General features: G+C 49.3%; 2 long non-coding RNA genes across 3 annotated transcripts; both read right to left on the bottom strand.

Annotated features, from left to right (window-relative positions):
• Window positions 1-77,404: 77,404 nt before the first annotated feature.
• Window positions 77,405-89,269, bottom strand: LOC122208322. Its single transcript, XR_006197200.1, has 3 exons — window positions 89,046-89,269; window positions 88,470-88,602; window positions 77,405-77,644 (listed from the first exon to the last, which is right to left on the bottom strand). It is a non-coding gene; the product is annotated as an uncharacterized LOC122208322 (long non-coding RNA).
• A 43,683-nt stretch (window positions 89,270-132,952) lies between these two features.
• On the bottom strand, window positions 132,953-268,150 carry LOC122208400. Of its 2 annotated transcripts, none has more exons than XR_006197219.1 (3): window positions 267,977-268,150; window positions 265,472-265,590; window positions 132,953-133,161 (listed from the first exon to the last, which is right to left on the bottom strand). It is a non-coding gene; the product is annotated as an uncharacterized LOC122208400 (long non-coding RNA). The 2 variants fall into 2 exon arrangements; XR_006197220.1 differs by lacking the exon at window positions 132,953-133,161 and adding an exon at window positions 248,119-248,202.
• Between the last annotated feature and the right edge of the window lie 20,208 nt (window positions 268,151-288,358).

The raw sequence follows: 288,358 nt of genomic DNA, 5'->3' as shown, positions 1-288,358 counted from the left end.
TTATCACAGCGGTCCCCTGCTGACAGCCTGAACAATTACCTCCTTTTTTTTCTTTCTTGATCTTTAAATGTTTTCTGTTTCACTCAAGCCTCAGTAAATAGTTGACTTCTCGTGGGCTTCGTTTATTGACACAGAGAGGCTTGATTTATTTAATTTTGTTTCTCTGCTGCCTTCCCAGAAAGCAGGGGTAATGTTTTGTTGAAATCTCACCCCCCTCCCCGCTCCCCCCACCGCCCCCCCCCCCCCCGGCCTCCACCCCGAATGATAAGTTTATCGCGGTGGCTAAGGAAGCGGTTTAATGATGTGACTATAAATTATCTGGCTTTTTAATGAGAAGGGTAGGAGCCCGAATTCGAAAGCCGAGTTTTCAAAGCCTTAAACCAGAAGCCGGCAGGTTGGAACGCAACGGTCAGAACCCGGTATAAGGGGAGCCGGCCGAGGCTCTGGGATCGGAATCCGTAATTGGATTATTCGAAACCCAGGAATCTGATTACTCTTTGAAAGAAAACGGAGGACATTGTGTCCGTTGTGTTGGTCTCCTCTCTCAGCGCACATTCATTGATGTTCTGCGCGAGCCCCCCGGAATTAGTTCCAACATTTGTTTTCACTCTTCCCCCCTTCCCCCCGTTTCAACCCTTGACTTTCGCTCTCCCATAGTTACATTTGTCTGCTTCTTACAGTCCTACTGGGACGGATTTATCATCATTTGCTAACATATCTGTCTCAAAATCTCAGCTTTGATCAGCTTGTATTTTATAACTTACATCTGTTCTACATTTAACCTTTTGTAATGCTGTTTTTCAAAAATATTACCTGATCTAACAAAAGAATTGTACCAGAGCAGGAGCTGCAGAGTGTCGATTTTAAACACACACACGCCGAACATACCTGCCTACAAGACCATACTTTTATTATTCTTCTGCAGTTTCCTTCCCATTAAATATAGAAGTCCATCATTTCCCTTCGACTCACGAGGGGACCTCTGTGGATCCAGGGGCTTCCTGCTTCCCATCTTGACCCTGCCTGTGCCTGGAATTCGTGCCAGGGCACGTGGCCACGGGCAGCGTGCTTTTGTACCTCGAGGTGAGCCGGCCCTCCTGCCCCATTGGCGTCCCAGGGGTCCCACGGGTCCCAGGTGACCACTGCAGCTCCAGAAGGTTCTGCCTTCCAAGAGGCTTTCATTTCATTTGCTGGTTTCATTTCAATACGTTTATTTTTACCAATGAATTATGAAATATTTAAGACTGCCCCCAAAATATTTTTAAAAGTCACATGACAGACGCTCATGTACCCACCACCCAGCTTAAGAAATGGATTATTACAATACAGCAGGGGGACCTTCTCCGTGTCTCTCTCTTGCATTATATCCATCCATCCCTTCCTCGGAGAGAAGGCCTGCTCTGAGTGGAGGTTACTTGTTTCCAAGTTGAGGTTACTGATGGGAACGTAAAGGCAACACACGACACTTTTAAGTTGCAGCGGCGTGCTAACTAACGAAGCTGGGATGAAATCGTACAGCTTCCTTTGGAAGAGTGTGCAACTCTTGATCCGGGTCGCGAGTTCGAGCGCCGCGTCGGGTGTAGAGACTGTAAATAAATAAACTTTAAAAAAAGCAATATTGCGGGGCGCCTGGGTGGCGCAGTCGGTTAAGCGTCCGACTTCAGCCAGGTCACGATCTCGCGGTCCGTGAGTTCGAGCCCCGCGTCAGGCTCTGGGCTGATGGCTCGGAGCCTGGAGCCTGTTTCCAATTCTGTGTCTCCCTCTCTCTCTGCCCCTCCCCCATTCATGCTCTGTCTCTCTCTGTCCCAAAATAAATAAAAAACGTTGAAAAAAAAAAAAAAAGCAATATTGCTTATCACCGTGCATAGCACCTATTAACTCTTCTGTCAAGGGTTAGGGATTAGTATGATGATTAATCTTGTGATGATCCCCATTTTATAGATGAGGGATCAGGATCCGGAAACATACTAGCTCTAACAAGATAGGTCCAGAGAAACGTAAGCAGTGGAGGTGACCGTCGTGGGCAATAGCCTGTGACCCGTAGCTGACTTGTTGGAATCACCACCACCTGGAAAGACTATGGCAGCTAGGCTGGGGCTCCCATCTAGAACAACGCTTGCCATTGTCCTCATTGCTTTTGCACCTGCTCTGGGTCTAGACTCCACACAGGAATGTGAAGGTCATCGACTGGGCTCTCTTTTGCGGTTCATGGATTGGGGAGAGGACAGCTGGCCATCGGTTCATCCCTGTGACGGAGGAAGTCCCACCCAGGCGGCAGGGGTCTCCACTGAACCAACGAGGGGCAGACCTTACAAAGCACCCCCTCCCACCATCAAGCTAGAAGAAGGTACATTTTGGTAGACCCATATGAGTCATCCTGATGATTGACGATGAAGAGGAGGAAGAGGAGGAGGAGGAGGAGGAGGAGGAGGAGGGGGAGGAGAAAGGCAAAAGAAGCCACATTTTCTGTTTGTTTTTGCTACCCGCGTTTTACACCTACATGCTAAGCACCATGGGGACATCTTACATAGACTCTGCCTCTTTAGAGCTCATCTAACAGTATGATCTCCATTATATAGTCCCAGTAAGACTCAGGGACAGCCTGGTCTAGAGGCAAGAGAGTCAAGATAATCCGTTTTTACCTAAACCCTCTGCTTTTTTTCCAACCGCTAGATGAGTTTTCTTCTAAAGAGTTAGCCCTGCACTCTGTAAACTAATCCCGTTTGGTTTCAAAGCCCCCAGGGTCCCCAGGACAAAAACAAGTTCACCATAAACTTGAAGCTTCATTTCTGGGTCCCCTGTCTTCTTTAAAGGCCTGTCTCCGGGGGTGGAGGGAGTCAGGTGCAGGCCTCAGCTCCCTATCTTAGCGCTTTGGGTTGAAGAAAGGAAACCGCGACCACTCTGAGGCTGAGATAGGACCATCCGTCTTTTTCCCTTTTGATTTCCAGAAGGCATGGGAATGGCGAAGGTCACCAAACATACCTCTCTTGACGGGGAAGAAATATCTTTTTTTCTCGGTGGGGTTGGAGGCGGGGGGGCGGGGAGGCTGGGTTTGTTGTGCCAAATTCTACCCTTTGAAAAACGCAGAAGCCCATTAAAGATTAAGACTACAAACAAGCTTGAAACCCAGTTTAACAGCATTCAGAAAGGTCCCAGGTGTAGGCGGGTCAACGTGATATCTTGTTCTCCTAAATATTTCAACAGATAGGCCAACTTTTGATTGCGCTATCCGTTCAAAAATGACTTTGAACTTTCCGCCAGCGCCACCCACTTGGGCTTTCTCGAACCCACAGAGGGCCAGCCAGCGGCAGATAAGGGGCCTGAGTGGTCCTGGACGGCCGGGGCCTTTCATCTCGCCCGGGCTGTGTACACGAGCCGTTTGCTTAGCTTGGCTCTGCTATCCTGAGGACCTTTTCAAAATCCTCCCATTTATTAGGCTCTAACACCCAGTCTGTAAACAAGCCAGGAGCAAATGGAGATTTCGACGGCAGTGGGAGTGCGGGTTACTCTCAGGCAGGCTGGTCTCTCCCTCAAAACCCAAAGAGATGGGCCGTATTTTTGATGGACGCTTCTTAAGTTCGGGCAGCAAGACATGGTAAAGCGTGGTGAGAACCTGGGCTCAAAACCAAACCGCCTGGGCTTGTCCTCTGGTTGGGGGGGAGGGGGGGTCCCAGCTGTGTGACCTCAGGCCGTTCACATAACCTCTCTGTGCCTCAGTTTGCTCGTCAGTAACGTGGGGGCCGTAATGGCACCACCCCGTGGAGCTGACGTGGCGATTAAATGAGTTTGAATGGCACATGGCCTGTGGCACACATAAAGCCTTGGCCGGGACTATTATTATTATTATCGTTATCATTATTATTGACGTGCAGGGAGTTTTGAGGTTGTTTTCAGAGAGCTAGCAGTGCCTCTGAAAGTGGTTCTCCACCCTGTGGTCTGGGACAAATACCCCGGTGACAGGTACGCGGGTCCCTTCACGGACGGGATTTCCCACAGGTCGTGCCCGCGCCCTCGTCCCCTCAAGGATGGATGGAGGGAAAATTCAGTGCGTGCTATTGCTCTGCACTCCCAAAGGCCGGCTGTGCTGCCTCACCAAGCGTCTTCCGTGCCCCCAGCATCCGGAGGATGGCAGGGCCCTGGGATGGCGATATTGCAAATGCGGGGGAACACTGTGTTTAGGCTCGTCAAAGCAGGCCCTGTCGGCAGGGTAGCAGATCAGGGGCTCGCATCACTGGCCAAGCCCCGTGCTCAGGAGAAGAGTCTTGAATACAGCCAGCTCCCCTGGACCAGAGGGGCAGGGCCGGCGGGGAAACAGAGCTTGGAGGTCCTCCTCCCTCTTTTCTGTACACCCTGGGCCTCCAGATTCTCCACCAGCCCCAGGGCAGTTTGGATGGAGGCTGAGGGACTCTGCCTCCCATATCTCATCTATGGTGCTATTAGAGGAAAGTTCTGTGCGTACTTCTCAGACATCCGGTGCCCGGAGGGGTAGCTGGCCCCAAATGCCCGGGCACCCAATGGAGAGCGTCTTCTCAGGACTCTTTGGAGCTCGTTCTGCTAGGGCAGGAGCAGCCCTGGAGAACAGACTGAGTCTGAAAAAAAGCAGCGCGCATCCATCACTCCTCCCCTACAAGCAGAAACTGTGAATATCGTTTTTTTCCCCCTACATGCTCAAGCCTAGCTGGCTTTTTGAAAGGACCTATAGTGAAATGAGACTCGTTTGGAATGTAATTCACAGCTCAGGTGATCAGAATCATAAGGATCTCTTTCTTTTTTTCTTTTTCTTTTTTTAGCGTTTATTTTTGAAAGAGAGAGACAGACAGAGTGTGAGCAGGGAGGGGCAGAGCGAGGGGGAGACCCAGAATCCCAAGCAGGCACCAGGCTCCGAGCTGTCAGCGCAGAGCCTGACGCGGGGCCCGAACCCACGAACCCTGAGACCATGACCTGAGCTGAAGTTGCACGCTCATCCGACTGAGCCGCTCAGGCGTCCCAGCATCATAAGGATGTCGTAAATGAGAGCTGCACGCTGCACGACACTCACCTGCAGTCTCCAAATGGGCTTCATGAGCCCCAGGCGAACGTGGGGCCAGAAGGGTGGCGGAGGGCATCTGTCACTGAGGAAAGAGCATCGTTGTCCCTGCAGACTCCCTGGCTCTGGTTAAGGTTTGCGGCGAGATCTGCACCCTGTCCACACGAAGTCCATGCTCTCCCTTGATCCCTCGGCCCAACTAGACTATATTACCCAGACTCCCTTGCAGCGGACTGTTGGCTACCCGCTTCCTTTTTGCCAGTCAAACATCAGCCAAGCGATGTGTGCCACTTTCGAGTTCCGGGCTTTAACACATCAGGCGTGCCACTTTGGGCTGGCTGGAACCTGGTCTAGGTGGAGACTCAGCAGGCAAAGGCAATGCCCTGGGGCTGGGTCGGCAAACTCCACCCCAAATCCAGCCCCCGGAGGACCTGGCCACGCCCACCATTTGATTACTGCTCTTGCTTGGGAGTTGCGGAGTTGTAACAGAGCCCAGGTAAGTGGCAGAACCAAAGACACTTACGGTCTGCCCTTTACAAAATAAGTTTGCTGACCCCTTCCCTAGGGGTTGACAAGGCAACTGGAGAGGCAGCCGAGCTCCGATCCAGGCCACTCCTCAGGACTCTTGTCAGATGTTTGTATCTGTATGTGCTCTGTGCGCTGGGCCTCTGCATTGGCGAGTCTCCGTGACAGCAGCGGAGCCCCAGTGCCAGCTGCCATGAATTGCCTCGGAGGGGACCCTAAGGCCTGGCTCCCGTCCGCTCTTCCCCAAGGCCCCACAGGCCATTGGTCACTATGGCTGGAAACCATACTGGGACTTCGTAAGGAGAAGCCTGGCACAGAGCAGGCACTCTGTAAATATTGGGTGAGTGAGTGAGTGAGTGAGTGAATGAGCAGGACCGTAAAAGAAAGAAGTCGAGAGGGAGGAGAAAGACAACCCACCAGGGTGTTCTCCCCAAAGTAAAATGGCGGAGGTAGCATGAGTTGTGAATGCGGCCGAACCTAGTTCTGGCGCACGCTAGCCGTGTGGCCTTGGGCGAATTACTTCACCTCTCTGAACTTCAGTTTCTTCATCGGTAAGAAGGGGATGGAAACATTTAACCATGCGGTGTTGCTATCATGATGTGAAAGACATGGCCGTGATTGTCGGCCATGGTGGTTGTCACCAATGTGGTGTTTTTTCCGCCATCAGTCATGAAGGAAGCCAAAGAAGCGGGTATCGTTGAGACCTTTGGCACCCAAGGCTCACTAGGTAAATACCACATATAGGAAATTATCTTCCTCTAGGTCACCATACTTCCCTCCAAGTTAACCTGCGCCCCCAGGCCTCAGATGGTAAGCAAGACAACGCAACCGAGAGCGCGGCCATGTTGACTTGGGGAGGGGAGGGGGGGTGGTGACCCTTATGGTTCCTACATAAGAATAGGCTTGCTCTGGGCAACTGCTGAATCTGAAATCCCGTGATTCTGACAACTTGGTGGGTTCCTGCTTTGCCTCTCAAATGGAAGGAAATCGCTAGTATCGGGATAGCAAGTTCCAAGTGAGGAGGTAACAAAAAGTCCGTGTGAGTGCTAAGGGGACGGGGTATCTGGAGACGGTGTTGAAATGGAGGCAGGGTGAGTGGTTGGCTCAGGGTGATGAGCCAATGAACGGCTGCCCTGAGTTGGACGCTGACGTGTGCCAGCACTGGGCTGGGCACTGCGTTTTTCACCAGCTTATAAGGTAGGTACTGATTGTGGCCCGCTTTTGACCGATGAGGAAATTGAGGTGGTAACAGCGAAGCTGTTCGATTTGCAGCTCACCGCTGCTGAGGGTGGGGCCAGGATTCAAACCCCGGCTTCGCAGGACCCAAAGCCTCGTCTGAAACACGGTGTCTGCTGAGGCCGTCACTTTACTATAGACCAAAGCCACAAATGGTAGGCAATGGTGGATGCCCTCACGTATTTTTTCTTTTCTTCATTTCATGAGTTGCCTATATTCAAAAACTAGAAGACGTTATGTTAAATTCTAGACTTGAAGCTTATCGTGGCCAATCAGAGGACCCGTCAATGTAGTGTATGAACGGTCCCTCGACGATGATTCCTTAGAGCCAAGTAAAGGTTATTTGCTTCGGGAAAGACAGACCAGCTCCAACTGGCCACAGTCCCCACCATTCCCTACTGGTCAGCCTCTGCCAGCTTCGCCTACGTCCTTTCCATCCCAGGGTCCGCAGACGTTTGAATTCAAGATCCCTGCCCTGGCCTCTTAGAGACCCTCACCTTCAGGAGTACCTGGAAGAGGCAGTAAAAATACGACCTGGCCCTTTGGATCATGGTGAGACCAGGATTCGTGCCGGTGGTAAGTGGGGGAAGCAGCGGACTGTGACGTAAACTGCTTACGTTGTTCCAAGAGGCAGATGTCTTCCTTCGAGCGAGTGTCATCTTCCCCATCCCCCCAGAGCTCAAGAACCTCTGAAAGCAGGTTGCTATCCTCTTTGCTCTGCCTGGAGCCCTCAGCGCTTTCTACTGGACCCATTTTATTTGTTCTCCTCGATCTCCAAAGAGTCTGGCCTCATTATAGACGGGGGTAAAGGCTTCCCTCCCCACAGCTCTATGGGGAGGGAGATCAGCTGACTTGATCAATAGACCCAAACTTTAATTTTTCTTACCTAGCCGGGGCTAGACGGCGGCGAGGGCGGAGGGGAAAAAGAAGGCGGCGGTGGGCGGGGTGGGGGGGTTGCGTCTTAAAACAGTATAGTTTTGATTTCCCTTTGCCTTGAGGAGTAAACGACGTTGCTTCAATTTTGGCTTGAGTTAAACTTGATGCAGACATCGCTGGAAATGGGTCAGGCAGTCAAGAAAGCCAACAGCTGGCCACGTTTGTGCTAACTCCACAGTCTTTTTGTTTTTGCCAGAGGAGAAAAAAAATTCTAATTTCTATCAGTCTAAATTGAGTTGGGGAGCATTATCAGCTGGAAGGACCCTTCTGATTTGACAGGCCCCACTGTATGATGATTAATTACTTCTCAGCTTCATTGGACTTTTCTAATTTCCTTTTGCCACTGGCTGGAGGCACCGCGCGATAAGTACTGCTTTTATTATTTTGTGCAAAGGAAAATGTCTATTACGCTCTGTCGTACAAGCGAGCAGAATAAAAAGACAGCTGATCAGGAAACTTGCAAGTGCCTCTATCTTTATTTGGTCTCCCCTGGCCTCCCTTCCTCGCTTGTTCTAAGACAGAGGTGGCCACACGCGGTTTCCTGTCAAAATACGAAGATAAAATCATAATCTCCATCAGAGCACTTGACATTTTGAAATTTGTATAATGATTTCATGGGATTTAATCCTTCAGCTCGCCACAAATCCTCCTCCAAATGCAAATACAACTAAAATATTATACCGAACAAGGCAAGGCTGTTCTCCTTTGTCGGCTGATTTATTTGGTCATAAATTCAACCTGGGGGATTGCCTTATGATATATAATACCGAAATGAGAACAATAAAAATAATTATCGTTATAATAATGATCATTATCAAAGAGCCATAATTGAATGCGGAAAGGGGACATTTTGTCGAAGCGGACCCCACACCTAACTTACCACGTATGGGGAGGTTTCCAGGAGCATCTTGCATTATTAGCAAACGACAGCCTCCGTGGCTGATGGGCTGGCTGCCTTCTTAGGATGATCACAGACCCGGCCGGAGAGGACAATTGAGACTCAGCAGAGGCTGTTTGTTTTCCTGGAGAGGAGAGATATGGAAACGTATAAAGGATCCCACTTCTGCGGCCCCTTCTGCCTGCTAATCCCCAGGCCCGGGCTGATATTGAGTTCAGGTGCTCTCGGGGACGTGTTTACCGAGGCTTACGTGGGAAAGGCCCCGATGAGCAAAGTCACGGCTGTGTGGGTGCCTCGGGCTGCTGAAGAGGCTGCTGATTTTGCAAGGAGTCTTACTTCAAAGCAGGGGCGGAGGAGGAGGGCTGTGCCGGAGGCCCGAAGCCGTGGGTTCCTGTCCCAGCACCGCGCTGGCTTCGGAGTTTGGTGCATCTGGGGTTGCTGCCTGGGTTGTCCTTGGGGAGTTGAGCAAGGCTTGGGATTGCTGAAGGGGGAATAACATTTAGCTTCTCTTTTTAATGGTGAGGTCGGTTTGAGGGATACTTGCATAACTGAGAAAGACAGAACTTCCGGAAACTAAGGCTGGGAAAGTATCTAAGGCCAGGCCATGAGACAATCTAAGGAGTTTGATGCTAGTTAAATCTCTGACGGGGCCCCTGGGTGGCTCAGTCGGTGAAGTGTCCGACTTCCGCTCAGGTCATGATCTCATGGTTCGTGAGTTCGAGCCCCGCGTCGGGCTCTGTGCTGACAGCTCAGAGCCTGGAGCCTGCTTTGGATTTTGTGTCTCCCTCTCTCTCTGCCCCTCCCCAGCTCTCTCTCTCTCTCTCTCAAAAATAAATAAACATTTAAACATTTTTTGAAGTAAATAAATCTCTGAAATGGACTATTTGTGACCTCAGGCAAGGCCTTTCCCATCTCTGAACCTCAGTTTCCCTATCAGTGCAATGGAGTCCTTCAGACCAGAGACTGAAAACCAGTGCCCCATGGGCTAGATCTGGCCACAAATGCATTTCCTTTGGTCTACATGTTCCTTTCATTAACTGAGGGCCACCCTCCAAGAGTTCGTATCAAAATCCAGACTTGTAGCTTCTTTTGAAAATGAAGCCACGAGAGATGCCCCCCCCCGGTCCCCCCCAGCCCCCAGCCAGAGGTGGCTCCCACGAAGCAGATGAATCGTCCAGACGAACCGAGTGCTTGTCCACGTGTCACAGTCTCCGCCACCCTCTATCGGTGCCCAACACCAACACCGACTAATAACAGCCATTTGTCCTCGTGTCTGTATTACTTCTTTCCCAGGGTGGAGGAAATACACCACGAGAACCACGATACTAACGAAAGTGGAAGGCAACGTTCAGACCCCAGAGGGACCACGTTTTAGGGAAAATAGTAGAGGGCGTATTTCCACGTTGACTTAAAAGACTATTTCTCTGTATTTTACGTATGAACAAAAGTGTGCCTGCGCTCGGGGAATTCGGTTTCATTTATTCAGTGTTTCTGCTGCCATCTGAGTTTGTCCCCCAGGCTTCGTATGTCTGTAGAGCTTCACTCAGGCTCCTGAGTGGGCCTGTTGAAGGCCAGCCTCCAGGCATTGGCGGATCTTTCTGGAAGGGGAAGTGCATCATTCAGTGGTATGAGGCAACCCGCCCCACGGCAGCCCAGGGAGGAAGACGGGGCTCGGGCCTCGGTGTGGCACAGATGAGACATCCCGTGTAGCCGACGGTCGGATGAAATGAGTTCTGGTCAATTGGCAGCCTTGGTTTGGCAATCAGGCCACTCCTCCTCCGCGAGCCTTCGGCCTCCCTGGATCTATGCCCTTCGTTCCGTTATTTCCGTGGGAGCCCCTTGACCCTGAGCTTGGTTGCGTGGCTTGCTTTGGTCGAGAAGGTGTCCGCAAACACAAAGCGAGCAGAGGCGTGAAACGTGCTTGTGCGTTTCCTCATCTTCTGCCTTCTCCACGCCAACCCCCCCAGGCCCGCGTGTTGGAAGCTATGGCTCGCCGAGTGGAGCCACATTGCCCGGTTGTGCAAACCAAGGCCATCCTGGAGCTATGGCAGCCAGCGAGCCCTGAAATGAGGGAGAGAGCCGGCCAACGTTGGCAGGGTCCCCTACCCAGCCCACGGCTGCCCGCATCCTTGTGAGTTAGTCCAGGGGAGACCAGAAGAGTCCCGCAGTCAACCTGCAGACTCGAGAGCCGATTGCTTAGGCCACGCCGAGTTTGGGAGTGGTTTGTGACACGGGTGAACTGTGATTCCCCAGCCTCGCAATGATGTCTCTTCTGCCGCGGCAACAATCCCCTGGCCTGCGGCCCCGTCTCCTGTCCCCAGGCTTCCTCCTAGGAGATGAAGTTCAGAGCCCCAAGTGTTGCGTGGCCTTCAGACATGGGTCTGGGACTCCACTCTGCCAATTCCCAGCTCCCTCGCCTTTCAAGAGCACTTCATTTTGGGAACCCTCAGTTCCCTCGTCTGTTATTAGGGGGAGAATAATAACCCAAGTGGTGCCCACTTCACAGGGCTCCTGTAGTGGCTAAATGCGAAGTCACTTGATGGCAGAATCTGTAACCCAGCGCCTGCCACGCGGGAAGTGTGCAATAAACAACTAGTCTCACTCGCGCCCCTTCCCTTTCTCTCTCCCGATTACTTTCTCGAACTCTTGGTGGAGCTTCCCCACAGAAGCGGGCACCCGGACGACCCTTGCCACCTGCATGAGGCTTGATGATGCGGAAGCACACTCTTGGCAGAACTTCCCCTCTGGCCAGAACCGGCTGCATGAACAAAGCTCAGGGTCGCCCGCTGCCTGCCTCGTTTTCGGTAGGTCCCTGGAAATGGCCGTGAGCAAACTCAGACATCACTTTGCACTCAGGAAACATAATCAGTGAGGCATCCAGAAGACAAGTTTCGTCCCCCAGAGAGGCAGGTGGTGCCGGAAAGGAGATTTTGTGCACGTGCTGTGCAAAAACCAGCGTTTCCCAAAGTGTGTACTGAAAGACTGTTTCTACGTGGTACCCCTAAATAAATAAATAATTGATTGATTGATTGATTGATGATAGATAAACAGATAGATAGATAGATAAATGGAACGGACAATCGAAGGAGAAATAAATTTGATAAATTCGGAGCCAAACAGGCTTCTTTGTTTGCAGGACTTCTCAGAGACTTTCTAGGATTGCAACGTATCTTTTTCTCTCTAGCTAGGAGGTAGAGAATGGTGTGGTTTTTTTTTTTTTGAAACTGACTTGACCACAGAGCCCTCATTTTCGGAGCGACGCTTTTTGGGACTGATAGGCCCAGGAGTACCCTTTCCGGAAATGTTGGTCGGGATGCTAAGTTGGGACTATGGCAGACATTACAGATGACATATTCACACAGGCGGGAACGTCTCTCCCTGGCAGAGGGAGGCCTGGAGTGACATCACTGTTGTCTTTCTCATAGTTCTTGGTTCTTTTGTTTGGGTCTGTCCTTACTCCCCTGTTTGTCTTGCCACCAACGAGAGCCAAAAGTTTGACTTGCCTTAGTTATGGCTTTTTTTTTTTTCTATTCTATTTTCTATGGCTTTTTTTTTTTTTTTTTTTTTTTTTGAATTGTGCAATCAGATGCGGGCATTTCGCTATTCCTGCCTTATAGTGTGAACGCACAAGGAGACAGAAATACCTTCTTTGTGCCGGAATAAAGCAAGGATGCTAGAAGGATTATTACTTCTTCATCATCTCCCCAATCAGCTGAGGTTTAAATGGAATTCTGTCGGGGTCACCGACATGATTTTTTTTTTTTTAAACAGGCACACAAGATACCATTACATTTCATCTCGGGACGATTGTTCTCTGAGCAAAGTGTGTTATTTTCCTGGAGGTAATCCCTTACCAGATTGTGGATTCTCCATGTTCAACATCAGCCACTACAACCAAAAAGCAACGAACTGTGTTATTGACAATGTTTTAATTACAAGACGTAAAAGATACAAGACAGCAAAAACAAGAAAATTATCTGCCTAGGAGTGGCATTGGTGTATTTAAGAAAACTCACAGGGGCGGCGGCTCCAGTAGGAAACATACCACATTTTTTTTTCCCCCTTAATGCTAAAAATTCGAATAGCAAATGTGAGATTGCTTTGCAAGAAATAAGAGCATTAACAGAAACGATTGTCCCCGGCAGCGCAATAAATGAAATTAGAAGCTCTTAACACTCTGCACTTGCAACAATGTTAGTGTGAAATATAATCATTGAATTGCTTTGTTCCTTTTTCCAATAAAAGGTGGAAACCATTGAGTGTTGTTATTAGGCCAGCTAAGCTGGGCTTCTGTACAGCATAGTTCTGTGTGTCTGAACCAGAAGCTTTTGAAGTCCCACGATTCCTTCTGCTTGCTAATTCTTCCATTTGTTTGATTTTTGGTACAAAGAAAATGAAAGAATATGATGAGATTATGGCATTTTAAGTCAATATTTATTAAAAAATCAATCTAGATGAAAATCTGCCCATCCCTCTAATTAGATGAGGCAACTTGAGGTTGATTTTTAATTGCAAAAGTAATTACACGGAGCAGATAGCCAGTGACATTTGATTATCTAGGTGATTGATTAAAAAGCCGGGCTCACCGAGCAGATTGCCAGCCAGGGAATCCAGACAAAAGAGCAAATTAAAAAAGTTGTCCTGTTAGTAATCACAAAATTCAAGGATGAAATTACAGAGCCAAACACCTCCACTGGCCCTTATCTTCATGACTCAGTCTACTGCATCCACACCACCGTCTGATAAAGAAATGGATTAGTGTGAAATTAATTGAAGAGGAGGAAAAAAAAAAAAGTGGGAACCGAATTCGTGGCTGAGAATAGGGCTTTTAACCAAGTTGAAACAAATTTCTTTAGGTTTCTAATAAACTTTTTTTTTTTTTTTGGCAAGAGACTTGTTTTCATAAAGGATCTTTTCAGCATGTTTGATGATATTAATTTATCTATTAAGAGAGAAGGAGGGGTGGGGCGGGGGGGGGTTGGGAATCTCACTTTCTCACTGAATAGGATATTAAGATGTCTTGCTTCTTCTTCATTTCATTATAACATGAAAGCCTGGGGAGCAGGCTGTACATTTGGCAAGAGAATCCTTGGATCTGTAAACAGCCCTGGCTGACATATTGAGCGGAATAATGAAGGGGCTTCTCGGTCATTCAGGGGGACCCCGATGGGGTCCACTTGATATTGTGGATGAAGGTGGAATGGGTGTGTACCAGAGCAGTCCCCAAGAGGACATTGGGGTCTGGCTCACGACCATCATTCTAGGTCCTCGGGAGTCCCGGCAAAGCAAAAGGGAAACCGAGGCAGGGCCACCCAGTGCAGAGGAGATAAACCCACGTCACTGGGTTGGAAGAGTTGGAAGAGTGTGATGGGCGCCTTACAACCCTCCCGAGCAGCCGATTCCAACCATTTCCAGGGTCCTGAGCCCGCACGTGCCACAGGGAGACGCAGACTTCAGGAGACAGATGCTCGGATTCTAGTTAAGGCGATCCCTTCCTTGGATTCGTTATGTCGTTTGTGTGTTTTTTTTTTTTCCCAAAACCATCGATTCCTTCAACGCATGTGTTTGGTAAGGCAGCTTGGCACCATGGTTAGGAGTTCCAGCTCTTAGAAAACAATTTACTGTCGTGCAAGGCAACTAGAGTTACACCTGCCCTCTGACCTTGCAATTCTTCCACGAGGCGCGTGTCCTAGAAAAACGTGCCGTGTACCCGAGGAGACGCGAGCAAGAACGTCTGTAGCTCCGTGATGCTTACGGTGGCCTCGAACTGGGGACAGACCAAATTCCCATCACCTGAGAAACGGGGACAGAAATTAAGGTGTATCGTTCAACACCAGACGATGCAGGCAACAATGCTTTACCGTCACGGGTTAAGCCCAAGCAGCAAGACACAAGAGAATAGTTACTGAACAATGCCGTTTAGGCAAAGCTCAAAAAGCAGGAAAAACTAAATTATACTAAGAATCTACAGGTGGTACAAGGGAAGGGTTTCAATCAGGAAGGAAGTGCAGTGAGCCTCTGAGGCACTTGTGGTGCTGATTTTTGTCATTGGTGGTGGTTCTCCATTCCTGGTCCACCTGCACATCCCTGCTTTATGGGTTTTTTTCCGAATGTCAGTTATAGTTCACGCGCACGCGGGTTGGTAAATAGAGGTATATGGATTTAAAAACAATTTTTTTTAATGTTCAGTTATTTATTTTTTGGAGCGAGAGCGAGCTCGTGAGTGGGGGAGGGTCAGAGAGAGAGAGAGAGAGAGAGAGAGAGAGAAAATCCCAAGCAGGCTCCGTGCTGTCAGTGCAGAGCCCGATACGGGGCTCGAGCTCACAGACCGTGAGATCACGACCCGAGCCGACACCGAGAGTCAGGCACTTCACTGACTGAGCCATCCAGGCGGCCCGAGATGTATCTGAATTTAAAAAGAAATCCTTAAGACGCTCAACAGATTCACGCCAGTGGAGAAGGAAGGAACGTGGGAGGCAGGTGTGGTGGCTCAATGTCACCTGTAATATCCTCTCTCTTTAATAAAAGAAAAAAAAAATAATACCTCCATTTTATTTGCTTTGTTGGAGTTCTTTTATTTAAGAAGATATAGTGACTATGGCAGAATGTTAACAAACATAAATTCTAGTTCATGGGAACATGAATACTTCAAAACCTTTACTTATGTAATTTTGGGTTTTTTTTGATTCTGGAAAAGAAAGAAAGAAAGAAAGAAAGAAAGAAAGAAAGAAAGAGAAAGAAAGAGGAAGAAAGAAAGAAAGAAAGAAAGAAAAAGGAAGGAAGGAAGGAAGAAAGAAAGAAAGAAAGAAAGAAAGAAAGAAAGAAAGAAAGAGAAAGGAAGGAAGGAAGGAAGGAAGGAAGAAAGAAAGAAAGAAAGAAAGAAAGAAAGAAAGAAAATACTGCCTATGCAAAACACTCTAATGAGGACACATGCTATCCTGCCCGTGAGAGTCTGACCAGCCCGAGGTAAGCGTGGAAAGTTCCCAAAGGAGGCAGCATTCGAGAACCTTGGCAAGTAGGTAGGAGCTCGCCAGGTGGACAAAGAGGATGAGGCACGCAGGTGGAAAAGCACGTCGCGTTTCAAGCACACCGCAGACCCTTGGTGTCACTTGGGAGCCCTCTCGGGGGCTCAGTTTCCCCGTCTGTAAAATGAGCCATTTTTCCGTCTCTCACGTAGCGGCCTCCAGAAAATGGGGAGACTGTACAGCAAAAGCAGTTAAAACCTGGCCTTTGGACACAGCCTGCCCGAGTTCAAGGGCAGCTCTATCACTTATTAGCTGTGAGAGTTTGGGCGCGACAATCAATCTCCCCTGTACTCCCTCTTGCCTTGTCTGTAAGACGAGTGATAAAAGCATTTCAGTATTTACCTCCTAGGACTTCTGTGAGAGCGCGGTGAGTTCACACACTTTGAAAAACGTAGGTCGGTGCTTGGCAGACATCAAGAGCTCAGATTATTATTATCATGGAAGGATTGATTTCCATTTGTTGCTCTTTCAAAGGTTCTGGCTGGTTCGTCTCCTCCATCCACGATGTCACAGGATTAAGGATTCTGCCAGGTTTGCTGGGGGAACGCTCCCCGCCACCCCCCCCCCCCCAGGTTTCCTCCAGGTCACCTGATGGATGTGTTTCCAGATTTGCCAAGTACGCTCCCTCCGCAGGCACCCCTCCTTCTTTAATAGCTATTTTTTTTTTTTTTTTTGCTGGGATTTCATTAATTCTTGCTTGTCTGAGTTTCCCCTTCTTATCGTTCCTGTCAGCCAAATTCTCCAAAGGCCACAAACAAAGCTCCCCCAAATCCATACTCATTAAATTGCCCTCCCAAGGGGAAGGGGACTAGTCCGGGAGATAACAAGAAAGATACCATTGTTGCTTTTTCCTTTACGCGGGGCTTTTGAGCAGAGCTTCTCCCTGTTAGGCACTTGTAGGTAAACATTCCCTGGCAGGTGCGCTCTGTCTGTAAAGCAGGAGGCAGGTATTGACGGGGCTGAAGTCCCCCGAGAGGGGTGCCCCTGGGGCAGGTGAAGGAACATCTTCTCCTCACTCCCACTTTGGAGCTGGGCAGCAGAGAGGTGGGCAGGATCCCAGTTTGGGACTGGAGGCTCGGCTGTCAGACCTGGGTCGGCGGGCGGGGGGGAATCCTTGCAAGACCCGATCCACAGTTGAGGAAACTGAGGCCCAGAGAAGGCGGAGCTGGAAGGATAGTCAAGCCTCCTGATTTCCAACCCATCACTCTGCCACATTGATTATAGGCTCAGCTACCCACCGCCATCCCTAAGTGCAGGAAGGTGATGGCAAAAATACCCCCATTTTTCACACCTCCCCGGAAACACGTTGCTTGCAACGTTACCGTAGTTTCTCACCTCCAGAGGTAGAAGATTCTACCAGAATCTGTGCTGGTCTGTTCAGGCTGCCATAGCAGAGGACCACAGCCTGCGTGGCTTCAACCACAGAAATTTACGGTCTCACGGTTCTGGAGTTCCAGAAGTCCAAGATCAAGGTCTCAGCAGGGTGGGCTTCCTATGAAGCTTCTCTTGGCTCGCAGAAGGTTTTCTTTTCCCTGTGTTGGACATGTCCGTGTCCTAATCTCCTCTTCTTCTTCTTTTTTTGTTTGTTTGTTTGTTTTAAGTTTATTTATTTGAAGAGAGAGAGAGCAAGTGGGGTAGGGGCAGAGAGAGAGAGAGGGAGAGAGAGGATCCCAAGCAGGCTCCGAGCTGTTAGCACAGAGCCTGACGCGGGGCTTGATCCCACGCACCGTGAGATCATGACCTGAGCTGAACTCAAGGATCAGACGCTTAACCACATAAGCCACCCAGGTGCTCCCACTCCTGAATCTCCTCTTCTTATGAGGACATAAGCCACATGACCTCATGTTACCTAAATCACCTGCTTAATAAAGACACTTTCTCCAAATATGGTCCCATTCTGAGTACGAGGAGTTAGGATCTCAGTGTGTGGAATCTGGGCTCAAGCTGTGACACATTCTGGCCCACAGAACGTGGCCGAAGTGGCCAGCTCCAAGGCTAGGCCTCCCAAGACTGCTCCAGAACCCCGCCAGTGCCGTAGCGGCAGGAAACAAGCCTGGGCTAGCCTATTGGCTACATGGAGCGGAGGGGAAGCCATCCTAGATTGACCCAGAGCCCGCCAACTCCCAAAATGGGAGCCAAGAGCTGCAAAACCAGCCTGCAGGTGACTTGTCACCTGAGCAAGATGCCTGAGGGAGCCCAGCCCAGCGGAACCACCCGTCCGACCACCAGGTCCATGAGCGAACTAAAAGCTTTCCGGTTTTGAGTCACCGGGTTCTGTGTTTGTTACGTGGCATATTCGGGGCGGTAACTGATACACCCGCCCCCATCAACGCGCAGCTGCTCAGAGTCTCTTCCCCTTCCTACTATTAATGACCTCCTTCATTCATGGAGCCGTTTCTCCTGACCAGAGGCTATTCCAAGCACTTTGCACGCGTTAGCTCATTTAACTACTTTATTCCCATTTCTCAGATCTAGAACCAGAGGCCGAGAGAGTGGGACTTGCCCACGGTTGCAGCGCCTGGTTGCTACAGGAGTTAAGATCTGGACTCAGGCAGTCTGACTCTGGAGCCCGTGTCCTTTGATCGTCACCCTTTGGTGCTTATGGAGAATTTCACCTCCTCTACTCAAGCTAGATCTGGCAGGAGAACTATGCCCAGGAAGACATCCCAGATCCCAAAGTGACCTCTTCCTAGGGAAGCTTGGAAAGGGTTGGGCTGAAGGAGAGGCATCTTTCCAACTGCTCTTGGTGTGTGACGTGAGGTCACCAAATTAGACCCCCACCCCCCCCGCCCTGCCTCTAAAATAGCAGTGATGCTCAGAGGCATCACTGAGCCCCACTCAGTGACCCCCAGCAGTCATCTCCAGACCAGGCTGCTCTTGCCGTGAGACGTGTCCCCAGACCTGGCCGTCCCTCCTTCTCCCATCGATCTTGCAACCTCTGTCCCCTTCTGTTAAACCATCCGTGTTTCACTTTGTACTCTTCCAATTTTGTACTGTCTTCCATCATGTCTGGTTTCTCCTGGTATAAAGACATTCCTAGCTGTATGACAAATCGATCAGCTTCTGGAAGCCTCGCTTTGCCTCCCGTTTCGGTCGATGGGGAGTTATAATTCCTTCCTAGGAATAGCAGCTGTCCTTTATAAGTAAGTTCCAAGTGTTCTTCTGTTAACTCAGATAGCCCTTTACTGAGGGTTCCATGCGACAGATACTGTGACGACCCTCCAGCCTGGTCATTCGCTCTGCCTGCTTGGAAGATTCGGTCCCCCACCCCACCCTTCTCCCCCTGTTCTGTTGCGTCTCACAGGGCACCGACCTCTATAAACCGCTTCCCAGGCTTCCTTGCCTTGTCCAAGGTTGTGGCTTCTACACGACGGCCCTGAGCCCTGGACTCTGCAATGCCATCTACTCTCCTGTCCCTTAGTCCTGGAGGCAGCAACAAGCTCTTATTGCTGAGCTTTGTGTGTTCTCACCGACCCTGCCTGGGGTCTTAGCTCTTGCGTGGCTGGTTACATACATTAACTATATGTAAATAAATGGAGAGTGTGTGTCTTTTTCCTTCTTTCCTCCTTTCCTCCTTTCTTTCTTTCTTTCTTTCTTTCTTTCTTTCTTTCTTTCTTTCTTCATTACTTTTCTTCTTTCTTTCCTTCCTTTCTCTTTCTTTCTGTCTTTCTTTTTCTTTCTTCCTTTTTTTTCTTTCTTTCCTTTCTCTTTCTTTCATTACTTTTCTTTCTTTTTTCCCGTCTCTCTCTCTCTTTTTTCTTTTTCTCTCTTTCTTTCTTCCTCCCTCTCTCCTTGCCCCCGCCCTCCTTCTCTTTCTTTCTTTCTTTCTTTCTTTCTTTCTTTCTTTCTTTCTCTTTCTTTCAATAAGGATTTAACGTGCCCCTTAGTAAGGCCAGGAATTAGGAGGGGGAAGCTCCGTCCCTGGGTGCGGTAGCTTGGCATAGGACTATGGCTGGGACTAAGCATAGGTTCTAACGTCACCATCCACTCATGAGCCAGGTGAGGCTCGGCCTTTACAACATCATAGCTTATTATCTCAATCATTGTCTATTTCCTGTGTCACTTCACTGTTTCCACTCTACCTGGTACCTAAAAGGATTTGAGCTAGCTTAAAATGATTTGAAAAATAATGATTTTCCAGTTATCTGTGATGCGTGTAACACCTCCCCCCCACCCCACTTTAAAACACCAATGACCATTTCATTATCGCTTCCAAAGATTAATGGGACTCAGCCAAGTGGTCCCCACTCAGGCTCTTCGTACGGTTGCAGACGGACAGCTGAGACTGGAGTCATCTGAAGGCTAGCTCATTCCCATAGCGGGTGCCGAGCTAAAGAGACAGAACATGCGGGAACTATAACGGGTAGGACACCTCAAGCATCTCTCCCTATCCCCCGGGGTGGCTTCATGGGGGCTCATGACTTCAGAGATGGCCAGGCGGAAGCTGGCTTTTATTTCCCTTGCCTTCGGAGACACGTCAAGCATGAATCTGCTGCCGCTGAGGCCAAAGAGGTCGTTGCCTGTTTTCTCCTCTAGGGTTTAGAGGGCTTCCCGTCTTATCTTTAGGACATTCATCCATTGGGAGTTTCTCTTTGTGTCTGGGGTAAGAAAGTGGTCCAGGTTCATTCTTCTGCATGTCGCTGTCCAGTTTTCCCAGCACCATTTGCTAAAGAGACCGTCTTTTTTCCATTGGATGCTCTTTCCTGCCTTGTCAAAGATTAGTTGGCCATACACCTGTGGGTCCAGTTCTGGGTTCTGTCCAATTCTGGGTTCTCTATTCTATTCACCAGTCTGTTTTTGTGCCAGTACCATACTGCCATGATGATTACAGCTTTGCAGTAGAGGCGAAAGTCCGAGATCGTGATGCCTCCCACTTTGATTTTCTTTTTCAACGTCGCTTTGGCTATCTGGGCCAAACTGTCTTAATTATAGTAACTTTACAGCAAGATTTCAAATCAAATAATTCGATCCCTTAGACAGTATTCTTTTATTTCCACATTGTTTTAGCGATTCTAGCTCCTCGGCTTTGCATGCAAATTTTAAAATCAGCTTGTCTATATCAACAATGATGAAAATCCTGTCATGACTTCTAAAGAGCAATTTAGAGAAAATTGGCATCTTTACTCTGTTAAGTCTTCCAGTCCCTGACTATCACATGTCTATTTATTGAGGTCCTTTTACATTTCCTTCAGCAGCATTGTACTTTTTGGCGCATAGAACCTGTGTATGATGTGTTGGGTTGATACTTAGATACTTCATTTGGGGTGGAGGGAGGCACGTATTGTAAGTTTTTTTATTTCAGTTTCCAATTGTCCACTGCTAGTCTACCAGAATAGAATTGATTTTTGGGTTCAGCTGGTATCCTATGACTTTGCTAAGCAGACTTATTAGTTCTAGAAGATTTTGTAAGTTCCTTGGGGCTTCCTATATAGAAAATAATGTAGCCTGAGAACAGGGACAGTTTTGTTTTTTTCTTCCCAATACAGATGCCTTCTAGTTCTTTTTCCTCCTTTTTTTTGTATCAGCTAGGACTTCCAGTGTGATGTTGAATGGGAATGGTTAGATTGGGCATCCTACTTTGTTCCTAATGTTGGAGGGGAAAATATCAGCTCTTCACCATTAAATGTTATCTAAGATGCAGATTTTCTGTAGGTTCCTGTAGTTTCATTGAGAAAATGTCTATTTCTAGTTTGTTGCAAGTTTTTATCTTGAATGTACTCTGAATTTTGTCAACGTATTTGTCTGCATCAGTTTATATAAACATGTGATTTTTTTTCTGTAGACTCTATTTATGATGAAACCCATTGACTCATTTTTGAATATCAAATCAGCCTTGCATTCTCCAAATAAACCTCACGTGCTTATGACATACTGTTCTTTTAATCTATTCTTGGATTCAATTTGCTGCTATTTATTTGAGGACTTTTGTGTCTCATCATGAGGAATATTGGTCTGAATTTCTTTTCTTATAATCTTTGTTTAGTTTTAGAAACAAGGTAATGCTGGTCTCAGCATTAAGTTAGGAATTATTGTCTCCTCTATTATTTGGAACAGGTTGTAGATAATAGTGCTACATCGTCTTTAAGTGTTTCATAAAATTTGCCAGTGACACTCTATGGGACTGGGAATTTCTTCTCTGGTAGGTTTTAAACTATGAATTTAATTTATTTGCCAGTTTAAGACTGATTAAGTTATAGGACTATTGTGCGTGAGTTTTGGTAGTTTATGGTTTATGAGGAATTAGTCCATTTTTACTTAAGTAATTTCATTTAAGTGCTTAGATTTTTTTCACAGTATTCCCTTATTATCAATTTAATGTCTATGATTTTTCATCTCTAATATTTTTATTTTTGCCGACCTTGATATAGTTTTAACACTTTATCTTTTCAAAGAAACAGCTTCTGGTTTTATTGATTTTCTCTATCATTTTCTGTTTTCTATTTCACTGAGCGCTGCTTTTACCATTCTTATCTCCTTTTAATACTTGCTTTGGTGTTATTTTGCTCTTTTTCTAGTTTCTTAAGATCGAAGCATAGGCTTTGAGTTGAGACCTTTCTCCTTTTCTTAATGTAAACATTTTAATGCTATGAATTTTCCTCTAGGCACTGCTTTATCTGCACCCTACATATTTTGTTATACTGTGTTTTCTATTCAGTTCAACATATTTTCTAATTTCCTTTGACACTCCTTCTTTGAACTACGGATTATCGAGGACTGTGTTGTCTCATTTCCAAGGGTTTAGAGATTTTTCTGTTATATTTGCTATTCATTTTTTAGTTTAATCCGATTATGACCTGAAAACATATGTTGTATGATTTTAATTCTTTTATATTTGTTAAAATTTGCTTTATGACCCACTATATGGTTTATTCGGATGGATGTTCCATGTGCCCTTGAGAAGAACATACTATCGGTGAAAGAGTAACCTGTGTCATTTAGATCCAGTTGGTTGAATTTTTTTATGTGTTTATACCCTTGCAGGTTTTGTGTCTACTATGTATTAGTGAGGGAGGAGTGTTAAAGTTTCCAACTATAGTTGTGCATTTTTCTTTTTCTCCTTTCAGTGCTAAAACAGGCATTCCAGAGATATCATGATAAAGTAAATATTACAATAGAGCAAGCCAAATGAATTCTTTGTTTCCCCAGAGCTTATAAAAGTTATGTTTACACTGTACTGTAGTGTATTAAACATACAATAGCATTATGTCTAAAAAAAACAATGTTTGTACCTTTATTAAAAAATACCGTATTGTAGAGCACCTGGGGTGGCTCAGATGTTTAGGTGTTCGACTTTGGCTCAGGTCATGATCTTGTGGTTCATGAGTTCGAGCCCCACGTCGGGCTCTGTGCTGACAGCTCAGAGCCTGGAACCTGCTTTGGATTCTGTGTCTCCCTCTTTCTCTGCCCCTCCCCACTTGTGCTCTGTCTCTCTCTGTCTCTCAAGAATAAATAATTGTTAAAAATTTTTTAATAAAAAAAATACCGTATTGCTAAAAAACACTAACCATCATCTGAGCTATTGGCAAGTCGTGATCACAGATCACTATAACAGATATAAGAACAATGAGAAAGTTTGGAATATCCTGAGAATTACCAAAATCTGACACAGAGACACAAAGTGAGCAAACGCTGTTGGAAAAGTGGTGCCAACAAGCTTGTTTGATGCAAGGTTGCCACACACTTTCAATTTGTAAAAACCAAATGCATTTTCCAGATGCATTTTCCATCTGGAAAGTGCAATAAAGCAAAGCACAATAAAAGGAGATATGCCTGCAATTTATTCTTCCTGTCTTTTTGAAGCTGTGTTGTTTGGTGCAAACTCACTCAGGATCATCTCTACTTGGTGAATTGACCCTTCTACCATTAATTAACATCCATCTTTATCTCTAGTCAATTTTTTTTGTCTGAAATATCCTTTGCTGATATTAATATAGCTGTTTTTTTAATTTATGTTTACATGACATCCTCCCCTATCTTTATACTTTTAACCTTCCTGTTTGATTATCTTTGAATTTTTTTTAATGTTTTTTCATTTTTTGAGAGCGAGAGAGAGACAGAGCGCGAGATGGGGAGGGGCAGAGAGAGAGGGAGACAGAGAGTCTGAAGCAGGCTCCAGGCTCTGAGCTGTCAGCACAGAGCCCAATGCAGGGCTTGAACCCATGAACTGTGAGATCATGACCTGAGCCAAAGTAGGACGCTTAACTGAGCCACCCAGGTGTTCTTCCCTTTTTGTTAATTAAGACAAAATTTATAATTATCTTTGAAATAAATTTCTTGTAGACTGCATATAGGTAGGCCAAGTCTTTTTTATCTATTCTGACATCCTCTGTCGTTTAGTTGATGATGTTAGACCATTTGCATAATGTAATTATTGATGTTTGAATTTAAGTCTATCATTTATTCTTTGTTGTTAACTCTGTTTTTGTTCTTTTGTTTCCATTTTCTTGCCCTCTTTTGGGCTGTTTGGACGTTTTCAGTATTTGATGTTAATTTTTCTATTGCGTGTTTTTTTAACCATAGTTCTTTATGTTTTTATTTGTTGCTGTAGAGATTACAATATGCATACTTAACTTTTCTAGTCTACGTAGAATCAATAGCTCAGCACTTCAAGTGGAAAGTAGAAACCTTACCACCATATAAGTCCTTTTACTCACCTTCCTTTATGATATAATTGTTGTATATGTTATATCTATATGCATTAAAAACCCCATCGGACAATGTTATAATTTTTGCTCTGAAACATCAAACATATGTTAGGGAGTTTAAGAGGGGAAGAGTAGTATACATTCCTTCATGATTTCCTTCCTCTGAAAATATGTTTATGTAGCATTTCTGAGGGATATTTTTGCTGGTTATGGCATTCTGGGTTGGTATTTTTCCTTTAGCACTTTAAAAATGCCCATCCCACAGGCGCTTGGGTGACTGAGTCAGTTAAGCCTCCAACTCTTGATTTCAGCTCAGGTCATGATCTCAGGTCAGGTTCATGGGATCGAGCCCCATGTCTGGCCCTGCACTGATCAAGCTCAGAGCCTGCTTAGGATTTTCTCTCTCTCTCTCTCTCTTCTCTTTCTGCCTCTCCACATGTTGGATGGCTCTCTCTCTCTCTCTCTCTCAAAATAAGTAAATAAACATTTTTTAAAAATTAAAAAAATAAAAATGCTGTTCCATTTCTTTTTGACCTCCTTGGTTTCTGCTGGAAAATTCACAATTATTGTCATCGTTGTCCCCTGTAGGTGATATATCATCTGAATCTGGTTCATTTGAAGATTTTTTTTCTTCGATCTAGTGTTTCACCTTTCGCTTATGATTCCTTTAGGTTTACCTGTTTGAGGATCACTGAGCGTCTTGAATCTGTAGGTTTTTGTCTCATCCTTGCTTATTTCTCTGTCGTCTACCACCTCGCTCTGCTATGGAGCCCATCTGAGTGTCCACTAGTTACTATATTTTTCAATTCTAAAATCTTCATTTGACTCTGTATACCTTTTTGCGGGGTGGGACGGGGCTGAGCTTTTTATTATTTCATTTACCTCAAGCGTGTGTTCACGATGGCTTATTGGAGTTTTTGTACAATGGCTTCTCTGTCAGGTAATTCCAACAGCTTTGTTATCTCAGTGTTGGCGTCTGTTGATTGTCTTTTCCTCATAAAGGTTGAGACTTTTCTAGTTCTTAACTTCGCATGTGATTGTGGACGCTCTCATGGACATTTTGACTGTTCCATTATGAAACTCTAGGGTTTACATAAGCCCTGTGGAGAAGGCTGCCATTTTGTTTTAGCACACAACTGACGTGTCTAGTTAGGGCCGCAAGTGCCAACCTGTCTTCCGGGGGATAGGCTTTTAAAGTTCAGTTTTGAAAGTCTTCGTAGCACTCTTCGACTCTGGCTCTGTGTGCACACCACCCAGGGGCCAGTCTGGCACTTGGGCCACGGTCCATGTGTCATTTCAGTTTCAAAGTCTTTGATATGCTAATTGGGCTCAGCTCCACCTGTGCATAGCCCAGAAGGAAGCCCAGGAACTCATAAATCACTTTATGGAGTTGCTTTCCTAAACTCTACTCTCTTTCCTATCTCCTTGGTCCTTTTTTTTTTTTTAAATGTTTGTTTTTTTTTTAATGTTTATTTATTTTTGAGAGAGAGACAGAGGACAAGCAAAGAGGGAGACAGAGAATCCAAAGCAGACTCCAGGCTCTGAGCTGTCAGCACAGACCCCGATGCAGGGCTCTAATCCATGTACCTCGAGATCACGGCCTGAGCCAAAGTCGGACGCTTAACCGGCTGAGCCCCCAGGCGCCCCTCCCTGGTACTTTTTAATACACTGAGGAATCTCTTTTCCGTTCTCTATCCTAGAATCTGGGGTTTTCGTTATCCCAATCTGCTATATATTTCCATGACTGCACCTATATCCAGAGCCAGGTGGGAAAGAAAAATGATAACGCTCACTCCCAGTTCAGGGATACTTCAAATTCTGGTCTTCTTCATGAATTGCCTGCTAGTCTTAACCCTCTAGAGCCCTCACATATCTGCTCCAAGTGTGTCTGCATTTTGTGGTGGCATTCATTGACAGAGACAAGGGAAGGTGTGCTTACCCCATCTTGGCTAGAAACAGAACCAACCCATTTCATCTTGTATGATTTCGCCTTGCAAGTCATGTGACGTCGCTTCCGCCCCCCCACCCCCATCCCCCCCACCCCCCCACCTCCCCCCGTCAGTCCAGGCACCTACAAAAAGCCCATCCTGGTTCAAGGGGAGGGTGTGGCAAAGCTCTGAAGGCACATGCGAGACCAGAAATATGGCGGTCTTCAATCTGGGAAAATTCAATCGGCCACAAAAGGTAGTAACAAAGAAAGAAATTAGAATCTGTATCCTGGTGTGAGAGGTTGGTTTGCTAAGTTTCCCCGTGTCCATAAAGGAAAAGCAATCGAATCTCTCCAGAGATGATTGATTCGCTTTTCCCTGGTCTTGAAACCCAAGCAAAGCTTCTTCCACGGACCCTCTTAAAAGGCCACCGTGACCAGATAGATGGTCCATGATGTGAAAAGCAAAACAGAATCCCTGCAGGGCGGCTGCATGTCAGGGCCTCTCACGGAGCGGAGGGACAGCGCGGCCCAGAGAAGACAGGCTGAGTCTGAGTCCCAGCTCAGTGCACCCGGAGCTCTGTGACTTGAGCAGATTACTCAGTCTTCTCAACGTCGGTTTTCAGTCCTAGAGACAACGATAGTGTCTACCTCACACGGTCGCTCTGAGGCTTGAATAAGTGAGGACAAGCCTGGAAAACACAGTTTCTGGGACTCAACCCCCCCCCCCCCCACCACCGAGTGCCAGTTATTACTAACGTCACACAGGCCAGCCTGTGGCCAGAATGCAACCTGGGGCCAGCTTCTCCCTGAGAGGTTCCTTAACCTGTCCGTGCCTCAGTTTTCCCATCTATACAGCGGAAATCAAAAGGAGATCTATCGCTTAAGGTCACTTAAAGAATTCAGCGAGGTGAGGGGGAAACGGGGAGATGTGGGTCAAAGGATACAAACTTTGTTTATAAGACAAGTGAGTTCTGGGGATCTGATGCGCAGCATGTCGACTATAGCTGACGATACTATGTCGTGTTCTTGAAACTTGTTAATAGAGTAGATCTTAAGTGTTCTCACCGCACTCCCACACACAAATGTGAGCCATGTGAGGTGATGCATGTGTTCCTTAACTCGATTGCAAGGATCATTTCACAATATATACGTGCATTCAACCATCACGTCGTAAACCTTTGAAAACTTCCCAGCATATGGGGGCACTTGGGTGGCTCAGTCGGTTGAGCACCCCACTCTTGATTTTGGCTCAGGTCATGATCCCAGGGCGGTGGGATCGAGCCCTGCCTCAGGCTCCGCGAGGAGCACAGAGCCCGCTTGGGATTCTCTCTCCCTCTGCCCGCTCTCCCCCACTCATTCTCTCTCTCTCTCTCAAAAATGAAAAAAAAAAAAATCACACCATACGACCTAAATATATACAATTATTACCTATCCATCATAACTCATAAAGCTAGAAAAATATTTTTAAAAATTTAAAATAGCTTAGGAAAAGGATTAAATGGGCTGATCAGGTCAGGTGCTTAAAGCAGGACTTTGACCAAGTGAGTCTGCAGTGAGCCTGAGCAAATGTGGTTGCACACTGTGAACTCTGGGGCCGGGGTATGTGTATTTCAAGGTGTATTTCATCGTGCAAAAGGATACAAGAGGTCACAGGTTAAGCGTGGTTTATTTTCCTGGAGTGCCAGTTGGATGATTGAAGAAGAAAAACCTAATGAATACCAGAGGCCTGCACTATTTTCTTTTTAAGTTTATTTATTTATTTTGAGAGCGAGAGGGAAAGGGGGAGAGAGCGAGAAACCAAGAGGGGAAGGGGAAGAGAAAGAGGAAGAGAGAATCGCAAGCAGGCTCCAGTTGTCCCCAACTGTGAGGTCATGACCTGAGCAGAAATCAAGAGTCAGACGCTTAAGGGAATGAGCCCCCCGCCCCACCCCGCCCCGGGCCCTGCACTATTTTCTAATGGTCGGGGGTTGATACTTAAGGATCTCGGGGACTCCATCCCGTCTCCCAAAAGTGATGCCTGGATTCCTGGGAGGAAGCAGCGGGCGCGCCCGCCTGACACAGAGGCGCCTGGCCACCAAGAGAGTGTGCGGGCCCTGTTGTCACAGCCCTGCCTGGCATCTTCCTCCATCCCGGCTGCTGCAAGCACGGCCGTTTTCCACATTCCCCTTCATTAAACAAGAAACTCAGATGTTGGTAATTAGACTGCCGTCCCCAGCTGCCAAGTCACATTCGGTTCCAGAAAGCCCTGTATACTGCTACTTGTGTGTTTGTTAACAATGTCCCCACAACAGGTCTGCAATTAGAGCCCATCTGTTGGGTTTCTCAGAGAGCATTGCCAATCAGGCTGGTGAACTTGGAGTCCTCATTGTTGTGAATTCCTGACCGGAAACCTTGCGGCAGAAGGCCACGCGTCCCCGAGTGAGAGGGACTGGGGGGCCCCAGACACAAGTCATGACGGGAGCCTGTAATAGATGTGAACGAAGGGGTTGACAAGGGGTGTTTATATGTGCATCGTGGTGTTGGGGGGGGCCCGTCCTGGTCTCCTCAAAAGCAAACCACCTCCTTCCCCCAGCTGTCCCATCCACCAGTCTGGCCACACGTTTATGGGTCTATATATGCTACCACTGGTCCCCAGGGGTCATTTCTCTGCAGGGACTGTCTGGCTGAAATCAGGCATCATTGCTTTCCTTTGGGGGGGGGGTCCCCAGTTCCACCCCAGTAGGTGAGGCCCTGTAGCCAATATCAGCTCCCTCCCTCCACAAGCCCAGTCTTGCAGAGGGGTCAGTGATAAACAGTCCTTCCCTCTGGGAGCTGACTGACAGATATGGAAAAGGGGGGGGCATAAAGTACATTAAAATTAAAAACTGTATTTTCCAAGAAGGAAGCTGTGCATACATGCAGCCAAAAAGACGTACTAACCAGTGACTCAGTGTGAGGGTCCCTGCCAGGCGCTACGGGATCAGGGAAACAAGGCAGGCATGGCCTTCCATCCAGCTTCAGAAGCTTGGACCGAGACAGTAGTTTTCAACCCCAACGGCACATGAGCCTCTTTGGGGGAGCTTTTAAAAAATATTAATGAGGGGCGCCTGGGTGGCTCGGTCGGTTAAGCATCCGACTTCGGCTCAGGTCATGATCTCACGGTCCGTGAGTTCGAGCCCCACGTCGGGCTCTGTGCCGACAGCTCAGAGCCCGGAGCCTGTTTCAGATTCTGTGTCTCCCTCTCTCTCTGCCCCTCCCCTGTTCATGCTCTGTCTCTCTCTGTCTCAAAAATAAATAAACGTTGAAAAAAAAAATTTTTTTTTAAATACTAATGCAATTAGGAAAACAATTCCATTTACATTACTGCCTAAAAGAACCAAATACTTAGAAATAAATCTAACCATGGGGCACCCGGGTGGCTCAGTCGGTTAAGTGCCTGACTTCAGCTCAGGTCATGACCTCACCGTTCATGACTTCGAGCCCCGTGTCGGGCTCTGTGCCGAAGGCTCAGAGCCTGGAGCCTGCTTCAAATTCTGTGTCTCCCTCTCTCTCTGCCCCTCCCCTGCTCATGCTCTGTCTCTCTCTGTCTCTCAAAAATAAATAAGCATTGAAAAAAAAAATTAAAAAAAAAAAAAGGAAAGAAATCTAACCAAGCAGGTGGACAGACGACTTGTATGCTGAAAGCTACAAAAAAATTAAAATGTCAAAAGAATTTAATGACGATCTAAATAAATAGAAAGATATCCCTTGTCCATGGATAGGAAGATGTAACGTTTGTTACGGTATCAGTACTTCCCAGAATGATCTACAGATTCCAGAGTCCGATCAAAATTCCAACAGCCTTATTTTTTTTGTATAGATGGAAAAGCTCGTCTTCAAATACATACAGGATTGCAAGGGGCCCCGGATGGCCCAGACCATCTTGAAAAAGAGGAATAAAGTTGGAGGCCTCACACTGCCCGACTTTGAAACTTGCTACAAAGCTCTAATATCAGGACAGGCATACAGACCAATGGAATATAATAGAAATAAACACTCACGTTTATGGTGCTATGGACTGAAAGTCTGGTCAGTCCCCAGTGTGATGGTACCTGGAGGTAAGGCCTCTGGGTGGTGATCAGTTCATGAAGGTAGAGTCCACATGCTGTCATTAGTACTTTTATAAGAAGGGACATGAGAGAGACAATGTCTTTCTTTGCCATGTGAGGACACAGCAAGAAAGTATCCTTCTGCCCACCAGGGAGAGATCCCTCATCCAGAACTCAACCACCCTGGCACCTTGATCTTGGACTTCTAACCTCCTGAACTGTGAAAAATATTCGTTTGTGGTCAAGCCACCCAATCTATGGCATTTGGGTACAGCAACCCAAACGAAGACATATGGTCAGTTGATTTTTGACGAGGGGGCCAAGATTATTCAATGAGGAAAGGGCAGTCTTTCCAACAAACGGTGCTGGGAAAACTGGATGTTCACCTGCGAAACAATCAGGTTGGACCCTTCCCCTGAACCATATACAAAAATAAACTCAAAATAAAAGAAAGATTTAAGTTGGATTGCTGAAACTATGAAACTCGTAAAAGAGGAGAACATCGGGGAAAATCATCATGACATTGGATTTGGCAATGATTTCACGGATACCACACCAAAAGCACAAACCACAAAATAAAAAATAGGTAAGTTGGACCCAAATTAAGAACTTTTGTGCACCAAATGAGACTATCCAGAAAGGAAAAAAGATAACTGACTGCATGGGAAAATTGGTAAGTCATGTACCCAATAAGGGATGAATATCCAGAATATGTGAAGAACTCCTACAACTCAACAATAGCAAGATCATAAGCCACTCAGTCAAAAAACAGGCAAAGGACTTGAACAGACACTTCTCTGCAGAAGACACCATGATCTCACGGTTCGTGAGTTCAAGCCCCGCATCGGGCTCTGGGCTGATGGCTCATAGCCTGGACCCTGCTTCGCATTCTGTGTCTTCCTCTCTCTCTGCCCCTCCCCTGCTCATGCTCTGTGTCTCTCTGTCTCTCAAAAATAAATAGATGTTTTAAAAAAATTAAAAAAAAAAAAAAAAAGAACACCATCTCTCTTCCAGTGCCAAGTTAACCTATGCGGATTGTCTCCGTTTTTCTGCTCTTGAATTTCTTCAATGGCTTGACCAATGTCACAAAGCCAGAAGTGACAGGAGCCAGAATTTGCGCACAGGACTCTCTGACCCCAGAGCTGACCCCTCAATGACTGCACCATAGGGGAGGACACCAGCGTGTTGGAGGCTTGGATGGGGAGATCGGAAGATGTGGCCTTAAGGGGACAGCACTGGAGGATTGTAGGGGCAGTTCTGCAGGGAGTGAGAGGTAGGCAGGGCAAAACTTCCAGCCCAAAAGAAAGGCGTGGCCAAGACGGGGAAGGAGGAACCGTATGGACCCCCTTAAAGAAGTGGCCCCCGGGGGAAGCTGGATTTGAACGAGAGCAGAGTGAACACTGAGGTACCACAGGGACTCCAGGCGCGTGAAATGCCAGACAGAAGGGCACAGCTTTCACTAGTGGGTCATTGCAGAGCCACCAGAGGGGTCTGAGCAAAGGGGACACACACACAACTGTCTTGGGGAGAACAAATTAGGCAGAAACATGTAGAATGGAGGGGACGGCATGATGCATCTATTTGGGAGATATTCAGTGCACACCTGCTGTCCCAGGACCTGGGGATCAGACCCGAACCAGGCAGGCCACTGGTCAGCTGGTTGGGCAGCGTGGAAATGGGAATGGAGACCGGTAATCAAAGGAATGACCAGTAAAGGAAACCAGTGTTGTTGTTATTTTTAATGTTTATTTATTCATTCATTCATTTAGAGAGATCGAGGAGGAGGGGGCAGAGAGAGAGAGAGAGAGAAAATGAGAGAGAGGATCTCAAGCAAGCTCCGTCCTCTCAGTGCAGAGCCCGATGCGGGGCTCAAACTCACGAACCATGAGATCATGACCTGAGCTGAAATCAAGAGTCCAGTGCTTAACCGACCGAGCCACCCAGGCGCCCCAGACACCAGGGTTTTAGTGTGAGGTTGAGAGGAGCTGAGGGTGCCCCCCAAGGGGCTCTTTGACCCGGAAGAGCTGCTTTGGGGGCATGATCAGGGGCAGGTTTGGTCATGTTGCCCCTGAACTGCTAAATCCTCTCCGCTGTTGAGAAGTAACAGTTAACTCCTGTGATGCCACTTACCATCTATGGGCCTCGGCCGTGACCCTTAGCCTCCGTCACTGATCATCAGTTTCCTCCTCTGTGCATGGAGGGATAACGATCGAGCATTCCTCATAAGCTGGTTGAGAACCCTATGGCTCTGCACGTTTGGTGCCCCAGCACCGGGCCCGACCCCTGTCAGTCTTTAGCAGTGGGAAGGGCAGGAGCAGTGGGAACAGAGCCTTATTCCAAAGAAGCTGGCGAAGAGCAGGTAACTACAGCGTAGAAACTTAGAGAAGTCTCCAAATAGACTTCGTGTCGGCGAACATCACTGGTCATTCGGTAGAGTATCCTATGAAACGGCTGCTTTGTGTGTAGAGTCCAAGTTATATCCAAAAAAAAAAAAAAAAATGTTCCTGGGGCGCTTTGGGGTGGGGCTCAGTCAGTTAAGTGGCTGACTCCTGATTCTGGCTCAGGTCACGATCTCACGGTTCGGGGGTTCGAGCCCCACACCGGGCTCTGTGCTCACAGCACGGAGCCTGCTTGGGATTATCTCTCTCTCCTTCTCTCTCTGCCCCTCCCCCCCCCCCAAATAAATAAATAAACTAAAAAAAAAAATACACGTTCCTATTCTTGAAGACGCGGAAGAGAAAGATCTACAGTGTGAAAGGCAGATTCCTCCAACGTATCTCCTGCCTGCTCTTGGGCACCCGTTCTTTGGGAGCACAGAGTCTCGACTACCATCGAAGGGGTCGCCGCATCTCTCCGCGTGGAGACCACCAGGAGTGACTGCTACTTAGCCGTGGCCAACGGCAGAACCCAGAATGGACAGCTGCTGCTAAGGCTCGACCAGAGGCGTCCCCTGGATGCCCTTGACAACCCTCCCTCCCCGCTTCTGGGGTCCCTGGCTCCTGGGACTTAAATCAACATTGGCAAGAAGAGGAGGGAGGGGGGCGTGCCTGCATTTGCCGGGATGTATTTATCCCAAAGGGAGTAAGGGGGGGAATCTGGCCGGGCCTTACGCCTGTTTGCTAGATCAGGGTTTCTGCTCTTGGGTAGAGTCCAGGCTGGAGAGCAAAGTTCAGTGCCGTCAGCAGGGAATGAAGGTCTATTCTCATACACCTGCTTTTGAGGCTGTGGAGGATGTTCCTGTTACGGCGGGGGCTTGCTATGGAGAAGCCCCCAGCCACAGTCTGCTGTCTGTCCTGGTCCACGGACGTGTGCGAAACACTCCCCATGAACCCGGCACTCTAGCAACAAAAGACAGGGAGGTGCTGGTTTGAACCCGAACAGTCCCCACTGTCAGGTTGTGGGGAGTTTACCTTCCACCATCGGGTACGGCGGAAACACAGAGGAGTCCCTGAGAGACAAGCCTTGCCCTGGGGGAGCCCCAGACCATTCCCCGGAAGAAACACCCTCGGAGTTGGGATTTGAAAGAGAGGCTGCGGTGAAAACCTGAAGACACTGTTGGGTCTTAGCTTTCCCCTGAAACACGGATAACTCCATGGTTCAGGGTCTTCACGGTCAGAAGACAAGACTTAGCATTTCACGCCAAGCTCAGTTATGGGGGGGGGGGGGGCATTCAATCGGGACCACAGCCTACCCTGAATATCAGTGCAGAGTGGTGTTTGAGATCCCGGCCTCCACCATCAGAAAGACCTGGTCCAGGTTTCAGCTCTGCTGTGTGGCTTTGGGCAAGTCGCTTAGCCTCTCGGCGCCCTTTCAATTTATCTCTGAAAAGGACACAATAATAACTACCTTGTAAAACTCCCCTGAGGATGAACGGGAATCCTCTACAGAGAGAACACACAGAGCAATGTCTGGTAGGCACAGGGACATCCTGAGGGCTCAGAGATTAGTGCTCACGAGAGCCAAGGTACGCGCCCTGGGTTGGATTGCTTGTAAATGCTTTTGCTGCCTTTCATTATGTAGCCCTCCCCCCCCCCCCCCCCAAGAGCCCCGCTCCTCCGGAGATGATGAAATGTTACCACTTCCCAGGTTACTCTCTGGAGGCCCCCTGCTGTCAGCCTGCAATGATCTTCGGGCACAGATTTAGCCAAGTCCATTGAAGGTGGCTTCGGGGCTCTGGGAGGGGAGAGAGCTGCTTTTCCTCTGAGGGCAGGCAAGAATCTGTCCACATTTCAGCATTAATCACGGCTGATGATGGGGAAGCCAAGGGACCTTCCGGGTCTCTTCTCTAACTGGGGGAAGACCAAGGCGTGGGAGAGGGAACGGCATGTGCGAAGACTCTGAGGCGGGAAGAGCAGAAAGCAAGCCAGTGTGGCTGAAGAATAGAAAGCCAGCGAATGGGTGGTAGTTACAGTCGTGACAGCAGACGTGCCGCGAGCCAGCCTGTCTTCTAAGCCTGTATTGACGGGGGGGTTCACAACGAGTCCCCGTGGTCAGTGCTAGCATCTTCCTCCCGTTGTACAGATCTCGCCACAGGCTTCCGTGACCCGTCCAGCATCACACAGCCGATCAGTGGCAAAGCCGGGCTTTAAAGCCAGCCCACCTGGCACCCGGGTGGGGAGAAGCAGGCAGTTTTAGGGATGTTAGGTGTTCCCACCTTTGCACTTACCCCAATTTTATTTGTGGCATAAACGAATTAGCTCTTGACTGCCTCAGCACTTAGCGGGGAGGCGGGAGGTCTCGACTCACCAGAGAGCCCCTCCAGGGACCTTGCTGTCACTTTGCACTGGCTCTCCTGTCAGGGTGAGGGGCTCACCTCCTCACTCCGGCTGGGGGTTATAGGAGCAGGCAGATCCCAGGAGACCAGCACTCAGATGGCTTGCCCAAGAACTGTGCAAACAGGAAGACGGCCCTCCGGGGGTGGGGGGGGCGGCAGGATGCCCCCTCCAGACCCCAGAACCCTCATAAGCCATCCCTCCCCCCCCTCACCTCCGGGGCTGATGGCCAGGAGGGCTGGGAGCTGTGTTCAGATACAGTTGTTTCCACCCGAGGAGGCCTGCTGCGCCTTGGGAAAGGGAATCAAAGGCTGAAAGTATGTGTTCTTTCAGGTCAGGGGCAGCTCTGAACCCAATCCTCACCTCCACGTAGTGTAGGCCCGCGGCACACACACAGCCTGGGTTCTCTGCAGCTGGCCAAGGTCCAGCTCCCCAGGACAGCTGTCTCGCCCCTTCAGAAAAGCCCAGAAAGCATCCCACATGGGCCCCGGCCTCAAAGCTCCACGCCCGGGGACTGAACTCCCCCACCAGGCAAGCGGGCAGAAACCACACTGCCACCGCGTTCCCCAAATCTAGGAACAGGGTGACGCCAGCCCAGCACGGGGAGGAGGGAGGGGACATTCTGAACCGCCTCCAGCACCTTGAGATCTCTGCTTTTTGCATTCTGCCTCTCCTCGTTTCCTGCAGCCACTGAGAGTTAATCTCCACAGCCAAGATTAGTTTATTCGATTAACTCTGCTCCCTATAGACTATCCCGGGAGCTCTCTGCCCGCCTCCCGAACAAACCTTACCAACCTTTTACCAGCCAGAAGAAGATTCAATAGAATAATCTTTCTGTCTCTTCCTTTCATATGATTGGAAAATAAATTGAAAATGAATTTCAGTCGTTGCTTGTGTTTTAAATATGAGATAAAGGACGGCCCCTGCTCCAGCTCGTTCAATAGATGGCGGGCGGGAGGGAGGAGGGTTTCCATTAAGAGCAACACAAACATACCGTGTTGGGGAAAACAGGAGGCTCTCGAGCAGAGGCGTCGGGGTACCAACAATATTTGTGTAATTAGGCCATTGCGTGTCCATATCTGTAACCGATCGTTATTATTTTGTTTGTTTCTGGAGAACTACAAGGTCGCCATCAAAACCTGAGGTTCTGAAATAAGACGATTGCCCTCAGCACCCTGTTTCAAAATGTTTCTTAAACCACGTGCTCTCCAACGTGGCGACTGCGTGTGGGGCCGCTGGGAGAGACTGTCAAAACTCCGGTGCTTGGATCCTGCCTCCCGGAATTCTGACGTAATGGGTCAGGGGTGGCAGCTTGGCATGAAGGTACATTTCAAAGTTGAATTAGGATTATCTCAATTAAAAATTGTTTTAATTTATAAAGATTCTTTTCACTTTTTTAAATGGGTCATTTTTTTTTAAGTTCATTTATCTTGAGAGAGAGAGAGAGAGAGAGAGAGAGAGAGAATATGAGCGGAGGGGGGAAAGGCAGAGGAAGAAAGAGAGTATCCCAAGTCAGCACGGAGCCTGATGCGGGGCTCGAACCCACGAACCGGGCGTGAGATCGTGACCTGAGCCAAAATCAAGAGTCAGACGTTTAACAGACTAAGCCGCCCAGGCGCCCCAGTCTAATGATTCTTTTTAGGGATAATTCCAGGAGGTGGCCAAGTTTGAGAACTTCGGTCACCAGCTATTCTGGGCCAACAGCAGTATCGGGAAAATTCGAAGGTGTTACCACCTCATTAACTACCCCGTTAAGCAGGGCTCTCTCCCGCTCTTACACCAGACTGTTGGAAACTTAGAGTCAACATGCTGATCCCTCTTACCTTTTCTCTTCCAGTGGGGTAGGCTCCAGCCCGGCTGCAGGTGTCTTGGGGGGAGTGCCCTGGGCAGACAATGACCCTGAGGGTTTGTAATGCAACATTCATGGATGTACTTCCACAGGCCCCGTGTTCAGCGTTTGTCATCTCTGTCACCGAAAATGATTTCCTGGGTCATAAAAATGACTATAAAGCTTGACCCCGAAGATTCGACTGGCCTATTTGCTTATTCAGGTTCAAGATGTGATGTCAAGCACCGCTCTATGAGCGGTCGCTTTGCACATTGACTTTGCGCCGGTTGATAACAATGATGATGTGAGAAGCGGCCGCATCTTGATGTTGGCCCAGATGGAAGGGGTGGGAGATGCTGAGGGCCTGGTGTTGACAAGGGAGGCGAGGCGGGCAGAAGGGGCACCAATGTGGAGGTTACCTTTCGCGGCAGCGCCTTTCAGGAACTGGCAATTTACCGCTGAGATATAATAACAGCCGAATGCCCACCTATCTTCGGCCGCCCAAGTAAGAGATATCTGGTTGTCACACACAGCCCTCCACAAGTACATTTTCAAACGCACCGAGATCTAATTAAAGTGGGGGCGGGGGCGAAACGCGTCTCTTAATTATTCATGACACCTCCAGTTCGCAGGGACTTTTTCTAAAGTTATAATAACTGTCCAATAATGATGCCCCGCCCCCCTCCCACTTCCTCATAAAACCAGGCAGATGCTAGCTTACCTCCTAATGATATTAGCCCCACATTACCATAGGCTGCAGGAAGCGTGGGGGTCAAACTCAGATAGTCTCAAAGAAGGATCCTATTTTAAAATTAGATTATTAACACACTTGGACAAGAAGACACGCCTGGATAGACGTCAGATCAATAGCTGGGCACTGGTGCAGTTTTTGAAAGATGGCGTGCACTCGCTTTCATTAAATTCTATGACTGTGTACAAAAGGCTGTTGGTCAGCCATGAACCTTTAGCTAAGTTGCATCACAGCCAAAATTACCATGGTGGATTCCTTTTAAAAAAACAACAACCAACAGCAAGGGTACCTGGGGGGCTCAACCGGTTGAGCGTCCCACCTCGGCTCAGGTCAGCATCTTACGGTTCCTGAGTTCGAGCCCCGCGTTGGGCTCTGTGCTGACAGCTCAGAGCCCGGCGACTGCTTCGGATCCTGTGCCTCCCTCTCCCTCTCTGCCCTTCCCCGGGGCTTGCGCGCTGTCTCTCAAAAATAAAACAAAACATTAAAAAAAATAAATAAATGGAAAACAACAACAGAAATTTAAAGTAAAAGTAAAGTGATTACCGTCCCACCCAAAGACACAAAAATGATTCCTTAACAGGATGTTCTCATTTCATTTATTAACCAAAATCACGACGAATAGATTTCAAATTGAGGCTTTTCTTCTAGAGGTCCTTAGAGATACTTACCTCCAGGTGCTTTTTAAATATATGTATCTGCAGGTTTTGCCTGGTCGAGACCTAAGAAGGTGCTTTCTCTTTGACTTACACTTCGGCCCTTTGGAATTCTGAGCACTCCGGCCTTCTCCTTTGGAATAATTTTAGGGGAAGCCAAAAGTCCTTCACTGTGACTCTAGGAGAGCTGCCCTTTGGAATGTGGGATTCCTTTTGTTGGGATAGTTTTAAATAATCCTCTCTCTTTAACACATTTCTGCTATTTTAAGGAGGAACCCGCTCCAAAATCCATAACAATGCGAGACCAAGGACTGGCAAGAGTTTGAAAGCATCCCGGGCCTTTACCAGCGGAGTCCTCTGATTAAATCTTGAAATTAACATGAAACTGGATGATTTCAACGGAATTCTCGGGAACCAACTTTCCCAGCCGTTCTCACTCAGGGCAGGGCTTGATGCGGGGTCTTACACCTGGATGATCTGAATTTCGCATTTGGGATCTTTCCCAACGCGTGATGCTCCGTTTCGTAGATGAGCCTGCACGTAGTAGGCACTCAGTGATTGTTCCCGCGCTTTATAGTTTGGCCATTCGTTTGGGCCTTATGGGTGGGCTAACAGTCCTTCAGCAAAACAGCACGGGGTCCCCCAGATCCTGCCTTCAGCAGGGGCTCCCGGTAACCCCTCCTGTGAGTTTGGTGAGCCCCCAGCCCTGCAATTAGCTGCTGCCGCTGACTTCCACCCTCCCCCAGGGCATCGCTGCCGGCCCCGCCCCCACCTCCTTTCTTCTGACCAAGTACAGAATATCAATAGCATTTTAGGCTTAGAAAGTTCAGGGGTCAATCTTCAAGGTGCTTAAGGCAGGAGAAACTCCCCCAGAGACCTGCAGCCAAGCCCGGGCCTCAATAGCCGGGCTGGTGTCCCTGGGCTGCGTGACTGTGGCGGCATCCCCGAGTAAGTAAAGGCGTCCCTGTGTGAAAGCGCCAGTGTTCCTCATGCTAATTAAACAAACCAATTATGGTAATTAACTGGCACAAATGTTTAAATGGCTGTGAATCCGAGTGAAGGGGGTTGCCACTCAGCTTCTGTACAATTCTCCTGGTCAAAAGGGATTTCCAAACAAGACGACATCAACATTTTTTGATCACTTTGCAAAATGACAGTAACAATCTTGAAAGTTCTTAACAGCGGACCTGCCGTTCTGCTTCCTCCTTAGACTCTTGAAGGCAAGAAGTATTAGAGAGGCACAAAGAAACCAAGAGAGAAAAAGAAAACACAAGCCAAACGTTTAAAATCCCGCTGCACTGACAGGATGTTGTGGGATGCTGCCTTTCACATCACTTAGCCAGAGGAATTAGAGAAATGCGGTTTCAGTGAAGGTCACCTTGACTTTAGGAAGGAAACAAGGCCTGAATGATATGCTAATTAGGACACATCTCTTTGAAAACTGTCGAAATGGCGGAATGCGTATTTTTAAAGCAGGCCTGCGGTTAAAGTAGTTTACATCAAGTTCCCGATTTTTGTTTTCTTCCTAAAGACAGTTGGTGGGTCCAGTGGATCCCTTGTTGTTGAAATTCAATCCAAGGGCATTAAAGTGTAAACCAGTTGGAAAAACAAAGAGCTTTAGGGAAATTAGTTGCTTCAACAACAACAAACAAGCATTCGGTAATCTTCTTAGAGAAATTAATGAAGGAAAAACCCCCCTCAACTGGGGAGGAGAATGATCCGTGGCTCTCAACACTCCGGCCTGGGAGGTTTGGGGAGAAGGTGTAAATGAAGAAAGCGGGATTAAATCGGACTTCAATGAGAGCACAAAGAAATTTGGGGGATCTGAGAGCAAGGCGCACCCATTTCGAGGACCAATGGGTCCTAATCCTTTATGCAAATCTCCTTAGATTGAAGTTTGCTTAACTGTTTTATTTCTTTGCATACAATTAACATGCGAAGCTCTGAAATGCTAAACTACTTCAAAGAAGCTCCCTCCTCTAGAAGCTTCTAAATGCATGCTTCATTTAATAACCTTCCAAAGTTTTCTGATACTTTAAGATGAAATCTCATTTTTCAGAGTCTGAAGAGCCTTGCAAACACTCCTAAAAATCCCACAAAACCACAAAACCCGCCCCACCGCCAACCCAGCAACAAAAAGCACCCACCTTGCTCATTACAGGCTAGAATGTTACCTTCTTTTGTTGGTATAAGGTTGATAAGCGAATTTCCTGTCTCTTCGGCCAGTGTGGTCAGGGACCCTACACTCCTGTTTTTAAAAATTAACATGCAAGTCACAATCCTCAGCACCAAGTTTTGTGTTTCTTTTAGCTTTTTGTTTGGGAATAAGGTCACATTCACAGAAATTCTCCAGAACTAAAAACAGTATAAAGAACACTCTTTCCTTTTGCCTACGGCCACCCACTGTTAACGTTCAATCCCACTGCTTTATTGTTTGTGTACATCTCATGCACAGAAACACCCCCAAATTTGCTTCTTTCGGCCTCCGTAGCTCAAGTTACATGCCCACAGATACTTTGGTGGCGACTTCCTACCAGCAGGGATGCTCTGGTTACGTAGCCACAATATAGTTTTCAACATCAGTAAAGTGAACCTTGATATGGTAACTTTTATCTCGTTCGTCATCTCTGTTTCCATTTTGCCAGTGGATCCAGTAATGTTCTTTACAAGCAATTCCCCACCATCACCCCGCCCCCCCCGCCCCCAAAAGGCAAGACCCAGGATAGGATTGGGTATTGCACTGGGTTTTCTACCCTTGTCAGTTTGACCAATGCTTTTATTATTTTTTTTTAAGTTTATTTATTTATTTTGAGAGAGAGAGAGAGAGTGTGTGTGTGTCCCAGGCTTTGTACCGTCAGCGCAGAGCCCGATGTGGGACTTGAACTCACAAACTGTGAGCCAAAACCAAAAGTCAGATGCCTAAGGGACTGATCCATCCAGGCGCCCCTGAACAATGTTTTCAAAAATTTTTTAACGTTTATTTATTATTGACAGACAGAGCATGAGCAGGTAAGGGGCAGAGAGGGAGAGACACAGATTCTGAAGCAGGCTCCAGGCTCTGAGCTGTCAGCGCACAGCCCGACGCGGGGCTCAAACTCACGAACTGCAAGATCGTGACCTGAGTCGAGGTCGGATGCTCAAACGACTGAGCCACCCAGGTGCCCTTGAACAATGTTTTGAAAGTTATGTCCATTTTAAGCACTGTTGTTAGTAGCAAAAAAAAAAAAAAAAAGGTTATATTTAGTAAATGACTGTGTTGTTTAATTTAGATACCTAAAGTTTAAGTTTTTACCAAAGTTTGTAATTCATGTATGTGGGATCTAAGAATCAGGGAATGAAAATAACCGCAGTACTACAGTAAACCTTTATTGATCACTTACTAGGTGCCAGGCGCTCTGCGAGGTGATCTAACGGGGCTATTTTTGACCCTGCCTCTTCTCTCAGGGCCTCCTTTCCTCTCCCAGCACAGAATGAAGGGGCTTCTAGAAAGAAAGGCTCAGGAGCCCGTTTTCTCATTCTTTCCAAGAATCTCCAAGTTTGAACCCAGTCCCGTGATTCAGGCCTGGGGTTGTAAAAGGCACAAAGCATCTGGGCACCCCAGGTCTCCGTCTCCAGCTACCAGAAAAGAAACAGAGTCCAGGTGTGAAGTGTTAGGAAGAAAAACAAAGCAGGCTAAGGGGTGGGGACAGAAAGTGACATGGATGTGGGAGGGGCATGGCTATTGCTTTTAGGGAGGCCAGGGAAGTCCTCTCTGCTGAGATGGCATTGGACAAGAGCCCCGGAGGCAGGAAATGGTAGCCTGAAGCATGTAGATATCTGGGGGAAAAACAGCCTTTGCAGAGGGACCAGTAAGGGCGGTGTATGTGAGCCACTTAGAGGAGCCCACTGTGGCTGTGGCACAGTGATCTGGGAGGGCGGTGACGGGAGAGGAAAGAACAGCGGTGGCCAGGGGGGTCTTGTAAGTCCTGGTGAGGACTCTGGCATTTATTCTGAGTGACAAGAGAAGTCATGGCAGGGTTCCGAGCAGAGGGATCTCTTCCAGGGTCGTCATGTAGCAGCGGGTAGAAACCAGGAAGCCATTGGGAGGCTATTACAACAATCCAGACCACGAGGGGGGGTTGGACCGGTGGGGACGGCCAGCCGTGCTTTGAAGGCAGAACTGCCATGGTCACTGATGGAGGGGTCCAGGAAGTCAGCCCTGAGCCACCGGAAAGACAGGCTTGTCGCTTACAGAGATGAGAAAGGTGCCGGAGCAGGTTTCGGTGAGAGGTTGAGATCAGAGCGGACATCAGAAGTTCATCTGTGAGCACTCTGAGACCCTTATTAGACGTCCAAGTGGCGAAAAGAGGTGGCTCTTGTTCCCAGACTCTGACACTTGCAGATATTGACTTATTTATTTTTAACGTTTATTTATTTTGAGAGAGAGAGAGAGCGAGCGAGCGGGTTGGGGAGAGAGGGAGAGAATCCCAAGCAGGCTCCGTACTGTCAGCAGAGTTCGATCCCAGGAACCGAGCCAACAATACATAATTAGCGACTTCTCGGGGTCGAAGTTTACACGTGACGGGTAAGGAGAGATCTGGTCATATGGAATTTTCTCTACACGAGACGTTGATAGGCTCAGGTTTATTTCATGTACTAAGTTTGGCAGGAGCGGTGAAAGGGATAAGTCTGCCCTGAGATGATCCCTGTCATTGAAGATGTAAATGACAAGTCTTCCTGCCCAGGAGGGCAGGTGAGTGTGCGATCCACTGGTGCTGGTTTCAGAAGGGCTCTATTGGGGAGTGTGTGTGTGGGTGCACGCGTGTGTGCATGAACGCCCTGGGGCTCTGGTGTGGGCTGTGCAGAAATCAGACAGGGCTCTGCGGGATGTCACCCTCCACTCACTCACTGTCTCTGCAGGGGCTCACTTTGCTTCGCCCACTTGTGTCCCCAACCTCTCCTCCTCTCCCAGTTGTCCCAATTCCAGGAACCATCACCACAGCCTTTTGTGTTCCCAGGTCCCTGTGCTGACAGAGCTTCTGAACAGGGGCGGCTTCTCAGTTCTCACCTTGTCCTTCCTCCCCCTCAGTGGTGAAGAAGGACAAGCTCTGGACTCAGAAGGCACAGTTGGAGTCTTAGCTCTCTCTGCTCCTTAGCTATGTGCCTTAGGCAAATCGCTGAACTTCTCTGAGCCTCAGTTTCCTTCATCAGTAAAATGGGACTGATGATCAGACCTGTCCATACAGTCGTAGCCAAGTTGGGCAGTATATGGGGCCGCTGTCTGCCCATACGGTGCATTGGTGGAAAATGGGTAAGACGCCCCTTCCTCCTGGGGACGCTCCCCCGCAGGGGGGCAATGGCTTGGTGAAGAGAATGTGGAGATTTATTTCAGCCCTACTTGGTCCCTCCTGGGCAGCTTCGACAAGGTGCTGTCTGCCCAAGCTGTCACACAGGACCTGGAAATAAAGCTGCAACTTTTAGAACAGGGTACGTGTTTGGGCGCCTGGGAGGCTCAGTCGGTTGAGCGTCCGACTTCCGCTCCAGTCATGATCTTGCGGTCCGTGAGTTCGAGCCCCGCGTCGGGCTCTGTGCTGACAGCTCAGAGCCTGGAGCCTGCCTCGGATTCTGTGTCTCCCTCTCTCTCTGCCCCTCCCCTGCTTTCACTCTGTCTCTCTGTCTCAAAAATAAATAAACATTAAAAAAAAAAAAAAAAAAAGGACATGGTACATGTTTAGCAAGTATTTGCCAGTATCGCTAAGTGTTATTATCCAGGTCCTGGCTTCCGGCACCCGCGATCATGGCAACCACACTGGCAGGGGTTCCCACGGCCCGGAAAGTTTTTTTTTTTTCTGAATTCAAGCAAGGGAACCCAAAAGGCGTGGCCCTGCCCATCACAGAGCCCACCCACCCCGCCCACCTTCCACTGAGTACCAGGTACGGGTGGGGAGGACGGGTGTTGCCACATAAACTTCCAAGTACCTGCTGGCAGCTGCTGGCATTTCTGAACTCGCAAAGAAGGGAAACGAATTTCCCCAGTTCCAGAAAATGGCTTGAGGCCTCCTAAATGCCCCCTTCAGACGGGCAGCTGGAGCAGGCTGGGGAGCAAGCCGCGCTGCGTGGGTTTCCCGAGGACCATATGGGCAACACGGCTCGTTCTGTGGCTACACCCGCCCTGGTTGTCAGCCCCAATCATACTTGCTGTAATCCGTGTTTTAATTTACTCTGCTGGTGCAACACCCGCGCCTGCCAGGGCGGTCCTTGGGGCCCCCTCATTCCTGCTGCTGATGACAAGGCGTATGCAAAAGGCACAATTATTCACCCACCAAGGTGACAGGGAAGGCCTCTGCCTGGGAATAGGTTTCCGGCTTCCAGCATTTTCTTGTCACTCGCTGAAGCACTTTGCAGTTTGCAAACAATCCTATGGAGACTTTTTTTTTTTTTTCCTCCCTCAGAAAAGCATTTTGATCAGAGCAAGTGATGAGGCTCCACGGGCTGGCCGCTGGCTCGCCATTGATTCCGAAGGCCCATCTCAAGAAGGGGTGCCACGCGCTCACTCCTCCTATTCAGCTGGATTATTGGATTTTTTTTTTAATCAAATAAGATTCTCCTCTCCCTTCTCCTTCTCCTTCTCCTCCCACACCCCAACCCCCCGCCTGTTTGGCCTCAAACAAAGGGAAATATGTCAAGCCCGGCCTATTAATTCATACAGATTTGGCATTGTTTATGTTCTCATGTGGACCGCATTCCAAAGCACCAAAATAAAACAGCTCGAGTGTAGCTTTCTGCTCCCGAGCCCGTGATGTATTTCATTTGCTACGGTCCAAGCCATGGCAACAATGCCTTTCATTTTCTTATGGCCTAAAATGATTTTCTTTCTGTGAGGGCCATTTTGAGAAAGGAGGGAGACAGAGACAGAGAGAGAAAGAGAGGGAGGAAGGGAGGGAGGGAGAGAGAGAGAGAGAGAGAGAGAGGGAAAGAGAGAAGAAAAGAAAACCACATCTCTTTTCCTTTTCAGGGGATCATTTGCAAGTTAAAGCTAACCTGGGGAGCGCGGTAACAATGGCGGTGGCCATAAAATGGTCCCGGCCGGGGGGCCCCGCATGCGAATGAGGGTGATGTCGAGCTATTTACCTCTTTGTCCTTCCATAATATCTACTTAATGCAGTTCAATAGCAGCGGATTGTCAGCCGCATTAAGGATTCTAGTAAGTTCTTCCCAAAGCCCTGCTAGTCTCCTCCAGCTGTTGAGAGCCTGAAGCTTTCAGCTGAGCCTGGAGCAGAACCTTCCAGAAAGCACCTCTGGAAAATGGGTCTCCTCCAACCCAAGATTCAACCCACCTTGATTTCAGGCCTGTTGACCGTAGAGCCCAGCTCAGAAACATCGACCCGGCTGCCAGGCACAGCTGTTTCCAAATTTCAGCAGGCCCCAAAGCTTTGAATTTGGGAACCCTCCCCACCCACCCCTCCATTCTATCCAATATATAAGATGCACCACATCCATCTCACATTAGATGTAATCTTCCTCACTCCAAAAATCTTTTCTGAGAGCCTTTTTTAGAATATTGTCATCATTTCAGTATGCATGAGAAAATCATAAATAAAGCATAATAAAACTTCCAATTTAGTCTTCATTGGTTACTCCCATCAGACAAAGGTTAGACTTCAGAGGCATCGACACAATCCTCCCTCTTTAGATATTTCATTAAACCCTTGGTAAGTTCAGCCTTGAAATTTTTCTTCTGTATAACTTGAAGCCAGCGCTCTACGTTCGTCTTCCCCAGAGGAAACAAGTCTGTGGCTCTCAAGCCGCTGATTAAAGTGGCTTCTGGGCGCCTGGGTGGCTCAGTCGGTTGAGCATCCGACTTCCGCTCCAGTCATGATCTCGAGGTCCGTGAGTTCGAGCCCCGCGTCGGGCTCTGTGCTGACAGCTCAGAGCCTGGAGCCTGTTTCGGATTCTGTGTCTCCTTCTCCCTGACCCTCCCCCATTCATGCTCTGTCTCTCTCTGTCCCAAAAATAAATTTAAAAAAAAAACACTTAAAAAAATAAAAATAAAAAATAAAATGGCTTCTACTCGCACAAAAAGGTTGCCCGATACCGATTTGATGTGATGTTCAGGCCGAGTTGAGTCAGCTGGTAAACCCCAGAGGCAGCCTTTAAAACCTTTACTCGGCGCTCCGAGCTTCCCTCTCGGGATCTGGCTAGACCAAACAGAGTCAGGTGACTGGGTTCACCCCTTCAGGGCCAGGCACGGTACCAGGCACCAAGGGGGTGCCCCCATCCGTTTCCCACACAATGATTTTTACTTAGTAATGAGTTCCCGAGACAGCATCCAGAGGCCCAGGCCCGTACTGCTTCCTTGAAGGCTAACTCCTCCTTGGGGCCACCCTGCCCCAGCAGACACACCACAGGGGGATGTCCTTCGTGCCCTGTCGCGGCAGGAAACATCTCAGGCTGAGCAACTCTGGACTCGCCGTGGCATCCGGGAACTGGCTGCTCCTTCCAGAATGGCGGAGAAAGAAGGAGGTGGGGGGCGGGGGCTGCTGGAGGGCCAGCCGGGGGTGGGGGGTGGGGGGTGGGGGGAAGGGGCCACACCAGGATTTCACACAGTTGGCTTGAAGAGGCAAGCACTAAGCTGCCTTTTCAACCACGGTAAACCCCGTCCATCTGGCCACCCTAAAACGCTGTTAGCTTGTTCGCCTGGCCCAGGGCTGACTGGGCCTCCTGAAGCAGAAGTAACGACCTGAATGGTGTAAACCCCAGCCACTTGAGGGTATTACATTTCATTTCATGCTTGACTTAATCAAAACTGGGGAAATGAAATGTACACCTTTTTGATGTTCTTTTCCCTGCTGTTTAAAGAGAAGAATCTTAACCCATTTGATCTTCACATGCACCCAGTAAATGACCAAATATGCCAAGCTGTCAAAAGCAGAAGGCGGCCAGTTGCCAGGCGGTGTTGGGTCACCGGGAAAGCACTTAATGCAGGCGAACTTAAGTTTGGAGCCCAGGGACTTTGTTGCAAATGCAGCGTTTCCCTCTGGACTGGCCACCGCGTTAACCGACTTTTTAAAGGAAAAGGTGGACCGGGAAAACGACCCGGTCCCTGGATTCAGAGGGACGGAGTGTGGGTTGACACTCGCTCCTTCGAAATTTCTCTCAGGTATCACCTCCTCCTTGAAACTTGGCCCCCCGTCCCCCCCGCCCCCCAGAACTGGTGGAGGGGGTGCGCTCTGGGGTCGCTCTGTGAGGCCTGGATGCAAGTTACCTAACCTGTCGAGGGACCTCAGTGAACGCATCAGTGAAATGGGCACGGATTATAGTCCTGACACCCCTGGTTGTTGTACGGATTAAATGATAAAATGTCTATAAAGTATTTAGCACGGCGCGTGGTACATAAGAGGTTCTCAGTAAACGCGGGCTATTATTATTACCATATTTGTTACTGACGGCTATGAGCTCCACGGTGCCCTCCCCGAATTCTCATGTCGGAGCTCCACCCCCAATGTGATTGCATTTGGAGCTGAGGCTTTCAGGAGATAATGAAGGTTACAGGAGGTCATAAGGGTGAGACACAAATCCGGTAAAATTGGGGCCTTCGTGTGGACCACTCGCCCACATGGAGAAGAAGCCATGTGAGGACCCAGCATGATGGCGGCCATCTACAAACCCGGAAGAGGGTCTTCACCAGAAATTCGATTGGCTGGCGCCTTGATCTTGAACTTCTCAGCGTCCAGAAGTGCAAGAAAATACATCTGTGTTGTTTAAGCGCCCCGTCTATGGTGTTTTGTTATGGTAGCCCAAGCTGACTAATGCACCAACCGGTTAAAGTTCTCTATTCTTCTTGTTTATACGTCCATCTTCTCAATGAGGCTCTGAAGGTCTTTGGCGATAGATCCCGTGACTCATCTGGTTTGGTATACTGGGGGCTTCGCGCTTTGCCTGGAGTAACAGTGGATGGTCGTTAAATACCTGTTAAAGACGTGGCTTTGCGTGTCAAGAGAGCCCTGGGCCCTTCCTTGTCCTAGTTTGACCCCTTCTATGCTCTGTAACCTTGGACAAGTCACTTACTCCCTCTGGACCTTGGACAAGTCAGACTCCCCTTCTGCAGCACGTCGGGTTGGACTGGATGATTTCCAGGGAGACTGTGAGTTGGCCTTTAATCAAAGATTGAGGTGGAGAGAGCAAGACCAGGGGACGAGTAGCTACCAGGATGAGACGGCTGTCTTTCCCAACCCCGGGCAGCAGGAAAAGGTTCAGAATGCTGTTGAGCCATCAGAAAGCTGCCCAGATGGGCTCACCAGACAGCTTGAGTTGGGGGTTGGGGGAGTGCAGGACTCACGGGGGGGGCCACATGGGTGGTGTTGGAGCTCTGGTTCCTGTCTGCCCATCGGGGCTGGAGAAGGGCCGCGGGGCTGCCTTCCAGAGCTCAGGGAGGTGGGTAAGAAGGAGAACCTGATGGGTTTGGAATCCCAAGCCCAGAGTTGGCTGAAACAGATATGACTGTCCGTCGAGTTGGGTGATCGTGAACAGCCTTACCTATGGCACCACCAGGAGTGGGCGTTTGCTGCTCAAGTCCCAGCCCTAAGTTGGGCCTGCGTAGCCGGCTCAGTGAGGGGGGGCTCCAACGCCATTTCTGCCAGGCCTCCCTGGAGAGCCAGGAATGCCTCTTGGGTATTCTCCTACCCAGCCAGCCTCGCTAACTCCCTCGCGACCTTGAACCTGTCGCGCCAACTCTCAGCCTCAGTGTCCACCTCGGGAAGAAACATAATCAACACCTGCCTCTGCCAGCACAAGTGTTTGATTTGTTTGTGCGGGCCGCTTCTCCACAGGCGCTGAGCTGACAGGGTAACTAAACCCTCCCAGACGACAGGCAGCAAGTTCGCCCGATGGAACAGAACACCGGAGACAACCTAAGTACACTCCGGTACGTCCGTGCGACGGACCGTTTTGCCGTCATCAGATGCTCTTGTCTGTTTCCAGACGATATACAGAGGCTGACGGCGGTTTTGCAAGATGTGTGTGTGCGCGCGCACGCACAACAGAGCAAGGTCACGTCTTTAACGCATCTGTGAGATCATAGGCTTTAGGAAGTGCACGGAGCTCTTATCTGTACTCTCAGCAAGTCCAGGATGGGGCAAATTACCTAACCTCACTCTTGGCCTCAGTTTCCTTTTCTGTAAAATGGGGGTGATATGGACGCCTAGCAGCCTCATCTAGTTGCTATAAAAAACTAACTGAGTCGGGGCGCCTGGGTGGCTCAGTCGGTTAAGCATCCGACTTCAGCTCAGGTCATGCTCTCATGGTTTGTGGGTTCAAGCCCCGCGTCGGGCTCTGTGCTGACAGCTCAGAACCTGGAGCCTGCTTCGGATTCTGTGTCTCCCTCTCTCTCTGCCCCTCCCCTGCTCGTGCTCTGTCTCTCTCTGTCTCAAAAATAAATAAAACATTTAAAAAATTTAATAAAATAAAAATAAAAATAAAAACTAACTGAGTTCATACAGAATAAGGTTCTTACCACAGGCTCTTAAAAGACATCCAGTAAAATGTGAGCTGTCATGAGTTCCATAGAAGCTTAAAAAAAACGGGGGGGGGGGCAGGATTTGTCACAAAATGATAACCACGGTCACCAATGGTTTGTATTACATAAGTGCGAGCCAAACGAAAAAGGTGAGTTGTTTTTACGTCGTTTTGTTTTGTTTTGTTTTGTTTTGTTTTGTTTTGTTTTGTTTTAAGGAAGGAAAAGAGCACAAGGATGGGGCAGGGTTTATATATTTTCTGCCTGGAAAGATGTCCCAAATCTCTTGGGAAAGTGAAAAAGTGAGCTCACCAACAGTCCGCAGGGTGGGAGGTCAAGTTGCCAAATGAAACGCTGGTTTGCTCGCGAAATGAAAAATCTCCACCAAAGAATAGGTCCCACTTCTCACAGTGGGGATCTCAGGAGCAGGATGGGGACAGGACAGGGAGGCCGGTGACAGTGACGCTCCCAGAGCACAAAACCTGCACTTGCCCCACCCTAGCACGTCCTTCAACGTGTCCCCTGTCTGCCGCATTCCTCGCCCCCCCCCCCCCCCCCCCCCCCGCCATTCCCCTGCAGGCTCAGGGTCCCGCAGGACCTGCTGCAAACTTTCACTCACTATGCTCTACATTGTTTACTCTTCTTTTCTTTATTTCTGCATGGGGTTACTCTTCGTCATAATACTAAAGACCTGTCTATTGAAACAACAGAATTGTTCTGGCGATGATTTTTGCATTTCTGTTGTTTGGTTTTCTTTCACGTTTTCTCTCATGTTTATTTCATCCGTCGGGTACCAAGAAAGATGTACGACACTGAAAACGGACACAGTTACCCATCTGGATCCCCGGTGTGGAGTCGCCTGCCCCCCAACCTGCCTAGGCCCCGTGGTGCAGTATTTGCTCTGTGAAATAACCCAGCCCTTTTGAGCACTCCCTGTGTGCTGGGCCCTGTGCTGTCACAGCGATTAGCTCAGCTAACCTTTCTACAGCCGTTCCATCTAGGGTAGGTTAATATCCTCATTTTAAGATGGGCAACATGACGGGGCGCAGAGCCTGTTTTCCCTCTCTCTCTGCCCCTCCCCTGCTCACTCTCTCTCTCAAAATAAATAAATAAACATTAGGAGGGGCGCCTGGGTGGCTCAGTCGGTTGAGCGTCCGACTTCTGCTCAGGTCATGATCTCCCAGTCCGTGGGATCGAACCCCGCGTCGGGCTCTGTGCTGGCAGCTCAGAGCCTGGAGCCTGTTTCAGATTCTGTGTCTCCCTCTCTCTCTACCCCTCCTCTGCTGGCTCTCTGTCTCTTTCTCAAATAATAAACATTAAAAAAAAATTTAAAAAATATATGGGCAACATGAAGTTCTGAGTTCAGAGACCTCAAGAGGCTTGCTCAGGGATGCACAGCTATTAAGAAATAGAGGAGGGACTTGAGCCCTTGGAGTCAGGTCCCTGGAGCTTATACCTTCAAAAGATACCCCGCACGGCTCTGCTGAGCCTGCGTTTGCCCATATAACTGCATCTTCAGCCGTCCTACCCCGGGATGCCCCTGGCACCTTTTTTTCTTTTTTTTCTTTTTGGTGACTCCATATGCAACAGGTCTAATGCGAATGTGATGTGGCAAAGAACCCAAATATTCCACCAAGCAAATCCCACTCTCTGCCCCATCCCTGGGTCGCACCAAAGGTTTTTGTTTTTTGTTTTTTGGTTTTTTTTTTCTTTTCCTCTCTTTTGTTGCGAGGCCTCATTTCTGACTTGATGGAAACATTTGTAATAGATAATCAAATGCTGATACGTTGCAAGGGACAATGCCTTATTTGTTAAATATAAATGAACATGAACACGGGTCCTCTGTGCCAGGAAGGCAAAGGGTTCGGACGCCTTTTCAGAGGGACAGGCTGAGCCCCAGGAAAGAAAGCCGGGAGCCCCGAAAGGGTCTGGTCTAGGACGGTGATCGTCCGACAGCTCTTGTGTGACAAGATACATAGTTTCTTTTCAGCAACAGGCAGATTATTGGTTACTATAGTTTCCCTAATGCTCAAATACAGCTCAGGCCTAAGCTGAACAGAATAGGTTAAAAGGTGCCGAAGTTTGGCCCGGGAAGCCACATGTTGAGAATCAGACGCCAAACAAAGCAAAAAGCACATCTCCCTGGTCTTTGATGTCTTTTCTGAGGGATGTAGAGTAAGAAAAATACAACCGGTGCTCAGGCCAGGGGCTTGATGGGCCCCTGTGACAATGGCCGGCAGAGTGGGGGCTGAACACAATGCCGAGACAATGTCCCCAATCCCAGGCGTCCCTGGGCGCGCCATTCGCTCACAAACACTCCGCTGGAAAGAGCATTTTAGCCCCCGGTTTCTTAGAAAGTTCCTGCTGGCCTCCCCGGCCCAGCTGAACCGCCTGCCTTCCCGACCAGACCTTTTTACAAGGACCCTTCTGAGAGCTGCGACTTTCTCCCTAAAATGCCCCTGCCCCCCAGCCGCGTACACAAAGCCACACTTAGCACCATTTTCCCCCCACTTGTTTTAAATTCTCCTGGGTCTGCAAAAACCTCTTTTCTCAACTTCTGACAAAGAGAGAGGCATCCCCCCCCTCAAATAATTCCTCTTGGCTCTCACATATTGCCTCGCGCATCCCTCGGAGGCGACGGTGTGACGTTTTTCATAAACGGGATTAAATTAACCACTATTTATGCCGGCGATGTGGGTTTCTCCTCTTCTGCCGGGATCGGTTTATTTCATTTCTCTTTTTATTTAAATTTAGGGAGCGGATAAGTGTGCTTTCACATCGAGAGATCTCCATCCACCTCCAGCCTGCTGCATCTGGGAAAGTAAGTGTGTGGGAGATTATGAGAGAGAGAGAGAGAGAGAGAGAGAGAGAGAGAGAGAGAGAAAGACAAGCTTACCCATGGAGTTCTGAATGTTTTTTGGTGGTTGTTGCAGCATTGTGTTCTGAGTTGTCATTAGTTCTTTATGATGTTTCATGAAAAATATCTAATTGTAACAACTGTATTCCTCGAGCGAACATATTCCTTGATTTGAAGCACTCACAATGGCCATAGGATAACTGTCCTTGAATTTGAGCCCTTTGTGGGCCGTCAATAGGCTTACAATGTGCTGAATTAGCAGGCATATTAATGGGCCCATGCAATAGGAGCCCATTCTTCAGCCTCAAATCTTCTTATGCAAATACCCCATGAATTCAGTTCAAAGAGCTGCCTTCAAAATGAGCCGAGCACCCCCCTCAGGAGGGACCCCCGGGCGAAAGTGACATGAGAAAAGTTTGGACACTTGTTTTTATAACTGGACATGATCTTGTTATCATAATCTAATACTGGTCACTTGCATGGCCGGCTTGTAGGATTTTAAACCCTTAACAGAGAGAGATAATCTTGGCCTTTGTAGGAGTGTGGACAGAATCCCGGCGTGCGGGGAAAGCCGGCACTGAGATGCACAGTTCCCGCTTTCTCAAACAAAACTTTTCATGATAAAAGCTTTTATCCTGGGATAATCACCCGGCTGGATTGCGGTGGGGTTGGTCAGGTTGGCCGAAGGGCGGTAAAGGAACATTTTTAAAAAATGAAAATTACCGATTCTCGAGATGCCCCACAATCAGGAGGAATCAGCTGTCAGGGTCCCCACAATGGGAGCTGTGGAATTTTCAAAGATCCCAGAGAGAACGGATTTTGTTGTTGTTGTTGTTGGTTTTTTTTTGTTGTTGTTGTTGTTGTTGGTTTTTTTGTTTTTTTTTTGGTAACCTCTCCTTAGCCCCAAGCAAGATAACATAAGGCTTAGCTAGCATTTCTGGGGGAACCCGCATGCACCAGTCATTTTTATTCCGTTCTTAGCCCTTCGCATGTATCTTGTTGGATTTTTACAAGTACCCTATAAAGTAGCTACAATTCTGATCCCCATTTTACAGATGAGAAAAAATGAGGAAAGGAGGTAAGTAAGTGCTGTGGGCACATTAACTGGCTCCGGCGGGAAACTTTCTCCAGGACGACTTTTCTTGCCGGAAGAATGTGCTTCCTGTCCCCTGTCCCCCTGTGGGCTGGGTGGCCGAACCAGCAGTAGGCTTTTGGGCCACCGGGCCCCTAATAAACTGTTCTTTCCTCCTTGACACAGTTACATGATAAACTTGTATTTATACTAATATTTTAAAGAAGAATACAGATTTTAAAGTTTATTCATTTATTTTGAGAGAGAGAGAGAGAGAGAGAGAGAGAGAGAGGATCCCAAGCAGGCTCTGAGCTATCAGTGCAGGGCCCGATATAGGACTCGATCCCACAAATTGAGAGATCATGATCTGAGTCGAAACCAGGAGTCAGACGCTCAACCAACTGAGTCACGCAGGCGCCCCTAGAAGAATACGGATTTAATAGTAACGCTCCTTGGGGTGTCTGCGTGGCTCAGTCGGTTGAGCGTCTGACTTCAGCTCAGGTCATGATCTCGGGGATCGTGAGTTCGAGCCCCGCGTCGGGCCCTGTGCTGACAGCTCAGAGCCCGGAGCCTGCTTCAGATTCTGTGTCTCCCTCTCTCCCTGCCCCTCCCCTGCTCATGCTCTGTCTCTCTCACTCTCAAAAATGAATAAATGTTAAAAAAAATTTTTTAAAAATAATAGTGATGCTCCCTGATATTGTGACACTTTACTTGCATATAGAGCTGAATCCCATGGCCACCCGGAAGGTAAATACACTGAGAGGGTACCTTACGAGCTGAAAGTCAGCTATCGCTTAACAAGAAGTAACAGATCGCGTGGCTCCTCAACAGGAACAGCTGGTGTTTTTGGACTGTTTGCCCATTATTTACTCCGTATTTACTGAGCATCAATTCATGAGTACCTCATACACTGTAAGGAAAGTAGGCTCTAATTTTCACTTTACGGCTGAGGAAACTGAGGCCCGGATTGGTTCAGCAATCTCCCCAAGGTCAAGGAGTTGAGATTTGAACCCGAGGACTCTGGGTCACCCTGCCATCACTCTGCTATACGCCCGAATGTTCCAGCCCCCTTGGGGGGATCGTGGCTGCGCTTCGCCTTGATCTGCCCTGCCGGGCACTGCCACTCCCACCAGCTCATTCGCGTTCACCTTCTTTCCCCCAAAGTCACTTTGACCCCGATTTCTTTCCTTGCCCCTTCGCTCCCCACCTGTCTGTGGGAGTCTTCGGTTAGTTCCACGTTCTTCGGTTAGTTAAATCTCGCGTGTCCTCGCTGGGTGTGTGCTCAGGTGCACGTGCGTGTTTGTATTTGTGTATTTGGGTGCTGGGGGCCGTGTGCACACACGTACGGTGGGAAGGATAGTCGTGGGGGGAGGGGGAGGCAGAGAAGGAACGGGATGATTTATCGTTAGGGAGACGGAAGAACCCAGAGACCGAGAACTTGCCCAGGGTTCTGGATCGGGGTCAACCCCTCCAAGAGACTCTCAGGCAAGAGACATCTTCTCACACTATCGCACACCCCTCCCTGAGCTGGAAGGCTTCTGAGGTTTGTTACCGAAGGGATCAAATAACACAAGCGTGAGAGGTGTCTGTGCTCCCCAGAATAACGTAAAACAACAATACATGATAATAACAGTAATAGTAAACACTAATTGTAGATGCTTTATCATGCCCCAGGCACTGTGCTAAGGGTTTTACGTGTGTAATCCACTGGCAATAGATGGGACAACGCAAAAGAGAAAAAAATGTTGCAAATGTAGAATAAAACAAGCCATTGCTGGGAACATAGGACGGAGGTAGGAGAAGGTTAATGAGCAATGGTGTAGTGGTCAGCTTAGGCGCCATGACGAAATGCCACAGACTAGGTTGCTTGAACAATGGATTTATTTTCGCATAGTTCTGGGGGCTAGAAATCCAAGATCAAGGTGCCATCGAGTTGCTTGGTTTCTGGTGAAGCCTCTCTTCCTGGCTTGCAGACGGCCATCATCTCACCATGTCCCCCCCCCCCCCCCCCCCCCCCCCCCCCGCCGCCCGTGACCTTTTCTTTATGTGCAGGTGCACGTGAGCGGGAGCACAGAGAGAGAGGGGAGAGAGAGACAGACACACACACACACAGCGCTCTGATGGCTTGTCTTTTTTTTTGAGGATACCAGTCAGATGACAGCCCCACCCGTATGACCTCCCAAACGCCCGTATCTCCAAATACGGCCACACTGGGGCTTAGGGCTTCAATATATAATTCCGGAGGGGACACAAGTCAGCCCACAACAAATGGGGCCTCTGGGAACACCTGCTGGAGATAGGAGCATTGGAGGCTGAACGAATGATTTGAACGAGCAAGCTGCAAGTAGGCAGACTGCTTTTGTTTGGTCTGCAACCGTGCTTTTATTTTTATTTATTTATGAATGCTTTATTTATTTTATTTTATTTTATTTTATATTTTATTTTATTTTATTTTTTTAACGTTTATTTATTTTTGAGACAGAGAGAGACAGAGCATGAACGGGAGAGGGGCAGAGAGAGGGAGACACAGAATCTGAAACAGGCTCCAGGCTCTGAGCTGTCAGCCCAGAGCCCGACACGGGGCTTGAACTCACGGACCGTGAGATCATGACCTGAGCTGAAGTCGGCCGCTCAGCCTACTGAGCCACCCAGGCTCCCCAATGCTTTATTTATTTTTGAGGGAGAGCGCGCGCACAAGCAGGGGAGGTGCAGAGAGGGAGGGGACCGAAGATCCGAAGCGGGCTCTGTGCTGAGGGCGGCGAGCCCACCGCAGGGCTCGAACTCACGAACTGCGAGATCGTGCTCCACTGACGGGTCAGCCGGGCGCCCCTGCACAGTGTTTTTAAAATGGGGAGAGAAAGCACCTCAATATTCCGCTTATTTGAAAAATTGAAAGCTTTGGCGATACTGAGCTGGCCCTTCCCTAACCGTGGCAGCCGGCTGGTGGGTGCTTTGTCTAGAAGCCCCCAGCTTCACTTTTCCAGAGTCCTTACCGCGCGTCCTATGGGGCAGGCCCATGAGTCCGCGTCTAAAACTTTAGGAGGAAGATGCATATCCAAATTCACACCTTTCGAGATTTCGGAGAGACGATATGGTGTCTACCTTCTATGACCTTCCAACCCCAACGCCATCTGGGGCAGCACCCCCCCGTAATGAGTCAACTCTTACCTCTGGAGTAAAGCGTATGAACATTCACGCTAAGTGGGATAAATAAAGGCTTTAGGTGGCCTCTCATCTGGTCCGGTCAGAGTTTGCTGGCAAATAAGAGTTGGTCAGAACAGATTCTGCCACAGAGGATTTACGGTAAACGTGCCGTGTCCAAAGGCTTTCGAGTTTGGGAGTCTCAGGTAAGGAGTTGGGTCCCATCTTACACCCACCCAGCCTGCTTCACTCACGTGAGTCCTGGCCTCACCCCGACAGACGTCTCCTTTTTTAAATTCTTTTATTTTATTTTATTTTATTTTATTTTATTTTATTTTATTTTATTGCATTGTATTGTATTTATTTTGTTGTTTTATTTCTTACTTCTGCTTTAACAGATGAAGTATATGGGACAGCATGTGGGAGAAAGAAGGGTTTCTAGGCCCAAAGGCTTGGAGACAGCAAGGGAGATATTTGCCAGCAAATGTTTAATGTAACTTTTCTTTAAAATAATTTTGTGAGGGGCCCCTGGGTGGCTCAGTCGGTTGGGCGTCTGACTTCGGCTCAGGTCATGATCTCGCGGTCCGTGAGTTCGAGCCCCGCGACGGGCCCTGTGCGGACGGCTCAGAGCCCGCAGCCTGCTTCCGATTCTGGGTCTCCCTCTCTCTCTGCCTTTCCCCTGCTCATGCTCTGTCTCTCTCTGTCTCAAAAATAAGTAAAAACATTAACAAAATAAAATTAAAAAGTAATAACAATTTTGTGAAAGGGACACATGCTTCAGAAAATTCGTCAGAGTAAAAATTATAGCGTGTCCCTCCTACGGTCCTGCTTCCGTCCACCGAAGCTGGTTTCAGGCTGCGGGCTAGGAGGAGAGCGACTCTAGATGATTCTGTAGAAGACTGTACGTAACACTAGACCGTGCACCCAGCCTCAGCAAGGATACGGGCCACATTGTTGCTGATACCATCATCCAAATGCTGCAACCTAGGGCTCTGTTCGCGCTGCGTGTGAATTTGGACAGACACGAGTGCCGAAGGGTGCTCAGAAATTAGTGTGGCCACAGGAGTCACATAATGAAAACCTCTGTTTACCATTTCATCTAGGGCCACAATGAGAGAGGAAATACAATGGACCTGATTATACCTTTACTGCTTTTCTAGAAACCAAAAATCACATTTATTTACCATCCACACAGACCGTTTGAACGTTTAAGTCAGGTCCTGTCCCTCCCCTTACTTGACTTCTCAGCGATGAACGAATAAGACAAAGATGTCTGCCATCGGGGAACTTTAGATTTCCCTTGGGGAGGCTGGTCGCCTGACTCCTCCCACACTGCCTGTTACCAGTTCAGGGGAGAGACCCGGAAGGCAACAGGTTTACCCTTAAGTGCCATTGGAAGAGAGGAAACTGAGTCACGTCTGGTGGAAGGATTTACCCTGGTCGCATTCAATTACAATCACAAATCAAACGGTGCTAACTTACATCCTCAATTTGCATCATATTGGATCGGTTCCTTGAAGAAAGATAACTCATTTCATTTGTTTGGTTCAGTTAGGTCTTGTTCCCTTGACCGTCCACGTAGAAAGGATCTCAGGAGATGACTGTGGTTTAGATCACCGTCTCTCTTACGAGCACATTCTGTACTTCAGGGAGGTCTCGACTTTCCCCAGAGTTTTTCCTGGAGGGTAATTGGAAACTGTGCTTAACGTACCATGGCTTTTCAAATTGAGTTGAAAAGTTCATCAAAATGTCATTAATCTGCTTTACATAGCCTTTCTTGATTAAGTCAAACTTGTATCTGACCAATTATTTATGAAACGGCGCTCTTGATGGAGCGGTTTTGGCATCTGTGGCCCGACGTTAGGTTGGCGAAGGGAATGAGCACTTCACACCTGGGGGGCCCCGAGACCTACTCAAATGCCATCACGGCCGGTCCCTTGGCCCGAGGAGATGCTGCGGTCCCCCCTGGTAACTTGTAACTGATCACCACCGTCTCGTTGCTAAGTGCAGTTGCTACACGTGAATGGTGATGGCAGGGTGGGCACAAAAAAGCCATCCCCTCTCATCTTGGGGTGACTGTTGGGAAGAACCTCTTGCATATTTCAAGCCGCTGTAACCCACGTTTGATTTCGCTCAGGCTGCCCTCTGGAAGGGGCACCAAGGGAAGAGGCTGGGCCGGCCCTTCTGACCTCCGCCCTGCAGTGGGGTTGGCAAAGAAGTGAATCCAGAACTTGGGCTAGAACCTTAACAGTGGCAATAATCACCCTGGTGGCAGCGAGCGTGTGGTTCTATGCGCTGGACACAGGGTTCTTACAATATCTCAGTGAAAGGATTATTGGCCCCTTTTCTCTGATAAAGAGGCAGAGGCTCTAAGAGGTTAGTCTGTTTACGCAAGATCTCGGGATCGAGGCTGGAACCTGAGTCTTTTTTTTCTTTTCTTTTCTTTTCTTTTTTCTTTTTAAATTTTTTTAATGTTTATTTATTTTTGAGAGAGAGAGAAACAGTGTGAGTGGGGGAGGGGCAGAGAGCGAGGGAGACACAGAATCTGAAGCAGGCTCCAGGCTCCACGATTGTCAACACAGAGCCCGACGCGGGGCTCGAACCCGCGACCCGTGAGATCATGACCTGAGCGGAAGTCGGACACTCAACTGACTGAGACACCCGGGCGCCCCTCGTTTTTTTCTTCTTTTAAATGAGGAATTTTGATATTGGAAACATGTAAGTTTTTAAAGTTTTTATTTATTTATTTTGAGAGAGAGAGCACATGCAGGGTAGGGGTAGGGAGAGGGAGAGAATCCCAGGCAGGCTCTGTTCTGTCAGTGGAGAGCCTGACTCGGGGCTCGATCCCGTGAACCACGAGATCATGAGTTGAGCCGGAATCAAGAGTTGGACACTTAACTGACTGAGCCACCCAGGTGCCCCAGAGCCCAAGTCTTTCTGTGTGAAAGAAAGGTATTCTGGCACTTAGTTGCTATGACTGTTATTTTTATCGCCCCCAATCGGCTTCCTTGGGACAGAGGGGACATTTCTCAGCCTCATTGTCAGAAGGCCACAGACCCCTAGTGGGTGAAACCATGTTTAATGACTTAGGCAGGAATCACAAAACCGTGGCATCTTTTTTTTTTTTTTAATGTTTATTTTTTGAGAGAGAACGAGACAGAGTGCCAGTGGGGGAGGGGCAGAGAGAGAGGGAGACACAGAATCCGAAGCGGGCTCCGGGCTCGGAGCCGTCAGCACAGAGCCCGATGCGGGCCTCGAACCCATGAACCACGAGATCATGACCTGAGCCGAAATCGGATGCCTAACCGACTGAGCCTCCCAGGAGCGCCCACCCCACCCCCCGAACCCGTGGCATCTTAAAGAGGACACACTCTGCCAGGAGCCACAGGGCAGCGTAGAATCAGGGAATCAGTGAAGACCAGATGGAAAATTCCAGGAAACAGCCAGTGTGTGTCCGAGAACAGGCCGGAAGGGTGGTCTCCCAGGGGCCGCCCTGACCCAGGCGCGAAGCTGAGCCCGCACACACTCCTCCAGGGCTTCTGAGAAGGAGGAAGCTGCCTGCTCTGGCACGGTGGCCACACCAGGCCTGGACTTAAGTGACTGTGGCTTCCCTGTTTGTCACGGTGGCAGGTGCGGCGCCTGGAACTTCTGCCAGCAAGCTCAACGCATGCCATTAGACCGTGTTATGTGGGTCAAGGTTCCTCTGCGAGAGCGAGAGGGAATGAGACAGAACCGGTATTTCTGGAGTTTCAGAAGCTTCAGGGTTTCCTGACGGTGCTCTGGGCAAGCAGCCACCAACACCTCGAGACTCAGCCAGATCCTGTTTTATGAGTTTCTAGGTCCCCCAAAGACATCTTTATTAACGGCTGACTCCAGAGTGTGGCTTTTTAGGGTCAAGTCTCCCATATATTTCCTGTATCTTCTGCAGGGAAGGGAGGGGGACATGGGCACACGGACTGCTGGGTTTCTTTGCGTTTGTTTTTTACGCTTTGAACTTGCTCCTCTCTCCCTTTTTCCCTTCTCCTTCTTCTTCGAGGTTTTAAGTCTGTGGAGAGGTTTCACAGTAAGTTGAATGTGAAACACATCACCCCAGTGCATTAGCACCTCCCTCCCTGCCGGGCGGGGGGGGCGCGCTGTTCTGTAAGAAGGACCACCTTCCATGAAATCATTGTGGCTGCACTGGCTTTAGCTATGAAGGAGAAAAGCCCCCTCGGAACTACCTTAAGCAAAAATGGGAAATCTACTTAATTGCCTCGTGCAGCCAAGAAGTTCCCCGGGGGTGGGGTGGGGGTGGGGCCTAGATCCGGGCTGAACCTCTCATCAGATGATGTTAACAAGATCTGGTCTCTCTCCTCTTGTGTCTCTTTGTTGGCTCTCTCTTCAGGCCCGGTGACTCCTTAATTGGTGCAACGGGCTTCCGGCTCCCAACTGTTCTCCCAACGGTCGTGGAGTGTCTCTAATTGGTTCAGGATGGGTCATATGCCTATCTCTGAACCAAATGGTCAGAAGATGGGGTGTGCTGATTGGCTCGTACCTGGGTCTCATGGCACGCTGGCGCTTAGAACAGAAGGGCTCCTCCCAAACCACACGGAGTGAGAAATGGGGCCAGGTAGGGGCGGGGTGGGGGCAAAGGGTGGGGAAGACCCAGAAGACATACAGATTTTTGTTTTCTTTCTTTTTTTAATGTTTATTTTTTTGAGAGAGAGAGAGAGAGAAAGAAAGCAGAGGAGGGGCAGAGAGAGAGGGAGACACAGAATCCGAAGCAGGCTCCAGGCTCTGAGCCATCAGCACAGAGCCCAGTGCAGGGTTCGAACTTACGGACCCCGAGATCATGACCTGAGCTGAAATTGGACGCCACCCAGCTGCCCCCAGATTTTGGTTTTCAAAAGACAGAGAGCCGTTGCCCAAGGTTAGCGTGTTGCTACCAAAGATCCGATGTCTTGAGGCAACTCCTTGAATGAATAACTTGCAAACAGTGCGCCTGGTCTTAGTATCCTGGGTACTGGAGAAGTGGGACATTGCTGAAGGACATAGATTTGCCAGACTCTTATTGTGGAAGCTCAGGAGGAGGCAAGGATGACCTTGCTTTGATGTCATTTTTTAATCAATGTGCAACACGTCCTAGAACAGCCCTATTGGCCACCTTGGCCACTAACTCCTGTTCCTCTGCAAAGTGGATCCTGTTGGATGTATTGCTGGGTTTTTCTTCTGATCCCCGGGAACTTTGCTGTGTTTTCTCCACTTAGCAAGGAAATGCTACTCTGCGTGTAAAACGTATCTAAAAAAAGAAAAGAAACCTGGAGTCTTAACAACTGAGAAAAATCTAAAATGAAATCCCGTACGCCGACAATACTGTTTTCCACTCTCATGGAAATTTTAACCTTTCAAGTACAGTCACATCCATCATTACTTTTGATCAGTGAGGACTCCTGTTTTTGACCCTCACGATATCTCTGTGCGGAAAGTAGGGCTGGAGACATTTCTTCTGTGTGTCCTTATCGGACGTTGTTCAGAGACGTTGTATTAACTAGGAAGGTTTCTGGCTGCAGAAACAGAAATCCAAACGCCCGGGCTATGACTGAACCGACATTTCTTTTTCTCCAATAACCAGAAATCCAGAGGCTGGTGGTTGAGGCTGTTTATGTGCTCAGTGAAGTCACCCGAAACCTCGGCTCTATTTCTCTTTTCTGTGATCCCTCCTGGGCTGGCTTTTATCTTTCTGCTTGTCATCACGTAGCTGTGAGCAGGTTGCTGCAGGTGCCCAAATCGTGTCCAGAAAAAGCAGGAAGACCAAAAACCCCCCCTGTCCCCACCTCCCCTGGACCATCCAGTCCTCATTAGGCCTCTGCTTACCTTTTATTGGTCAGAGCCGTGTCACGTGGCTGCTCCCGGCTTGCAAAGGACACTGGGGAAGGAAGGAAGAATCAGATTTCCAGCTGCATCATGGGAGGTGGCAAAGGGAGGGAGGGAACCAGCACTGAATTAGGCAACCCGCCGTACCCGCCACAGCGGATGAGGCCTTGCTGAGGATCACGCGCTAGCCAGCCAGTCTAGGACCCAGGTGTCCTGACATGTAGCTCTGAGCTTACTTTACGAGGATGAGGCTACGTCGGTCTTTTTGTAATGACCCCGTTTCCAGAAAGACGGAGCTCCTTGACGAACCCAGAAAAAGAAGTTGCTCTTTAGAAATTCCACCCATTCCATTTAGTTGACTAGAAATTGTGTTTGTATCCCCACTGCCTTTTTTAACCAGACATCACGGGCCTATTTATAACTGCAATAATACTCAAAGTAATAATAACAATGAGTCAGTCCCAACAGTCCTGCAACACAGCTCTGTATCTTGGATCTCAGATATAAGAAGCTCAAAATAATCGGAGTGTAAAACCCCAAACACATTGCCTACCTAGAAACCCGCTGGGTAGAGGTGAAATAATCACGACAAACGGGTACACTTATAGATCAGTATTTTTCAGCTGCAGCCCCTTCGTGGGTGGCGAATTCAATTTCGTGGGCCCATGGCTGGCGTTAAAAAAAATATGGGATAGAATATTACAGAAAAGATAGTAGCAGAGCGCGTCGCGCATAGAAAGGGGAGTCTGACCGCGGAACTTTCCTTTCAGCGTCTGTGGGTATGTGCCCACGCACACGCACCCCGTGGGCCACAGTCCGCAAGTTTGAAAAACACTACATACTGTTAATGCAGGAGAAGCCAACGCTACGGGGACTCGGGCCACTAATGTATTGTCCTTCTGCTTCCTAATTATCTTGAAAGCCTGCTTGAAGGGGGCTTTGCACAAATTTCAATAACCCTACTGCCACTCTCTGTCTCTTTGGGCTGAGTGGCCCGTCATCCCTGGCACCTCGGCGAGCCAGCGCTGGCTAATTAGAGCTGCTGCTCTCGGAGACAGGCCTCGTTCGGTGTTACGATTCCCCGGAGTCTGTCTCCTGTGGCACCTCGGATTGGTGGCCTGGAGTACTTGGTTCCTTGCCTCCGAGTGGTGATGAGCTCCTTGCAGTGCGAAGGGGAAGCGACGACTGGGGGTCTTAACGCCTCCCCCCTTTAAAACCGGGGCTTCTGGGTTTGGGGTTCGGTATTTGGGCCTCTCTGCTTCGGATTCAGCTAGATTTCTGTTAAAAGCCAGCAAATTTAAAATAGCCTGTCTGCCAGCATCATCTTGCTTGCTTGTGAGAGATGACTCTTGTTCTCAACCCAGACGCTGTCTTTCTTTCTGTCAACATCCCTGATGCAGGACAGGGAGGGAAGAAAGAGAGCAAGCAGGGATGATGCTTTGGGGGAAAATCCCAGCCATTCTCCTCCCCCGTGGCCCTGGGTACCCCCATAACAGGACCCAAACCCTCCGGACTTTAACTCAGCGGTTTTAAGACCAGTGACGCCCATCTCTTATGGTTCTTGCACCCATAGAAACGTAGCAAGAGTAATCAACTTTGCCAGTTCTCTCCACCCAGGATACCGTAGATCTCTGTTAAATCACCATCGTTACTCCAGGTCAAGGGAAAACTAGAAAATATGCACCTTGAGCTTTGTTTAAGATCAGCAAACTGCAAAATCCTATGCTGTTCTGCGACCTTCAACAGCATAATTAAAGCCTACACGTTAAAACTCAGATACGGTAAGAAATGTCACTTTATATATTTTCCATAACTGACCTCTTCTCTGTCAAGGGTCCCTTTCTCATTGATTACAGTGTCCCCGGGTTTAAGATCATCTCTGCTGAGTAAATATGAAATGCATTCAAAGTTCCTGACAGAGCTGTTTCCTCACATTCCAACAATGTCTCCCTTGTCACTTCCAATATGGCGCCTGGTATGGAAGCTTACATGACTCCATGGCAGTGAAGAGAAGGGGGTAACAACCCTTAGGTTATTCTCTGAGGCCCCATTGAGGAGTCTGACGGCCCATTGCGTGGCAACCTAGCACCTTATATTGGCATCCGGAGGTGTGGACCCATTCCTTCTGGTCTTTGGAACGTCGGGGTTTGAACCCACCGCTGAGGGCTTGGCCTCTGCAGTGGCCTCAAATTATAAAGCATGCCCTCTGTGGCTGCCTCACTTTAACCCTCTCCTGGCTCACTCTTTCTCACGATTTCTCTCTCCCTTCACTATGTCATGTGGTAATTTTGGGGTACCCCACATGCTTTGGGCTGACTAAAGGCTAGCTTGTCTGCCTTGACAGTGTCCTTGGACCATGCTGTTCCAGGTTGGGCATGAAGTCACGCCGCGCTGTGTCAGTCCTAAGCAACTGAAAAGACATTCATGCTTCCTGTCGGATGGGAACCTCTTTGACATCATGGACCCCATTCTCTCTAGGCTGCGTGTACACAAAGTTTACGTTCACATCTCCGGGCCCGCTCTTGACATATAAACAGAAGTCCTGAATGTCTCCTTTTTCCCCAACAATGATCATTATTTCTAGACTCAACAGAGTCCACACTGAGGCACAATGTTGATCAGTGATCGCTATCTTTTTCTTCCCCCGAGACACTAAATGCAGAGATGGGGGGGACGCCACAGAAAAACTGGCAACTAGACATCATGCATGATCATGTACGGGTACATCAGCATCGCTGATCATCATGGCTGGGGCGCATTGACGTCATCCACTCTCAGGCATGGGCCACACCGGCATCGTCGATTATCAGGCATAGGACATGTGGGCTTAGCTCTAAACACATTTTTCATCTTGAAGCCGAATGACAGGGCGTGGGGATTCATCTTAAGATCCTCTCTACTTTTCCATAGTCAAGAGTTAAAAATCAGCCATGAAGAATACACATAGGGGCGCCTGGGTGGCTCAGTCGGTTAAGCGTCCGACTTCAGCTCAGGTCACGATCTCGCGGTCCGTGAGTTCGAGCCCCGCGTCGGGCTCTGGGCTGACGGCTCGGAGCCTGGAGCCTGCTTCCGATTCTGTGTCTCCCTCTCTCTCTGCCCCTCCCCCGTTCATGCTCTGTCTCTCTCTGTCTCAAAAATAAATAAACGTTAAAAAAAAAAAAATGAAAAAAGAATACACATGCCCATCGCACCGAGAGACGTAAGCTACGGTCATGGTCAGGTTGAAAGCTCCGAGCACCTTCTCCCACTCAGCGGCTGGCGGGAGTCTGCAGCTGAAGTTTGGGCTGGACGTCATCACAGCCCTGCTCTAGGCCACCGGAGGCTCCTGCTTCATTAAAGTGGCAGGGGAAGCCCCTAATTTAGCCAGATTTAATTTTCAACTTTTATAATTCATTTAAAATTTGATCAAGGAGTTAATTTATGACAAGGGCAAGAGGTGCCTTGCCAGCTCATCTGGTGGGCAAAGGCATTATAACTTAATTTATGGTTAAGGCAGCTTGCTATAATTGAGTGCAAAAAGGTGGTTTCTCGTCTGGAGTTTGGAGTCCCGTGGCGAGTGGAGACAGAGGTGGGCGTCCCGTGCTCTCCCTCGTGAGGTGGGCACGTGGGTGTCGGTGCGCACGGAGGTAGAACCTTGGAGGAGCAGACGTTTTGAGCAAAGGCCATTGATCAAAAGCTTGTCAAGGGGGTAGGGAAGCCCGTTCTGGCCGCTCCACACCCAGGACGTTCTGGACTTCTCCTATGGCCCTCGGGGGATGGGAACAGCTTCTGGAACGGGGCAGGAGGATGAGGCCAGTGGGTCTGCGACGCGACGGATGTGACCCAGAGCTGGAGGAAACTCTGAGGTGCTCCCCGCGAGGCCGGGAGGCGCCGAGGGCTTTGAATTCGTTCAGCAGCTCAGGCCATAGCGGGTGCGCGCGGGTGTGGGAGTGTGGGAACGTTCGCATGCCCGACTGTGAATGTGTGCGGTTGTTTGCGTGGGGGAGGATGTGAGTCTACCTGTGCGTGTGCACGGAAACGTATACACGGGTGTCGCATGAGCCCCGGGGGCTGCATAGGGTGACTGCGGTGTAAATCTGGTGTGCGGGATTTTTTTTAACGTTTTATTTTATTTTATTTTATTTTTTTTGGAGAAACAGAGTGTGAGCAAGGGAGGGGCAGAGAGAGAGGGAGACCCAGCAGCCACAGCAGGCTCCGGGCTCCGAGCTGTCGACACCGAGCCTCCTGCGGGGCTCGAACCCACGAACGGGAGATCGTGACCTGAGCCCAAGCCGGGACGCTCGACCGACGGAGCCACCCCGGCATCCCTGGTATTGGGGATTCTTATGCCCGGTTCATCTTCCTCACCTTTCCCTCATTCACAAAAATACGTGGAGCACCTTGTAAGTGCTGGACCCCAGGGGGGGCCCCGAGACCGCAGGGGAGAACGGTCCGCCATTGCCACACCTGCACTCAGACCAGGAGCAGACAGCCTGTTCCGAGGCCACCTAAGCCATGCATCCGCCTCCCAGGAGACCAAGGCGCTTGGCTGACGGGGGCAGAGTGGGCTTCCGCCACTCAGGAAGCCAGAGACCTCTGCCTCCTGGGCATTGCCGGCTTCCCCCCTGCGCCCCTCCGCAGGAGGCACCCGTACCTTCCTCGGCGCCTTTGGGCCACTTGGCCGGCGAACGCACGGAAAACGTAGCACACGTCGGATCGACCGACGGATGCCGGCTTTGTTCTATCTTCAAACGTAAGCGATAACTTCCGCGGAGTTTGAGCCTGTACCGTACCTAGAGCTCTGCAAATGTGATCTCATTTAGTCCCCAGGGGTCCCACGGGCCAGGAGCAATTATGCCCCATTGGGCGAGGAGGCAGTTGAAGCCCAGAGAGGTGCAATGAATTTCTCGAAGTCACGCAGCCAGCCAGTGGCCCTGCAGGGATTTGAACCCATGATTGTCAGACCCTGGGGCCCTGCCACTGTGATTTCATGCGAGTCTGTGGCTCCAGGCCCTCCCAAATCGACCCTCAGTTGACTATCCCGGGTCCAAGTTCCACCATCTGGAGTAGAAAGTGCCCCATTAGCTACAGGCCCCATGTGCCGTGTGTGGCTGGTTTCCAGCCCCGACTCACCCTCTGCAGGTGTCCTTGGGCGGTGACCTCCCCCTGCACCCCGAAAGTAGCAATTCTGGCCTCTGCCCACGCGGTGCCCAGTGCCCGGCAGACCTTGTACCCGGGTTCCTCCTCCACCCCACACACGGGTCCCCGAAGGCCCGGCTCGGAGGCCGTTTCCACCTCCCGTCGGCTTGGCATCACACCGTCCCTCCGAACCCATGGTCCCTCCCCGCTGTGTAGATGCCTCAGACCAGTGACAGCTTTCTACCTCGTGTAGGAGCCGTTGGCAAGCGAGAGTAGGTCCCACCGCCGTCCCCATTTTACAGATGAGAAAACCAAGGCACAGAGAGGTTCTGCCATGAATTCAAGATCACACGGCTCCTGGGGGACGTGTACCTCGGTGTTTTACCACTATTCACACACTCTCAGGAATGTGTTGAGTGACGGCTTTCTTGAGGATGCTTATACTCTCAAAGAGAACCAAGTAGAGAGAATAAGGCTTGACCGCCGAGGAGGAATCTAATGGGGGAATTGTAGGCACTGTGGCTCCGGCCAGGGGCAGAGATGCGGGCCAGAGAGGCTCGGTCAGGCCCTCCAAACACAGCTCACAGGAAGCTTCGGTGCGGCGGGCTGGCCAGGGTCACACTCTCCATTGCTGGAGGCCCCTTTTAAATCAGATGTTGTGACAGAAGTGTTATGACACGCTCCCTCTGATGTGGGCCGGAGACAGATTTTAGCCAATCAATTGCATCTAACGTCGCTGTGGTTTTTACAGCCTCATGCACTGTCCTAGGCGGCCCCTGGCCTCCGTCTCCCTGGGGGCCGCAGGGTAATGGGTATATTAAATAAATCTATTACGTGAATCAATGAGACATTCTAGGGAATCCTCGTTTCAGCGCTGCAGAGAGTGAAGAGGGACGGGGCTCTGAGCTTTGCATGGCCACTTGCCATGAACGTCTAAAGGGGCGTTGTGTTTTGAGGATGCAGGGGTGGGGAGGGAGGAGACTTGAGGGGGGAATACCCTCGTGGCAGCCCTCACCACGATCACAACCGCCACGGGGCAGGGGGGGGTCTGTGTGTCTCCCTTCCCAGGTGAGCTCAGGGTCTGCTGTGTCGAGCTGGGGAAATGACCGTCAGATGAGTCGTATTGACTCAGCTGCTCTGCCCTGTTTGCCTTCTCAGTGTACGTCGGGGTTTCCCAACCTTGGCACTATTGACGTTCGAGGCAGGACCCATCTTGTTGTTGTTGGGCTTGGGAGCAGTTCTGTGCCTTGTAGGATATGTAACAGGACCCTTGACCTCGAGCCACTCGTTGCCGGGAGCAAGCCAGCCCTCCTCAGTTATGACAACCACAAACGTCTTCTGACATTGCCAAGTGTCCCCAGGGTGGGGGAGAACCACTGGCCTCCTCGGAAATCTAAAGAACGGGGGGGTTAGCTTCTCCAGCGAGGAAGAAAACGAAAGAAGGTGTCTTGGGCATTCCTTGCCCTGAAAGATCCAGAGCCCTCGCACCTGGGAAATGCGTTCTCGAGAAGAGCCGGCTTTTGGTTGAGTTCCGCGAAGATGATCCTTCGAGTCCCCTCTCTGGCGGGTGGAGGGAGGTGTTCAGAGGTTGTTCGTCATGATGTCATGACGTTAGGACCAAGGCAGCCCCGTCAATTCTGGGCCTGCCCACACTCCCCGAGTTCCTCCTGCGTGCTCGGCATCATGCTAAGTGAACACAGGCTCTCTGTTCATCTTGTGGGTTCGGAACTTGAGAAGGACAGGGGCAGAGTTGTTCTTAAGTGATTCGTCCCCGGAAAATTCGACACAGGACAAACAAGGGAATAATGATTAAAATCACAGTAGCTCAGACGTCCTCGGCATTTATTAGGGATGAGGGATTTTGCAAGCTTCCTCCCCTTTAGCGCTCACCACCATGCCAGAAGGTTGGTAGAGTCGAGAAAACCCAGGACTCGACGAGGTGAGAAACTTGACCGAGGTCACGCGGCCTTGAATCCGGCAGGATTGGGCTCCACAACCTATGGAGATTTTTGCTTCCATACGCAGCACTAAAGGAATTACACGCAAACAGCCATATACCCACCACCCAGATGATGTAATTAGCGTTTCATTATACATGCTTTATTACATATCCATCTACTATCCACTCATCAGTTCACGTCATTTGTTTTTACGTGTGCGCATTTCAAAGTGAGTTGCAGCTATCGCTACGCTTTACCCCTGAACGCATCAGCCTGCGTAACTTTCACTAGGGTTTAATGTTTGCTTACGGCTTTTTCTAAGACAAAATTTTCATCCGTAAAACACACACTTTAAGCACGCCAACGCCTAAGTTTTATACGTATCAATAGTTTCTTCCCTTTACCTCAATTTGCTCCTCCCCATTCTCCTACTTCTGAACGCCCAGGCTATTTCCAGATTTTTTACTATTATGAATTAGGTGGCCGCCAACGCTCTTGCAGAAGACTTTTGATGGACACACGCTTGTATTTCTCTTGGGGAAATAAACACCTCGCGCTTGGAATGCTGGGTTATCAGGTTGCTGTACGTTCAGTTATATAACAAAAAACTGCCTCGCTTTCCCCAAAGTGTTAGTACCATTTTATACTCCCGTCAAAAATGTGAGAGTTCCAATGGCTTCACAACCTCACCAACATTTAATGTTGTCGATTTTTTGGTTTTCACCATTCTGGTGGGTGTAGAGTGTAGCTCTTCAAGTTCTGTTTTAATTTGCGTTTTCCTGATGACTAACGACGTTGGGCACGTCTTTGTGTGTTACTGGGCACTCATAAATTCCCACACACTTTATGAAACTGCTGTTCAAGTCTTCTGTCCTTCAAAAAAAATCACGCTGCAGGGCGCCCGGGTGGCTCAGTCGGTTAAGCGTCTGACTCTTCGATTTCAGCTCAGGTCACTATCTCATGGTTGGGAGATCAAGCCCCGCCCTGGGATCCACGTGGGTTGTGGAGCCTACTCGAGATTCTCTCCCCGCCTCTTCCCCACGTGGGCACGATAGACAGATACATATTTTGAAGTCTGGGGTTTTACCCTTCAAGAGGTCACAGGAGTGGGAGGGCCTTGGGGTGTTCACTCCGTTCGTTCAGAAGTAGGAGACGCTTCAGGCTGGCGTGAGACACATCCTCATCTCGCCTCTGCACCTCAACCCGTGGCTGGGTAGAGCCGAAAAGTGCTCTGCACCCCCAGGTATAGACGGAGTGAGGGAATACAGAGCCGGGAGGACAGGAAAGGGGAGGGAGGGGGGTTTGGCACAAGAAGGAAGTTGGGTGATGTCGAGCTAGGGAGGCCGTGTGAGAGCCTGTACTATTCTTGTTCTCTGTGTCCCCTTTCCACTACTGTGGTGATCATGGTAGATGGGTCTCCGAGTGATTAGAGCAGAACCCGTTGCTGACATGCCACTGATTTGCAGCATTGGCACGAAATCACCGTTTGCTGAGATCTTGTGGGTGGTTGTTTCCGCAGCCTGGCCTGCCCTCGCCTGACTGATAGAGGATTGCTTTCTCTTTCTATAGGCTGCCCAGGGAGTACAAGGGGATTTTTGCGATCCTGCTGTCTTCCTTTTTGCATCTTTAGGCATGTGCCTTCACTAGTCTGTGACATTGACAGCCTGATTATCTTATAGCAAATAAACAAATGTTAACGGGTGGAACTTGATCTTACCATGAAGTTTCCTCCCTCCTCTTGCCTGTTACAAGCAGCAGGAAAGTGGTTTTGATTTCTGATGTACGATAACCGGCGAAGTAAATGAGGGCAAATTTTAATTCAGGCCAATAACAAAAGGTAATTCTGTTTTGAAATAGGGATGGAAGAGTATAGGAATCGTGTGAACTTAGGGCTCCTCACGGGATCCTCAGGGTTCGCGATGGCAAGCGAAGCAGGGTCTCCCCTGAGAAAATAGGAGCCAGGAGAGGTCCGGTGTCCTGGGTGCTAGAAGATTCTTCTTCCCAAGAGATGTCAAAGATCCAGCGTCCAGATCGCCCACTGAAGAGGACGAGGAGGATCAATGAGCGGAACGCAGCTTCCCCCCGTCTTCAGTCAAGCCCCATAATCAGGGCTGATTGTCGGTCAACCAATTCTTGCCCATTAACGACGGGCAAGTCCACAACTTTCCAAGCTGGCGTTTCCAGTTTCAAACCCATGGTTCGTTAAATGTTCCAGACCCTCTAGCCTTATCAAAGGAGCGTTTACCAAGGGCCTAGCACTTCTGGTGGAAACCAAAGAGTAAATAAAAGTCCAATTTGTTCCCTACCATTCAACGAATATGTATTGGCCGAACAATCACCGTCCATATACGGAACTGCCCAAAACAAAGTGGGGGCCGGTTGAATCGCGGAGATGAGAAGAGTCAACAGAGGACCCACTGGCCGCTTTTTTTTTTTTTTTTTTTTTTTTCATCAGCGAATGCTCGCAGATCAGCTTTCTCCTTTGCTCCGGAACCACAATGGCAGCCCCACGTCGGAACTTGCAGGAGGCTCATGCAGGCGGTGATGTTTCCAATTGGGATCGCAATTCGCACTCTCCCCAGCCTGGCTCTTTCAGGAGCTTGGCCTCTGGACCTCGACTCATTTTTGTGGCTACATCAATATCCTTCGTGCCGGCCCAGCTTGGGTACAATGCATAATGATCTACTATTCATTCATTCATTTTGCAATTTTACTTCAATCAGAGGAGTTAGGCTTAAGGGTGTGGCCCTACCCAGCTCCCCAAGGCTGAGATCTTAATTCCCTGGGCTGGGAGCTCCTGAGGAACACACATGGAACTGATTTCGTGGCCAGACGGCCTAACTGCGGAGAGAATTACACTTGAAGAAATGGGCTTTTCTGCCGGCCGTGTTTCTAGACTGCGTATATGTGGCTAATAGCGTGAATGCCAAAGTGGGGCACTCTCATTTAATCCTCATCTCATCTAATCCTCACGGCAGCCTAGGAGGGAAGTGTCGTTTGTATTCCCATTTTACAAATGAGGAAACTGAGGCCCAGACTCAGGGCCCCCGAACTTGCAAATGGCAGCATCATGGTTTGCTCTCAATAGGTTTGACCCTACGATCCACATTAAATTTTAAGAAAATTGGACTGAAGTCGAGGAAGAGCGAGGCGCATAAAAGGGGGTTTCAGGCTTCCAGGTAACCTGCTGTAGTATCAGGTAAGCCAGGCAGTTACCCGGAACAAATCTAGGCTCTATGTTCGGAGAGAGAGGTAAAGGGACGTTTAAAACAAAAATAATGTAGGTGACTTAATACTTATATATTTAGTCATCTCCAAGACTCAGGATAAGAGAGAGAGGGGGAGAGAGAATCCCAGGCAGGCTCCGTGCTGTCCGTGTGGATGGAGCCCTATGCGGGACTTGAACTCACGAACTTTGGGATCATGACCTGAGCCAAAACCAAGAGTCGGACGCTTAACAGACTGAGCCACCCAGGTCCCCCGTTTATATAATTTTTAAAAACACATCGGTATTAGAAAGAGACCAACGTGGGGACAGCTGGGTGGCTCAGTCGGTTAACTGCCCAGCTCTTGATTTCGACTTAGGTCACGATCTCACGGTTTCGTGAGTTCGAGCCCTGCGTCGGGCTCTGTGCTGACAGGTCGGAGCCTGGAGCCTGGAGCCTTCTTCGGATTCTGTGTCTCCCTCCGTCTCTGCCCCACCCCTGCTCACACTCTGTCTCTTTCTCAAAAGTAAATAAAGCTAAATAAATAAATAAATAAATAAATAAATAAATACGATGTCCAGAACAGCGAAAAGTAATGGAGACAAGAAGTGAATGAGTGTTTGCTTGCGATTGGGGTCGGGGCGGGGGATACTGGGGTGGGGGCAGGGGATGTTCGGGAGTGTTTAATGATGAGCGTGAGGTTTCTTTTTGGGGTGATGAAAATGCTCTAAACTAGAGCTCCATGATAATTGCACAACTCTGAAAATGTTAAAGACCACCGAATTATACACTTTAAATGGGTGAATCTTATGATATGTGAAATGTATCTCAATAAAGCTGTTTTTTTAAAATTTTGTGCAGTGTGGGTCATTGATTGTTACAGACTATAGCATTATAAAGGAACATGCTTATTATAAAATATTTAGATAATCTAGAACAGCATACTTAAGAAGGTAAGAATCACCAGAGATTTAAAAACGTGTAATAAAACGACACCTGCTCACAGCAGAAATTTGGAAAATACAGAAGGATGCACAAGGACCATTCAGATATCTTTGCACCTGAAACTCAGTCCTCACCAGTGATAATAAGTTTCATCAGCTTCATATAGAGGCCTCTAAGACTTTTCAATGCACATACAAGAATGCCAAGCATATATATATACGTGCCAAGAATGCCAAGCATATATATATATATATATATATATATATATATACTTACATAGAATTGTGTGTGTGTCCTTTTAAAAATAATTTCAGGGGCATCTGGGTGGCTCAGTCGGTTAAGCATCTGATTTCAGCTCAGGTCGTGATCTCACGGTTCTTGAGTCTGAGCCCTGCATTAGGGTCCCTGCTGACAGTACGGAGCCTGCTTGGGATTCTGTCTCCCTCTCTCTCTCTCTCTCTGCCCCTCCCCAGCTAGCGCGCTCTCTCTCTCTCCAAATAAATAAATAAACATTAAAATAAATAAATCCAAAATATACACTGTTGTGACTCTTGACTTTTAAAAGAGAATTATTGATCGATCTTGTGGACTTCCCTACATCAACACCTGTACATCTAGTCTATCATTTTCATAGCTGCCTTATATTCCAGAATGTATTGGCTCTTTTTTTTTTTTTCTCCCGTTTCTCCTGTGTTTTTCCTTTGCCTGTTTTTCTGATGCCTCCAGCATTGAGTGTAGTCATGGGGTAACTTCTTCGGAGGGGGATCTCCAGGTCAGGTGTCAAGAAGGATGTGATGCCTGGTAATCCACCCCCTCCCCTAACTTTTGTCTTGTCTTGATTTAAATAGCTAAATCTTCCCCGTGCTACAGAACTCAAAAGCCCAACCAATGGAGCACAGCTCCTCTTCTGTGTTTTTTTTTTTTCTTATAAATATTTATATGTTTTTGAGAGAAAAACGTGTGAGCACGGGAAGGGGCAGAGAGAGAGTGGGATAGAGGATCTGAAGCTGGCTCTTTGCTGACAGCACAGAGCCCGATGCGGGGTTTGAACTCACGAACCGTGAGATCATGACCTGAGCTGAAGTGAGATGCTCAACTGACTGAGCCACCCAGGTGCTCCAACTCCAAAAGATGTCTGCACCCCCACGCTCACTGCTGCATTATTTACAAGAGCCAAGACATGGAAATAACCGAAGTGTGCACTGATGGAGAAATGAATAAAGACACGGGCTATATACACAGGGGAATATTACTCACCCATAAAAAGGAATGAACTCTTGCCATTTAGGACAGCATGGATGGGCCTTGAAGGCATTATCGTAGGTGAAAAAAGTCAGACAGATAAAGATAAATACCATATGATCTCACTTACCCACGGGCTCTGAGAACAAAACAAAACAAAAACAAAACCCAAGCTCAGATACATAAAACAGATTGGCGGTTGCCAGGGGCAGGGGGTGGGGGGCGGCAGGGTGGGCAAAATGGGTGAAGACGGTCAACAGGTACCAACATCCAGCTCTGATCTCACGGGGGTGTCACATACAGCACGGTGACTATAATTAATAACACTGTATTGCATATTTGAAAGTTGTCGAGAGAGCAGATCTTGGAAACTTTCATCACGCGAAGGTCGTCACAGTATATACAAATATCGAATCATTATGTTGTACACCCCAAATCATATAAGGTCGTATCTCGATTACAACAAAACCTTGGATTGCGAGTAACTTGCTCTTGAGTGTTTTGCAAGAAGAGCAAACATTTCTAATCAACTTTAACCTGGTAGATGAGCGATATCTGGCTGCACGAGTAGTACAAAACGCCGGACATTGGATGATCACAAGTGAGTCAATGGTTCTCGAAATTCGCTTTGATAGGCATGTGCTTTGGATTGCAAGCATGTTTCCTGGATGAATTATGCTTGCAACCCAAGGTTTTACTGCGTATTTCATTAAAAGGACATCTGCTCGTGTATGTGTGTACATATGTGTGTGTTGAGTTGTAAGTGATGGGGAGAAAACTTCTTAAATATACTCATGCTGAGTTCTGAATTTAAGAAGGAAAGGGCATTAAACTGATAAAAAGGGATGCTTCGTATAATACTGACTATTCTCAGTGGCATTTTCTCCAAAATTATCTAAAACTTATATTCTTGTTTAAAGCACAAGACTGGTTAAAAATTATAGGATGTTATAAGATGCCTTATCTGTCGCATGTGCTTTATTTACTTCTCTTAAAATAAATCATACAATGTTATTTAGACAAAAAAAGAGAACATTTCCACTTAGTAAATATCAAATAGCTTTTATTTTTATTTTTTATTTTTTTTAATTTATTTTTCATGTTTTATCTATTTTTGAGAGAGAGAGAGAGAGAGAGACTGCAAGCGGGGGAAGGGCGGGGGGGGGGGGGCAGGGGCGTGGACAGAGGACCCAAAGCAGGCCCTGTGCTGACTTCAGCAAGCCCGATGTGGGGCCCGAACCTGCAAATCGTGAGATCAACCTGAGCCGAAATCAGACGCTTAACTGAGCCACCGAGGCCCTTCCTTTTAACCGTGAGGTAGTAAAGTGGCTCCCTTGCCCCAGGACTCGGTAGTGAGGCAAACAGTACTTTGCAACTCGATGAAGAATTCTGTAATTGGGGTGGCAATACTGGGTAGGAAAGATTTAACTATACACGCACAGACACACGCACACCCTCACGCACGTGCACACACACACACACACACGTGCACATATGCAGACAGCATGGTTGCTCAGATTTTGAGTCCAACAGGTTGGATGTGACCCTAGACTCCACCATTTACAAACTGTGTGCCTGAGTTACAAAATCTCTCCGGACTCCAGCTTCCCAGACTGTAAGCTCAGGATCATATTGCCCACCTTACCGTTCCATGGGCAGCAAGGCCAAACTAGGGTGAGACCAGTGAGACGTTCATCTCGGGAGCAAAGTTTCAGGGGGCACCGAAACCCCCAGCAATCGAGATAAACAATATTTTAAGGCAGTATTTCAAAAATCGAAGTCACAAACTCTGGCGTGAGGGGCGGCCACCGGTTTTTGTAAATACGGTTTCATTGGAATGCGAGATGGCTTATGGAGAGCCTTGTGCCACGCTCAGAAATGGGTGTCTTTCGGGTGAATCCTGGAGCTTGGGTGTTTGGTGAATCCTCGGATCACAGAATACTTAATTTAGAACGTTCTCTGGTGTCTTTCATATTCATCCCCGCCCCTTTGCTCACAACAGAAACGGGGCTCCCTCCTCCAGCCATTTATCAGAGTGGCAGATTAAAATTATGTAACAGGAAGTTTTCTGTTCATATTGTAATATAACCGAATCACTAGGTCTCTATTGATAATTCATTACGTGTTGCCGCCGTCTTGCTGCAGCTCTGAAATGCTTTTTGCCCTAATGATTTTAAACCTACTTCTGTGATGGCTTCTCAATGGTGTCACTCCCCCCACCCCGTGTACAATAATATTATTCTGCAATCCGTCTTGGGAGAATGCTTAAAAGCTTTCTCTCATTTTCCCCATTTAACTCATGTATTATCTGAGTTTTTACATTAAATGGCCATTCTTAATATCCCATGACACGTCACCTCTCTTCTGGAGAGGACACTGACACAGTACTTACCCGATTCCAGAATCTATACTAATCAAATCACGCTTTCCCACTTCGGCCGAGAGCAGTTCGTTCGGAGCGCAGCAGCATTTAATCTGGAGAAGGAACTTATGAAAGAGAACAAAAACAATTTAAGCTGGAGTTGGTTAAATGGGACCGCCATTGATGCAATTTGTTTTATAAAAAGGAATTAGCAGATATTGAAGTCGGGTTGCGGGATGAAGGTCGAAAATGCCCCGCTTTTATTGTCCGAGGACAACCAACAACAATGCTTTCTTAAAAGCCTAATCGGGGCAAATTGTAGATAAACATTTGAGTTTCTCTGTTGAAAGGAGCAGGAAGGCTACGGCTAAGGCTTTAAATCTACACTATGATCTAGTAATTTAAAAACACTGAAATCCATCCTTGAAATCTTGACACTTCACACAGGACTTGCCCCGCTGTGCTTAATCTGTGCTTCCCAGCACCGCCCTGAGCAAGAAGCTAGAGAGCCTACTTTCAGCACCTATTTTAAGGAAGAAAATAGGCAGACGTGCGTCTGATCGTCTGCTCACCTTCCCTGTAGAATTCAAACACAAAACGGAAAAAGTTGCAGCCCAAATTCCTTTAAGGTATAAAGGGACAGAACTGACTGTTGCCTTGAGGCCCTCGGGCTGGGAATAGTTTGACTTTAAGAGTCAGAGACCTCCAAACCTGCAGGCCGATTTCTTTCTTGTGCATAAAGAAAGTTCCATCTCACTAATGGATTGGGGGCAGGACTTGGGATGTGTTTGGAGGCCAGTAATGGAGGAGATGTTCATTTCAGTCTGAGTGGCTGGGGGTTGACAGGAGGACAAGAGTGGGAGGGAGGACAATGAATCATGCATCCTTCTGATGTGGGCACCAACCCCGAGGGGAACGGATGAACTTGACCGACCCACCCGGAATCTGGGTGCTGGCCACCCAAAGAATAAGAAGTGGGGTTTCCCCAAGCGTTGCAGCCAGATTGATGGAGGTCTGAATTCTGCCTCGGCCACGTAATAGCTGTGTGACTTTGGGCAGGTCGCCTGACCTTCCTGAATGTCACTTCCCTTACCTGAGTAACGTGGATGTCAATATCTACCTTGTAGGGTTGCAGTGAAGTGAACACGTATAAGTAAAGAACCTTGCGCAGCGTCTTACACATAGTAGGTGCCCAACGAAGCGGTAGTTCCGTGCCGTTCTACGTGGCGAGTATAGTCTAGATGTCCTTGCGTGTCCGATGGTGACCCGATGAATTGCAATGGCTGAAATTTCAAACGGCTAATTGGATTGTAAATTGACTTGTTTATTCCACTTAGAAACAACAGACAAATACGTTGTGAAATTAAAATTATGGAAGGATTTCATATAATGGAATTTGTTTTGCACTTTAAAAATGAATCCTCAAAAACTCCGTTTTGCCATTTTCGGTTGCCAGGGTGTCATTGGCAAGGACCTCCATAGAGAGAGAGAGACGCCTGGCCATCTCCTGTATCCAAAGGTATTTATTTTATTTTATGCTTGCATTCTGGCTCACGGAACCTCCACGCTGGCATCGTGTTGGATGATAAATCCATTTGTTTGGACAACTTCAGGAGGGAAATTTGCCCAGAAAACTGGCTGGAGCTGGCTTTGGAAAAAGCCAAATTAGGTCTCCAGCAGACTGGGGTCCCTTCCAAATGAGTTCCCAGTGGGCAGGGGGTGTTCAGTTCTGTACAGTGTGCAGCCCACGCCGAGAGCCCCCAGACCGTGTTAAACAAAGAAGACCCAGCCATTGGCAGCTGCATGGATTGGCAGATATCAGATTGCGTTCCTTTGTCTGCCGCCCAGCTTATTTTCACACCCGGGTCCAACCTTTGTAGAGGAACAAGCTTAAATGCTGACAAATTTCCCCCTCCATAAGAAATCGCTCCCGCAATTTGTCTTTTTAGCCGAGCTTCTGTGGGCCTGTGTAGCATAAAAAAAAAAAAAAAATGTTGTCCTTGTCACCTGCCATTTTTCCAGCCAGCCTGACACCCCCAGGCTTCCCAACAGCTCCCTCCAGCAGGAGCTGCCTCCCAGCTCTTAGCACCACCAAATAATTGAGGTTGTCACATCTCTTGTTCATTGTTTTCTCCAGCCCTGGAAAAATGCAAATATTTCATTGTAGTCATTAATTTTCCCATCCTTTTCTTCAAGCGTCTCGTCCGTGTGATCTGATGAAAAGGGCTGAAGGCATGATTGCAAACGCAGTGGCTCCTGCCCAGGGTGGGGAGAATCTCATCAGATCAAGTCTCAGGGAGGTCATCAATCACGCCCGCTGACAACCATTTTGCCTTCGTTTGTTACAGATGTGAACATGCTTAATTATTTGTAGTGTAATTAGTTCATGAAATGTCAGGAAATGTCAAACTGTGTTCACAGCACAGATTTTTTTTTTTTTTTTTTTCCACCGCAAAGAGCGGCGAGAAGTGTCAGTAGGAAATGAGAACGGCTGATGAGAAGGGCCGTGTCTGCAGGCAAATGAGGGAACGGCTTGGGGGACAGAGGAGGGTCAAAAATATGAAGATTAGGCATTTTGGAGAAGTCGACTTAAAAAAAAAAATCCAGGTATTATGCATCAGACAAGTAGGGTATGACAAGGCAGACATCCTGCCAAGTTCCTATCAGGGGAGTTTGGGCTGGCGATTCCGTTCGCCTTGAGTTTAAAAGCAGTGGATTTTGATGTAAAAGGATGTCAAGTTAAAAAAAAAAAAAAAAAAAAAAATCCGCACCTGGGGAGGCAGGTTCTTACTTCTATTCCTCGTGCTAGAAATATTTTCTTTTTCAAACTCTTTATTTTTAGGTGGATGAAAGGTCAAGGGGTGAGGTCATCTTTGGATTAAGGACAAATTTTCTGCCACGGAGAAGGTAAATGCCCGTCTTCTGCAGCCTTAATGGAGGAAGGCCTCCACGAGCTTGGGTGTTTATTTTCTCCTCATCTGATGCTGGAGGCTGGTGAGTTTGTCCCATAGTAGCGGGGTGGAAAGAGAGAGATGCTCTCGAGAGATTGGTGTTTGAGTCTAATGAGGTTGGATTTCTTTGCAAAGGCTCCAAAGGAAAAGCAAGCAAGCCCAAGATGTATTTAAATGGGACTGCGGCTCTAAATTGAGAAGATCGACACGGTTTTTTGTTTTGTTTTGTTTTGTTTTCCTGGTGCCTGATTCTCTCGGGGGTTCTCTTGCAAAATCGGGGGCAGGGGGTGGTATGGATAGCTGGACAACGCTAAAGCCAGAGCTGGCGGGGCACAGAACATGGGTCTGTTATTTCCAGGACGGCGGCTGGAATCTAACCACAAGCTCGGGGTGCCGTGAACGTGTCCTTCGCAGAAGCAACGTTCAGCGGGCTTGGCGTGGTGAAGTAACCTGTTTGCTGCGGTCCGGCAGGCCTGTGCCACTCCGAAAAAAGTCCTTGCAAGCGGCCGAAGGACAGTGAGTCGAATGACTTCCTTCGAATGCCCTTTGATTGACAATCCGTCGTCCAGTTGGTGGATGGCCCTCTCTGGTCGGTGAGGCACAACAGCCCTGGGGTGGCAGAAGGGCTACGTTGGCGAGTGACGACAGATCCTTTGTCCTCTGCTGGTCCCTGGGCAGTTGTAATGCCCGCACCCGGGGGAGGGGGGGGGGCACTCGGTGAGTGTAAACTTTCACAAGAAACTGGCCTTCTTAAATCGATGAGCCGTGTCTTTGGTTTCTCTCTGGTTTATTTATCCTCCACGCGCGCCCCCAACTCTGTGACAGTTTCATCTGCTGGGAGAAAAGTTCCCAGCAGCTCGCATGCTTAACCTGAGCCGTGAACTTCGAGACTCTTGCTAACAGCGTGTGGATTGCTGCGTTCGACGTAGCTGCCTTTTTAGGTTCTCTCCCGCAACCCACCACGGGGCCTGGCCCCCGCTGTCCGCAGCCCCCTTTCTCTCTGCGTGTGAAATTTTCCTGGTACAGATTTTCTTAAAGCGAGTTTGGGGCGGGAGGCAGGCATTCTCCAGATGAGGTCAGGAGATCCCACCAAGAGATAGAAACTCTCAGCCAGGGGGTGGTGGTTTTTTTTTTTGTTTTTTGTTTTTTTTTTTGGAAGCGCCGTTTGAGGAATGCGCACATTCACCTGCCCCCACGCGCGCCCACACACGAAGGCAGATACACTCCGGGGATGGCACCCTGCCCGCTCTGCAAACTCGGAAGCAGGATTGCATTTGAAGCTGTCCATTCGGAAGCACTTGTTTTGTTCTTATTTTATTTTATTTTTTTAATATGAAATTTATCGTCACATGGGTTTCCATACAACACCCAGTGCTCATCTCAACAGGTGCCCCCCTCAAGGCCCATCACCCCTTTCCCCTTCCTCCCCCTCTCCCCCCCCATCAACCCTCAGTTTATTCTCAGTCTTTAAGAGTCTCTTATGGTTTGGCTCCCTTCCTCTCTCTTTTTTTTTCCTTCCCCTCCCCCTCAAGTTTCTCAGGATCCACATAAGAGTGAAAATATACTGTATCTGCCTTTCTCCGGGTGACTTACTTCACTTGAGGAGGGCGGTTAACACGTTTAGATCTCCGAGAGTCACCTACTAGCCGGCCAAAGACGGGGAGACCCGGCATCAGAAAGTTCCGGGTGACCTTCGCCGGAGCTGGCTCCCGATTTCCCACCGGCCGGTCCCCTCTTCAAGGTGAAAACGGTCCCTTGGTTTCTCTTAGGGACGACATCCTACGTTTGATTTTTCCGAAGCTGTTCGTTTTCAAATAGACAGAGGCGCCCGGTGCTGGGCTTTCTGCCCTAGCGCCCCGGGCTGGGGCCGGGTTACACTCAATAGGACGGGAAGGCCCGGCTGCACCCTCGCCCACCTTTTGTGTGTGATGTGGCAGCCGTGAATTTAATAGAGGGAGAATACTGTGATTACTTAATGGTTTCCCAGACAGCGATGGCCTGGAGAATTAAATTTCACATCTGCTTTCATGGCGTTAATCTCTCTTCTCACACCCCGCCTGTTATGATGTGCACACGAGAGATAATGTTTAAACGGACTAAAGCAAAGTAAACCAGACAAGTCTGTTATTGGCTTTATAATTACATAATTAACTTTTTGTCTCTAATCGTTATGGAGGTAATGGTGCTGTTAAAATGGGCTTCTCTTGAGCAGAAACTAAATCAAAAATCAATAATCCATAGAATGCCATTAAGGCCTGTAACAGCCCTTGTTGGATTCACTCAAATTTTTGTACTGCAAATGAATTTCATTAGGACGCAGAATGTTATCGCACAGGCTGACTTTCAGCAGAAGCAATCGCAATCAGCCACACGCAGGAAGACGGACAAACGTTGCCGTAAATTACGCCATGCTTCTAATGCAGTTACTGTATGGTGATTGACCTCCTTGGAATTAATTCTATTTTCCACGAACCCTCCTTTATTTCTAATTTACATTACGATCATACATGTCTGAAGAATGATATCATAAAAAAGATTAATGTACTAATTACTCGTCTCCTTATCTTTCTCCCTGATGCCTACACCTTTGGACTGACTCCACTCAGCATGTAAGTATGTGACTTATTTCACTGTGACAGGGGTAATGTATTTGTAAACTGTGCCATAAATATTGGAATCTCCTCTTCAGACACCGGCATATCTCATATTCAGACGCCGGCATTTCCGAGCCATGCTTTTTCAAATGAATTTGGAATTGACAAAAATTTTCAAAGCCAAATTACTAGTGTGTCACTGTGAAATTAGGTTCTTGACCCTGCTTCTGATGTATGCTTATTTTTCTGCACATTTTCTCCTTCAATTTTATGCATCACTATTCACTGCTGGAATTGGTGACACGGCTTTCCCAAAAGGGGCTAAGTTATACTTTAATACACCTATGAGATGAGGCTGCTCTTTTTTTATGAATATTCTGAAAGCTAGCTGTCACTGCAGTCAATCGATATTCTTACGCTCCATTGCAGAGGACAGTGAACTTGCTATGATGGGGCATACCTTCGTAAACTTTATTTCATCTCCCTGACGTCCCCAACTTTCATTAGGCCAACTTAACTGTGTTTTTCTATTATTTTAAGTGTGTTCCATTTGAGATGGAAGAGTCCTGTGGATAAATCAAAATGCCTTCGGGATCCTCTTAGCAAAGGCTCAAATCAAAACTTACCCTGGCCTTGACAGCTTCGGTAGACACAAGGCTGACTTCCTACGGATTCATTTCCCAGTAAGAGGATGCATATAAACAGATTGAAAGAAGGATGTAGGATAATTCAATCAGCCGGTGTGCTCTAGTTGCGAATTCCTGCTACACTCAGTCATCTGAATTCCACAGTTAATTGAGCCTCCCGTACGCGAGAATATTAACAGGCGGATAGGGGAACAGTTTTGTGCGTGCACGCACGCGCGTGTGTGCGTGTGGAAAGAGTAGAACAGCAAGACAGCATTCTCAGCTACAATATGTTTACGACTAAGCCTTGGAGAGGCCACACTCACCATCCCAGGGCTCTTAAGATAATCATTTAAGGATACTGAAAATGCCGCCCTCCCTATAGTTCTGTAATTAAGACAGAACGAAGTGTTGGAACCCCGCGTTCGACCATCATTCACCTTGATGACTCTTCATTTCACACGGAGAAAATACTCGTCTTCAACTTTGAGGTGACCGAAAAAATCATGCGGACGGGGTTGCGTTTCTCACCCTTTGGGGAGCTTTGGTTCCAGGAGGGGATCGCCAACCCTCAGAAATGACTCCTCAGGCATTGACACTCACTGATCCCGGGTGGAGAGCAAACGTGAATGCTCATGTTCACGCTCTTGCGAGCTGGAGGTGGTTGTCGGATGACAAACTGTATCACGGGCACGTCGGGAAAACTGATATTGATTCTTCACCCCGAATGTTGATGTGTGGATTTAGGGTAGGTTTGAATTTAGGATGGATTTGATTTGATTTCGCGTCCCCCTCCCGCCCCCGGCCGATAAATGTGTCGTCGTCACCGCCCTTAGTAAGGCCAGTACCAGAGTCACACATTTATATACAGTCCAATAAATCTGGGCTGCTGACCTCACGAGGCACAATTTATTATGCAGCTGTCACCGGGAGCCATCTGTACAGGTTCAGGACGACAAGGCAAGTTGTCGGACCTTTTCAACTATGAGTATCTGCCATATGAACTTTCTTCCCTCCTGGTTATTTTATCAGATCTCTTCCTCCCCACCCCCACCCCCCCCTTGGCTTCTTATGCCTCGGTTGCAACCATTTCCCAGCCTGCCCCACTGGCCGATTTAGAGGGTACCTGTTTATCCTGGGCTCCTGGGCACTGTTTGCTGTTTTGCGTACTAACCAGCCTGGAGGCTGGGTGTCTGTTGGCTCTGAGGCTGGACCGACGTGTTCCCCCCCGCCCCGCCCCCACCACCACCCCGGGGAACTCTGCATCAGAAGGACCAAGGTCAGATGCAGCCAAAGCTGCCTGCCCTCCCAGACCCCGCTGTGTGTGCAGGTCTGGCTTTTCTGAAGGACTTTGAGAAACAGACAAGATGATGGAGATTGAAGAGGCACCCAGGTCACTTCCCGGAGACTCGGTTTCCTTCTCTTCTGCATCAAGTGTGGCAAGAATGCATTTATTGGGCTCCGAGAGAGACAGAGAAAGAGAGAGAGAAGGGGAGGAGTAGAATTACAACGCAGACTTATGCAAGGCAAAGCCCCGAGACACTTAGGATAGCTTTATTTTATTCACAGACTCTATCTGAGGCTTCTCTTAATCAAACATGCCAACCTGTCTTTGGGGAGTGTTATTTTATAAAGTGTTTGTCTTAATTCTCATCCATTTGGATAGTTTCCGATAGAGAGGGAGAATGTTCTCAGCAAGGGGAACGGTGTCGGCAGTATTGTTCCTGAAAAGGAACTTAATAGCAACAGCTAAGCTCTCAATTAGAGCCAAGTTATGAGGATTTGCCGCTAATCTAAAACGGAGGCCAAGCTCGTTGGTAAAAACCCGCCTGGCATTTGTGGATCTTGCATTCTGTGTACTGCAAGAATGTGCTTCCTTCCCGGATTTAGATATTGGAAATGCCACGTGATTAGATTAAGACAATCATTTTTAGATCTATCTCCGTGATTGTTTTCTCTCTGCCAAATCCTCAGAAGCGCTGAACTCCACGCGGAGCTGGCAAATGGAGCTTCTGATTGATTGAAATGTACAGGACGTTGCCAGAGGGCCGCATAGTTAAAATAAAATATACATACGGGATACAAGAGACGGCTGCCATCAGCCACCGTTCAGCTAAGCAGGGCTTGTCATATGGAATTTCAAAATCAGAGCTTCATTGGATTATGTAATAATCTGCTGCTAAGTGTGTAGTTGGAGGGCTTCTTCCCAGCCCGTGCCTGACTTCTGCGAAGCCATCCTCAAGTTTCTAGAAGGAACAGAGCGCGATGCTGCGTGCACACCTGATTCTGCCCTTACCAGCATTCTCTTTTGTTGGAAGCCGGTGATTTAATTAGCACGGCTTTGAGTCAAGGTGTTCCTTCTTTACCTGAAACAGGGCCTTTACCTGCAACGACTATCACCTGATCTTTGCACGAAGCCAGAGGCGGCTCTGGGCTTCCCGGAACTTTGCAAACCTGTCAGGGGGGCTCCCGTACGACCTCGCGGTGCTCTTTATATGAAGTGATGAGACGTTATCAGATCCGAGCTGTTCTTTTGCAGCAGTGAGATAATTTCTGGAGGCGAGACACCTGGCTGGCCTCGAGCGGCGATTAATTTTATGTGTTTAGGGTGCAGTCATCACTCAGAAAGGAGGTGGAGGGTCGGGATGATAGATGACGGGCAAGGAAGGAGATGGCCCGTGGAACTGTTCTACATCGTCAGTTCCCTAGATCGCTGGCCGAAGTTCAGAGAGAACTTCCTTGCGTCTGCCCAGAATAGACAAAGCTACCGTCCACCTCGCAGGGTTCCATTCTGGAAGGAGTTTGAGGACCGCAACGTCTGAGCGTCTGCAGCGGAAAAGGTTTCCGTTGACTTTTCAGATGTGTCTTCAACAGGCACTTGCGTCCATCCGTCGTTCGCATCTGAAGGAGGTTTGGGGATATATGGGGAGCAGCGGATGCTGCGGGGTGCTACCTGGGCGCCCCTTCAGGCTGCAGGGGCTCGATCCCTGCCCCCGTCAGCCCCAGCCCACCCTGGAGTGAGGCTTGCTAACTGCTCACAACTGCTTCCCTCTCTGGGCATTTAGGAGAGCCACCTCACCCAAGGTTACACCCCCTCCTTGGCAACTCGTATCCAAAGACTGGTCAGCGCTGGGCCCCCAAAGCCCACCCAGCCTCTTGGTCTCAGTTTGGAACATCTCTGAGGGACCGTCCCAGATATTATGCTCCGCGCTGCATCGGGTGTGGTCTCTGCAATGCCCCCCTCCCCAAACCCCTCGCTTGCCTCACTCCCCGGCAGGTGGTGTTTCCGAGGACACGTCCTGCACGCAAGTCTCCGTCTCCGAGTCTATTTCCGGAAAACCTGACCTAAGAAAATACTCCGTGAGAAAGCCTACAGGACGGCGGTGGAGGGCTGGGTGGAGTTTTGGCCCCCAAACCGACACCCGTATTTTGAAACATCCAGCCAGTGCGACAGATAGGCAGTGGTGTCTAGGTAACGTGTATCCGTTTCCGCAACTTTGACGACAAACTGAGCTCAGGTTAAAGCTTGCCCCGTGAGCGAGGACATTACTGAACAGCTACTAATCAGGAAAAATGATGTATGGATTAAAGTAAACACTCCAAAAGCATTTTTGCTCAGTCAAAGAGATTTAAGGGAAGGGGGGCTTACACCAACCAAAAGAGAGAGAGAAAAAATATCCCTTTTGTACTTCAATTAGCAAACAATAATTTGGATAATTGAGAACAAATGTTTCTTCCTTTATCACATGAATTCCACAGTTCTTTACCCAATGCTGTCCCCTGCAGGGTAGAAGAAATCAAATCAGAAGACTCCGAACCATTCACAGGCCAAGAATCCCCGAGATTACAGCCGAGGAAGGGGAAGGTTGTGTCCCCTGAGGTCGGTCCTTCCTATCTAGAAGGGCTTCCTCCCAGGAAGATGCCACCATTTCCTGGACTAGCCTTTCTTAGCATACCCTCGGGAAATCATTTCTGAACACACACAGCCAGCTTCCCGGATGTCTTGGTTAAAAGTGGGAGTGTAGACCGTTTGCTTCTCGAGGGGCTGGCGGGGTTTTGAGAACTCAAGCTGGATGCCTGGACGCCAGATGCCCACTCTGCTGGGAAAGGGACCTGCCCTTTTGAAGACGTGGGCAGCAAAAGACCCGAGGAAACGCTCTCAGCTCAGGTAAGGACAGAACACCAGAAACCCTGTGCTATTGTTCCAGAAGGCAACCGCTTTCTGAAGGGACGGGCGGGGCCTTGGCTAGTAGAAGACCGGGAAAGACTGGGAAGTCTCACTCTGTGTTCCCCAAGGATCTAAACTACAGCCTGGGGCAATGCTGTCCCTCCCGAGGGGTCCTCCCCAACCCCCGGCCTCGCTTTGCCCCCAGTGACTTTCCAGGAGCCCAAGAGGCACCTCCTGGGAAGAAATGTGCCGTCTACGTGCCCAGGACAGAGAGATTGGCTTCACGAGTTTTCTGCGTCCCGGGTACAAAACCCAAACCCCATATCTGCCCACATCTTCGTGCTTCGGTTTCTCTCAGCATCCTGCCAGCTTTCAGCGGACTGTCGGCCCCGCCTCTCTAGCCTCAGATGAGAAAAAGGATGAGAATAGGAACGCCAATACTTTACCAAAAACGGGGCCTTAAGTCCGCGCGGCAAGCTCGCAAGGAATTATTATCATCCCATTGCACAGACGAGAACACTGAGACTCAGAGAAGCCACTCAACCGACGTCACGCCGGCCGTAAGGATGGAGCCAGGCAGAGAAATCCAGCTTCAATGACGCCTTCCTCACCCGCATAGCAGAGCGACGGACGCAGGAGAGATGTGGCTGGTGGCACTCCACTGTGAAGACCGTGAACCCCATTAGAAGCCAGGAAGCCGACCCTGGGGGGCCGTCGCTGCTATGAGCACTTCTTTCTCAGATCCTGGCAGAGAGGGGAGAACGCCGGTGAGATCCAGCCGTGCATTCGTTGGCTCGTTCATTCGACCCTTCCGTAGGACCTACTTTGTATCCGTCCCGGGCTGGGGACACAAAGTTACTTATGGCCCCCGCTTTAGAGGCACTCACGGTTGTGGCTAGGAGAGAGAGGCCTATCGTCTTGGGGTCCTGCCTCCCTCCACAGCCCCTGCCGCTCAGGACCCAGGAGCCGGTCGTCCTGTTTCCTAAAGGGAGATCGTTTCACCCCCTGCTCTCCAGAGGATTGGCAACTCTGGCCACCCAGTGCTGTCATTGGACCCCAGGGGGCTGGGGACACAGCAGTGGGGTGGGAGCTCCCATTTCCACTGGTCCCAGACTCTCTTGACTAGCATCCCCCCTGGGTCCCAACTCGGCGTAGAGGAAGTGTCAGAAAGCCCACAAGGAACTTACAGGTTAGTGGTCTGAAAGACACAAGGCGTGGAAACACGGGCCACGGGTGGAAGGTGGAGGGAGAGCGGGATGAAGGGCGATGTCCCGTCACGTGCCAGGCCATCAGGGGAATTGAATGTTCTCCCTTTGACAAAGGCTTGGGGGCCGAGAAGACGGAATCCTGGCTAACGTCGGAATCTTCATCCATTTATTGGATCGCACATTTATTCATTCTGGAACAATTCATCGAGCTCCTTCCACAATCTGGCCCTGTGTTAGACATGGGTCCCGCCCTCATGGAGCTTAGAGTCCAGTGGGGAAGACAGGCGTTAAGCAAATAGTAAGACAAATAAATGGCAGCCTCAAGGTTCTCACCCTCAGCCGAGCACCTGTGCCTTTCCTCCCTTGCCCAGAGAGGGCGGGTGGTCTCTGTGGGGGGCAGCAGCCTGGGGTGGGTTCTCCTGGCCTTACCGTCTACCACCTTAACTCCTCATCAAGCAGAATGCCTCAGTTCCTGTCAAGTTCACCACCCATGCCTCCCCAGCCCTGACTCCTGTAAGACTCCCGAGTCACTATTCACAAATTCGGTTGTCACGATTTGTCCAGTTTTGCCCTCAGCTAATACGCACGGGGGTAGTTACAACAAATAGCATTGTTCAACTGCTAACGAGGCGTGGGGACGTTTCACTTCCTAGTAAGAGCCGCCTGGACTTACAGACTTGATCCCATAGCATAGATGCCCACGGAGCTTGTAGCTTTCAGGAGGAAGGCTAGGGCCTCCTACCAAGCAGATATAACACCCTGCTTTACACACGTTTTATTTTTGCTACCGGGATAAGCTATCATTTCGATCGCATTGTCCCACGAACTGCATCCAAGATCGTTAAGAACTTTCTGGAGTTAGACTGATGTTGGCAACATTGATCTCCTTCACTGGAAGCTTTCCACATCCCAGCTGTTAGACGCTTTGACCTTTTCCTTAACACCATTAAAAGATAAAAAGTTAATCTCCTGAAAAAACGATGCACGGCCTTTCACAAGAGGAGGGGTGCGGCCTCCCACCACTGACGAAGTTTACATTCATGAGTCAGGCTGTGCGGGTGAACCCGAGCAGGATAATCATGGAGAATAATATCACGGCACCACCAGGAAGGTCTGTCCCGTCTAAAGTCTCCGAAATTTGGCAAAATGAACTTTGGGGAACAGGATGAGGTTACCCTGGCAGGCCACTGCTCACGTTCATGACCCATCGCCTTCATTCGTGAACATAGACGTTGGCCTGGAACATGGCGTTTGCTAACAAGAAACTGTTGACCATGGTAGTAGCCCTTAAGTAGGATCCAATAAACCAGACTCCACTCACTCGGTCACTAATTCGACAATTATTCGTTGAGCACCTGTTGTCTGCTAGACACTTACCTGGGCACTGGGGACACAGCAATGAAAAAAGTCAAAAGGTCCTGCCTTCTCGTGGAGAAGAGAGACAATCAATAAGACACAATGAAATATCGTCGGTATAGAAGATGAGTGGGAAGCTGAAATTTTAAACAGGAGACCGGAGAAGGAGTATTGGAATTTTTTTTTTTTAATTCTCTTTTCTGAGAAAGGCAGAAAAAAAGACAAACTCGTGGCCAGGTCAGCCCATGGCGATGCACGTCAGCCAGTCTCTGCTCTTTATAGCTAGAGGTCTTTACGATACAGATCCCGTTTGGGAGGAAGAACTTACTAAGTCCTCCGAGATCAAGGAAATAATCTTTCTTTAAAAACATTTTTTTCATGTTGTTATTTATTTTTGAGACAGAGAGAGACAGAGCATGAGCAGGGGAGGGGCAGAGAGGGAGACATAGAATCCGAAGCCGGCTCCAGGCCCTGAGCTGTCAGCACAGAGCCCGACGTGGGGCTCGAACTCATGGACCGTGAGATCATGATCGGAGCTGAAGTCGGATGCTCAACTGACTGAGCCACCCGGGCGTCCCTAATCTTTAGCAAGTGAAGAAAACAAATGGAGGTACAGGTTGTACAGGGATTTATATGGCAATAGTTGACCCAGGTGAGTCAGAAGTAGCCTGCAAACATGTATTTTTTAATGTTTATTTATTTATTTTTAGAGAGAGAGAGAGAGTATGCACAGGGCAGGGGCAGGGAGAGAGGGATACAGACAATCCCAAGCAGGCTCTGCACTGTCAGCACAGAGCCAGACGCGGGGCTCGATCTCACGAAACGTGAGATCATGACCTGAGCGGAGATCAAGAGTCAGAGGCTTAAATGACTGAGCTCCCCAGGTGCCCGAGCCTGAATACATTTAAAAACCAAATAGACTTTAAAAACCTAGCATATAGGATCTCAACATGCCATGCCTCGTGCCAAGGTAGAAAAGTTTTATCAAGTTAGCGAGGACCTGATGTGTGGGTCACCACACTTCAGCCTGTGAACTGCCACATCCATGGCAGGACAGCTGCCCTATGGGAGCTGAGTCAGGCTAAAGACGTAGCCACAGAGAGGCCACCTGAAGCAGGGAGCCAGGGAGAGAGACTGTGGCTTCTCTCTTCCTGCTGCTGTCCACCCCCAGTGGCTCCCACTGGCCAACGTTACTGGAAACTACCCAACAGCCTGGCACAAGTCGGCCTCTGCCATACAGCACAGAGCAGAGCGAGAATGCGGAATGGATGTGACAGTTCTTCCCCCCAAACAGGATCTGCGTTGTAAAGACCTCTGGCTATAAAGAGAAGAGACTGGCTGGCGTGCAAGAGAGTTAAAAAGAAAATCCCAGTACTCTTTCTCTGATCTCCCGTTTAAAATTTCAACTTCCCACCATTCAGAGCATGATGGAAAACAGCATGAGGTTTCCTCAAAAAAATTAAAAATGGAGCTACCGTACGATCCAGAAATTCTACTACTGGGAATATATCTGAAGGAACCAAACTCATAAATCTCAAAGAGATACTTGCACCTCCGTTTTCACTGAAGCATTATTTACAACAGCCAAGACAGGGAAACAAGCGAAGTCCATGAATGGGTGGACTGATCGTGAAAATGTGGTATGTATACACAGTGGAATATGGTTCAGCAATCAAAAGGAAATCCTGCCATCTGTAGCAACAAAGATAGATCCTGAGGGCATTATCCCAAGTGAAATAAGTCAGACAGAAAGACAAATACGGTATTATTTCACTTATATGTGGAAGAAAGAAAGAAAGAAAGAAAGAAGGGAGAAAGAAAGAAAAGGAAGGGAGAAAGAAAGAAAAAAAGAAAGCACGTGAGAAAGAAAAAGAGATAGAAAGAAAGAGAAGAAAGAAAGAAAGAAAGAAAGAAAGAAAGAAGAAAGAAAGAAAGAAAAAAGGGAGAAAGAAAGAAAAAAGAAAGAGTGAGAGAGAAAGAAAGAGAAAGACAGAGATGAAAGAAAGAAAGAAAGAAAGAAAGAAAGAAAGAAAGAAGAAAGAAAAGAGGGAGGGAGAAAAAGAAAGAAGAAAGAGAAAGAAAGAAAGAAAGAAAGAAAGAAAGAAAGAAAGAAAGGAGAAAGAAAGAAAAGGAAGGGAGAAAGAAAGAAAAAAAGAAAGCAAGTGAGAAAGAAAAAGAAAGAGATAGAAAGAAAGAGAAGAAAGAAAGAAAGAAAGAAGAAAGAAAGAAAGAAAAAAGGGAGAAAGAAAGAAAAAAGAAAGAGTGAGAGAGAAAGAGAAAGACAGAGATGAAAGAAAGAAAGAAAGAAAGAAAGAAAGAAAAAGAAAGAAAGAAGAAAGAAAAGAGGGAGGGAGAAAAAGAAAGAAAGAAAGAAAGAAAGAAAGAAAGAAAGAAAGAAAGAAAGGAGGAAGGAAGGAAGGAAGAAAAACGCATTCACAGATACAGAGAACAGATTGGTAGCTGCCACGGTGGGGCAGGGGTTGTGAGGGTGATGGGAAGCAAAATGAGTGAAGGTGGTCAAAAGGTACAAATATTCAGGTATAAGAGCCCAAGGCAGGGCTCCAACTCACAAACCGGAAGATGTTGACCTGAGCTGAGATCAAGAGTCGGACGCTTAACCGGCTGAGCCACCCAGGCACCCCACTAAGAATAGATCTTAGAAGTTCTCATCACAAGAAAAAATAATTTATAACTATGTGCGGTAAGGGATGTTAATTAACATATATAATGATATATATATGTATATATACATATATATTTTTTAATTGTTATGTTATAGAACTAGAATGAATGCAACATTTTATGTCATTATATCTAAATTAAAAAAAAAATTCCCTGACTGAACTTCCTGATATGAGTTCTATTTCTCTGATTAGACCCTCCTGTGAAGGCAGACTGGCTTCAATAGTACCAGTGCTGAACAATAAGAGATCTAAGCGTAAAATCTCTGAGCCTCCTCGTAAACCAGAAAAACCAAAACAAGAACAAAAAACCAAAAACACAAATCTACCACAGGGCATTCCTGTGAATTAATGTTCTCTTAGCCCGGTTTACCCGCCATCAACATTCTTCACTGAAGGGCTCATCTTTGCTTCCCGAGTACTGGACACGCATTAGGCTACTTATCTTCCCTTTCTAAAGACAGTCCACCCCTTGACTCCTCGGTCCCAAGCCCTTGGGCCAGTGCCCTTGGTTCATCCTTCAAGGTACTCCCTCTCAGATCCATACCTATAGAGGTCAAGGGCCCTGTTGTTTCCAAAACCTCTCCCATCCTCCTTTGGATGTCATCAACTTCTTTAGCAGCATCTCTTGGAGCTTCCAGAAATTTGTACCTGTCAAGGAGTCGGGCAGCAGTAATTTTTATGACTTGGGTGTTTGGTGATGCAAAAGATACCAGTGCCCAATCTGGCTCTCTGGACAGTGGCTCTAGCTGACGTCATTTCTGTTTTTGGAAGGGTAAGCATTAGCTGAAGTATACATGCCTTTTTTTCAGCACAAGAAAAGCTCCGAGTTTTCCACTGCCACCTTTCTCCAGCTATAGTCTGAGGATCAGCGAGATTGAATGCACTCAGCTTATTAAAAATGAAGATTCCTGGGCCCCACATCAGACCTATCAAAGCAAAACCCTCTAGGGTTGCGGCCTGAGGGCCCAGATCTTAACCCCTTCCCTGGGAATTGTTATGCCTCCTGAAAGTTGAGAGTTTGTGTGCCCCAAGGTTTCAAAACCCCGGACGAGGGCCATGGACACCTAATTGTTTTCTGGGCCCAATTATGCCTCCATTGCCTTTGGGAAATGGGCCCCTTACCACATGGAAAAACCATGACCTTGCCCCTCATAGTTGTTAGGTCCAGAAGTGGGCACTTGACTGAAACTAGGCCCACCCTCCTCGAGATTTTAAAGTTGAGAGCAGGAAAGATAGATTGTCCCCGAAGATGGCATAAGTGGATCTGTCAGTGGCCGTGTTTCACCGCATCTAGAAAAAGGCATATATATAGAGAGAGAAAGAATGGACACACCAATCAGAATTTAAGACGTGAGTAAGTCCTGGGGGCCAGATGTGTTTCTGCCCCTTGCTCAGTCTGCCTAGGCTTCACTGACTTCTTTGGATTCTGGGAACAAGTAAAATCCTCCTTCTCCCTAAGCCACTTTGAATGGAGTGGCGTTTTCAACAGATAGATTTCACGCCATTTTCCACGAGAACAAGCGAGTGGTCTCGAACCCTTCTTCTCTCCTTTACTTTGCACCTCTCCAAATCAGATCTGGAAGAAAGCTCCAAAATCATCTCTCCTGGGGGGATGCCACCTATGGCTGTTGAGTCCTAGACTTCTCTGGACATTCTGAGGAATGAGCAGGACGCCTAGTGTGGGGGTCTCAGCTCTACTCCCAGAGCTGCACCTTTTCATTTGTTTCGATATTGGGTTTCCGGATATCGAAACGAGAGCTCTGTTTCAAGGAAGACAAACAGATAAACAAACAAACACATCGACCTACCCGTTGTACATTTCGGGAAACTAGTGGGCGATCGCCTGTTCCAGGTCAAATAGCCATCCTTAGGCTAAAACCCTTGTGGAAACAAGCCATCTGATTAAAATACGGGCCCAAGATCTTAAAGGATACCTGAGCCAGGAAAATGTACGGACAGTAAATAAACATACGAAAAGATGCTCCACATCGTAGGTCATCAGGGAAACGTAAATGGACACAACAGTGAGGTACTACACCCGCGTTGATGAGAATGACCAAAGTCTGGAACACTGACAACTCCAAAGGCTGGTGCAGCAACGGGAACTCTCACTCACTGCTGGTGGGAATAAAGACGGGACAGCCACTTCGGAAGATAATTTGGCAGCCTCTTAAGCAAACGAAATATGCTCCTCCCGCGTGATCTAGCAACGGCACTTCTTGGTATTTACCCAAAGTACTTGAAAACTTATGTCCACGCAAAACCTGCAGACGGGTGGTTATACGTTTGTCCATAGTGAAACTATGTACCTTCCCCTCAATTTGACTGTGAACCAAAATGGGTCTAAAAAAGTAAAGTCTTGATTAGAAAAAAAAAAAAAATCAGAGGCGCTTGGGTGGTTCAGTAGGTTGAGCATCTGACTCTTGATTTCAGGTCGGGTCATGAGCCCTGGGTTGTGGGATGGAGCCCCCTGTCGGACTCTGCACTGAGCACGGAGCCTGCTTAAGATTCTCTCCCCCTCTCTGCCCCTCCTCCCCTCTTGTGCACTCTCTTTCTCTCTGTAAAATAAAATAAATAACTTCAAAGGAAATTAAAAAAAAATAAATTGACAAACAGACAAACCAAAAACCTTCTGGAAACCCACCGCATACCTTCTAGATTTGGTTATCTGAAAACTATTCCTTTCATATACCTTGAAAGGTATAAGTTGGTTTTTTTTTAAATGTTTATTTATTTATTTTTTAATTAAAAAAAATTTTTTTTAACGTTTATTTGTTATTGAGAGACAAAGGGGAACAGAGCACGATCAGGGGAGGGACAGAGCGAGAGGGAGACACAGAATCTGAAGGAGGCTCCAGGCTCCGAGCTGTCAGCACAGAGCCCGACGCGGGGCTCGAACCCACAGACCGCGAGATCGTGACCTGAGCCGAAGTCGGTCGCCTAACTGACTGAGCCACTCAGGCACCCCTAAATGTTTATTTATTTTTGAGAGTGGAGGGGGGCAGAGAGAGAGGGAGGCACAGACTCTGAAGCAGGCTCCAGGCCCTGAGCTGTCAGCACAGAGCCCGACGCGGGGCTTGAACCCACGGACCGTGAGATGGTGACCTGAGCCAAAGTTGGACGCTTAACCGCCCGAGCCACCCGGGCGCCCCACGAGAGGTACAAGTTTTCTAAAACAAATAAACGTCAGCATGAGTTTCACTTGGGAACCTGTCATCCGGAACAACGGCTCTTTTTAAGCAGGCTTGCGTCCTGTCCCAGCCACCCATCGTTCGGCGAGGCCACACACGCCCAAGCAGACTTCCCGCCCCACCAAACTGTGCCTTCATGTGACCCCAACGGGGAGTCTCTTGGCCCACGGTAGGCCCTCAATAAGCATTTGCTGAAGCGAGAGATAGAAATCTCCCTTTTGGCACAACACGTATCCCCTGAGTTAAAATGTGTTCCAACAGCCACGACGCAAAAATGCGGCCCCTTGGCTGGGGGGGGGGGGGGGGGGGTGGGAGGCGGGGAGCTGATTTCAGGTTTCAGCTGCCACTCGAAGGGCACAGTTGGCTGCCTTCAGTGCCAATCGCAAGAGTGAGAGCAGATGTGAAAATCAAACACAGGATTTCAGAACTATAAACTGTTTATCTGTGTGCTGAGGAAACCCATTCATCGCCCAAGCCGGCTACCCTTTCCAGAGTTCCTTCCTTCCTAAAGGGCGTCGGACCGTTATTTTTTCCTCGGTGGCAGTGTGAGTCCTCGCTGGGCGGGAGGGCGTTGACTGGGCTGTGTGGTGACTGCCCAGGAGACGAGGCCAGCCAGGGCGGTGTGACCGCCAGCCGCCGTTGAGAGCGGAGGGTTAGGGCTGCAGTCGGTGCCAGAGCAGGCCCAAAAGCGATGCCGAGCAAAATGCCGCCATTCCGGAATGGACCGCGTGCGTGTGCTGGGGAAGGGGGGCAGAGCAGGGACGGTAGGCATCCGGGGTGGCTGGGGCACCGCCGGGGCGATGACAGGGGGCGAATGTAAAGAAGGGCCGCGAGCGGCCCAGAGCTGGGCTGGCACCCTGGCCCCATGGCTCCCTTGCTGTGTGACTGGGGGCCACTCTGGCCTTCTGGATTCTCCTCTGTCAAATGGGACAGTGGGAGCACTGGCCTCCTAGCCTGCTTGTGAGGATTGGATGAGATCCCTCATGAAGGGCCCTTCACCTAGTGAGCGCCCAGTAAACTCCCTACGCTGGTCATTATGACGCGGGTCCAGGCTATGGAGCAGCCGCCTCTAAAACCGGCCCTGAGCAGGTGTCCCCAGCCCCCAACGCGCCCGCCCTTCTACTTGCTCATCCCGCCTCTCAAGGCGGCTCTGTTCTCTTGACGCTCTGACCACACCGAGCGGGATGCCACGCTGGAGGGTGGCGTGCCTGGTTTTCTCTACCACCTCCTGGCTTGGGCCGGCCTCTCCACCTTCTCTCCGCCATCATTTGGTCCCCATCAACAGGGACGAGGATCCCTACCTCTGCGGGCTGTCGTGAGCACTACTCAAGATGGAGAATATCGATGGCGACACGCCGTCCGACACGTTTTAAGCACCTGATAGGCAGCAACGATGACGACTATGATGGTCGATGTTATTATCGACCGCTAACAGCTGCCAGAGCCCCCGCATAATTTCCTTCGGAGGCAAAGGCCTTGGACGTGTAGCGGTGCCCGGGCCAGACCGTGAGCAGTAGGTCCCTAAATCCCACGAGGACAGGTTGCGCAGGCTCTTCCCGTTCAAAATCTCATTCTGTCCTCACAGGATCTTACTCGTCAAGGGAGATTATTAATGGCTGCCACGCCTCGACAGATGAGATCACTGACCCTCGCCGAGCATCTTGCGGGACTGCGGGTAATGTGGGGCAAGGTGAGGCTCCAGACGTGTTGCAAATCTTGAAGCCCAGTGGTCCCTAGGCCATCATGGTGGATCACAACCCGGGGACATCCGGCAACGTTGGGAGACATTTTGTTGTTGTTGTCACAACGGGGAGGGGAGGCACCACCAGCGTCTAGGGCGTGGGTGCCAGGGATGCGGCTAAACGTCTCAGGTGTGGGACCAGCCTCCACCACAAAGAATTACCCAGCTTTGGGGCGCCTGGGTGGCTCTGTCGGTTGAGCGTCCAACTTCGGCTCAGGTCATGATCTCGCGGTGCGTGAGTTCGAGCCCCGCGTCGGGCTCTGTGCTGACAGCTCGGAGCCTGGAGCCTGCTTTGGATTCAGTGTCTCCTTCTCTTTCTGTCCCTCCCCTGCTCTGGAGGAGGTTTATCTGCATCGAGACTTGATTCCGATGATCTGATTTTTGACGACTGACTATAACAATCCCTCTCCTCCTGAATGCCTTTTCGTAGTTTAAGTGAGCCACCTCTCCCATCAAGAGGTGGAGCCTGCTTTCCCCTCTTCTTGGATCTGGAATGGCCCTGAGGCTTTTTTTTTGATCTTTAGAATGCAGCAGGGGTGACTTTGTCCAACTTCCAAGGTTGGGCCTTCAGAGCCCTGGCAACTTCTGTGTCTCCTTCTGGAACATTCTTGCTCAGTCTAGATCATTTGAATGTCGGGAGACCCTATGGAGGGAGAAATCACATGGAGGAGAACCACGGTGCTCTAAGTGACAGCTGGCAGCAGGTTCCCATGAACGAGGCTGTCAGAGATCCTCTAGCCCCCCAGCCAGCCCCGCGAGAAGCAGACATGGGCCATCCCTGCTGCGTTGACACCTGCTCAAATTGCCAATCCATGGAACCGCGAGCAGCAGAAGGTTGTTTTAAAGCTCTAAGTTTTGGGGCGATTTGTTACACGGCGACAGATAACTGAAATAAGGCGTCTGCTCAGGTGCTTTCTTGGCTGAGGCTGGCGAAATTGCTTCCAGTTCATTCCAAATCAAAGCGGGGCTGTCAGAGATGACATCTCGGGAGCCCCACACCTCATCAGTAGCCTTACTTCCCGACAGGCCTTGAAACAGCTCCCAACATGGGGGGGGCGGGGAGCTCACCAGGGAGTCAGACGCGGCTACTGAAAGCCCACTCTTCGCCAAGTTGACATCTCACTTCTTTGCCTTCCAAGGAAAAATGAGGAGTGGAGGGTGGGAGAAGGAGAAACGATGTCGGTGCTCTCCCACTTCCAGATTCCAAGGGGAATTTTTTTCTCGTATCGATTTTTCCTTTCAGCCACCACCACCACGAACCTACTGTTGGGTACCAGGCACATGACGTGTGAGTATCTTTTGTGCAAGTTTCTCTTGAACCCCCCCACCCTTTTTCTTTTCAGATGCAAAAACTGAGACACCCAGAAATGATGTGACTCAGCTGAAGCCACTCAGTTAGGGGGGAGGGGAGGCTGGAACAAAAAATCCGGTGGCCGACCTCCCTGCCGCGTCCTGTCTCCTTTCGGGATGTGTATCCTCTGCTGGTCTCGACCACACGAAGGTCTGGAAACAGAAAAATGAGTTGCATGCGACGTACCTCAACTGTGGGAACCTGAATGAACAGCAAGCTGTGGTTTGGATGGTCCTGAACTTGGGCCGCAGAGAGCGAGGCGCGGTCTGGGCAGAATGACAACAGGGAGGGAGAGAAGCGTTTCTAAATAGAGAAGGAAGGGCAGGACTTATGAGGGAGTTCATTCTGTCGGCCCCTGGGCTAGGGAGTGGGTGCATTTGTCCTGTTTTACAGACGAGGAATTCGAAGCTCAACGAGGCTAAGCGCGTCACCCAAAGTTGCACAGCCAATAAATGGCAGAGAAGTTCAAAGCCAGGTGTTCGCAGGGCCGACGTGCATTCTGTTTCCACAGGGCTGGGTTGGCTCTGGGAGGAAGGGTGCTATGGAACACCATTTCCATGACCGGCTGGAGTTGGGTACCCACATTCATGGGCGAAGACAATTCCCCTTTGGCCCCATTCCTCTAAGGCTTTGCCCTCAATGTTCTAAGCAGCCGTTGTCAACCCCATCAGCACCTTGAATCAGTGGATGAAGTTGGTATTAGGCTAGCTCAAGGAATAAAAGCGTACAATCCGGTAGAATCCAAGATGTATAGGATCTTGGGTGTGTTAAGTAAGACACCCAATAATTTTTCCTGGTCTGTTTCTTTTGTTTCTTTTTTACTTTATTTGTTTTTGAGAGGGGGCGGGGAGGGAAAATCCCAAGCAGGCTCCGCGCCGTCAGCACAGAGCCTGACGCGGGGCTGGATCTCATAGACCGTGAGATCACGACCAGAGCCGAAATCAAGAGTCGGACACTTAACTGACTGAGCCACCCAGGCGCCCCTTTCCGGGTCTATTTCTATTTTCAATTTTTCCTGATAGGTCCTTCATGGATTCGTTCCTTTGACAGTATTTATTAAACACACACCCCATCGCAGTGCTACTCTGTTTATTCAAGAGGCTTTAAGGAATGATACAGAATCCTGGCCCTCACGAGATCTGCGTTCCAAGCAAATCTGCCAAGCAAATCTCCTTTTCCTCCAGTTAGAAACAAGCTCTGGATTGTCCGCAGAAGCGGGAAAATCGCAAACTCCCCATTCGCCTCCTTCCTCATTTATTAAAATCCAAACAAATGAAAGTGAGATGAAATCTCAGTGTCTGATGAGTTTTGCCCACTGCCCCTCTTTTTTAACATCATTTTTTTTTTAAACGTTTATCTATTATTCAGAGACAGAGAGAGACAGAGCATGAGCATGGGAGGGGCAGAGGGAGGAGGAGACACAGAATCCGAAGCAGGCTCTGGGCTCCGAGCTGTCAGCACAGAGCCCCACGCGGGGCTCGAACTCACGAACCGCCAGATCATGACCTGAGCCGAAGTCAGACGCTTAACCGACTGAGCCACCCAGGCGCCCCTTGTCCGCTGCCCCTCTATCAGGAGGCCAGGCTGTGGTCATGGACTGTTTGGGGCACCCTAAGAAGCTCTCTGCGCTCACCCCACACCCGGGCTGACCACAGGCATCCTCAGCCAAGGCCTCCCTCTACCGCCCAGCTCCAAAGTGCCTCTTTCAAACGAGCCAGGAAAAGTCTGAGACATACTTTTCCCCTTACTGATAGCAATTAATCTGCCACAAGTCATTGCTGAAATACGTGGCTTATTTTAAAGCAAACTCAAACGGGCTATTTCATTTTCTAGGCCCGTTCATTAAAATGCTGATTCACCCCTGTGCAGAAGCAATTGAAACCCTGTTTAGGAGAATGACCAGCGGTCCAACTTCGGGCTTAATTCCTGGGACGAATGCTTCGTCATTCGGGGAGCTCGAGAGAGAGAGAGAGAGAGAGAGAGCGCAGTTATTTTGATATTTAATTCCGAGGCCGAGGACTGAGGGAGGGTAATGAAATTACCAGTTAGAACTGGTATCGTTGGCGAGAGTTTTCAAGGTCACCGAAGAGTCATCAACCCTCACAGAGGACAATTCCCAAAAAAACCCCACATAGCAGTGCTGAAAGGGAAAATACCAATTGTTGTCTTGTCAAACAAAAAAAACTAAGCATTGTGTTTTCGCATGAACACCCCGCGGTTTCCACCAATTTTGCAAAAATCATGTTTCCCTTCGGGCGGGGATTCTCAAGCCTTCCTTTCTATTACATCCTTCCACTGACACACTGGAGGCCCCAGGGGAGGCCAAATCCACCCGGAGAGTTGTAACTCTAAAAGTTCATTTACGTCATTTGCGTCCGAGATGGGTCATTATTCTAGGCCCCAACCACATCCTGCAAAATGAAAACAACAAGGGGAACTTTGACCAAAAACCGGGGAGGGGTGTGAGGGAAGAAGCAAGGGGGCTGGGAAGCCGTGAAGGGGTTCAGAGACACGGCTGGTGTTTCGGGAGTGTTGAGGCACAAACTCCCGGCAGTGTAATGTTAATTACAACCTTTTCTTGGCTAAGTGTGGTACCCTGGAGATTACTATAAGTAACTTATAATAGAATTTTTATTAGCGGCAGTAATTTTTTATGATAATTAGAGTAATCTGCAGCCCATAAAATCCGAAGATATATAGTTATATCTTTTGTCCGGGAAAAGTGTTTCCTCCAACTATGGAAACGCTGTATGTGGCAAAGTACAGGTTTATGGCCACTGTCGGCTTTTATGCTGGGCTGTTTGGTGTCCCTTTCCTTATTAACACCCTTCATTACGCTGGCAGTAAACATTTGATGACAAACGAAAAACGGGCTAGACGGAATCGGAAGGCGGCAGCCGCCTCGGCTCTCTGAGTCTGCCCGGAGGAATATTGAGAGAGATTTGAATAAATGCTCGTGTTCACACGGACGGCGCGCACAGCTCTGCGAGCTGCTACAACGAATAACCCCCCACGTTTCCGTAGATGTTTCTCTCGGGCTTCCCTGTGTATCAAGTGCAGCTGAACTTGGCCTGGAGTATCCCCCCCCCCCCCCCCGCAAGTGGTGGCTTTTCCAGGCCCAGGCTCCGCCCATCTGATGACGTATGACTCCGCCCTGCCCTGGGGCCTCGCTGTAACCCGCAGGCATTTGGCAAGGGCGGGAGGAGGGCACCCATTTGTCTAAAGGTCCACCCCGGAAGGGACGCGCTTGAAGGGTGAGAAGTGGTCCCGTGACCACAACCAGGTGCAAGGGATCCCGGGAAGTTTCTCCCTGGGGGGTTGGCACCTGCCTCCGTTCAAGAGCGCTACACTATAGAAGAGGGAGGAAGAGTTTTGTTGGGTAGCTGGCCCGCCCCTCCCCCGCCGGACAAGACAGGGTCAGTGTTTATACAGACTGTATGAGGATGCCGAGCTGTTCACAGAAACAGAGGACAGTGAGTATAATATTTGGGAACAAAATTCTTTTTTTTTTTTTTTTAAAGACTTTTTATTTATTTATTTATTTATTTATTTATTTTAAGTGTTTATTTTTGAGACAGAGAGAGACAGAGCATGAATGGGGGAGGGTCAGAGAGAGAGGGAGACACAGAATCCGAAACAGGCTCCAGGCTCTGAGCTCCAGGCTCTGAGCGTCACCACAGGGCCCGACGCAGGGCTCGAACTCACGGACCGGGAGATCATGACCTGAGCCGAAGTCAGCCGCTTAACCGACTGAGCCACCCAGGCGCCCCTTAAAGACTTTTTAAACAGCATTTATTTATTTTTGAGAGAGAGAGAGAGAGGGAGGGTGCAAGGGAGCAGGGGAGGGGCAGAGCGAGAGGGAGTCGCAGAATCGGAAGCAGGCTCCAGGCTCCGAGCCATCGGCACAGAGCCCGCCGCGGGGCTCGAACTCACATGCCGTGAGATCATGACCTGGGCCGAAGTCGGACGCTTAACCGCCGGAGCCACCCAGGCGCCCCTCAAGAACAAAATTCTAAAGTCAAACCGTCTGTGTTCAAAGCCAACCTTTTCCTCTTATTGTCCTTACGATATCGTCCAGGATCTTTAACCTCTCTGAGCCTCAGCTTATGCAGCTGTAATATGGGAATAAAAATAGCTAAAATGAATGGAAAAAAAAAAACACATGGCTAGGTACTACTCTAAGTGCAGTATGCGTCCTATTTCTTTTCATATTCGCTACTACTCCATGCGGGAAGTGCTGTTGCTACTTGAGCTGAGGCACAGAGAGGTTAAGTAAGTCGCCTATGGTCACACGGGTTATGTGGAATCAGGATTCAAGCCCAGACCTCATAGGCACTAGCCATACGGCCTCATTCACGATTTAGTGCCTAGTTCATATAGTTGTTGTGAAAATTCTTCGAGATGATAAGCAGAAAAAGGTTTTGACAACTAGGGAGCTCTTAATTTATTTACCTGATTATTTATGTTACCTAACTCTTTCTTCCTTCTTCTTCTTACCTAATTATTTATGTATGCCCCCAAATACCCCCTCTGTCAGCTGGTCACAATGCCCCAGATGGACACAATTACAATCATTGTTTTGGGTTCGGGCAACATGTTTCAAAGACTGTTCTGTCTAAGTCTCTTCTCCAAGGTTATTTCTCAAATAGGAGGCTGTATGGTCAGATCAGTGTGGGAATGTGGAATATCCTGTCTTAGAGATTCGTGCGTATACGAATCTTGTCAAAGGACCTGATAAGTCCTGCAACAAAGAAAACTAACTTTGTTTCACCCTGCACTTCTCAAACTTATTTGCTTTGAGAGCCCCTCCTTAATGTAGCAGGTATTAACACTCCAAGGAGTTAGTATAAAGCTATTACACTAGCTTTATACACTTTATTACACAGTGGGTAATGTTATACTGTTGTGGACGTTCCAGTTGGTGTGTGAAAGCTTTGCCAGCAAAACCCATCTGAGGCTGGGCCTTAGGAATTCGGATCAGAGACTGATGCTTTGTAAATGTTCCCTTTTTTTTACTTCTCAAGGATTTGGGGAGTGGGAGAGGTAGGGGGCTATTTGAACTCTACTGGCTTTACCAGAAATTCGTGCTGATTTTTTTTTTTATTGACTTTAACACAAAGGGCTATTTATAGCTCCGTTGCAATCTCAGTGCTTTCTATTTACTTTATCTTCAGCCCCGAGAAACAACATTGCCCTCAAAATGGAGATTTTAATGGTTGTTGACCAGGAGAGGCGACAGGAAGCCAGTTCACATTCCTTTCTAACTTCATCTTTTATTTGAAAATGTAATATAACTTCGCAACATGGCCCCGAATAAATGACCCCCCCACCACAAAATCTTGATTGTTAAATCAACCAGGAGTCAGCTAATTAGAATTCTCGATTAACCAGAAACATGTTCCTTCGCTCTTCATTGGAGAGAAAAAAAAAAAAGATAAATGACAAGTTAATAAGCTGATAACAGTAACTTGAAGACAAACGGGAAATTTTTTTCCAGAAGAATGACGAAAATATTATTCTCAAAGAATAAAGAGATCGCAAAAATCAATTAAAAAATTTAAGAGTCAATGGAAAATATAGACAGAGGCTAGGGATAGATGGGGTATCGAGGATGCAAATATGGTTAAGAAGCATAAAAGGTAATTTTGATAGTCACAAAATGTAAACTAAAATTGATAAAATCCAATTTTTCACTTGGCAAATGACTAAAGATTAAAAGACCCTCCATGCTTGTTAACGTACCAAACATAAACATATGAGGGGCGCCTGGGTGGCTCAGTCGGTTGAGCGTCTGACTTCGGCTCAGGTCATGATCTCGTGGTTCGTGAGTTTGAGCCCCGCGTCGGGCTCTGTGCTGACGGCTCGGAGCCCAGAGCCTGCTTCGGATTCTGTGTCTCCCTCTCTCTGTGCCCCTCCTTGTTCGCTCATGCTCTGCCTCTCTCTGTCTCTCCAAAAATAAATAAATATTAAAAAATACATATTCATGTCCATTGGCCTGGTAATGCCACTTCTGAGAATTTTTCCTAAAAAAAAAAAAAAAAAAAAAAAGCATATATAGATTCATGTACAGAGATGTTCATTGCAATGCTATTTTGTAATACGGAATGAAGAAAAGGTTCACCTAATTGCAGAGAAAGATCTGGGAATATCATAGTTACTCATAGTGGAATATTATGATGGGTATAAATGGTATTTTCAAAGCGCTATTCATGACAAGGGAAAATCCTCGGGTAATTAATAAGAAGACCCATTACAAGATGTAAAACTGCCTTTATACTATGAACTCATATGAATATAAAAGCGGGACAGAGGCAGAAAGAAAGGGAGAAAGAAAAATGAAGCAAATGGAACCCAAAACGCTAACCGTGGCTGCTTCTAGATTGTAAAATTAGGAGGTATTTTGTTTTGCAGTTTTTACCTTTCGGCATTTTCCAGCCTTTCCACAATGACTGTGAGGGGTTTTGGAAATCAGAGAAACGCCATAAAAACAACAGACGTTAGAAGCAAAAAAAAAAAAAAAAAAAAAAAAAAAAAAAAATCAAAAAGACATTTTCTGATCACCGCGGATTCATATCAGCTCTCACACCCGAGCCTGTGCCGTGAAAACTGATGTTTATTCAGAATGGCAACCCAGAAGCCCTGTGAGATCCTCAGTCACTGAGAAAATATTCGCTGAATTTACCACATTGAACTTCCTGAGGCAGGAACGTGAAACACCACATCTTGGAAAGATTTTCAGCAATAAGATTTGAAACCCAAAGACTTCTCGTCTAGCCCTCCTTTAGTCAAAATATCGTGTTAACCGAAAATGACACATTGACAGAGAACTTCTGATCAGGTGATATTCTGCTGTATCCACGGTTGTTTAATTATCTGTTGCTCTGGCTGACTCATAATTCTGCCTTTTTTTTTTTTTTTTTCAGAACATAGACAACTAGAACCTGGCTATGTAACTCAGTTCTGGAATACTCCGCCCATTCTCTCCCATTACCGGGGTTACTTTGCGTTCACCAAATCCCAAATTTTGTGTCTCCTGGGCACACGGTTAGACTACATTTTCCGGTCTTCTTGGCAGTTGGGTGCAACTGTATGATGAGTGCTGGCCACAGAAAGGTGATCAGAGATAACACCACTTCCCCAGCCCCGGCTCGTACGTATCCCCTCCCGTGGGCTGTCGGCTCTGCTCGCTCTTGGCTCCCTGGATCTGCTGAAAATATGCAGAGAATCTAGAGGAGAACTATACTGCCCAAGGGATGGGCTCTAGAGTTCACTAGACGCAAGGAGCCTGAATCCCTGAATGACTGCATGGAGGAGAATGCATGCATACATGGGCATGTACATGCCAACTCGCACACACACACACACACACACACACACACACAGAGCAAGTCTGTGGGGGACCATGTCGTGAATAAGAAATAAACAACTACTGTACGACATTCCCGAGCTCTGGGGACTTGTTTGTTAACAGCAGCTCGCTTGTCCCCACAAATATATCACCTTACGACAAAGCCACTCAGCGCATTACTCCGGGCAGGAAGATGGCAGGGGGGCATCGGAGATGAAAAACGATTCAGCGACATTAAACTTGGGTTGAGATCTTCCCAGCTCTAGGGCATTAAGAAAGTTAATTCTATCTCCTGGAAGCGCAGTTACCTTTTCTGAAAACTGAGCATAAAAACAGTGCCCGGGGCGCCTGGGTAGCTCAGTCGGTTGAGCGTCCGACTTCGGCTCGGGTCACGATCTCACAATTCGTGGGTTCAGGCCCCGCGTCGGGCTCTGGGCTGATGGCTCGGAGCCTGGAGCCTGCTTCGGATTCCCTGTCTCCCTCTCTCTGCCCCTTGCCTGCTCGTGCTCTGTCTCTCTCTGTCTCTCAAAAATAAATAAATGTTGAAAAAAATTGATAAAAATACCAGTGCCCCTGAAGTTTAAATTAATGATTGTAATTAAGTGTCCAGTGCAGTTCCTGACAAAGGTGCACAATCAACAAATGAGGGCTTCTCTTTCTCACGTGGACAACATCCATCATAGCGACTGCTTTTCTCAAAGCAAGACCGAGTTTCGCAGTCCGGAAGCAAACAGCTGGGTCCCTGGGGTCAACGTTCTGGACACTATTCCTTTATGTTGGGCTGTCCACGGTTCCCCGGTTCTTAGAACAGTGCTCATCTTTCCATTCACACATCTTGGACCAAAAATGTGTCTGATAAACTAAAACTAAGAGAAGCAAATAGAAGTCTGCAAGGAACCCTAAATAACCTTTGCTGTGTTGGAGTGTGGCTGATGTCGGTTCTGTATCCTCAGAACAAAAGTCACCTGGGATTAAAAATGTGCGTGGAAGAGCCTTCACTGATGCACGCACACGCACACGCACACACACACACACACACACACACACACATCAAGCATCTCCAGGCACTGCTGCAATTATAACAGGGCAAAGAGCTCTTAGCCCGGTGGGTGAGATCTAGAAATAAGACAAAAAATAGTGAGATTAAGGGCTATATTCATTTATTTAGTCATTCAACGAATGCCGAGCATGGAAATGTGCCAGGCACTCTTCTAGGTGCCAAGTGAACAAAACGTGGTGGGGGGGGGGTGGGCAGAATACCTACCGTTGTGAGGTTCACGTTCCAGATAATGTACACACAATTTTTATCAAATAAAGAAGTGAAGCATATTTCATGTTAGATGGTGATCTGATCTATAGAGCTCTGCAGAGCTAGTGATGAAGTACAGAGTGCCAGCATGGCATTTTAGGGACGTCAGGGCAGCCCTCCTCACTGACCGGAAGACACTTCAGCAGAGGCCGGAAGTAGGGCGAGGAGGGCGCCATATTGTTCTCCAAGGCGAGAGTGTTCCAAGGCAAACGCGCCACAGCGGAAGCGTGCTCGGGGGCGGGGGGGCTTGAAGGCCAGCGAGGAGGCGGCGTGGACTGGCGCAGAGCAGGCGCTCCAGTCTCGGTTATTCAGTCTTGCCTATCATGCTGCGCTTGGTGTTGGCCCTAGGGCTCGGGCTCCCGTTCTCCAGCAACAGTGTGAGCGCTTCCGGCAAGGGGACAGGGGTGTGGAAAGGCAGGAGATGGAAAAGTGTGATAACAGTGGGTATAAAATAGGCAAAAGACACGCATTCTCATGTTTGCTCCCAAGATGACATGTGCTATCACTCCTTCCTTATCCAGAGATAAGGAGATTGCAGCCCCGGAGGTCAGCGGCGGGGAGAGATCGAAACTCCTGCGATATAAACAGTGGCTCCTGGGACGTGGCGGAATAAAACAGGAGCGAGGCCGAGGCAGATGAACAAGGAGGAGATACAGGGCAGGGGCCAGGTCCCAACAGCAGCCCCCAGAGGGCATTCCCGCCTTGGCCACCACCCCTTAACCAGTGACACGCGTCCTTGCCAGAGCCAGCCTTGGCCCTTAGCTTCTCGTGTATTCGTGGTCCTAAGGAGACCATGCCACTCTACCTGCCTCTCTGCCCCTTCTTAAGCACGAATGATAACACCTTGCTTTGTTTCGCTGTAAGTCATAGAGTCTTTTTATTCTTCTTCGACGGTCGAGTAGTATTCCGTTGTCTGTGCGAACCACAATTTATTCGACCAGTCTCTGTGGCCGGCTGTGTGGGTTTTCGCCAATGTTCTGCGACGACAGACGGTGTGCTACTGAGTAACCCTGCGGCTGTGGCATTGTGTCCCGTGTTTCACCATGTCTGTGGGGTAGATTCCTGGAAGTGGGACTTTCCATCGAAGGTTGTGTGCGCTTGGTAATTGGGATAGGTGCTGTCAAACTGCCTTCTGTTGAAGTTGCTCTGAATTACTCTACGATCGACAAACGTGCAAGGGAGCCTCTTTCTCCACACACCCTTACCAACACCGTTTGTTTTCAAGCATTTTCATCCCTACCAATCTAATAGGAGAAAGTGGAATTTAATTTGATGGATCTGGTCGGCAGGGAGGTTGTCGCCTTGGAGAAGATCGGGTCCCTCCAGATCCACATTGTGCCCCTCTCCTCCCTGCTCTGGATTTGGGAGGCTGACCTCTATGAATGATTGCATCCCTTGGGCTCCCTCACCTCTGGCTTCTAGTTGAGCTTGGTCCTTGGGAGGGATAAGGAGGCAAGCAGAAGGAGGAAGGGAAGAGAGGTGCCCTTTCTGGCTTTGGCCTCACTGAGTCCTGTCAGCCCTGGGGCCAAGGGATGTAGCCCTCAGCATCTCAGCGGAGACCCTCTCCTCGGTCACAATACTCGCTAGGCTCTGGAACATCGTTCTCTGGCCTTGCCCTTTTAGGCCTAGGAGAGTTAGCCCCTTCCTGCTGGTGCCTCCACATCCCTTGTGGTCCCCTATACGGTGCTCACAGACCCTTTGAACGTGCCATTTTTTCCAGCCAGTACCGATGGGCGCAAAAAATATATATTTTTTTAATTTAACATGCCAACCTTTTAGGGAGCTTGGTGTTGGGAATCAACTGATAAGTAGGCCTCGAAGAAGAAAAGAAAAACAAAAGGAAAGGATCCTGAAGAACCTTCGGGTTATTTTTCCTGGAACCAAAGGCCGAGGTCCATTCCCACAAGCCACCTGCTCTCCTGGCAGAGGCACCAGCCTGAATTTTCTCCTCGGGGGAGTCAAAAATATTCATGGTTATACACCCCCCCCCTCATCTTTTCCTATAAAACGAGTGTCTCTGGCCACCACCAGATATCACCATCATTCATCAGGAACATCTACCTTACCCTGGAGCCCACCCCACTTTGAAGCTATGTGACATCACGTCAACCACTGCCATCTTCAACCAAAACCTCCGACGACTGTTGACTTCTCTCAACATAAAGTGTAAACTCGAACGGACAGACTTACTTGTGGGTTCATTCCAGAGCTGCTCATGTAGTGGGATCGGAGGAAAGGAAGATAAGCGAGATGTTTTTTCTCTTCCTTCGAGGTGTGTATGGTCTGAGGGTATGGCGGCAACAATAAACTGATAGCTGACGTTGGCCATTAGTGGATTAAAAGTCTCCTGGATCTACGCAAAATAAAGATAGTGACACTGAATTAGAGAATCCCACAAAGGGACCCCCAAAAAGTCAAAGATACAATAGCACAGGATCTCCTTGAAACGAAGAAAGAACAGAATCCAGTCTGCATGGGTACATTTGGAAATGCTGAGTGCCTGGAAATACTGATGGAGAATGGGTGGTACTGAGACAGTCCCTAGTCAAGTCCTTAGACTCCATGGAGAAAGACACATTTCTTCAGGCACACAGGAACCACGTCAAGGCATTGGTAGTTGGGAAGTCACCCCAATGAGAAACATTCACAGCCAAAAAGGACCGGGGAGTGTCTGCAGAGTTTCAAGGACAAAAATGTGTGACCCGAGGAAATTATACACAATTAAGTTGTCACGCACGTATAAAAGCAATCGGGAAAACTTTTCAAACATGAAACATATCGTGAAATACAGCACCCCTAGCTCTCTTTGAAAAAAAAAATGTTTAAATAAAACATTTCAGTGATGAAATGTAGCCAACCAAGAAGCAAATGGTAACAAATTAGTATGACATTCAGTGCCAAAAGGCACTCGAGCAATGCCTGAAAAGTTCTGAGAGAAAGGATGAATTTTATACCCAGCCAAGTGGTATTTCCATTATAAAGCCAACAGTCAACCTCAAAGATGTGTGAACTCAGGGCAGACAACTCAATGAACCTGTCTCTTTCTATTTATTTATTTATTTATTTATTTATTTATTTTTTGAGACAGACAGAGACAGTGTGAGCGGGGAAGGGGCAGAGAGAGAGAGAGAGAGAGAGAGAGAACCCCAAGCAGGCTCTACACTATCAGCACAGAGCCCAACACAGGGCTTGAACTCACGAACCGTGAGATCATGACCTGAGCCGAAATCAAGAGTTGGGCACTTCACTGACTGAGTCACCCAGGCATCCTTTGTCTTTTTCTTTTTGAAGTTTATTTTTTTTATTTAGGTCATCTCTACACCCAACGTGGGGCTCAAACTCACAACCCCAAGATTGAGATTCGCCTGCTCTTCTCACTGAGCCGGCCAGGCACAGTCCTAAAGAACCTGTCTTGATAAAAACAGTATGTTTGGTAAAATCTAGCCACGTACGTCCTTATACCCTTATAGCTTATATAACTCCCTTATAATCCCCCTGGAACCCAATTCTCATATAACGTTTTAGATCTTACAGGCCCCTTGTTCCAGGAACGCTCTCGTTGCCCAGAACAAAGGTTGTGAAATCTCTCTCTCTCCCCACGTGGGAGATCTTCTTTCTCGGGCCCCTCCATGGGTACCAACAGTCCTAATGAGCTGCTCCTGCACACAGAGCTGGTGTCTCCGTGCCCCTCTGAGGCGTTACAAGAAGGCAACACGAAGCTGGAGAACCCAGCTTCTGTCTTCAGACTCAGGCAAGGATGGACGGCGATCCCAGCCACCTCTCACACCACCTCTGTGACATACCTCTCATTTGCAAAATCGCTGCGTCTCTAACCCCACACGCTGCCACTGCTGCAGGACCTATGTGCGTCCCAGGTTTTCTCTGTGACATCGCAAGGAGGTTTCCTGCTTCTCCACCTTTTTGGTTCTTCCCGTGCCAAGGCCAGTGCCAGAGTGGCCGGTGCACGGGCTTGAGCACCTCGGTGCCACATCCTACAAGGGGGGACTCCCACAGGAAGCACTGAGCCCAACCATTTTAAGAATGAACCGGCTTTCTTCCTCCCTCCTCTGGGGGATAAACCACGTCCGAGTTGCGGTGCCGGGAAACTTTGTCGGAAAGTTCTGCCTGTCCTTGGCCAGCTCGGGAGAGAGGGCCGGGTGGAAGGCTTGGGTGCGTATCCCTCATTTGTTTATTTGAGACTTAAGCTCAAAAAGCCAGATCCAATCTTCGGAAGCTTATCTTTACGGTTTCCATTTTATTGAATCTCATTTTGCTAATTCCTCGTGATTCCACACTCGCCATTAGCCATAATGGGTTCTTTATTGGTTTACCCCTAATAATATGTTAATTGATAGCTCTTACTGCTTTAAGACCCAAGCTTTCCCACGTCGAGACGCCCGGACAATCGAGCCGTTCCTCATAAGGCTCGGGTGTGGGGGGATTTGTCCGGTTCCGAACGTGGCAGGGCGGAAGTTGGGGGGGGTGTTCTTCGTGCAGGGATGTTCCAACACGAAGCGCTTTTGACGGCGTGTAGACCGCATGGACGGCACGGAGAGACAGTGCACGGGGGCCGGCGGCGGGTAGGGCAGGTGAATGGGCAACCTCGGTGCAAAGCGGGTTGCTGCCCCGCGACGCCCCTCGCTGACAGGTGATGCCGTGGGGACCCGCGGGCTCAGCTTGCCGCGGGCACCGTGAAGACGCGCCACACCAGGACAACATCATGTTCGGCTATTTGTAAGCCAAGCAGGAGCCGGGGAGACATCCGCTCACAAGGAAAACATTGATTTGAAGAGGCTCGGAGTGGGGCTCGAGCCTCAACGAGCACGGAAGGGCCTTCTTAACTGACACAATAAATTAGTTCAAAGCCGATGACAGCACCGCAGATTACCCGCCGCCCCACAAAGGAGGGAACGCTCTGGTCCCTTCACGGAAACACAGATAAAAATTGTGTTCTTCTCCTCTAATGAGGCAAGCTCAGATATAAGTCAATAGAACAATTCATTAACAAATCTAATGAAATCCCCCCGGGTTGCCAGCAAGGTGGCAGTGAGAGTCTCCTCGGGCCGCCGGTCCATATGTTGTGGGTCAGATTGTGGAGTGGTTTCCTCTGGCCTATTCACTGCCCACATATGGCAGTTAAGGTCACTGTTATCAGACACTTTCTCTGTACACAAAACAAAATTTCCATATGGCCCATGGAAATGGCCCGGCCCGGCTCCTGGGCGGCTTCCCACGGCTCCCTTTGTGCGGCGCTGGTTAGAAGTGCAAAAGAGGGTATGAGAGGTTACCTCGTCGCTCAATTGCTCTCCCTGCTTTGTGCGTCAGTCCAATTTAGGGAAAATCTGCATCACTTTTTCCCCTGTCTTTCAGGCACAAATGCTCGTGTCAGTCTATTAGGACGTGATGGACGTACTGATTGCGGCCTCCGCATTTAAATCCTTTTGAAACCGCGGTGACCTGTGGAAGCGGGTGCTGGGGGGAAGGACCTTCTCAAGGCTCTTTCAAATCCACGTAAATAAAGGCCTTTCCTGGCTGAAAGTGGCCCCTCAGATTGAGCCCCACGGAGCCCCCCAAAAAAGCCCAACACGATTGTCATGGATATTACATGACAGTAACAAGAGCAGGCCAGCAAAGACAAGGCTCCGGGCCGCACAAAACTGGACGGGGCTTTCTTCACGACTTGGGCCTCGGATTGTTGACAGCCCAGTAAATAGGCTGTTTAACCCTTTGAAAGTGAATAAAGAGGGTGTAGACAAACGCTTTCTGATGGAGTTTGTGCATGTAATGGGCAAGAGCGTACACACACTTGGGGACTTTGGGGACCTGGGGGGGGAGCGGGATGGGAGGGGGGCGGGCTGAGGAAGCAGGAGGCTTCCTTCTTACGCAGCAGACAGAAACCTCGATAGAATTTCTTATGAAATCGATAGCATGTGGCCAGGGCCGGGGAGACCGGATCTGGACGTGCAGGTGACCGGGACGTTTGGGACAACAGCAGGAACGCCTGTAATAGTCTCCCGTGACCCCGGTGGCTCGCCAGCATCTGGCGCTCGGGAAAGTTTGGGCAGTGGTCGCAGAGACCCTCATACCTTCAGGATTCTTACTCTGTCGCTGAGGGGGGCGGGGAGGGGGGGGCCGGCGGTGAGCAGATCAACCGCCGACCGTGCCAGACAACCTGAGCACTTAATCGTCCTATCCCCTCTGCAAGGTAGAAACAACCCCATTTCGCAGATGACAACACCGAGGCACCGAGGGGCGGAGTCCCTTGTAACCGATCACGGCTGGTGAGCCGTGAAACGGGACTTAGAACACGCTTCCTCCCTCGGCTAAGCTGTCCCCTGGCCTGGTCTTTGCCTGGCCTCGAAATTGGGAGAATTCCTGTTCCGTCGTCCTATTGTGTTTATCACAACAAGGTAGTCTCTTCCCCCCATATCCCCCCGCCTCTCTCCTCTCTCCTCTCTTTCTCTCTCTCTCTCCCTCTCAATTCGATTTCAGGCAAGAAGATATTCCTATTGACCTAAGAAGCCAAAATAAACAGGGGAATGAAAACGGCCTCCCAGAAATGTAAAATCATGCATATTGCCTCCAATTTCATAAGCTGTTTAGGCTCCCACTGAGACGACTCCCCGTGAGCCACAATTCCTAAGGCTTGGCAGCCGTGGGCTTACCATAAATCCAAATACTACTGTTTCTAACCTCTGACTGTACTTTAACTGGGAAGGGCCTTTTTAATTCATTTAACTCATTTTAATTGTCTTTGGGGGGAGGAGAGCTTCCTTCGGCCGGCCTCTGCTGGCAGGGGGAACTGATTACAGAGCTCCCGCTGCCATTCACCAAGACCCCTCATGAAAATGCATGCCGGGCCCCGGCACCCCTCGGTAATTGTAATATTTCTTCCTTACTGTTTATGTCAGAGAGTCATTACTGGAAGAGGCTGACACATCTCATGTGTGGCATCGACACACATTAGGTGGTCCTCAGATAATTTTTAGACAAAGTTTAGTCAGTGTAACAGGGGCCCGGGTCTGTCGTAGGCGGCAGAAATAAGAGGAAAAACAGCGCCTCGTGTTGGCTCCTTGCACACGATCGCCAGCTCCACTCGTGGAGGTCTCTGCCTCCCCCCGCCCACCGCCCAGGCACCCCGAGAACTTTCTGGGTTTGAGGTCCGGGGCCAGGTCATAACCGCGTAGGCACCTTCCCTCTCGTGCCTGGAGGGCGTCTCCAGCTCTGTGCGGGATAATTTACTTACCGTGTCTCCTTTAATGTTCCTATCACGCTCGGGAGGCCGAGTCTCCTACCGTTTCGTGGTGAAAATGCTCTGAAGCCCAGAGAGGTTAAGCAACTTGACCAGAGTCGAACAGCTCGTATGCCTGACTTCAGACCGTGATGTGCTTTCCGCCACACTGCCTCGCTTAGCCTAGCGCCCGGCGCGGTCAAAAAATCAGGACGCGCTTGTTGTCTACACTTCGGTGGGTGGCTAAGCTTCGAGCTGACGGGTCTTAGCCTATCCAGGACCTTGGCTCTCTGGCCCCCCCTCCTCCCCGCCTCTGTTCATCTCTGCCACCCCTGTAAGTTGCCTCTGACACTCCGGGCCTTCTTTTAAGGCAAGATCAATCCACGTTAAGAAATGTCTCATAATTGCTTGTGTTTTACTACGGAGTAATAAGTGAGCGTTTTCCATCACCTGGTTCAGGAGAGGGTGAGGAAGCAAATCGATGGCTGGCGAAGGACAAGGAACATTCTCTCAAATAACTCGCGCTTCAGATGCGTGATCTCTAAGTTATTACAAATTATAAGGTTAAGACCTCTTAGGCGAATCCTAGCTGCTTAAAAATTTAAAACTCCAGGGCAAAGCAGTGAGGTCCTAATGAGCTTCCAGCTACTAAATATCAGGATGTAGGGGGAGAAGTCTTGTTTTATGTGAGAGCATATGAGCCGCATAACAGCCAGCCTGTGAAATGTTTAAGGAAGAGCGATCCTGGGGGGGAGGCAGTGGATGGGGGCGGGGGTGGGGAGTGGCAGGCGGCTTAGAACATTCCGGATGAGACTGGCTGGTTCTCTGATTGAGAAACGTGAGATTCCTCCCAACGCTTCATTATGTCAACGCAGCATTAGATTTCCATAGCACATCCTTTCACTGTCTGAAGAGGAGAAACAAAAAACATCACGAACTGTGATGCCTTCACACCAGGGTTGGAGGGCATGTGTGTGTGCGCGTGCGTGTGTGTGCGTGCGTGTGTGTGTGGGGGTAAACCTTTCATGAGGAATGGGGATTAAATACTCTAAGAAAATATAGCAGGCAGAAGCGACATGTAGTATTTATTTTCCCAATGGAAATGTAAACAGTGGTGGGAGAAAATGAACATATTTGGAGAACAAACTGATCTGACCCAATTAAACGCTCCAAGAAACGCCTGCCTCACAAAGGAGGGCAAGGGCTGGCGGGCTTCATTGCAGACGTGACGGCATGTGTCACATATACCTAACTCCCCCCCCACCCCCCACCCCGCTCCGAGGGAGCCCATGGGCTCACGGAGACCAATAAGGACCCGATAAAGTTCACACTCCCGTTCAAAGGTTTTGTGGGCATCAGAGACGACAGTTCTCAGGTTATGTCTGTTTCCTGCCTTCTCGTGGGTTAGAACCACTAGCTCATAGGTCCAGTCTGTTCATCTCGGCCCCACAGCCACGCTTCTGGTCCAGGAGCAGCCCGCGGTGACCCAGCCCGGGCTCGCCCCCTCTGTGATCACCAGCGTCCCAACTGGGGCTGACAATAAATTTCCAAACAACAACCTCATTTCAATCAAGGATGCTACCAGGGGCCAGTGGGAGGGAGCTCCTGTTTGCTCAACACAAACCTCCCGCTCTCGGGCCAGCGTGGGTCTGAGTTCCACATTTAAAATTAAATTATGCTTAGGATAATATTGTCTTGAGCTCACAGTTGCTGACATGGATATTGACAAAGACTTAGCCAGTATTTTAATAAGAAAACAAAACGCAGGAAAAGGCGCCAGAGTTTCCAGGCGGATCATTAAGAAGCCGCCTCGGAGGCCGGAGGCCGGAACTCACCGCATCACGGTGCGTCATACAACTTAAACTTCTTTTGACATCTAGTTATGTCGAAATGTGACTGATCACCTAGGGGTTGGAGCTCCTGAGAGAGGGAAAAGTTCACTGACAGCCGCGCGGCGAAAGCAGTTCTTAAATGAGAATCAAGAGAAAGTAACATCCGGGCGTCCTGACACCCTGCACCTGCTACCTGGATCCGTCTAACTAAGGCAGGCCTGTTCTGGTGAGTTCTATTAGCATCTGCACGCTTCTGTCTCATTATCACGCATCTGCCCACCTTTATTCCTGTGACGCCTCTTCTCATCTGACAGCCCAGGCGTTGTCAGGGCCTGGATATCATGGGAGCAGGGTACAACGGGCTCACCGTGTTCACTTTTATTTTCTAAAGACCGGTGTGCGGTGTGACCGTACTACGCGGCGGAGGTAAAGGAGATAATTAACATATTGGGCAGTTCCTAAACAAAGCTGAGGCATGGGTTTCTGGCGAAGCCACCACTGCTTTGAGCGGGGCTGGTTTGTGGCTCCGGGAGATCAAAGCCCTCGTAGACCTCAGCTCTTCGCTGGGCCCCCTAGCAGAGAGCCACGTGCCAGAGATGGGCTGAACTTGACACTTTGAATCTAAAGAACAAAATCGGAAAGTCAGGCTTCGATTTTGATCAACTTAACGACCGTCAACACCCTGGCTCTGGGATTCTCGGCAGAAACAGAGCCTCTCCGCCGCGCGTCTGATGGTTCCAAGCGGACCTCCTGCTTAATGGAGGAGAGAGCCGGGGCCCCTGCTCGCCCTCGGTTTCCTACCATCATTAACACGATGGCCGAAGGCGGCCGCGTTTATGCAAAACAACAGTCTCACGTAGCTACCTTGAAACCTGGAACCTGGCAGCTGCACCTGCCTCTCCAGAACCCGTGCGGTGACGCGGAACGTGCCGCAATGTCAAATAGGAGGGCTTTGGGGTTCTTCACTCCCTTCCAGTCGCCAAAGGAGCTGGCTTCCCCACCCCGCCCCCCCCACCCCCCGACCTTGCCTGCTGAGGTCTTCCTGGGAGAAAGGGAAGGCCCCTTGGTGCTCAGGTCGTCCTGTGTCCTCACTGGCTCTGAGCATTCCTGGGTTGGGTTCTACAGGGAGACTGAGGCTCTTGGCACAGGGAAGATGCAGGATGAAACACGGTGCCTCTGACGGGAGGGAGACCCAGCCCCCTGTTTCCCAGGCCCTGCTAACATAGTGGAAACAATAGAATTTTGCAGCGAGGAGGAGAGGTGTCCACTGAGACCCAAACCCCGAGGGACCCCAAACGGAGCCTAAAATGGCACCCCCGACAAGCCCCAGCCAGCCTAAGGAGCTGGTGTGTGCAGTTGTATTTTGAGCCATTTAGGAAAACTCCTGGCTTCCCTCCCGGCGCTCGTGGCTTTCATACCTCTGATATTTCTTTGTTCTCCGGCTCGCTGAGGGTTTGTATGGGTTAATGGAAAAATTACTGCTATTTTGCAACAATGCAATCAAAGTCAGTTCAGCAAACCCTGATAAAGTGAGAATAGCTTATTCAGATTGAGCTGGCAGGCCTGAACTCACCATTGCAAAGTTTGAATACAAAATAAGATATTCCCCCCCCTTTTTTTTTTCAAAAAAAAAAAAAAAAAAGACAGAATCCGTTGTCATTCATGCTAAAAAGGCATTACAGACTGTCGACACTGTACAGAAAAATAGGAGATGTTGACCTTTTTATTATAGACTTTTCTCTACTGTTGCCCTTCTTTCAACTGCACACTGCTCCCCCCCCCCCGCACCCCCCGCCCCCCGCCCCCCTCTGCACTCACACACACTCTTTTCAGCTGTGTGTTATCTCAAATAATTACCCTCGCTTCTGGCTGTCCCTGGTGACTTCTGCTGCTAAAAAAGCTACTCATTGTCGGAGACTGAAGAGGGATTTCAAACCTGCTTCTTGTGGCCGGGCAACGGCTCTTAATTAACCACTCAGGTATTGAGGGAGCTCCCAGCCCAGCTCGCTTCCATATGGCTGGAACATGTCCGCAGTGATAATCACGGAAGGAAATATTGTATCAAAAAAGAGCTCCCACCACCGAAAGCTTGTGCAAATTATTTTTAATGATTCTTCTCTGGTGAGTCGGCTTATTTGTTACTTCAAGCAGAGAGGGAGGAATGTATTTGTCCTTGACCCAGATCCTCACGGCACACAGCACCCCCGTCCCGTGCCCCCCGTCCCCCAAATCTGATCTGGGGGGCTGGCGGACAGGGGGTACCCCTAGAATGCTTTCCGCACTCTGATGGTCCATAAGCTTTTGTTTCCATTGGGTGCCGCGCGCTTCGCGCACGAGGACACACACACGCACCCACCCTGAATTCACAGAATTTCCAACAAGCGAGTGATTTTTAAATAACTCAAGGAGTGCGCTCTTTGGTGGTACTTCACATATTCATGCCTCTTGTATTTCTTGCTTGAAATAATCCTGCGGGGGCGGGGGTGCTGCCTGAGAGTGGAGGTGGCTAAGTTTATAAATCTAATTAAAAACGAAGTTGCATTTACATTTTAAAAAGCACCTATCCACCAGCGTACTGTGTCACTAGACATTATGTACGATTTTACTTTGCGACAGAAACCATTACATTTAAAAATTCATTACGGCAAGGTTAGTTAGACACATGATGGATGCAGCTTTAATCCTGCCATATATTATTACAGTTAAAATGTAAATGATGAAAAATATTTTGTGCTTATCAGCATTTATGTGGAAATGTGTTCTACAGTGATATATGGTGTTATATTTCTATTATTGTGATGGAAAGAAAGCAATACAAAAAGATGAAGTGTTTATTAAAGCATGGTTACTTGTGATAACATATTCCTGTTGTACATGACTTTAAACATATTCACTGAGGGCATTTGTCCAAAACAACTGTGAAATGTATTTGCTGTGCGAATCGGGCTAAGTTTTTTCTTCTGATTACAGCTCTTTTTAATAGACCGATATTAATTCAAAGTCATGTAGAATGCTGTGAGGTTGGAAGCTCTGTTTCCTTTCCGACGTGGTTAAAAATGCACGTGTGTGTGTGTGTGTGTGTGTGTGTGTGTGTGTGCATGCGCGCACGCGTTTAGAGACACGGTCTGTGGCTATAAAAAGAAGGCTTGACTGTTTATTTTGTACAATCATCCAGAGGAAAGCGGGCCACCCAATTGAATGATGTTTCCAAAGTGATGTCATCGAGGGCACAATAAAATCCTCTTACAGTTGTAATTAACATAATGGAAAAGTAACATCAAACGTCGCTTTCCCAATAAGGTGAGCATAAATAAGAAAAAAAAAAAATTACAAGGCCACGCTGGGTCCATCCGTGGTTCTGTCGGGGCCCAGGAATATTTTAGTTGTGGCCGTGGAAGGATTGATGAGGCAGGAGCACTGCAGACCTCAGATACCGAACCGGACGGGAAAGTTACCCTCCTCCTCTCCTTCTGCCAAGTTCACTCACAATGTGGTTCCTGCCTCCTGCCCCCCTCCCCTGTTTTCACGGGCCCCAGAACAATAGTACATCCAACTGCAAAATGAAATAGAACACAGAAAGAAAATAAACCCTCATCAGCAACCAAAAAAAAAAAAAAAAAAAAAAAAGGAAAAGAAAATTTATTACTAAATCCTATTTAAGGAAAAGGAACAAAAGACAAAAGGCCTTCCTACAGACATTCTCTGCCGTATCTCTTGTCATTTAGGACAAGGTGCTTAATATTTCACCCCAGTGTCTTTTCCTCCATAACCTTAGGACCAGGAATACTGAGACGGTCTTTCCCAGGTACTGAGGAGTCATCCCCGGTGAAGGTCCACGCTACCCGATTCGCTGCATACATCGGAACTCTTTCTCCCACCCCCTGTTGCTGACAGATCTTGTAATAGATTTGGGATTGGACGGACTTGAAAATCAGTTCCACCTTCCCCTTCTCCTTCTTTCATTCAGCGTCCCGAGTTCCCCTGGGGGTGGGGTGGGGGGGGATGGAGGAGGGTGCTAGGGTTTCAGAGCGTTCATGCAAATTTCCATCAGGTTTCCAAACCCCCCCTTCTCCCTCTAGCAGTCGCTTGTAGGATGTCCTTGTGTACATTTAGCGCTGTAAAGTTTCGCACCCTTCGGGGCTACCTTTGCACAGGAAGCAAGGACCGGGCGCGCCAACGATAATACAGCCTCGCTATTTCCTATCTCAGCGCCCCCCCTAGCTCTTCTCCTCGGCTGCCCGGAGTTGTTATCTTTAGGAAGTCCAAGGTGGGGGAGAGGGAACGCTTATCTGGCTCCCATCCGAGTTAGAGACATGAGACTCCTCCCCATACACCTTGGGAACATTGTCCCACAGGGGTCACATCCGCTCAGATTCGATGCCGGTGACTGAACAGGGCCTGTGACCTCCGCCGTTCGTCACCTCTCTTTGTTTGCTGCATATAACCGACTCAGCTGATTTCCTTCAAAGTGCAGGTTATAGGATTGGTGAGCGTGTCTTCCCATTTGCTGAGGAACAGAACAGCCTCCCGCACCGTCTACAAAACACTGTGTCTCTCTCGGACGCGTCCCTCTTTTTCTTTCCGTTTACATTTTTAGTTTATTTTAAAGAAACACACACACACACACACACACACACTCACAAACACACACGCTTTCGGAAGGAAGCACGGGCTTTCAAAACAACTCGCCCTTCAGTCCATTTTTCCAGCGCAAGGAATTTTTCCCAAGCCAGGATCCCAGAAGCTGTGGAATGACCTGGAGTTGCCCTATTAAATGTATTTATTTCTTAGAGCCGAAGAATATATTTGCTGAAAGCTGGATTATCACTTGGTAGACCACCAGCAGCTGTTGAAAACCAGGGCATAAAAGCTTGTTTATGTCTTTAATGGCCCACTTAATGATGGAGCAAGTATGTTATTCATAATAAAATGCCAAGGAATAATCTTAATACCCCAATGCATGGCGCTAGTGAATTAAGAAACATCTGCTATGTCATAAAAGAACATTTTATTTGGGGTCCACATTAAAAACATGATTCCGTGGAGTTCGGCTGATTTATACGGTACACAACAAATTATGATGTCTTGAAGTAATTACACTTTACAATTAAACCTACAAGGGCCACTCTTGGAGAAAAAAATAAAATCCCGACCAGTCTTCATCGTTCTAGATCATTTAAAGCACATACTGTGGCCTTGCCTCAGTCTGCTTGACCAAAGCAAGGTTTAAAATCCCCCTGGATGTTTGTGCCTCCCTAGGAAGATAACCAAGCTGCGCGATACCCCAGAAATCTCCACTGCAGAATAAAAAGGCTATTTAGATTCAAGGGGAGAAGTGTAAAAAAGGAGGTCCTTGCTGCCTGCCTCTTGGCGGATTCTGATCCGGAAGGTTATTTTAATGTTGGTTGAGGGACGAAGATCAGGACGTTGGACCCAGCTGGGCATGAAAAGAAGTCCCCGCCCCCACAGGCTTAGAATGCACGCGATTGGTGGGGGTAGGGAGGTGCACTCCCCGAGGGAGAGATGCCAAGAGCCTGGGACAGGGTGGCCCTAGAGATGTCCCTGAAAACGGAAAGGTGCTGAAGGCACGGGGTGTGACCAGCCCAGTCCCAGCCCTTGCCCCTCTCTACTCCAGATGGCGTCTGTCTTCAACACACCCGCTATCACACCAGGAAACTGTGTGTCACCACCTCCATGCCCAACACCACTCATGATTCCAGGGACATGTCTATTGCTTCCTGGAGCTGGGTCCTCAGAAAGGCAAATGTAGCCGGAGAAAGACGAGTTATTTTAAAAGCTGGCTGTAGGACCAGCTGGTGGTACAAGGGCAGTGGCTCTTGACCCAGGCTGCTTGGGGAGTGACCTGTGCCAACGGAAAGAATACCTCTTCTAGACTCATTGGTCTGCAGAGTCCATCCACCTGCCCACGCCCTGTAACACACACACACACACACACACACACACACACACACACTACTATTTTTTGATAAGCTCCCCAGAGATTCTCATACGCAACCAGGGTTGAAAACTATTGCTCTTGGGAGATTATATATATATTTTTAAAGTCGGGCGACCCTTTCGTCAGGCAGACACCTCGAAGAGCTTTTTTTTTTTTGCTTTTAAAAAGAGAAGTCGCCTGTGTTGGTGGGCATGTGCAATGGTGCTGTCGCTTTGGAAGACAATATGGTGGTTCCTCAAAAAATTACACAGAATTACCATATAAGCCAGTAATTCCACCCCGAGGTGCAGAAACACCTTGGAGACACGGCACGTTCAGCTCCAGACCACTGCAATAAACCGAATACTGCAATCAGGCCGGTCAAATGAAGTTTTGGGTTTCCCAGCGCATATAAAAATTGTGTTTATGCCGTACCGAAGGCCATTAAGTGCGCAACAGCAGTAGGCCTTAAAAACGTATATATTTGGATTTTAACATACTTCATTGCTGAAAAATGCTGTCACCGGAGATTTCAGAGATCCCTAATCTTTTTGGCTGGTGGATGGTCTCGCCTGGAGGTGGATGGCTGCTGACTGATGAGGGTGGCGGTTCCTGAAGGCTGGAGTGACGGCGGCAATTTCTTCCCGTAAAACAACGATGACATTCGCAGCGTCGGTTGGCTCTTCCTTTCACCAACGATTTCTCGGTAGCGTGCAGGGCTGTTCGGGAGCATTCTACGCCCAGCGGAACTTCTTTCCGAACTGGAGTTTGTTCTCTCGAGCCCTGCCGATGCTTAATCAACTGAGTTTAGGCGATGGGCCAAGTCCTTTGCTGTCATTCCAACAACCTTCACGGCAATTTCACCAGCAGCGGATTCCCTCTCAAGAAACCACTTTCTTTGCTCACCTCTAAGCAACTTCTCATCTGGTGAAGTTGTATCCTGAGATGGCAGTGATTCTGTCCCGTCTTCAGGCTCTGCTGCTTTTTTTTTTTTAATTTTTAAATGTTTATTTATTTTTTGAGAGATGGAGACAGTGCGGGTGGGGGAGGAGCAGAGAGACAGGGAGACACAGAATCGGAAGCAGGCTCAGGCTCCGAGCTGTCAGCACAGAGCCTGACGCAGGGCTCGAACCCACGGACCGCGAGATCACGACCTGGGCCGAAGTTGGACGCTTAACCCGCTGAGTCACCCAGGCGCCCCAGGCTCCACTTCTGATTCTGGTTCCCTGACTGTTTCTGCCGCATCCGCAACTTCCTCCACTGAAGTCCTGAACCTTCAGTTTGTAAAAAAATGCGACATTCACAAAGCACAATACAGTGAAGCATGCCTGTCTATGCGTAAAAGAGTTGAAAACGGGGTCCTGGGAAGGTTCATAGTATCATTCACGGCAGCCAACCGTGGAAGCTACCCACGTGTCTGTCCATGGACACACGGATAAACAAAAATGTGGTATTACATACAACAGAATATTATGCAGCCTTACAAAGGAGGGAAGTTCGGACATCTGCTACGAGATGAATAAACCTGAAGACCTTGTGCTGAGTGAAAAAAGTGCTCACAAAAAGACAAATACTGTGTGATTCCACTTATCTAAGGCACCTAGGAGACCCAGATTCATAGAGGCAGGAGGCAGAATGGTGGGTGCCAGGGGGCTGGGGAAGGGAAAAATGGAGAGTTGATGTTTTTTTGTGGTTTTTGAAATGTTTACTTATTTATTTTGAGAGAGAAAGAGAGAGAGAGCATGAGCAGGGGAGGGACAGAGAGAGGGAGAGAGAATCCCCACCAGGTTCCTCATTGTCAGTACAGAGCCCGATGCGGGACTCGATCCCACGAACAATGAGATCATGACCTGAGCTGAAATCAAGAGTCAGATGGCCAGCTGACTAAGGCACCCAGGCGCCCCAAGAGTTGGTGTTTAATGGACACAGAGTTTCAGTTTAGGAAAATGAAAGCATCCTGGAGATGGGCGGCGGCAATGGCCGCACAACGTCAGTGTAGTCGGGGCCTTTGAACCACACGCTTAACGACTGGTTAAGGTGGTACATTTTACGGGTATTTTACCTCAATTTCTTTAAAAAACATTAAAGCAAGGCTGTTGGGCTGCTGTGCAGAGTAAATTGACAGAAGTAACACAAACTTTAGTCTCCGTAGAAGGGCCAGATAGTAAATCGCTGGGACTCCGCAGGGCCCGAGGGTCTCTGTCTCAAATACTCAACTCCACGCAAAGGATGATAGAGAAATCAATGCGCCTAGTTGGATTCCAAGAAGACTTCATCTGTGGGCACTGAGATTTGAATGCCACATCATTTTCACAAGTCACAGAAAGCTCTGTGACTTATTTTTTTATTATTTTTATTTTATTTTTTTATTATTTTATTATTTTTATTTTTTATTATTATTATTTTATTTTTTTAGTATTATTTTTTATTTTTTTAGTATTATTTTTTATTTTTTTTATTTTTTTCTTATTATTTTTTTCTTATTTTTTTCTTATTTTATTATTTTTTTATTTATTTTTTATTTTTCTTATTTATTTATTTTTATTTATTATTATTATTTATTATTATTTATTATTTATTATTATTTTATTATTATTTTATTATTTTTTATTATTTTTTTATTTTTTTATTTTTCTTATTTTTTTTCTTATTTTTTCTTATTTTCTTATTTTCTTATTTATTTTTTAATTTTTCTTATTTTTTCTTATTTATTATTATTTTTTTATTATTTATTATTATTTTTTTATTATTTATTATTTATTTTTTATTATTTTTTATTTTTTTATTCTTTTTTATTTTTTATTTTTCTTATTTTTTATTTTTTTCTTATTTTTTCTTATTTTCTTCTTATTATTTTTTATTATTTATTTATTTTTTTAAAAATTTTTAATTATTTTTTTATTATTCTTATTTTTGAGAGGGTGGGGGGAGGGGCGGAGGGAGAGAAAAACTTCTTAAGCGGACTCCGCACTCAGCGCAGAGCCTGACGCAAATGACCCGAGATGAAATCGAGAGTCGGACGCGTAACTGACTGAGCCCCCCAAATTAGTCTTCTGTGATTTTTTCCCCCAGTCATTTAAAAAAGTAAAGATGTTCTTGGCTTGACTGGTAACACGAAACACAGGTGGTGGGGCCAGCCTTGCCCGCTGCCGTTGTTTGCCGACCGCTGCTCTGGATACTACTCCTGGACCCACACACCCTAGAAACTTCCCTTCTGCATCATCCAAGTTAATTTCCAGGACTGGGTCTCTCAGGGTTAACCGTGCCACAGTGTGGCCACCCCGGGCTGTGTGTGGGGAGTGTGGGGCAGAGACGGGAGGTGAGGAGGCACACACCTGAGAGAGAGGCCCCTGCTGGTGTGCAAGGGCACTGGGGCAGCGAGAGAAGGGAGATAAGCTGCCTGCTTAACTCTGAGGAGCTAAGAACGCTGAGTTCAACGCTAAGCCTCCTGAGACGACTGTGAAGTTCTCTTTGTCCAGGTAGAGGCGTAGAACGTTTTGAAACGTGCCGTTATTCCGAATATTTATATCCTTTAAGCCCATAGACTTCTGGTAAGTGGGCCTCCCTTGGTGTCTCCTGGTGGGTGAATGTTCAGAGTGGGTTATTCTGAGACTCTCAGGAGGGTCTGTGTCAAAGAACAGACAGGGTGATGGCTTCGGAGTGAAAGAAACAAGGTCGGCCTTCCCACGGAGGCGGGCTCCTAAGCCTTTTTATTTGAATATTAAAGAAAAGGGGGCCATTGAAGGACTTGGACCCACAGAACCATAGGGGGCGTTCTGTCGTTCTCAGGATGCCCCAGTCTGAGGCTCCTCCGGCAGTGGGTCCAGCCTTCGAGTCTGGCGTGGACAAAATCAAGGGCTTCACCGCCCACCCCCAGCACTGCCCCAATCTCTCTCTGAGCCATTTCCATCCTGTTCTGCCCGGCTCCTCTATTTAATTCTTTAAGTGCAGTGAAAGCCTCTGTCCAACCAGCAGCCTTTGCCGGGATAGAAGCTGGCAGACAAGAGGAAAGACACTTCGGTCAAATTGCTCTGCAGTCGGTCTTGGCCGCACGGAGCCAAGTGCTCTGTGGACCAGATTCACCCTCTCCCGATCGGGGGGCGACAAAGGCCCCTCCGCAAAGCTGGCTCCGGTTCTCACACGGTCCCCCTCCTGCCTGGCAGGAAATACACGGGAAGAGGCTCTTGTGACAAGCAAGACGGTGATGACACATGAAGGCATTGTTGTCATATATATGCATGTGACGAGTCCTTGGACCATCTGAGCATAAATCTGCCTGGCAATATTTCCTAGAGGAATGGAAACTAAGGCAGGGGTGTGGAAACATCGCAGTGGCCCCCGTCGTCATGCTGTCACGGGGGGTGGCGTAAAGAATAGAGGCCGTAATGGGATTGGGGCCAAGGTGGGAGCTGGGAAAGGTGGCTTTCCTACATGCTCACGGTAGAGCATTTTCAACTAAATATATTGCAGGTATCTGACAGGTGTAATGATAATAGCAAAAAAGCGACCAAGCAAAGCAACCGTCCACACCACAGGTGTCCTACAGAATCAAGCACATGTCTGTTGCCTGCACGGGAGGCCTCTGTGACCCCGGCACCCACCCTTCGTCCCCAGGCCTCATCTCCCACCGTCCCGCCACACTCTCTCCCTCCAGCTAGATTCGTCCGCTCCCAGTTTCCCAAGCCCTCCTGATGTCTTCCAGGCTTCAACTCTTTGTTCACACTGCGCCAATCACTTAGGGTTCTTCTTATTTTCAACTTCACCTTTCAGAACCTTCAGGGCCCGGTTCCGATGCTTGCTTCCCCAGAAGGCTAGGATTTCCCCTCTCCTTCCTCGGTTGGAACCTCAGATGCAGCACTTCATCATCGGCCTTGGGTCTCGTAAGTTAAGTCCAGCTGCATGACCCTGGGGACCTGAATGACCTGGTTTCCTCCTCTGCAGTGGGCGTGTCCATAGACGGGCTAACGTCACATGGCAGGTTGTCTGAGGACTCAATGAGAAGATGTATATGGCGGTCTCGCGTCATGCCTGTGGTGGCCACGACCATTAGTAGGTTCCGTGACTACCCAGCAGGATTCCCGCTGGGCCGCAGGCAACTTCAAGGCAAGGACTGAGCTTAATGTACCGCATAGATGGGCCACCCTGCCAGACTCTTAGAAAGCAACTGTTCCCTCCAATTCTACCCTCTATTCCTGAATGGCGCTTACCGAATTGTACAGCGTGGGCCCTCCCGCTTGCATGCGTCCTCTTAGTCCCCAGGAAAGGCCTCTGCTCTGCTGCCTTGCCCTTACTCACACCCTCTCAGCCAGTCTTTCCAAGATCCAGTCACTTGCATGCTTCTGCTGGTGACATAACGCAAGTGCGTTAGTTGGGTTTATATTTGTTGGTATTCAGAAGTCCCCAAAGAAAAATGGTATTTAAAAACACAAACCGACCGTCTCCCTCGTTTTCCAGAAGTCTGGAAGGAGTCAATCCAGGGCCCGGTGTGGCAGTAGAAACCCAGGCCCCTTCTGTCTTATGGCTCTGCCATGTGTGGCCACCCCTCCAAAGTCACCATGGCCCCTGGAGGTCCAGCAGGAAGTAGGAGGACACAAAAGGCAGGGCCACCCCCTTTAAGGACACATCGCCATGCTGTATAAACTCCTGCTGAGCTTAGTCCCGTGGCCATATTTACCTGCGACGAATCCTGGATAACTTAATCCTTTATTCCAGGTGGACAAATGTCCAGTGAAAGATTGGGGGTCTCTTGGAGAAGGGCAATAGGAAACAATGAGAAGCTTCTGTCCCATTGTGGAATATTTATATTATATGTATTTTTTTACTTGAAGCATAGGATACGTTTTCAAAGTAATACAGGCACATAATTTCAGCAGCCAAATAATGCTGAAAGTTTTTAATGGAAAAATAACATTTTTGGCTACTCATCCCAATCCACCTCTCCAGAAGGATCGATTTTAATTCTTTTAGTGGTTTCTTCAGGCATTAACCTCCACAATTCTAATAGATAAATGATGATACAGCTATCTCTTGATTCATTAATTTTAGGCTTTTTATATGGACTTTCTACTTCGGTAAGCAAGAATTTGGCTTTTTTGCTCTCAAACACACATACCTGCCCTGCATCCTCTCCTCCAGATTTCCCAGCAGGACCATATACAATTTTCTAATTAAAGCAGCATCCAATGTTTTCATTTTTATGACAGTGCAAATATCATTTGCTGTTGAACCTAGTGGAGTGCCATAATTATGTTTCTTTTTTGGAAAATGCATCTCTTTTTGGAGTAAATTATCTCACTTTTTTTTCATTTTCTTAGTTTTTTTTTTTAATATCTATTTAAAATTCTTCCCATTTCTTCCAATAACTTCTTAATAGAATTATCCGTGTGTTCAAAATATCAGATCGTCTACTGGTTTAATTTATTTTTTCCTAAAGGCTTTCCTCCTGAAGGCCTCTGTCCTTCAATCTGGACCAGTTGCCCTTGAGGACTGGTGTATGCCTATAAATATTACCTCATCCTGGAATTCTTTTGCTTCTTTCAACTGTTAGATTCATTTCCTGGGTCCCAAACTCTCTTTTTGATGAAATACATTCTCTAGTCACTTCCTGAGAAGGAGTTCATGGGAGGTAGATATGCTGTCCATAAGATGTCTTGATTCTACCCCAACACTTGATATTTTGGCTGGATATAGAATTCTCGGTTGGAAGCTCATTGTTATTCAATGTGCTAAAGATTCTGTCTCCTTTTTCCCAGTGTTAACGGTCTGATTCCATTCTTTTTCCCAGTCCTTCGTGTGTGATATTTCTTTTTTCCTCTCAGAAAGTTTTCAGAGGCTCCCTATTTGGTCTTCTGAAATACTGTACTGATTAGCCTTAGGTGGAACTTTCAGAATTCACTTGGCGGGTCCTCTCAACCCACATGACAAAACTCATGTCCTTCAGTCCTGGAATTTTTCTTCCATATTTCCTTGATACATTTCACTCCTCCATTTCGTGTTCTCTCTGTTCTTTCTAGAAGGCCGGATAGTCAGACGTCAGACCTCATGAGGAGGTCTTGTCATTTTTTTCATCTTATCTTCCCATTTTTTAAATCTTTTAATTTCATTACTGAGAGACTTTGGCAACCATACTTCCCAATCCTCCAGTTGTATTTATTATTTCTTCAACCCTACTTTGATTTTATAGAGTTCCTTCTTATTTGTTCTTTGATTGAATCCTAAAAAGCAATAGCATCCTGGTTTGAATGCAATGGATGCAGCGCATTTTTTCATCTCTCTGCGATTATTAATTATAACGTGGCAGTTTCCTCTATTCCTTTCGTTATCTCTGATACGTCAGAATTTCTTTACTTCCGATTTCTTGTTTGGTCTCTCGCTTTCCTGGTGGGGTTTTTCGTTTAAAATCTGTGAATCCTTTGCAGCCAGTGTATGTTTACGAATGCAGCACTAATGAAGTAATTGGCTGGAATCTTCCCACTTACCAGCAGGCTATCAGCCTGCTGGTGCCTTCTGGGACTCTTCAGGCGAAGAAAGGGCCCAGGGAGGGCTAGACTGTACAGTTACACAGACTTTCACTCGGCTACACATTGTCATTGCAGCAGCTCTTCCTTGTTTGGGCTTGGTTATCTTTTCTCAATCGGCTTTCCATCCTAACATGTCATGGTTTAGGATCACAGATGGCTTCTAGTTTCAGCAGAGATGGAGGCTGTGTGTTTGTTTCTCATTCTTCCGGGTATTTGGGAGCGATTCCCAAGAACAGAAGGGTAAAACAACATACCTGGTCATCTCACTTCTGGAAAGTCCTCTGCTCCTGCATAATTGATGATTGCCTGTGTATCTGATTCATTCATTTTACAGAACTACATTCATTCAAAAAGGCAATTTTATATCACCGTTGTGCTCTCATGGTCCATGGGTTCAAGCCCCGCGTTGGGCTCTGTGCTGACAGCTCAGAGCCTGGAGCCTGCTTTGGATTATGTCTCTCTCTCTCTCTCTCTCTCTCTCTCTCTGCCCCTCTTCTGCTCTCTCTCTCTCTCTCTCTCTCTCAGAAATAAATAAACATTAAAAAAATTTTTTTAAAAGATGTTACTAATAGGAAGACATACTAACACCAAATGGAGACATTTCCCCTTTGTTAACCAAAAAGATCAGAAGAACACACGAAAATGGGAATAACTGACCCTGTCTTCAATTCCAGGCTATTTTGCCCTGTATCCCTTATCACTTTTCCACAGATCTTCCTATAGTTCGCTGGCTTCTCGTCATTGTTCTGGTTTTGGCTCCAATTTCTTCTCAGAGACGCCTGCCTGACCATTCCCACCAAAATGATGCGTAGTCACACTTCACTACCCTGCCTTATTTAATTCATCAGCATTTACTGCCATTTCCAGTGACTCTATTCGTTCCTTTGTTCATATCACATCCTTTCCACACCCTGGCTGGAATGTAAGTTTCATGAGGGCGGAGACTTCATCTGCCCCACCCCACCAATACATCCATGCCTAAAGTAAAGATTGGCACATCGCAGATGTTCAATATGTATCTATGGATGAATAGACACGTGGATGAAAAAATAAGAAATTAGTTTGCTATTTGGTTTCATCTTTTGCACGATCCCAGCCCTCTGGCCGTCCTGCTTTCTCTCTGTTTCTCTCTTGTTTTCTCTCATCCTTCCCCTCTGTCATCAAATTTCAACCACTAGGCTCACTCCCATGCGATGAGAAGAAAAGGAATTCTTAACTGGTGGCTGAAATCAAGTTGAAATAAGCTGACAGCCCTCATACCACCTCTCAGCATCTCTCATGAGGGTCAGAATCTCACAATGGCAGATGCTGGTCAATTAGGCAGAAATACTTTCATCTTAAAAAAGAGAGGGGGAAAAAAGGATTTAAACACCCAAAGGTATTTTTGGCTGACATAAGTGTAATTAATTTCTTCGCAAGACAAAATGGCCAGAAAATGGATGCCACTAAGAGTCAAGTTTTCACACTGCCAAACCCACGAATCAGTTCAGGGAAAACAGCAAACTGACATGTTTTCCTTTGTCCCCTCACAGTTTTTTATTTTACTTAAATGATAGTAACGATGCAAAGTAGAGGGAGTTTTACACAAAATTTTCAAGTTCTGGTTTATTTTATAAAGTGGGATGATCTAGCTACATTGGACCAGTATTCCCGGATGGAAATCGTCATGGAAGCCAAGTAGCGTCCACCCCTTTAAGCAGGGCACAGAATCTCAAGTTTGCCACAGTCCTCACCTGACAGGCATCGTGCATTTATGCTGCCCTTATAAGCACTGGAGTTTGTGAACCATCTTCAGAGCAAGTACTAAGGGCTAGGTCTTACTCCTCACCACATCCCCTGCCAGACTAAACTAAGTACCGGACACACAGCAGGTGCTCAATAAATAATTATAAGATAGCTGGATAAAATTCCTTGTGTTTTCTCACTGTGTCACCAATCTATTGACTTTCATGCATCTGTGCCATTATGTGCCTTTATGACTATTTTAAATTTCAAGATTCCCCTTAATCAATACAATATCGTGCTACACGTGTTTAGAAATATCTTTTTCCAGGAACAAAATAATCATTAATCTTTTTTTTTTAATGTTCATTCAATTTTTTTTTGGAAACGAGAGAGAGAGTGAGAGCAGGGGAGGGGCAGGGAGAGGGGGACAGAGGGTCTGAAGCAGGCTCTGTGCCGACAGCAGAGAGCCCGCTGTGGGGTTGAACTCATGAACCGTGAGATCGTGACCTGAGCCGAAGTCAGACACTTAACCAACTGCATCACCCAGGCGCCCCTCGTCATTCTTTTAAAGAAATATTTAAACGATTACTCTGCGTTTCCATAAGCAGAGTGACAAACACTTTTGCTCTGTAACATGCCAGCCTTCTATGGTAGAAAGGACTTTATTTCCTGCCTGATACACAACCATAGGTACTTCTTTAAAAGGTGTCTGTGCTCACCCACAAACCAAATCACTAGATCATGCTGCAACTGGAGGTCAGAAGCTCTCTCAGGCAATGAAGACAGCTGGCTGAGGGACGGCCTTGCCACAGTGACTGCAGGTGGCTCTGAGATTCATGTGTATGTTCTCCATGCAGGCCAACTTCTCTCTGAATGAATGAATACAAGGTCAATACGGTAAGTAGGAATAATTGCAAGTGGTTATGGGCCTTTTTTGAACACTAGCTAGCAAGACAGTGAACCTCCGTCCTTCTTCGGTAGAAGGAAGTCCACCTGTTGGGATGGTGTGCAAATTTATTTAAGGTAATTTTGAAGAACGAGGGCTTGGCAAGCCTCCGGAAGTGTCAGAGTTTTCTCCTTAATTAAACACCTCCTCGGGGAGGTGAATTTGCTCACGGTTCTTCTGAAATCAGGGAGGCCCGTGTCTATTTTGCGATTGTAGTATATGCAATAAGGCATAACAATTAAACTAATGAGAGCAGTGAAGTCTGGCAAGTGATTGGCTTTGAAACACAAAGAAGAATCAGTTCGGAGTCATGCATAGAACAGCCTCCCTCACTCTTTTGCCTTTTTTGAGAAGGAGAAGAAAGGACGGGGTCATGGAGGCACCAGGAATGGCATGTAACCCAAAGCTCAGCTTATCTATGCCAAAAAAAAATGTTCTGAGTAATTGTTCCCCGTGTACTATTATTAGTTTTGATTTGTTCCATGACAGTAGAGATTAACTTCCCTGCCAAATTTTGTACGGTTAGTCGAAACCTGGGTTCACCCATGACAGCATGACATTTACATATATCTTAACAGAAAAAAATGTTGAAAAACACTCTGTTTTTACATAGGTAGTGGAGCCTCTGCTAGTTCCCTCTCTTTCTCTCTCTTTCCTTTTTCTTTTTCTTTTTTTTTACATTATCCATTATGTGGCTACGTCCCTTGTGTAAGATTTCACCCAGCAAATTCCTCCAAGAACTTAGTGCCAGGAAAATGGTCCCCTCCAGATAAACTCATACCGCTCTTTTGATCAGATCCTGAGGGGAACTCTAAAGTTCGTTTTCTTGGCCTTTTTACTCTATCTGTCAGGGAGCTCAGAGTTTCAAACTTGATCCCATCTTACAGTTGAATGTGTTGAAATGAACACTAAATCAGGATCCAAAATTCCTGACTTCTAGGTCTAGTTGTCTCACAATCTATGTGCCTTGAACATTGTACTTAACCTGAGACACAGTTTCTATATCTGACAAACGCTAGCAATAACATGTGCCACCATAGTGTTCGGCAGACCCTCTTGGCAGCTCACTTACCCATCACCCTCCACTTTTTGCTCTTGATAGCAGAAGTCCTGTAATATTCAGGTTCCCGATGGCAGTGTGCTCAGGAAAGATGGGCTCAACCTTGGTGAATGAGTCATTGCCGGTCAATGCCAAATATACTGATCCCATTTTCCTTTCCCTGAGATTGCTTTACGGATGGGCTTGTGACCCAACCTTGCTGAATGAGTTATCATGAGAAGTCTGCCGGGAAGCCTGGGAAAAGATTTCCTCCATCAGAGATGAGTAAGGAGAAAATCAACCCCTTCCCCTGCCCCTGAGACTTTCTTCTTTTGGACAAAGTTTTGTGAGGATGTGAGAGCTGGAGCTGGGCAGCCGTCTTGAAACCATGAGGGGAAGCCAAAAGATTTGCAGGGAAGCCAACTCTGGAATCAAGGATCTCCTGAACGCTCTTGCCTGGAAACCTCTGGGCTTCTTGCCATATAGGGCAACTGATGTCCTAAATTTTTAAGCCATTGATAATTCAATATTCTACTTCTTGTTGTCAAAAGTATCTTAACTGTGAGTTACTTTGAATAATGTACATTAAAATACTTGGAAAACTATCTACGTTGTGATCCTTATTATGTTCATTCTCAGTACATCTATTTATTCCTTTGCCCAAAACCTTCCTGACTCACTCCTAACTTTTTATCTCTGTTTTTCATACACTGTTTCAAGTGATTTTATGGAAAATCAGCTCTCGTAGCTATTATCGGTGTGGTTGTTGCTGTTATATAGTATAGCTTTAGTACTATACTATATTTATATATTTATTTATTTATTATACTTATTTATTATTATTTATTTATTTATAATAAATATTGTTATTTATTATATTTATAATATATTTATATATAATTTATTTATAGTATAGCTTTAGTACTATACTATATTTAGTATAGTATAGCATAGTATTTACTATGAGCTTAGACTTATGCTTTCTGAATACTCTCTTATTTAATCAACACACGAACTCTGTGATGGAGACATTACATGATCTCTATTTATAGGTGAGTAAATTGAAGCTCAGGTTGGTGAGGGAACTAGCAAACAGCAAAGCTGAAACATGAGCACCAGTCTGAATGACCTTAGAGACCGTACCCTCAACTAAATTCTCAGATCCCACTCCTTTGGGACATGCAAATGACCAATCAGTCGATCAATCTATCAACAGGGAACCTATATATCAGGCACCAAGCCTTCTTCGGACACCAAACCTAAGTCTGATTTGTCCAAGGATCTTAAGAAGGCTCGCTTTGTACCTTCGCCAGGTCAAACATCAGAAATTCTTACCACTGTGCTTCCACCATTAAAATGTGGCTGCTGACTGAGAAAGTCAGGTAGCATCCACAAGACAGGAGGGAAGAAATCCAGACTTTTTCGACAGGAGAAAGAAAAAAAAAAAAAAGGAAAATCAAGGTCACCATTTTCTCACACGCCCCAAATGCTACAATACAAATCTCAGAAGCGGTTAAGATCAGCTGACAGTGAATGCAATTCCCAAACGAAACGTCCCGTGCCGACATCACGACAATTGTTCACTTGCATAGCCGATGAACCCGCCGGTGGAAAGAGTTGTCGAGAAGGTATCGCTTAGCTGAAATACCTACTCACTTGGCAAGAACCCTTATCAGAAACAGGATGGCATGGGCATGTTCAAGAAGGTGCTGATAGGGAAGTTTTCCATCAGGTGCATCCGAATGAGAAATCCCCCCTCCAAAGAAATGCTTACTTCTCAGCATGTCAGACTCCATTCCAACAGATGAAAAGGCGAAAGCAGCCATATCGAGTGAGTCTGAAATCGTCCACTGCACCAAGATCCCATTCTCCTCTTGAAGGGTGCTGTCCTTTGGTTTGCTATCAACCATCCTCAAGAAGAACCACCAGCCGTGAAGAAATCAGAGGACAGAGGCTGGGAGAGTTGAGATTCAGAAGCTCTAAGCAGAAGTGATGGGTGACATCTAGTCTCCCGTGTCTAAAACAAATGTCAGGGCGTGGGCTCAGGAAGTGGATTCAGTCCCAAAGGCATGGTCAAGTGCCAAGAGGGCCTAAAAGCAAAAAAAAAAAAAGGAGACGAGTAGCTCCTTGAAACGGAGCTGAGGAATATGCATGTGGTCAGTAGCTTGTGTGGACAATATAGCAAAGTCTTCTGAGACTGCATGGGAGAAAAGTTGGTAGCTGAGTTGGGAGAAGTTTCTGGTAGCTTCCCTTGTCCCAGGCCACAGTGCTGGGGTGCTCTCCTAGAATGATTTGGTAAATCCAAGATGGGAAAGAACCTTGCATCGGTAACTGGGGAGCTTGTAGGGAAACTACCTTAAATGAGTCCCAAAATAGACCTTTCCATCTGCTTCTTACCACCAGGAGTCTGTTTGTTCGGCCACCATCATCTCGCGAGAGGGCCCTTATCGCTTTGGGATGACAAGAGCCTGCCTCGTTCCCCCCTCCTCCACCGAGCCCTTCGCACAAAGCCCACTAAAAGCCTGCCCGTTCTTGCTCCACGCCAGAACTGGAAAGGAACGCTTTGGCCCGGCCACGCGTGGCCCAGTTTGGCCATTTGATGCCCTGGCTGTGAGCACGTATGAAACATCATAGAACACCGTGGGGTGCCAGGACCAAGTGTGTTCAAAGCCGCTCCTGTTATCCCCTGTTTAGGTCAAGCAAAGGAGCTTTTGTGAGTGATTCACGGAGTGCCTATACTCAAAGGTATTACACAATCTCATTACCATTAATTTTTGCATATTTAACTACAGTTTTTAATTAGATGGTATTTTATTATTCATGCACATAATTTGAGTCCAAGTCGGGCTCCTCTCTTGGAGGAAAGAAGGGGGGGAATGTGGGGGGGGGGTGGAATCCTGAATTGAAAGTTGGCATTGGCAATTGCTTCTTGACTGGCGAATGAGCGTGGCAGAATGTAAGTCTATAATGGTTCTCTTTTAATTTTGCTAATAGCTATCATGTTATGTACCTTTATAAATTTGTTAAATCCAGAGTGCTGGGAGTTGTCTCTGTATGCGGTAACTGTAAATAGTTTGCTCTGTTTGGTTTGCACATACAAACTGTTTGCTCAGGCTCCTTGATGTATTATTAAAAAGGGTAATGGGCCCCTGGGAAACCATCTAGTTATATGCCTTCATTTGCAGAATAAACCATGCGTTGTTTTCATCTTTACTCATGATTGTTAATGGCACTGATGATGAGATGGGTAGATTTTTTTTTTTCTCCACTGCCTTTATCAGCACTGTTTTATTATGCAGGCAGAATGGCCAGGCTGCTGATTTTGTCTAAGGTTTTCAATTAGTCATTTGACTGAACACATCTGTGCTGGCATGAACCCAGAGCCGGACCGCAGCGAATACCGGTTTCCACCTGCTGAACCATGGCCATAAACTCGGATGGGAATAAACCTAAATTGGCCTTTTAGACATGGTTGAAAAGTTGTAATGTTGCAGTGTTTTATAGCAGGGTCAGGAAGGTGTGAACTTCTCCCCCGTAAGGCCCAAGAACCTGCCACCGTAAGCCACCTCGCCGAAATGGCTCCCTTCTAGGTTGGTTATTAATATCTGTTTGCCGTTCTGCAGCCCCGATGACTTAATCGGCTGACATTAAGTAGATAAGATTATATTTGTACTGCAGCTGGGAATGGTCGAGGTTTAATTGTGTTGGTAAACAGAGCACAGTGACTGCTCTGGAATCTCTACAGATGCCTGGGAATTATTCCGCCTCGGTTTGGAACGTGACTCTTATATCTTCCACTGAAATGAAAATCGCTTCATGGCCGAGCAGAGGCCTCAGTGCCAGACCTGGAGGTGCCGGATTACTTGAATCCTCCAAAGAACCTGTCATTTATCATGGAGGACGAAGCCCGGGCACGTTTTGGCGAAATAGAACGCAACCTCCTGGCCGCTAAGCGCCCGTGTGTTTTCAGAGAGAAATTGCTAATTGCTAAATAAATAGGACTCTCCTCTGTCGGTCTTCGGGAGCCCCCAAGGGTCAGTAGGCGAGGCTGCAGAAAGCAGCAGCCAGTTCACTGAGAAAAAGCTCACACTTGGACATCGGAGTTCCGGGAGGGACGTGTGCGGAAGCAGCAACGTTTCTGTTGGACCCAACAGACGCACTGGGGACCGGAATGAAAACACTCCCCTCGCTGTGGGAAAATCCTGAACAACGTTTCAGACTCTCAGGATGACAAAAGACGTTGGCACTGCATCCCGAATGGAAGTCCTTGCCATGCCACCGTCTCTGCCCCTGAGGGATGAGGCTTCCGTTAGTTTCGCCATGGCCAAGTCAATGTATGGACGCCATATTTACCCCTGATAAGCACCCGTGCCTCTGTGCCCCATCCTTGAAACCTGGTTTCTTCGTTGCCCTTTCCCCTCCATCGGGGGGCTACAACTAGTCTTTTCACTAACCACTCTCCTGGCTGCAAGATGAGTTGATCTAGTTTGCCAGCGAATAAGGATCAGATCTTCGACGTGGTTCATACCAGCCAGGTTGATTTCTCTGGACCTTGTTATCGTTGTTGTTGTTGCTGTTGTTGCTTTTTACCTTTCCAATAAATATCCGAGACACGCTCAAGCCATAGCTAACCATCATCATCATCATCAGTCTCATCCCATTTCACATTTACCGGGGCTAGATAGCAACCCCACGCAGCAAACGCTGCGTGTTACAGCATTCCAGGAGAACACACACCATTCTAGAAGACTGGCCTGAATTAGTGCCTTCCATCTTCGTAACAACCCTATGGGCAAGGTGCTATTAACATCACTCTCATTTCATAGATGAGGCAGCTAAACGTGCACGACGAAACAAAGCCCTTGTGATTGCCCAACATCACACCGTGAGTAAAGGAAGGAGCCAAGATTTCGTGGCAGGCGGTCTGGGTCCAATCCTATGTTTCTAACCATTGGACTCTTTGACATCGGGAAGGGTTTCTCAAGCCATGGCTTTGAAGCACCAAGCCGAAATCTTTCTGGAAGGGCTCCGTGCGTCACGACCTTCTTCTTTTCACTCACCTCTCTTACTGGTAGGCATTTAGGTTGTTCCCAGTTTGTCCGATGCTACAATCACATGCTTTTGCCCCTCTCCCTGGGCACACCTGGGCGTGTTTAGAAGTGGGCTTGCACAGTCCCTGGACACACCTACCGAAATTTGACTGGATGTTGCCAAATTGCCCTCCAAGGTGGCTCAGCGACCTTCCACGCCTATCGGCTGTGGATGGGAGTAGCGAAATCCCCACGTCCTCGCGGGCATGTTGACATTATCAAACTGTGAGCGTTTTGCCAATTCAGATGCACTTTTTGAAGCTGAGATTTGCAGCTATTTGGGAAACGAAATGTTTGGACCGGCCATTTGTGAGGTAAAGCCTTCTGTCTCCCAGGCCCACGCTCTCACCCCCACCTTGGCACTCAAGAAAAGGAAGTTGCTCTAAGTTCCTTAAACACAAGCCAAAACATAAGATCTTTTCTCTTCTGGTTGTGTAGATCCAGTATCAGAATAACGATCGGAATAACGTGTTCTAAGTCAGCATTTTTCAGCCTCAAAACAGCAGCAATGGCACGCTGGGTTGGGAAATCTTGTCCTCGTTAATTGTGTCAGCTCTGGGGTTACGACTGCCCGGGTTCAACTTCTGGCTCACCACTTCCTAGCTGCAAGACCTCCCTATGTCTCAGTTTCCCCATCTGTAAAATGGAAATGCTCGTAATCCTAGCCTCATAAAGTGGTTGCAAAGACTAACATGTTACAGAAAGCATGCATACAGCTTACAAAACTGCCTGGCCCTTAGTAAGTGCCGTTCTGTTCTTTATAAACTGTACAGCTGGACCTAATAGGCTAGGGAACAGAGAATGTGTTCTTATCTCTTGTTTTAGACTTTTCTTTTTTAGAGCACCCTTTTAGAGGTTGTAGAATATGAAACTATAGGAAGCATTGTGGCTCTTGAGGTCAGCTCTTTCCAACAGTCACGAGCAACTTGCTGGCAAGGGCGTGCCCTTCTTCCCATTTCCAGAAACCAACCCAGTGCTTAGCACCTAGTGGGTACTCAGTAAATAATAGCTAGGTGGATGGACAGGCAAACAGACATTGCCACGGCTCCTTGGTCTCAGCAGGCAAATTTGTACTCGCCCAACATGCGGATGCCCAGGGCCCATGTTCAGCTCACTGGACCAGAATCCCTTGGGTAAAACCCCGAAGTCTGCATTTTGAATAGCTTCCCCCGTGAGTTTTGGCATAAAGCATTGGGTGTGAGACTATAGATAATCCGGAGAAAACATTCTGTCCTAGAGAGAACTTATTTCCAGCACCTGGCCTGGTTTCTTACATATTGGTATTCAGTAAATATTGTTGATCGAATGAATGAACCACCTCAGGTGGTATGTACATAGGATTTCCACGCTTACATGGCCCTAAGATGTGGAAGCTTTTCAGATCCTTCCAGCCACAGTCCTGCGGTGTGGATCTCAGAACCCATATCCCGATGCCATGCGGGGCTCACAAGACGAAGAGGCCGAGGTCCCTGTGACAATCTTCTCGTACTGCTCCTTAGCCAGCCTCAAGTCATTTGCTGTCACCCGACGCTCCGAAATGCCTTCCTGCAAATACCTGGGGCCTCCAAATGTCACAGATATCATGAAGCATGCCGGAGGGCAAATCGTTTGGAGCCCAAGTTCAAGCTCACCTCAGCAGCTGCCCCAACGCCCAACCTAGCTCACCAGGCATCTTAGATTATACAATGGCCCACCTGGACCTCACAGTCTGGTGGCCCTTCTTTCCTTGCCAAGGCCCTCCGTCTGACCATCACTTCTCCCTAGGCTGAAGGACCCCTGCTCCCCGGCTTGACTTCCATCCCTGGTATAAGCCCTGCTCTCCCGTCTCTCCTGCCCAGCCCACACCTGGCACTGCCAGCTGCTCCCAGCCGCTGCCTTATCTGGGGGCATCTGAATTCCCAAGAACCGGGTCCTGGTGTAGCTCATTCCAATAACAGAACTACAGAGTGGAGGTAAGGTTGGCCAGGCTGTATTCACTTTTTTTTTGAAAGCACAGTTTTGGTTACCAAGCATTGTTTCCACTGTTGGAAAAAGCAACCATCTCTTGAAGCTGCTTTTAAAATATTGAGGGGTTCTGGGGCACCTAGGGGGCTCAATGGGTTAGGCGTCCAACTCTTGATTTCGGCTCAGGTCATGATCTCATGGCTCGTGGGTTCGAGGCCCACGTCAGGCTCTGTGCTGACAGCGAGGAACCTGCTGGGGATTCTCTCTCCCCCTCTCTCGGCCCCTCCCCTGCTCTCTCTCTAGCTCTCTCAAAATAAATAAACTAAAAAAAATTTTAATAAAAATAAAGAAATCAAATATTGAGGGTTTCTGGACGGTGTGCGGATGAATCTCATACGGATGTTTCGAGTGATGGCTGGTGTTGATGGAGCCCTTTCTCGTACCGGGCAGAGAGGGGGCCACCATAAGCATTTTAGTTCCCCCGGATCTTCACAACGCCGCAGGGTCGGTCCCCATACCGTGTCTATTTTACAGACAAGGAAACTAAGGCAAGAGAATGACATGGTAATTGCTCAGGGCTGGAGAGCGGAGAGGCGGCGGGGCTGGATTCGAACCCAGGACATCCGGCTGCACGCTCCACGGGTGTCGGTGGAAGGCGCTGGGGGCCAGCATCTCGCAGGCCTTCGTTCCCTTCTTTACACGGGAAACGTGCCCAGGGCGGCAGAGACCCACACAGGGCCGGCCTTGTCGGGAAAGGGAGGCCGGACAGGTCGGACTGGCCGGGGTTGAGAACAGCCCCGGCCGGTCCGCCAAGCAGAGGGCGCGACAGGGAGGTCACTTCAGGCCTCCAGCAGCCCCCGCTCCCCGGAAGGGCCTCCAACCCTGAGCTGCTCACCTCCTCCCCAGCCAGGCCCCAAATTGGCTGCCTGTGCCTGGGCCCGGCCAGCCTTCTTTCTCCCCGAGAGGTAGCTGCAGTGGACGGCCCAGCACATAAAAGCAGAGGGCCCGACAAAGGGAAAATGAAATTTCCCTTGAGCTATTTGCCCTGGCTGACTAACCCGAACCTTCCTTCTCAGGATGATGAAGAGCTCTGATGTTCTGATGTTGGAAGCATCAAAGGCTGATCCCCTCAGCTGAGCAATGACACATAGTTGCCTGGCAGCGAGGGCCCCGGGAGCTCCCGCCCGCACCGCTTCCGGCCCAGACCTCCCCGAACGCACCCGCGTTATTAGCTTCCGACATGCCATTAGCCAGATGTCTAGGCTACCCTGCCACCTGCACCTGTCCCTCCTCCCCTCTCCTCTGTCCGTGGTGCCACCCTCTGACCCCTACCCCTCTAACGGGGACCCGGGCTCTGGCCTTTGCCTAACCGCCCTCCACACCCGCTGCAAAGTTCAAAGCCTGGGAAGGAAGCCTGGGGAAATACAGATCAGCTTCTGGAAGGCTGGAAAACATGGTTACTCGAGAAGATTTTCCTCAACGGTTTCATCTTTTTTGTTTTGTTTTGTTTTGTTTCCTGGTGGCCAAAAGCGAGATCCGTGCTCGCTGTTGACATTTCAACAATTCAGAAAAGTCTCAAGAAGAAAGTCGGATGGCTGCGGGGCCTACCGTGGAGAGTCCCACGGTCGCATTCTGCCGGACAGTTGTCTGCTTAAATATCCAGGCAGCCGAATGCAAGCACTTGGCCTAATTTGTACCCCTCTTGTCATGTGGCCCCGGTGACCTGCCCTCCCCTGTCCCCGGGATCATAGCCACCTTTCCCTCTTACAGACTTCTTACAGCATCTCCCTGAATTAACCATAAATCCTGAACCTCTTCCAATACTTCCCTTAAAACACAGGAGCGCCATGCTGTGTCGCTCAGACAGGGCTGAGCTGGCTTCAAACTCTGCCTTTAAGCTAAATGGAACCTAAAAAAGATGGCCGCGGACCAACTTCAGACAGCCGTAAGCAGCTTAGCGAGACAAGAGCCTCTCCCCGTGACTTGCGTCAAGCAAAAGCGTGACCCCCCCCCTCCCCCGCTTTGTTTTCAGAAATTAATAAAGCTTTTCCAACACGCTGTTCTCTGTCACTAATAGTGAACAGTCAAATCACGGCTTTTATTCCCAGCCCACCACGTCAAGTAAATAGAAGCTTACAGGGTAGACCGGGGAACGATAAGCAATTCCCAGTGCAGCGAATTCTTAATATATAAATTCATCCGGCAGCAGTTTAGTATCAACTGGCAAAACCAGGAACAATGGGAAGCAGTCAGGCCTGGCTTTGACGAGGTCACCCATCAAGGTTATCTGTATTCAATTACTGGTATCTACAAACTTGCATAGCTGTCAGCTGGTCAGAGCCCAAATGAAAACTCACCATGCACTCAGAAAGCAAATATAGTTTCCGAGGAGAGCCTCAAATTAGCTCCGTGAATGACTTGGCTTCAAACGCACAGAAGCCACATCAGCCTTTGGGGACGTCTCTGCCTGCAGCGCCTCAACGTCTAAATTTGGTCACCATCTTATAAATCTCTGTTCCCGAAGTAGGAAGGGACTGGGATTGCTCCTTAACCCTTGGCGACGATAAATTATCTCACTTAACAATAGATAAACTTCAGACACTTTTCCTGTACCGAGGATCTATTGTGAGGTCACCGCTAATCTCCAGCATCTACTCTCCCCGGCGGCCCCACTAAAGACCTGTCGGTGGTGAGGAGACACAATTATTTGTTTTCTACCTCCTCCTCCGGAACCATATATCATGTGTGGAAACAAAGCTCTCCAACAACAGATATGTATCTGTTTCCTTTATCTGAGTTCCTCTTCCCAACAGGGGCAACGGTAGGGGGACGTGTTTTTGGTTGCGATGCGTCCATAGACTGAAAAGGAGGAATATTTCCCTCCCGGTCCCGGCTGGACGCGGGGTGAAGGTTCTCTGGGAGGACACGGGGCGGGTCCACTGGAAGGCAGGACTTTCGATCCGCTGCTGTGTCCCATCATGGCTTGGATCCTCCATCCTTCCTGGCAGGTGGTTTTCAAAGCCAGCTCCCAACATGGAGATTTACCGACCCGGCATGTTAGGGTTTACCGATGCCGAGGTAATTTCTAGAACAGCTTGGGGAAACCATGAGTTGTGGACTTGTTAAGAACTAGATGTCTTTGGTTTTCTCCTTCAGCCAGAAGCATGTGAGGTGTGTTACTGTCTCCCTATTCATTCCATGCTTTGTCCAATACCCGCCCTGTTCCTTATGTAGATGAGCCCCCCTTCTGGTCCCCTCGTGAGGCTGGTGTACCAGCCTTGGGCTCACATAGTCCATTTGAGCTACGAAATTCAGGGCTTACACATCATAAATGGAATCTGTTTAGATTAATTAGACCAGGCTTCAGGGCAACATAAAAATATGATTCCCTTCACAAGAAGCTACGCAATGTGGGTTCATAGAGGGAAGCGAGCCAGAGTGTGCCACGTCAGTCGTGACTTTTTGGTCGGGCCAGGACATGCTCCCACCTCCAACCTGGACCCCTGGGCCCACTTAGACAGAGCCCCATATGTACAGCTGTGCAAGTTGTGTACCGCACGTGAGCTCATATCTAAGAGGATGCCATTCACATATCCTCTGTAGAGTTCTACCGTTGTTATGACAATTTCCTGGCAGACGAAAATAATGCGGTTTGTCCAAACAAAATCAGGACAAGTTTTTGACAGATGGAAGTGAAGTATCTCGAGAAAAGGAGTCTTTCCTTAATTGGCACAAAGGCACCATGTGGGCTAACGGCAGTCCTGCATCAAGGGACTCACTTCTTATCCCTGCAGCCCACGTGGCCGCTTATTTCGTGGCTCCCTTCTACATGTCGGGGAGGAAGTTTCTTATAATAAGATAATCTGTCTGTGGGTCCATCTCCCTCTCCCCATTGGGATGTCCTGTCAATCTCTGTATCCTCGGCTCACAGCCTGGCTCATGAAGGTGCCTAACACTTGTCTGTTGAAAGCACAAGCAAATGAACGAATGAAGCGCCATATCCTTCAACCCACACTCCAGTGTGGACCACATCATAGCGTAAAAATGAAGGTGTTGTTGAACTGAGCTTGTTCCACCTATGGTTGGAAACCTCTCTATTTGCCAAATAGAACAGGAGGGTATAAAAATGTGGGAGCATTTTTACTTTTCCCTTATGATCTGATGCTAAGAACATCGATCCAAAGGACGACATGTTTCACTCCGTTTTCAGGGGATGGGGGCGGGTGGAAGGAGACAGCCACAATCAGGATGACATGGACATTTCTCACTGGGATGGTGGTGGCAGACTAGGGGAGAACATGCCTTTCCTATGGCCATCCTGCGATATCGGCACACATTTCCTTAAAGTACGGGAAGTGCGTTAGGGGAGTAGACATGACATACTTTGTAAGTGGTAAACCCAGTGACTCTGCTAAAACTCCACGCTGAGGAATTTTTTTAATGTTTATTTAGTTGAGAGAGAGAGAGAGAGAGAGAGGAGAGAAAGAGCGTGTGAGTGGGTGAGGGACAGAGACAGCGGGACAGAGGATCCCAAGAGGGCTCCTTGGTGACAGCAGAAAGCCTGATGCGGGGCTCAAAACCACGAACCATGAGATCACGACCTGAGCCAAAGTCCCACGCTTAACCAACTGAGCCACCAAGGCGCCCCTCTACACTGAAGATCTTAACACCACCTCTCCTCAGATAGCTGGCGTTGAATTCCTAACACCAACCCCTGCTTGTCCCAAGTCCTGCAACCACCAGGCACTCCCTTTCACTTTGGATGCCCCTGGGAAACACTTGGGGGCACTCCGCTGCATTTCTCGTGGGGTCAGGAATATGTGTGGTCATGGCCATGGAGCCTGCCATGGAAATACGATGATTGGATAATGTTAAAACATAATTACTGTTTTATTTGGGCTGGTATATTATGGCTATTGGTGGATCACTGTTAAAACTAAATCAGAAGAAATCTGAACACTGTAAAGAAGAAAATTACCTGCAATTTCACCTTGCCTTACCGAAGATTGACACATGGACGAGTTGGTCGATGTCCCTTCACACTGTTTCTGTGAAATTTGTCTGTAGATGCCTCTCTTCCCTTATGCATTACCCATTACCCATTACCCATTAATATACCCAAAAAAAGGGGGGGAATAAAAAAAAGGGGGATACCAAAAAAAACTGGGGGGGGGAATCATACTGTATACTGTTTTTGTAATCTGCTTTTTAAATTCAGTAATATAGGGCACCTAGGTGGCTCAGTCGGCTGAGCATCTGACTTTGGCTCAGGTCATCATCTCGCGGTTTGCGGGTTCAAGCCCCGCACTGGGCTCTCTGTTCTCAGTGCCGAACCCGCTTCGGGACCACTCCCTCCCTCTCTACCTGCCCCTACCCGGCTGGTGCGTGCTCTCTCAACCTCTCTCAAAAATAAAATAAACACTTAAAAAAGTAATAAAATAAGTGTAATCGTATACTGTACACAAGTTTCTTTCAATAAATATATTTTCTACCCTTATCTTTTAAAATTCCTGAATATGTTTTAGGTATGTGGATGAACAGTAATGCAGTTGACCAACCTTGATGGATGGCCACTGAAGTTATTGACTAGACTGAATGTTCATTCCCTCTGCTCCAAATCACATGTTCCAATTTTACCCCACGTGATGGCGTTGGGATCACCTTTGAGAGGTGATTAGGTCATGAGGGTGGGGCGCCCGTGGACGAGATTAGTGCCCTTATAAAAGTGACCCCAAGGGCCTCAATTGTCCCTGCCACCCTACGAGGACATGGTGAAAAGATGGCCATCTATGTATCACGAAGTGGACCCTCACCAGTCACTGAACCTGCCCGCACCTCGATCTCAGACTTTTCAGCACCCAGGGTTTTGAAGATAAATGTTTGTGGTTGAGGCTGCCCGGTGTATGGTATGCAATGGTATTTTTGTTATAGCAGCTTGAACAGACTAAGGCAGGTTTTTTCTTTTTTTGCTTTTTTTTTTAAATTAAAAAAAAATTTTTAATGTTTATTTATCTTTGAGAGAGAGAGAGAGAGAAAGAGAGAGAGAGACAGACCGTGAGCAGGGGAGGGGCAGAGAGAGAGGGAGACACAGAATCTGAAGCAGGCTCCAGGCTCCGAGCTGTCAGCACAGGGCCCAACGCGGGGCTCTAACTCACAAACCATGAGATCATGACCTGAGCCAAAGTCAGACGCTCAACCGACTGAGCCACACAGGCGCCCCATTTTTTTTTTTTTTTTGCTATTTTTTTTATTACACACAATGCTGTGATGAACTTATTTATATACCTATTTTTGAGCATTTGCCTGATTATGGAACTGACTCTTTTTTAATGTATAGTTGTTTTTGAGAGAGAGATAGAGCTCTGCGCAAGAGTGTGGGGGGAGGCAGGGAGAAAGGGAGACAGAAGACCTGAAGTGGGCTCTGTGGGGACAGCAGCAAGCTAGATGCAGGGCTCGAACTCACAAACTGTGGGATCATAACCTGAGCTGAAGTCAGACGCTTAACTGAGCCCCCCAGGTGGCCCTGGAATTGACTTTTAATCGGAAAAACTGAAATCGGCTCCCAGGGATGGAAATAAACACCCAATGTAAGTCATAAGTGTACATCTCCTTTGATCAGTCAGATTTTGTGAACTAAGCCCCCTACCAGGTGCCAGGCACTGTGATAAGGATATGGTGGTAGGGTAGATGTGAGTCTTGCTTTTAAGAGCTCACCCTGTAGTTGGGTAGAAAGGGTAAACACAGTACAGTGTGGTCAGTACTGGGAATAACTGGTGTAGGCACTGAGAGGAGAGGCGACATCCATCTTGCTCCATGGGGAAGGATATAATGGAGCCAGATCCTGAGGGATCGGTAGGAGTGGGCCAAGTGAGTTGGAGAGGAGGAGGGAAAGGAAATTCTAGGAAGAGGAAACCGCATTGGCCAGACGTGGGGTCCCGACGCGACAGCATGGGTAGTGACAAAAGTCTAGTGGTGAAGAGTCAGATCACTTAGGCTTTAATACCACCTTTGTAATCAATACCTGGGAGACCCTGACACAAGGGGTCTGAGCTTCCAAAGCTTAGGTTTCCCCCTGTGTTCAGTGGACGTTCAGTGGTCCCACCTCATAAGGACAGAGGAGCAGAGTAGCTAAGGACTCGGATGTTGGTGCCAGGCTGTGAGTTCATATCTTGATAATGCTGACCTCTAGCTGTGTCTTTGGACAGTTTGTTTAACCTCTTTATGCTTCCATATTCTTATTTACATGATGGGATCATGATGGTACTACTTCGGGGTTGTTGTAAAGATACACTAGATCAATCCATGTAAATCACTTAGGAATGGTGCCTGATACGGTCATTGCTTTTTCAGGGATAGAAAAATGGGTTATCGAGTCCCTATTCTGATTCTGATTCTAAGTTAAACACTGACAAACCCATGAGGCAGGCATATAAAGCCCCTGCCTTCATGGGGTTTATATTCTGGTGAGAGAGGTAGACCCCCAAACAGGGAGGAAAAGACTCACTCATTCTGAGCTGGGATAGTTGTCATAAAGGAAACGAACAAGGGGTTGTGGCGAACAAGAGGTGCCTACTTGAGTGACGAGGTCAGGAGGGCCTCTCTGAAGAGTGGGCGTTTGAGTGGAGACCCAAAGGAAGGGAGGGCGTGAGCTGAGCAGAGAGTGAGGTTGACAGAAGGTGGAAAGAACATCAGGCAGAAGAACGACATCTACAATCACCCAGAGGCAGGACATTCACTTTGGTTGTTCAAGGAGTGAGAAAGGCCAGCGTGACTGGGAAGAAAAAGTCAGCAGGAAGAGGTATGACCCAAGACCCGTGACCCAGGCAGAGGTCAGACACACAGGGCCACATGCCACGTTCTGTTTTGGGTTCCACCCCAAGAATGTTGAGGATGACATCAAGCAGGGCAGATCAGACTTAGGTTTTGAGAAGATCGTGCTGAATGCTGGGTAGGCAAGACATTGGAGGAGGTGTATCAGCTATCTAGTGCTGCCATGTAGCTGCGTAACAAACAACCCTCCAACTCAGTGGTTTGCAACATCATTTTTGTCAGGGACAACATTTGAGATCTCATTTTTTATAAGCTTGTGGGGTGACGGGGCTGGGCTGATCCTGCTTGGGCTTGTCCATGCATCATTAGCCCACCAGTAGGCCGGCTGGGGCTGGCTGGTCCAGGACGGCTTGCACTGCACCGAGTTATCTTCACCCCCATGTGATTCCAGAGGAGGTGCAGATATAGCTAAAGCTTCTTGAGACTTAGCATCAGAGCTCCACGGCATTGCTTTGGTCACACTGGGGAAACAGACTCCACCTTTTGTTGAGAGGAGTTGCAAAGTCCCATGACAAGTAGGCAAACACAGGCAGAAGGAAAGAATTGGGGCCATTTTTGCCATCACCCTACCACACTGGGCGAGACTGGGGGTGGGGGGGCAGGGAGGAGGTCAGCTAGGAACACACTGTAGACACCCAGTCAAGAGAAGGCAGTGGCTTGCACTCGGGAGGTGGACATGGTCATGGAGGAGAGAATAGGAAAGAAGGATGGACTTCCTCTGGAACCCCGAGCACCTGTTAGACACGGACATTTCAGCAAACAGTCGCTTCCATGGCTTTAATGCTTGGAGGTCAGGTGCATACCTGTTGTATGTGGCAAGGTGGGACAGGACTGAGGCACGCCAGGGGCATGAGCTAAGGATGAAGGTAAGATTGGAATGATTCATCATATTTCCGACGCATGAACGGTTTTTACGAATAATTCGACCACAGAACCGAAGTGTCCAGAAGAAGGAAGGAAGAAACGCCAAAGCCTGTAATCTCCCTTGAGTTAGAAAAAGGCTTCAGGAACAAAAAAGCTAAGAACTCATAATATCTGATCGAAGACGTGGTCCGGCCCTTCTATTTATCCCCCGCCCGCTGTGTGCTAAGGGATTTACAGACATTAGCTCTTTGTAACTTACTTGTGCCTCGTCACAACCTATCTGAGTCGGATGATAATACCAATGAGGAGGACGCGACGGCAGAGCAGGACTTCAAACTCGTGTCCGCCAAACTGAGCAGGGTGGAGCGTGATGATCCTGGCGGTCGTGGCGGTCGTGATGGTGTGAGCAGTGGGTTATTAGTGGTCGTAGTGGGGGTACCGGTGTGGTACAGACGGATAATGGCGGTGGTGGTAGGCATTCTAATTATAATGGTGGTGATGGTGATGATACTCTTCGTGATGGTGATGATGCTCTTCGTGATGGTGACAGCGGCCACTTTCGTGCTGCCGGAGTCGTTGGTGTCGGTAATGGTGACGGCAATCGTGGTCGTGGTGGTCCTGGTGATGTTGGTGACGGACAAGGGTAGAGATTGGGGTAGAATAAAACACAAAGGCTTAGCCCTGCTGCTGGACCTACGAGGAAGCTGCCAGGAAAGAGGAGCATTGGAACAAGGGAAGCTGCTGAGAACCTTCCAGCATCCGCTGCATTCCTAAGTAATGATTAGGACCAGGGCAAGACCGAGAGTAAAGCCCGAGAAAATCACACCGGCTCCAGGGCTTTCACCGACAACGTCTTCGTTGATTGCTCTCTCTCTACTCCAAAGAAGAACCACCTCACCTTCTGCCCCACCCAATAAAACGGCTCGGTAAATATAATTACTTGCAGCATCTAATCAATAGCAGATTGCTCCTGGCCCCTGCTTGTTCAATATCAGTGTCTGGGATCACAGAATCTTGATACTTCCCTCAAGATGCCAATTTCTGCTTGATGTTAGATAAACCACATCTATCCACCCCATCCGCTAATGAGATTTTATTGTGTCATTAATAATATACATCTTAAAAATATGTTGTCGACTAATGCGACATGAAATATGAGGTTGCAAATATTCTACACTTCCCAGTCCCAGGACTCCCGATTGCCGATTGAACAACCCGAATCAATGTTGCGTTAAGCAATCTCAGAAAGTGATTATGGAATTGGAGAGACACCGAATGGGTAGGCGAAGAGAAACTATATTCCCATTGATTTTTCGAAAGGAGAGAGAATGAATTAGAAAGCAGTCTCCATTCATATTAAGAGGTCCGTTAGCGGAACTTAGCTTGTACCAATTGTCACCCCCGAAGTAGGTTAGCTCTTTGCCCTGAGTTTGGGTCACGAGTTCCAAAGGAGCCCAGGGTTGTGAGGTCTGCTTGACTCTCCTAACATATGAAAACCAGAGCTCAGACTTTTCCATGAAGAAGAGGTGAGCTACACTCATTAGAAACACATTGCCAATAGGGGCGCCTGGAAGGCTCAGTCGATGAAGCGTCCGACTCTTGGTTTCTGTTCAGGTCGTGATCTCGCGGTTTGTGAGTCCGAGTCCCCCATTGGTCTCTGTGCCTATGGCAGAGCCTGCTTGGGATTCTCTTTCTCCCTCTTTCTCTGCACCTCCCTGCTCGAGTTTTCTCTCAGTCTTTCTCCCTCTCTCAGGGTAAATAAATACATTGTAGAAATAAAAAAAAATAAAATAAAGAAACACATTGCCAATAGCATGCGGCCTGGATGTCTGCGGTTGATGTTCATGTGTCCACGAAAAAAGCACGGGGTCAACAGCCCAATTCTGAGAGGAGCTGTCACAGTGTAAAATCCCAGGACGGAAAGCCCCAGGATGTCACATGTCCCCACAAAACCAAAACCACTGGAAGGAAATTCCGGCGACGGGAGAGGTGCTATGGACTAATTAACAGGCCCACGTCTCGATCTGGAAAATCACGTTCATTCTAACTCCCTCACTCTTGTGTTCATCACGTAAGGAACGTGGCCCACTCTCCTTTACTTCCTTGTTAGGAGCACCCTTTCATTTTGGAACCAGGAGACTGTGAGTTCCATCTTTGCACGGTGTGTGGCTCTTGAATGTATGACAGCCCGAGTCCGCGTGAGGAGGTTGTCCGTAAATATTTTGGTAGCAATTTACCCTGGTATGCTACTGCTTAGCGCTGTCATCATTTAATTAGTAACGTAATAAATAGCGAGTTTCATAGGCAAAGGGAATCTGTACGTTGGAATACCATATACACTATGAGGGAAGGAACGTCCTTTGCAAGCTAGCACGGGTGTATTTGGGGTCCTTGCTTACAGGGCGATTTGTCCCCCGGCCAGCATGCCTGCGTGTTCTGAGGCTGAGTGTTTGGATCTGTGAGTTTCTATACAGCTTTAGCTGAGTGAGTATACACACACACACACACACACACACACACACACACACACACACACTGAGTATTCAAGCATCTTAAGCTGCACGATCTCTATCCGCACCACTTTATACACAGTTGTGGATAGATATGTGCGTTTCATCTAAAGGACTGCGACATATGTGACATAGAAGTGTATATTCTACGGATTCTCTATTCAGCCTCTGATAGAAACTATGGTTATGTCTATACGGAGTCAAAGAGACCAAACAGCTGTTCAACTTCACCCAAACAGGCCTCTCTATGTGAGCAAAGCCTGGATGTACCTCCTTCTCATTCTTTCTCTCTTCTGCCGGTTCCCTGACCCACACTCTCTCTCTCTCTTTAAAAAATAAAAATGGAAAAATATTTTATCCTTACCTACCCATTGGCTTCAAATTTCATAATCATCTTCTGAGAGTACTTAATCTAACACCGACTGAGGTCTAAGGGTTCCTCTGAGTTTGAATTTCTATGATTCTCGAATGTTCTATTTTGAAAATTCTTGAAGATTCCATGTTAATAATTCCCAAATGGGTAGGGCCATCCTCTAACTCCTTCTCCTAAACGTATATGGCTTCCTTTAACCTTTTTCAAAGTCTTTTCCTACTGACTCTATTATTTGACCCTAGAAACGACCATGGTGGACTGGCAGATAAAATTTTAAACGAAAGCCATTCTTCTCAGGATGTGGCAGAAAGGTGAATGGCGTGTGTAAGCTGCTCCCTTTGTGTAACAAAGGGAAGGCACAAGACCCCGTGTTTGTATTTACATCTGCGCAAAGGAAACCTTTTAGGGTCGTATGGTAATTAAGCAGGAGTTTGGAGCAAGACTTTCCACCGAATATATTGCTGGATTTTTGAGCCGTGTCAAAAAACGAATCTCAGAACATTTAAAAACAGTAACAAAAAAATCTCACTGGCTTGGGTTGTTCAATTGACCTTTGGGGGTTGTTATGACCATACGGAATATTTTCTGTCAAAAATGGGCAAAATCTCTAACCAAAGGGTCAGCGTGTTCGGCGTTCTGGGCCGAACTCGCAGACGCACTGGACGTTACGGTGCCCGGTTGGCTTGCAGTTGGGTAGACACAGCCCAAAAGAAACCGGAAAGAGATCGCCTGAGACAGTGTGTGTGTGTGTAAGTCTGCAGGGGTGGGAGAAGGTGGGGTGTGTGTTAAGGAAACTACAGGATGCCTGACTCTAAAAACAGTACTTCCGAGGTAAAAGATTCAAGAAACCAAAGCGAGGCGCTAATGGGAGAGATGCTCAGGGGGTATCTGTTTTCTCGTTACCTTCGATTCCAATCAAATATTGGGATCATGAGGGCTCTCTCTCAACCAGAAGGCAAATTGTCCTTGCCACCCTACAAGATGACGTGGGCCCCTGTTGCCCGTCTCCGAGAGGGGGTGCTTGCCAAAGTCACAGTAGTGGAAATCAAGGATCTTTCCGAACTCCAGCTGCGGACCAAGCAGCGGCGAACCCAAGACAGACATTTCCTCTGCCCGTTTGTTTTCCATTTCTCTACATTCATTCCAAACACTGTCGTCGAGTCTCCCTTATGTCTTCACGAATCCCAGCTTGGACGAGACACCGGATTACCGAAGCCATACAGCCTACAACCAGCGTTTCTCTCTCTCTCCCAAAGCAAAGGCTCGAGAATGTGTCTCAGTTTGTCTACAGACAGCACTGTGATCGATCCACTTTATTTCTGATGGCCGCAATAAACACCTTCGCAAAGAAGGGGGAGGTGGAGAAAATGCAACCCAAACAGTGGATCCATCGTCTGGAGACGGTATTTATGTGTAAGCGATACTTACAAGTCTAAGCTGGGTAACTCAATAGTAAAATGGGCAGGTTTTAGGGCCGCTGACATTAAGAAAATAACACTAATACAAGACACATGTGGGTGCTCGCCGGGACGCATCCCCAGAGCTCCTGGGCAGCCCAAACTGGGGCTCAAAACGGAGAACTCAACCCCAGCTCACAACCTTTGCGGCGATCCCCGGTCAGAAGACAGTAATGTAATTTTCTGCCAAGTGGGAGAATCCTCGTGTTACCAATGACACCTCAGGAAGCTTTGTTTTGTTCTATCAGACCATGGGATCATTGGCCCTTAAAGTTCTGAGATCGTCATGTTTTGCCTGGCCCTTTGTTTAGAGGAGTATCCCAGAGAGGTTAAGTGACCTGCCCAAGGTCGCACAGTGAATCCATAGCAGAACCAAGATCAGGACCCAGATACTAAGAACTGCTTTGTGCTCCGTGTTGCCAAAGAAATAAGATGGACCACACATACTCGGTTTGGGTACCATTTTGATTCTGGGAGATTGTTATGATAGTATATTCGTGTGTCAAAGCACGGCTCAATCAACCAAGAACACATAGAAAAACAATATGTTGTTTTTATACCCCGACTGACTGGCTCAGTCAGTTAAGCATCCGACTCTTGGTTTCGGCTCAGGTCATGATCTCGCCGTTTGTGAGTTCAAGCCCCACATTGGGCTCTGCCTTGACTTTGTGGAGTCTGCTTGGGATTCTCTCTTTCTCTCTCTCTCTCTCTCTCTGCCCCTCCCCCACTCACACGTGCACACGTTCTCTCTCAACATCAATGAATAGAAACTTAAAAAATATGTATTATATGGGGTTACCCAGCATGTGATTTGCTGCCTCCATTTTGAAGTCTTTTCTCTTTATTTTGCTCATTTTGGAGGGTCTTAGTTTGAAGGTGGCCAGTCATAGAGACTCTTTCCAGCCACCCAATCCCAGCTTGCCTAACCTCTGCCCTTCTCAGTCTCCTCTTTCTACCAGACTCCTTGTTTGTTTCCTTTGCTGAAATTATCTTATTTGTTCATCTGTACGTATGTATTCTGCCGTGCAAGCCACCCCCCACCCTAGCGACTCCCCTCTACCAGACTGGAAGGCCTTTGAAGACAGATGTATGTATATCTTCTGCCGTGCTTAGGAGTGTATCTTACCCACGTTGGTTCTAAAATGTAATTGAGACAGGCACAAAGATCAAGAGCTTTTGGAGCCCGTCCAAAAATAAAAGTCAACCCAGGCATGCGTTTAAAGAAAGAGTTCGCACTGCAACTAGTTAATATATTTTGGTCGCTCCTTTTTTTTTTTTTTTTTCCTGGACTTGAACTTGGGCACAGCCAAAACACTGTGTGGAACGAAGCTATCTTGGACCAAGTTCTTGTTTGTGTCTCCTGAACAGCTACTCCCAGCTGGCTTTATTTAAGTAGGATAAAATTTCATCACGATCTTCAGTGAACGTGATGAGAGATCGCTTCATCTATTGTCTCGGGGCGGGCGCTCAGAGGTCCCTTAGTCCAAGGAGGGACATAAGACATTGAGGGACCCACCACCCAGTGGAGGGACCCTCTCACCCAGCGGAGAGCCCCACCCTGCAGCAGCCCGGACACAGTGTTGACCATGATGGCCGGCGGAGAGCGGTGAGCGGTATCTTTGTCATCACGCGGACCTGAGTTCCAATCATAGCTCTCTTATTCATAGGCCAGATATCCTTGGGCCACGGGCCCTCAGTTTCCTCATCGATAAATGGGAATAATGCATCACTTGCATGGTTGATCAAACGGGTAAATATCTACGAAGTGCCTCGAACAAAGTAGCCGCTTGACAAAAGATAGTTGTTACTTCTCTTGTTACTGCTGTTACTTCTCTTCACTGTCCCTTGTATTTAAGACCCAAGCCTGCCTCTCTGCCTACAGGCCCCGTACAGCCCAAGCTCCGTCCAACCTCAGGGCTTTTGCACCTGCTACGCTTCCACTTGGAACCCTACTCCCACCCCCAAAGCCTGTGGCACGACTGGTTCTTCGTTTGTCATCTCAACGTGTCGACTCAAATGCCGCTTCTCAGAGAGGTCTCCCTGACGGCCCAGTCAGAAGGAACCCCACGCTGGGTCCTTTCCATTCAACGCCCATTTCACATTCTTTACACACTCCCCATCCTCTGAGATTGTCCTATTTATTTACTCCCCACCGGCACCTACAGTCTGTGAATGCCCTGAGGGGCGGGACCCCACGTTCTTTTCTCACTGCTGCCTCGCAAGCACCCGACACATAGTAGGTGCCCAATAAATGCTTGCTGAAACCCCGCCCCCCCCCGAAAGGCCAATAAGATCTGAGAGCGGGTCCACCTATATGGTTTGCAGAGTCCAGTGAAAAGTGAAATGCCGCATCTCTTATATAAAAGCATTAAGAATTTCAAACAGGGACAGCAGAGCGTTACAGCTGAGTCCGGAACTCTCCTGGACGACTGCACAGGCCGCACACCCGAGACGCTGGCCCTGCCCAGAAGGCCATGGTAAACAGCTGGAGAGGCTCTTTACTGATGGGCAAGGCCTCTGGAGAGTTCTCAGATCACACCATGCAGCCGGCCCTGCAGACAAAGTCCAGGCCTGGCCTCTTTCTCCAGTGATTCCCCTGCTGGCTATTCCTCCTTATTCTGGAAGGCCAATTCTCAGTGGGTCTCACTCCTGCTCCCAGGCCAACTCTTTGGGGGGTTTTACTTCAGCGCAGAGTCACATAATGAGGAACCTGGGAAGGGCAACAAGTTGAGAGAATCCTCGCACCAAGAGAACAGCTCTGAAATCACTGGCCTGGCAGAGAATGAGGGAAGCCTGGGAGCAGGGCTGCCACGTACAGCTGTGCAGGTTGCTCACTGCACAAGGCCCTTCCGAGGAGGCAGGGCGGTAAGAACTAAAACCCAGCCTGTTGCCCAGCAGGGTACCTTGTGCGGGACTACCTCCACCCAGAGGGAAGGGCACCGTTGTCTTTGCATAAAGACCCTGTCCACTTGAGCCGCATGCCTGCCTAGAGGGGGTGTCCTTTTCTCATTTGCTCAAAACCGTAAAGTTGAGCAACATCCCTGCCCAAGACTAGACAAAGGAAGCTTTTGGAGCAGCTGAAAGAATTTAAGAGTGTAACCAAAAACAAAACAACCGCCCCTCCCCAACTACATCCTCTTCTATTCCTAATTAGAGTGGCCTGCACAGTGCCCAGAGGCGAGTGGAGGCATAAATATGGAGGTCATCAGCAAAATGAGCATATGTTGACCATCGGCATAGAAGTGCAGTTGGTAAAGGAGTGGACAAGAGACCTTCCCCCTGCCGGCCCACGAGACACAGTGCGTGTTCCTTGGGAGCTGGCCCGGGCCCCAGGGGTGGCGATTTGCTGGGGTGTGCTTGGAGGCGGGGTTAGGAGGAAGAAGGAGAGAGAGAGAGCACCGATTGAGATGGAGGGCCGACTTGCTGGGCTGTCGGCAAGGCCGGAGCCAGGACCCGGTTCCCACTGGCGCTTGCCTCTATGTGGCTTCGAAGGATTCTTTAAGCCCCAGAGCGCTTGCTGGAAGAAATCTGTGCTCTCGTCTTGCCCGGGACCCTCCTGGGACTAGGCGCAAAGAGAAAGAGGTCCTCGCTCTCTCCCTTCTGGAAGCCTGGCAGTCAGTATGGCTGCTGGTGCCCGGAGGGGCGGGGGGCACTTCTCAGGGACTTGCGGGATCCCAGGCACCAAAAGGGCATGTCTGACCCCCCACGGGGGGCCTCGGTGACTCCCATTCAGCGCTCTTTCTTTAACTGCCTTGAAAAAAAATAAATCCCTGGTTTTTTAACGTGACTACTCAGATGGCCAGAGCTGTGGGAGAAGCCATGTGGACTTTTGTAGTTGATCTGATTTTTACGCGTCTGGTTCTACCAGCTTACAGGTGGGCGCAGAGGTGATGCGGGAACGGGGGCGGGTGCCCGTGCTTGGGTAGGTACCTTGCATGCGGCATGGCCGGGTGGGAAGCGAACCCTTCTTTTTCACAGATATGGAAACGGAGGCCCAGAAAGGGAACACGTATCAGGTGCCCGCTCTCCGGTGGGCAATATGATCAGTTGCTTGTCGCGTGAGTTAAACAGCCTTGGGAGGGGGAGGGTGATTGATTCCCATCTTACGGACGAGGAAGCTGGAATGCTGAGTGGCCCGTGCGCATAACCAAGAAGCGGTGCTTCCTGGGATCCCAACCCAAGGACCGGATTCCATTGTATCCGCCTCCCCCTCCACGTGAGGGTGTCCTCAAGTGGACGTTCTGGGCTAATCCACTGAGGTCCAGGGTCCACGCTGAAGCATAGGGGCCCTTCCCCTGCTCTGGATAGGAGTGGAAGTGGAAAAGAGGTTCTTCGTTTGCATGTTTCCAAAGTCAAGTGGAGGAACATCACAGCTACCATCTGGGTGAGAAGAGCTCCCCCCACCCCCCGCCGCGCCATCCACGGCGACGGGAACTGGACGAAGCCACTGAGTCAATGGCAGACACACTCCCCGCTCGCTCTGAACCCACACACGCCCCGAGCCATGAGATTTATAGCTGCCAGGGGCTTCGCCTTGGACAGAAACCAGCCCAGCGTCGTGATCCAGGCCTCAAAAGCTAAACCCTCAGATGGGGAAAACATCCTGCCCTTTACAAGTCCGTTCCTCCTCTCGGTTTTTATTAACCAGAAGGCTGAGATCTGAATACGGGCTTGCAATTCCAGTCACCAGCTGGTGGTATCACAGAGCAAAGCCCTGTCTCCTGGAACCAGCCTGAAGACCACACCAAGCCACCAGATGGGCAGTAAAATCTTTTAAGCAGCTGCTGTCTACGGTGACGCTACTTACTACTGGAATTGTACGTTTATTTTATAGGGATCGTGGGCACGCCGAGCCCTTCGGACAGAAGACGGAAAACACCGTGTTACGAAGTGTGGTTCATCGTTCCAGCGTCTTGGGGTTGTGACTGCTTCTCGGAGCTTAGTCTGGGGGACCCTAGGCTCTTCTACAGTCCGGGGCCAGAACGTGGAACCCTTACCAGCAAGAGAGAATGAGATAACAATGACCACATCCACTGATTGGACACTTGCCACGTATTTTTCGGGCATTATCTCTTTTAATCCTCATGGCGGCCCCATTAAGTAAAGCACTCCTGGGGCGCCTGGGTGGCTCAGTCGGTTGAGCGTCCGACTTCGGCTCAGGTCATGATCTCACACGGTTCTCGAGTTCAAGTGCCGCATCGGGCTCTGTGCTGACAGTTCAGAGCCTGGAGTTTGTTTCGGATTCTGTGGCTCCCTCTCTCTCTGCCCCTCCCCTGCTTGCGCTCTGTCTCGCTCGCTCTCTCTCAAAAATCAACATGAAAAGAAATAAAAATTTTAAAGAAGTGAGGCACTCCTATTTGAGCCTTTCCATAGATGGGTACTTTGAGGCAGACAGGTTAAGGATTTGCCCAGAAGTACACAGCTGGAAAGCAGTAGAGATGGGATTCAGACCAAGGTCCCCCTTCATGGTAAAGACTAGGCCCTCACTCGTGGGGATATCCTTCCTATGGAGTGACTCCCCTCCGCCTCTCGAACAAAAGATCATGTGGAAATGAGCAACCTCAGGGGGAAGAAAGAGCCCGGGGCCTCCCGCGGCCTCTTCCTCTGCAGTCAGTGTGCTGCGTCAGTTTCCCCAATTGTACGGCAAGAATGGCAAGAGTCTCCCTTGATGGCACGGTGTTGAAAAGTAACAAGATAAAGAATGCGGAATGCTCAACATAGCGCGTGGGGGATAGTAAGTATCCAATAAATGTTGGCTATTCTCCTTCTCTTTTTTTTTTTTTTTAACGTTTATTTATTTTTGAGACAGAGAGAGACAGAGCATGAACGGGGGAGGGCCATAGAGAGAGGGAGACACAGAATCTCAAACAGGCTCCAGGCTCTGAGCTGTCAGCACAGAGCCCGACGCGGGGCTCGAACTCACGGACTGCAAGAACGTGACCTGAGCCGAAGTTAGACACTCAACCGACTGAGCCACCCAGGCGCCCCTCTCCTTCTCTGTCTTATTGTGATTATAACGTGGAGGGTCCACAGGGGCCCCGGTCCTGTTCCCTTAAGACCATTTCAGGGCACGCACCATGCGTGTCCTCAGAAGAAAGATCTCTGGGAAAATTCTGCCTGGCTGTGTTTTGAGAAGCCAGACTAGTCCCTTCTTTCTTTCGCCATCATTCGTGGAAAGTTCTTAACATTCAAACCAGACCCCATTTAACCTTTCGTCCAACATCGTTTTACCCACTTCAAACCCTTTGGCGCTCGGAGGTCTGGCTTCCTTCAGGCTCAGGCTGTAAATGTTTGACTTTGATTTGAGATACATGACAATAAATTAGGGGACATTTATCAAAGCTGCTTTTTGCATAAATTACTGCATTATACAAATACACTTAGCAGGATCCTGCTTCTTTGATGTTGGGAGCAGAGATTTATGTGCGATGGAGTTTTTATTTATCTGCCCTGTTCACCTCTACAAGAGCTGGACATAGTCCTCAATTCAGGTAGATAAAGGGACACATGCATCACACTTGACCAGGCTCCTGAATTTCTGAATTTAGCTTAACCGAACGCATTCCATGGGAGTCAAGATCTGGGTGACCCGGTAGAATGGGGCCAAGCATTTTAAATTTCACTGGCCATTAAAAATGTTCATGCCCTCCCTCAGGTGACTACCCTATGTTGCCATTCTCTCCTTTTTGAAGGAAGAACGTTTTTAAAAGAAAATTGTCGCTATTCTCTTACGAGAGGTGATGCCATTGTCAGAGCGCAGGATCACGGTAGGGAGATGAGGTTCAAGTTCCAGCTCAGGTGAGTTAGCAAAGTCTGGGTGGAGCAGGACAGCCCCTTTAGAGTGGTTGCGGCCCATTGTCAGACAGGGGGCTCGAGGGCTGTCCCTAGTCGAGTTCTAGAATATTCTGCAGGTAACCCTCTACCCCAATAAGAAGACAGGCAAAGAGGGAGAGAGAGCTGGGGCAGGAAAGCCATGAGTGTGGCCCTGTCAGGGCAGGAGGCTCCCAGGCTCTTAGTTATGGTGCGTGGGGGCATGGCCTGCAGGAACGGGTTGTACCAGCTGCCAGGAATGGGAAACGGCAGGTCTACTGCTGAGACAGTCCTGTGGGGGAGCAACCTGGAAATCGGGGACGAGGCAGCTCTCCCACTCAGCAGTGGAAAGTTCACCTCCACCCTTCCCTCAAGCCCTCAAGGAACATATCCCCCACCTCCTCATTTACATCTTACATCTTACATCTTCATTCTCAGGGCGGCCACTCATGGTCCCTGAAGCCCCTGCCAAGTCTCGACAGAGTAAGAAAAAGGCACAACTTAGGGGCGGATTTGGCGGAGTGAAAACGAAAGGATATGGCACTTCCATTGCCAAGTGAGTGGGACACGGGAGGCAGAAACATTTAGGTACAATAAAGATAATATAGTAGTGTTTGCATTTGCCTAACACCTGTTCTGCCCAAGCACTAATGTGCTACGTCACCTCACCGTCCCCACAACCTGAGCCCCATTTCGCTGAGGAGCAGATCTAGGTTCTGAGTGACCGCCTGGCTTTTCCTAGGTCACCCAGCTCACAAACTGTTGGAGCAGAACATGAACCCAGTCCGACTTGCATAGGATTCCTGCTGCCTAAGTGCCAACAGGGCTAGAGAGGGGTGTGAGCACTGTATTAGCATCAGCCAATGTGAGGAGGCCTCTGCAGTAAACCGAGCCTAGGAGCCTCCCCCCTCCCCCCCCCCCCCCAGATCTCTGCAGGGTCACAACCCTTAGGACGAGAGATGGCAGAGGTAGGCGGTCCATTCAGGAAGGCCTTGAACCTGAACGTCAAAGAGCCTGTGAACGTTCACGAGTGCCAGAGGGCCAGAGCAAGAGGAGTCCAAGACCTTGACTCCATACCTCTCTGCAGGTGGCACTCAAATGGCCTCCCTGCAAAGATCTCTGTCTACGCAGTGCCCCACGTGCGGACCAGACAGGGACACAGATCCGGAAAGGCCCTTCCCGTGTGTCCAGGAATCTCCCCAGCCTTGGCTGTTCCCATTAAGCCCACGGCTCCACACTCCTTCATCCAACTGCAAACGCCTCACGTGGAAGGTGCTCAGCTCAAGGTCATGGCTGAAACTTCAAGACCTTGAGCAGAAATAACCTCCAATCCCCGTACACGACATGATTGGTGAATTTTAGAATTCTACCCTTCCCCAGAGTAACTGACGATCTGGCCTTGGGCCATGTACCTACTTGCCTGCACACTCCCGTCCACATCTAGAGATTTTGAACTTTACCGCATTTCTACAGGGCTATTGTAAACATTAAAAGAGCTCCTGGCACAAAGGGAGCCTGGCACACTGTTTGCATACAAGCCGGTGCTCGAGTTAAGCTAACCCAGATTCTTCCAAAGCCCATCCAACTGGTACGTATGGGATCGTTTTGTGATGACGAGTTTGTTTATAACGATGAACGGCTAAGTAGACTTTCATTTTAGATTTGTAATTTTAGATTTATTTAGTTACGCCGAAGGTAGTATGGAGTGCTTGCATACTCTGCACCCACTTTCTGCCATTACTAACATCTCAACGTGAGTGTCGTTCATTTGGCATAACGAACCAACGTCGATACGTTATCACCGAGTTCGTTTTGTTCGGATTTTCTCACTGTTTCCCTAATGTCCTTGTTCTGTTCCAGGATCCCAGCCGGTACCACCTTACGTTTAACAGTGAGGTCTCCTTAGTCTCTTCTTGGCTGGGACAGGTAGCCAGAATTTCTTTATTTTTGAAGACACTGGTAGGGTCGAGCAGTACCGATCCGGTATTTTGCAGAACGTCCCTCAGCTGCGATTTTGCTGGTGTGTTCCTCATCCTTAGACTGAAGTAACGTGTTTGGGAAAGGAAGACCACGGAGGGAGAGAGACCTTCTCATCCCGTCAGAACAAAGGTACATGCTGTCGACATGACTTCTCACTATAGGTCTCGGCGTTGGCCACCTGGCTTGAGGTAGTGTTTGTCAGGTTTTTCCACTGTCAAGCTCTTGTTTCTTGTTTCCTTTTCCACACTGTCCTCTTTGGAAGAAAGTTACTATGGGCAGCCACACTTAAGGAATGGAGAATTATGCCCCTTCTCCTTGAGGACAGAGTATCTCCATAAATTATTTTGAATTCTTCTGCACAGAAGATTGGTCTCTTCTCCCCGGTGGATTTACTTATTCCGCCATTGATCTGCACCTGCACGGACGCATGGCTATCTGTCTCCCACTTTGAGTTAGAATCCAATGCAACATTATTTGGTTGCTCAAATGGCTCTAGCGCCGGCCTCTGGAAATTCTCTCTGTTGGATCCCATATCACTTTGGCATAGTCCTATCATTATGGGTTTGGTTTTTCTGGTCACGCTTTTGTCTTTGTTTTCAACACTTTCTTCCTTTCTGGCACTGCAATGGCTCCAGGCTCGTCTCATGTATCCGACGCCCCAGTCCTGGAGTGTTAGAGTCAGCCATTTCTCTCAGCCCTGGTTCCTTTCACTGGGGAATAACATGAGAAACCAAGATCTGGACACTACCTACGGATGTTACAACTGGGACATGTCTCTGTGCTCTCAGCTGGTGGAACCAGGAGACGCGTGTGTGTGTACTAACCCATGCATATCCACATATGCATTAAGACATCTACATGTAACTACATCTGTGTTGAGCTGCATCTGAGTTCCTTCAATATCTCCAACCCTAACCCGTTACCCCCCGACTCGTTCCAGCCGCCTCGCCTCGCTTATCCACAACCCACTCCAACGGTGGGAGACCTGACTCATGCCGCCTGCCATCCATATACTTAATCATTCCGTATGACAGTGTAGGTCCGTAGTGGTTTCAGAATCGTTAACCCATGCCTTTGCGGGAAACAACTCTATCAGCCAGAGTAGAATGCTGATGGATGCTTCCGTGACCAGTGGTCTTGCGATTTCATTCATTCCCAAAGTTGCTTAGGTCAGCCACCTTATTCCCCCAATCCTTTCAATGAGATCGTTTTGTACATATCTAATACGGTGGTAATATTTGTAAATATATTCGTAAGAGTTTGTGTCTTGGGATCCCTCAACCTCCTAAAGTACTTTTTAAAATTTGTGTACTTTACGGTTTCATCTTTGTGCTGTAAAGTTCTGTGGGTTTTGACAAATGCATAACATCTTGTATTCACTATCACGGTAGCAAACAGAGTAGTTTTCACTCACCTAAAATATCGACTGTACTCCACTGTTCAACCCTCCCCCTGACCCTGCCTCGAACCCCTGGCAATCACTGATCTATTTTTTTAAATAAATGTTTATTAATTTTCAAAGGCATGTGTATTTCTCTTTTTTAGTTTTGAATGTTTATTTTTGAGAGACAGAGAAAGAGAGAGAGAGACAGAGACAGAACATGAGCAGGGGAGGGGCAGAGAGAGAGGAAGACACAGAATATGAAGCAGGCTCCAGGCTCTGGGCTGTCAGCACAGAGCCTGACACGGGGCTTGAACTCACAAATGGCAAGATCATGACCCAAGCCCGAGTCTGCCACTTAACTGAATGAGCCATCCAGGGGCCCCATAATTTTTTTTTTTTAACATTTATTCATTTTTGAGAGACAGAACGAGACAAAGCGTGAGCGGAGGAGGGGCAGAGAGAGAGAGCGGGAGACACAGAATCCGAAGCAGGCTCCAGGCCCCGAGCTGTCAGCATGGGGCCCGACATGGGGCTCGAACCCACTAAACGTGAGACCATGACCTGAGCCGAAGTCGGACGCTCAACCGACCGAGCCACCCAGGCGCCCCTGGGGCTTATTTCTTTTTACTGCTGAATACTATTCCATTGTGTGGAGATACCACTGTTTGTTTATTCATTCCCTTGGTGATGGACATCCTGCGGCTTCCAGTGTTTGCTGACCATGACCACAGCTGCCAGAAACAAAGCTGCAGGTTTCCGTGTAGCTGTGCTTCCACATCAGTTGGGCAGATACCTAGTGGTTCTGCTGATGCGCCATGTGGTGAAAACACATCTGGTTTTGTAAGAAACTACCCACCTTCTGAAGCAATGGTAGCATTTCGCATGCCCAGCGGCCAAGAACGCGACTTCCGGTCACCGCGCATCCATCTGGCTGTTGGTATTGTCCATGGTTTTTAGACTTTAGTTACGCAGAGTAGGGTGGTATCTCATCGTCATTTTAATTTGTGATTCCTCAATAACAGATGATGTTGAGCATCTTTGCCTATCTTTTTGGGGGAGTGGCTGTTCGAATCTTTTGCTCACGTGTCAATAGGGTGATGTGTGTTTTCTTCTTGGATTTTCAGAGTTTTTGTATGTCTTTTGTGTGTCTTGGCATACTTCCTGGGGCAACGTGGGTAGAGTTCCAATGCCCCAACTTCACACACGTAGGCTCAGAGAAGGAGGGCAGGACAATCCCCCGGTTGTGACCGGAAGATACTTAGCTGCCTCTCCAGGAGCCATGACTGGGTCTGAAAGAGCTCAGCCAGGCTGAGCCCACCCACTTGTTGATGTCCCTGGGCCCCCCCAGCAAACGCTGCATGTACCTCAGAAGATCAGGTATGGGGGGACCTCCCCTCCCCCCCACTCCAGAGCTGAATTAGGACAATTTCAGAGCAACCCGTCCAAACGCTAATGTTTTCAGCTGCAAGGATCCTTGAAGAGCCTTTGGCTCATTTTATACGTGAGTCGATGAGGTTCAGATCACAGGCGTCACTAGGTGTTCCACCAGGAAAGGGTTAAACAGGGTGTGATACACTCGGATTAAACACAGCTAAACTTCTTAATTCCTTGCTACTCAAAATGCAACAACATCAGCATCACACGGGCATACTCTCCAAGCCCAGCAAGCGGTTCAGAAGGTACATTTTCGCAAGATCTTCCCAAGTCGATGGAGATGTTCGTCAAAGTTTAGGAACACGGACTTCAGGCGGTAATTTATCAAATCAGTTCTGAGCAGCTCCTGTGTGGCAGACACCGCCCGAAGCACTGAGCATCCATCACAGAACCGATAGCACCGGCTCTCAAGGAGTTAGTCTTGAGCGGACACTCACATCCTCAAACTGCCGTAGGAGTAATTGGCTGTCGAACTACGACTGTGACTTATGCCGTAAAGAAAGAGTGTATTTGAGGATCGGAGACCTGAAAGGTTGGGGCAGGATTGGGCTGGGGTGAAGGCAACACAGACGCTGAGGACCACAAGGAAGAGAATGAAGCTGACAAGGACCCCGAACTTTCTGGATGTAGGCATCCCGCGGAGCATTTCCGGGGACTGACGTTCTGCGAAATGCTGCCCTGGACGTCATGCGACCCACCCGGGACCCAACAGCATGCTGGAGCGGGAGACCCAGTGTGGCTCTCCTGCTTCTCCAGGCTAAGCCCTGTCCACCACCCCGTGCCACCCTGTCCTGGTCACCGGGAGTCCCCCAGGATGACACAGAGAACGGAGGCTCTGGGCATCCGGTTGGCCGCCAGCCAGGCTGGACACACATGCAAGTTATTTTCATGGGGCAGCAAATTCTGGAAAATATGTGGTTTAGAAGCAACATAATTATGATCCTCTAAAATTAGGCTCATAGTCTAAACAACCCCAAGTCTTCCTTCTGCAAGAAAACAAACAATCCCAGGCAGGAAGCCTGCAGCGATGTGTGCTGCATTGGCCAACAGGCCTGCCGGTCTCCCCGCTGAGCTAAAAAGGCAAACAGCATGCAAAAATGTAAATATTATATTATTTTTCAAATACCACCTATTCCATTGTCACCCCAGCTGGCTCCGCCTGTCCACCTCGGCGCCCTCTGGGCACCCCGCCCCTCCCTCCACTCTTTGGCCGCCAAATACGTCGATGTAGTTTTTCAGGAGCCATTATCTAAACTATTGATGTAATAAGGCCCCGGTAGATGAAATTCACTTAATAACTCACGCTTCGTTATTTATTGTGAACCTGTGTGCATTCTCCTTGATTCCATTTTCCAGCGAAATATAAGTGCAGCTTTCATCGTGAGCGCCTGAATTTATGGCAAACAGACCAAGTGACATTAAGAAAGCCACACAATCCCTTCATTCAGTCTTTAATAAGGAAGCCAAGGAAAAATTATCCTAGCTGGTTTGCGGGTGACAGCACAAGAACTTTCTGGAGTCAGAAAGTTAGCACCGCGCCTCCTGTCAGCCCATTAAAAAGCAGAGCTGGCATGATATTAGAACCATGTGTGAGAAGGAATTTCTCCTCTGGTAAGACATTCCAAATACTGTCTCCGAGCCAAAGACTTTGGTGTTAGACTAATTTAAGCAGCATGTTGAAATCAGCGCTCAGGACTTTGATCATAAGGAGATCGTTTGTTACAAATTGAACTAACCCAGTCTCTATTTCTGGCGGATCAGAACTCTGGATTTGTTGAATTAAATGCCTCATTTAGTACCGTTTGCACATGAAAAGGAATACTGAACTCAGGAATCTGATAGTGAATTTTTCACCTAACCAACAGGTCTACTTTTTTATTACTTTTAAACCTAATCCATACTCGGTCCACACTGTTCCTAATAACCCCAGGGCCGTACAGAGTGAAGTTTTAAATCAACTCTCATGTTATTGGGGGTTGCGGGGGGTTGAAGGGCTGTGGCAGGACGGCAAGGGTTTGCTGGGCCATCCTTGAATTATCAAACCATGTAATGAAGAACATATTGGAACCCGGGACCAAAATAAAAGGAAAAAATAAAAGAGAGAGAGAGAGAGAGAGAGAGAGAGAGAAAGAAAAATGAATGAGTCCACAGTTGTTATTTACTATCTAAATAACCCAGTTTCCTTTCATGACAAATGCAGGCTGAAATAGCAAATGATTTTGCAGACCTATGATTTTTGTAACGTTGCCTGTCTGGTCCGGCAGAAACTAGAAGGGAGAGGTTAAAAGGGCACAAAATAGACCATTTCCACATATGGCTGCACTTTCTTTTCATTTTTGAAGTTATAATATCTTTAACTGTAGATAATGATATTATAAACTGTCATTTAGTGCATTTTAAGTATATTACATACATGAAACAAAGTTCTAGAAGGAGCCGCAGCTGAAAGCTTAACAAAAACATTGTGGCTCCGATCACCAAGCAGGAAGCAGGTATTGGGTTTGCTAAGAATGCTGCAGAGCAGATAATCACAAACACAGACTGTGAAGGGACTCCCCGGGCGTAAATTGTGATCCTGGCCAAGGCTGGGCAACGATGATTTAATAGTAATTAACTGTTAATTATTAACACTCAGGGGTCAGCAAGCTACTCCACGGTCCGGTTTTACTCTTACATTATTTGGTTCATCTATAACTTTGTTTCCCATAATTTACCTCCTGTTGGTAGGAGGCGGGGAGGGCCTTTGGGGACCATCTCTGGTCCAGCTATTAAAACAGCTCTGAGCTGTCCTCAACTGGGAAGAAAGAGCAAAGGAAAGGCAAAGGAAGAAGAAAACGGAAAGGAGAGGAGAGGAGGGGAGAGGAGAGGAGAGAAAGGAAAGGAAAGGAAAGGAAAGGAAAGGAAAGGAAAGGAAAGGAAAGAAAAGGGAAAAGAAAAGAGAAGAGAAGAGAAGAGAAGAGAAGAGAAGAGAAGAGAAAAGAAAAGAAAAGAAAAGAAAAGAAAAGAAAAGAAAAGAAAAGAAAGAAGAAAAGAAGAAACAGCACCTATATTCAAGGAAGATGATTTTCCTCAGCCCTGTGCACAGTGACTTCCTAAATACCGTCACCTGCAGGCTTAAAACTCCTCCCGAATGAGGATTGCCTTCATTTAAAAGGAAAATAATTAGTCAATTAATTATTTTTTTTAATGTCACTGCTATCGTGTGCCGGAAAAATCAACAGATGATTCCTTAGCTTTATTGGCATGAAGATGAGGTTGATCTCCCCCCCGCTTTGGAGGCAGAGAATGGTTACGAAACAGATAACGATAATAAATGTTTTATTGGTGAAAAAAAAAGAAAGATCAAATCTTTAATGAAATCAGGATGGGCTTGGAGATGAACTCCGTCTGAACTCCCCAGGATTCATGGAACTTCAATTAAAACAATTTCAGAAGGGCAGCTGACAGCAAGGGGCTTGGAAGTATAATTAAAATTGAGCAATATTTTAGCACCAGGTTTTCTAGCCAGATCCTAAAAAGGCGCGGTAGCCCAGGGGAGGAGGGCAGTGGGGGTGAGCAGGTCCGTGGGGAGGGGCGAGGGTTCCAGGCATCACAGGTAAGAAATCCCACAGATGCCCAAATCCCAGGCGTCAGCTAAGAGTGTGCGATTTTCAACCCGCTGTTTTCACCTCTATCCACATGATTGTAGAAAACTGGCTTCTTGGGCTGGAGACTGGTGCTTTCAATCTGCAAACAGCCTTTCGGCAAGTCAAATACAAGGACAACAGTCAGATCATGAAGGCCACGCCATGGTGTCGTTACAAGCATAGCCCGAGTGCCTGGGTTCGAATCTTGCTTCTCCTTGTACGTGCTGTGCGACCTTGGCCACGTTACTGAACCTCCCCAAGCCTCATTTTCCCAGCTTTGAAATGGGATGGTGACAGCACCGAGCTCTCATTGCTGTTGAGAGGCTTTCACAAGACATTTCATGTCAAGCAATTAACGCCGGGCCCGGCACCTAGTTAGCACCCAATAACTGTGAGCGACTGTTGTTATTTACTGGGGCCGAAAATCAGAGAAGGTGACTCCAGAAATCCAGCCTCTCCTTTTAAAAGGCAAAGCCTTCCACCAGATGTGGCCCCAGCACGAGCACAGCACAGACAAAACAGAAGAGAAATGGGGGCCTGGGAGGACCTTTGCACAGAACACACTGTGGATCCAGGAGAGGAGAGCTGGGGCTCACCTCTTACGGAGACCTGGGTGGGTGGGTGTGCAGCTGAGACTCTGGGTCAGTCTTTCTTCAGGCAAGAGTAAAAGGAAGCAAGAGAGAAGGAAAGAGGAGGTGGAAAGAAGGAAGGAGGAGAGGGAGGGAGGGAGGGAGGGGAAGGGAAGGAAGCAAAAAAGAAAGGGATGGGGAAGGGGAGGGAAGGAAGGAAGGAGGGAGCTTTGGTCTATGACACTCTCTGGCCCCAACTTGGCTTCATGGCCTTAGATCCCATGAGAGCAGTCTCCCTGCCAGACGTCTCTCTGATTTCTCTTCCTTGGCCGTCCAAGAGCTCTCTCTACCACTCTGAGAAGCCACATGAAATGTCACGGAAGGGTTTTCCATAGCATGCCCAAGGAGAAGCCATGGTCACAGACAACCAACTCCACGGGGATAGTGTGAGCAGGGTTTGCCCATGCCCCCCCCACCCCGCGCCGGGATGCCTGAGAACCACCTAGAACAGATCAACGCTCACTAATGGCCAAACCCAACAGGAAGCAACATCCTTTCTCTCTGTCCAGGCTCCGACTTCTCGTGGATCCAGACCGTGGTGTTCCGGATCCCAACGGCCTCCTGGAGAGGCCATCTCTCCACCCCACTCCCTGCATACTGAGGGCTGGGTCCTGACTCAGCAGTTTCCTGAAGTTTTATGGCTCCTTGAGGCAGGAGCTCCACGCTGGCTTTGGGGGAACTACTAGCTCATGATTTTAAGTTGTCAACTTTCTAATGGCATAGAGAATCCCAACCTGTGAGTAGTAGAAAAAAAAAAAATTAATTGCATATCCTTTGGACTGCCTTCTGTGATTTTTTTTAATAGCTGCTGCAGAATTACCGTCCAAATTTTATTGGGTCCAGGTTATTAAAATGACTTTTAATTCCCTGAGAACACGGTGATAGACAGCCGGGCAGGGAAGCTGAGGCACCGAGATGCTTTTCCTTTCTTTCTTTTTCTTTTTCTTCCCGCTCCCCCCCCCCCACCCCGTAACTTCTTGCAGATAAGCCACACGCAGATAACCAAGGATTGACTGTTTGCATTTCCAATTAAACCATTTCCTCTGGTGTTTGGCAGTTACTCCTAGACTTCTCCTGGTTTACAGTACACCGACACTCTTTTAATATTCCAAATCCATTAGACCCTTTTCTTTTCCCTCATGAACAAAGGAGAAATGTTTTTGTGCAACTTTATGGAAGCCATCAATCTCCCCGAGAGCCTGGCTACGCTCAACAGAACCCACATTATAACTTATGCAAAACAGAGGACGGGAGGCGTGGGGGGAAATCCCGCTTTTCTTTGAGCAGTAGCAACGCATTAAAGAAAACATGCACTGCCGTCGCAATTCACGTTGGTAAATGGATTTTTCCCGTCTGAAACATTGTTTTTCACTAAGAGAAGCTTTTAATCCCCTTAAGTTCCATTCTAATCTGCCTGGGAAGTGCTCGTCTCAGGAATATAACAGTGATGATATAACAGATTTAATTTATTAGAACGAGACAGCAGCCAGATAGCAGAGTGTACAAGAGGGCACGCCCGCCAGCTGCGTGGGACTGTCACTCCCAGGTGGAGAAAGCCCGGCCCGTCGCCTCACCAATCCCACCCCACCTTATCACCGCACACCCAAGTTCGGATCTCAGCTCCCTGGGCTTTCTCTGGAGCAAACGCCCCGCCTTCGTGGAGAAAGTCCTTCTCTAAAGGCCACAGGAAGGTTGAGGAAGGCAGGCCAATCCTCTGGAGAGACCGCTTACCCTGTTGGGACCAATGCCCTAAAGCTTGGCAAAGGGCCTCGGTGAGCCATTCGTCTCCCAGCGCCTAGTCTGATGGGCCGCCTTGGGCCACAGGTGGTCCCGATGAGCCAAGACTCAGAAGGACAGGAGATGCAAAGGCCGCTCTTACCACAGCCGATTCCATTCCCAAGCAAGACAGGGGGGAAAATAATAATATGGAAGTCAACAAGCCTGACTCAGTCCGAATTCTGCCGGATCCGGGAAGGCGGCAGAGAATTAATTCTGGTGGCCTGACCCGCTTCATTCTCCAACCCAGCCGGTTGAACTGGGACAGCTCAGGACATGGGACGGCCAAACCAGTACGATGGCCCCAGGTACGTCCACGCTTCCCTCCATTTCCTCTTCCTCTGAACAGAAAGCTGTTCGTTTATTCTCTCTGCCCACGCTTATTAATGTTCTCATAAGCCAGCCTTTGACTCATGGAGATAATGCTCTTTTTTTTTTTATTTTTTTATTTATTATTTAAAAAAAAATTTTTTTTAACGTTTATTTATTTTTGGGACAGAGAGAGACAGAGCATGAACGGGGGAGGGGCAGAGAGAGAGGGAGACACAGAATTGGAAACAGGCTCCAGGCTCTGAGCCATCAGCCCAGAGCCCGACGCGGGACTCGAACTCACGGACCGAGAGATCGTGACCTGAGCTGAAGTCGGATGCTTAACCGACTGAGCCACCCAGGCGCCCCGAGATAATGCTCTTTTAGCCCCATGAGGGGTGCAAGTGTTCAGCACAGGACCCGAATGTCATTTTCCAGGTCGGGTCCTTTGTTGTCCTACACAGTATGACACCATAACAGTCAAGAGCATGGCCTCTGGAACCGGAAAGTCTTAGGTTCAAATCCCTGCTCCAGCACCTATAGGGTAGGAGACTTCCCTTAAGGAATTCAGCCTTGCCAAGTGGCTGTTTTCTCATCTGTAGAATGGGAACATGACCACCTCCCTGCTTAGCAGAGCGCCTGGCACATATTAAGTACTAATTCATCGTAATGATTGTTGCATACGTAGGCTCACCTGCAGACACGTTCACCCCTTCTGTTCATTCTTGAATTCTCCCCAAACATTTATTGACCACCTGCAACGTGCCAAGCTTTATGCTAGACACTCTGTGAGAGGGGAGACTGCAGAGGATGAAGAGGCATTTGAATTACACACACACACACACACACACACACACCCATGGCAGATATTTAGGGCAGATAGAATCACTCCCGTTCTACAGATGGGATGATGGATCCGGCAAGGTTAAGGGACTTGGGCAAACGACTAAGGTGAAGTGAGCCACGCACGGTAGGAGCATCAGAGACAGGCCTCCGCCCCCCCCCCCCCCCCCCCGCCTTTCCTTGAGTTAGATTTTCCAGAAAATATGATCCTAAATCTAGTTGACGTAGAAGAGAGTAACACAAAACCACGTGCACACGACCCCTGCGGACCCGGGACATACCCCATCCCGTGGCAAGTGTGTGTTTAGTGGGAAACCATATCCCACGCTCAGTGGGAACCAGGCCCTGCTGTCTTTAGACGATAAGGAGGAGGTCAGGAAAGAGAAGAGACTGGGGAGCGGGACGCTTATTAAAAGCACTTGCTCGCAAGCTGTGTTCGAGCCCCCATGGTGCCCGGACCCGGGAACCCGGCCTCAGCAGGGGTCAGTGCCCCGTCCTGACAGGCGTGAGCTGGGGCGTCTGGGCTGAAGATGAATGGGGGGAGCCAAACACGCCCGTGACAGCGGTAATCCACACGACCCAGGAACGCAGGCTGGTATTTGGGCCACTTCCCCACGATTTTATGGGCCCGACGTGGGGGGAGGGAATTTTCATCATTTCAGACATAAATAACTCCACGAACAGTGTGGCGATCAGACACCTCAAAATTAACCACTCCGTGCGGCACAAAACCTTCAGCTGGGCTGGATTTACTTCTCAGTTGCAGAGCAACCTGATGGCAGCCAAGGTTCCAAGGAGTGTTCAAACGAGCCTGGGGGCGCCTGGGTGGCTCCGTCGGTTAAGTGTCTGACTTCGGCTCCGCTCATGATCTCGCGGTGCGTGAGTTCGAGCCCCACGTCGGGCTCTGTGCTGACAGCCTGGGGGTCTGCTTCGGATTCTGGGTCTCCCTCTCTCTCTCCCCCTCCCCCTACTTGAGCTCTGTCTCTCTCTCTAAAAAATAAATAAGCATTAAAAATTTTTTTAATAAAATAAAATAAAATAAAATAAAATAAAATAAAATAAAATAAGACGAGCCAGGTACCTCTACTGTGGTTCCCTGAAGAGGCCCCTGTCCCGTTCAGAGAGATGCCCATGTCATGCTTTCTCCTGGCTCCGAGGCTGATGGCCCAGCCTCATTCTTGATGGAGGAAATGGAAGCCATCAGATTCATGCCTTCTCATTTCCCACCATCCAGCCCACACACTTGAACCCCACTCTCCTCCACGCTGCCAGATATATTGGAAGACATGCCCTTCTTCCCACCAGGGGCCACCTTCTCCTTGGGTCCCGAATCCTCTCCCTCCCCGAGAGGCTGCCTTTCCAGCTACACGCACTGGCGCACATCAACCACCCCCTGTCCGAGTTCCTTCTCACCTGGAATCACAGGGACTCAGTAGCTCGTAGCCCAAAACACCAAACCAAATCATCTACCTCAATCCTTCCGCTCCAACCAACCAACTGCATCCCGGTATTCCCATCTTGGCAACATCTCCCGCAGATGTCTCCTCCAAGCCCTGCCTCTGCTTCCTCAGCCAGGTCCAACTTGACTCCACCACCCTTGACCGCAACTGACCTCAAGTCTACCAACGATTCCATGTTGTCACGTGCAGACGTCTCTTCGTCTCCCATTTGACTTCTCAGCACACCCCTCGGGTCCCCCGGAAGCACGCCCTTCTCTCGGTAGTTTCTGCTTCTCAGCCCTCTCCTCTCGCTGGCTGCTGTCCTTCGGTCTTTCCTTGGCCCTCCTTCGGCATCTAACCTCTAAAAGTAGGGGCGGTCCTGGGTTCAGTCCTCTGCCTCCTCTCTGCTTTCTTCCTTCCTCTTCAGGGGAGCCCATTCATTTCCAGGTATTTAAACACCATCTATGTACCGCTGACTCTCGAAATTGGAGCCCCAGCCCAGAAGGCTCCCTAAGCTCTGACTTTCTGGATGCCTCCTTGACATCTCCACCTAGACATCTAATAGGTGCCTCGCCTTGACATTTCCATGACTAGGCAGTTTACCAAACGAGAAACACGACGGGCTTTTTAGACATGTCGAAGACGTCCAAGGTCATTGAGATTTAATAAAATGTAAATTAAAGCAAACCGAGATGTTTTTCACCAGTTTGGCAAAGAGTGATCAACACATTTGGAAACACACTGTTGACAGAGATTCGAGGAAAAGGGTGCCTTTGTAAATTGGAAGGGAATATAAATTGGTATCATCCCTCTTAGGGCAGATTGTCAATATGTCTCAAGATGAACAATACCCGTGCCCTTTGATCTCGGAATTCTACTTTGAGAAGTTTGTAACGTAGCAGGATTCTCGCACGCGGAGTCATGATACGGAGGCTTTCTTTCCAGGAAGCAACTTTATTTTCGCCGGCCCCGCTCAGTGGGGTTCGTACCCAAAGAACTGAGCCCCAAACGCCACGTGGTGTAGTTTTTTTTATATATATATTTTTTTAATTCTTTGTCTCCCACGTAGGATAACACACAAACCTGTAGTCTGATTAAGCGATCTCATGTTACAAGGTGGCGAGGAATGTTGTCAAATATGCAAAGAGCAAGGTTGCCTTGAGGGTGTTTTTTTCTTTCCTTAGGGAGGGGTCCCTACCACAATGCGGTAGGTACGTCGTATAAATTACAATTAATATACCCAATATACACAGTCTGTATAACATATATAATAAGCGTGTATATTTTCATGTGTATTTTTCCAATGGATAGAGTCACACATCTGTCAAAATGGAGATGCTGAACGTTGGGTACAAATTCGGTTACTGGCGTTTTTCAAAAGGGTGATAGAGACAGATCCTTACACTCAGGCTTACATAAATGCAAAATCTTCTGCAGGAAGGGGACACACGCAAGAAACTGGTTACAAGGATGGCCTTTGGGCCAGTATCGAAGGCATTCAGATAGTTGCATCATGTTCTTTTTACACTTGAATTCTTTTTTTTTTTTTTTTAACGTGTTTGGTTATTTCATTTCCAATTTTAAAACAGAGTTCCTTTTCATATCCTGAGTCCCCCTCTCCTTTCTGTTCTCAGCCGAAATGCCACCTGTTCAGCAAGCCCTTCCTGGACCACCCTCTCTGTGCCGGTCCCCTCGATTTTGCCTCCTCCCCAACTAGAGCGGCTCAGCTTTTTTTTTTTTTTTTTTTTTTTTTTTTAACGTTTATTTATTTCTGAGACAGAGAGAGACCGAGCATGAACGGGGGAGGGTCAGAGAGAGGGAGACACAGAATCTGGAACAGGCTCCAGGCTCTGAGCTGTCAGCACAGAGCCCGACGCGGGGCTCAAACTCACGGACCGTGAGATCATGACCTGAACCGAAGTTGGCCGCTTAACCAACTGAGCCACCCAGGCGCCCCGAGCGGCTCAGCTTTTAACGACTTTAAATACTGGGGTTCCCAGGGAGATTTCATTCAAAAAAAGACCTCTGCTCACCTTGCCAGGAAGGCCATGCCGTGCACCCTATCTGAATAATACCCTCACCACTGTCAACTCCATAATCCTTGTCCTGCTTCTTTTTAATGCAATTATCGCCACCCGACATATTATGTCCTGTGTTATTTGCTTATAATGGGTTTTCCCACGTTAAAATGCCAGGTCCAGAAGAGAGGAATCTGGCCCTTTTTGTCCACACCTCTATCTTGTGGCTAGAACAGTCCTTGACATCACAGATGTTCAGTAAATATTTGCTGAGCAAATGGATGGTTCTTCTGCTAAAAGGAAACAAATAACACAAAAAGACGTTTAAAGGCCCCCGATCGAGGGGGAAAAAAATATCTGAGGCCATGAGCTGAGTGCTGGGTCTGTGGTCCCGTTAGGCCATCACCAGAGCCCCATCCACTTTGTGTTGACCTCGGTTCGCCGAGCAAAGGGCCTGGGGGAGCACTGCAGAGCACCAAGCGGCAGGGGGAAAGTGAGGAAGACAGCAGTGGGTGGCCGCACAGGAAAGACCCAGAAGTGTGCAATGGAAGAATGAATGCCACAGAGCCCAGCGGTGAGGGGGCCTTTAGCAAACCCCAAGAGGAAGCACCTCCCTACTCAGCACACCTTGTTTCAGAGAGAGTTGGGGCTGGGGAGAGAAGAGGAACAAGAAAAATCAAAGGAAGTCCTTGCTTGGGCCTTTGTGTCACCCTCCTGGCACCGAGCTCCAGCTTCTGAAGGATCACGTACAAGGCGCACGGCCAAGGGAAGGGGCGAATGAATCACGACGTTACATAAACCCTCCGCGATCTGGCCAAAGGCAGTGGGTTTGGGCAGCAGGCAGCCAGCAGGGCCACCTGGGGAGGGTGCCAGGGACCCCCACCCCCGCCTGCCCCTGGTGGCCAGCACTCCTGAAGAAGCAGCCCTCTGCTGCTCTTTGCATGGGGTACCATGACGGCCCGCGATGCCCACTGACTTCAGAAGCCTGCGTTCTCAGCCCTGGGGCTTGGGCGCCTGCGTGGATCCTGCCAGGGTCTCTCGGAACCTCAGGACACCTCGTGTTTTCTAGATTGTGCTTTTATTCTCAGCAAGCCCCCAGGCTACCTGGTTAAAAGTTTACATTAAAAAATCCTTCCTAATTGGTTCGTTTGAATGGTGCCCTCCGCAGAGTCATCGAGGCAGACTGTGTTCATTAGCGGCCGTTCACATAAAACCCAGGCAGTAACGTGTCAATCATTCCAGGCCTTCAAAAAAAAAAAACAACCCAAAAAACTTCTCCAGGCTTCCTCGAGCCCAGCTAACACCAACACGAAGACATCCAGGGCAAGACGAGCTTGGTGCGGCCTCTTGGGAGCCAAGGGTTCTGCTCCTTGGTGCTATTGCCATTTGGGGCTGGAGCATTATTTTGGGGCTGTGGGGACAGGGGGACCATCCTGTGCATGGTAGTATGTTTACAGCAGCATTTCTGGCCTCTACCCACCATACGCCAATAACACTCCCCTATTTATGGTACCAAAAGTGTCCCCAGGCATAGCCCGGTGTCCCCGGGTGGGGGAGGGGGCAAAATCACCCCAGGCTGAAACCCATTTTTCTAAGCTTCTACCCATTTGGACAGCTGTAATTGGGAAGAGAAGTTCATCGATTTAGAGAAAAAAAAAAACACACACACACAACATTTCTCGAAGGTCTACTATCTGTTAGGGTGTTCTGCTGGCATTAGATGTGGTCAGAAAAGCAGGAGCGTCCGTGGCCCCAGGCATCTGTGTCCAGAGATGGGAGCGCCAGACTCTTAGTTCCTTCTCCATGACCCAGGTTCCGGGGTTTGGTTTTCCAACACGAGGCGAGAGCAGGGTGAGCTCAGGCTATTTCATTAAGAGAGAAGGGGTGGGTGAGCACTTGAGAAACTCTTCCCAAAGGAAGGCCTTAGAAATACTTGTTTTTAGCTCTTCGTGAAATAAAGAAGCAGTCAAGGATAGCACAGTAACATTTATCACGCCCTCTCGTGAAAGGCAGCCACCATTGTCCCTCACTGTGGTCTCGGAGACGGACTGGTGGGCCCGGTGCCCTGTCGCCGACAGATTTGCGGTGGGAAGGGGGTGGCCCAGGCACTTGTGGAAGGCGAGGGATGGGCTGACATGGAAGGCCAGACGGAGGGTCAACCACGGGTTGTTTCATTGCGTTAAAGGTTCATTCAAGTGATGACAAAATGGCCCCAGGAATTTGGCACCGGTGAGGTGCACTCTGGGTCCCCCAGAGGTTGACGCAATACCATGTACAGACCGTGGGCAAGCAAGGATCTTTCTGGAGCCACCGGGGTCTGCCAGGGTGCACTGGGGCAGGAGAACGTGGGAACACCTAACCCCCTCATCAGGGTTGCCTGGGAGTAATGTCAAGCAGACGGACGTAGGAAGTGATTGAAATGTAATGAATGGAGAGCTAAGAAGGGGCAAGTCAGCTTCGAGGCACAGTGTCCAGAACATGGCATGAGTATCCCAGGTGGTACAGAGTTGGTTCGGGGTGATCTGGGGACACGGCTTTCCCTAACACTGAATCACGCAGGGAGAGAGGGGTTCCTTTGCACCTCTCTTAGCCCTTCTGAGAAGGACAGGTGGAAGTCTTGGCTCAGAGATCTTTTTAAAAGAAAATTTTTTAAATGTTTAATTATTTGGGGGGGAGGGGCAGAGAGAGAGGGAGACACAGAACTCGAAGCATGCTCCAGGCTCCGAACTGTCAGCACAGAGCCCAACGCGGGGCTCGAACCCACGGACTGTGAGATCATGATCTGAGCCGAAGTTTGGACGCTAAACCAGCTGGCCCCCCAGGCCCCCCTGTGCTCAGAGATCTTTCACACGGCTCCAGCCTGCGGTCATCTCTGTCTCTCATTTTGGCAAAGAAAGAACAGATCTTGGGTTCAAGTCTTGGGCCAGCAAGGATATCTGGCCAGAATTTAATGATGCTGGCTGTTGCGTTTCCTTACAAAGTCAAGTTTATCGAGGCAAAATTTACTGGTGGTAAAATTCACCGGTTTGGGTTGTGTGGGTTTGGACAAGCATATACAGTTATATAACGAGCACAATCAAGATACAGAACGTTTCCATGACCCAAAAAGCTACCCGTGTCCCCTCGAGATCCATCTTCCCAAGCTGCTTGCTGTACAAACATCCTTGCAAAGAGAGCAAAGGTCTGTTAGCAACTAACTCCCTTGCAAGACGTGGAGACGTGCAAGAGATCCCCAGAGAATGAGCTCCCAACACGATTGGCGTAGGTGACTGAGAAAGGTAACCTAGGTCGTCACAAGCTGGGGGCAGGGGGGTGTGTCCAGAAGAAGGAACAGAATGGTCTGGCAGGCTTGAACACCGTGTTTCCCTGCAGAAGGCCCTCCCTAGAGAGAGGTAAAAGGCCACAGGGGAGCCAGGACACGATTCCAAACCCTTTCTTCACGCTATATACTTTCCAAAGCAACGTTCCCGTTCGAGTATCATCTTCTTGAGTCCTTACCCGGGGAGGCACGCACTGTTTCGCCCACGCGGCCACACCGCACTCTCAGCGGCATTTCTGAATGTCGCTGACATCAGGTTTATACATCAGACTCCATGCTGGTTGATGTGAGTCTGTTTCACCCTCACTGTGTCCATAAAATTGAGCTTCTAATCCCCAAAGGCTGACAACCAGATCCCTAGATTTAACACATTAAGTTCAACGATAACAAACTACTCATACGCCCAATACTACTTATATGTTCCAAGTTTTTTATACCCATAATCTAATTTATCATTCAACCAGCCATGTATAGTTGGTCGGTACATCTGTGAGTCCCATTTTATAGATGGGGAAAGTAAAGCATGGAGAGAGAAAAGTACTCAATGAAGGGCTCACGGGTCTACGCGGGAGAGCTGGAATGCGAACTTGGTCTGACCGAGGCCAAAGTCAGTCATGTAACCACTGCTCAGCATGGTGTCCCCAGGGAAGTCTTGCTTCATGAGGCCTGGCTGGAGGCCAGCCAGTCTTCCCTCGGACCCCCTCTGTCACGCTTTCTGTGCTGGGAGTGCCTTAATCTGTCCTGTCAGTGAGCAGGAGGTGGGCAAAGCCCCAGGCTCCCTCTGGGGAGGTCCCCCGAGTACAAATCGAGGAGGCTTTCCACCTGGATATGGAGTTCTCTCCTGTTCCTGGAGCCCTTCTCCCCCATCTATACTCATTTAAAGCCTTCCAGAAAGTTCTTATGAAGCATACAGTTCTGTTCCAGTTATTATTGTCATACAACACATTGCCCCCAAACCCAGGAGCTTAATCAAAGCAGCCATTTTATTCTGCTTATAATTTTGTGGGTGAGGGATTGGGGAAGGGCTCAGCTGACTCATCTCCCTCGGCGTCTTTCAGGAAATTGCAATCAACTGTCTGCTAAGGTTGCACAGATCTAGGGGCTTGAGTGGACTGGACGTCCAGAAGGGCTCTCCCACGTGGCTAGCGGCTCCGCGGGGCTGCTGATCCCAGCAATCCGGCATCTACCCGCGGCCTATCCAACATGGCGGTCTCAGGACAGCCAAACATTACGCGTGTCTGCCTTTCCCCAGCGTAGAAGTCCCAACCACCAGCAGGAGGCTGCAAGGTCTTTTCTGACTCAGCCTCCGGAGGTCACATGGTGCACACCCTGTTGGACAAAGCAGTCCCACGGGTGGCTAGATGCAAAGGGCTCATCTCGTGATGAGAGGAGGGTCGGAGCATTTTGAGTCCACGGTTTAAAATGGTCGCAGGTCCCGACCAGATTGCCTCTTCGTGGTCCAAACTAGCAACAGGGGCCTCCTTGAACTTTTAGATAAGAGAGTCCAGGGTGGAATAGAATCGGGGGATATCCTAGGAGGTGGTTGGGGATGAGAAGGGTAATCCATCTCCAATCATTTAGATGAACGACAACGTGACCTTTGACTTCAGGAAAGGTGGGTCCATTTGGGATTTAGCAACCTCCGATACACCAAAACAAGTTTTCAGTGTAGACATTGGGGGGTGGCAGGAGGGAGCAGAGGGTCATCCGTTGCTTATTAAAATCCCCATATTCTCTGACGATGAGCCACCAGTCAGGGGTCTCTGTAACCTTGCTCCCCGGAGGCTTCTGTGTGCTCACAAAGATAGACCATACAGCTCTCCCACTCTCCTTATTTTGGTGAGGCTCCAGCCTCGACCAGGAAGGTTTCATGCATGTCCCCTTAAGCACTAGGCACTTCTCCCCAGGGCCACCATGAGGTTGTGACGTCCACGGCTCGAGACTGGGAAGCAGCCAATGAAGGCGTCCCTCAGGGTCACTGTCCTCTCAGAGACCCATCTGTCCAGAGATCTGCACTTCCGAGAAGACTTGTAGCCCCCTGGGATTTCTCTTTGGGCCCCTAGAACTAGCTTTTGTAGGTAGTCCCTGAATTCGTGGCCAAAAAAAGAACCCCTCTTAAGCGCAGAGGCTTTGGTATATCAACCAGGTCTTTGTCTATCCCCTGGTGACACACGACATACCCGGGATCTTACAGAGGGAGCAATCCCTTTACCTAACTTCACATGCACACTTTCCACCCAACTCGCTCTAGATTCTTCACACGCGTAAATCATCCCTCCTCTCTCCTAGGTGCATGGCCTTATTGAAATACACCATGGGGATGATTAAAGTCTCTACTTCACAGGATCACTGTGGAGATGAACTAAAGAAACACAGGTAAAGCATTTTAGAAAGTGCCTGGCCTACGGTAAGCACTCTCTTTCACTCTGCATTTACGATGACATTCTCCAAAAGGAAACATCATCGCCAATTAAATCGACGCTCCCCGAATTTGTAAACTATTAAATAGCAGTACGCAACCGAAACAATTGCTTTCAAAGATTTTGTTTGCAGCCTTGCTAGCAGCCTCGTAAAACCATCCCCTGGAGACAGCATGCAGAGGATTGGACGTGCATACGCTTTCTATAGTATACATCACTGTATACATTTTCATCTGTACTCCGGGCTCACGGCCTATGGTTACTTAAAAGGCTTTGCAAGGGTCATTTTCAGTGGATGCACTTTTTGCTGGCGTTCGGAACCTAATTCCCGTTAAGATGAAGTCCGCTGTCTCATTTTATCTTTCCCGCAGCCCCAGGGTGTGTGGGCATCGCTATCACAGCTTATGCCAGGGAACCCTTAGTCTCAGGGAGATCAAGCACTGGGTTCGAGCTGGTACACTGGGAAGTGAGATTGCAGGCTCTCCCTCTGTAGGGTACTTCTCCCTGCCTCTCCGGGGCACCTTACTGCTCTGTGCCCCGTTCTTGGCCACAAATAGTCTCATGTGCATTAAGATTCTGAAGCACCTGCTAACAGATATCATTAGTTCCTCTGTAGAAATAAGAAAACAAGGGGCGCCTGGGTGGCTCAGTCGTTAAGCGTCCAACTTTGGCTCAGGTCATGGTCTCTCGGTTGGTGAGTTCAAGCTCTGCATGGGGCTCCGTGCTGACAGCTCAGAGCCTGGAGCCTGCTTCGGATTCTGCGTCTCCCCCTCTCTCAGCCCCTCCCATGCTCACGCTCTGTCTCACTCTGTCTCTCAATAATAAAATAAACGTAAAAAAAAATAAAAATAAATAAATATATTTTTTTAATGTTTATTTATTTGGAGAGACAGAGCGTGAGCATGGGAGGGGCTGAGAGAGGGGGAGACGCAGAATCCGAAGCAGGCTCCAGGCTCTGAGCTGTCAGCACGGAGCCCCATGCAGAGCTTGAACTCACCAACCGAGAGACCATGACCTGAGCCAAAGTTGGACGCTTAACGACTGAGCCACCCAGGCGCCGCCCCCAGCCCCCCAGTTTTTTTTTTTTTTAAAGAAATCAAGACCCGTGAAGGTAGGCGACCAATCCGCAGTCAGAATGGCTCCCTCAACATCTTGACGTTCCTTCTTCTGTCTCGTCCTACCTCTTAGGGCCACGTTCTTTGGTCTCCTTTGCTGCCTTCCCCCTTCACATGCTTATCCCTACATGTGGGGACCCTGAGGGAAACTAATACAAATGCCTGCCAACATCAGGCAGGAATATAAACAGGTCGAGGGGGGTTGGGTGTGAGGCATTAGGGAGTCATGGAAACTGGCCATCCAAGAGCACGGGCCATCTGCTCACAGAAGCTCCAAGGTGGGGGCGGGGGGAGAGGTGGCAAGTCCGCCATGATGGATCGTCTAACCTTTTATGAGAATCCAGATAGCCACCATTTTGTGTGATATGTTCCTATTTCAGTCTGTTGGCAGCGAATTCAGATTCGTTCACAAGCTCTATGGGAACAGCTCCCCAGTCTATTTGTTGGTAGTGTTGACTTCCAGCTACAGGTCTCTAACCTTGGTGTGCAGGGGACCTACACACGGACAGCCTACCAGTTCCTTACATGTTGGTTTCTAAAAGGAGGGAGGGTTTGCCTTTTACTTGCCAAACGAATAGCTCTTCCACTGCCATCCTCCTCCTAGAGCCCGTGGACTCAAACCCTACCACCCGACCGTGCAAATTCCACTGGAATTGTCTGGGGGCCATTTTAGAAACGGACATGGGCATACCCCATTTCAGCCCTGCTGAAAAAGATTTTTTAAGCCATCTTTGATCTATCCCCTACCTACCCATCCCATAGGCCAGGCTCACATCACCCCACGAGATGTTGTCTTTATTTTTTTAAATTTTATTTTTATTTTTTTTGAGATGTTGTCTTTAAAATAGCCACTTCGTGGGACCACCTTATGGCTCAGCCAGTTAGGCGTCTGACTTCGGTTCAGGGCACGATCTTGAAGTTGGTGATTTCGAGCCCCACATTGGGCCCTGTGCTGACAGCTCAGAGCCTGGAGCCTGCTTCGGATTCTGTGTCTCCCTCTTTCTCTGCCTCAAAATTAAAATAAACATTAAAAAATAATAAAAATAAATAAATAAAAATCCTCTTCGTTAAATTCAACAGCCACTGGCCCTTTCCTGTCCCACCCAGTCCTCGCATCGCTGTTCAGCATCTCGGAAGCACAGCTTTGCCTGCCGTATGCCTGTTCTAAAACCTTCTGTGGCTCTCCATGGCCCATAAGAAAGCATGTAAAGCCTCTAGCCTGGCTTTCAAACCAGACCTTCCTCCCAAATTTTTCTTGTGCCTGCTATACATATTCCCGATCCTTCTAGGAACCCTGGATTGTCCACATCTCCCATTTGGCAACCGCCTAATGCTGCCTTGAGTGGATATGAACACCATTGGTCTGAACCCTGCCTCCTCTTCCATTCAGTCTGTCACACTTTAATTCATTCAGTTCACTCATTCATTCTTTCCCAAGCATCTGCGTTGAGCTAAGCAACCCACAACTGGATTACAAGCTCCTTGGATGTGGAAAGCTATGTGTTAACAAGAGCATACCACCCTCCCAGAACCGGGAGCTCTATGTATAGAGTCAAACGTTAGCTAACAATGACATGTTGAAAGGGAATGAGACATGGCTTGCTACACAGAGAGAAAGGACCGGGCAATGAAGTGAAAGTAGATATGTCGGGGCAAATTCTAGGGCTGCATGAGGAAACGTTGGCTAGAAAAGAACAAGGAAAGGTAGGCTGAGGCAATGCTGAGGGTCATACCGTATGGGTAGCAGGTGAAGTGTTTGCGTTGGGACTCTGGGTTGCAAGAACCTCCAACTCAACTCAAGATGGCTTAAGTAAAAAAGAGAATTTATTTGTGCGTGTAACTATGGCATCTTCAGGTACGGCTAGATCCAGAAGCTAACTGATGTCAACAGCTCTTAACCTTGCCCTATCTCCCTCTCGGCCCTGTTTTCCTCTATTTCAGCCATCTCAAGCAGGCTTTTCCCTCACGGTGACAGGCGACCCCCAGACTCCAAGCTGTCACTCTCTTCTCCAGTAACCTTCATGAAAAGAGAGTCCCTCTTTCCGGGTCATTCCCACGGAAGGTTCCAGGATTGAATCTCAGAGGATAACCATTGGATCATGTGTCCATCCCTAAAGAGTTACCATGCCCAAAGAACGAAAATTCTGATTTGCCAGGCCTGGATCACATGTCCACCCCTTAACCAATCACTGGAACTGAACCGGGGCTACCACCAATCATTATAGGCAGTGGCTTTGAACACTCTGATTGGCTAGTTCTGGTCACATGCTCACACCTGGCGGCAGGAAGTGCGGAGTCAGCCTTCTTGGCGGTCGTGGAGAGTGGGGCGGGGGCAGACCTCTCCAGAAGGAAGCATATAAACCCTTGCACAACGGACAGCCGTGGAAACGAGATTGTGAAGCCGGCGCTAACCTGCTGGAGACAGCATTTTTGGACGTCTCAATGGCCGGCCGGCCCTGTGCCCCCTGGCTGCCCAAAGAGAGGAAGCCCCCGCTGTCCCACCGGGAGCACTGACTCGCTTCTCAGCGAGCCCAGCGGCCGCCAGCTTCAGCCCACTTCCCTGGCCCAATGCGAAATGCCCCCCGCCCCTTGTGGGACCTATGGGAGCTAAAACTACTCAAGCCTCTCCGGGGCCGCGACACCCCTGGAAGAATGCCTGCGGACGACTCAAGAGCACCCACATGCCCACTCCGGCCCAGAGTCCTGCGGCGTGGCTGACCACAGAGCTCCCACTGAACCCCCACCCCCCGCCCCCACCCCTGCCCCTGCCCCTCCTTGAGGCCCCTCAGCCTCTCCAGCACAGCCTAATCTCTGGAACAGGTGGGAGGCCTGGGTCCCGGCTCTCAGCTTTCACGGCCAGGAGCACAGCAAGGGGAAACTCATTACATGGGTTTAACGGGGTTTAAAAGGCGTTAAAGAGTCCTGTGGGCCAAATTAAGGGGCCTTGACTTACAAGCTGAGTTACGAAGAGATCTAAGGCATGTTTAGACTGAGAGCAGGAGCCCAAAACTCGTCTAGCACCGTCGCGGTGAGAAAAATGTGCACTCCTGGGAGTTACGGAACAGAGAGGAAATAACAGGTGCTGGAGGCAGGGGAGGCTGGCCTGGGGGTCTGGGGGTGGAGAGCGCAGAAGGGCAGGGCTTTTTCCGTCGTCTCCACAAATGGTACGGAAATCCAGGCACTCTCCAGCAAAGGACAGCTAGTTAAATAAATGAAGGTATGAGGGGTATTTTCAGGCTGGGATACTATACAACTGTTAAAAAGAATGGGATGGCGTCGGTAAGAACCGACCCAGGTGGTTTCCCACCAAAAATGATAAGTTTCAAACACGAAGATGAACAAACTGTGCAGCTGTGTGTGTGATCGGCCACCACTGTTTAGACGTACCATTTAGGTTGAACCGTATGGCATTTCCGTTTTTGTAAATCGAAATATATATGTGGACAGGTCACACAGAAGCCAGTAGATGCAATTTGCATGCTGGTACATGTGGAGAACACCCTTGGCAGGTTATACAAGACGTGGGCGACCAGGGTTTCCTCTGGAGACACCCCATGGGACTAGGGGGTCATGAGTGGGAGAGAGAGTTGCTGTTCGGTGCATAAACGTTTAGGCTGCTAGAATCTTTTACCCTACTCAGTCCTTACAACAATCCCACGAGGTAAGGGCCACCAACAGTCCCATTTTACAGATGAAGACGGCCATGAGACACGACCTCACACCTGTCAGAATGGCTAAAATAAAAAACACAAGAAACCACAAGTTGGCAACGATGTGGAGGAGAAGGAGCCGTCTTGCACTGCTGGTGGGAATGCAAACTGGTGCAGCCATTGGGGAAAACAGTATGGCGGTTCCTCACAAAGTGAAAAATCGAACTGCCCTACAATCTAGTAATCGTGCTATTGGGTATTTACCCAAAGAATACAAAAATGTTCATTCAAAGGGATACAGGCACCCCTATGCTTACAGCAGTATTGTTTATAATAGCCAAATTATGGAAGCAGCCCATGTCCATCGATAGGTGAATGGATAAAAACATTGTGATATATCTATATCTATATATCCATATCTATATTTATATATAATGGAATATTATTCAGCCATTATAGAATGGTGTCTTGCCATTTGCAACAGCATGGATGGAGCTAGAGAGTATAATACTAAGTGAAATAAGTCAGAGAAAGACAAATGCCATATAACTTCACTCATATATGGAACTTAAGAAACAGAACAAACGAGGAAGGGAAAAAGAGAGCGGCAAACCAAGAAGCAGACTCTTAACTCTAGAGAACAAACCGGTGGTTACCAGAGGGACGTGGGCAGGGGATGACTGAAATAGGCAATGGGGATTAAGGAGTGCACTGGACATGATGAGCACTGGGTGAGGTGTGGAATTGCTGAATCACTACATTGTCCGCCTGAAACCAGTACAACACTGTATGGTAACCAACTGGAATTAAAATAAAATAACATTTTATAAAAAGGTAGGGCACCTGGGTAACTCAGTTGGTTGAGCATCCGACTCTTGATTTTTGCTCAAGGTCATGATCTCAGGGTCATGGAATTGAGCCCAGAGTCAGAAGAAAAAGAAAGAAAGAAAGAAAGAAAAAAGAAAGAAAGAAAAAGAAAGAAAAGAAAGAGAAAGAAAGGAAGAAAGGAAGAAAGAAAGAGAAAGAAAGAGGAAGGGAGAAAAGAAAGGAAAGAAAGAAAGGGAAAGAAAGAGGATGGAAGGAAGGAAGGAGGGAAGGGAGATGCAGGTTCAGGAGTCAGTCTTGAACTATCATCTGTAAAATGGGAATAACAACAAGGAGAAGACAAACCCAGGAGTCAAACCCTGATCTGCTTGGTTTCAGAAACCATGATTCCAACACTCCAAGATCCTCTCAAGGAAAGAGAGGGTAACCAAGGACCCTTTGCTGGTTGCTTGCTTGTATTTCCCTTTGGGTTTTAAGGAAGCTTGGAAGAACATTTCCAAAGGTTTAAAGCTAACAGGCAGGTCCTAGAGATTGATGTAGTCTCTGCGCTTAACCCGAGGTCCCATATCCATCGCTACAATAGCCTACAGAAGGGCAGAAGTGCCTGTCTGCAGCTCTGGAGAAAGCAGTAATGCTCTTGAACTTCCACTGGCTCTTCTCAAGGTTCCCGGATGGAGCAGGTGTCCATGTTCCAGCCTCTGAGACAAATCCTTTTTAGAAAAAGGGTCTATGGTTGGGGCGCCTGGGTGGCGCAGTCGGTTAAGCGTCCGACTTCAGCCAGGTCACGATCTCGCGGTCCGTGAGTTCGAGCCCCGCGTCAGGCTCTGGGCTGATGGCTCGGAGCCTGGAGCCTGTTTCCGATTCTGTGTCTCCCTCTCTCTCTCTGCCCTTCCCCCGTTCATGCTCTGTCTCTCTCTGTCCCAAAAACAAATAAAAAAAAAAAAAAAAAAAGAAAGAGGGTCTATGGCGTCACCGAAGCAGCAGAATACACATGTACTCAGGGCACCAGTAAAGCAAGGCACCCTCCACCTCCCAACCCGTAAAAATTCAGGCTCTGCTATTAGCATTTTTTTTAAATGAAAGTGGCTCTCCTGCAGAAAATCGAACCTTTGTTGGACATGTGTCACCCTAACTTTACAGATGGCAGAGGAATCGAACTCTCGTCAGTGCCTAAGCCCTCCGTATGAGTTAGGGAAATACGACCTGCTGAGAAAACAAAAACGGCCCCCAAAATGTACGATGGTGCAAACACAATAGAGAATTATTTTTCACCGGTAAAGTCTGAAATGCGCGCTTCTGGTCAGCGTGTGGCCGTCCCCCCCGTGGTGATTCAGGGACCTGGGCTTTTGAATGGTGCGCTCTGCTAGATCCAACGTGTGGCTCCCACGGTGACCGTGCTCGTTGATATCAGGCTGCAGAAGGGAAAACATGGAGGACTGCATACAGGTGGCGCTTGTGGGCCGGGCTGAAAGCGGTAGGCACCTGCTCAAATGCCACTGGTGAAAGCTCAGGTACGCGGAACACCTCATTTTGAGGGAGACTGGGAAACCAAATCCAGGAAAAGGACACAGAGCCTTGCTAAGCAGCTGGCTGGGATCTGGAACAAAGTCCAAAGATCTCAACCTGAGCCCGACAGAGGGGCTGGTTCATCCCCAACTCCAGGCAGATGGGGGGAGGGGGCCAGGTCTTGAACCTCCTGCAAGGTATCCGGAAAAAGTAACTCTTCACTTAAAAAAAAAAAAAAAAGAAGAAGAAGAAGAAGAAGGATAAAAACTGCTTTCAACGTAACACATTGACTTAGGGAAAGAGCAAACTGTCCAAATGTAAACTTATTTTAGATGGAAAGGGATTTTTCATCTCAAAATCCTTTCCTTCCTGCATATTTGCTCGGGCCTTCGTCTAGTCCCCCAGGAACACAATGTTCGCCTGGCACGGAGCCCACAGTTTCATGAGACACGAGTCAAATCACGGCACAGAGGTGTGATCACCTGTGTTGGTTTGGGTTCCTCCGGAAGCGGCTCTACAGACAAGGGTTCAAACAAAGGTGTTAGGAGGACGGCGATCCCAGGAAACACCAAGAGGAGAGTGAGGAGGTGAGTCGAGGAGGGAAGGAAGCAGGTCGCTCTAGGCGACTGAGAACTCGCACCTCCGAGGGTTCCCGCCAGAGGCGCCCGGGAGCCGGGGCATTGATACACCGACTGCCATCCGTCCCGGGGATGCTAATTTCCCGGCCCCTCCGGCCTGTTGCACGAAGGAACAGAGCAGACGCCCCTGGCAGAGACGCCGGGGAAGATGCGCCCCCAGCTGACGCTTGACATGATAGGGACTGAGGGCTCTGGGCCGGACCTCATGACCCTGGCACCAGGAAGAGGAAGACAGGGGAAATGAAGACGAGAACGAGATCGTCGGGCACAGCTGGAGGGGTGGTGGGTTCTGGAACCAGAGGTCATGGCTGCCAACCCCGGCTCCTGCACCTGGCTGCAGTGTGACCTCGGGCAAGTCACTGGCTCTCGGCCTCAGTTGCCTCGTCTGCAAAAGGGGCGAACAACAGCGCCCCTGCTTTGTGGGGGAGGCCGGGAGGAGTAGACGGGACAACTCCTTAGAGGGGCTTAGAGCAGCGCCTGGCCCACCTGCTCCCCTGCTCCCCAAAGCCGGCTCGCTGTGGTAGTTGCGCTCTCCCGTGTGTCTCTCCCAGGCAGGTGGCTCCTTCCCCAAGCCCACCGTCCCGCCACCACAAGTCAGGTGGCGCTTTTGGCCTCTGCTCTGGAAACCGAACTTCCCATGACCCGGGGCCGGGCAGAATCGCCGGCCCGGCCGCCCTCTGTGCTCCGCTGATCCGGCCGGACACACGATAGCCCATTTGTACGCGATGGCATTTAATTCTCTGCTTGCTGGGTTCCAGTTGCAGGCCAGTTCTGAGCACCCGGCCACGGGGAGAACAATGCCCCCTCTGTTCCCCCCAGCCATTCATGTCGGCTTTTGTTTCAGCCTAAAATAACACCGCGCCGGAGGGTATTTTCTTAACACCACCGAGCCCTGTGGAAAATGCGGCGGGTCGTGGCTGCACGGCCCCGCTGATAACGATGTCATGATGTATAGGTGAGCTCCCGCTCGTCCAGGGCCCCCGTGACCCTGGGATTAGGGCCGTGCTTATCTTCCAGGATATCTTGCGGTGTCTGGGATTCCGTTTCACGACGGAGGCCCCAGGGGCCGGAGTTATGTTATGTGCTTATGAGCAAAGTGGACTATTCCTGGTCAGGCCTGGAGTGGATTACGGCTGATCACTCGGCCTAAACCGGGGACATCTGAGAATGTTGAAAAAAGGAAAGAGATTCCTCCAACCCAAACAAACACGGACTTCAAGGCAGGCTCGGGCGCTAAACATTTTAAAAGGCCTGCCTGGGTGAACACGGGTCCCGTGAAGAGTGGGCTCCCGGAGTCCAAAACCTCTTCAGAGTCTCTCCCCAACCTGCCAGGAATGACTCTTGACGTGACAGCTTCATAAATCATCCACCGGCAGCTTTATGCCAAAAGGTGCTATTAAAAAAAATTAAAAATGGACTTGTCCAAAGGGCCTTAAAAAAAAAAAAAGTCCCAAACCCACCACGTTCTTTATTAAAGTTCACAGAAAATAAATATCGAATTTCTTTCAGCCTGAATTTTCTCTCCGACTATAATCACAGAAACTAGAGATGGAGGGGGAAAGAAAAAGAGAGGTGGGGGGGGGGACCCTCCGGGGTAACTTTTTCCATAATTTGTGCAGTAAAATTTGTTGCTGCAGGTTTTTGCAAATTTACTTTCCCATCTGCTGGCGAGAAATCAACCAGAACCCCACGAACTGATTGGTGAGGGCAGCCCCAGTTCTAGAAATTTCTAAAAACACGTTGCAGAGCAACAACAAGAAAAATTTTTTTTTAAAAAGCTTCCCCTTAATTACAGACGAGCTTTCTCTTTAGCTCAGCCCCGTCGTGAAATGGAGTTGAACTTCCTTTCTGATTCATTCTCGAAAACCTCAATGTCGATTTTATCAGAACCAGATCTGACGCCCTCCGCGATATTGCCTGGGTCAGTCTCAATTCTGGGTCGGCGTCTTCATTAAAGCTCATCTGTTCGCTTTGCTTAGGGAGAAATCATAACAGATCGGATTTGATTGCCTTGCTGTGCATGAAAAAACATACCAACCTTTCCTTTGCCTTATTAGGATAAGCGGAGGCGACAAAAGTCACAGAACAGAGTATTTTGCTAAGAGGGCCCCAAACTTCCCATGGAAACTCGCAGCCCTGAAAGTGGCTGGGCTTCCCCGTTTTCTGGATTGCAGAGCCCTGACCCTTGGAGATGTGTGGGAGCACTGGCTCCCCGCAAAGTCTGCTCCTTGCCTTTGGAAAGATACTCAGGTGACTGCAGATGTCCCTGAGAGCTGAAACAATTTAAGTCCCTTCCCCCACCCCGAGGACCTTGGCAATGATGCCTCCTTTTCTCACTAACCTTAACTAAGCCACTTAAAAAAGAAAGTGGAGGGGGGCATGGGGGGAAATCTTTATAAATGGCCATCAAAACCTGACCACAAATGGTTCCAATTTGCCGCAGTGATTAAATCTATGTGAGTTTAAGGGTTTTCATTCAGGTCATTTGCTACTTTGGAATTTTGCTGCGTGCCTTGCTAAGAAAACCAACGTATGAGTCACCGGCGAGCGTGAAGAGGAAGAAGGTTTACTGAACGCACTCCAAACAGAGCTTAAGTGGATGTAGAAAATAAAGATGCCGAATGCTAAATATGGATCTGAGATAAGTATGGAAGGGATTAGAGTCACCTTTGTTCCCGGTGGGGCAGACCCTGGCCAGCGTGCCTTTTCAGAGCTGGCAGCCTGGGATCAAAGTAACAGCCGCTAGTTTGTCAATATGCTAAGCTGGGTGTTTACACAGAAGTGTCAGCGCGCGCTTTCCACCACAAAGAGGCTCATACATTGAAAGATTAATTACTTCCAAAACAGAGAGGGTGGGTAAATACTGGCTTCTCCACAGCCTAGCCTCCTAGGGGGTATTTGCTCAGCCCCGGGACTGAGATGTGCTTCCAAAGGCAGAGAGTTGGGGGCCAGCATCGGGAGGCTGACCCAGGCCCTTCTTTGTTTTTGGAATTTTTAAAAAAAATTTTTTTAACCTTATTTTTATTTTTGACAGAGAGAGTGAGAGCGAGCGTGAGCTAGGGAGGGGCAGAGAGAGAGGGAGACGCAGAATCCGAAGCAGGCTCCAGGCTCCGAGCTGTCAGCACAGAGCCTGACGCAGGGCTTGAACTTACCAACTGTGAGATCACGACCTGGGCCAAAGTCGGACGCTTAACCGACTGAGCCACCCAGGCGCCCCAGACCCAGTCCCTTCTTGATCCTTCTGAGCACACACGGTGTCTTAGTATTTCATCTTCCCTGGAAAACACAGGCCGGACTCCCCATGGTCAGAAGCCCCACGTGTGACATCTCTCTTTTCTCTGTCTCTCCCCCCATCCCTCGCCCTCTCTCCCTTTCTCTTCCATTGCAGGGCAGATTTTCCGAGTCACTCCTTCTCGCCCCTGCCTCCCTCTAGCACTCGCACGTCATTACTTAGGCTACTGTAAGGAGACGGGAAATTGAGGGACGGCAGAGTCCTCGTGAAGTGAAGCCATTAACTTCTTTCTCAGCATCCTCCATAAAATGAGGCCGGGAGCCGTACTCGCCCCATCTACGAGCACAGGCCAGTTAGAAGATTTAAAGGAAAGAAAGGCCATCATGATAGAAAGCAATAAGGTAATGGTGACAATGGCCGATTTCTACGGATCAGTGCTTGTTTTATCAGACGATGAAAACCTGCCCGGATATGGACTGAAAACACACATGTGCACACGCACACACATACACACCCCACTCCTCACACTAAAAGCCAAGTCTGGGGCCCGGGAGAAGTTCCTCGGAATGTACTCCTCAGACTACATGCACTAAAATCGCTGGAAACACTTGCTCGTAACGCAAGTTCCCAGGCCCCTCTTAGATCTAGAACCACACGTTCAGCTTAGTGTTTGCTAAATGAGGTGCTTCGGTCACTGGTGGTATAAAAGGGCAGCCCTGAGTAGTGCAGGAGGGAATGTGCTTCCTTTTTAGAGCCGTCTATGTATTTTAAAGAGTATGATAACACATGGGACAGCATGAGCTCGTATTTCTTCGCTGAGTAGGTAAATGTAACACTAGGCATATAAGAAAGAACAGGAGTTGTTTACAAAAATTATCTAAGTAGGGGCATCTGGGTGGCTCAGTGGGTTGCACGCCCGACTCTTGCTTTTGGCTCAGGTCATGATCCCCGGGTGGTGGGGCTGAGCCCCAAGCTGGGCTCCGTGCTGAGCATGGAACCTGCTTAAGATTCTCTCTCTCTCCCTCTCCCCCTCTCCCCAGCATGTGGGTACGCTCTCTCCCTTTCTAAGATAAAATACAAATAAAAATAAAAATGGCCTAAGTAATTAGATTTGGGGGGGAGGATAAGAAGGCATTAAAAAATCGTAATAGGGGTCCACAGATATTGGAATCCCAACACTCCACTGTGGAGGTGATTGAGCCTATATTTCTCGAAGTTCCCGGGTTGAAAGTTGATGCCAACTTCAGGCTCTAGAAGATGATGCTTTCCTGCTTATTAATTTGTCAAAAGGGAAAATGATTCAGCAAGAAGAGGGCTGTTAGCGTGAGATTCTGTGGCGTGGCTGATACCCTGGGCCCCCGGCATCGTGGGAGCTCCTGGCACTGAGGAGAACTCGCATGAAAAGCGGTGGGTTTTTTTTTTTAATTTTTTTGTTTAACGTTTATTTATTTTTGAGACAGAGAGAGACAGAGCATGAACAGGGGAGGGGCAGAGAGAGAGAGGGAGACACAGAATCGGAAGCAGGCTCCAGGCTCTGAGCCATCAGCCCAGAGCCCGACGCGGGGCTCGAAATCATGGACCGCGAGATCGTGAACTGAGCTGAAGTCGGACGCTTAGCCGACTGAGCCACCCAGGCGCCCCTTTTAATTTTTTAGTGTTTATTTATTTTTGAGTGAGCGAGAGAAAGAGAGAGACAGAGCGTGAGCAGGGGAGGGGCAGAGAGAGAGAGAGAGAGAGAGAGGGAGACCCAGAATCCGGAGCAGGTTCCGGGCTCCAAGCTGCCAGCACAGAGCCCAATGTGGGGCTCGAACTCACAAACCACGAGATGGGGACCTGAGCCAAGATCGGACGCTTAACCGACTGAGCCACCCAGGTGCCCCATCATGGAAAGTATTTTTTGATGGAAAAAGGGAGCAGGTACAAGAGGAATCTTTCCCAAAACCCTCACGAGGATCCCCAGAGCTCTGCTCTTCTGGTCAATGACACCGGTATGGATGGTCGCTCTAAACGCTCCCTAGAGAAGCCAAAGTCTAGAAGGAAAACCTTCAGGCACAAAAGACCGAGGAAAGAAAGAGTATGTTCTCTTCAGTCCCACTCCAGGTCTCAAAAAAAATTCACTCACTCACTCACTCACTCACTCATTCATTCATTGTTCAACAAATATATGCTGAGGACCCACTATGTGCTAGGCATTGTTCTAGGTCCAAGGGATCTCACGAGGAGCAAAGTGATGAGGGTCACGCCTTCGGAAAGCTCCTGGCGGGACAAGGGTGACAAAATAGGTTGGCACACATAAACCAGGTAATAGGAGATAACGTGTCGCCCGTGAAGGAAATGAGAAAGGTGGCATGATACGGTACCTGGGATAGCTTTCTTGGGAATGGCAGTCAGAGGAGGCCATCCGGAGGAGTGACGGGGCAAGTGCTCCCGGAAGAGGGAATTGACAGGGGCAAAGGCCAGGCTGCGAGTGTGGCTGGAGTGCAGAGAGGGACGGGATTGCAGAGGGAGCCGGCCAAGGTATTTCCCAGACAGTGCAGAGGCATTGGAGGGCTCTGGCCGGGGGAGGTTAAGGTCGGAGGGACCTATTTGAATGTCCACCTGGGGCGGCAGGTGGTGGGTCGACCCTGGCCCAGCCACCGCGGCCTCCTTGCTTTTTCCCAAATGCCTCGGACGCGCTCCTGCCCCCGAAGCTTCGCACACACTTTCTTCCTCCAGGGATCCTCTTGTCCGAAAGAGCCACATGACTTGTCCTCGCTTCCTTCGGGTCTTGCCTCCCATGTCTCTCCGTATCAGAGAGGCCATCTTTGACCACACGATCCTTAAAAGTACACCCTGTCCCCGGAGCTTCCGTTCCCCATTCTGCTGTATTTGTCTCTGTAGCACTTAGGTATTACACAGCAGACATATGTTGACGTGCTCGTCTTCCCCCCGTCAAATGTAAACACGTCTGGTACATAATAAGTACTCAATAAATATTTGCGGAATGCACTGAGTGGCCGAGTGCCCTCGCCGGTCAATTACCCTCTCAGAACCCAAGCCCTCAAACGGGCTTCGGAGTATCCACTCCAAAGGGGACGCGTCGCCTCTCGTCGGTTTACTTATTAATAGTTTATGCATTCACTCGTGATTTAAGAAATGTTTTATTGAGCATCTATCTCTACACCAGGCGCTAAGCTGAAATCCAATGGCTAGTCTCCGGGGCTGTTTGTCCTGCCCTGATTTGCCCTTCGTGTCTCTGAGAGCAGGTCCTTTTTAAAGACCCTTAAGCCATCTAAACTGGAATCAATTTCCCACTGGGACTCTGACCCCTTGAGGGGCCACACCAATTCATAATTGAGAAAAAGGTCATTGTTTCCATCCCTTCGGGCTGCCCTAACAAAAGTGTCACGGCCTGGGGGGCTTACAAACAACAGAACTTTACTTCTCACAGTTCTAGAGGCTGGGAGGCTGGTGCCAGTATGGTTGGGTGAAGGCCTTCTTCTGGGCCACAGCCTCCTCCCAGGGAAGAAGGGGCCAGGGAGCGCTCTGGGATCTCTTTTAGAAAGACACAAATCCCAGTCAGAAGAGCTCCTTCCTTATGAACCAAGCACCTCCCAAAGGCCCCGCCTCCTAACACCACGACATCAGGGATTAAGATTTCAACATATGAGGGGCGCCTGGGTGGCTCAGTCGGTTCAGTGGCCAACTCTGACTCAGGTCATGATCTGGTGGTTCGTGAGTTCCAGCCCCACGTTGGGCTCCCTGCTGACGGCTCAGAGCCTGGAGCCTGCTTTGGATTCTGTGTCTCCCTCTCTCTCTGCCCCTCCCCTGCTCGCTCTCTCGCTCTCTCTCAAAAACGAATAAACATTAAAAATATTAAAAAGGGACACCCGGTTGGCTCAGTCGGTTAAGCATCTGACTCTCGATTTCGGCTCAGGTCGTGACCTCATGGTTCGTGGGTTCGGGCCCCATATCGGGCTCTGTGCTGACAGTGCAGAGCCTGCTTGCGATTCTCGTTCCCTTTCTCTCTCCTTCTCCCCTGTTGCCACTTTCTCTCAAAATAAATAAACATACCTGTTTAAAAAAATTTTTTTAAAGATTTCAACATATGAATTTTGGGGGTAGGATACAGCATGCAGAACACAGGGGCCGTGTATATATTTTTTAAATTATATAGGCATATATAGAAATACACATGCATAGATTACATATTATTTTATATCTACGCCCCCACCCCACCCTTCTAGTATTTGGAAATACCACACTGGCTGGACGGATGACATAACCCCTAAGGAGCTCATCCCTTGGCCCATGGCCCACCTTTACAGCTATGCCCCCCTCCCCTGTCCACCCTGCCGCGGCTGCTATGATGCTGTGGGACAGCATTGAGAGCACCCACACACGGTGCCCCACAGAGCTTTCTGGACGCACCTACAGCTCCAGAGCTCATTGTCTCTTGTCCTCCGCCCACAGCAACAGCTGGGCCCACACCTTGGAATCAAAGTGGTCAGTTTCCTTCCAGCTTCTAGATTGCAACGTGTCCTTAGGCCTGGGGAGGAGGCTGGCTGTGCCTAAGATAAATAGTTGAATTGCAAAATGAACTCTCAGCCCCTGGGGGCTGAGGGGTTGCTGGGCGCATTCATTCAACGTTAGTCACAGGCCCAGAACACGGTGACAGGCTCTGTGCGGACCCAGAGGTGAACTGGCCAGACAAGGACGGAGGCTCTGAGAAGCTCTGTCGGAGACAGCGCGGGGGTAGGATTTGCACACGCAAACTGCTTTGCTGAGCCCACGTCTCTTGGCAGGGGTGGGGGGACGAGCTGCGTGTAGAAGGACAGTAGGGTCTCTCCACCTCGGGATGGCCAAGAGACCCAAGTGAAGTTCTGCAGAATCAGGAAGGTCCTGGAACAGCCTCCGAGGCCTATCATCATCCAGCCAGGAGATCTCTGTCGCCTGGTCGGCTGCTAATTGTAAGACGTTTGTTCCTACGCGGTGGCAAGGGGAGAGCAGAGCGATCCCACTGCAGAGAGCGCGGTTAGCATGGTTAATGACAGGAGCACTGGCAGACGACTAATGGAGATCCAGAAAGTTGCCAGCAATGAAAATGGGTCATATGGCTTTACCGGTGTCCTTACTGGGGAGCTGGTTCAAGGCTGCCTCACACCTCCCCCCGCACCTTATCTCCCATTTCCATCATGTCCACGATTGCAAAACAGGGAAGGTGTTATCACTCTCATCTGCCTGTGGCATCTGATCATAGATATAACTGAACAAATCAGTTTGCTGACTGCAGCCAGGTGCCTGGAAGCTGGGTACAGGGTGCCCAGTGGCAGGGCGGAGCCCGGAATACCAACCCCCTCCCCGGGGGCGATCCAGAGAGCAGATTAAGAGGGCTGGTTCCGGTAGTCACAGGCTGTTCAGAAACTCCCTGATGGTCACAGGTATAGAGAAAATTCCCACCCTCCCGCGTCAGTTGGGGCAATGCCTCAGGTCATAGCTGGGGAAGGAGAACTTGGAAAAGAAAATTCAACGGTAGGTGGGAGCTCTGGAGCCTGTGGAAAACCTTGGAGGCTTAAAGAGGTGGTGGCCATTGTGGGCAGGAGCAAAGACCAGGGCCCAAACAATGGCCTCTCCTGAATCTTTGTGGCCTCTGTCATTTATTTCCCAGAGCAGGTGAAATTTAAAAGGCCACAGTGGCAGATAAAGAGATACAGTCAGGTGCGTTTCGCAAAGCTGGTGACTTTTTGAGCCAAGGGACAGGAGGAAAGGAGGAAAAATGATATTGACTCAGCAACTGGAGGTTAAAAGTAAATACTGTCAGTGTAAATAATTAGGCTTTTAGAAAGAGCATTTCACGCAGTTTCCATGGGCACCCATGGGAGCCGGGAAGGGGAAAACAGAGTAAGCAGAAATGGCTGAGGGCACCTTTCTCTTTTCCATTCCATCTTTAGGGCCTGATAAAAGGCGCTAAGGAGAATGGAAAGGGTGGCTGGGGGCAGGGGGTGGGGGTCCAAGGACTCCCTGACTTGTCTGCAAATTTTGCGTGTACCCTGGGCACAGGCACATTTGTCTGACCTCTGCGGGGGCTGGCGACCTTCTTCCTAAAGATTAGAAAACCACGTCTCTAAGAGATGTAGAAATGAACTACACGGAGGCAGGGGGAAGAAGCGTTGAGATCCGCGAGGGCTGGGATGGCCCCTATTTTAATTGCCACCAAAAGCCACGTAACACAGAGCCTGCCCCGGAGAAGGCAGCGTGCAGATGCCTGAGGTAGAAACAAAGAAGCAAACCCACTCTGGGCTACCTGGCCCGTGGCACTACCAACCATGTCCTGGGCAGCTCCTGGGCCCAAGCACTTTTCACCCCTTAACTCATTCCCTTCTTCCGGTGACAGTGCAGACGAGGAGCTGTTAGCCCATTTTACAGGTGAGGGAACTTGGCCTTTAGCCAGGTAGAGCGCCTCGCCCCGGGGCCACCCTGCAGGATTTGAACCCAGAGCCACGTTCTCCAAAGGTTACAGTCCTCCACAGCTGAGGAAGAGAGCAGTACTGGGTGCTTTTTGAGAGGAGGTTCCGCAAAGTCCGGGCCTTCGGGAACACAGGCCCAGAAGCTCAGCCTGTCAGACAGGCAGGTGGCCACAGGCCCAAGGCCCAGAGAAAAAGCCCATTCTGTCTCCACTCGACCTGAGGCCTTCAGGAGAAAGCCTAACTGTTTCTGGAAATCTCTCTCACACCTGGCTAAAGCCACTCAGGGCACAGCTTAAGGGGACTGGAGCGTGCCCTGGGGCTTCCCAAAAGATGCCCCAAGGTGATCACGATGATGCCAGTGATGCTGTGACTTCCAATTAAAACCACAAGACTGGGGATCAACTGTTGTGCCCGGCGCTGGGGGCCATACTCTCCCACCATGGGGGCCGCTCTGAAGTCTCACCTTGAACTTTCTACTTGCCCACTTAATGGAGAACCCCTCAGGAGCAAACCAGGCCAGGTGCTTCATTTAGAAGCACCTGGGTGGCTCAGTCGGTTAAGCGGCCAACTTCGGCTTAGGTCACCATCTCACGGTCCGTGAGTTCGAGCCCCGGGTCGGGCTCTGTGCTGACAGCTCAGAGCCTGGAGCCTGTTTCAGATTCTGTGTCTCCCTCTCTCTCTGACCCTCCCCTGTTCATGCTCTGTCTCTCTCTGTCTCAAAAATAGATAAATGTCTAAAAAAAAAAAAAATTAGAACCAGACAAGAGGGAGGGGACCATGGCGGAATTGGGTGGTTTTCGCCTCCTAAACCGCAGGGCATGAGTCACTGGGCTATAGGATTCTCCGTGGCTAATGGGGCCTCGGAAGGCCTGCATCCTCTCTCCTCCCGCCTCCCACCCTGCACACTCACACCGGATCCAGTCCCCATGGTGGCTGGGGAGGTGGCAACTGGAGGGACACACATACGGAGCTGAGAGGACCGGGGAGTGTCAGAGGATAGATAGTGGTCCCACTGGCCTTATCGTCCTGGGGAAGCACGGTTGCCCCACATCCAGCCTCTGTTCCTTCCAGGCCTGAGTGGGTATCCACAAATGCAGGTTTGTGGAGAGAACCAGGTGGCCCATAGATGAACACTTTGTACTCAATGTATATATGTATATACGTATATATATACATATATATACGTGTGTGTGTATATATATATATATATATATACGTGTGTGTGTATATATATATATATATACGTGTGTGTGTGTGTGTGTATATATATATATATATATATATATATATATATATATGTGGTTTGTGAATGTGACTCGGGAAAAAGACATTCAGCCCAGCCCATATCTGACCCATGACTGGAGAGGGAGCCTGTTTCAGAGCCCAGAGCCAGGCGGCCTGGATTTGAAACAGAGTGACCTGAGGCAGGTGACTTTACCTCTCTGTGCCTCAGTTTCCTCATGTGTTGAGTGGGGGCTAAGTTACTCAGTAGGACTGGCCTCAGGGAGTTGATTAACCTAGATTAATGTATCTAAAGTGCTTGCAACAGGGGCGCCGGGTGGCTCAGTCGGTTGGGCGTCCGACTTCAGCTCAGGTCACGATCTCGTGGCTTGTGACGTCGAGCCCCGCATCGGGCTCTGTGCTGACAGCCCGGAGCCTGGAGCCTGCTTCGGATTCTGTGTCTCCCTCTCTCTGCCCCTTCCCCAGCTCTCTCTCTCTCTCTCTCAAAAATAAATAAACATTAAAAAAAGATTTTAAATAAATAAAGTGCTTACAACAGCAGTGGCCTATTGTACGTGTTCTCTTATCAAGTGAGTGACACTGATCATTACTGATCACAGATGACTGCTTGTAAATAGGCTAAATTCACCAACGTTAGAAAAGCGGTTTAAATGTATATGTGTACGTATGCCTGTGGGGTGTGTGTGTGTGTGTGTGTGTGTATGTGACCATAGAGACCCATGCAGGGAGTGGGGAGTGCGGGAAGGTGACGTGTGAACGATCCTCGTTTGGGCAACACTGAGCTTCTGGAGGCTTTCGCTGGTCTGCCTTCCTGCCAGCTCCCGGCTCGGCCCTGCAAACTCCTCCCTGTGTTCTGTGTCCCCAAGGGGCCCTTTACCAAATGCGGCCTGCTCTCCAGGTGGCCTCCCTGCTGCTGGGAAGCACCAAGGGGTGGGGAGAGAGAATGGCCATTGTTCCCCAGCAAGCCCCCCACCCCAGCTTCTCTCTGCTCTACCTTGGCTCAACGTACCAGAAAACTAGAGGCGGCCAGCTGCCTGACGTGACCTGACTCATCTGATGGTAGATGGCAAGAGATTTGTGGAAACCAGCCCTTCCCACTCTCTGCCCACACCTCCAGCCCTGAGAAAACAGTCTGAAGGGCCTCGATTCCGTGGGATCCGAGGCCAAGCCTTGCAGATAGTCGTGGACCGTCTGTGGCCCACATGCCTGCGGACCAGCCCTGCCCAGAGGGGCCCGTGCTCCCTTTCTTCAGCGTCCTGTCACAGCCCCGGGGGGAGGCGGGCCCGGCAATGTCACTACACTCCCTCTGTAGAAGTCCAGGGGCGCCCTAGCGTACTGCCTCCGGGGTCCCCTCTGAAATGAACTTCGAAAGGATTCTGTTTTGCCTGTCAGAACCGAATGTCCTTGGAGGGGAACCAAGATTAACTTGCCTTATCATGAAGTCCGCCTGAGGATCAGCTGGGTCACGTCAAAGCTCCACGGCAGGCAGAGAAATCCCAACCATCCCTGAGCACCCGAGCTGCCCCCAAACCCTTCGGAGGCAGGGCCGGAGGGCTGACCTGCCAGGGACCCCAGTCCTGCGGCCGACGGGGGGTGCTCGGGACCTTCGGGGTCTGTGCGATCTGACCAGCGTGGCCCGGGCCTTCCATAGCCAAGCCCGGACGGAGACCCCTGCCCGCTAGTCTCCCCTGGGAAAGGGAGGGGCTTTAGGGAAACCTTGGGAGCACCCCAAATCCTTTGGAGCCGCTGAAAGGCTACGGGCAAAACCCGAGGCCCGAGCAAGGCCCCGAATACAGTTAGGATGGTGAGGCCTTAGCTGAAGTGGTCAAAGCCGCGAGGAACCAGCAGAGGAATGAACACCCAGAAGACAGGGCCCCCGACGGAGCCCCGGAACACAGTGGATGGCACTGGTGTCTACCCGTCGATCGTGAACAAAACTGGTCTCTTCCGTAAATGAGGCTGGGAAATGCGGTTAACCATTTGTTGGCCGCAATCAAGTGAAATCGTTGCCTACGCTATGCACACACAGAACAAATTCCAGATGCGTTAGAAATGGAGCGGTGGTAAAAATGACACGAACGTGTGTCTCAAGTGAAGGAAAGGAGTCACAAGAGGGCACACGCTCTGTGATTCCACCGACACGAGGCACCCAGGGGACTCCCTTCAGAGACAGAAGGTGCAACGGGGTGGCTGCCAGGGCCTGGGAAGAGCGGGGAAGGGGAGCGTGGAACGGGGGGCAGAGACTCAGTTTGGGCGGATGAAAATATTCTGGAGCTGGATGGTGGTGACGGTCATACACCTGTGTGAATGCACCTAGTGCCACTGACGTGGACGCTTAAAAATGGTTAAGGCGGGGTGGGGGGGATGGGGCGCGTCTGGAGGGCTCCCTCAGTTAAGCGTCTGACTCTCGATCTCAGCTCAGGTCACCATCTCTCGGGTCGTGAGTTCGAGCCCCGCGTCGGGCTCTGCGTTGGAGTGTGGCGCCTGCTTGGGAGTCTCCCCCCACGCCGTCCTCTCTCTCTCTCTCTGCCCCTTCCCTTCTCACACTTCTCTCTCAAAATAAATAAAAACAACAACAACAACTCGTTAAGAGGGCAAGCGCCCTGCTGTGTGCTTTTTACCACCAGTGAGAATAATAACTTCGAAAAGTCACACCTTTAACACTTCTAGGAGCCCAGAGGACAATATGAGACAACAGTGTCCATAATCGTAGGTTGGGGGGAGGCCTTTTTGATGTCTTAAGCGAGATGAAATCTAGAATCCATAAAAGAAAAGGCTGACAGGGTTAATGTCACAAGCGCACTGAGACTGCCGCGGGGTTAAGGAATTTTTAAATGACAATATGGGGAGAAGAAGAGGTTCCTCAACTCAGCCCCCTTCCCAGCGTCGGCCCTTCCACACAATCCTGGTTTCATTATTTTCCTACTTCCCCTTTAAACTCTCCTTTTAATCAACTCAAGTGAGGCATACCTTGCGTGTAACACAATGGCGCCCACCTTAATGTCCATTTCCATGACTTTTGACAAACGTACGTACCCATGTGGACACGTCTACGATCAAACACACGGGTCTCTTCCAGCATCTTCAAAAAGCCCTTTTGGGCCCCCGTCACAACCATCTTCTCCCCTATCCCAGGGCACGGGCGGCCCATTTACGGTCGCCACAAATTTGCCTTTTCGAAGAAAGTCACATCATTGGAATCACAAGCCCCCCATCTTTTGTTTGGAGTTTTCTCACGGAACGCAATGCCCTTGAAGCTTGCCCGTGTGGTCGTAAGCCTTGATATTTTGTTCCTTTTTGTTATTGAGTCTTAGGTGTGGATATGCCACGGTCTGTTTGTCTATTCACCTGTTGATGGGCGTTTGGGGTGTTTCCAATTTGGGGCTGTTATTAATAATACTGCTATGAGAGCTGGCATGTAAATTTTATTTATTTACTTACTGACTTATTTATTTATTTTATTTATGGGGTGGGGAGAGGCAGAGAGACAAGAAGAGGATCCCAAGCAGGCTCCATGCTATCGGCACAAGAGCCTGACGCAGGACTCAAACTCATGCACCGTGAGATCGTGACCTGAGACAAAACCAAGAGTCAGATGCTTAACCACCTGGGCCGCCCAGGCGCCCCGCAGGTAAATTTTGTTGGGCTCAAACTCTCGCTTCTCCCTGGTAAATACCTAGCACTGGGATGGCTGGGTCATGTGATAGATGTGTGTTTTAAGCTCATTTTTAATGTCAATTCATTTTGGAAAACAAACAAACCAACCTTGAAGTCTCTACCATAATTCCAAGGCAAAATCACTTGTCGCAAATCAAAATTCACCGTGATAATGAAAACCTCAAGATTTGAATACGTGTAATCGTATCGGACTTTGTCTGTAAATGCAAGGAGGAGGCAACCTTTTAGGCAAAACAGCGTTCTCGCTTGCCTAAGAGACACTATTGCTTGCCAAAGGCTCTGAGCTTTAGGTCGGTCCCAGGGACTCTCCCGGCTAAAGGGGGAGATTAGCAGGTGTTGAGAGATGTTGAAGATTGGGCCAGGTTGTCTTTGAGGAAGGAATCGACTTATGGATTCAATGTTACTTCATGTCCAGCAGGCGTGGTACCCGGACGGCACGGGGAACTCGGCTTTGGCCACCTCTGATTTTGCTCACCTCTGTGGTCAAGGTGAAAGCTCTTCCAGCTACATATATTCATTTATTGACCAAAAAAAAAAAAAAAAAAAAAAAAATTGCAAAGCCCTTTTTATAGGCCGGGAACTGTCCTAAGCACTTTACAGAGGTTACTTCATTTAATAATAGGGTAGATACACTTTTTATGAGCCGTCGAGACTGTGAAAAGTACACACGGGGGTTCCTGATGAGAGTAAGGTTTTTGACGCAGCTGAGTAGCGTTCCGAATAACGTGCACGTGAGCCCACATGACGTAGCAGAGCCTCTCCTCAAATCAGAAGCCAAGGTCAGAGATGAGCCCGGTCACAGTGCTGTCAGGCGCCTGTTAACCTTCCAGAGGCTCAAATGCTGAGCGCCATAATACGGCAGCTGTAACCCCAGCACTGCCCACAGTTGTGGATCTGGAATCAGATCGAGAGAATCAGATGTGCGATCTTAGGCAAGCAACTTGGTCTCTCGGTGCCTCGGTTTCCCCATCTGTGACGCGGGTACAAGAATGGCACCTGCTCATAGGCTCCATAGGTTAATTGGAAGACCAGCGCATATTAACAAATGAAAAGCGTTTAGCATGAGGCCTGGCAAGTAGCCCTCAATGAATGTCAGCTGTTGTTGTTGTTGTTATAATAATAATATAAAATGCTGATACACAGGGTGTTCTGTGGATAAAGGAGGCTGGGGGTCAGCCCGTCGAGAATGGCCTCTTGTCAGAGAGGCCACAGTGTGCCCGGCACTGTCTCAGGCTCTGGATCCCTAGTGATGGGAAAAGAAAAACAGACCTGGTTCTTCCCCTCATGAAGCTTTCACTCAACGGGAGACTGAAAATAAGCATGAAAACAATAGATAAAGAAGATAAGTTGGGGTTCCAATAAGAGCCATAAGGATGACACTCTAGAACACTCTAGAACACTCTAGAATAATACCCACTTTGGGTTGGTGAGCCAGGGCCTCTCTAAAGATCTATGAAGTTAAGACCTAAATGACAATGAAGAGTCAGAAGAGGACTTGAAAAGAGCGGGGAGGAAAACAGAACGTTGGTGAGCTTTCCAAGATGCAACATTAGTATGTGCAAAGGCCCTGGGGTTACTGGGTTTAAGGGCAGAATAGGTCAGAGGTAAGAGGTAGATGAAGTCCTGATTAGCCAGAGCCTGGAAAGCCATTCAAAAATTTCGTATTGCATTCTGGCTGGAACAGAAACCTTCTCTTTAAAGTATGTGAAGCCGGGCAAAGTTGTGACGTGATTGGATTTAAGTTTCAGAAACACCGCTCTGTCCGCTGTGCAGAGGATGAACCACAGGGCAAGAGCAGAAGCAGGACGCCCAACCTGGAGGCTGTCGCAAGAATCCAGGAGAGATCTTGCTGGCTTAGACTTGGCCGGTCACTGTACAGTGGTGAGAAGTGACCCTGTGCAGGATGCAGTTTGTAGTGAGAGATGACAGACACGTTGATGGATTTGATAAAGGGCGTAAGAGGAAGAAGAGAGTCAAGAAAGTCCCAGGTTTTCGACGTCAGCCACTGGTGAACAGTGTTGCCGCTTCCTAACATGGATGTAAAGACGGGAGGGGAACAAGCACATTTGGAACATCTTAAGCTGGAGGCACCTGCTAGATAACTGCAGAGTAAAGGGAGCCTGGTTTCTGGAGCCCAGAGGAGAGACCCAGACTAGAAATGAAAATTTCAGCGGGAAATATTCCGAAGCTATGGGAGCAGACGACGTCCCCCGAAGAGAAAGAGTGGTTAGAGAAGTGGGGTCAAGCTCTTCAACACTTAGTGGCCCCGTTGAGAAATACGTTCCCCTCCTGGGCATTCCCCCCTGCACACCAGCACGTTAAATGCTCTGATAAGTCCGACATTTAGTAACGAAGTTAAGTCTGTTTACGTTCGCTTAACTTAGGATTCTCCACAGGTATTGGATCATGGGAACCTTTTTACACGGGAAACCGATAAACACGCCGTGGAGCGCCAAGCACACGAAGAACTCAAGTCGGGTCTTCGAGGATGGGTGGAATCAGGGTCATTTATGTCTAGGAGAGCATCACGTACAGGCATCGGCAAACTTCCTGCGTGAAGGGCCGCATAGTACAGATTTCAGGCTCTGCGGGCCGTATGGTCTCTGTTGCCACCATTCAGCTCTGCCGCTGCAGCACAAAAGCAGTCACAGACTATATGCAAATGAGCGGGCATGGCTGTGTGCCAGTGAAACTGTTATTTCCCAAACCAGGCAGCAGGCCAGATGTGGCCCATGGGCCGTGGTTTGTTGACGTCATCCCCTGATCTGAGATAAGGAGATCTAAAGAAGGCAAAAAGGCAGAGAGAGGTGTGGTCCGTAGAAGAGAAAAGGAGGGGGGGGGCGGAATAAGTAGGGAAAATGGGCAGCAGGTGTCTGGGAGAAAGTGAGGAGCTCCTCTGCCTGGAGGTGGGCACCTCCCTGTCAACCTGGGAGGGAGGGAGGTCCCAGGATCCCGCTCTGCAGACAGAGAAGCAGAGGCTCAGAGGTTAGGCAACCTGCCCCACTGAGACCCCAGCCCGTGTCACCTGACTCTGAATCCAGCAGCGGTGACTTCACCACACAGATAACCTGCAGCCAGACTCCTCCTCCCCTCTCCCCACCCCACCCCCTCCCGCTCCCAGGCCCCAACCCCGTGGATGCAACTTCATCCAGAGGCCGCCTCCGCCCTCTGTCCCGCGTCCCTTTCCCAGACTCAGAACCGGATTAAATGGCTGTCCTCGTCCATGCCAGGCTGCCAGCCTCCCCTTGCCTCCCCCGCTCCACCAGACGAGAGATGAAAGGGGAACGAGCCTCACCAAACAGAGAAGAGATGTGAATTAACAAATGCCAGTACCTCCGGTGCCCATGATAGCAAAAAGAGATCCAAGAAAACACTGATATTTATTTATCTGGTGTTTTCTTTCAGATCTAGCAATGTGACAATAACACGTGTCACTGTCAGCCCAAGCCCTGCTGGAAACACCTTGAAAACTACGTGGAGGTTCAGAAAATAAACAGCAGTCGCTCTGATTCCGGTGATAAAATACCAGTGTAAGGAGAGCCTCCTGGGACCCATAATCTGGAATTGTCAGGGGATAAGAATTGTCTGTCTTTTTGATAAAAGATGTCAGCTACCCTTCTGGGTTTTAAGCAGAAAGAAACACTTCTGATTAGGAGACTGCTTGTGTATCATGAAGCCTGTTGAAAGAATCCGTGTGTGCAATGAATGTGCTTTGCCCATCAATGTCCTGGAAATTTCCTTATCAGAAGAAAATTCAGCCAAATCAGAGTTGCAGAAAGTCCACAACTCCAGAGTGCCTCATTTTTCTCTGAGCCCTTGCCTCATGAAGGCTGAAGTTTCCTGATTACCATTCAGTTCAAAAAGGCTTCAAAGACTGCTCCAGAATTGGCAATTTTTTTTTGTTTTAAGGCTCAGCACTAATTAGCCTCACGAAAAATTGTTTTGTTGTTTGTGGTCTGTGGTTGTAATACAGATTGTTTTGCCTTGAAAAATGCTACAATTGCTTTTTTCTCTCTCAATTGAAATTCAACAGGGGAAAAAATAGCCCAATTAGGAATCATCAGTGGACTGCCTCACACATAATAAGTCCCGAATAAATAAATATTTATTGAATGAGTGAATGAGTGAATGAATATTCAACAGCCTTACATCCTGGGACAGGCTAAGGATCCAAAATAAGAATGCAAAGACCCGATGATACCTGTTGATCAAGGCGAGCTAGAAGCCTAGCTAGTCTTATTAATACCCATCAGACTCAGGGAGGCAAATCTTAGAAGACTTAAATATAGAGAACAAACTGAGGGTTGCTGGAGGGGTGTTGAGGGGGAAGGATGGGCTAAATGGGCGATGGGCATTAAGGAGGGCACTTGTTGGGATGGGCACCGGGTTTTATATGTAAGTGATGAACCACTAAATTCTCTTCCTGGAATCATTACTACACTATATGTTAACTAACCTGGATTTAAATTAAAAAAAAAAAGAATTACCAAACTCGATTGACGTTCAGGACACTGCGAAAGGTCATTCATTCATTCAACAAACTTTCATGGACTGTCCATTCTGCTCCCCGGCTTTCTGCAAGGGAGCAGGATCCCACAGGCCGGGACGACCTGGAGCTCATATTCTAACAAGAAGGCCCACCAAATACAAGCACACGCACTGAGAAAGGACGTTTAGGTTTAACACCGAGTGCTGTGATGGAGGTTAGGAAGGGGTTAGCTGGCTCTAGGTAGCGAGGCCTGGAAGGCCACTTTGAGGAGGTGTCATTTAGTCTGAGCCCTGAAGTATGAGAATGCACCAGCTGTATGAAACCGTGGATGTTTCTGGAACACAAAGGAAAGGTTACTCAGAATGCACTCGTTGCCTGTGGCTGCCGTAATAAATTCCCTCAAACTCAGTGGCTTCAAACAAGGGAAATTTATTCTCTCAAGTTTTGGAGGCCACACGTCTACAACTCGGCAGAGATTAAGGTGCCCACAGACCGCATTCCCTCCGGAGGCTCCAGGGGAGACACTGTTCCTGATCTCTCCGTCCCTGGAGGTCACCCCGCGTTCCTTGTCTTGTGGCCGAATCCCTCCCTCCAACCTTCGCCCCTGTCTCCTCGTTGCCTTCTGTGTGTGTGTGTGTGTGTGTGTGTGTTTCTCCCCTCTGAACCCTCACCAGAAACGACTTGAATGTCCACAATTCTGCCAACAGTCTAATTAAGAAAATGCAGCATTTTGGGGCGCCTGGGTGGCTCAGTAGGTTGAGCGGCCAACTTCAGCTCAGGTCACGATCTCACACTCCGTGAGTTGGAGCCCCGCGTCGGGCTCTGTGCTGACAGCTCAGAGCCTGGAGGCTGCTTCAGATTCTGTGTCTCCCTCTCTCTGCCCCTCCCCTGCTCATGGTCTGTCTCTGTCTCAAAAATAAATAACAACATTTAAAAAAAAAAAAAAGAAAAAGAAAATGCAGCATTTTTTTTCTCTCCTGTGCCTCAAAATTCTTCCAGCTTTTACCCACTGTTCAATTCTAAGGCCACCTCCATATTCTGAGGCCTTTGTTATGAGAGCATTCTACTTCCTTGTTGCAAGCTAAAAATCTCTTGAGTTCATCAAGATGTTTGTAGCACAATCTGGCCAGCTCAGAGGCTCGTCATGATGGAACATTTCAGAGGCCTCGTGATGTATTCCTTTAGCACCAATTTCTTTTTTTCACTTGAACCATTTTGTTTGGGAATACACCTGCAGTGTATTACGCTGTTCGGTATTTTCCAAAACAAGTTAATACCCACTACAATTTTATCTGTACTGTTGATGGCCTGGAGTCATTAGGATGAACTTCTATTGAGGCAGGACAGCAAATCTCTGCCTTAAAGGCTATTTTTTTTAATTTTTATTTATTTATTTTGAGAGAGAGAGTAGGGGGGGGGGGTTGGGGAGAGAGAGAGAATTGCAAGCCGGCTTCGCACTGTCAGCCCCGGAGCCCAATGAGGGGCCTGATCCCATGAACCATGAGATCATGATCTGAGCCAAAATCAAGAGTCAGGTGCTTCACTGACAGGGCCACCCAGACGCCCCTACCCTAGAGGCTACTTAGTGTGCTCCTGGGGACCCCCACACTAAATGTTCCCAATCTGCTACATTTTGTGCCTGCAAGGAGAGGTCTCCCAAAATTGCACAGATGACTGATTCTTTTTCCACTGGGTTTTCTCCTATGCTCCATGCACCAGGCTCTTACTCTCATGACCTCTATGTTGGAAATACCCAGACTTTGCCGGAAATTATGCCGTGAAGAGGTGATCTGGGGCCACTGTGATCTTCACCAGACATAAATAGATACGTCACTGCCCTGTTTCCATGTTAAAATCAGTCAATGGTTTCTCACTGCCTTTATGATGACCAGCCACTCCCATGGCCTTAACATGGCCATAAGGTGCAGCCCAGGGTGGCTCTGCTGACTTCACCAGAAACCCCAGCCTCCGTAGTCCCTTATATCTGCCATGCCACTGCCTGCACTGGGCCTTTGCACCTACACTTCCCTCTTCCAGAAGGGTTCTTCTTTCCCCATCTCTCCCCTGTCTGGTGAGCTCTTCTCATGCTTCACGTCTCAGCCCCATTGTCCGTTTCTTAGGGAAGCTGCTCCTGACTCTGGCGTCCAGGTGGTTCTCCCCCCGCAGGCTCCCAAAGCGCTGGGTGGCTCCCCCCTGTTGCTCTCATCACGGAGGCACAAACTTGCCCTTATTTCTGTGATAAGATAACCGTCTCTCTCCCCCGTGGCCTCGTCACTCGCTCCCGAGGGACGGCATTTGTCCTGTTCACCACCACGTCCCCCTTATATTATACTGTTGCTGCTGCAAACCTGGTGAATGAGTGAATGAGGAAGAAATCCAAGTCCTACTAAAGTCCCCGATCACCAGCCGCAAAGAACGACCTCCAAGAGCATTGCCTTTACCTACTTTAAGAGGAGATGAACCACCTTCTCTTCAAAAATCTGTTCTGTTTCTAGGCAAAACTGGGCCCCACCCCCTGTCCAAATCGGTCTCCTACGACCCGGGAAGGCCCATGTCTGTCATTCTGCAAGAAAATGATCTGACTCTTGGCCTCTTGTATGAGCAGGGCACCAGCCCCAGTAAATCCCCGTGCTGTCTGACAAGACCTGGTCTTCCAGCCATGCTCCAAAGGGGACAGGAGTCAAAGAGGAACCACAAACACCATCCCTGACCGCCCAGCAGTGGAAAAAGCATGGGCAGTGTGGCCACTGGCTCTCCGGAAGTGACTTCCTCCAGCAGCCGAGGAGTTGCCTTCCCAGAGTGCTGGGCACAGCCTGATCAGGCCCCAAGCACCATCTCATACCAGCAACAAGGGGGAGGGCTTGGCCTTGTGCATAGGATGGTCCAGCTGTGGGGGACGTGAGACTTGCATGGCTTTGCCCACATCAGCAGTTGTCGGGACTCGAACTCCAGAGCATGGCTGCCCAGATCCCAATGCAACGGTGCGAGCTCTGGCATTTATTCAGCCTCCAGTGTCTTAGTTTCCTCATCTGGAAAACGGGCTTTTAAATTAGAAATACCTATCTTGGGGCGCCTGGGTGACTCAGTCGTTTGAGCGTCTGACTTCGGCTCAGGTCATGATTCACGGCTAGTGAGTTGGAGCCCCGCATTGGGCTCTGTGCTGATGGCTCAGAGCCGGGAGCCTGCTTCGGATTCTGTGTCTCCCTCTCTCTCTCTGTCCCTCCCCCGCTCATGCTCTGTCTCTCTCTCAAAAATAAAGAAACATTAAAAAAGAAAATTTAAAAAAATTACCTTTCTTAAAAGGACATGGTAAAGTGAAATGAGTTGATACAGGCAAAGTACTTAAAACAGGGCCAGCTATTACTGTCATTATTATTATTATTATTATTAGCTATTACTGTTTGTGAGTTGGCACAAACTGTAAATATCATCTCCCCTTTAGCATCAGAATGGTCGTGGCATATGACGAATTCATTAATCTAGTTCTAGGCTGGGGGACAATCCCTGCACATACCAATTTTCAAATAATGCCCTATTTTTCAAACACGTAATATTTTCTAAAGAACACGGAAGGTGGATGGAATGGAACGTCAGCCTCTTCGGTGTGTCAAAAGGACTTTTCAGACCCTACAGGGCTCAGGGATCCCTTTGAAGAGCCCGAGGGTCCCTGTGGCCCTGGGGCGGGCAGCATGGAGGGGAGCGAACCTTGCAGGCTCGGGAACCGGCCTCCCCTGGGTTCAACTCCCGGCACCGCCGTTTGCCAGTTTCCCTGCACTCGCCCACGGAACTTTTCCTGCGCCCGTTTGGAAGATGGGAATGATACTGGCGGTTTTGTCAGGGGGCCGCTGTGAGGCTTTAATAAGACAACTGACTTAAAAGCATTGAGCGTATGTCCCAACGCAGAGTGAAGTCCCTGATAAATGTTTGCTTCCATCCGTAGGATGGGACACAGCCCAACACGGCAAGGCACGGGGTCGACCCGTGGGGGTCGAAGGCGTAAACGACATATGCTGACCTGGAGGGTGTTTAAACCGAAACCCTCCGCCCTCTTATTTTCCCGCCAGTCATCTCGTTCATCAAGGCCAAGTACCCAGACGACGCCGGGTGACGGGGAGTCCGCTCGCAGTCTGGGTTCTGGGTCAACAGAAATTGACGACGCCGGAACCCGTCAATACTACCATCTGCTCTGGACGGAACCGCAGCCCTGCTTGGCCCCGCCAAAGGGGATTCGTCCTTCTGTTCAGTGCAGGGGGGTGGTTTCCACTCTCCTTCTGTGCTCACGTCTAATTCCAGCCCAAGCGTATATACCCGGCTGCCCGCCCCGGACTGGTCCAGCAGCCATCTATCTAGATGAGAAGCAATTTGATAAATTCAAACGGGGCACACTTCCTACGCAATTTATTTAGGTTTAGCAAGTTAATCAGAGTGCACGAGCCCAATTTGTCACCGTGCTGTTTTCTTTCCCTTGCTGCTCTAATTGTATAAACATGCCCAGAGGTCTGATGAAACTTCTAGCACATCAAACAACAAATGGCCCACTTACAGAGTGCGCCGTGGCTATTTTGAAGCAGGGTTTCTCCCTCCTGAGGCTGGAGGTCCCCCCCACCCCACCCCTGCCTGGCCGATGCCCTGGCACAATCAGGTGGCCGATACCTTTGGATTCACCCGCAGATCGCAGAGTCTGGGGCAGGGCAGGCTGGGCAGGGGTGAGGAGGAAGGATGCCGCATCACAGCTGACATGCCCTCTGGGTCGTCCTCTCTCCCTTGGGGATTTATGCAGCAGGGCCAATGGCCACACTCTGGGGCTCGAGAGCCCCATCCCTCCGGGGTCCCGGCCTCTTCCGTCGGGTTGTCCTCTGAACCACTTTCAGCCCCTGATTTATTAAGAGGAAGGTAGAGAGACTTCTATCTCGGTCCCTGGGCACCAATCCGAGGCGGGTACCACCTTGGCAGAGAACCCTTGGGGCCGGATGTCCAGGGAAAGTGAGGGAAACTGAAGCCAACATGTCCACATTTAGTTCTGGAAGTGTGACTTCTCAAGATTTCCTTTTTATTGATTTAGAATTCCCGCCTTTCGGAGATTTCAACCTTCTGTCTTCTCGGGGCCCGGGTTCCCACTTCGCCCTATAAATTTCAGTTTAATAAAGGATGTGTCTAGCCAGGAGACAAAACCTCCTGCGAGACAGAACGCTTCTGTCCCCACCCCGCCCCCAGCCCCATATTTCACACATTTTGTCTCAAGCCACAGATGTTTCCTCTGCCTTATCGGTGCGCTGAAAAGAAATCCAATATGCTGGGCTTTCAAATTTTCCGCCACAGAAACAAAGACGAGGGGAGGGGGAGAGAGGGCATGCTTTGCCCCGAGTAAGGCTGGGAGGGAGATGCAGAGGTGCAGGTGCCCTGGGAGAGTCAACGCGGGGGACCTCTGCTGACCCAGCTCACCCCGCAGCCCCAGCCGAGCGGCGTTCAAGTAATAAATGCTCCACCACACCTGTGGGGCATGGCTACTCATGGCGCCCTGATGTCACGTTCCTCATGACCTTCCAGGGCTCCGGTCATAGGCTGGGCCTGTGCACATGGCCCCCTGGAGAGCCGCCCTCCAGGGCCTCTGCCACTGCCACCTCACTCCCTGGGGATTTCCATCTGCCTGTGATGGTGACTGCACGTCCCCTTGTCTGGGGCCTGGTGTCCCGAGCCGTGGCCCTTCCCACCTTGCCTGGGAAGGACCTTCACCCACCCACCAACCATAAGCCAGTCCCCCGCCCCGCCCCATCCCACTATCTCAGATGTCGCCTAAGCACCGAAGCACTTTACTTAGGGTTTTAACTTGAACGCCCACTGTAGAGTCTCCTGGGAGGCTCACACCCCACCCCCAGGTGTCTGAACCTTGTCACCAGTCACCCAGACCTCAGGCGGGTCCCAGGAGACCCCCACCCCATTCCAGACATTCGAAACATCATCCTGTGGCCAAAACGTCCTAACTGTGTCCCCGCGCACCCCTCCTTCTCTGGCTACGGCCCCTGCCTGAACTCACACACACACGTCTGTTAAGGGCCCAGCATGGGCAGATGCTTGCTTTTTCATAGAGGTTTATTAACGTGGAACAGAAAACTATAGTGGATTTTTCCATTGATAATGGCTCCATAAAGCTCTCCTTTGGAACAAATGTATCTAAATATAGAAGTGAGTCCACGGGGCACCCGGGTGGCTCTGCTGATTGAGCGCCTCGACTCTTGGCTTTGGGTCAGGTCACGATCTATGGTTCGTGGGTTCAAGTCCCTCATCGGGCTCTGCACTGACACGTAGGAGCTTGCTCGGGATTCTCTCTCTCTCCCTCTCTCTCTCTCTCTCTCTCCCCCTTTCTCTGCCCCTCCCACCCTGCGTCTCTCTCATTTTCAAAATAAATTTTAAAAATAAAATAAAATAAAATAAAATAAAATAAAATAAAATAAAACAAATATAGAAGTGAGTCCGTTTACACTTTGAAAAGGTAAGTAAGAGAGCCAGGCTACCTGGCGTGCAGGTGGGACAGTCTGGGTGGGGGCACACTCCTGAGCCCGAAACCCAGCTCTGCAGTCTCCTTACTGTGTGACCTTGGGCGAGTTCCCCGACCTCTCTGCCCCTCCCAGGGTTGCAGTGAGGATGAAGTGAGTTATTAGTGTTCTACGCAAAGTGAGGGCCCTACAGTGTTGTCCCACGGGGGGAGCTCCGGGCCACCCAGTCTCCTTTCTGTGCTTCCGGAGTAATGTTTCTAAAAGCTGAACCTGATCACGCCGCACCCCTACCCAAAACCCTTCCCGTCGCTGGTAGGACGGAGTCTGAACCTCTCACAGTGGCCTCCAGGGGCTTCCCAGATCTGTCCCCGGCCGATTTCTACATCTCCTTGCCCTGGTGCTGCCATGCCAAACTCCCTAATGCACCACAAATACACCTCCGACACTCGTGCCACCGTGCGCTGGCCCGCGGGTGCCTTCCGCCAGCCGCGCCTTTCTCTCGTCTTGTCCAGTGGGCACACCCCTCCTCGTGTTTCAAGACTCGTTTCAAATAGCAGTTCGTTGGGGGATCTTCCTTATCCTTCCTCCCCGGACAGGGTCAGGCTCTCTGAAACAGCAAACCACCACAACAACGACAACAACCACGTTGCCCAAAGTGACTCCATTTAGCATCACAGACAAAAGCGAAACTTACGCAAAGCCGAAACATCTATTTTTGAAATCACAAATGGCATCACGTATCAATAGGGTGAAAAGGTTTTGTTCTGAGTTTCTTGAAAAACGAAAGGGAAATTACCTCAGGTCCATTTACCTGACGTTTAGCAACACTGGGGCGACCGTTAACGACCAAGTTCGGCTGGGGACCCAACAAAGGGCAACTTAAGTTCTTAGTTACAGTTCCGCCCAAAGTGTGCGGTGTGTGGAGGCAGGTGTCCCCTCTGCGTGTGACTCTGAGAGCAAGATGACTTCCAAAGGCCCGTTTTGTGAACACCTCAGAGGCTTTTATTCATTTTCTCAAGACACTCTTGGTGCCACGGTACCGAACGCGTCCGTTCTTCGAAGCACTTAGTGTCTCATCACCGCGGTTGGTCTTGCTTTACCTTGGCCAGGTTCTCTTTGAACAGTGGCTTTGAGAACGGCTCCGAGTATTTCTCCAGGAACCCCTTTGTCAGCGTCCCGAAACCCTGCGTCTTCTGCAAGACCGGGGATTTCAGATCGCGGTTAATTTGAGTGGTGTTAGCTGTGGGTTTTATGATGCTTACAACGCCAGAAAAGGAAAAGGAAAGGAAAAGGAAAAGGAAAAGGAAAAGGAAAAGGAAAAGGAAAAGGAAAAGGAAAAGGTAAAGGAAAAGGAAAAGGAAAAGGAAAAGGAAAAGGAAAAGGAAAAGGAAAAGGAAAAGAGGCCCAAGACAGATTTATGCAGAGCCTGGAGAGGTGTTCCGCGGACATCTGCTTCTCTCCACACCCCGAGACGTCAGGGTCTCCAAAGCTTAGTCCTCAAATGGTTTAAGGACCAAGGTTAAGAGACCAAGGACCTTGGTCTCTCTTTTCTACCTCTTACCATCTCCTGGGTTATAACTGGAATATTGTACACAGGGGCGCACACGAGATGTGCCTTCGGGACCCCCTATTTCCCTTTCTGCACCTGCTCTCCCCACTCCTCTCTCCTTTCCCAAGTTCCCCACCACCCCAACACCCGCAGGCAACTACACACACAGCCTCTCCTTCTTTCTCTCGTTTCCATTTCCAAGCTCTTGATGTGGAAAAAGGCAGTTCTCATAGATTACGTCAGGCAGGAATGGCACATATATTTTAATTATGATGCTAAATCTTATCAATTAATGTGGCTGCCCCAGAGCACTGGGTCAAGGGTCTGAGGCCAAGTACTGTGGTGGGAAAGACCACCATTGTAGAGTCTCCCCTGAGCCCAACGGGAGGGTGGTGGGAATGGGTAATGGGATTCCAAAGCTGGTCCAGGGTGGATTTTAGACCCGTGGGCTCTGTACGGGAAGTGCCCTCCCTCACCACATTCTACAGTCTACAAACCATCAACAGAACCTCTTCTGTAGGCCAGAGCTTAGCCCAGACCTCTGATGAAGGAGCAGCTTGGACCACTCATTGCTGACCAGAGTGGGGGTGGGGTAATGAAGCCTTTTTTTTTTTTCTCCTTTAGAAATACCCACAGCCCCAAGATACTCACCCCTCCAGTCCTCAGGAAGAGTGTGAGCTACGTTTCCCACACTTGCCCACCTAGGTCACAAAGCGGCAAGAGCAAGAAACACCAGAAATGGATCATCAAGAGACATGCCTCCATTTTGGTAGATCTTACTCCCTTTCAGTGGAACAATCCACTCGTTCATTCACTCATTCATTCATTCAGTGAGTCAGATCACCAGTCAACAGTCCTCTGACGCAGAGGGGTCAAAGTCAGCTATATCAACCTAGGGGGCAGAGCTGAGCACGTCAAACAGATCTCTTGGAAGCAATGCCACCTTTATTTTTTAATTCTTAAATTTTTGTTAAGGAGACTTTGGACAAATACAAAAGTTGACCGGATGTAATGAACCTGCACATATCCTTCACCCAAGCCCACCAATATACGTACTGTTAATTACATAAAGAGAACACGAATACATTCATTTGTAAAAATGGTTCTCAAACAGTTGATAATCAAGCTTGGGATCTCCTCCCCCAATCCCATGCCCCTTGCCAGAGGTGACTACTGTCATTAGTTTGGGGAGTCCCCCTCCTGCCCTCTTTCTACAGACTTTCATGCATCCATGTACCTATAAAAATACATGGTATTGCTCTGACTTTGTTCTGTAAGTTTGTTTGTTTGTTAAGTGTTGCATTTATACATGTTTTTAATGTTTATTTATTTATTTTTGAAAGAGAGAGAGAGTGAGTGAGCACAAGCAGGGTAGGGGCAGAGAGAGAGAGAGCCCGAGAGAGAGAGAGGGAAGCACAGAATCCGAGGCAAGCTCCAGGCTCCGAGCCGTCAGCGCGGAGCCTGACGCAGGGCTCGAACCCACGAACCGTGAGACCATGACCTGAGCCGAAGTCAGAGGCCTCACCCGGGTGCCCCATGCGCTGCTCTGGTACATTTTATTCTCTACTGTTTGGAGCTTCCTGCACTTTTTTTTTTTTCTTTTTCACCAACAGAACTTCTTAGAGAGTTTTCCAAGTCTGTACGTAGAGTTCTACCCTTTGCTCTCATGTAGAACTCATGCTAACGAGACAGGACTAAGACATGAAGTAAATCGCGGGGAGGTGATGGCTGCCACAGCACGTCATTTAACCACTGCCCTAGGATGGACATTTCAGTTGTTCCCGGCTGCTTACTGCAATAACATCTTTGCACAGAGTATCCTTAGTTCATATGCAAGTACTTTCCTCGGGGAGACGGCTATCTACAGGTGGAGTTGCTGGGTCAGCGGGCCTGTCCACACAGTTTATTTTTGTTCATGCAGTTTTTTTTAAGTTTATTTACTTATTTCTGAGCAAGGCAGAGAGAGGGGGAGGGAGAGAGAGCTAGCAGGGGAGGAGCAGAGAGAGAGAGAGAGAGAGAGAGAGGGAGGGAGAGAATCCCAAGCAGGCTCCACACTGTCCGCATAGAGCCCGATGCAGGGCTCAATCCCACGAACCCCGGGATCACGCCATGAGCCGAAACCAAGAGTCAGTGGGACGCTTAACCAGCTGAGCCACCCAGGCCCCCCCCCGGGCAGTTTTAATTTTAGTAAATCTGCCAAAGGCTCTCAACCAAGTCATACTGCCCCTAGGACTAACAAAAGTTCACTTTCCCCCTATTTTGCGATACTGAAATTGTTATACTTTAAAATTATGTGCAGTCTGGTCGGCGAACAAATGTATATAATTTAAACTTTAATTTGCATTTCACTCATCACTGGTAAGCCTGAGCTATATGTCCTTTCTTTCTTTTGGCCATTTTTGTTTTCTCACATGACTTAAGGAAGGTAAGGTTATGTGGGGCAAAGTCACGTGGCCTGTGGGAGCTGCCACCAGAGTTTATTTCTTATCTCCCGGCCCCTCTCGTTGCTAGAAACCCTCAGTGATGCTGAGTGTGGTCCCACTGGTTGAGCGCCGGGAGCTCTGTGGCCGGGGGGCTGTACTGGGAACCCTGAACATGGGCCCTGACTTCCAGGAATGGAGGAAATTCCAGAATCTCCTCCATCTTGGAGGAGAAGCTGGGCAGGCTGTGTCCAGGGTCTGAGACCGTCTAGGGAAGAGCAAGCCGAGAGGCCTTGGCTCCCAAGTGTGTGTTTCCAGTCCTGGCCCCTGTCCACCGCTCCTGGGCCCCGTGCTGAGCCATCAAGCCCTCGGACAGCCTCCCTCATTAGGGCCTGGCCCTGCTGGGACCCAGTCATCCCTGGAGAACTGGCACCAGCCCCAGGAGAGAGCACAGCTGTGGAAGAAGCTAATGTTACAGGTAATTTTGGCAATTAAGACTCATGTTCAATTAAATGGATTTATATCATGTTACTTGGGACGCCTAGCAATCTGGGGCGGGTCCCAAGTGGAATTAAGCACGGAGAACTCCAAGTTCCAAGCCCAGCCCCTCCCCAGTCTTCCTGTCCAAGAATATCTTTTCTGTGCCCTGTCCAGGAGCTTACGGCCAGAGAAGTGCCCGACCCAGGGGCTCCCTGTTCCACTCCCCTGAAAATCTACCCAGAACTTGGGCAGCAGGTCTCCTGGGCGTCCTCCCCTTTGCGTCTTCACAGCCACCTTGTGAGGACCCCTCCCCATTTCCCAGATGCGGAGACTGAGTCTGGGCAAGCCGAAGACTCTTATGCGAGGGCACTCCAGGTAACGCAAGCTCAGAGACGATGACTGAAGGCCTAGAGGTCTCTTCCATACACCCGTATTTAACGTTTTTCATCTTCTTTTATTTTGGGTTGGCTTTACCTGGATGTCAGGGGCACCCTTAATGTTTTTCTTTAAGTCACCTCGCTTCTGAAAACTTCTCTACCTCACTCTAGCAGGAATACTCAGGAAGTCATGACTTTGAGGTACAAACTGCATATGTTTGCTTATATGCCCGCGTAACCACGGAATGAACAGAAAAAGCTCATTTTGCGTATCACCCCGAAGTGTCCTGTATGTGGCCAGGACGCCACCTTTGTGCCTCACTGGCCTGCTAGCCCACTGCTTCTTTGGGGAAGGTACCCCTCCCCCTAGAAGCCAGCTCTCCGGTTGGGGGGCTGGGGTTATGAGGGTGTATGAACTCTGGGGTCGGCCTGAAGAAACCCTCGCCTTGCTCCCTTACCATCTTTCTGAACTTGAGCAAACTTCTTAGTCGCTCTGGGTCTCACTTTCTGTGTCCTCAAAATGGAGCTGACGGTAGTGCCCTCCTTTTGGGCCGCTGGGATGATGAAATTAACCGATGCCTGCGAGGAGCGTGGCCCTAGGTAGCTCTTTGGTGTCTGGGAAGGAAAGGAAGCAGGGCGTGGCTTGGTTCCCGCCTCCAAGAGCTCGGGGCGGAGTTCAAGTGCCTGATGGCGAGTGTTCATACCTCTGGGCTGACTGCCGCTCCAGGTTAAGAATGCAGAGTCTTCGGGCAATGGTGAGCTTCTGCTGTGAGCTCAGCCCTCCATTCGGCTACACATCGAGTTCCATCCAGACAGGAAGAGTCAGGGCCCCCGAGCACCTGGTTGGTCCCCCCACCCAGTTGTACGGGGCAGGCAAGGCTGGGAGATGGGAGAGCAGTGGATGTCTCCACAGACCGCACTAAACAACCCAGGGCACATCCATCTGCCCTGGTGGTGGGTTCCTGAGGTTCCCAGGAAGCTGGAACCCCCACATATGCTTAGGAGTGGGGTGCGGGCAGGGCCACATTGTTTGTAGGCTTGGGGCACTTTTACACTTGTGGGCCTCTTCCTCCAGGGAATTATATACATATAATTAGAACTTCTATTTTACAACTGCATTGGTATAAAGACAAATTGAATCCAGGCCGGATTCATGATTATGAATTTATTACTATCATATTCATTTTCTTCTTCTGAGTTTTAAAAAAAAAATTTTTTAATGTTTTATTTATTTTTGAGACAGAGAGAGATGGAGCGTGAGCAGGGGAAAGGCAGGGAGAGAGAGCGAGACACAGAATCCAAAGCAGGTTCCAGGCTCTGAGCCGTCAGCACAGAGCCCGACTCGGGCCTCGAACTCATGAACCGTGAGATGGCGACCCGAAGCCAAGGTCAGGCGCTTAACCGACTGAGCCACCCAGGTGTCCCATTAATTTCCTTTAAAATCAGAAGAAGAGGGGCGCCTGGGTGACTACGTCGGTTAAGCGTCTGACCTTGGCTTAGGGCGGCCATCTCACGGTTCGTGAGTTCGAGCCCCGCGTCGGGCTCTGTGCTGACGGCTCAGAGCCTGGAGCCTGTTTCGGATTCTGTGTCTCCCTCTCTTTGTGTCCCTCCCCCACTCATGCTTTGACTCTCTCTCTCTCTCAAAACTAAACATTAAAAAAAAGAGAGAAATAAACATCAAGAGCTTCTCATGCACCCCTAGCAGTACTGTGGACCTAGCCACAGTGCCTACTGTCCCTGGAAGCCTGTCTCGGGGTATCCAGCCTGATAGCACCCCAGAGGTGTTCCCCAGGGTTGGGCCCGGAAGGGACACCCATGGAGAAGTAGCTCCCAAATTGACTCTCCAGAACTCCAGGGTAAACTTGAGTTTTCTAAACAGTCTACAAGGGGCTGTCCTCACCTGGACGGTAGGGCCAGACCAGAGACTAGAGCAAATGCCCCTGGGGTTCAGATACCAGATTCCAGCTACTCCGCAAATGTCAAAGGTGGAAGGAGAAACCCAAGCAAGGACAGGAGCTTGATGGGCCCTCCAGCCCCAGGACCCAATTTTCCCCACCTTCCCCAACTTTACCTTCCCCACCCCCCAAACTGTATCCCCAAAACAAGTTCAAAATAGCAGGATGAGCCTTTAGCCTGGCCAGCTCTGTGTAGAACACTTTCCTGATTGTTTGAGGCAGAGCTCTTGGTGCAAAATGGCAAATCGGACCCAAGTTGCTTCAGTTAAAAAGGAAGATGCATCGCAAGGCATCAGGATTTCTCAGGGAAGCCAAGGGCTCCATTAGGGGAGACTGGAAACAGGAGCTAGAGAAACATCTGGAGGAGGGCTCCCTCCCTCTCATCTCTGCGTCTGTACATGACATTCTTCTTCCCCAGCAACTGGGCCAGTGGCGAACTGTGACTGTCCTGTGCCTCCCAAGGTTACGAGTTCCCATTTGGGATGAGCTGAGACACCGCAGTGCCGTCCCTCCATCTTGAATTCCTGATCCCCAGCCAATAGAAGCCGATCGGCCCAGCTGGGGTCAAGGATCCCTCCAGGAAGAGAGGGACCCCCAGGGCAAACGGCACTTCTGGGTGCCTTTGTCCTGTCGATGGAAGAGCGATTTCCACCGAGAGTTGCAGTGGCTGGTCCCCAAGGCCCCGGGAGGCTCCCTTAGCTTGGTCCATCGGGTGTAATCCCACAGCTCATCAGAAGCAGAAGGAGTCCAGTCGGGCGGCCAAAATGCATCCCGTCTGCTGGTTGAGTGCAACCACGGGAGAGTGGTGGGCAGAGCCATCTTGAGACAGCTGTCATCACTGATGTTGCTTACAATCCTTCAAACCAGAGTGTGATATTTACCCAGCCGCCGCCCCCAGAGCCTCGCTCACAAACACACAACCAGGACCAGACTGCACACGGCGCTAAGAGCCATAGGACTTGCATCTGTGCCTGGACACAGTGCACTTGCCCCGCTGACAGTGCTGCCTCGTAGACAGCTCCACGGGGCCCCCGGGGGGGGACTCGGCAAGAGGAGCCCCGACCCGGGCCGGGCGGGCCTCAGATACAGGCGGGAGACGGCGATTCCCGTCCAACGGCTCAGCGCTGGGCTGGGGCTGAGCCTTCGAGCCAAGCGAGTCGCGGCCAACATACCAGCGTCCCAGACGCCGAGCAGATGACGCTGCCCCTTTGCCATTTCTCCCAGGGAGCCTGCCAAGTCCCCAGGCCTGGCCAGTGCTGACATTTAAAGCAACGTGTGTGTCAACCATATTAAACAATATCCCAAGCTGTGGGTTATTAAGTGCAGGGCAAACTGACCACAGCAATTAAACCGAGATTAGGGAGTGATAAAGCCAGGGTCCCAGGCCGCAAGCCCTGTAACATACGGCCGCCTCTTACAAAGTGTGAAAGCCACATCACAAACTCAGTGGCCTGGCCCTCCAGGAAAACTCACCCAATAGCCCCAGGACGCCAGCACCCCACCTTTATATGACTCTTCGACCTCCGACCTTCTGGCATTCTCAAGAAGACATAGCCCATGCCCAGCCTCCAGGAATGATTGGGGACTGCCAGGGAGGCCCAGGGGAACAGGTCCTCTGAGCAGCGTCTGACCTTCTGACCTGTGGTGTTCGGATGCTCTCTGCCTTCTCTAAGTCGCTTCCCGATTTGGATGATACACGACGAGGGGTCCGCCTGGAGCTCTGGACGCAGGGAGAAGGTCTCAGGCACGCTGTAGGTACCAGGGAGCCTCGGAGCAGCAGCTGGAGGCCGCAAAGACGGGGCCTGGCCAGGAAAACCCCAGTGTGGGCCAACCCCACATGCCATCAACTGGACAGACCGTAAGATCAGGGGAGGATATCGTGGCACTGAACGTACCCCACACACCTTGAAAGAAGCATGCACGGCCCTTCGAGTCACTGGCTTGAGCCCTCTGGGTCCTACTAACAGCCCATTGACCCGTTCTCCAGACCTTTGGCTGGCCCCGGACATTTAGATACCACCTGGTGTATGGGTGGGGAAAGGGGTGTCCAGAGGAGGCTCTTCTTCTAGATTTGGGTCTCTGAGCCCTCTGAGATCTGCCTTTTCCTCTCAAAGATCTGCCTTTTCCTCTCAGAGGGAGACAGCGGGTGTCACTCTGGAGCCTGCTGCCCCAGGGGCCTCGGTGGTTCGAGGCTCTGTGGTCGAGGGCACAGGACTTGGGAGTCAGACAGCCTGCAAGTCAGACCCTGGCCCCTGCCTCTGGCTCCCTGCACGGCCTTGAGCAAGTGAGTTGCCTTCTGTCAGCCTCAGTTTCCTCATGTACAAAATGGCCCCGTAACAGACTCTCGGAGGGAAGTATATATACATATTCCTAGTTGGGGAAGAATTTAACACACATGGAAGGCACTCTATGGTAGTGGTGGCCATTTATGATAACATTCCAGAAGAAACTGCCATGGAATTTTGTCATTAGCCCTGACCATAACAGGGAGCTTCTGATTCTGGGCTGTCGTATACAATGTTGCCAAAGTATTCCTTCCACCGCCAGTGACCTACTTTGCAAACACACCTGTCGTTGGCTCTTCCTCTGCTCTACCCCACAGTAGAGCTTGAGGGGGGGGGGGGGGTGCCGACTCCGCAGGAGGTCTGTGGATCTCAGGCTCCTATAAAAACTGGCTTCTAAGGCGTTAGCTGGGAGGGACGCCCCGGTGGGAGTCTGGGAGGTGCGGAAAGGGAAAGGCTGGAGTACTTCACCCGGTCAAATCATCCCTCTGCTCCCTGTGTTCAGCACCTCCCCTCTAGCTCTACCTGTAATCAATCCTCTGGCCTTGTTGAAAACACTTGAGGTCCTGGCTGGACCCTAACCCATTCACGCCCCTCTCCAACGTGTCTCTGTTGCACTCAGGGAGGGCAAGGTCCTGGAGAATTTCTCAGGATTTGGACTTTTAACGGATGTGCCAAAATACACCCTCCCGATGGTAAGCTCGAAGGGCGCGGGGACTATCTGGTTAACGCTTTGCGTCCCCGAAGCCCACAGAAGTGCCGACATATACAAGACGTACCCACAAGTGGATAAACTAATGATACGAGGACCCCCTGAATGGCAGCCCCCTTTGCCGGGAGGGGTTCTGTGACCATTGGTGAGTTCGCTGAGGAAACGGTTACACTTCTGTCTCAGCTGTTTATTACTAGAAATAACCACCGATGGTGGCGTTTAGAAGGCTAAAGAAACAGATTCCACTCCAGCTTCCAGAAAGGCCAAAATTGGCCCCTGGACTAAGTCCGATGCAGCTCGGTTAGATGACCTTCACGGATTAATGGACCTCACTCTGTGGCCTAGGTCCTAATTGAGCGCTCTGCCCAACCCTCATTTTCTTTCCTTCCCTTGCTCCTTAAGGGGGGGTCAGCCTGGAAACTATCTTGTTTTATTTCCCATATCCTTATAAGTTGCCCAAAGTCCTTTCCAGTTGGAGACAGATCTGAACAAATGAATGAAAAAAAAAAAAATGTAACCCAGAAATACTGTGGGTTGGGGAGATGGTTGAACCCGCTGCACTGGGCTTATTTGCAAATGGGGCCCCTGAGGTTAAGACGCCACCGGCCAAACGTTTTGAGCATTTTTGGGTTCTGAGTGGTCAGGAAGGATGAGGAATCTCTGCCCAAAACTGAGTAGGTTCCAAACTGTAACAGCCTTGGGTCAACCGTAAAGATGTATATATTTGGCGTCCCTGGGAAGGGGGAAGGGGGATCTTCAGGCTGCCCTCTGGCTTCTCAGCAGTCGCGCCCCCCCCCCCCCCGACCACACTGAAGCTGACTTAGAAGGACTCCAGGCTCTACCTTTACCCTGGATCACAATGTATCTGCCTCTGGAACTACCCAGCAGGATCCTGCTCTCACACTGGAAATCTAACACACTGGACATCTTTTGATACACTAACTCTGCACGTTAGTGCAGAAGGATTTTGCGGAAGGATTCTAGACACTACCTATGGAGCTACGATCTGGGAGACTTCTAGAAGCGACACCTTCCCACTGATGGTCTATTGACTTACCTTCCAAATTGCCCTTCCTGGTTACGGTTCAGCCACAGCAGGACCTTGAACAAGCTACAGCCTCTTCCTGAGCCCTGATTTTCCATCTGTTACTAAGTGGGTGGAATAAAGTGGCCTCTTCGGTCCCTTTAATTCAAAAGTTGACTCTTGGAATCCAAATTTCTTAGCTAGACATTTCCATCTTCCCATAATGCTCCCCTAAACTCAAATTTATTATCCATTACTCCCCCTACAGAAACCAGACAGACCATATAAACAATGCTATTAATAATCCTATAAAATTGCTCGTGTCTTGGTGTTTCTTGAGAACTCACAGTGGGCCAGGCATTTACTTTAAGCACTTTTTCCAGCTGATCCTCAAATGGCACTAACAATATCATTCCCATTTTACAGATGAGGAAACAAGGGCTTAGGTCACATGCTCACACAGCTAGCGAAGGCTGGGGCTAAGGTTCAAAGCCAGGCAGGCTATACCCTAAGACCTGACATTATGCTGGGTAGATTTGTCCCCGGGGCAAGGTCCAGGCACCCTTCTCCCCATATCGATGTGAAAATTAGGCTCAGTGAGGTTAAGTAACTTGGTCAAGGTCATCAAGCAATTAAGTGGCCTCTAAATCACTTCCCTTGGACTCTACCCTGTTCCCATTGGATCCCAAGACCCCCAGGCTGCCCTCTGGCTTCTCGGCAGCCCCTCCCCCATCACCCTGGAGCCGCTTTACAAGTATCTCTCTCCCTCCTTCTCCCTCTCTCTCTCTCTCCCCCTTCCCCCCTACTCTCCCCCCTCCCCTGCCTTTAACTGCCTGAACTGCCTCCCCATCGCTAGGCTGGAAAAGCATCAGAAGACCTGGATAAGAGGAGCAAAGAGGGTCTGGGAGACTCAGCAAAGGCAGCTCTTTTCCATGAAAATAAAAATCAAGAAAGCCAAAGTCTTTTAATCTGACCCAGAAAATAAACTTCCTTTCTTCTGGGCTGGGGCAGTAGATGCCAAGATCCACCTCAGGCCTTTAAAAAACAAAACCAAAGCAAACACTACTAAGCCTTAAACCCCTCTATGATTCCGTTTATAATAAAAACATTGACTTCCCCTCTCCCCTGGTGGGGCGAATTGCTGCGGTTAAAGAATCTGTTTTCGTAGTCAGCTAATTACCCCCTTAAAGGATGGCTGAGGATCTAACTTCCCGCCCTCAGCTTGGCCTCAGAGTTCTCCAGCTTGGCTCCAAAGGGCTGTATGGATGAGAACCAGGCACGAGGGGGGTGGGAAAGGACAGGACAGAAGCCCACAGGACCCCCACCCCCCCCACCCAGAGCATGGGACAAGAGCCCTGGAGGCAGAAAATCTGGCTTCCAAAACTGCCTCTGCCACCTCCTGTCTGTGCAAGTGATGCCACCTTCCTGAGGCTCAGTTTTCTCATCTGTAAAATGGGGACACCAGCGGTGCCACGAGACGTTGAAAGCCCGGGGTCTGGCACCGTGCGAATGTTCAGTAAACACCAGATTGTTGTCTTTTCCCGGGGCAACTTGCCCTTTCCTTCCCGGACTACCCAACCCTGAAGAGCCTGGCTAAGCAGGTGCCTTCCCAGCATGCTCTTGCTCAACCATAACAGCCATAACAACTCTAACGAACATTTAATGAGCTCCACGGGCCAGAATGCGTATTAAGTGGCTGATAGCTGTTACCTTATTTAATTCTAGGAATGATCTTAGTGAGACACATTCTATTATCACGCCCATTTTACAGAAGAAGCCATGGAGGCTCAGAAAGGCTGAGTGAGTCAGCTAGGAAGTGATGCCCTAGAATTAAAACGCAGCCCTGGGATTCGAATGCCCATCAGTCCCATACTGGGAGCCTCCATCGGAGTCTGAAGAATTTAACTCTTCTCGGCTCCCTGGGAGATCGAGGACAGGGGCTTCGCAGAGAAAATCCAAGGCCCTGGGCTGACTCTGGATACCAGACCAGAGGCAGAGGCTCTGTGATCTGTTGAAGTGCAAGTTGGGGTGGAAAGAGAGGGCGCCGGGGCCCGGAGCAGATGCCATTTGATCCTACGTAGAGAGGAGGTCCTTCAATTTCCAGGATGCCCATTTGGAAGAGGAAAGAGGGAAGAGTGGGCAATACCCAACAATTATTTATTAGGAGGGGAGTTAGTGAGGAAGGAAACTGGCAAGGAACAGAGCCACAGAAGAATGTGATGGTCAGGGAGCCTCCTTCAGGGAAGGTCTCTCTGAGAAGGTAATATAGGTGACTCCTAAAGGCAGAGCGAGAATTAGCTGGGGGCAAGTTGGGGACTGGTATTCCAGACGAAGGAATAGCACAGGCAAAGCCACCAGCTCACAAGAACTCCATGCCCGGCTCTTCACTGTGCTTCCCCAACCCCATCAGCCTCTCAGTAGAGATTTCTGGTCTCAAATACGGTTTTGCTGTTGTTTTTTTTCTTGAATACCTCCCTCCTAGAGCCTCTACTCTTTGGGCGTAAGCCAGGCCGGGTGCTCTCCAGACCTGTGCAAAGCTCTGTTCCTGTGGCTTCTCGTTTGCCTCTCCTTGTGGTTTCCTGGATTCCTTATCTTCCTCTCTTGTGGTCTACACCCTTGGTATGGACTGGACTTTGTGTCCCCACAAAACTCCTCAGTTGAAGATCGAACACCCAATGTGACTAGATGGGGGGCCCGTGAGGAAGTGATAAAGGGTAAATGAGGTTGTAAGGGTAGGATCCTAATCTATTAGGGCTGGTGCCCTTCTAAGAAGAGGAAGAGACAGTGAACTTCCCCCTACAACCCGCTGTGTGAGAACGCAGTGAGAAGGTGGCCATCTGCAGACCAGGAAGAGGGCTCTCACCTGAACTCTACCCTGCGAAACCTTGGTCTGGGATTTCCAGCCTCCATAACTGTGAGGGAAAAAAGGATTTCTGTGGTTTAAGCCATCCAGGGTATGGTATTTTGTATGGCAACCCATATACCCTCATCTCATTAAAATACACCTTTCAATAGCCAGCTGGGAGCTTTGGGGGAATAGGGAGTGGTTTTTGTTTTGTTTTGTTTTGTTCTTGTTTTTTGCTTTTCATCACTGAAAAATATTTTGGACAAAGAATTTTCTGGATGTAGAATTTTAGGATGAGAAGAATCTTTTCTCAGAGTTTGAAGGCAGTCCTCCATTTTCTTCTAACTTCCACTGTTGCTGTTGAGAAATCTCATGATCTTCTTATCCCCAGTCCATTAAGGGTGATATTTTTTTTTCTCCCTGAAACCTTTTAAGATCCTCTCTTTATCTTTGTTGTTCTGAATTGTCACTCTAACAGGCCTTAGTGTCAATCTTTTCTCATTCATTGCCCTGAAAAGCCAATGGGTCATTGAATCTGAAGAACTGTGGGCAGTTTTTTTGCATTTTTTTTTCCTTTGAAAATTTCTTGGTCTCTACTTATTATGTAAATTCTTTTTGAACTTCTTGCCTATAGAATGAAGATACATGAATTTGGCCTTTTTTAAAGAAATCTTTTCTCCTGGGGCACCTGGGCGTCTCCGTCGGTTAAGCATTCGACTTTGGCTCAGGTCATGAGCTCGCAGTTAGTGGGTTCAAGCCCCATGTCAGGCTCTGTGCTGACAGCTCAGGGCCTGGAGCCTGCCTCCAATTCTGTGTCTCCCTCTCTCTCTGCCTCTCCCCCACTCCTGCTCTGTATCTCTCTCAAAAATAAATAAACATTTAAAAAACAATTTTTAAAAAAGAGATCTTTTCTCCTAATAGCTCTCTTTTTGTTGCCTTTTTTTTTTTTTTCTAATTTGGTCTTCTGAAAGATTTTCTCAGCATTATCTAGTTTCTCTTCTATTACACGTTTAAAAAAATTTTTTTTAATGTTTACCCATTTATTTTGAGAGAGACGGAGAGAGTGAGCAAGCGGGAGAGGGGCAGAAAGACAGGCACAGAGAGAGCATCCCAAGCAGGCTCTGTGCTGTGAGTGTAGAGCTCGACTCAGGGCTCGAACCCGTGAGCCGTGAGATCACGACGTGAGCAAAAACCAAGAGGCAGACGCTTAACTGACTGAGCCCCCCAGGCGCCCCTACAAGATTTTGTTTGTAATTTTCATCTCTCCTGTAAAGAATCAGGCTAGTGTTTCGTTGCTGTGCGTGAGTCCAGGGACACCAAAGCTGTACAGGGGCCATCGGTTCTGATTAGTATCCAGCACGAACGTAATCTATTCTCCCGCTCAAAAACACTGCATAAACTCTCTTGACACATCCCAGGCATGTAACTTTCAACTTAGCTTTTCCCCAGCATATGCTCCACGGACACCCCTCGCAAGAGGTATGCTTAGAAAAGAGGGACCTGTGTTTAAATAAATACAGGAGATGCGAAGGCCTGTCCTCCACTTTGAGAGTCCCAGAGATCGCTAGCCCGCTAAAAGCATGGAGAAGATCTGCATCACAGTTAGAATCATTTACATCTTCAATCTCGAATTTCCTAAACAAAACACTTTCTTCAAGTAATACCTATGTGGGCTTGAACAACTAGTTCTTCTGAACAAATCTGGGGAATCTGGTCTCAGGTGTGGGCAAAAGGGACGATCTTATCATCATACGATATTGTGGTGTTCCCTCCCAATAATCTCACCACTAGACAGGACGGTAGGTGCAACACAGCAAGAAATTAAGGTGATTGGCAAGTACTAGAAAACCTTTCATGTGAGGACAAGCTAAAACACAAAACAAAGCAAAAAGACTACTAATTCTGGAACAAGGGATGATGCGAGGGGACATAACATCCATGAGTTGGAAAGGTGCTTGCCATATGCTGAGATATGAGGTAGGCAGCCCACAGAGCATGAGGGACGTCGGTTCACCTTCACAGGGAGGACAATGCAGAGAAACTCGTCACCCCATCAAGTTCAAGGAACGTTTAGGCAAATTGGTGGATGTCAGGTTCATAATGGGTTATTTGAGGAGAGCTAAGGATTTGGGGGAAGACAGTATCTCTGACCTTTCGGAAGCTGCCATCACAGAAGGAGATCACTGTGTTCTTTTCTTGGAGTCAACCAGTCACGATTTAGTATGACTTTTCCCCAACGTCCCCAAAGGGAGAGTTTCTCGCATCCCTTAACACCCCGTCTCATGCTATTCCATCATTAATTTAATTGTTAGGAAAGATGATCCACGTGCCCACCAAAACGTTTCATCTCCTTTGCAGCCAGGGGCTGAAAAATAACAATTCCTTCTTTTATTTAGCAATATAAAAGGAGAAGAGAACAGTTAAAATGTGGGGAGGAGGACTTGAGAAACTCAACCTTTCCATTGATTTTCAGCAATCTTCCCAGAGTAACTTGGAATTCTGAGCGTTTTAGCAAAATACGTTTAGCATTCACACATCAAAAAGGAATAGGAAACCTCAGTTTACTCATCTGTCACCTGCAGGTAACCTCTTGCTTTCAGTGATTCCTGAGTGATGCAAATTCTATAAGGATAGTATTCATTCCCGTTTCTACGTCCCCTCTCCAGAGGCCTCTTTCACAACAAGGCACGTCTCAAGATCACCAGCACCAAAAGCCCCAAGTTTCCGGGCACTGTGGCCACACAATAGAAAACTCAAGAGACTCCTCTGTAGGTGAGGATCTCAAGGTCCTCTAGTGAACTTGTTAACTGTCTCAACCTTGACAAAGAAGACGGAGCGTCTAGGAAGGACTACCACCCTGTCATGGAGAAGACATCATCATATCCAATCCATTTCACATTATGGATGCACTGTATATGCAAAGGAACCAGTGAGAGGAAGGAATTTGCCCAAAGGTGCAGTTATTGAGAAACATGGCAAGAGTCGGAACCCTGGATCTCCTTCTGCAGATGGCTCTCCCCATGTCCTTTTGGTCCTCTCTACACCGAACATTCGGTGCCAACCCTCCAGGGGGCGGTTGATGGGTCAGAAGGGCCTACGAAGATTTCTTGATGAAGATCAAATTCCTGAATTTCTAGTCCAGAGAAACAGTGGAAAGCCTATTTTGGGTTTCGAGGCCCTTTGTCTCGTGTATGTTAAGAGTTAAACCTTTGGCCGGTGCAGAGCGTTCCAGCACACAATCCCCGACTGCCTGGCAAGACCCTTCCAAATGCCCTCCTTAATTATGCAGAAAGCATCTTTCTTGCCGGGTTGCCAAATAATATTGCAGGAACCAAAGCAAAGCTGGGGTTCGTTTTCCTCTCTTCTCTTGACTGCACGCCCTTGGTTCGCTTTTAAATTTCTCCATTCTCTATGGCTATTGGCGACCCTGGATTAGTAATGCTAAAAAATTTATCTTTACAACCTATTGTCTTAGGTAAGATCGTATCAACAGCTCCAGATGGACCAATCTCTAAGAATAATTTCACTTGCCCTTATCATTGACAGGAATCACATTTACATATTCTACTGGTGGGCGAGATAATGCAGAGATGATTAATGTCCCTCGATGTACAGATACCTGTAGACTGTTTGATCAATGTCTCCCCAAGAAAGTGTCTTTCATTCTGGATGCTCCAAGTCTGAAAACGTGCTGTGATTTATGTAACTAAATGTTTGGGGTCGGCAGAAGCTGCAAGCTCTGTTCCCCGCGTCCCCGTCACACTAAAGAGAGGTCACAGGAGACTGGATTAGTCATGTGGAGAAAAAGTCTGTGGGGCGCATGTGTGCGTGGGATTGCAAACATCCCCTTAAAGAAAGAAACAGAATCTTCCCCGGACTCACTCCTCCAGAGGCTCATCGGTCTGATTCTGTGTGTCGTGTTAAAGTTGGGCTGTAGTCTGATTTATTTCACACATTTGTTAGCCAGAAATATCTGGCTTCGCCAAGTTATCCCTTAGAGAGGCACCGGGGCCAGCTAGAATCATGGAACAAAAGGCATGGAGAGAGGTTAGATATTGTGCATTGTTTTCTTAATCCTTCAGATTTACTTAAACATTTCCTCTGAGATGCCTTTCAAGATTATTCAGAGTTGAGGTACCAGTGCTTGGAGTCGGGATGGCAGAGGGGTTAAGTACGGAGTCCGGAGGCAGCCCGAACTGCATTAAATGCCAGCTCTTCCGCAAGTTGGGTGACTTTGGGGCACGTCCCAAGCCCTCTTGTGCCTCAGTTTACTCGTCTGCAACCTGCAGGTCGCAACTGTCAGTGCTCGTAGGGCTGTTAAATAAGAACCCATCTTTAAAGCGCTCAGCTCAATGCTTGGCACTTAGCAAGAATTCAATAAATTCCAGCTGTTGTTAGTGTCGTTATTAATTCTAAAAATAGCTTGTTGAAATGTCTCACGCTCAGGCGTGTCTCGTGTGCACTTCACGCAAACAATGAGGCTTTCTTCAGGTACTGCCTGGCTAGGTTCCCCCTGCAAGGAGATCTATTTTCCATTGGAAAATATTTTTAAGGAAATTATATTCAATTCAAGTGCATTTACATAATAATATGCATATCTCAAACCTGACTAAGCCAGGCTGCCCCTAGCTGTGGGAGCTGAGGAGGCCATATTTAGGAATACAAATTACTTCTGGAATATGTTTCTGTGCCCTGGACCGTTCCCAAGGAACACACGTGGGTCATGATTAAATGGCAAAACTGGAAGATGTTAGAGGAATTAAGAAAGAATATCCAGAACCACATAAGGTGGCCAAATCCAGAAGTCGGAGTTCAGAGAGGATGAGCGAGAGTTGAGAGTGGTGGGAATTTCTCAAAGGAAAGTGTAGTAGGTCCCGGGAAATTCATTGGAACCATGCGTTCATTCATGCATTCATTCGTTCAACAAAGATTTAGCAAATGCCAGGTATAGTTCTAGGTATTGGGATAATGTAGGAAATAGGTCACGCCAAGTTTCTGCTCTCATGAGGTTTACATCCCAGCAGAGAGAACAGACAGGACACGCATGACAAAGGTCATGTCAACCAAGCATAGGGCTGTAAGCAAAATGGAGGCCAACTTGTTTCTCCCTCTCAGGGCAATGAAGACACGCGCCACAGAGAAGCAGCTCACAGACCTTTGAGGAGCCTGCGTTCCACTCTCCACTGCCTGTCCTGTGTGACTTCGGAAAAATCACGCCCTCACTGGAACCTTCTCTTTAGAACGTGATACCCACAATTCCAAGCGTTCGATGTGAATCCTTAGAAAGGCAGCTGGCACCCGTTAGACAATCTAGCCCGGGTTGGGCCAACACCCAATATGTCTGCTGCTGGGTCCCCGTTCCGAGCCCCTGGCAGGCACCCCCAATCCACCATTATGTGGCCCTCAGACACAGTCGACTTCCAGGCAGATCCTGTCACTCAGTCCGAGTGGGCATTAGCGGCTCGGCCTCTGGCCTCTGCACAAGGAAACAGTGTGAAAATCTAAGAAGATACGGGCTTTCCTTGCTCACTGACACAATCAGAAGATGTATTTCCCGAACCACACAAGAGAGACCGCTCTATGGTGATGTGCATCATATCCAAGCTTGTCCTTACAAACAGCCACTTTTGTCCCTTTCCACGTCTCCCTTTACCCACCAAAGGCAGCACAGGGCTCCCCACCTGCAAGACTGGATGCTGTGGCCTGGCCCCTTCCTCAGGGCCACACAAACACCCTTCTCTGAATGTTCATCTCTGAGGAAGCCATGGATGGGCTCTGGAGTTAGACCAACCAGAGTCTAACTCCTGACTCCACCCCTTGCCAGCTAAGTGACCTCAATCTCTCTAAACCTTAAGTTTCATTCTATGGAAAATGGGGAAATGCAACTTAGTATTTTGAAAGCCTTGTGAATAGTTAGCTCTCAATATTTGTCGTCTATCTGTTAACAAGGAAGAAAGAAAGAAAGAAAGAAAGAAAGAAAGAAAGAAAGAGTAAAGAAAGGAAAGAGAAGGGAAGGGAAGGGAAGGGAAGGGAAGAGAAGAGAAGAGAAGAGAAGAGAAGAGAAGAGAAGAGAGAAGAAAAAGAAACCAAGCTGCAAAAGAGTGTCTCTGGGATGAAAATGCCGATTACCTGCTAAATAATGCAGAGTGTTTGCCCTTTCTGACTGTGAGGGTTTAGAAAAAGGTTTATGTGATTTTGCATTTTTCTCCAACTGGGAGAGAGAGAGCCAGGAGGGAGGGTGGCAGGAGGGGGATGGGTCTCTAGCAAACACACACACACACACGCACACACACACACACATTCAATAAATGGGAAAATTATTTAAATAAGCAATCCTGAGGAAAAAAATATGGGAGCCAATTTTATTCATAAAACAACTGATTTACAGCTTTTAACTCAAGCCTCTGAGATCCTATTTATTATTCAGTAAAATATTCGAGATTAATAAAGGTATCTTTAATACTAATATAGCAGCAAGAGCTAATATATGTAAAATAATTATTATGAAAAGTATTATCAATATTTGGGGGAATAATGTACATGCATAATGAATGAATTTTGCCCCTGGGTTTAGGCTTATATCTTGGCCTGATTTTGCATGGAGAAATTCTGCATTATAATGAAAGGCAAAATGATCACACATTATAACTGCGAGCTTTTTTATCACTGCTTAGAAGGATCCTAAAACTGTCACCTAAACAGGAAAAATATATATATATATATTTCATATAAGCATCCATATGGTGAGATTTATCATTCTTTGAGTGGCGGGAAATACCCAAACACCCAACTGCTTTCAAAATGACAACTCTCAGCCCTGAAGAAGTAAATATGAATTTTTCAATAGCCAAATATCACTAAAAATCTACTAAATTCTCGGCAAAAAGAGTGTCGCTTCATTTTACCGTTTTATTTTTAGGAATCCTGGGGAATTACTCAAATGGCATATACAAACTAAGTCAAAGAATTATTTCCATTCTCGTGAGCCACTGAAGACCTTATAAAATGTAACAGAAGCTCCTTTCCACCTCCACCCTCACGCCAGACTTGTGGAATAAAAAATCAAATTCGATTCAACAAATATATGGGCATTCCTCCTTGCACCAAACCCGGTTGGAAGGCAGAAGGAAAGAGAGAAAAGAAATATTCGCGAATATTCCTTTCCTTCTAGAGCACACAATCCTAAAAGAGAATACGAAAGGGTATCTCAATAATCAGCTGTCTAGTAGTCTCGTGCCTTATTTTACAGATCAGGAAACTGAGGCCAAAAAATGGCAAACTCATGCAAAGCTACACCCCTCCCCCACCCATATGCCCCTAGTTCATCAGGGCAACTGAGGAAGAGGCGGGGTCCGCCGATAATGTCAACGGTTCCCATACAAAATCTGTATCTCCTCCCCTGAGGAGGGGTCGGACTGAAGTCGCCCTTCACCGTATGGAGCGCGGACCCCAATTTTATCAAGAAATCCATGGGCCGCCCCTCATCACCTCCTCTACTGGAAGCATGACGTTGGCCTCCCCCAACAGCCGCTGTTCTTTTCTACTGAGAATGCTGTAGCGAAGGCTTCCCGCCTTCCACCGTGATCCCTCAGGTGGGGCAGGCATGTTCAGCATCATCTAAAGAAAACACAAGTGTCCGAGCATTCGCTGGCTCTGGAATTTATGCGTAAGAGCTCATGTTTGAGAGGTTTCATTTTTTATGTTAAGGGACTATACTATAAATATCACGAACCGCATAAATCAGACTTGACTCCAGCCCCATGAGTGAGGCTGGGACCGATTTACGGCGAGGCACAAGAGAAGAACGGTGTGTTTCATTTGTTTTACCACCTGGCATTTACACGCAGAGGACCCTTGGGGGAGCTGGCCTGTACGGGCCAGAGAACGGTCCACAAGGCTACAATAAATCCACCTTCGATGAGCAACCCACCTTGGGTTAAGAACCTGGACTCGACTACGAAGACAGGCTGTCTGGTGGAAGATGCTTACTCCTGAGCGGGGACGGCGTTCGGTGGAAAGGCCAGTGTGACAACTGCCGTGTCTTGTCCGGCTTTGAACACTGCTAATTATTCTTATCACCAGAGAGAGTCCTTTGTGGACTTTTCCCATCTTTGTTCATGGGAAACTCAAGATCAATATGAAACGTTTTCAAGGACATCTTAGGAATTTTGAAATGATGATCATTTGCCTTAAGCAGTCCCAAGTCATTAAAGTCGCGTCTCGGTGAATCCTGTCTCTGGGATAACAGTCATTTATGACACAAATATTTAATGAACATCTATTATGTGGTGGGTACATCCTCTCGTGGGGTTTCCTCTCTAGTGGGGGAGACAGAAAATACAAGAGTAATAGATCAGATGAGAACGATTGCTCCGCAGAAAAATAAAGGAGAGCGAGGGGGCAATTTATCAACCAGGATGGTCAGGGAATGTGTCCTCCATAAGTGGCCATTTAATTAGAGGCCTGAATGAAGTCAGGGAGAGGGCCCCGCAGATAACAGAGGTGAGAACATCCAGCCAGGGCAAAGACGGGAGGCGGGACAAGGGTGACATCTTCCAGGAACACCTGGAAGACGACGGAGGCTGGAGTGGAAGGGGTAAGAAAGACAGTAATAGGAGATGAGACCAGAGAAGTCACTGGGGAGCCAGACCCATGGAAAGATTTGGGCTTGAACTCTGAGGGAGGTGGAAAGCTTGAGAAAATGTAAGCAGAGGAGCAGAACATTGTGAACTTTTTTTTTTTTTTTAAAGTATCACTCTCCTCTTGGAGGACAGAGTGTGGGGGAGGCAAGGATAGAAGCCAAGAGACTGGTTAGCATACTCCTGCGACAGTCCAAGCCGGAGGTGATGGCAGTAGGTGACAAATTCCCTTGCTCTCCTTTAATCTCATCTTGCACCTCATGCATATTTCGCACTAACCATTAAACGCGTTTTAAGAAAGACAAAAATCACAGTTAAGTCTAGACTTAACTGAGCCTGGGGACTCTGGATAATTTGGAAAAAAAAATTAAAAAGAGAGAGAGAGAGAGAGAGAGAGCAGTTTCTGAAAACTAAGTTTTAAGTCCAGAGGACTAAGGGGTCCTTTTTCTTTTGAGACATGTCACAGATACCACAGTTCTGTCTGTTGTCTGATCCCACTAGGATGGGGACGCATCCTAGGATTATGGCGTCGCCTTCGGGTGATTTCCCTAAAACCAAGGTCTTGTGCAGTAGTTTCGGCTTCTGGGAAAAGTCTGCTCTACACCTGTTTACCAATGGGCCTAGAAAATCGTCCTAGTGACCTCATTGGACTTAATTAAAGCTCCACTAGACTTCATAGAAGGAAGGGAGAGAGCGCACAGCAAAGAGAGGGAGGGTGGGGGCTGTTCTGCCGTTTTCTCTTCCAGCAAATTGGTTTCCCAGTCCTGGGAGCGGATTGGGAAGACCACTTACGGGTGATTACTAACACAGGAAGGTTGCGGGGTTGGGAGGGGGGCGCGCCGCGGAGACAGTGAAGAATGGGGCCAAATGGGAGGGAATGGACAAATTAATGATTAAGGAAGATTTTTTTTCTTCCAGGAGTCGTGTCCAGCCTGGCCTCCCAGATTTGAGCCATCGCTCACTGTCAAGAGGCGCTGGGAGATTGATTCAATTAAGATTAGCAGAGTCGGAAAAAATGGCATGGGTTAGTTTTGATTAGTCATGTCTTTCCTCTCATTTCTTGGCGGCGGGGGCCCGGACACACGCAGAGTGTCGCTCTCTCGGGTCACGGAGAAGGCGAGGCAGGCTCTCGAAGTGGGGTTCGTGGCCCAGACGCTGGGTTGGAGAGGTGGCGTTTCCCTGCTATCTGCTCCTGAGGTCTCTTCCACATGTCCTCCTCGGGTGTGATTTTTCTTATAATTAGCTACTTGTTCCAGAGGAGCACGGAAGAGGTGGGGAAACTCTGAAAGGTGGGGGGTCATTGCTGGGTACGATTCCTTGGAGCAAATAAATGTAATTGGAGGTCTCATTAATTCTCAGGCAATGCCCGGGTGCCCTCGCTGGTGCATCAGAATGGCGTGGCGACCAAGTCGGAAACAAAGAGGGGCAGGCAGCGCCCGCACCTGCTGGCGAGCAAGCCCACAAAGGGCCTGAGGTGCCGGGGTGGAGAGATGGGGTGGGGGGTGGGGGGGGGAATCCGTCCCTGTCACCTCCTCCCGCAGCCACGCCAAGAAACCCACAGGGGCCGGTGCTCTTGATTTCTGCCCGGCGGGTGTTTGCCCACAGGAAGAGCCAGCACAGGCTTAAAACAAACGTGCCTGGCAATTTCCCGCCGCCGCCTCGAAATTCGTATTCAGACCCTGTTGCTGGATAAGTTTAATGAAAGTGGTACTTTGCACGAGGTCCCTGGTGGCATTAGTTCACATTACAAAATCATTATACATAATTTGACACTATTGTGGACCGTTAGCTTAGAAAAAGAGCTTGTTTTACAGCTCTGGGGACAGAGGTCCCTCCAGATAAGGTTGGGCTTAAGAGAGAGGAGGGAAGAGCCTCCCTCTGGTTAGTAATGCGGACTTTGATGTTCGATGCAGCTACTCCCTTTATGCCCAACAAGGCAGATATTTAGTCCAAGGGCAAAAATAAATAAAGAACCGAGTTACTCTCTGACGAGGCAGCTGCGGACCATGCACTGAGCTCCACTACTCTTACAAGCAAATATTTAACCTTCCGATTTCAAAGCCCCTCCCGTTGCCACGGACCCCCTACTCGGTTTTTGTGTTCTGGAAGGTCCTGCTCCTGGTGACTCGGCACAACTTGTCACACGCTGTTCCACCCTGTCCCTTGCGGCCACACAGGGCTGGCATTCATCTGGGTCGTGCGGGTGACGCCTCACCAGTTGTTAGAAAAAATACTTCCGGGCCGGCCGGCAAATGGCCTCAGTTTCTGAGCGCCTATGCCCACGGCCTGAATACCCTAACCCTTCCCCTGGGATCCCCAGATGTCCTCATGACCCAGCAATAAAAGGTTAATGTCTGTCACTCCAGGGGACACAGGTAGGCTGCAACGAATTGACTTCTGTACCCCTCCCCGCAATTCCTATGTTGAAGTTCGCGTTTCCAATGTGACTACATTTGAGATAGGGCCGTTGAGGGAGTTCATTAAGGTTAGATAAGGTCCTAAGGGTGGAGCTCTAATCTGATAGGGCTCGTGTCCTTGTAAGAAGAGGAAGAGACGCCCGAGGTCGCTCTCCATGAACACACACAGAGAAAAGGCCGCGTGGGGGGGACACGGTGAGAAGGAGGGAGAGAGGTCTCGCCAGAACCTGCCCCGGCCAGCGCCTTGATCTTGGACTTCCAGGCTGCAGGACTTTGAGAAGATACATTGCTTCTGAGGCCACCCCATCTGGGGCGTGCTGTGGCAGCCCAAGCTGACCGACAGAGTGTTCTCACGACTTGGTCCTCACGCCCCATACCCTGGGATAAATACTATTATTATTGTCTGCCAGCACCCTTCCCCGTAAAACGAAGTCAGCCGCTTCCCTTTAGCTGCCTTCCCAAGGTGCCTGGTTCAGAATCAAAATGAGTTCACACCCATCTGCCCGTGCGGACTTTTGGTGCCCGGTGTCCTCCTGACCTCTCTCTCTTCCCTGATCAGGTTGGCCCATAGGTCGGTCACCCAGGCCCCCGGGGCACACCTGCTCTTGGCGCCTCCGTAGCTCAGAGAGCAACGTGTCGCCCCCTACCACACCGGCAGCCCCCCTAAGACCGGCCTTCCTCCTCCAGGCTTCCTCCCTCCCGCCTCCTGCCGGTGGACGTAACTTTTCTAAGACTCTGAGCACTTTGCTGCCTGCTTGAAACTCATCGGTGGACCCCCAGCCCCCTCAGATGGACTCTGACAGCACATGCAGACCCCGCAGCGCCCGGCTTCAGCCTTCCCGGTGGCGCGCATGCTTTTCCTTGTGCCGAAAATAGTTCTTCCAGGCCTCCCAGGGAGTGCACTGCGTGCACAAGTCTGACGGCTGTCATTCCGACGGCCTTGAACACGTCCCAGGATGGGGGCCTCGGCCCCCCAGCCCCTCCGCTGGCAAGTCTGTCTTACGACTGAAATCATCCCCTCTCAAAAACTCTCCCCGCTGGTCCTCGTCCCTCTTCCTTGTCCCCCACAGCCTCTCCAGCCTGTCAGATTTTCTCAGCTCCACGGGAGTGGAAAGGACGTTACTCACGGCTGAATTTCCAGTGCCCACAATGCCTGGCACATGGCAGGTGCCAAGTAAACACGTATTGAATAAAGGAAGGAAAGTTTGAAATGAGTGCCAGGACTGGCGGAGGGCTCAGGGAGCATCTCCCTTTGTAGGTGAACAGACTAGGGCTCAGCCAACAGAAGGGAATGGCCCGAGGTGACAGGGCAAGACGGTGGCCAGGCCAGGCTCGAATCTATAGATCGAAGGGGACCGGGAACACCCAGCCCACCTCGGTCCATTTGCAGACGATCTGAGTAGAGAGTCAATGGGTCCTTTTTCCAAAGGCGTCATTGGGATCGCGCGAACTTAGACAAACTCCCATGCCCGGTCCCACTACCGTTTATTCTCAAGAATAGGCTTCGAGATTGATGAGATTTTTAAACGGTGTCATATTCCGGGCATTATGATTTGGACTGGAGCACAGGAAATCCTGCTTGTCTCACAGAGGGAGACAAATGTGCTCTGGAAAATTCCCGGAGGGAAGAAGGACATCACGGGGAATCTCCATCACACGGGCAAGTATGGCCTAAATCAGACAAGAGAAAGGGGGTCCCGGGTGATTCCTTCACATTCCAGAAGTTTCCTGGGACAAGTCAGTGTGGGGGAACGATAGTAGGGGCTTCAGGTCTCCAGAGAAGGGGTTCATCCCACGATGTCTCTTCTGCCCTTTACCTGGAGGCCCCACTCCCTCTAGCAAGGGGGAGGAAAGGCTACTTTCAGAGGCTCCAAGTAGATCACCCACTCCCCAGCCACGAGCGAGGGAGATTCAGAGGGGAAAGCGACGTTCCAAGAGAGACAGGAACCCAAAGGGAAGGGGTAGATGGAAAGTGAGACAACATCTCAATGGCTTCAAATATGCAAATAGAGAAGGGAAAAGTCACCCTGAGAGAACCTTGCAAAGGGAAAGACAACATAAAAACACACACTATTTCCGTGCGTCTCTCTCCGTGTCTCTGTGTGTCTCTCTCTGTCTCTGCCTTTCTCTGTCTCTGTCTCTCCCTCTCGCCCTCTCCCACTTCCCCTTTCTTCTTGTCTCCCCTCCTTCCTTGCGAGTCAGGTGGTCAGATGGCAGAGCTCGTGGGGCCCCCAGATGAGTCGTCCTCTGCAGGGATGGTTTTAGTCACACCCTGATGACGGTAGTGACGGCCACTGATATTTATGGAGACTTTATGACAGACGCTCCCGTTCTGAGGGCAGGCATTGATTTCCTCACTGAATCCCCCCCACCCCAGGCCCTGGGTGCTGGGATTATCCCCCCCTTTCCCCTTACAGGCGAGGACACAAAGGTACAGAGTAGCTGTCACCTGTCCAGAGCCGCAGGGCTAGTCCTGGGCAGGGCTGGGATCTACCCAGACGTTCTTCTCACCGTCCCCCTATGCTCCTCCTCCTAGCCCTCGCTGGCATTCGGAGCCACAGCCTTGGGAATCCCCAGTCATCTGAAAGTGGGCTCACCAGCCCATGGGCCACTGGCCTTTAGAGCCTTGGCCTACGGTGCTGTCCTCACCCCCAATCTCAGTGATGTTCCCATGAGGGCGTGAGGGCATGATGCAGACCAACTAGGTTACCTCAAAAGAGCTTCAGGCTGTCCCCACGCCCGGGGGGTGGGGGGGTAGATCCTACACTTTTCTTCCAAGCTCCCCTACAGTCAGAGGAGAGGAAGCAGGGAGCCCTGAGAGACCTTGGGGGTAGACGTGGGGCGAGTGGACAGAGCCCAAAGGCATGGAAGGCAAGACCCAGACTTGTATAAAAGCTCCTTTTTAATCTAAAAAGTTCATGGGGGGGTGGGGGGCGGGGGCCGTTGCCTGGGTGGCTCAGGTCATGATCTCGCGGTTCGTGGGTTCGAGCCCCGCGTCGGGCTCTGTGCTGACAGCTCAGAGCCTGGAGCCTGCTTTGGATTCTGTGTCTCCCTCTCTCTCTGCCCCTCCTCCACCTACACCCTGTCTCGCTCTCAAAAATAAACATTAAAAAAATTTTTTTCTTAAGTTCATGGGGGGTTGCATTCTACTGCAGAATATATCTGTTTCTGAGAAAACAGAAAAATAATGTTTTTAATTACTTGCCTTGGAATAAAACAGATGATCTCAAGTGACGGCCCCCATGTGGCTCCTGGCTTTCTCCCAGGGTGGGGAAGGGCCTAGTTTGAGAAGCTCGGAACTACTCCAGCTCAGCCACGTTTCAGCTGAGAAAACTGAGGCTCAGAGAGGTGAAGTGATTTGCCCAAGGCTGCACAGCAGGGCAGAGTGTCGGCCCCGCATCCGCGGAGGCCTACCCCAAGATTCCTGCACCACGTCTGACCCAGCGGTTGGGCCCAGAGGAGGCGGCAGTGCTGGGGAAGCGTCCCCCTGTGGCTGTGGACGGGCGCATCGGCGGGGCGGCCATCCTGACGGAATGGGCGACCCCCTCCACGGCACCCTTCTTTGCGCTCCCGCTCCTGAGTTGTTAATTCTTATGAAACAGGAAAAGTGATAGGGCGAACTCCGTGGTTTTGACTTAAGAATTCAGGGAGAAGCCACCCGTGCCTGGCACATAGTGAGGGACTCAGCAAATGTAACCCTTAAGCCTGCCACCATCCTAAGAGGAAGGACTCCCCTTGTCGTTTTACGGTTCCTTTCCATGGAAGCCTTTTACAGCTATAATTGTGTTAACCTGCCTCCCCGGGTGGGTGTGGGGCTTAACCAAGTTAACACCTGTGGAGCGCCCAGTACAGGCCCTGGTGCAAGTTAACAGCCGCCCCTTTCACTACCCGGAGCCTTCGCATTTACGTATATGTATGTTGACTATTTTCTTATCGTGTAAGTTTCAGCTGTCCAGCTGTATAACTTGACGTGTTGCCTACGTTGCACAGCGATCACCACCACGTGCCCAGCCACCATCCGTCACCATGTAGGCGACCCTCTTTACCCACTGGTGCTTTCATTCAGTAAGCATTTATATATTTATGAGTCACTTTTAGCTCCTTATATAAAGACTTGTGCCTCCGGGATTCTTTTCATGGAGCGTGATCCGGGTTGTTGCTCTGAGTGAATCTCCTTTGGGAATGCAGGGACAGGCATTCTGGGAAGGTGACGTCAGGAGATCAGTGTTTTCTGGTGTCACAGGGGAGAAACTTCTTAATCCACACCGCGCTGACTTTTCCCCTCCCAGGTCGGCTCAAACCCCTTCTCCTTGGAGGCGCTGCTCAGGCAGGCTCCCAGAGCCCTCTGGCTCCATTCAAAATCCCCCTTTCAGAGCTTTGGCAGTTTTATGGCCTTTAATGACCCCCTATTGTACCCTGATTGCCAATCAGGGCACACGTAATGACCAAGCAGCATCACTTAGCCCTTATTCCGATGACAATGGCCAGAGTGGCCAGCTCGCTGTTTTGACATGAGCGGGGTCACAGGGAAAGTTTTCGGGCGGGTGATTTAAGGAGGCCGGACCAGCCAGCACCCTGGACTCCTCAGTTGCTGGGACTTGGACAAAAGAGTGAACTCTGAACTTTTCCTTTGACGGATGGAGGTCATTAAAACCGTGGTGGGGGCCCCATCAAAGGCAGGTGTAGACCAGGCTGTCCCTCAAAGCGCCTAATAAAGAGAGAACAGGCAATTGTGTGGGACTCAGAGAAGGGGAACTTCTGAGAGATTCACTCAAGTGGTTCAAAGAAATCAATGAGGCGCTCTGGCCGATTGACAGGGGCCAGAAGTGCCGCGACATTCCCTCTACCACCCATTGATTGGGTGGCTGCCCCAATTGTTCCCAAACAGGGGCCACCACAATAAATGCTTGGGGTCCTTTCATGGGTACCCGGGGCTCCCAGGTCTTACACTGGCAGGAGAATCCACAGAAAGGGAACACCACCGACGCCCATTTTAAATTCCATCCATTTTAATAACGTGCCTAGAGATCTCCAAGCAGCTTAAAATATTAAAGGTTTCTTTTAAACATCTGGAAGATAACATCTAATTACTAGATAGCGCTCCGGGTTATTAATATGTAATCGGAGCTAATCCCACCCAGCCCAAACAAACAGCAAACAAAAGCACTTGCCCGCGAAGTCTCATCTTTGCGGAGCACAGAAGAGCCCCCAACACAGCTTCCAGACGACACGGCCCCTCCAAGCCTCGTTCCCACCACGGCACAACCAGCTGGGACCACATGCTGCCCCCGGAGGGGCAGATCCAGAAATGTTGACCTCCTGGCAGACGGCAGGACAAGTCAGCTAAATAGATTGACTGCACATGACTTGAGTCATCCAAGTTCAACCATGAAGGGAAATGAAAGCTCAGGAAATTTCACCTCCCTCTTCTTTCTTTCTTTCCTTTTTTTGAAAGGTGTTTTTGCTTTTCGCACAAGGGTCAGGAATTTTGATCCCAAAGGTCTGAGCGGGAATATAAATGGATTTGGGCAAACTGGAAGCCGGGTCTGGGGTGGGGGGAGCGGTGTTGCTGAACGCATCATTAGGGTCCCTTGCCCGGCACATTACACACACATGCTCTCAGGATACCGAATTCGGCACCCCTCTCCTGCCAGGGCGATGCTTATTAAGGGTAACGCGATCGGATGAGAAGGCGACACACAGGCAACCACAAAGCCCAGAGGAAGCAGCTGTGGAGACAAATAAATGGAGGTCCCGCCTCCCTCAAAGGCACCCACAAGGCAGAGCCACATCCTTTTTGCATTGTCCAAGGACAAATCGTTGTGGGTTCTCCAGCAGTTGGTGTCAGCAAGACAGAGGCGAAAAGCTATGAGTCACCGGTCCCCGGAAGGGGCCCCAGAAGCATCTAGCTGAGGGAGGTCCACTTTACCCCTCCATCCCTCCTTCTGCGACAACGAAATGGACACAAAGGAGCAGGAGGAGCCTCGCGGAGTCACAGAAAGAAAAGACAAAAGAGGCCGTGAGAAATCATAAGGACTTTCTCTCTCTCCAGATCCCCTGGAAAAACGGTCTGGTTCATCCCAGTGGGTCACTGTAGTGTGCCACACCCCTTTCGAGCGTCTACAAGCAGCACCCTAGGTGTTGGGGTTAAGGGTGGCTGACACAGACACAGACCCCGGCTTCATTGGAAGAGGGACAGGAAGCAGATAGTTTCTCAAATAATGAATATTCTGAGAGATGCTACGAAGGAAAAGCACCAGTGCTCCGAGAACCCAAAATAGAGACACGTGCCCAGTCTGGCGGGTTGGAAAAGGGCCAGTGGTAGCTGGGATGTCTGGAGGGATGAGGGTCTGAGTAGGAGCTGTTCAGGCTGAGGGAACAGCATATGCAAAGGCGCCATGACAAGAGGGAGGAGACGGCTGGGACTTGCACAACCAGGACAAAAGGATAACGACACAGAGACACAGAGAACTTCCATCCCAGCCACCTCCGGTTCATCTTGTAGTTTAAACATCAGGGTGCAGAGAAGGGCACCCCTGGGCAGGGAATGAAGGGACAAGGTAATAGAGGCTGGAGGGTGCACAACGTCACTACAGAGTCGAGTTAAAGAACAAGGTTGGGGGTGGGGGGCCGGAGAAGAGAAGGAAGGTGAAGAGGAAGAGGAAGGGGAGGAGAAGGAATAGAGAAGCAAACTGGGTTGTTTGGCAGATTCGATCCTCATAGAGGTTGGGGCAGAAGTATCTGGAAACATCTGGAAGGTGGCGATCTATCTCATTCCCGGCCCTGCTAAATGTGCCCTGAGGCAAAACAGCCACCGGGAGCTTCTGGCCTGATGGAGTCCAACCCATCTCACCCACTCTGGGCTGGGAAGGAAAGGAGCATTACAACCAGACACGGCGTCACCTTATCAGCTTAGGGACAACCTAGAATTCTTGCTTCTAACCATCTCCTGCTAAGGTGAACGTAAAGTGCACTACCTCGACTGCTGAGCACCCACATGTCCTCACCGTTGACCACGGATCAGGCACGGGGCCACACGCTTCGGCCCCAGTCCCTCCTCGCGAAACCTGACATGTAGAGTGTGAGCCGGCCCGTTTTATGGATGGGAAAACTGAGGCTCGAGGAAGCCACGCCGCTTACGAAAGCAGGTCCGGAATATATGCCCTCGTAGTCTGGCCTCAAAATCTGTCCCTTGACCCTTTCTCCCAGGAGATGGGAAATAAAAGAGACGCCAGTCCTTCCACATCACACCCAACTCTGGATGGTCGTCTGGCTCGAGATGCAGAAACCAAGAGAGCCGGCAGACGAGGGGGGGGGCACTTCTGAGCCCCGCAGGGCGGGCAGCTCCCAGGTCATAGGACAGGGGACCTCTCTGTCCCCCCCCCCCCCCCCCCCGACTTGGGCCACGCTGCCTTTTCTTACAGGAAGCATCTCGGTTAAATATGCAAGCGTGTTTAATTGCCGGGGCTCAGGCAACTTGTTTATCTTCCTTAAACACTGCCAGGGTGGCTCTCGTTTGTTATCTGGGGTGTGAAATGGAGGCTGACAACAATTAATACCTCCTCCCAGGCAGCTCGGCGGCTCTCTGACGGGAAGCTGTGTACTTCCGAGCAGGCCTGCGAGGAGGTGGCGGGCCCAGCCGTCACTCAAGATCCGAGGGGGGGAGAGTGACAGCGGCAGCTGACGGCCCCTCCCGCCGCCTCCTGAGAGGCCCCCGTGATAAAGCGGCCTGCTTTGTGGTGTAATCAACTTGCAATACATGCATTACCTCCTAATGAGCGCCGTGTTTAAACAAGTGTATAGAACACATCTGTCCGGGCCTTGAGACTCGAGGCTGTGTGACCAATTTCAGCATCTGAAAGTTAAATTAATGGTAAAGGGTTTAATTGTGAGTAAACAATACCGCATTAAGGAGCAGTAAACACAGCAGTGGGGACCCACCGGCCGGCTCTGGCATCACAGATGCGGCTGCCTCCATGTGACCGTTAATAGTCTCCCCCGCCCCGGACTTTCTGACAGTGTCTTGAAGGCCATTTGTCATCTAAATGGTCCATCCCGTTCTCAAACCTAATTTTGGCCCACGGTCCGTTCGCGGGGCCCGCGAGGTCTGTGTTCTCTGGAAGGTGGGCGGAAAAATCCCGAGGCCAGTGGGGTGGGCCTGGAAAAGTTCCAGCGTCTACACCGAAGCACAGAGCGGGGGCGAGAGGGGGCAGACGCCCCCTCATATCCAGGCAACCGGCGTCCGTCCAGGGCGGCGAGTCCGCCTTCGACTCCAGGCTTCAATGACAATGATTCCAAACCTGGTTTTAAAACACCCTAGGGTGTCTCCGACGAACAAAGGATGCCTCAAAAGCAAATTAAGTTCCCTTTAATTAAAGATCATAACATACGCCACAGAACATTCCGTCACGGTAGGGGGAAGGAAGAGACTGTCACATAAAATAAATAGGGCTCCACAACTTTAAAAAATTAAGAATTACACGGCGAGGACGCTGCACCTTCCCGACGTGTTAACGGCAATCGTCCCCGGCACCTTGGAAATTGAGCGTGGCCATCACCGTGTGAGGCAGAGGGTTGCTCCCTGCCGGTGCGAACCCAGGGACTAAAGCCCTTGGCCTTGGGAAGGAGAAGGACGCAGGTCAGGTCGTCTCTGTCTTTCTCCCCATCACCTCGGTCAGGTTGGAGACATCCTGGGAAGGTCTGGAGGCTCACAGGAGCGCAGGACGGTGCTCTCCTGAGAGGAGCATGGTGTCTCTCTCGGCACCTTTAACTGTCCCCACCCGGGAAGGCCAGCAGCAGGTAACTCGGCCGCCGGGAACTTGATTCTCGTTTGCAACCCGAACAAAGGAATACGCCGTGCAGCCCAGCCCCTGTTGCCAGAACCCTAAACTGGGGTCTGCTGGGGGCGGGGGGGGGAGCCTCAGCTGCGGACATCGGAGCCTTTGGCGTCTCTCAGGACGTGTTCCTCAAGGACCTCACAGAAACGGGGGCTGCTCACGGCCAAGGTGGAGTCGCAAAGGCACCCGGTTTTCTGCTTCTCTTCCTTTGAGCGTGCGAGCGTGTGGTTTCAAAGACAATAGAGTCTCATGGCGTCGCACCCAGACTCCAAAGTCAGGGTCAAATCCAGGCTCTGCCACTTAACACCTCTCTAAGCCTCTATTTCCTCATCTGTGAAATGGGGGTACTAACTGTGTGGCGGAGAGGATTGAATCCACCAGTAAGGGGCTTTGAACGGTGAGTGGCTCAGAGTAAGGGCCCACTGAATGCCGGAAGCTATGATGATAGGTGTGTGACAGGTGCCCCTTCTTTTTTTTTTTTTTATACATTTACTTATTTTTGAGAGACAGAGAGAGGCAGAGCACAAGTGGGGGAGGAGCAGAAAGAGAGGGAGACACAGGATCCGAAGCAGCCTCCGGGCTCCCGGCTGTCCGCACAGAGCCCGACGCGGGGCTCGAACCCACGAACCGTGAGATCATGACCTGAGCCGAAGTCGGACGCTTAACCGACTGAGCCACCCAGGCGCCCCTAACAGGTGCCCCTTCTAACAAGGCCTAAGGAAGGTGACGCGTAGGAACAGCGCAAGGAGAGCAGAGCCGCCGTCGTTGTCGTGTCTGGATCACCCTGAGCCCCAGGCTGCTGAGCTGGCAGGCCCGTGTGTGTGTGTGTGTGTGTGTGTGTGTGTGTGTGTGTGTGTGCGCGCGCGCGCACTAAGGCTTTTCCTCCGCCTCCTTGGTCCACCCCTCGCCACAGCCCAGTCCACAGGGCAGCGCCAGACCCTGCGGACCCCAGCGCTGCGACAGGAAGGTGCTCGCGGCTCCGTGCCTGCCTGGCCAGGCTGTCCTTCCACGCCATTCAGAACGCCGGGGGCTCAGTCCCCACAAGCGGCGTGAGGAAGTTGTCGCCTCAGAAAGCCAGCTCCGCGTCAAAACCAGCCCTCTAGCTCCAAGTCAAGTCTGCAGGACTCTGCATTTCTGAGAAAGTTTCCCCAACATGTTGGCTCATTTCATGTTCTACATACAGATAACCTCGGGGCGCCTGGGTGGCTCAGTCGGTTGGGTGGCTGACTTCGGCTCAGGTTCAAGACCCACATGGGGCTCTGTGCTGACAGCTAGCTGGGAGCCCGGAGCCTGCTTCAGATTCTGTGTCTCCCTCTCTCTCTCTGCCCCTGCCCTGCTCACGCTCTCTCTCTCTCTCTCAAAAATAAACACGAAAAAAAAATTTTTTAATACAGATAACCTCGCATTTCTATTTCCAAAACCCTCTTGCTGGTGTTTTTTTCTTTTTCTTTTTCTTAACACAAAATGGTTTTCTGTATTTGTGTGCTTCTCCGAGACCCCAGAATTTCTGTGAGTGGTGACGCACTCACTGAAAGGGGGCTCTGGGGGGACCTGCCCGAAATGGCTTTGGGACCAACAAATGGCTTGGGGGTGGGGTGTAGCAGAGAAGCCTCCTCCTCCTCCCTCCACTGCCCCACCAGGCTACCCTTTTGGTGCCGATCTGCAAAAGTCAGGTTTCTCCCAAAGAAGCCCAAGAAATTCTTCCCTCACTTGGCCACAGAGGCTGGGTGACAGAGGCGCATCCCCACGAAGGCAGGACCGGCGCGTCTCTTGGTTTGAGATCGTTCTTGGCCTGACATGTCCTTCCTCCTTTTCCGGGTCCGACAAGCGCGCCCATGACACACGGCGTTGGGGAACGACCAGGCCGAGACATCCCATCGGTGGCCGAGGAGTCCTTCGCCCTTCCGGGGACAGCCCGAGCCCACCCATCGCCCACCTAGGCCCTGGCACCCCCTCCGCTCCTGCTGAGGCTACCCTGGTCTCTGAGAGAAGGTGGGCTGAGTTTTCGGCAATCACTTGCAGGCACGCGACAGATGTTTGTAGTCCCTCAGAAGTGGAAGGAAATCCGGACACCCTCTCCCTCGCTGATATTCTGCCAAACTTTTGCCTTCTGCTCTGAAATTCTAACTTCCGATGAAGGCTTTTGCAGAGCTGTTACCAAAACAGAAGGAGCAGAGCCCTGAATCCCACGATGCCGCCCCCCGCCCCCGCCCCAGCCCTACCCTCCAGGGCACACCTGCTGTGGTCTTTCATCAGAGAACAGGCTGAAAATCATTGCACCTTCTCTGGCTCACTTTGCGGTTGGTAAGATGTGGCCCAGAGAAGCACATCGGCTGGTAGGAAGTAGCACAGCGATCAGCAGACAGACATCGCAAGACATACGTGCAGGGGCCCTCGGGTAAAATACAGACCCATCCCAGAGACCATCCTCCTCATCGTACTCTGTGGCCCCATCAGATCACGGTCCCTCTGCCCCCGAGGTCTTGTCCGATGGACACCCTGCGTATTTTAAAGGGGAAAGACTCTCATTTTCGGCCCCCAACCCCCTTTCATAAAGCACGGGCCACAGATCCAACCATCTCAGTAGGAAGGGGAAAGGTAACCCATCGAGGCAACACGCACTGTTTTCCTCCCTCCTCTGTGACTTCAGTTTGTCTTTAAAGCCCATTTTCACCACTTATTGATTTTAGTTTTCTACTGGTCTGTGAATGACAAGTTGAATTAAGACAACACAGGCTGAGAAGCCACTAGGCCGTGCCCAAAGATACCCCGTGCTTCCTGGCGGAATGTGTCACAACCATACAGCCTCCTGGCCAGCCCCAGCCTCCAGAGCCCCCCCCCCCCCACACACACACACTGCCTGGCTATCTGGCACGGGGAGCCGTTGAGCGAGGACAGGGTTCTGAGATGGGGGGAGAGCTTAGCATCACCTCCCAGCTGCCCGCCTCGCAGCCTCTTTATGGACAGAGGTGGCCTGTTCGCTGCAGGGGCTGTGTATTAAATGGCAGTTCCAGAAGAGACCAAAGACTCGGCCCTGCCTCTGCCTGCGCTGGGCAGGGACACTAAGCCTGACTGTCCCGGTTCCTCCAGACTCACCCTTGGAGAGAGCAAACCCACCAAGGCAGCTTTAAGTGATTGAGCCCACCTCCCCCTCAAGGCTGCTCACCTCGGACAACCTGTGGACAGAAATGTCAGTCAGTGACACCTGAAAAGTTGCACAGATGACATACCCAATCCCTTAATCTGTACTGTAAACTGAAAAGAAAAAAAAAAAAAAGAAAAAGGAAAAAAAAGAAGGTAACAAACCCTTTAACCCAGAAATTCTGGTTTTACAAATCCATTTTAAGAACATCACGGGGTAAGTGCGTACACTTTTACATAAGGACATTTACTGCGGCACGGTTTGTAACAGACAAGGGGCAAACATCTAAATGTCTAACAAGACCAGATTGGTAAGTACCTTTTCATAAAGCTATTCGATTAAATGCTATGCAGTCATTTCAAATGAAGATGAAGAGGGGCGCCTGGGGGGCTCACTCAGCAAAGACTCCCACTCTTGATTTCAGCTCAGGTCATGATCTCAGGGTTAGTGAGTTCAAGTCCCGCATCGGGCTCTGCACTGTCACAGCGGAGCCTGCTTGGGATTCTTTCTCTCCCTCTCTGCCCCTCCCCTGCTCTCACTCTCTCAAAATAAATAAACTCTCTCAAAATAATAATAATAATTAATAAAATATAATGATGATGAAACAGTATTGCATGGGAAAACCTTTACAATGTATATTGCCAAGTAAATGAGAAAATTAACAAATGAATGATGTAAATGCGTATAGCCCCATTCTTGGGGGGGGGGGGGAATCTTCCTAGAAATCTTCCTGTTATTTGCACAGACCAAAAAAAAAAAAAAAAAATGGAGAAATGAGACAAGCCAGAATGTAAAGATTTGAGGAGGTTTTGATTCCCTTCTGACTGATTTGTGGATGGATTCATTTACAATCAGGAAAAAAATGATAAAGCTATTTTCATGGTGAGTAGGTGGGGCTGCACAGGCCAAAAAGATGGCCCAGAATAGTGCTCCAAGCTGTCTAAGGTCACCCAAAGAGAGTTCCTGTCATGTCATATTTGGAGCTCTCGCTTCTCAAACAACAGCAATCCAGCCAACGCAGGACACTTCCTATTTTCTCGTATGTTCCAGCACCCAGTGGGAGGCCCTACACCAGTTAGACTAATTTAGAAAGCCCGTTCCCACAGTCATTGGACAGTAGGAGGTTGATGAGAGTTCTTCCTTTGGACCAAACAGGCAGAGAAGACAGAGGCACAGAGAGAGAGAGAGAGAGTCTGACCCAACACCACAGTGTACGAGGAACAGTGCTCACCTCCGTGGCTTAATCATATTCCCAAAGCCAGATATCCTATCCTGAGTGACGGCCAGACTCATAAAAGATGTCCCCATCTAAGAAGCTCCCAAGAAGACATTTCTAACCCATTTGGGGGTCAGGGACAAATTCGGTAATCTGATAGAAGCGGTAACCTTCTCCAGGAAAAGACACATAAACACAATTCTGCACACAGTTTCGGGGGGCGGGGCGGGGTTCATGGGCCACCATGGGCCTTCTGTGAGTGACTACGGGCCAAGAAGTCTTGGGGAGGCTCTGCTCAGTGGGGACTGGTCTCCATTTTAAGCCAGCACCAGTCTCCAGTTCTGATAATGAGCGCTTGCCTGCACACTCGCACACTGTCACGTCCACCAAGTTCCAGACTCCATAAAGACAGGACATTGGGGCCTCCCCAGCGCGGGCTATGTAAGGGCCAACGCGGGGCGGGGGGGGGGGGGGGGGATGACGGGAAGGCAGTGAGCAGCAGTGGAGGTGGCCAAGGGCCCCCCACAACACCTTCTGTTCTCCTAAGGAGGCGGCCATCTTGTTACTCCACAGCTGCCAGCAGTCACTTTCTCAGAAGTAAGAACGTCTTCCGCGGTTTGCAAGGATGTTAAAGAGGGCAATTAAAGGGTACCACAAGTCAGACCTCACACACGATCCTTCCAGATCGGAGGAGGCCCTGCCTTTCTGATCCTCTCGGCTGGTACAGAACTGGGGCCAGCAACAAAAGGTGTTAATAGCCTGATGCGGAGCCCATGCTGATAGATGACCCATTATGGTGATCGCTCTTGTGCGAATGGCAAATAGGTTTGATCAATTAGATTTTAATGTAAAGTGGGGCCTGGGGGAGAAAAACAGCAACCAGGAGAGGGAAGACCCTTTGTTACTAATGTGTCTGGAAAAAGCACTTAATTGAGGTCATAATAATATTAGCAGTTCTTATCATCAATAATTCAGCCTTATTTATTACTACCCGATAAAGTCCTGTCAGGTGGGGAACGTAGGAGGCTTTTGTTAGAGACAGGATACTGGGCTGGGGCGGGGGGATCTCTGTCCCCCACCCTCTCTCTCTCTCTCTCTCTTTCTCTGTCTCTCTCCTTCTCTGTCTGGCTATAGCTAGACCTCAGAACACCAAGGTTTCTCTAATTCTCAAAAGACTTTCCTGCCACCCTCTCTCTCTAGGTAGAAACAGGGGACAGAAGACAGAAGTTCACGATGAGGCACCATCCATCCGTCTCCCATCCTCCCCCACTCAAAGCAAAACCAAAAAAAAATTTTTTTTTGTTTTAAATTTTTCTTCGAGGGGCGCCTGAGTGGCTCAGTCGGTTAAGCGTCCGACTTTGCCTCAGGTCATGATCTCACAGTTCGTGAGTTCGAGCCCCGCGTCGGGCTCTGTGCTGACAGCTCGGAGCCTGGAGCCTGCTTCGGATTCTACGTCTCCCTCTTTCTCTGCTCCTCTCCTGCTCATGCTCTGTCTGTCTCTTCTTCAAAAATAAAATATAAACATTAAAAAAAATTTTTTTTTTCTTCAAAATAGTAACTAATTTAGCTCCAGAAGGCGGTCAGGAGAAAAACAATTTCTAGTCCGGCCTGATTTAGCACCCTACAGAATCCCATAAATTCTGCCTTTTCACACACTTGCAGTCACCTGTGGTTTGTTATCTTTTAAAGCAAAAGAGAGCGCGTGTGCGGGAGTGTGCTAAATGAATGTATAATTGTACAATTAAAGATGCTAGCTCCTGTGTTAAAATTTAAAATGTATTAGTCTCATAAAACCGCCTCATTAGTCTCCGTGTCTTAAAGGACATACTTGTCCATAATGAGGCGAACGCAGGAAACCGCGCAGGGGTGAGAGCAAGGGGAAGGAGGAGACATTTGAGCCGGCTGCCATTTCATTTTTCAGAAAGGGGGAGGCAAAACACTTAATAAAGATAATTGGGCTGGTAGTGCCTGTTCCCATCTGGAATCTCAACACAGACAGACCCCAGGGCAGACGATCGGTCATTAACCAGGAAAATAACCTATTTGGAAGGGATCCGTTTGTTTTATAAATGATGCTCCACTTTAGAACAGCTTAACCGCAATAATAATAAAAGTTCCTCGAAAACCCAGCCAGGGGATGGTGCTGAAATATTGATCCGGCTTCTGCTGGTAATGGCTGGGCTTGGCTTCCGCCCTGCTAGCAGGAGAGAGCTTTTGAAGTTTCGCTTTTCTTTTTTTTTTTTTCCCTCTATTTTTTTTTTTTTTTAAGTCTAAATAGAATTTAAGCTGCCCTTCGGTGATCAGTGGCTATTAGCGGCGTTAGTTAGGAAATAGCGAGTCGTGGGGTCAGGAGGGGCGGCCCAGGTTGAGGATGGAAGGGGGGAGACGAGGCCCCGAGCGCAGGGGAAGAGAGAGGTCAGCTCGGAGCTCGGCAGCCTTGCAGGGTTGGTGGGAAACAGATTGCTGCAGCGGGCCAGAGACAAGGCCTTGGAAGAATTAATTCCCTCTCCCCCCCCACCCTCCCAGCCTCAGCCTGGCCACTGTGCTCCCCTGACACACACACGTGCAGGCGCACACACACTCGCGCGCGCACACACACACACACACACACACAGGCAGGGCAGAAGCAGTCAGCAAAGTCATTCATCAAGGCGGAACTAGAATTGTATAGATCAAGGCAGTGAGGAGAAGCCCCGCGCCTGATCTGACTGCCCTGGATGTGGAGACAACGGGGAGTGATTACTATAATCAGAAGTAAGGTTTCAGTGGCAAAGCTCCTCTGATCCACCTATTTCCAAGGAAGGTTGCTCAGCTGCTTAGGAGGGCGTGTGAAAGTGGGGTCTTCTGAGACAAAGGGAAACTGGGAGGTGGGGATAGAACCTGTGTGCAACCTGCCTTTTAAGGAAAAGGAGGAACCTGGGCTCTGAAGGAGCCGAGTCTCCATCAGTGGTCTCCACTGGGGCAATTTTGCCTCCCAGGGGACACGTGGCAATGTCAGGGGACATCTGGGGCTGTCATGACTGGGGCCAAGGCCCTGCTGGCGTCTAGCGGGTAGAGATCAGAGATGATGCTGAACATCCCGCCGTGACCAGGACCCACCCCGCCCTCCACCCGCCACCTGCCCACACGACAGAGAACCATCCAGCCCTAAATGGCAGCAGCACCAAGATGGGGGAGGGCTGGTCTGCTCAGATCGCGCTCACTGAGGAGACCCCAACCCTCCAGTTTACTCTGCCCTCCCCCCAGAATGCCTGCCTCTGGCCTCACACTCCCCCCTCCTCCCCTTCCAGTGCGCCGGTTAACGTGTTCCAGAAAAGTCCCTCCCTTCAGAGTTTCTCAAGAACCATTTCCAAACACTACTTTCGTGAGGGGTTGGTCTCCACCTGGCAGCTGAAGGGAAAGAGGATGAGGGACGTAGGTGTCCCCCGTGGTTCCTTCTATCAGCTCACTCCTCCACGGCACCTCCTGTCAATGGACGAAAGACATGTGCTGTCTTCTGGGGTTGTGAGGAGGAAAACGTTTAGTTCAGGACCAGACGTGGATTAGGTGCTGAGAAAGGAATCGAGGAGAGAGAGACAGAGCGCGAGGTGGGGAGAAGGGAGACAGAGACAGAGATGGAAAGAGAAATGGTTGGGGTGGGGGCTGGATTCCTGCTGGTGTTGGGCTCCATGCTGGCAAAGGTAGCTGCCACCCCGAACGCCCACGGGTGTCCATCAGCCATCGAGGGATGGCTGCCACCTTCTAACCATAAAGAATAAAGCTCATGCACAAGGCTCTTTAGAACGATCGCCCCCATCACCTACAGAGCTATAGTGTGTGTCTGAGAAAAGCCCCATTCACCTTTCCCCCTCCTTCTCTACTGGATTCTGGAGAGAAGGAGGAGGGTAGGACGCGGCCTTACCAAATTTCTCCCTGCATGCTCGACTGTTTCCTCCTGACAGCGTTTGACTGTGCTTATTATTTCCAGCAAAGCCCTTATCATTTTCAATGTGAATTTCAAATCACACTGATCCAGCCCTTCTTAGCTAAAGTCAGCTTTATCAACCACAAGAGATGTGGGATTTGAGAGAGATCTAAGTAAATTCACATTGTTTGGATAAACTCATTCAGGGAGCTCAACAAATCAAAGCCGAAATGGATATGTATTCCAAAGAGACTGAGACAGCCGGGGGAAAAAAAAAAAAAAAAAAGTTACCATTAACATTTTTATTTCTTTCAAAAAAAAAAAAAAAACCCCACATCGCGGCCCCTTTTTAATGAGTGTGTTCACAACCTCTTTTTGAACCCTTACCAGGGCTCCTTAGGACACCAGGTGAAGCCACAGAAGCTGGGTGGCTGTTGACAGAGGAAGCAAGTTGCTGGAGAAAATCACCCTGCCCCTCCCCCTGCCCCCCCTTCCCCCCCCCCCCCCCCCCCCCCCCCCCCCCCGCCACCTCCCAACTTTGGTCAGCGAGACCACTATCAAATATGGTAATGGGTGAATTTATGCATTATCCCATAATTTAAGGAACTGTGTGTATCATGTATATTTAAAACTATTTCTCTGTAGTTTTAATTATCTCAGTCTGCAGGGGCAAAAAGAAAAAAAGCAGGCAGCTCCCTTGGCTGAGACCAAAATGAAAGCATTTGCCTGCTGACGGCTATGATGTCTGTCCTAGCTGGTTGAGATTTCCTATGAAATTTGCATTGGAAAGGCAGCTTTAAGTATACTTAAAATAAAAAGGGGGCATTTGCATCTAATTTGCTACACTGGCAGTATTAGAGTTTTATCTGAATAAAGACACGTCAACTGGATTTATATAGTTAAGCTGATAGCTGGGAAAAGTCAACACCGAAAACATCAGCTAAATTCAACAAAGTTGGAGAGCAGCTAATAGTATTTACAAGTTTGGGTTGTTGTTTTTTTTTTCTTCCCCCCCCCCCCCCCTCCACTGATGACTTTAAACCTGTGGCAAATTATCTTCTTTTTACACAAGTCGGGTCATTACAAGGTTTTCATGAAAGGCATCTCTATGGATGGACCCCGTCTCTCGCCCCCAACGACACCGCGACGCGTGCTTACGAAACGGGGTGGTTGTCAAATGTGACGTCATGGTGAATCCTGGTGGTTTGGGACTCAGGCAGTGTGGAAGCCTGACTTGGCCACTTGCTGGCCATGTGCCTTTGGGCAGGGACCTCTTAGTTTCTCCATCTGTAAAATGGGGATCATGAGGGTTGTTATCCAGGATCACCAGGGCCGAAGGGCACTCATCCGCTCGGTGCCCCTTGAAATCCAACTCCTGTCTGCTTGGCAAGCCAGTGATGTCTGCATCCTCCGGGGACGGAACGCCTTTTTCAGTGCACACACAGGCGCTGGATGGCCAGCAGCCCCCCCGCCTACCCCCAGCCTTGCCGGGAGGTGATGAGCTTTAAAACGAAAGGACGTAGGCTAAGCTAACCAGAGTGGCATCTAGCAGGTAGGAAACGTCCTAAGAACGTCAGCTCGTTGATGATGGTAAAGAATCAACAACGAAGTGTCACAACCGCTGATACGTTTCTTCTACTGGGGGAATGGCTTCAGCGCTGCCTTCACTCGTTTGAAGACCCCGCTGTTAACAGCTGTCCCACGGGGGGTCGGGCTCGGGGGTGATCCATCCCAGGTGATTCTCTCTGGCTCCACAGACCAGCCGCATGACCCCGGCACTGGGGAAGGCGGGGGTGGCCCCGGGGCCTTTTTGCTTTGGAATGCCTTCTCCCTCAACACCCTTTCCTCAGCTGGCCGGGGGTGCAGTAAATCCCAGGCTCTTGGCACAGCCTCGTGCAGCTGGGACCGGATTCCTGCGTGCTGGGAGGCCCCTTCAACGGCCACCTTTCCTTCTCCTCTCCCAGGGTTGAAGGAAACACCCCCCCTCAGGAAGGGGGCACGATGCCCACCCAGCCACCACCCCGAAAGCTCCTCGGATGCCCCGCTGTATCCCCAGGGACCTGGATAGAGCGGTGTTTCCACTGGGAAGCAAGGTGTTGACCCCAAGGTCACGCGCGCTCCAGTCCTGAGGCTCCCACCTCTTCCTTGGCCTCGGAGCCATCCTGGATTCAAACCAGGGCTCTCTACTTACCCCCTGGGAGCACCGGGGCCCGTCACGTTCCCGCTCTGAGCCTCAGTTTTTTCATCTGTACCATGGGCGTAGAAAGTCCACCCATGTCTCGAGCCCGTTGTGGAAGAAAGCAGCTGGTGGCAAATCACAGAGAAGGGGTCAAGGCCCCCACGTAACGAACCCCTGCTGTGTAGGACAGGCTCCTGCAGCCCAGCCACACACCAGTGGCCAAAAGTCCTGAGCACAGCTCGCCGAGCTGGGAGCACCTCTATCCGTTTCGGGGGCAGGTCACAGAACCACTGGCCAACTCAGATGTCTGTGTTGACAGGGAGAAGAGAGGCTCCCACCCCCTTACGCTTGCCAAAGCCTGCCATCTGGGGGCACCGGCACACTGGCATCAGGTTTGCACATTTTAGTGGAGAAAACATCACAAGTATTTCCAATTTCAATGAGCAGGGTCCCCAGGCCAAGAACGCACTGCCACCCAGCTGGCAGCTTCCTCGCGGCACACAGGGGGATGTCACCAGACAAAAGATTCTGCCGCTTAAAAACGGTAAGCACTGTGCTCTCCCCCAGCGAGCCCGGGATCGTGTCATCCCCAAGCAACAAAACGACATCTCAGGATGCAGCGAAATGTGCAGTGGGGAAGCCAACCTAACAAGGAAAGAAGGGGTGAGCGTGTTTATTTGGAAGGGGGTCTCGGGAAGCGCCGTGAGGGTTGGGGAGCGGAGACAAGGAAGGGAGGAAAGTCTATGCAGAGTGCGTTCCTGAGCGGGATGCCAGTGTGGGCAACTGGGGCTCCATTTGGGGGCACCCTCGAGAGCCTGGGAAGGCTCAACATGGTTGCCCAGAGGGCCCAGAAGTTGGGGTGCTTACCCACCAAGGCCCATGAGGGTGTTCCTTAGGGCTTTTGCCTCTTGGGACTGTCCCCCCTCGCGGGCCGTGAAGACACTCGGGCAGAGACACTGAGCCACTGGTGACTGTGAAAGCTGCCTGCTCGTGACCTCACGGATGTCTGCCGCACACACTCCAGCTCGATCTCCGAGGTAGCTACCGTTATTACCCCATTTTGCAGGTGGAGAACCTGAGACTCAGATAGATCCCAGGCACACAGGGAGAAAACCGCAGAGCTACAACCAGAACCCCGTCCCGGCGGACTTCAAAGCCTGCGCCCCCACCCGCCGGGCTGTGCCGTCCGTCTGTCCATCCCGTGTCAGTTGGAGAGGGGTGCAACGACAACTGGTAGGAAATACAAGTGAACACCAAGGGTAGTCACACACACACACCAGAAAAACTGCATTGAAATAAAAATGACTGCCACTCGTTACCGTGAAACAAGAGCTTGGTGCCCAGCAAATGCTCAGCAGGGGCTTGTGTCTACGTTCCCAACTGTCTGAGCCTCTCTTCTGACAAGCACACAAACAGTCTCCCTTTGGAGAAAAAGGCAGGCGCTCAGAGGACTCGGAGACTGGCACGCTCCTTCCCAGCAGCCAGGACGGCTACGGAAGAGAGGGAGGCTTCCCGGGTACAGATTCAACCTCTGTCCACCCAGCCCTGGACCCCAGGGAGTCCAGAACCGAGGCCAGGAGGAGCGAGAAGGGGCTGTGCCCTGGGGCCCAGGGACCAGACTAGATTGGGCCGTAGGGCTGGGAGAGAAAAGAAATTGCACAGAGGACACTCCGAGGGGGGGAGGCCCACCATGGGAATGTTCCCTGGGCGACTCTGGAGGCCTAGTTACGAGCCACCCTCAAAGAGCCTCCCTTTGTAATCGCCTAATGGCCTGAGCTGTTCCATCGGCCAAGTTTTCTTCCCCTGGCACGCTTCCTAAGTCTGAACCGGCACATTTGTAAGAACCGAAGATGCTTGATTCAGCAAATGGCACTTTTTCTGTGTGGCCCTGCCGACCTCCCAAAGAAGCCGACGAGCCTGTCTGATTCTGCGTCCAGCCTGGGTGCCGGAGCCAGAACAGTACTGCAAGCATCGCCCTCAGCCACTGAGCGGTTCCTCCCCACCGTGTGATGGCCCTACAGGCCCGCGACCCAGAGTGAACCCTAAGTCACCCTAGGCGCGGACTTCAGCAGGTGTACCTGTGACAGACATGGGCGCCAGAGCCACCGGGACCTGGGCTCGAATCCCGCCTCTCCCACATAGAAGCGGGGCAACACTGGATGTGTCGCTCACCCTCTCTGAGCGACATTTACCATTTGTTTCCTCATCGGTAAATGGAGGATGTCTGTTTACTGATCTCCAGGGAGTGTTTCTGGGACTAAGGGAGATACTGCACAGCAAGTGCTCGTTTGCCTGGTCCCGGATGATGGCACAATAGAGGTTTAGGAAAAACCTGCCTGCTACGTAACACACATCCACTAGAAGGGGAAAAAAAAAAAAGTGGATGAAGTATTTTGTAAGAAGGCACTTTTTCTTCTGATGCATGAGGGAGCTGGCAAGGAAAGCAAACGAACTCCTTGGAGACCAGACACAATCAGAATGGTCCAAAGCAGACAGAAAGTAAGCCTGGGCGAGTGTTTGCTAGAAGGGCGGCTGCTAACGCCTGGTGGACATAAGCCTTTGTTGTTAAGGGACTCCGGTATGTGGAGAAGCCAAGGAAAGGCTTGGGACCTAAGCAAGGCGGCTGTTTAGATTGGTGACCCCCGGAAGGTGACTCCCTCGGTGAGCGAATTAGGGTAAACAAATATCATCTCATATCTCAATAAAGCTGTTACCAAAAACAGGAGCAGTACCTTGCTGCCACCCCACAGAGGAGAGACCACGGAGCTTTTGCCAGACTCCCCCGGGAGCTTCGTCGTGAGCCTAACGTGGGTCTCGGCCCAGAATCCATTCGCCGAATCAATACGTATGGCACAAAAAACCCCTGTGCCAACTATTTTTTCTTGTTTTTTTAATATTTATTTATTTTTGAGAGGGGAGGGAAAGGTGCGGAGAGAGAAGGAGGATCAGAATGCAAAGCAGGCTCCAGGCTCTGCGCTGTCAGCACAGAGCCTGATACAGAGCTCGAACTTGGGAACCGCGAGATCGCGACCTGAGCTGAAGTCGGACGCTTAACCGACTGAACCAGCCAGGCGCCCCCCACCCCCCACCAACTATTTTTTTTTTAAAGTGGTCCCCTGTTGGTAGCTAATCAGGAAGTCTGGCAAAAGCAAATGCAAATTTTCTCTAGAGTAATGCCTGACATACTAGGCTTCAAACCATTCCTACAGGTAAAAGATCAAGATGACATGACTTCGTAAGAAAACCCCACAAAATCACAAGGAAGCAAACCACCATGAGATTAAGACCTGCGAATCTGTACACATATGAACAAACAGAAACAGAACGTGAAGCCAAGCATGTCTAGTATGTTTTTAGAATGAAATGAAACTTTTAAAAGTAGACAGACACACGACTACATCTCAAAGCCTTATGACGGAGTAAAAGAAGTCAGCCACAAAAGGGTTCATGTTGTGTTATTCCATTTAGGGGAAGTTTAAAACAACCAAAGCCATCCATGATGGTAGAAGTCAAAGAGTGGTTTCTGTGGAGAAGAAGGTGGGGAGACAGGAAGGGAGGGAGGAGCCTCGGGGGTGCTGGTCATGCTCTGGTTATTCACCTGGCTGGTGGTCGTATATTATATTCACTCTGTGAAAATTCATCAGGCTATAAACCTATGATTTCTGCACTTCTCTCTATAAGCTATACTTCTATTTAAACAAGGAAAGGAGTCACTTAAAGAAATTAGACGCGGCGTGAGGGGAAATTAGTGAACTGGACAACAGGTCTGAAGGAATTATTCAGGCCGCAGGACAGTGAGAAACAGAAGTGGGAAATTTGGAAGAGGAGACTTAAAAACCAGGGAGAAGAGAGGGAAAAGGTCTAGCATATATCTAATCTGAGTTCCAGTAAGAAAGGATGAGAAAGTAGTGGGGAGGCAATACTCATACAGGAACAGTTGAGAACAGTTGACAATTAATTCCAGAATTAATGGAAGTCACCAATCCTCATGTCTTAGTCTGTCTGGGCTGTCATAACACAACATCAGAGACTGGGGGGCTTATCAACAAACACGTGTCGCTCACAGTTCTGGAGGCGGAAGTCCAAGATCAAGTTGCTGGCAGATTCTGTGTCTGGTAAGAGCTCACTTCCTGGTTCCTAGACCTCTGTCTTCTCGCTGTGGCCTCACATGGAGGAAGTGGTGAGGGATCTCTCTGGGGTCTCTTTTGTAGGATCGGTAGCCCTATTTGTGAGGGCTCCCACCCTCATGGTCTAATTACCTCCTAAAAACCCCACCTCTTAGTACCATCGCATTAGGTCTCAACATGTAAATTCTGTGGAAATGAAAACAGTGCCTCACCTGTTTAACACTGCATATTCCAAAGTCCCAACCCATATAAATAAATAAACATCCGTGCCTGGACATATATTAGTGAAAGAACACCAACGACAAAGAGAAGGTCTTAAAAACATCTGGAAATAAAAGGAATATTACCTACTAAGTCCCAGCAACTGGAACAATAACTGACTTATCAACAACGATACAATCATGGCACATCATGATCGCTGAATAAATGGAAGCTATCATTATTAGTGCTGGTAACAGTAATTACCAGTAATGGAACTATTCGAATCTCAGCTCTGCCACAGTCTTAATTGTATTGCCTGAAGTAAGTCATCTGACTTCTAAGAGCCTTGACTTCCTTGTCTTAGAAATAGGGTTTGGGCAAAGCTAAAATGAGATAATATAAGTATTTGGCACATAGTTAATTTAAAAATAACGTTGGCTCCAAAACCCATCCTCTGTTGAGCCAGAGCAGGAGTGATGAGAGTCAAGTTCATCGCAAATTATTTTGAGAGGCTACTACCCCAGGATTCTCAGTTGAAAGCCCAAGTTAGCCCTCTACCAATAGAAAGCCTTGATATGGAAAATGCCAGCTAAGGGCAGATATACGCAGAAGCTTCAAGAAGGAAAATGTAATGGCAATCCATTCCACAGACCAGTCCCAGGCCACTTCCATTTGTGGGGACAACACTCCTTACACACCCACACCCAATTTGCCCATGAATCTAATAATCGCCCTTGCGAATTGCATTCTTCTCGTCACTCTTCAAAGTGACACACTGTGATCACGGTGAGATGTCACAGAGACTTGGCAAAGTTAGCACAGCGGGTTAAGGATCAGGACTCCGAAGGATGAATGGCTTGCCTGGGAAACAGTGCACCTACCTGGAGGGCAGAGCTTGAACCCGGGACTTCTGGCTCACCATCTGGGGCCTGCCCGTGGACTCCGAAGGTTCCCCCCCACATCTTGAAATAAATGGCTCTTTGTCGCCATTCAGGTCTCAGCACACACGTCCCCTTCTCCAAGAGATCGTCCCAATTCATTCTCTCCTGCTGCCCCCTTTCCATTTCCAAAACAGCACTCTCCACTATTCCTAGTTACCTACTCTCTACTGTCCATTGGTTTAACGCCTCCATCCACCAGAGCATCAGGCAGTGCCTGCCAGAGTTCACGGCACACGGTGGCCATCCCATAAATGTTTGTGGAGTGAATAAATGTAAGTCCAGTGAACTCATAAAGTTGAGTGGGCTCATCTATGCTGTTATCTCTAACTACATAAACAGCTACACTATCACTTAACGGGGGTCCAAAACTATATACGTATTTCTTCTTGCAACCTTTCCCCACCCCCACTGAGCAGCCCTCACTGGACAGAAAGCACTGGATGAAGAGAGGGAACAGTTCATGAGCATGACCTTGTGTCTTGCCTGCTGCTCTTTCTTGCTCTAAGCCATTCTTGGAACAGAAGAACTGAGACCGCTAGGAATTCGAATGGATCCACCCCCAGAAGCCATCTCTCACCTCCACGACGTCGTGCAATCAAACGCAGACAACGGACGTGAGTGCATCTCACCTGGTGTTCACCTGCTTCTCTACCTTTGTTTTCTGGCTCTAGGACTTTGCTGAGTCCCATCCCGTCTCTGGATAGTACAGAGGAGGGGAGAGAAGGGACGAGAGGGAGGAAGGAGGTGGAAATACATTGAAACAAAAAAAGAGAGGGGGAAAGAATGAAACAGTGTAAGGTTGGTCACACATTTGTCATTAAGTCAAAGCCGAATCCCAGTGTTTGTGTGAGGTTGGATTATCTCATTCTCTTAGCCTGTGAGTCTCTGTGATCCACCAGTCAAGTATGTGATTGGATTTCGGCTCAACAAAACCTTAAATTACACACCTATTGTGCTTGAGCTAAGCCTAGTTTCACAGTGGTGGAGAAGGCTTCTCCCAGCTTCCTTGGCAGTGTTCGAGCCAGCTCATGTTCTCAGTCGCTAGTTGATGAATGAGTAATAGGATTAGAGTGTCATCTCGCGCCACATGGTAATTGTCATGTTGGGTACAGGGACAAAGCCTGGGGTGATGGATAGGGGCTGCAGTGGAGTTGGTCCTGTTCCCCCAAATGTGCCCACTGACGTGGATGGACAGGCCAAGGGCGTCAGGAAGGACCTGGCCAAGTCCTGGGAAAAAGCCGGCTGGCATTTAGCAAGAGTCCCCCGGGGTCGGTGGCCGGGCTGGGCACCTGCACAGAACATCTCTCTTACTGAATGCTCAAAACTGCTCCCTGACGTGTGGGAGGGGGCGTCTTTGGGGGTTTTTCGCACCACCATCTATTCCCCGCTTCTGGATACAGGACCCTCCTCCTTTTCATGAGAAACCAAACCATCCCCACTTTCAAACAATTTTTTTTTAATTTTTTTTTTAATGTTTATTTATTTTTGAGACAGAGAGAGACAGAGCATGAATGGGGGAGGGTCAGAGAGAGGGAGACAGAATCTGAAACAGGCTCCAGGCTCTGAGCTGTCAGCAAAGAGCCTGACGCGGGGCTTGAACTCACGGACCGCGAGATCATGACCTGAGCCAACCGACTCAGCCACCCAGGCGCCCCAGCCATCCCCACTTTCAGAGGAAGGTTCTGGTGGGACTAACTCCACCTCCAGCTCCCAGAGAGGTCATGTGACCCAGCTAATCAAAGACCCTGGTGTTCATTGTAGAACTGGGTTGCCAGTGGCCCCAGATAACACGCATGTTCCTTCCAGGGGGCCGGTAAAATGGCAGGACATGAATCGGTGGGAAGCAGGAAAAGCAACCACCAGGGGAGACGTAGGTGGGCAGTGGAACTTGGAAGGATGGGGCCATGTTTTCTCCTTCGACTAACACCTCTGCCTCAGGGACCATGGTCAAGTCCACCCACTGAATTTTTCAGCAAATAAAAGCCAGTAAGCACCCCTTTTGGCTCGAGATAACTTCACCTGGCTTTTCTGTCCAGGTGAATTCACGTACATCTTACAAATGAGGAATCGAAGCTCACAGTAGGTCGGGCCACCTACTCAAGGTCACATCGCTAATAAGTGGCAGAGCTGGGATTTGGCCCCAAGCCTTTTGACCCAAGCCCTGCATGCTTTCCCATATATTGTCCATCTCCAGGAGATAGCTGCGGCCCTGCCTCATGGAAGGGCCCAGACACTCTGATACCACGAGGGAAGAAAAAACCAGCAGCTTGGGAGACTTGGGACACATTCTGGGGTGAAGAAGGCCACGATACGTTTTCCCTTTCTGCCAAAATCTGTCTGGCCATCGCTCACATTCTTTCCCGCTCCGGGGCTACAGTCGACAGGTTCTGAAGGACGAAACTAGCAAGAACTTTGGAGACAAACAGACCTAAGTTCAAATTCTGACTCGCTAGTTTATTCTGGTTAAGTGACTTTGGACCACTCTCTTTAGCCTCTCTCACATCAATTCCTCAAGCCTTTCTGGAACTGTTGTGCTCGGGGTTGTTTTAAACCACGATTTACAGCCTGCTGCTTCTGCAACACAAGCCCTGGCCCCTTCCCACCCATGCCTCGCTGGCTCTTTGCTTTGTTCACAGGAAAGAGAATAGCTGATCACTCCCCCCACCCCATCTGTGAAATGGAAATAAGTATACCTCCGGGGCACTTGGGTGGCTCAGTCAGTTAAATGACTGACTTCAGCTCAGGTCATGATCTCACGGTTTGTGAGTTTGAGCCCCGCGTCGGGCTCTGTGCTGACAGCTCAGAGCCTGGAGCCTGGTTCAGATTCTGTGTCTCCCTTTCTCTCTCTGCCCCTCCCCCACTCATGCTCTGTCTCTGTCTCAGAAATAAATAAACATTTAAAAAAATAAAAAAAAAAAGAAGTATACCTCCCCCTTATGGTGATTACGAGGATTAATCACAAAAAATATCTGTGTCTATTATGCTTTTTGGCTGCAAGGAACAGCAAAACCCATTTACTGTGACTTAAAGAAAGAAGGGTGTATTTTTCTCGCCCAACAAGACATCAGGAGTCGACAGTTACCTGATCAGCTCAAGGGCTCTACAATCCACTTGGCTTTCTTTCCCTTTACGGTCACAAGGCGGCTGCCGCTGCCATCCGGGCAGAACTCTCAGGACAGAAGGCCACACATCCTCCTCTTAAAGACAGCACGCAGCACACGTCCCCTTTACACCTCATTGGCCAGAGCTGGGTCACGTGACCGCCCTTGCTGCCCGTCAAACTTTCCCTGACACCCCATTGGCCAGAGCTGTGTCACGTGACCGCCCTTGCTGCCCGTCAAACTTTCCGTGACACCCCACTGTCCAGAGCTGGATCACGTGACCGCCCTTGCTGCCCGTCAAAGTTTCCCTGACACCCCATTGGCCAGAGCTGGGTCACGTGACCGCCCTTGCTGCCCGTCAAACTTTCCCTGACACCCCATTGGCCAGAGCTGGATCCGCCTAGCTGCAAGGGATGCCGGGAAGACAAACACTTGGGAAAAGGTTATGAGGTGTCTGTGTGTGGCTCTGCCCATCGTTCACCGTCCTGTGGTCACCCGTAGACAGGAGGAAGGAGGAAGGTGACGTCCGAGGAGACAATCAAGGGCAATCACCAGATTATATGGAGCACCCTGGGAAGAATCTGGCATACATAAAATATTTTGTAACTGGAAGGATGATGACGGTGATTATGGTGATTACGCTGAATGCTCTGCCAATCTCACAGAAAGTGGCCTTCTCGCCACCGTCTCCCTTCTCAGTGCCAGGCTTGAGGAAGCACAGCCCCTGCGGGCTTTCAACTCTGCCTCCCCTCCTGCACCCACACAGCCACCGGCAACAGACGGCTAGCTGGCAGCCTCTGCAGAGAGGGACCCGAAGCTGAACGATTCGTGGAACACGGATTTGGGAAGTCGGGTTCGACAGGAGAAAGGCTCCGCGCGCGGGTGCTGAAGCCTGTCCGGAACTGCCGTCCTCAGGGTTGTTTAAGCCGCTGTTCACAGCCTGCCGCTGCTGCCGTGCAAGCCCTGGCCCCTTCACGCCCATTCCTCACCAGCCCCTCCGCCTTGTTTGTAACAGAGAGGATAGCTGACCATCCCCCATCTATGAAGACTGAGGGCGTGACACTAAGGGGAGTCATTCTTTCCTGGAGCGTACAGGTTAGTGGCCTGTCGCCAAGTCCCTCCATGCTCCCTGGGTCCTCGAGGGCTGGGGCTTTCATTCATTAATTCAGTCACTCATATATCCAATAGTTTTGAGGGCCCCCCCTCCCGTCTCCGTGCTGACTTACAAGCTAGTGAGTAAACTGCCCATGGTGCTTTCAATCAGCTGGCCTTGGGGCGCCTGGGTGGCTCAGTCAGTTGGGCGTCCGACTTCGGCTCAGGTCATGATCTCGGGGTCCGTGAGTTCAAGCCCCGCATCGGGCTCTGTGCTGACAGCTCAAGAGCCTGAAGCCTGTTTCAGATTCGGTGTGTCCCTCTCTCTCTGACTCTCCCCCCTTCATGCTCTGTCTCTCTGTCTCAAAAATAAATAAACGAGAAAAAAAAAAATTCTAATAAAAATAAATAAATAAAAAAAACCCAGCTGGCCTCACCTTCGCCTGGGACAAGTCCCCAGACCTCCTAGGGATGTTACCTGAGACCTTCCCAACATCCCAATTCTTCCTCCCTCCATTCACGCTGAGATCTTCCTAGTCACAAGCATGTCCTTGCCTGCCCGCACCCCCCAGACCTCCACTGCAATGGGTGTAATAAAAAAGACGGACAGTAACAAGTGTTGGCGAGGCTGGGGACACACTGGAACCCTCACTCGTTGCTGGCGGGAAGGGAAAAAGGTCATCCTGTGATGTCACGCCTAGGTACACACCCGGGGGGGATCGAAAGCCTGCGTCACTTAAAAACATCGACATAAATGCTAATGGCAACATTATTCATAAGGGTCCCAAACAATCCAAATATCCGTCAACTGGAAAGGCGGGAAGACTGAGGCGTGCTGAGACACGGATGAACCTGGAAAAACACGGTGCCAGGATGAAAGACGCCAGAGACACAAGAGGTCACATAATGGAGGATTCCAGCTACGTGAAACATTCAGGGTAGACAAATCCGTGGAGACAGCACGTAAATTAGTGGTGGACGCGGGCTGAGGGGAGGAGGAACTAGAAAGTGACAGGTAATGGGCCGGGGGATTCTTTGGGGGATGATGAAAATTCTTTGGGGGATTAGGGAATTAGCGGTGATATTTGAAGGACCTTCTGAATACATTAAGGCCACTGAATGGTATATTTCGAAAGGGTAAATTGTATGATGAGAAGTGAATTCTATCTGAAGGCACAGACAAAGCCTCCCTCCCCGGCTGCCATAAGCGAATCAATACTTGGCTGGAGAAGCTGCGGCTGATCCGTTGGCTCCCTGTCTCCGGGGGCAACGGCCCAGACTCCCAGTCCCCCTCCAGACGACAGGAGCCACACGCTGAAGCCCCGCCGGCCTCCGGCAGACCCTGCTGCCGAGGGCTTGCTGCTGGCAGCCAACGTCTCTCCCTCCGCTCGCCTCTTCCCTGAGTTCGCTGCCTGACAAGGCAGCCATGGCAGACACTGGGCATGTCCTTGGGAAGGACACCGGAGGCCCCAGCGGTGTCCTGTCACCCACCAGCTTTTGCCTGACTGCGTGACTCCAGGAAGGAGAAGAGGAGCGCAAAGCAGCCACCGGTGCCAGTGGAGGTGACTTTTGTCACAACCCTTGCCCCCATCAGAGCCAGCACACCTGCTTGGGAGAGTCGCCAGGGGGGGTTAGGATCAGTTCCTTTGCTTTTCGTAATTATTCTAGCGAATCACGCTGTAGTGAAGGAGGCAACCAGGTGGAATTTTCTTCCAAGCAAAAAAGCTGGGATGCAAATGCCAGAGAGTCCTCAACCAGATCACCTATTTAGGAAGCCAGTTAACAGGCCTATCCTCCTTGGGTGACCCGAATGCTTCTAAGTAACACATTCCCCCTTCCTGTTAGATGCATTATCTTTACCTGTTTTTTTTTTAAGTTTATTTACTTATTTTGAGAGAGAGAGAGAGAGAGAGGGAAGGAAGCTGATGGCGCAGAGCTCAACGTGGAGCTTGAACTCGCCAACCGTGAGATCATGACCTGAGCCAAAATCAAGAGTTGCATGCTTCACCGATGGAGCCACCCACGTGCCAGGTGCCTGGCATTATCTTTTACCTTTTATTCTCCAGCTGTCACGGGAGCCAGGGGATTAAAAAAAAAAAAGCCCAATTCCCACATTCCCGTGGCTAAAGATTCTGTACTTCCCGACAGACCCACTCGTCCTCCTCTCCGAGACTCCACTGCCCCAAACCCTCAGCCTTCAGGCTTGTGTAAAGCTCTCCTATCCTATAAAGACTGTGAAGGTCTGATGTTGTGGGAAGGGTTGGGGGACAAGAGGACAACTCTAATGACGGCCCACTTGCCTTGAGTACAACAGAACCGCGGTCTGATGAGGGTGAGACTCAACATAGGTGGGTGCCATATTGGCATGCGTTGTTTCTGGACTTGGAAAATGGTGTCGGATGGACCAACAGGGATCCATGGAGGCTCTAAGCCCAAGGCTGATGTTTCCAGATGGGGTTCAGCCAAATGAGAGAAAGGATGTTCACAAGCAGAAAGGACTTCAGCCCCCAGAAAGGAAGGTTGACCGTGCCATTATTTTCAGGCCACCACTGAGCATCTGAAAGAGAAACATTGAACCTGGCCAGCCCCTGCTGACATCTCCAGCACCCAGAGACAGGGTCTGATTGGAGGAGGAGTGTCCCTAAGCCCTCACTAAGTCTGTTAGTTCTTGCCATACTTCAGCCTTGGAAAAGAGGCTCCAACCATCAACAAGTCTCATTTATAAGACAGACTTTTTTTTTTTACATTTATGCATTTTTGAGAGACAGAGAGAGACAGAGCTGGAGCGGGGAAGAGCAGAAAGACCAGGGGAAACCCAGAATCTGAAGCAGGCTCCAGGCTCTGACCTGTCAGCACAGAACCGGATGTGGGGCTCGAACTCACGGACCAGACCTCGAGATCATGACCTGAGCCGAAGTCAGACCCTTAACCGACTGAGCCACCCAGGCGCCTCTAGGATAGACAATTTTTACACCTGATTAACCTACCTCCCAGGGCAGATGTGAAGATCAGGAAAGATCACAAATGAGAAACAGGTAATGTTCCAGAATGCCACGAAAATCTAAAGGAGAAATATCAAGTGAGAAAAACACTTTTGTCAAGAAGAGTTTTTCAACAATGGAAAAAAAAAAAAAAAACACCCTTGGTGTTAACTCAGTCCCGCCTGAGAGTTTATGTGTCCCTTAAATTTACTCTATTTTCTGAGAGTTCCAGGACAAGATAAAGTCTGCAGAAATGCAGACATCCAGCTGAGTTATTACAATTTTTGTTAAGATTTTATTTTTAAGTGATCTCCACACCCACCGTGGGGTTCGAACTCACCACCCTGAGATCAAGTTTCACATGCTCTACCAGCTGAGCCAGGCAGGCACCCCAACCATTTTAAGACTTATTCTTCCCTTGACTATTTAGTAAGTGTCTATTGCATGCTGGGCTCTGAGCCAGACGCTGGGCTACAGACACGAGGCACACGTAATCCCTGACCCCTTCCCGCAGGACAGATAAACGTAAAAAAACAAAACAAAACAAAACAAAAAAAAGAACAATTACACAGGCGTGGAGGCTCTAGAATGATGTTCAGGCGGGCACAGCTAGGAGCCCGGAGACATGAGTGAGGAAAAGCTTCAGAGAGAAGCATGAGCCTACTTTTGTCAAGAAACCCAACGCGGGGGCCACACCAATCTAGGTTTTAAATAGCAACTTGTCTGATGGGGTGAAGCGAGTAAGTGGCTTAAACTCCCCCACCCCCCTCGCCCCCCGCCTTTTACCCATTGGTATTAGAGAAAAGACAGCAGCATCTACCTCGCGGAGCTACAGGAAGAATTAAATAAATGATACACGACAAGTGTTTAAGGCAGGTGCCTGATCCACAGTCCCTGCTCGGTAAGTGGGGCCTGAAGACTGATGTCACGCTGACGTTTGAAAGATGACTACATGTTCACCGTAGGGCTGGCAAAGTTGGCGGGTGGGTATAGGAGGAAAGGATACGTGCGCAAGAAAGACCCCGAAGCCGAGTGCCCTTGGAGAATTGTGACTTGGTGAAGGGGCTGTCCCTTGGTGACAGCCCCCACCAAGCTACTCGCTTTGTTCAGTCCTTACCCACAGAGGCTGACAAGATGTGGCCTGCCATGCTGACCTCCACCTGAGGGAGGCTGTCCCAGGCCATGACGCTTGTTGCCCTGTTTGAGGATCAGCCCCTCACGGGCCGGGACTGTCTCCTTGACTCCATTTGCCCTGCCTGCGTAGGAAATTGGGCCATACCTCTCCTCGAACACCCAGATTGAAGTCCAGACTGGTTCTGCCCAACTGATATGCTGTGTGGACCCATAAAGTCCCCACCCCACAGCTTCTCTGGGCTGCTGGGAGAGCAGGTGGCCTGGAAGCCATGTAATGTGGTCAAGCAAGTGACGTCCGAAGAATGTGACCAGATCGGTAAGGGGAGCCCGGAGGGACAGCGAGGGGCAGGGCGCCCCACACAGAGAAAATCCTCCTACCTCCCAACATTCGTGGCATGAGAGACGGTTTCATTGGTGCATAACTTCCATGAAGAAATTCTTCAGGGGCATTTCGCCGTCACCAGCTGGTGTTTCTTGGCAGCTGAAGCAAGATAATAACCGTGTTGAAATGGCACCCACGGCCTTGTAGGAACAGGGCACGACTTGTTACCTCCACATGCCCGCACAGCCTCCACCCTCACCGCCCCCACCCTTGTCTTCCCCAAGCAGCCCCGGGGGGCAGCTCACTCCTGGGACAGCTCCCTGGGCTGCTCATCAGATAGAAAGGGTGCTGGAATGGGAGGCTCAGAGCCAGCCCCAACACGAGTACCACCCGCTGCCCACGAGCTCCCCCAACCACCGCACCCACCTCCTCTCCGCAGCCCCACCCGTTTTCCGTTCCACCCAGGTGTACTTGGGCACATTTGAAAACTGTTCAATAAATTACCTCCCCTACATGACCTGACAATGGCCGCAGATAATCCGGGGCCATTAGAAGGCTTGTTTACAACTCCTATAATTCTAGGTTGGGCAAAGCCCCGACAGGTTGGGAAAGGTGTCAACCTTGCCTCTCTCAATGGCACAACCTGTGTTTACAAATTATGTGTAATTGATCCAAAGATGTTACAAACATTTGGAAAACAAAAGCCCGCGCCTCCTCCCAGCCTCGCCTTCTGGGAATTTACCCTTAAGGAAATTACTGTGGGAATGTGGGCAAAAAAAAAAAAAAAAAAAAAAAAAAAAGAAGCCCAGGTCTGTTGTTTATCATAACAAAAACTTTAGAAAGGACCTACGTGCACAACAATAAGGGATTAGTTAAACAAACCTTGGAACTTGCATACAATGACATTGGGAGCAGCCATTTAAAATAATATTGCAGAAGACAATGTAGTGACTGTTGGGGGGAAAATTGTTAATTATCTATTGTTAAATGAGGGAAGCAGAAGCAAGTCACAAAGCAGTAGCTACAGCTGATTCCACGAAAATGCCTTATATAAATATCTGTCTCTGAATACTGTTTGGAAGATGGGTGTGCTCCCCAGGCAGCCCCACGGGTTTGGGGTCTGGATCTTACAGGTTATGTGACCCCGGGCAAGTTTTATGACCTCTCTCTCTGTCTGTGCTCCCGCGTCTTTATCTGTAAAATGCAAAAAAATACCTACTTCATAGGGCTGTCGGGAAAAGCAATAAAATGATACCTGTCAAGTGTTTGGCACCAAGTCTGATATGGAACAAATGCTCAGAAGGGGGGATTCTTGCTACCGTTATTGTTAGGCGAACATGGTTAACGCTGGGAGGGAGAATCGGGGATATCTTGGGCTGCTTTTGCTTGTCTGTTTCCTAAAGGGCACTGCTAGCATCATGAGCAAAAAGAATTTTAAACTAGCGAAGGTGGGGTGGGAGTTGTTGCTTTTAAAGAGGGAAACTGGGACTAATGACAGGTGAGGCAGGCCCGTGACCTCAGCACGGGAGACTAAGGACCTCATTCTAATAGATCCCGGTGCCCAGAGGGGAGCGCAAAGGGGAGCAAGCTCCCAGGGACCCGCACCTAAGACCAGGGGTCTGGAAGAAGCAGAAGAGAGAGGTGGTCCCAGACGTTTGGAAACAAAGTACACGTGCCTGGTGCCTCCCCTGAACCCGCCCCCGTCCCATCTCACCTCCCCCAGGAATTTAGGTGAAGGATGGGCTTGAGTCATGGGGGCGGGAGGGGGGACGGGATGGAGTGGGCTATTGATAAGAGAGGTGGAGGGGTGCTGAAATGGGGAAGGGGACGACCACCACGGCCACGCTGGGCAGGTCCCCCGATAAAAGGGGTATGTGGGTGGCTCAGAGCTAGTACAGTTGAGTGTGTTTAGGAAAACCCAGATTTGCCTCGTCTTGGGGACCCACAAGGAGAAAAGCCATCTCAAACCTCTGTGGGTCTGGGCCTCTTGCCGAAAGCACACGAAGCCTCCTCACCCAGGCCACCACTTCCCAACCCACGTCGCCCAGAGGCCTGGAAGGCATCCTGGGCACCACGAGCCTCCTAAATGAGCCCTGGTCTTCAAGGGTATGGTAGGAGTGGCTCAGGACAGGGGAGGGCTGGGGACCACAAAATCCAAAGCCAGTCCCCCCACCCCAGCCCCCAGAGCAGAGCGGAGCCAAGTGACAGGTTGTTCCTTTACACAGCAGGGAAGGAGCCCACGCATCAAAAGCTGGGACCAGACCGAGACAGGTGTCCCTGGCGAGGCTGGGCTCGATTCTCAAGCAGAGAAACTCAGGACACAGATAAAGCCTTGAGGAGGTTGCATCCGCCTCCCTGGTGCCCTGGAGACAGCTGCAGGAGAACGGTGTGGGTGCTGGGGTCCCCACTGGCCTCAGATTTCCCAGCTCTGGTAGGGTGAGGGAGGAGTGGGGGGTGGGGAGACGCACACCTGCCTTCCGGAATCTCTGTGAGGAGAACTTGTGGACCCTACTCAAGGACCGGCAACACTGGCTGTGCCTGATCGCTGCAAAGCCATTTGTCAGGAATGGGGACCCGTCAGACCCCCAAGCCCCCTTCCCTTATGCCAGCCCTGAAAAAAGAGTCGTAAGACAGCACGTAGTACCCACTAAAACGGCTATAATCCGGAAATGGGAAACGACAGGTGTCGGCGCAAAGTTAGAACCATCACCCGCGGCTGGGGGAGGGGAGGGGGGTACATGATATGGTGCGACCCCAAGTTCGGTGGTCCCTGGACAAGTGAAACAGAGATGGTCCGTGGGACCCAGAAATTCCGCTCTGAAGTAAATACCCGAAAGAACTGAAAAGAGGACCTCAAACAAGTGTGTGGACATACATGTCCCCAGCAGCATGGGTCACACAATAGCCACGTGGCAAAAACAACCCAAATGTCCATCGATGGACAAAGAGAGTTTTTGGAACGCGGTATATGCCATTAAACAGAGAGCTATTCAGCCACGAAAAGGAAGGATGTACTGATTTACAACACAACATTGATGAATCTCAGAGAGTCATGCTACGTGACCGAAGCCAGATACAAAAGGTCATATGCTGCACAATTCCACGTACACGAAATATCCAGGATCAATACATCCATAGGGACAGTAAGCAGATCAGTAGTTTCCAGGGACCGGAGTAGGGCGGGAGCTACGGAGTGACTGCTTAATCGATATGGGGTTTCCTTTGGGGTGATGAAAATGTTTTGGGAGCTACATAGAGGCGAATACGCCAAAGGATGCTGAATTTTAAGTATAAAATGGCTGATTTTGCGATGTAAATTTCACTTCCGTAAAAATAAATGAGCCACAGCCGTGAAACTTCTTCCTGCAAGGCCATGTGGTCCACCCACATGATCCCATCACATCCTCAGAACAGGCCCATGAAGCCCAGGTTTTATTATCCCATTTTACTGATAAGAAAAGAGAGGCTCAGAGAGGCGATATAATTTGCCCAAGGCCTCATAGCTCGTGCTCTGCTCAGCTGTTTCAAAATTGCCCAGAAATTCCCCAGGGTTGAGCAAGATGGCTCAGCAGGGTGCTGGGGACAGGCACGGGTGGCCTGGGTGGCGAGGGGACAGGCAAGGGGCCTGGGGGAGTTCCATGCAGCCTCAGGTTGCCGGGATTCCAAGCACGTCTGATTCAAAAGTCCCCTGTCGAGAGGAGGGGTGTCTAAGCGAGCGCGGTCTATCGGAGAACTTTGGGGGTGCCAGGGCTGGGGTGGAGGCTCATGTGGCCCAGGCCCTGCCCTCAGGAATCCAAACATCTGGGATGGCAGACTGTCCTTGATCCTTCAAGCCAACCCCTGCCCGCACTCCCCAGTCCTCGTGGAGGAAACCTCACTCAGAGCAAAGGCCACACAAGGGAGTAAAGGGAGCCTTGGCTTTCAGGTCATAGCCACTGACTTCCTGGAGTCTAGAAAATGTGTATCTTCTCTTTCCTTTCCTCCTCCTCCTCCTCCTCCTCCTCCTCCTCCTCCTCCTCGTCCTCCTCCCCCTGCTCCTCTTCTTCTCCCCTTTCCTTCCCCCCACGTATCATGCCCCGCACCAAACACTCAAACGTGGACCTCTACAACAGCCCTTGGAGGTAGGACGGAAGTCAATCATAGTGGTTGCCTTCACATCACCAAAACCCACCTCCCCCCCTCCTGCTCACCCCGGTGGCGGTTCATCTAAACCAGACTTGGCAATCCCGTGCCCTTCGCTATCTACAGCGTCACGAATAAGCCTGATTTCAGCCAATGAGGCACGGACGCAGGTTTCCCTGCTCCGGGGCGAGATGGTCCCGCCTCGCCCCCTGGACGTTGCCACAGCTGGAGGTCACATGCTCTTACGAGATGGCGGAGCAGAGAGATGGGCGATGATGCAGGGACTGCACCTGTCGTCGTGGGAGAGCATAAACGTCCTGATTCTTTAAGCTGGGGTTTGCCCTTACTTGCAGCCAACGGGACCCTAGCTGACAGATATCCAATACCGCTGAGAAATCGCAGGCACAGAGGGGTCAAGAACCCGGTCGAATATCCCGCAGCTGGTGCGCCTGGAATCTGAGCCCAGACCATCTGGCCCCAGAGCTCTAACCCTTCCTCACTGTAAGGCACTGCCTACTTCTTTAGGTCATTGCCACTGCAAGGAAAGTGCCTGGCACAGGTGGGGATAAAAATATCCCCTGCACGGGAGGGATACCAATGCAGGGGTAAAAATACCCCACCAGGGACACAAAGGGCCCAGTACAGGGCCTAGAGCAGAGGCCGTGAACATAAAATCCACACTCTTAATGTTTTTCAGCCCTGACTTGGTGCCCACTGGCTCCCAGTGGCTCGGAGGCCAGACTGCGTCAATTCTGCCCACTTCTGCCCCTCCGGGAAGGGCACAGGTTTCTAAAATTCTGGCCCCGGCCCTCCTCTTCCAGGCAGCCTTCCAGGATGTGCCCCGTGCTTCCCCAACTCTCACCCCCACTAGCCGGCTTATCTTCCCTCCCACACATGCTTCAGCAAATTTGAACCAACCTGTTGCTTTTATCTACACAGCAGCCGGAGGGATCTTATAAACATCAGACCAAGAGAACGTCAGCCCCTTGCCTAAAGCCCTCGCTTCTTCCCACTCACCTGGCGTAAAACCCAAACTCACAACAGCGACCCACCAGGTCGTACGTGGCTGCATCCTGCCTTGTTTTCCAACTTCACCTTGTGCAAGGCCCCTCCTCTCCCACTCCACAGCAGCCTCCCTGGCCTGTTAGCTTCTCCAGCCTGAAAAGCTCCTTCCTAGCCCAGGGCCTTTGTCCTGGTAGGTCTTTTTAGCGGGAACGACACTCTTACCCCAAGATCTCGCCATCGCCAGCTCATGGCAACGCTCGGGGCTCTGGAGGGGCCTCCGCGGGCCCACTCTGCCTCAGTCCATGCATTTCTCTATATGGCACGTAGGCTGCTCTTATACAGCGTCTTGCTTGTCTAGCACCGTTTCGTTATTTCCCCCCTAGAATGTACACTCTGAGAAACGGAGACACGTTTGATTCACTGCCAAATCCCCAGCACCTAGAACGGGGCCTGGCCTCCGGCAGGTGCTCAATGGACACGCACAGAAGGAACAAAACCCTGTCTCTGTGTGAAGCATAGCTGTCTTCACGGCTTGTATGAGAGGCAGACCTCCTTGAGCGGAGGGATTATTATCTGTATGCTTATCTTGACTTTCTGAGAACCTTGTGGTTGCCGAGAAGGTGCTTTTCTCAGATTCACCGTGAGAAGCAGACTTTCATCTCTCACCTCGGCTGTGCCCATTTGTCATGATGTGACCTTGAGCAAGTCACTTAACCTCTCTCTGGGTGCCTCAGTTGCCCTAACCCTCACACAGGGATGATTGCTTTCAGGATGTTCTTGTGAGGACGGCATGAGGCGACACTTTGGCATTCAGCATGATGTCTGTTGCACAGGAAGCACTCGGTATAAAAGAGCTGACTTTGTTCATTACATATAGCAGAATGCAAGAGAAAGAAAGAGGGAGGGAGGGAAGGAGGGAGGGAGAAAGGAAGGAAGGAAGGAAGGAAGGAAGGAAGGAAGGGAAAGAAGGAGGGAGGGAGAAAGGAAGGAAGGAAGGAAGGAAGGAAGGAAGGGAGGGAGGGAGGGAGGAAGGAAGGAAGGAAGGAAGGAAAGAAGGAAGGAAGGAAGGAAGGAAGGAAGGAAGGAAGGGAGGGAGGGTGTGAAGGAGGGAGGGAAGGAAGGAGGGAGGAAGAAATGAAGGAAGGAAGGGAGGGAGGAAGGAAGGAAGGAAGGAAGGAAGGGAAAGAAGGAGGGAGGGAGAAAGGAAGGAAGGAAGGAAGGAAGGGAGGAAGGGAGGGAGGGAGGAAGGAAGGAAGGAAGGAAGGAAGGGAGGGAGGGAGGGAGAAAGGAAGGAAGGAAGGAAGGAAGGAAGGAAGGAAGGAAGGGAGGGAGGGAGGAAGGAAGAAAGGAAGGAAGGAAGGAAGGAAAGAAGGAAGGAAGGAAGGGAGGGAGGGAGGGAGGAAGGAAGGAAGGAAGGAAGGAAAGAAGGAAGGAAGGGAGAAAATGCTGCATGTGAATCTTATCTGCAGGTTCTGTGGCAGCCAGTCTGCAAATGGGTCACTTAGAGCGTCATCTCAAGATGGTCCCTGCCCTGGGAAAAGAGAATGCAGGAGGTCTGGGTAGATACCGGTCAAGCAACCTTTCCTCAACTCCAGCGGATTCCCTGATAGGATCAGACAGTGCTGGTGGCCCAGAACGCAGCACTCCCCCCCACCCCATACCTAATCTGGGGAGTGAGCTTTGGGGCACCACGGGGACAGGAAGAAAAGCCACCAAGTCCCCAAAGCTCTTAACAGTGGCAGCCACTGCTAGGGAAAAACTTCATGCCAGGATGAGTTGGGTCTTAATAGCTGCTAATTGGTCATAAGGCAAATGGGGGGAAGATATTAACGAGCAATCCATTTGGCTGCAAGTGAATGGACTATAACCCAGAAGCATTTATCAGTCTGTCTCTGCTTTTTTTTTTTTCTTAAGAATTTTCATTTCAGGGGGTGCCTAGGTGGCTCAGTCAGTTAAGCATCCAGCTTTGGCTCAGGTCATGATCTCGCGGTCCGTGAGTTCGAGCCCCGCGTCAGGGTCTCTGCTGACAGCTCCGAGCCCGGAGCCTGCTTCAGATTCTGTGTCTCCCTCTCTCTCTGCTCCTCCCCCACTCACACTCTCTCTCTGTCTCTCAAAGATGAATACATGTTAAAAAAAAATTTTTTTTTTTTTTTAAAGAATTTTCATTTCAGGAACGGCTTGGTCCTGGGACACGTGGCTGGCTCAGTCAGCAGAGCATGTGACTCTTGATCTTGGGATTGAGGTTTCCAGTCCCCCGTTGGGTAGAGAAATGGCTTAAAAATAGAATATTTAAGGAAAAAAGAAAAAGGCGTGGTTTGGTCCTAAAATGGTGCGCTGTGACCAAGACTGTGTGATAATGGGGGAAATAGCTAAGGATTACAGGATTCATGCACCTGCAATATATGTGCCCCCCACCATCGACCTGTCTTCCTGCTGCACTTGGGGTCACTCCAGGACCCAAGAGGACCACGCCCACCCATAGCCTCTCACTCCCTTCTTACTGACCTCACTGACCCTTCCTGGAGGAATTATTCCCACTCTAGCAGAGGAATCCACCTCCCTTTCTAGGTGGGGCCTTATCCAGAATGGTCAGAGAATGGGGTATTGTCTAACTGAGAATTACTACATCTAGCATGCGTGGATTAGCAATTCTCTCTTTTCTTCTTCCTTTTTAATGGGTCTCAGAACAATATATGCTAACTAAAATTTCGACAGAAATAGGGTTAGAAAAGGAAATATACTCTCTTCTACCATCGTATTTCTGAGAAATAAGCACCATTAACATTTTGATATAGAGTCTTCCAGATGGATGAATGGATAAATCTTGCCTTTGATATTAAGTATTTCAGAGATTAATGTAATGAATACACAAGAGTGCACCATCCGTCTTAAGAAACAAAACATTACAAAATTGAAAGTCCCTGAACTTTTCCTTGTTTCAGTCCATCCTTCCCCAAAGGTAATCTTTGTCCAGAAACGATCTTTTCTATACCTTTTCTAAAATGATTACATCATTTTATTTAATGTTACCCTTTATAGAAATAGAATCATCGTACATGTAGCCTTCTGTGACTGGCTGTTCCCTTCTAAATTGTTTTCAGATTCCCCATGTAGCTACATGGTCACATTATTTCATTCATTTTAACATTGTATCATATTTCATTGTGTCAAGATACTCCAATTCATTTATCCATTCTCCTGTTGAGAAAGATTGGGTTGCTTCCAATTTTTCACTTTTCAAACAATGCTGCAGTCAACACTCTTATACCCATCTCCTTGTGTTCATGTGCATAAGTTTCTCTACAGTATAGACCTAATGATGGAATATCTGTGTCATGTTACATGAGCATCTTCCACTTTACTGAACATTACCAAATTGCTCACCAAAATGGCTGTACTAATTTGTATTCCCACCATCAAATATGAATTAGGAGAACCACTTCAGAGAGCAATTTGGCAATATCCATCAGTGGATGAAAGTTCTTGTTGCCCACATCTTCGCCAACAAGGTGTGTTAACATTCAAATTTTTACCAACCTAGGAAGTGAAAACTGACATTTCACGGTTGTTTCAATTGCATTCCCATGGTGACTAATGAGATTGATTGTCTTTCATATGTTTACTGGCCTTCCAGTTGCGTCCTCTGTGAATTGCCTGTTCATACTCTTTGCCCAATTTCAATAGATAGATAGATAGATAGATAGATAGATACAGATGCAGATATAGATATATAGATGGAGGGTCTTAAAAAAATTTCAAATGAGCACACCATAAAACATTGCCTGATATATACGAAACATATCTAGCCCATATTCTATATAATATTCTGCAACATGCTTGTTATATTCTTACGGTAACTGTACATCTTACCAGGCCAGTACATATCCATACATTCTGCCACCACAAACTACGGGTATATTACGATTTATTAATCGTTCCCCTACGGACAGACATTTAGATTATTTTCTTTTCTCCATTGTAAACAGTGAATATTTTCGCAGGGACATATTTAGGTATAATCACAGCTGTTTCTATAGAAGATGGCCAATTCTCAGGGAATTATAAGTAGTAACCTATCATAAAAAGGAAATTAAAAATTCAATAAAAATACAATATAAAAATTCAGCATTAAATCTCTTCCAGACTTACCTCCTCCTCTTTAAAAAAATTTTTTAAACCAAAAAGTAATCTGCTAATAACCACTTTGGAATTATGTCTGGCAGCCATCTACTAAAGTTAAACATGCACCTGCCTATGACTCAGAAATTCCACGGCTGGGTATACAGCCAACAAAAATAAGTGTATGCATCCCTGAAGAGGCAAGTATGAGAACGTTCACAGCAGCTTTATTCATAAGTAACTTAGAACTGGGTACGAAGCTGAGTGTATACCCATGGAGATGTACAGTACCACGGATGGATCTGAGAACACTGTGTTGAACTGAAGATGCCAGAAGCAAAAGAATATATCGTCTATCATTCCATTTATACGAAGCTCCAGATGGGGCCAAATCTACAGTATTAGCAACCGAGATAACAGTTACCTCTAGGGAGAAAAGTATTGATGGGGAAGGGGCACAATGAAGCTTTCAGAGGTGTTGGAAATGTTCCTATCCTGATCTGGGTCACAGATTTGCTGTAAAAAAAAATCACTGAGCTTTACCTTTAAGAGATGTATACTTTGTATTTCTTATGCTATGATAACTTTTTTTTCCCTATAGAAACAACCTTCTTATTTTGTTTTTTTTTAATGTTTATTTTATTTTTGAGAGACAGAGAGAGAGACGGAGACAGAGAGACAGAGTACTAGTGGGGGAGAAGCAGAGAGAGAGGAAGAGAGAGAGAATCCCAAGCAGGCTCCGCATTGTCAGTGCAAAGCCCAATGTGCAGCTTGAACTCACGAACAGTGCGGTCATGACCTGAGCAGAGATCAAGAGTCAGACCCTTAACTGGCTGAGCCACCCAGGTGCCCCCAACCTTCTTATGTTAACTTCTTTGTTCCCTGCCTAAGTGAAAGCAAGGAAATTGATCTTATTAAGAACTTAAATGCTGGAGTGCCTGGGTGGCTCAGTTGATTAATTTTCTGACTCTTGACCTCAGGTCAGGTCATGATCTCAGGGTTTGTGGGTTCGAGCCCTGCATTGGGCTCCGTGCTGACAGTGTGGAGCCTCCTTGGGATTCTCTCTCTCCCTTTCTCTCTGCTTCTCTCTCTCTCTCTCTCAAAATAAAGAAAGAAGGTAAACAAGCACTGATGGGCTAAGTGTTTTTATACATTTTTATAATTTTTAATTATAAGTTTTATAAGTACCCCCATGATGCAGGCATGACTGTCGCCTTGTTTACAGATGAGGAAACTGAAGCGTGAAAAATTGGTGTGACATGTCCAAGGTCACGGAGCCCCTCAAGCTCCATTGGCAGCCATGTGAATTGCCACCGTCATAGCTGGCGTTTGTTAGGCACGCTACGTCACCATGTGCGAGGCGTTCTTCTAAGCGCATTTCATGTATTATCTCACGTCATCTGCACTATGATCCTACGTGCCAGGCATCATTGTTAAGCCCCATTTTACAGACAAGGACATTAGGGCACAGTAAGTCACTTCCCCCTGGGGAGACAGAACCCGTAAGTGGGGGCACCATGACCTTCTCGTTTCTCTAGGGCCCCAGTCCCAGCTCGAGTTTCCCAGCTCCAAGGCAGAGTGGAATTCGCCTCACGCTGGATCACACGGAGGGGATGCCCTCCCTGCAGGGATGCTGGGAGCCGTTTGTTCAGTTTCAGAATCTTCTAGTGGAAGCTTGTGTTTATCTGTTGACTTGTTTTTCACACCCACTCATCTGTTTAGAAAGTCAGAAAACAGACCCATTAAGCATGGAGAGCCCAAACATTCCAAGATAAATTAGCAGGCAGTCTCCCCAAGGCAGAGGGGATCAGGCAAGGGAGGGAGGGAGGGAGGGAGGGAGGGAGGGAGGGAGGGGGGAGACGGAAAAATCCCCATTGTTTCCTTCTGCACGGAGCCAAGCTTCACCACCCCAGACCCCAGGGACCCCAGCACAGATAATAAACCAGCAGCAAAAGGCTTGTGGCTACATGTTTTTTGCAGAATTGGCTCTCACCTCGAGACCACAATTTAATGGGAAAGACAGCTTGAAGGAGGTAAACTTTGAGGGGTTATGAAGAAACGGCCATCTAAATCAACAAGACCCGTTGGCCACTCTGAGCAAAGGGCGCATGGGAAGAAAAGGACAGGAGGGACGGGAAAGGGGGGAGGACACCCGGGCTACCCCCAGTTTACTGCCCAGCAGCCTCCCAAACAGTGCCGGCAAGCGATCCCATAGCACAGCCAGCTTTCCTTGGCGTCGCTGTTCCCGGCCACAAGGCTTCCGTTTCTGACCACAGCCGTCTCGTTGACAGCTGATCAATCATTTCTGCAGGGGGAGGAAGAAACCCCCACTGATGTCCATCTCCAGCCCTCGGACCCACCTTTCTCCCCATCTCAGTCGGGAAGGTAGCTTCCCACGGGGTCCTTGGACAGAACCCATCAGGCTGGGAGAAGCAGAAAGTAGGGCCCAGGACAGCCTCAGGGACCCCGGACTCACTAGCAATCGCGATAATGGGGCGCCTGGGTGGCTCAGTCGGTTAAGCCTCTCTGATTCCTGATTTCGGCTCAGGTCATGGATCTCTCAGGTCATGAGCTCGAGCCCTACGTTCAGCTTGGTGCTGCTGGTGCGGTTCCCGCGTGGGATTCTCTCTCTCCCTCTCTCTGCCCCTCCCCAGCTCACACACGCACACGTGCATTCTCTCTCTCTCAAAATAAATATATAAACTTAAAAATTAAAACAAAAACACAAAAACAAAAAGCGCGGCCACCACCTCCCGGGAGTCTGCTGTGTAATATGTCACCTCTAATCCCTCAGGTGTCTCTGCAGGGGATATCTATATTAGCCCCGTTTTATGAAGGGGAAACTGAGGCTTAAAGGAGAGGAAGCAGTCATTTGCCCAAACTTGTGGCCTGGCTCCCAATGCCCTCACTACCTCTGCAGAGGAAGAAGGAAAAACAGAAAGAGCATATAAAGGAAGCAGGTGCATTGGCATAATGCTTTGTATACAGGAAGCGCTCACCGAACGCTGGCGATTTCCACCGTGAGAGTGAACACGATGATATACGCCAGTCACAATTCAGACTGCTCCCGATCCCTGCCCACGAGGCGGGGCTGCTTTGAGCCCACGCTTGTCTGGGTCTCTCCTGGCTGCAACTGTGACACGTCCAGGGGACACACGCTCCCTCAGCCTTCCCTGAGAAGGGCCCAGTGAAGGAGAAGTCAGAGCCCCAAGAAGCCATTGCTGAAGTACCGTCCGGCTGGGGAGCTTGGGTTTGGGGCCAGGTTGAAGTCGAGAATGCCGGAACATGGCAGGAACGAGGTCAGCGGGCGGGTCAGCTCTGCTTGACGAGGGGAGAAGTTTCCCATGACTCGGTGTCGAGAATGGGCCCCGAGGACTCAGGGGCTGCTGGTTATTAAAAAGCCAGGCTCACTGGTGGCCTCCACTTAAGCCCATCCATTCAAAGCCCCCTCGGCGGTGTGTATGGAGGGGGCGGCTTTTCAGTGGTTGTTCTGGAAGAGTCAGGCACCGCTTCAGCCTGGCTGTCCCTTTCCCCACCACGGGTGAGCCTCGATGGTGGCGGCCAGGAATCCTGGAGGAAAACTTTGCTCCGGTCCCCGGAGGCCAGCACCTGGAGAAACAATACCAGATTGTTCCCTAGAGGTGAAAACAGGCTACAGTGTAAAGAAGGAAGGCCCTTGGGGGACATTATCAACCTGGAAAGTACTTTTAGAATGCAAAAGGCAAGCCAGGCTTCCTCTGAACAGAGCTGTTAGGAAACCTGGATTCTGAATGCAGAATTGTTAATATTCGCCATTCCAAGTGAGTATGACCCGCAAAGTCATTTCCAGCCACACGATCACACCTGTCCGGTCACCGGGGTAATTTTCAGTTCTGGGCAGCTGCGGTCCGGACCCTGAGTATACTAGCTGCACAACCTTGGGCAAGACATCTGGTCTCACTGAGCCTCGACTTCCTCATCTTCTCCTATAACCTACCCTTTCTGCTTCACCCTCTCAGCGACTTGGCTGCCCGAGCCAACATTCTGGGAGTTATGAAAATTCCACTCCCCGTGGTTGATGGATGGCCCAAACTGCACAGATTTCTCACTTTCCCTGTAACTGTGCCCTTGGTCCATCAAGAATCAGAGTAAGCCCCGTCAATGAGCTCAGAGTGGCAAAGCAGCCCAGCCAACTCAGAAACCCATGAGCACAAATCAGTGTTTTCTAGTATATGGCACTGGGGTTCTGGTGGTTGTTACGCAGCATCGTCGTGGTCATAGCTAGCCGATACACTACTCCATACCCGGTCGCTCACCAAAACGAAAGCACAGTTGTTAAAGAGAAGGACGTTGGAATTGTCCTCCTGGTTTTGAATCCCAAATCCAACCCCTACCTAGCCGTGTGACCTTGGGCAAGTTATTTCACGTCTTGGTGCCCAGTGTTGTCTTGAAACACCAGAGCCGACTGTAGAAGAACCGGTCTCATAGAGCTGCAGCGATTAAATGAGTAAATAGTGTAAGATGCTTAGAACAGCACCAGGTGCAAAGGTAATGCTGTGTAAGGATTTGCTTCTAACATCATGCTGTCCACTAAGTATATTATTAATCCACTTTTCTCTCTCCTCCACTGATGTCACCCTAATCTAGGACATTTTCTGGATGGTTTTCCACCCCCACCTCACACTATTAATCCACTCTCCATAATGAAGCCAAAGGAATCTTTCCAAAGCGCAGGACTCACAGCATCGCGCTTTGATTAAAACCTTTCGGGGGTGCCCCTTTGTCCTTGGGATGGTTTCAACTCCCCAAATGATTGCATGAACCCGCCTCTGTTTAATTCTCGGGCCTCCTCTTCCCCGGGCTGCCCACACTTGTCATCAGAAACAGTAAGGGTGATCTGAGCCGCATGGAGTGCTTAGGCCGTGCCGGGCCCAATGCCACCCACGTTGCTGACGTTATATCATTGGATCCTCATGATAGACACTGTAACCAACCTTGCGTGATAGATCCCTATTTTACAGACAAGGAACCTGAGTTTGACTTGCCCGGCCTTACCAGCAGCGGAGAAAGGATGCTAAGCCCACCCCTGCTTTCCTGCCTCTGTAAGCCAGGCTGCTCTGGGGTGGGGCTGGGGTGGGCACCTCTCCAGAAACGGTAGAAACTCTTGAAGCCAACCTCTCAGCACTGCCTTTGGAGCCAGGCCCAGGCCCTACTTGGGGCTCTCACTCCAGAAGGCGAATGAGAGGGAAGAAACATCCTTGCGACGGTCGTGGACTCTTCGTTCCGTGAAGTGCAAGGTCATTGGCAGACGGTGAGAAATCCAAACACCGGAAGCAGCCAGGCCGTAATGGCAATGCCCTGCTGACCCTGACACCCTCAGCCAAGTGCCAAGCTGGCCTGTGACTTACTTCCCTCTGCACCTCACAGCCTGATTCATAATAGGCATCCGTGCCACAGGGGACACAGCCTGCTGACACAATGCTTACAGAGGACTCACAGTGTGCCAGGCCAACTTTCTTAAGCATATGACGTATACGGAAAATGTAATGCTAACAATGAACCTGGGACATGGGTACTGTCGTTGTCCCTATCCCACAGACGAGAAACTG

This window comes from Panthera leo, chromosome E2 (genome assembly GCF_018350215.1).
Source record: "Panthera leo isolate Ple1 chromosome E2, P.leo_Ple1_pat1.1, whole genome shotgun sequence".
Classification (NCBI taxonomy): domain Eukaryota; kingdom Metazoa; phylum Chordata; class Mammalia; order Carnivora; family Felidae; genus Panthera; species Panthera leo.
The sequence above is the reverse complement of the archived record's forward strand: the minus strand, read 5'-3'. Positions and strand labels throughout refer to the sequence as shown.